Raw genomic sequence first — 288,358 nt, 5'->3', positions numbered from 1 at the left:
GTGAAACAGTGGGATGGATCTGCTCAGGCCGCTGGTGATTACTTTTGAGTAAAGAGTTTAATTATATCCACAATGTTGTTTTGTAGCTTTTCTTTTGAACACCTCTCAGATAAAGAGCTAAGAAAGCTATTCGAGTCTGCCAGAAGCTCATTAAAAATATTACATTTTTTTGGAAACTATCCAACGTGCTGTAGTAGGGCATGGCAACTGTGACAGTTTTCTGTCGTTGCTCCGCTACAATCTGCATTGTGTAGCTCGTAGGATAAATTTCCATTGTGACAGACGATAAGTAATATAAAGAAAATACTCTTTCACACTGCAGTGTGGTTCCTGGTGTATTAAAATTGTGTACTGGACCAGGAAACGCAGCCAGTGCCTTGTCGTCTGCTCCATACTCTTGAATATTCAATTGACATGCTAAATTCCATATACGATTATTATGCTTTTAAAGGTACTCAGACGTCTTACCTGTAACATATTCTCCGAGTTGTTTGTGTGTCTTCACAGCGGAATGGCAGTTTTCTCTCTGAGAGCGACTTATCTTTGGCTCATTAGAGTTCTGTTCTATTGGAGTGTACCAGACTTTTCTTCCACTAGGCAGAGGGAGATTTTCCCAATTGCAAGCGTCAGGATTGAAGCTGAGGTCTAGAAAAAGTATAAGCCTCCGACAAGGCTGTTTTCGCAGCCTCTTTCCAAGCTGCCACCTCGCGACGGAGCTCGACGTCTGCGGCGGCAGCCACACATCATATTCCATTCCACCGCTTGACGTCTGCTATAGACAGCCCGTCACTGCGCGACATGTAGTACTGAGTACAGTATCGGCAGTTTTGGTACGAGATGAATATTGTACGACGTGGCGCAGACGTATTTCACGGTCGAGCACCAGCTTATGCCAGGGCACTGGCCCTCAAAATAAAAGGTGAGCCACGGCAGTGACACTCGGTTTTATTGTTATGTTCTCTCCATTAGCTGCTTTCGCCCTGTATGTTGGCATTATATTTTATAAGTGAGGCTTCTGTCTAAGATTTCCAATATACGCTATGACCTACTTTAAAGCAAAGCAAAGCTGGCTTTTGCCTTCAGTATTCACCGACGCCTCAATAAGCTTTTGGTAATCTATTTTGTAAAATTACAAACCGATCTTGGTGTTAAGATATATCACGACGGTGTAAATGTGCAAATTGTATTTACTATTTGACAGAGTTTGAGTGTTGATTTACATAGATTTGCAATCGGTCGAACTATGATATTATCTTTCCGAAATGCAGCTTTTCTAAGACATTCTCCGTTTTCTCGCCGCCTTAAATCTGAGGAATAATTCGAGTTTTAGACGATTAGCTCCATCGCCTTCATCAAGAGGAGCTCATTCGTCAATGCTGTTGTGGTGGCATTTTATAGGCCATAGACGGGTTGTGATTGGTAGAGAGTATGTCATCATTGTCTCATGCTACCAGAGATTGTGCCAATGTCTGCACTGATGGCGCCGTCGCTGTCGTTATGTTCGTAAAAAATTCAGCTCATTTCTTGGTAGTTTTTTAGCACCGAGATCTCGCTGCCACACATCACTAAAATTATACTCGCTGCCATGATTGAACTCTTCTTGCATCTTCTAATTTCTACTGTGTCTTCAATAACGATACCAATAAGCAGAAGCGTCGGATAAGCTTCTAGTTCCATCGAACACCATTCTCTTCTGATCTGTCAAATTATCAATTTTTAATGTGCCAGTATGCTGCACAACGATTGGAAACGGCACCGTGTGCTGGGTGATTGACCGTTGTAATTGCTACCACACTCACAAGGAATTCTCTAAACTCCATAGGTTTTTAGACCGACAACAATTACTCAGAGGCGCATGGAAGCGAGCTCTCGACGATGAGAAGATATAGAAAAATTCGCCGGATTGTTGACTTGCCTAAGAAAGTTGTGGCGGTGCCATGACGTACCCCGAACGGTAGCAACCCAGCTACTGACTATTAGAGGGCATCACAAAAGAATTCACGACGGTCGGTTGCTCTTGAAGAAAATGTTGGAAGCTCGAGTTTGACAAGGCAAGAAATCCCAGAATGTCTTATACTAGAACGGCGTCGCTAGAAACTTCGTTCCCTCGCATCTTTTCTGTTTTGTATGTGCTTTCTTTAGTTCATTCTAAAGGCACACGACAGCACTCTAATTGCACCCTGTACGCTTATACTTAAAGAATCACAGTAAATAAATTACGTTAAAAGCGTATTACATAAGTACACTGCTGTTTTACTAGTACTATGTTATTTTAAAGAGAGAGAGAGAGCAAAGCATATCCAAATACATACAAAGAGCAATCTAGAGAAATTCAAAAGTTGGCGCTTTTAGAGTCAGTTGACAGAGAAGTCCAGTATTCGTCATCGCTCGACTTAGACGACAAATACCCAAGTAAATCATGGTTGGCTGCGCTCTTCCAATATCTGGCGTAATGAGGCTCGTACTCTGCAAGCATTGCTCACTAATGTCGCCACTCGCTTCAGGAGGATACCTTTTGTATCCCGCCTGGAAGGCGGCACGTGGGTCTGCTCCTGAAAACTGCAAGGTTGTCCGAATGTAGGAAGCGAGTAGGAGCAGCTGAGGTAAAACACGTCGGTACTGCGAGTGAGTAAAAGTGGTTTACTGGTGCCTGAATATTTACAGAGGCATACGTAACTTAGTACGTGGGTGCGAAGCTGAAGCGAAGTGTCCCAGCCGTCTGCTCTTGATCAAATGGGCAGAATCTGGAGCGGAGCTCGTAGAGCTTCCCCGCTTCGGCTAGATTGCGCTGTCGTCGGTGTTTATCTTAGTGCCAACCTAGCAGAGCGCACCTATGTTGTGGCATCGTAGGTATCGATACCACAATACCATTCGACAAAGACCTACCAAAACTTCATTCAGTGACTGGAATAAGTTACGCCACGGCAGGGTGGAAGGTTTTACCGACCGCTGATTGTAGCCCATCACACATTCTCGCAAAGACGACTGGTGATCGTATTCCTCCATTTCGAGGTTACTCATTGTGCAAAGTATGGATTGTATAGCACTCAAGGCTTCGGAACAGGAAAGTCTTTTCGTGCTCGAACCAGTTTTTCTGTAACTCAACAAAAAAATTTGTCTGAGACAGATTTATTAACAACCACGAAATAACAAAATTTCAGATAATAGCTACAGCCTGTTGGAACCTGAGGTCATGAACTGTTCCAGACGTTTTTCTCTCTTCAAAAGACACGTCTCAGAAAGTATTACTTCTCACAGGCTATGCGTATATTATTTACCTTCTTCGCTGATGAAAACATCTAGAGAAGAACGATTTTACTTGAACTTAATTTTTAGATTCGAAATAAGGCTCACCCAGAAGTTTGAGACTGGAAAGCGCATTCTGTAGTCCTGCTCTTCAAAGGACAAAAGTTACATACATTTTCTTTCAACCTGGGGATGTGAAAGTATAGTTGGAAAGCATATATTGTTAATACTGTTTGGAAACAATTTTTTTAAAATTAAGGTGCAAAAGATCCGGGAAGAAGAAAAAACAAGGTACTGACGCTTAGAATGTGCAGTGTATTTTAAATGAAATAGTTAAAGAAATGCCGGCCGAAGTGGCCGCGCGGTTCTGGCGCTGCAGTCTGGAACCGCGAGACCGCTACGGTCGCAGGTTCGAATCCTGCCTCGGGCATGGATGTGTGTGATGTCCTTAGGTTAGTTAGGTTTAACTAGTTCTAAGTTCTAGGGGACTAATGACCTCAGCAGTTGAGTCCCATAGTGCTCAGAGCCATTTGAACAATTTGAAGTTAAAGAAATAGAATACCGAATGAGAAACAGAATACCGAATGGTGCGTACGCTTTTGAAAAACCTATTTTTTCCGCTGATGAATGAAACTAGACTCTTCATTGTAGACGGGATCTCGCTGTCAAACTTGTTTTTGAAAACAGCCACCTTGTTGCGACACATATTTTAGATGGTTCTATGCCAACCTGATTGTCAATTTCAGAAAACGGTTTTATTATAAACATTCCTTCCCGTCTCAACAGTATCTAACGGTCACTTTCAGACAAGTTTGCAGTACACCAGACTTAACTTCGTCGAGGACCATGCATTGTCACTCGCAGTGAGACAAGGACAACTGTGCAGCATCTGAAGATGACCTTTCGATACTCTGGGGACTGGCAATATCTAAAACTATAAATCTTTTTGTCTCCCGAAATAAAAATTATTTTCATACGTACAGCAATCAAGGACGTCTCCACACGATAAACATGTCGCAATAAACATTTCTTGTGAATCGTGGTAGGACGGGCTTCAGTGAGAAACCGGAAAAAACCTTTGCGCTGACATAAATCTTCATTTGCACAAATAAATAAACGCTCCGTGAAAACATTTTCTTTCTTGCTCGTTTTCTTTTCGTATAGTTGAAAATTATTCCGTGTAGATACACTCTTATGATCTTTCGAAAACTCTGATGAATATTGCCTGCAAATATATGTTGAACCAATATTTCAAGACGTTCTATAGGCGTCTTTCCACTTGAACTCGCGTCAGTACACACTATGGAAGGTACTTTAAGTCATTCATTGTTTAAAATTTTGACCAAATAATTACACTTCTAGCCTTCCGATAGCAGATACGAATCTTCTTTGTAGTTACCCCAGTTCGAGAAAAGAGCATTTGTACCACGCCTCAGTTGGGATATACCTGTAAACATCGACACAAAATTAGGCAAATCTGCAAAATAATATTATAGATAGAAGTACAAACACAGATACATAGAAACTTACGAATAAAGAAAACGTTTATTGGAAATGTATAGCTCAGTGATTCCATTCTGAGAACTGCAAGCCCCATAAAGAACTAATAGTGGTAATTACTATAATAATTATGTGCAAAGTGTATTTCGTAATAGTCCGCAAACAGTGACGGGCTATTGTTGCGTAAACGTTATTTTAGAAGCGTAGGTAATTAAGAACATTCACCACGCTTCGTATATAACTTGTAGAAAGTGGTTGCATTTGTTGCTACATTATGACTAATGTAGGAAACCAACAATACAATCAACCTAGACAACTCAGTACCTAAAACAATAATCTATAAAGGAGAACTAGAGGAAGAACTGAATACTTAAAGTCTAACAATTTTTGTAAAATAAAGTAACACACGAAAACACTTCTTAAAAGAATAAAAAATTACCTTGTAGTAAAATCTAACGTTCTCTACTTGAAAATTGCTAAAAATTGTGAGTTATGTACTTTTTACATTTTTTGAAGGAAGACTTTCGTATTTCTCATTCTGCCCCACCATGTGACAGAATGGGAATGGGATTGGGAATTTTTTTTCTGAAATTATTAGAAATATCATCTTAAAACTAAGACCTAAAATTGCTTAGTGAACAATTTAGACAAAGCAATATGGAATCTTCAAAAGATCGTTAGAAAATAAGAAAATATTTTAATTTGGTTTTGAAGAATGTGCAATTGTTTCTAATGATTAATACCAAGTTACTGTTCCTGTTACTTTATTGAATCCCATCGCTCTGGCACCAGATCGATCTTTTGGTTTCTGCATAGACGACTTAGGTTGCCTAGTAATACATCTCATAACACAGTCCGGTCAGCTGTCAGATTTGTCTGCTAGACGATTTCTTTCTGCTAGTTGGTAGGCTAATGACCTGGCAATGAGAAGTTTTATCGCTGGACTAAGGAGTCTGCTCTCCACAGACTTGAGGTTTGCTACCATCTCAATTTCTTGCTGTGCAGTGAACACATTATTAAATTTCTCATCTGATGTATCCACTCTGTAGCTTGGACTACTCTTCGCTGTACGAACGTTTCTTTCCAACATTGGTTTGGGTACTTTAAACTCCTTAGATGCTTTTAAAACTCCTATTTAAGAAGATAAATTGGCTAAAATTGCTATTTCCATTGATTTAATATCCTAGTGTTGGTTATCAGTCTTGCTAATCAAAGTGGACATTATCTATAAAAACTAGGGGCTGAAAATAAATATATAGCTTGATATCTAGTAGTATCAAAAAGCGACGGGGCAGAACGGCAAATTGTCCCATTCTGCTCGGTCCCGTTCCGCCCCAAGCGCACATTTCAGTTTAACAACTTTTAAGGAGCATAATAAATGACGGGCTGAAACGTGTTATATAACTAATGTATAGCGAATGGCACGCGCTTTAAGATTAAGTGTTATTTAAGGGCATGTAAATAACAATTAACGGCTTATCTCGCGTTGAAATTCATCCAAAGTTACAAAAAAACAACCTTCCACATACAAGTCGCACTCCAAACCAACTCAAAATGGTTGTGGCAGTTTCCCTTCCGTTCAGAGTTATAGTTGCTGCACTCTGTAATATAGAACAATGTTCTTTATTAAACAACGAAAATGGTAACTTTTATGGCCTGTTTTAAAATACTAGTTGACAGATCTTTAAATGTGCACTAAATGAAATGAAAGAAGTAGCTGTATACCGTATAATGCATAGACATTTGAATACTTCGAATTCTTTGTCAGGCAGAAGAAGGCTCCTAAGACGAACTTCATTAATCCGCTCGGGCAATCAGTTCGGCGTTCATGGTTATTTGCCGATTGATCACACTGAAATCCGCCTGGTGCGATACTTACTTGAGCCCAAACTTTTCTCTTCTATGAGGTATTACCTTTTCCTTCTTTCGCACTTCGCACTTCACTTGAAGTAATCTTAAATATTAAACTTGATGAAACATCTGTTACAGCTTTGCACTGCTTCAGCGATACATTTTGGGAATATATTTTGTGTAAATGACTCACAGATAAATGGGTTTAACTTTCGTATAAAAATGGTACTGTGAGAAGTAGCTAGATCGTCTGTTCCCGCATTTGTTTCCAACGCGATACACCGCAGCTGAAAACCATAAAACTTGCACCATATTTCCCGGTGCGGAAGACAAACGCGCGATACACATGCGGCATAAATTTCGTTAAGGAAGTTTCTTCGAGACAAGGGAGAGTCCTTTCGAGTGCTCCACCCTCAGAAGTAAACCATGATTTATCCGCGATTCGTGACCGGCGGTGGAGGGTAGCAGTCCCTGCGGGGTAATTCTTTGCAGTTTCTTTCGCTGAGTCCGTCCCCGGGGTTTCCATTCAGCGACGAGAATTAAAGTTCGATGCTACGGTGCACAGGAGACACAGTGGGAGAAGCTTTTTCTTGTTTGACACGATCCGTCATCAGATAAATACAATCAACATTGTACAAGCTATAGCTGCCGCAATTCTAAGAGACTGGATGAAGAGAGGGATGTTGTTAGCATATCATCGATATATAGATGTCCACAAGGGATGGTGTGGGGGTAAGAGGGGAGGCAAAATGGCAATATGGAACGCTATACGCCTCATGGAATGTGCTGTATCACTCATCGAGAAATTCTCGTGCACTTTTAGAAATGCTTGTCTTTCTCCTACACTTATGCTCATAACTTAAGGATAATGCTGATACATGGTGAAACAACGCTCTGGTGGGCGGTTTGCGGGTTTAAATCACTTTGTAGTATGACCATGCGGTGCATTTGACCTGTGGTCGTCACACCGTCGCACGGTGGCGCTGGCTGCAGTCCACATACGCAGAGGTGTGTTGGTGCATGTCAGAGCAAGTGTGCAGACGTTTTCAGACGTGCTAATGGTGACTGTATGTTGAAAATGGCTCAGAGAACACATATTTATGACATTATGAGGGGTAGAATACTAGGGCGACTGGAGACTGGTCAAACATAGCAGGTCGTAGCACGGGCCCTCCGAGTGCCACAAAGTTCGATCTCAAGATTATGACAACGATTCCAGCGGACAGGAAGCGTGTCCAGGTGCTACAGTACGGTTCGTCCGCAGTGTACAACACCACGAGAAGACCGATATCTCACCATCAGTGCCCGCAGACGGTCACGGAGTACTGCAGATAGCCTTGCTCGGGACCTTACCGCAGCCACTGGAACAGTTGTCTCCCAGGTTATGTTCACGGACGAGTCCAGGCATAGTCTGAACAGTGACTCTCGCCGGGTTTTCAACTGGCGTGAACCAGAAACCAGACGCCAACCCCTTAATGTCCTTGATAGGGACCTGTATGGAGGTCGTGGCTTGATGGTGTGGGGCGGAATCATGATTGGTGCACGTACATCCCTGCATGTCTTTGAGAGAGGAACTGTAACAGGTCAGGTGTATCGGGACGTCATTTTGCACCAGTATATCCGCCTTTTCAGAGGTGCAGTGGGTCCCACCTTTCTCCTGATGGATGATAACGCACGGCCCCACCGAGCTGCCATCGTAGAGGAATACCTTGAAACAGAAGATATCAGGCGAATGGAGTGGTCTGCCTGTTCTCCAGACCTAAACCCCATCGAGCACGTCTGGGATGCTCTCGGTCGACGTATCGCTGCACGTCTTCAAACCCCTGCGACACTTCAGGAGCTCCGACAGGCGCTGGTGCAAGAATGGGAGGCTATACCGCAGCAGCTGCTCGACCATCTGATCCAGAGTATACCAACCCGTTGTGCAGCCTGTGTGCATGGTCATCATATCCCATATTGGTGCCGGGTTACATGCGCAGGAAACAGCTGCGTTTTGTAGCACATGTGTTTCGGATGGTTTTCTCAACCAATACCGTGGACTTACAGATCTGAGTCGTGTGTGTTCTCTATGTGCCCATGCCATTAGCGCCAGTTTTGTGTAGCGTCACATTGTGTGGCACCACATTCTGCTATTAACCTTAATTTATGAGCATGAGTGTAGATTACAGATTACAATGGCAAGTGTGATGGGAAATGTGTGATCTTCGCAATCGCTACGCACACTACCCACACGCATTGATGTGACCAGCTGTCAAAACCCTGAACAACTACCTTTTGGAGTGCGGGTCGCTGTGAAACGTGCAGGAAGAGAGTCATTGAGGTTCTGGAAGGTACCGACAGGGATGTGGATCATGTTGACTCCAGTGCTGTGGCCAGCTGCTGTAGGTTTCTCGGCTGAGAGTCCATGGCGCGTATAGCCCACATATTCTCGACAGGATGTAAATCAAGCGAATATGACGGCCAGGAGAGCACGGTAAACTCGTCCTGTTACAGCTCGAACCACGCACGTACACTGGGGAGCTGTGAGACACGTTGCATTGTCCTACTGGTAGGTGCCATCCTGCCGAGGAAAAACAAGCGTGGTCCAAAAGGGTAGAAGCATACTTGTGCTGATCCACTGTGCATCCCAGAGACCATTATTCAGGCCATAACCTCCTTCCTCCGGCCTGGACCCTACCGAAGATTGTTGCAGGATATTAGCTTTCGGACGTTTCAGGCCTTACACGCCAACAACCATCAGTGTGAAGGAGCATAAAACGGGATCCATCTTAGAAGCCACCTGTCGCCACAGAGTGGGCGTCCACTTGCAGTATTGGTGTGCAAATTCCAGCCTTCGGCGACGATGAACAGCAGTCACCATTGGTGCATGAACCAGGAACCTGATTTAGAGGCCCATACGCAGCAACGTTCGCTGAACGGTCGTTGAGGGAACGCTGTTCGTAACCCCTTAGATTATAATGGTGCTTAGTTACTCAACATTTGCACGTGTGTTCGCTGGTACACGTCACCGCAACTGTTTTTTGCCGCTGTTGACTATGACCCTTGGTGGACCACAGTTGTCCTGGCGCCATTTTGGGTAGCGCCATTTAGCCACGTGACGGCACGTGAACATTTTACAGACTTTGCCGTTTCGGAAACGTTTCACCTGTGGCCTGAAAGCAAATAGTAATGCACTTTCAGACATCAGATAAATCGCTCCGTTTCCGCCTTAGGACAATGTGACTGCAGTTTCCTGCGTCCCTCCGACTCTCTTTGCATACCCAGCACTGATAGTGTTGCCACCTGTTGGCAGTGAGCGGTTATTGTTTGTTGACATCTAACATTGGCAGTGGTCACATCAGTGTGACTAGAACGTGTAGCGTACACTGATGGATCAAAGAATTATGACCATCTCCCTTTCAGCGTGTTGATCCACCTTAATAATGCAATTGAGCCGTGTGCGGCTCGCGTTATTGCCGTTATAACTTGGTGTCTTGTTTCCTTCTTGTGTTAATGGCACCACTGAGTTTGCTAGTATTGTTTGTCTGCGAGTGGCAGCAGCAGCGGTTACCGATAGCCAGTACTGTGGTTCTATCTTCGGCGCCACGGCTAGAATTTCCGGGTCATCATGTGTGTCAGGCAGTTCGGCTTGGGACAGACCAGCGAGGAGGTCCACAGCGTGAGGGCAGGCTGGGACTGCTGGTGGCATGCAGGCACTGTCGGACCGAGGGGCAGTAGCCGACGACCGAATCCAGGATGTCTGAAGTTGAGTGAACTTTATCCAGTAGTGAAACCTCCACTGTTTGAGATGTCGCTGTTGTTTGCATGTTGCTGCTCCCAGGATCCGTGAGACCAACAGCAAAATGTGGAGTCTGTCAGGATGGCGGAAGGTATTAGTCGCCTTCTACTGCTTGATGTTAGTTTGGATTTAGTGTTATCATTGCTGAAGTGCAACGAGCGGTATCTTACTGTTTAGTGGCCACTAACGCCGCAGTTACCTGTCTTGGAGGTTAGCGTGTTTTGCGGCAGTGTACTTTTCCTCGTCTTGCCGATGCTGTCCAGCATGGCATGTAATTTGACAGCTTCCTTGATTTGGGTATGGATAATTGTTTTCCTTGTCTACCTGGTTTATACTGCCGTTTGGTGTTTTAAACACCGGATTCTGGAGAGGCAGTGCTGTCTGTCACTCCGCTCTCGCCTGAATTATTCCATTGGTGTACTGGTTATCTGGCGTTAGGTGGATTTGCTAAGAAGGTTGATCGGCGTTTAAACCGTCTCTAGTTTGAGTTTCCCTCCTTAGGTGAACATTACTCTTGGCTCCCTGTCTCAGCGCTTACACAGCTGTAGTACCTTCCTCAGGTCGATCCAGAGAGCACTGTCTGTGAATCACTCCGTCTTACTTGGTCAAGAGGTTATAATCGTTTAAAATTAACCCTAATGTTATAACATGTAATTGCCTCCCTCACTTGTGACTCAGGCCTTCAGCTGTTGTGTATTCTGAAGTTGCTTGTGGTCGTCAGCCGAAAAAAAAAAAAAAAAAAAAAAAAAAAAAAAAAAAAAAAAAAAAAAAAAAAAAAAATTCTTTCTTTGTAAGGCCTTCAGCCGACAATGAAGTAAAATCTTTAAGATGATTGTTGAAAGTTATTTCTTCAAATAAAGTGTATGTGTTTACTGTTGCCAATGGCAGCTGATTACGGCCCCATCCACAAACGTTGCCTTATCCTGCCTTTCCCTGACTACCAGATTATAGCAATATACCAGATATCTGCGTGTCATGGATCAGAGTCCTTGGGTAGGGTTCCGGATGTACACTGCCTGCACAAAAATATAGGAAAACAGCGAGAAATACATGCTTGAACATAAATACAGATGCTAGTCAAGTCTGCAGGTGGCGCTGTAGTATATCTCTACGAACGGCTACTGTGCAATGTCCTCAGTGCATTGCAGCTACCAGTCGTAGACGGAACAGTGTTATCAATGCGTTGCGTCAGATCTAAGAGAATTCGAACGTTTGCTAATTGTTGCTGATTGTAAGGTGGGTGCTTTCGTAACCAAAGTAGACGAAATGTTTGGTGTTTCAAGAGGCACCGTGTCGAAGGGACAGTGAAAAACCACCATCCGCTAAGTTACAACGCGGACAGAAGAGGACGGCAGTTGCTAAAGTAACTGCAAGACTGGATGTCGCAGTCTCAAACCTTGTCAGCACCTAAGAAAAGCGAAGGGAGCTCCATAAGCTGGGAAGAGCAGGGCGAGTAGAAATTTCAAGATCATTCATCAGTGGTGCAAATGCTTGTAACAGTGTACCAAAATACACAATACATTACATTAGAATAAGTCACATCTGCATTGAAACAAATCTTAATTTTGTTTTCATTGCATTGTGCAGATCATGTGTTATTTATATATCAAAACGTACTCAGGATTACACTTTAATCGTAGGCAGATATCTTTCACGAGGTTTCTAGCTGATGTTAGGAAGAATCTCTGACCGCAGACAGAGTTGTCCGTCTACGATGAGTCAAGCCTTATGAGGATCTGCAAATCCGAGTAATAACAGTGCAAAAAATGATCCTGCTACAAATGATGTAGATGTGACTCGAGTTTCAAATTGTAGACACACACGATAATTACAGTTAGCGTGCGATCTTTCAGCATGTAAATAAATTTTCATAACTTATAGCCTATTTATGAAAATAACGAACCCACTGTAACACTTTTCGCTCGGTATCGAGAGCTGTTGGCAAGCGGGATGCACTCGGCCATTGTGAGTAACTACTTGATTGAGAAGTAGCGGCTCCGGTCTCGTAACCTGACATACGGCCGGGAGAGCGGTGTGCTGGCCCCATGCCCCTTAATGCCCGCATCTAGTGACGCCTGTAATCTGAGGATGACACGGCGGCTCCGGTCGGTCCCGTTGGGCCTTCATGGCCTGTTCGGGCGGAGTTTCGTTTTAATTTTCTCCATCTCTTAACTTTGTAATAATGTCGGTGGCTCAGCAACGAAACTCGTCAGACTTGATATCAATAAGTTTAATTGACATTTTTTCGCTGTTAGTTGAAGACTATCATTCGAATGTGGAATAACAACTTTCTGTGTGCTCTGTGTCGTGATGACACGTACTTACTGATGTAACAGATGAAGTAATCTCTCCTAGACAGCAGCGTTTGATGACAAACCAAAATTCCTAGCATGATTGAAACTATGTAATAGAACAGTAATAATTGACAGTGAAATAGTTTAATGCACAATGATTGTCAACTAATCTGCTAAAAATTGCAACTCGTAAATAATCTCCAAAGTCACCAAAACGTGGAAGCAACATTGAAATTCGAGAAACAAGTAATTTACGAAATTTATAGCTCACTAGAAATCTCAGGGGACGGATTATCCAAAAAAAAAACTCCCACTTTCCATCAAACTTGTTATGTTGAGGATTATTCGAAATAAGTAAATATTAAATTGCTTTGTTAATTGCACATTCAAAACATAAATAACTCATTTTAAAAGTAGATACAAATAGTCTCGACCGCAAAAACATTTACTTTGACGTTAACTTGTTTCGGTCAGTTCTGACCATCCTCAGACTCTCATACCATGATGGAGTGGGTGGAGTGCACTTGACGCTCGTGGAGGTGTGACATACACAGATTTCACCGTCACCGCCTATCATCATGGAATGAGATATGACCGAAACCAGTTACTGTCAAAATAAATGTTTTTGCGGTCTAGATTGTTTGTATCTATTTTTAAAGTACTTTGTGCCAGACAGCTTTTCTCCATGAGAAATGTTCACAACTGATTCATCGTGACGTCAACAACAAAACTCCACTTACATTTTAATACCGTCCAAATAATTCAACAGCACTAGAAAAGGCTTTGAGAATGTTATGATAAAATTTTCACTCTATAGTCCAATTACACGTATTTTAACAAACGAAATTGTAATATCATATTTCTGTATTTATGTAACAGTAGCTTTAATATCTAATCGAATTTTAGCGACAATACCGATTTTTGCTAAATACCTTTGTATGAAAGTAATATTGTAGGAGATCGTTTGACCCCGGAAGTTTTCCAGAGACCTCGAACTGTTCTGAAGCAAAACGTATTTGAAATGTGTACGTTCTAGTGGTCAGACGTGTATGAAATATGTTCTGTAAATTTAACTACTGCGCAGCACTGGTGGAAGTGTTGCAATGTACACACTAGGTGGCTAGGAACCTACCCGTGAAGAAAACAAGTTGTTTAATAGCGTAAAAATATTTTTACTTATTTAAGAGACAACAGAGGCCGTTAATACATATAGTCGTAACTCTGAGCCCGGAAAACACAACGAAACTTCAGGAAAACAAAGATAAACAAAAGATAAGTGCTAAAAGCCTATACTTGTAGCCACCCAGCCGTCTTGCAACAACGGGTTTAGTTATGCACATCTCATGACCTACGAGAGCACGTACGAATCCCAGGCAAGAAAAGCTTACACAACCTGACATAAAATTTGCCTCATGAACATAACTAAGCAAGAAAAAACGTAATAAAAGGTAGCAGAAGTGGAAATGACTAGCAGAAAAAATTTAAATTGGTAAAAGTCAGCTGCGGGCTTGAAGGAATTTTGCTGTCTGAAGAGCAAAATTATACAAATACGGAAGCAATGAAGACTAAACAAACCAGACTTATACTGTTAAAAGGAGCTTTCTCCAATAAAAAATAAGGAATTCTGGGTGTCGGAAGATGGACCGCAACGAATGTGATGCATTAAAGAAAAGTCTGAAGAAAATATGAGCCCGTGGACATATAAAACTCAAAATCAAGAGATGCCTTATAGCAAGAAATAATCAAAACTCTTTTCCTGCAGGTGATACTTGTACTGACGCAGGTGACTTACTTTCGTGTACATAAAAAGAAACACTTTTTTATGTGACAAAAATGTAACAGGTGCACCATTACCCCGCTATGGGACCATGAATATTTTGTTGCTAGTGCTGTTCAGTGATGGTGTTCATACTGCCGTGTGATGAATATCGCTTTAGAGATTTTGCTGAAAATATCCTTTTGCATTAATGCACAGCTGGCGTCTGTGTGCTAAGAAGGGTCTAACACGCTCGAAATAACCAGATGTTTCACGAATAACGGCTGCAGCTTCCGCCAAACGGGCAACGGCCTGGCAACGAGCTCTTCCGGTGTGTGTCGGTGTCTCGTACACCAAACGCTTCATCTCCTCGCCACACCGCAAAATGAATGTCATCGGGATGAGACCAGGAGAACGTACTGTAGAGGCCGTCATCTCCCGATCCAACAACTGAGGAAATCGTTGCCTAAATGTTGTCTGACATCAACAGCAAAGTGTGGCGGGATCCCATCACGCGGGAATCATAATAGTTGCCTGATTGCTATTGGCAAATTCTCCAACATTTCCGTTCCGTTCCGTTACCGTTTAAGCAGAAGATACGGCACAATCAGATGTTCGTGAACAATGCTAAGACACATATTTATTGGTAATCTCTGTTAACGGAGAAACACACGAGTTTTCTTACGATTTTTCAGCACCCAGACTGACATTTTCCTCCCCTTGTGAATACGGTCTCATCAATAAAGAAAACATATGTTTGGAAGCCACACATCGGCGTTGGAAGCCTTTGGTTCCTTGTGTGTTCCTTGTGTGATGGAGCTGTGGTTGCCCTCAGTGCGCTGTAACACAGCTTCCTCGAACCGAACACAGAGATATACACCACTTTGCCGTCGGCCTGGTCAAAGCTGTTCTGCTTCACGACAACGACCATCAAGTATGTGAAGTGTGACATGGTTCGGCAACCTCTACCCTCGAAATCGTTCTGCACGCAGGCGCATTGCTCCATGACCATTGCAGCGTGCCTCCCCATAAATGAGATGCATGTCAGATAAGTCGAAGAGTCTTTTATTTAAACGCAGTACATCACAAGAGAATATTAATGAAATTGTCTGTCCATGAAAGTAAACACTGTTAGCAGTATTGAAAACCTGCACTTCCTAGCAGTAAGATATGTGTTGCAGATCAGCTTACAATGTCAATGTGTTGCATAAGTAGCAGTAAAAACAACTGTGAACGTTCGCCTGACGGAAGTCCAGCGTGAAACTGAAAGATCTACCAGTGGGGAACGGTGTGCCTGTGACATTGTCTCACATAACAAAATAGTTCCTTTAAATCTCCTCTAAAAACTATACAAATTTGCGTACCTAGCTTTTTGACGTCCTGTATGTTGTGCCGTATTTCGTTTTACTGGTAATAGAATCTGTTTCCAGGAAGTCTCGTATTGCCAGTATGGAGGACATGCTAGCTAAACTCGAATGGGTTGCGAATGAGATGGATATGACTGTACATCGCGTCTGAAAGTGTGCGGGGAGAGTCATTATTTGGAGGTTTGAGGAAGAGGAGCTAAGTCAGCCTCAAAGCTAGCCTTAACTTGTGTTCCATCAGTAGTAGTTGAGCCGTGCTGCGGCTCCCGTTGGTGCTGTTTGTAGGTTTCCGCCCTCTCTTGGAGACCAGACGGTATCGTTTAGTTGGCATGGTTGCCGTTATTTGTCTTCTTTTCGCGTTGACTGGCGCCACTCGGTTTCGCAAGCGTGTCCTGTCCGCTAGTGGCAGCAGCGGTGGTTATCGGTATGTAGTGTTGCCCTATATTTGGGGCGACGTCGTTGTTTTTCCGGGTCTTGTGAGTGTGCCAGTTCGGTTGGGGACTCAGGAGGAGCCAGGTCCGCTTAGTGCATGAGCACGCCGGGATCACTGGAGGCACGCATGGACTGCTGGATGGAAGGGTTGTGATCACGAGGGTGCACGACCTCGTCGTGAACCGGACCCAGCAAGCTTTAAGGTGAGTGCATTTCAATCCAAGAAGAGAAACCTGCACCATTGTGATATCTCGCGATTCTCCAGTGACTTGGGTTTGTGTTGCTGCTCGTAATGTCGCCGAGACGAAGAGCAGCGATTGGAGTGCTTGAGGAAGGCGGATCTGATTAGCTTTCCTCGACTTCTTATTACTACTTACCTCGCTCAGCTTGTTACAATTTGTTAAGTTCAACCAGCGGTATGGTGGCCGCTAACGTCCCAGTTGCCTGCCCTGGGGGTTAGTGTATGTAATGGCAGGGTACGTTTCCTCGCCTTGCCGCTGCTGTCCGCTAAGGCGTGTAGTTTTGACAGATTTCTTGATTGTAGGCCGGTTGGTGATTCTTCCACTCCTTAGTAGTGGTTCCTTTCTCGTTCCGGGCGCTCTAAACACAGTATTCTGTGGACGTAGTGCAGACTGTCGGTTCCGGCTTTGGCGTATTGTCCCATCGTTGCATTTGGTTTATCGGACGACAGGAAGCTTCAGCAAGTTTATCACTAGTCATTCATTAGGCTGCCACTAGTCTGAGTTACCATCTTGTGAAGTGATTGCAACTGTTGGGTGCCTATTTCAAGGCTCGCGAAAGTGGTTTTTGCCAGACCTTATCAGAGGTCGATTCCTGGAGCACCGTCTGTGGCCCGTTGGTTCTTGTAAGACATGTGTGTTCTAAAAGGAAGTCTGATGGCCAGTAGTTCAGCGTAACGCTCCTTCAACCCACGCCTTCTGCGGGTATAATCTGTCTCAGTACCCTTTAAGAAACTTATGTACTGGTCCTTGTGTTTTATTAATGTATTATTTATTACAATACCTTGTAATTCCTACACTAAAAGTTATATATGTCTAGTTAATAGATCTGGTCGCCTTCTGGAATAAATGTAGCAGTATAGTGTTCAGTGTATGTTAAGGGTTGTGTTACAAAGTTTATCATCATCATATTTCACCCGTTTGGTGATCAGCTCCTTGCTTTTTTAAATTAACTTTTGCTATTGTATTTGCTGTTTTACAACAGGTTTCTGAATTTTTTATAATTTTGCCGTTCCTGGCATGTAAGACCTTCAGCCGTGATTGTGGTCATTTGCCTTAAAATTCTAATTTGGTATTTTTATTGTAGCAGTAAGCCTTAACACCTTCTGCTGTCTGATGCCTTCTGCTTTGTTTGTGGCGGCCGGCCGAAGTGGCCGTGCGGTTAAAGGCGCTGCAGTCTGGAACCGCAAGACCGCTACGGTCGCAGGTTCGAATCCTGCCTCGGGCATGGATGTTTGTGATGTCCTTAGGTTAGTTAGGTTTAACTAGTTCTAAGTTCTATGGGACTAATGACCTCAGCAGTTAAGTCCCATAGTGCTCAGAGCCATTTGAACCATTTTTTGTTTTTGGCGACTTACCTTTAATATTTCAATACCTGTAAGTTTCAGTGAGTTTTAAACAATTCTTAATTTATTGCCATTCCTGGCGTGTAAGGTCTTCTGCTCAGATCACAGTGGCTTGCTTTTAAAACATTATCTGCTGTATTTAATCGTGATTTGCTAAATTGTAACTCACTGAAAACACTATTATTTACACAGTTGTTTATTCCTTCATTAATAACGTGTGGTTTTTTTATTTAGTGTTGCATCTGAAATTACTGGTTTGAAATAAATTGTAACTGTAAAAGGCAACCAGTAGTAACTGATTACGGCCCAGTTCACAATCGTAACCGAATCCTGCCTTCCCTTGACTACCAGGTTTCAGTAGTAGCTGCAAAATCAACAAACAATGATGTTCGGAGAACACAATGAAATACTGAGAGAAAACAGTACACTATCACTGTGGTGAAATGTGTACATCGCGTATCGGACTGGTAAGTTGGTTGGTTGTTTTGGGGAAGGAGACCAGACAGCGAGGTCATCGGTCTCATCGAATTAGGGAAGGATTGGGAAGGAAGTCGGGCGTGCCCTTTGGAAGGAACCGTCCCGGCATTTGCCTGGAGCGATTTAGGGAAATCACGGAAAACCTGCCCGGACGCGGGATTGAACCGTCGTCCTCCCGAATGCGAGTCCGGTGTCTAACCACTGCGCCACCTCGCTCGGTGGACTGATAAGTCACTTAAAACCTCTTTCATACGAAGTCATCATACCTGGTTACGGGTGAACGCTAAGCAATGTAACGTCTTCAGATTACCGGGACTGCTAATTCTTTTTTTATCCTGGCAAGATTCCATCTAAGCAAGCAGTCTTCATATTTTATAAGTGTATTATTTACGACTAGGGTTGTCTAAAGTGCGCTACTATAAATCTTACATTTAGTGTGGAAGCTAACAAATGTAAAGAGTGATAACAGTAATAGTTACAATGAAAAACCCGTAGTTTATATTTTTTCGAAGATGAGAATAACAGAGATAATTACACAGAAAGACAAAGCTAGATTATGTGCTGCAGCATCAACGGATGTAAAGGAAGAGGTGCGACAAGGAGAATTAATAGAATGTGTGGAGCCTTTAGACTACAAGCAACAAAAAGAAGGAATAATAAACATGAGAAAGTTGGTTGAGAAAACGATAAAGGAGAGTAGTGGAAAAAATAAGAAATTGTTTAACTAATGGACAGTGATAATTTTATATTATTAGTGTGCCAAAAGGAAGTACTCACCTTTTCTCTTAAATACGACATGGCGGTCGGTTTTGAGCAGATACCTTGATCTAGGGTGGACAGCCGCATCGTAAGGGGGATTCTGAAAACGTTTTTGCTATGGGCGTGGTACAGTCAAGACACCGTATAAGTGAGATGTATTACGACTACGAAGAGTAATTTGATGGGTGAGGTGTGGTGCTGAATGATTTTTAACTGAGAAACTGATGAAGCAGACGCAATGTGTGTTGTTGACTCAACTTGTCTGGTCGCAACTATCCTAATTGAGGTTAAGGGTCGTGTTTCGAAGAAGGCAGAATATTTTCCCGTCCACCAGCTCATTTTAGATTCTCTAAAACTTCTTTAAATCACTTAATACTGGGAAGTGTCGTTTGAAAGGAGACGAACGATATCCTTCTTCATTCTCTCTAACCAGATCTCATCTCTGCCATTAATGATCTGGACGTCGGCAAGACGCTAATCCCTGATCTTCCCTTCTGAGCGAACGAGATAGTGACACAGTGGGACAGGTAGATTTTGCAGACATAACACATACGAGCAGCGTAATTACCAATGACAGTGCAGTGTTTGTTGGTGCTACAGTGTTAGAGGCTCGACAGAACGAGGGACTGAAATGCGCGGACGCTCGTCCTAGCAATATTAAAGAGTGCAGATATTGTTCTTATGCAGAAAGAGGCCCGTGCACACAATTTGTTTGCATGCCATGGAATAATCTCATTCTCTACAAGCGTGCGGAGACGAATAGTGTGCGCAAATGACTCCGACTTTAGTTTCCCGGATTTTGTAGCCCGGCAGACGAAGGTGCGCGCCTTCCGAGCAGATGTGGTGTGGCGGGCCGCACACCTCGCGTGTCTCACCCAGTGTCCCGGCAACCGGCCGTTAATTCCGCCTTCAAAGTTGAGACTTTACGAGTGTACTTTGCCGAGCTGCGCCCACGAGTTGAACAAACTTCCCGACGTCCCAGACGCCAACCTAAGAGATATTCCAGCGGACGAGGTAACGCTGGTTTATGGAGACACCGCGCGAACGCGTGAAGTAAATATTTTCGAGTTCAACAAACTTGAGCATTAACTCTGACTGTAATTCTTAATGAGTGGGAAACCTGGGGTCACTAATTGCTATCACCCAAAAGCGATATACTACAATGAAAGCTTGGCATTCTATAGAGTGAAGTTAGTTATTATGGGCTCTTTGTACTGCAATAGAAACAGGTTTTTCTGCAGCTACAATTGATCTGAAGACGCTCTGTAACGAAACAAAACCGGCTACTATTGTGAAAGTAAGTGATTGAGTGGACTGGAATAAAGGATACTATACACGAAATTAAAAATGGGCTTGCGTAATACTAATTATCAGATTTTCATTTGTGAAACTATGGCTCTTTGGCTTTCAAAGAGCAATATTTTATGAGGTAATACACAGCTGAGTACAACGTCGTATTTTTGCAGAAAAATTTAATTATAAATCTGTTTAATTATAAATATGTTGCAGATTATGATATTTTGTTATGTTTACAGATAATTCAGTTATTCTAATAATTCCTTACCATAATGTTTGATAAATCTGGGTTATTTTTACATCGATTCTGTTAGATGTAAAACATTTCAGTTCATTCCGCAAAGCCCCGGTAACCCGTCAAATTTCCATGTAACCTCATGACTATGACCAGAATTAGTACCTATAGGCAGTCGTCTCCATAAGCTTCGCCTCCATAAGAACGAAAAATTTTCCAGCAGTTTAAGAAAAATCAACCTTTTCATGTCATACGCCAACAATTATGTTTTTCGTGAGCAGTATTCCACAGATTTAATGTATTTAAAACAAAGATCACTGCATTCCGTAAAAAGCTGTTTTGTCTGCTTCATTTTCCGAAAACGGCTAGAATAATACATTCATCACATATTCCTACGAGGAATACACACACACACACACACACACACACACACACACCCACACACACACACACACACACACACACACACCCGCGCGCGTGCGCTCAGACACAAGTTGACATAACCAGAAGGTTTTACCAAATAGGTTATCACTATTACAAATACTCAAGAAGTTTTAATTTAGCAGCGAGGCTTACATATTATAAAAATACAATAGTGAAATCAGTGTTTAGCCTTCTCTTTTTTGTCACATTTGAAATAGAAAACACAGTTACCATAACCACGCATTCACATTCTAGTTAAAATGTATAACTGCAAAAAACAGAGTACGATTTCAAAAGCTATGTCATCTAACATTAATGTGACAATTTATAAAACAGCATTGTGTGTTTGTATCTCTATAAAATTCAACCAAAATACTAACACTGAAACAAAGCCACTTTCGGAAACGGAGAAACGAACAATATCCTAATATTAGTACAAGGAAACTATTGTATTTGAATATTTGTTGTATAGCTGTATATGGCACGAGGAAATATTGAATATTGAATCTCAGTTCAGTCTCAGCCAATAAAATGTATGTGAAATCTTATAAAAGACAGTAGGTAATGTGTAAATGCACCAGGAAGCAGGAAGCGTTTTCTACGTTGAGGAAAGTAGTAAAGAACCAGCCAGAGGACGTATAATCGGATGAGGACGTCATTGAAGTTATTGGCAATTTTTGTATTCTTTAATTGAGAAGACAAAACAGATGAAGGAAAGAAAAAGTACTGTGAATAACTCGAACAAACAGTTGAGAGCACACCGACTAGAAATATCAAGATAGTTCTGGCAGATTTTAATGGAAAAACAAGAAAAGAAGAACTCTGTATACCACGTATAGGAAGGCACAGTTTGCGCAAGAAGATCAATGAGATTTGTCAACTTAGCTATCTCACAGAACCTGAGAGTCAGTTCAACTTATTTCGAAGACAAGAAAATGGGGGATGAACCTTGCGCTCACCAGATGGAAGAATTACCAACCGGCTAGATCACATCTTGTTGCACCAGCGCTGTACCATAAAGTCATGGACATCAGGTTGTATAGAAGAGCAGACTGTGCATCAGATCACTTCCTTGTTGTGTGTAAACCTAGGATGATGTTCACATACATGCATAACAAGAAGAAGGAGAAACCTGCTTTGAATGTTGGGAAATTACGAGAAATATGCTACAGAAATCAAAAATCTTTTTGAGACCACAGGAAACCTTCAAGCAAGAGACAGAACGTGGAGGAAAAGTGGAAAGAAATAAAGGTCACGGTTCTAAGTAGCGGAGGATAAGGTGGGAAGAGAGAAGGGAATGAAGAAGAGAAAATGGTTCGAAACATGCTAGAAGGCTACAGAAAAGAGAACGAAGGTGAGGGAGGAGTGGCTGGCTGACAGAGAGAATGGGCAGAAAGGACAACATTTTCTCGGTATTAGAAGGGAGACGAATCCAGTGCTGAGAAAAGAGGTTACTGGTTACAATTTATTGTAACAAGCTGAGGTAGAAAGCCACAAAAAGATTCAAGACAATATTTCCAATACATCAACAGTCGGAATAGCGGATTTTAGAGGCCAACCTTTTTCATTAAAGAACGGTAACCTGATAAATGGTAGAATTGTAGCAAGAGCGAGAGAGTATTTCTTAGAGCTCTTGAATCACCTGTACCAGACGAAATGCTATCTGCAGACACCAGGGTGGAAAATGAAGAAAAATGGGAAGTGGCTGAAGAAGATGTGAAGATTGAAATCAGAAGACTGATCCAGTTGATATGGAAGAACGGGGACATGGGCAGAAGAATGAAAATTGTCCATAATATGTCCAATACACAAGAAGGGAAGCAAAATGGAAGTTGGTAACTACAGAGGCGTCAGCTTGATGAATGTAACCCACAAGGTACTGTCTATCATTATCCTCAGAAAATCATAACCATTCGTAGAGAAAAACATACAGGAATACCAATCTGGATTTCGATCATACCGATCGACAATAGATCGCATTTTTATCCTAAGACAATTATTTTAAAAAGAATAGGAATATGAAAAAGATATCTACAGCCCGATCGACGATTTTCAACGTGCATAGGACAGCATCCACAGGAACAGCCAATACAGTGCACTACGTGACTTCAGAATGCCTGTGAAGCTGGTGAGAATGGCCAAATTGTGTGAATAGGTGAAGGGTAGCATTACGTTTCCGAGGGGTCACGTCAGAAACGTTCGGGACTGAGACAGGTCTGAGACAAGAGGATGCTCTCTCGTGTGTTCTGTACAATGTCAAATTAGAGAAGGTAATAAGGGAACGTAGGTAACAGGAATGGGCTGCAGCACTGATGGATGGTAATTTTAATTGTCTCGCAATACAGATGATGCGGTACTGCTAAGTGAGTCAAACCATGAATTGAAAGAAATGTACCAGAAAATGGACGACGATCTGCAGAAGGTTGGGCCAAAGATGAATCTAAACAAAACAGAGTTCATACAGCTAGGAAGGGGAGGAGAGAAGTAGGAATTTTTTGAGATAGATATTATGAGGTGCAAGATAGTTAACCAGTTCAAATACTTGCGATCTTCGTTTACACCCAAAAACAGCATAGAAAAGGCATCAAAGAAAGAAATGAGAATGAAATACATGTTTTCTTTCAGGACGCTCAGCTCAAAAGCAGTATCAGCAAATACTAAGACGAGAACATATAACACAGTGACATGCTAGCAATCAATCACTGTTGAGTATCCTGAAACATGAATAAACGAGAAAAGGAAAAACTATTAACATTTGAAAGAAGGATAATGTGGAAGACGTGCGGGCGATTCGCAGATAAAGTAGAATTTAGAAGGCGGAAGAATGAGGAAATCTATCTCTTGATGCAACAACCAACGATAATACAGAAACTGAAGAGCAAAAGGATCCAGTGGGCAGGCCATGTAGCCCTTATGCCAGAAGAAAGACAGGTGAAGAAAGAACATGAGGGAAAACGAAACACCAGACGCCCTATGACCAAAACAGCGCTGGACGAACGAGCTGACGAAGGACCTGGAAGCCCTGGCGATTCATGACACCTGGAGGAACTGAGCGCAAGACAAAAAGGAATGGAGGTAGTTAGTGGGCGCAGCGCTGGGTATTATATTATTATTTGTGGTGTCACCGCCAGACACCACACTTGCTAGGTGGTAGCCTTTAAATCGGCCGCGGTCCGGTAGTATACGTCGGACCCGCGTGTCGCCACTATCAGTGATTGCAGACCGAGCGCCGCCACACGGCAGGTCTAGTGGGACTACCTAGCACTAACCCCAGTTGTACAGCCGAGTTTGCTAGCGATGGTTCACTGACAAATTACGCTCTCATTTGCCGAGACGATAGTTAGCATAGCCGTCAGCTACGTCATTAGCTACGAACTAGCAAGGCGCCATTATCAATTGCTATTTATCTTGTGATGCATGTACCGTCAGACCGATATTCACCAATTATGGATTAAAGTTAAGTATTCCAGAAGCTACGTACTATTTTTGCTACTATAAAGACCTTGTCTTGTTCCAGACCTCACGCCATCCTGCGTGAGCTTAAACGCGTGCCTTTCGGCTTCCTGTCATAGTGGATTGGCTGTCTTGCCAGTCCACAACATTATTTAATTAAGTTTGTTCATATAATAAATTATTTGGGTTCTTCAGACTGTGTGTATGAATCTCGATTTCTTCTAATATATACAAGTGACGAGTTTTTCCATTCTGGAATTCCATCATCATTAGTTGCAGAGTGACGTTCATCTATAAACGTATCTTATTTGATCACCAGTTACTCTCGATTGTATTAAGATGTTCATTAATTATATTTTGTCCACTACGATCACAAATGGAGCCAGTTTCAGAATTATACAGCATTGTCTAAAAAAATATGTAAGAGTCACTTAAATTTTTGTCATGTTCAAAGATATATTTGTAAAATTGGGTTATGTTTTAAGGTATTTGCCTCCGAATTGCATAAATTGGCACCATCACACGACACACACACACACACACACACACACACACACACACACACACACACACACACACGCACGCAGACATGCTTTGGGCATCAGTACAGCCACTTGCTAGTGAAAGTAAAAGCAGATAGCTAGGAATACAACAGTAGAAATGTCTGACAACACAACCAGCCGGCTGCTAAGGGACACGATTGCATGTCCACCCTACTAGTGTTCTGTCAAATTCTATCTACCTCTCTCACCTGAAACACAAACAATATAATATAGAGAGAACAGGAATGAAAATAAAACCTCATACAAATAGTACTCTGTGTATAAAAGTATGTTATTATTTTTTTACATTTTGATAGAATTTTTTTGCATTTTCATACACTAGTTTGACATAACATTTTTTTTACATACAATGAGTTTGCATACAATGTTATTGCACTCAATGTTTTATTCACACATTTCAGCATAGCCTATTACAAACAATCGAGCTATGACAGCGGATATTCAGAGTTTATGTGGTATCTTGTTTTTACATTTCTCGAACATACACTATCTCAGGAACTGATCAAAAACAAACTAGATTACATAGATTTTCATGAAAAGTGTACATTGTAACCGAAATCAAATGAATTCAAGATTATGAGAAGGTATTTTCCAGAAAATTGCGAAATAAACCAAGTCTGTCAGAAAATAATATATGAATTCACATCAGTTATAATCTACGATCTACATTTTCATCAACACACACACACACACACACACACACAAACATATACATATTAAGATAGTTGCATTTTTTTTCAACAGACACCCATTTTACATTACTTCAATTTTTCAGGTATTTGCAATAAAATCAGTTCTCAAAATTCTTATTATAATTTTTCAAGCAGTAGTGACCGAAAGCCAAGGTATTCAACTTAAATGCAAGTATGTTTTGGTGTAGGAAGCCTGCATTCTCAGATCGTTAGACAAATATTCAGGCAAATCGTATTAATGGGTTTCATTACAAAAGGAAAGGTACACTGCTTAATTTTTTCAATTACACAGATGTGTCGCAAGCAAAGGACGACACACAAAATAAGAAATCTTCTTCAGTATACACAACTCCAAGTTTGTGCTACATTCAGAGTACAAGTGAAGTAACTAAGTTGAAGCTGCTATTGAACTGGGCCGTCATCAATCGGTTCCGGCGCTTATGTCCTCTTCACATAGGAGCCGCTGCTGTCGCGTTGTTGTCTTGGAGCCGGCCGGAGTGGCCGAGCGGTTCTAGGGGCTACAGTCTGGAACCGCGCGACCGCTACGGTCGCAGGTTCGAATCCTGCCTCGGGCATGGGTGTATGTGATGTCCTTAGGTTAGTTTGGTTTAAGTAGTTCTAAGTTCTAGGGGACTGATGACCTCAGAAGTTAAGTCCCATAGTGCTCAGAGCCATTTGAACCATTTGTTGTCTTGGAGAAGGGTAGGTCAACGTGCGATTGGCTGACCTCTTCTCACAGCCGTCTCTTCTCTGTTTTTCCCGACTAGCGAGCCGGCGCTTGACTTTTCGCCGTAACGTATGTAATCTTTATTACTTTGTACAAATAATCTTACTTTGTGTCTTTAATAGTACAAACTACAAGATGCTTTGGTTCAATTACAAGCTGCAGAGTTTTTCTAACCTGCAAATCCTACATGCATTTTCTGTAATCATTGATGGTTAATCAATTAACAGAAGACTGTTTTATACTCCTTGATCTGCGCAGTATGTGTCCAGAGTGTTGGTCTCGAATGCCTACATTTTTGATCATGGATCGACAAATTCTGTAATAGGTTGTCCATTCTATTTGTCATTCATTCATAAATCTTACTTCTTTTTTATTTACCCTGTTATTTACAAGGAAACCCAAAGTACCAAGCATTGTTTGTAAATTATTTCTGTAATCCTCATAAATATTTAGTGTTTTGATTTTGTACATTATGCTATTGGTATCAGTATAGAACAGTTTTACATAAGAGGCTGGAATCTTGTTTAGTATATATTCATAATGAAATCTGATAAGGAAGATTTTCGAAATGTCAGTAATGGCAGTTCCTACTTCTGCCAAATACTGAATTACACTTGCTAAATTTAATGTTTGCTGAACTTCGTTAAAAATACACTCCCTTAGAACTTTGGTTTGGTAGTTAACATAGTTGCTCCATATCTACCTTCCCAGAGTGTCACTAGTCTAATTTTTATGCAGTTCAAATGAAGCTTACGTAATTTCATGACTAAATTCTGATTGACTGCCTAATTATAATTTTATACTGAGACTGGCTGGAGTGGCAGGGGGAGTAAGAAGGGTGACATACAGCACAAATGGGCTAATTCCACAATATTGGTATTTTAAATTTCCTACCACCGGCAACTTGTATTTTATAACATTTCCCACCATCGTCAAACTTGCATTTTTATATTTCCCATCGCACCATCTTGAATTTTTTAAATTCCATACCACCGACACTTGGATTGTTCGGCGACTGCAGGGTTGACTAGAAACGGAAACTTGCTATGTACCAATGGCCCTATAGAGGTTCAAATGGCTCTGAGCACTATGGGACTCAACTGCTGAGGTTATTAGTCCCCTAGAACTTAGAACTAGTTAAACCTAACTAACCTAAGGACATCACAAACATCCATGCCCGAGGCAGGATTCGAACCTGCGGCCGTAGCGGTCTTGCGGTTCCAGACTGCAGCGCCTTTAACCGCACGGCCACTTCGGCCGGCCCCTATAGAGGTACTGCTGGCAATCAAAGTACAGAACAGAAAGATAATGTCCATGTGTTCTTTCCTCTTTGCCTAGAGTTCACGTTGTAGATATGTACTTGGGTACAAAAGGTGTTCAAAATATCATCCAACATACCTACGAATACTACTACGCAAAGACAAGATGTTGTTTGACATTGTTACCAAAAATCTCAAAACTTCTTGATCGCTTTACTTCAAATTTTCGCACAATACGCTAATACACATTCAGACAGACGTAAGTTATATGTATTTTTTTAAACGACTATCTATAGGTTTTTTGCTAAAATCGACTGGGAGGAAAACGTGCTGTGCTCTGAAAATCTGTGATTTCAATTTGTGTCTCTGAGGTAGTTTCAGCTACTGTAGGAGTGGATGTAAATCATTACGCAAATTACCCATTCACAGATTAAATTATGCGAAATACTGTCGTTGAAGCTACTATCCCCAAAGATCCAGCAGCGGTAAAGGTCTCTCTCAAATTCCGTACACCAATGACCCCGTCCGAATTACCAACTCATTATTAGGGACTTCAACTCTTAACCAAGGTTTTTTCCCACTAACAATAAACAAGGGTGAAGGTCAGAGAGAAGGGGAAGGGGAGATGGACAGAGAGAGAGGGGAGGAAATGAACTTAGGGAGGGAGAGAGAGAGAAAGGGGGGAGGGGGAGGACGTAATGGACAGAGAGAGTGGGTAGGAGGAGGAGGAGATGGACAGAGAAAGGGGGACGAGAACTTGGATAGAGAAGGGGAGGGGATGGAGATTGGGGCGTATATCCAGTTCCAATACATATTTAGCTGTTCCGAAGGATTGACGGGTTCGCTAGTAGAAATGTACTTCATTAGCCACTACTTGTGAAAAACTTTAAATTCGGCGTTTGAATATTCCTGTTAACTGCATGGCAAGTAGTAGTCCTGAACGACGACAGGTTTTGGCATATTGCAAGAAGGTATCTTTAGTTACAGATGTAAGAGCATATTTGTTTATTAAAAATATTATACAATCAAGTAAATAATAAGCTACGAATATAAGATAAACAGCGGTGATTTAATATAGATGAGGAACTAGGGCTGTTTTCAGAGTAGTGGCTTTGCTGCTTATTAGCTTGCTTAAGTGTTGCTGACTTAAGTACCAATAAGCATACAGGACGAAAAACTGGTTACGTTCAAGAGATGTCGTCCTGATAATAACTCGTAGCACCACCTCTAGCCTAGATAATGACTTCAGTTCGACGTTGAAGAGTGCCCACAATCTTCATCAGGTACGCCATAACTAGCTGAAGGATCTCATTGGTGATTACAGTAGAGCTATCGAATTGTGGGGATACTGACAAACGTCTCATCCGCCGTTCTAAATAATCCAAGACGTTTTCTATGGGACTAAGATCGGATGATTTAGCAGACCAGTTTCCCAGCGCACCTAGATCAATCTAGTTGTGGTGGGACACCTGAGTGTCCCTCAAACCAGGAATATGTGCGTGCCTTGTGTACACGGTTTTTGTCATTTTGCAATACAGCATGAAGCTGTTCCTTGGTTCACGCCCATGTTAGGCTGATTGAGTAGACACAAGACGTAGTACAAAAAACATCATAGAACCACCTACAGCCTAAGTTACGCCCTCCAAAAAGGCAGATTAAACGTCTCAGTGAGCCGTCTATGCGCTCAATGCCTTACATCATTTGAAAACATGAAGGCTCACTACTCGTCGGTCCACAGTACACATCGTGTAGTGGGACGAAATTAAGTGTCACCCATCCACCAAAGTCAGCCCAGTTTGCAGGTGACTATAAGTTTAATTTAGTTTTGTTTATGTGTTTTCTTATTATTTGTAATAGATGTGAATTATCTAAAAGTTTTGTATTTTTTTTATGTGTTTCATGTACGGAGAGATCGGCGCAACGAACGGGGACAGCATCTTCGTTGCCGCGACCAGAGAGGAAATTGCTGGCCGCTATACGTCGCGCGTCGACAGCCAAGGAGCAACAGAAGATCCTGGAACCGAGTTGTTGCGTCGTGTTTCTAAAAATTAAAAATGAATTTTTATACTCTTTTTGTACAACAATGACGTCATATAGAGCTTAATCTTATTGAAATGTCAGTCACTGTCTGTCAACGCTCAAGTTCACATCTGTATGTGTAGGAAGCTAATAAAATAGTGTATGCTATTAAAGTTGAAACACATGTCTTGAAGATTTATTTATGAAGAATTGTGTGAACGGATTAATAATATATTTGACAAGATTAGTAACTCTTACGTCGTTCACCGAAACTTTGAATCTAAAAAGTTTATTTAATGTGTGATTCTGATAGCGATTAGATCAAGATAACGTGTGTCAATATAATTTCTGAGGAGAAACAAACGAAATTTAAATTCGAAAAAGTTACAAAAACCAATTGGCCCAAGTGATGTAATTCTTTGCACACGACTCAACTGATGTTTTACAGTTTCGTTCAAGAACCATTCTATGACAATTTAAAAGAATAAGAATCATTTTGAAGTGGGTTGTAACTGACGTAGGTGACGAAGTCTGCACATGGTCATACATATATCAAACGAAAACTAATACGTCGTTACACCACACCGTGGCGACCTTAGAAACAGGACTTGTGTGCAACTAAGGCACACAGGTACGAAACAAAACATCAAGAGTCCTTCGGAAGTCAACGCGAGTTTTCGTGGAGCCTTCACCAGCCAGAGGCGACTTCGTGGGTGTGGGCATCTGACGGAGCCGCAGCCAAGCAGTACGGTCACGCAGTTGTTCCACGAGAAGGCGCATCTGTTGGGCAGCAGCTGAACGCTGCAAACCCCGACAACCTTTTCTCCCTAAACTAATAGGCCCAGTACGTCAGCTGCGGGGCGTTCCTCCGGCTGGTATTAGAGGTGTTGCTGAGGGCTTCGCCTGTCTACGGCGGTGCCGGGCGTGGTTGCAGCCAGCGACGTATCCGGTGTTCGACTCAGCGTCCTGCCGGTTGCGGAAACGGGGTCGCAGCATCTCAGCGGCTGCATCGACGGCTGTTACATCTGCAGCCCATAGCAGCACACTGATCATCGAGAACTACAAATTACAATATTAAGTGTCCGGTGAGTTTGTTTCAAGTTGGAAGTGGAGTGTGGTATATAGGGAGTGTGCTTTTACAGGATTGTTGATTACAAGTCTGCGTGTGTAAATAGTTAATATCTTACAATAATGTCGGGAAGTGAAATGTCAGACGAAGAGCAATCTATGTCCGATAGGAGCATGAGATCCCTTTTTAGGGCGATCGCTAAATTAAAACAATCTAACGGGGATTTCCTAGCTGAATTAAAACAGTCTAACGAAGAATCTACTGCTAGATTAAAAGAGGAATTAAAACAGTCTAACGAAGAATCTATGGCTAGATTAAAACAGTCTAACGAAGAATCTATTTCTAAATTAAAACAGTCTAACGACGAATCGACGGCTAGATTAAAAGAGGAATTTAAAGGGGAGCTAACAAAATCGACAGACAGGTTACAGGAACATCTTAATGAAACCAGTCGAGAATTAAGTGATAAAATAGAGGCTTCTAAAGTTGAAATGCAGGAAAAACTAGTAGGACTTAGTAATAAGATTGCTGATAATTGTAAAAGGTTAGAAGAACATATCCAGGAATCGCGCGAGGAAAAAGCTCGCATGCGAAACGATATCACTGACTTAACCGAGAGACTAGATAGTGTCAATATCTTAGTTGTAAATGAAATACAGAAAAATAACGATATGTTACGAGATGAATTTTCTATGCAAACAGAAACTGTTCGTAGAGAATTATTGGAATCTATTAAAGAGGTCCCTACCAAACCTGTAGAGATTTCTTCAATAGATAATGTAGAATTAGAGACATTAACTCATCAAGTAGAAAAGGACCATACCGAAATCGAAAACATGAAATTTTTAATTACTGAAATATGCAGTAACCTTGAGACTGCCAAAGATAATATTGACGAAGGTACAGAGCGTTCACATCGTGAACACAGTGAAGAATCGATACTAGCTAATCGCGTTTCCAATACAGAAATGCGGATACAGGAAATTACTAAACGGTTATCGGAATTAGATAATAACGAGAACATTTCAGGTAGCAGAGGTAATAACATAATCAGAGACAACAGTCGCATCGAATTTGCTAGCTCGGACGACAACAATATGAATAAAGCAATCACGGCAAGCCAATCCGATGCAACTCCGTCTCTGCAATCTAAACAAAATCCGACTATTTCTCTCGCAGAATGTCTGGATGACATAACGACAAATTCAAATGTAGCAAGTCGATTTCCTGTATTCAAACCAGGAGGCGAACTTCACCCTATAATCTTTATAAAAGCTTTTGAAACATCATTATCTCCTAAATGGAGTAATGAAAAACGCATTCAATTTGTAATAGGACATTTAGAAGCAGAAGCTGCGGAATGGGCAGTACTGCATAGAACTGAATTCAGGGATTGGGATGATTTTGTTAAGCAATTTAAACAAAATTATTGGTCAAGAGGAAAACAACAACACTTAACTTTAGAGTTGTTAGACCCTCCTCCATATTCTAAACGGTGGGGAGGTTATAGGAATTATTTTGAATGGCATTTAAACCGTGCTAAATTAATTGAAGAACCAATTATTGAAAGTCATTTAATACGAGTCCTTATTAGTAGGTTACCGTATTATATAAAGGAAAGAAAAATGTTATTCTACGAATTATACAAAACCTTAATAATGGGGACGAAACAGTTAACACCCGGGGTGTGTGGTTATATTTTAACGACTTGTTGTATTGGAATGCACAGAGGGAACACCAGAGATGGAAAATCTGCATTCCGAAAACTGTTGTGGACGAGTTAATTACTTATATTCATGAAGGTTACGGGCATTTTGGAATTCATAAATGTATTAAACATCTAATGAAGTATTATTATTTCAAAAATATGTCCCGTATTGTGAGAAGTATTATTAGGGCTTGTGAAACCTGTCAAAAGGTTAAAGTTAGTAACAAATCCAAGCGTTATAAATTATATGCTGTAATTCCTCGAGGTTTGTGGGATCTACTGTCATTAGATTTTTTCGGCCCTCTGCCTCGTAGTTGAGGAGGATTAACTTATGTGTTTGATGTAATGGAATGTTGGTCCAAACATGTGAAGCTATATACTTTGAAACGAGCGAATACAGCAAGCGTTATACGCTGCCTCACCCGAAATTACTTTGTTAACTGGGGCATTCCTAAACGACTTATGTCTGACAACGGTAGTGCCTTTATTAGTCAAAGATTTCAAGATATGATAAGACAATATGGAATCAAACATATCTTAATTTCGAAATATCACCCTCAAAGTAATTTAGTAGAAAAAGTCATGAAAGAATTAGGACGATTATGTAGAACTTATTGTGCACATAAACATACTCGATGGGCCAAACTAATGCCTGAATTCGAAAAGATATTAAATGAATTACCTCACCTAACGACGGGATTATCACCTATAGAAATTTTAGGCAAACGAATTATAGGTGAGCCTTTACTAGCTGCTTTACCTTGGCCACCAGTAAATGAGATCCAACAATGCATTCCAGACGAAAAAGTTTGCGAACAGATTGTAAAAAATGCCGAACGGGGAATTAAAAGTTATAATCAACAGGCTATAGAACCCTCATTTCAGGTGGGAGATCTTGTGTTATTACGATCTCATCCTAAAAGTTCTAAGATCGGTAAGGAATGTAGAAAATTCTTCTTTATCTTTGAAGGTCCATATGTTGTACATAAGATTGTACATCCCAAAGCATTACTTCTTATGGAACCTTCATCAGGTGTAATTAAAGGATTATATAGTGTTGATCAAATGAAACCCTTCATTCCTAAATAAGTTAATATTTAGTATATGTTACACACGGAAGAGCGTTCATAGTTTATTCATGTGAAGTTTTTCGTGATAGTTACGTGTTATTTTAAATAAATGACAGAAAGCTTAAACATGTGTTCTACAATAATCTACTGGTACTTCAAAAAGAGAAAGATAATCGAAAGGGGGATTTAGATGGAAGAAATTTTGCTCTTAGGTCAAAAGGAATTTTGCATATTTTAAATTTACTCGGATAGTAGGAACCAAAGGGGATGGTTAATAGTTTTAGGGACCATGAGCGTCCAGAGCTATATGGCTCACGAGAACATAGCAGAGTGCCTTTAATAGAGGTTTGTAATAGTGTTAATATAGAACACACCAAACGGGGCTCTCTCGCTTGTTTCTCCTAAATAAATGGCCATTACCCAACAAGGTGTCCGAAGGTAAAGAAAGCCGTGCCGAGATTCTAAAGAAAGTTTTGCTTGATTTCTTCTTGACCTCAGGCATAAATAAGGCATTAGGGAAGAGAATGACGTAAAGTAAATAGTACTATTAGTTATTGTGAGAAACTTATTAGTAATAACTCTAGTAAATAAATGAAACTGAAACTAATCTATCGCCATTTGAACGCTCTGTCCTAATGTAACAACGTTAAAGAACGTACTAAATTAGTATTTATTAGCAACTATTAACTGAAGAGGAGCAATCTCCCTATATTCGGTTACGAATTACCATAATAGCACAATTAAGAGTAAATGACAAATAGTCACAACAATATCGTATTAAAAGGATTAAATCTATCTAATAGCAAGGACTCTAGGTTACGTAAAATGTGAGGAAAATGTATTAACAGTTAAATATTGTATATTGAAAAGTTTTAATTTCGGTTAAAACCTGACAAACTGAGCTTGTGGGTGGGGTATGTAGTGGGACGAAATTAAGTGTCACCCATCCACCAAAGTCAGCCCAGTTTGCAGGTGACTATAAGTTTAATTTAGTTTTGTTTATGTGTTTTCTTATTATTTGTAATAGATGTGAATTATCTAAAAGTTTTGTATTTTTTTTATGTGTTTCATGTACGGAGAGATCGGCGCAACGAACGGGGACAGCATCTTCGTTGCCGCGACCAGAGAGGAAATTGCTGGCCGCTATACGTCGCGCGTCGACAGCCAAGGAGCAACAGAAGATCCTGGAACCGAGTTGTTGCGTCGTGTTTCTAAAAATTAAAAATGAATTTTTATACTCTTTTTGTACAACAATGACGTCATATAGAGCTTAATCTTATTGAAATGTCAGTCACTGTCTGTCAACGCTCAAGTTCACATCTGTATGTGTAGGAAGCTAATAAAATAGTGTATGCTATTAAAGTTGAAACACATGTCTTGAAGATTTATTTATGAAGAATTGTGTGAACGGATTAATAATATATTTGACAAGATTAGTAACTCTTACGTCGTTCACCGAAACTTTGAATCTAAAAAGTTTATTTAATGTGTGATTCTGATATCGATTAGATCAAGATAACGTGTGTCAATATAATTTCTGAGGAGAAACAAACGAAATTTAAATTCAAAAAAGTTACAAAAACCCATTGGCCCAAGTGATGTAATTCTTTGCACACGACTCAACTGATGTTTTACAGTTTCGTTCAAGAACCATTCTATGACAATTTAAAAGAATAAGAATCATTTTGAAGTGGGTTGTAACTGACGTAGGTGACGAAGTCTGCACATGGTCATACATATATCAAACGAAAACTAATACGTCGTTACACCACAATCGCCAGTCGGCAATTGTATTGTCTCTGTGATGTTTGGTCCAGTGAACATACGTAGCTCTATGTGCCGGTACATGAAATGGTCCTTGCTATGTTTCTGGCTCCAAATGTCCATTGCATGAAGTTTTCCTTGAGTTTCCGTTCCTCGGAAAGTGGTGAGATGGACCTGCACTCACATGCAGCTGCAATTCCCGTTTGAAAGCGATAGCCACTGACTCGGTACGACACTCATCTGTGGTCTTTATTGGTGAGTATCTTCTTTCGGTTCTTGGGGGATGGTGCATGACTACGAGTAGTACACCATTCCTTGTAGACACTTTGGACAGTTAGCTCTGAGACCTTAACAAATCGAGAACTTCATTTGAGAATTGGTCACGGTCACTTCCAAACACGGTACTTCATTTCTGCCATTCTGTCACATTTCTACACTACTGGACATTAAAATTGCTACACCAAGAAGAAATGCGATGATAAACGGGTATTCATTAGACAAATATATTATACTAGAACTGACATGTGATTACATTTTCACGCAGTTTGGGTGCATAGATCCTGAGAAATCAGTATCCAGAACAACCACCTCTGGCCGTAATAACGGCCTTGGTATGCCTGGGCATTGAGTCAAACAGAGCTTGGATGGCGTGTACAGGTACAGCTGCCCATGTAGCTTCAACACTATACCACAGTCCAAGAGTAGTGACTGGCGTATTGTGACGAGCCAGTTGCTCGGCCACCATTGACCAGACGTTTTCAATCGGTGAGAGATCTGAAGAATGTGCTGGCCAGGACAGCAGTCGAACATTTTCTGTATCCAGAAAGGCCCGTACAGGACCTGCAACATGCGGTCGTGCATTATCCCGCTGAAATGTAGGGTTTCGCAGGCATCGAATGAAGGATAGAGCCACGGCTCGTAACACATCTGAAATGTAACGTCCACTGTTCAAAGTGCCGTCAATGCGAACAGGTGACCGAGACGTGTAACCAATGGCACCCCATACCATCACGTCGGGTGATATGCCAGTATGGCGATGACGAATACACGCTTGTAATGTGCTTTCACCGCGATGTCGCCAAAGACGGATGCGACCATCACGATGCTGTAAACAGCACCTGGATTAATCCGAAAAAAAGACATTTTGCCATTCGTGCACCCAGGTTCGTCGTTGAGTACACCATCGCAGGCGCTCCTGTCTGTGATGCAGCGTCAAGCGTAACCGCAGCCATGGTTTCCGAGCTGATGGTCCATACTGCTGCAAACGTCGTGTAACTGTTCGTGCAGGTGGTTGTTGTCTTGCAAACATCCCCATCTGTTGACTCAGGATCGAGACGCCATGCGGATAAGATGCCTGTCATCTCTACTGCTAGTGATACGAGGCCGTTGGGATCCAGGACGGCGTTCCATATTACCCTCCTGAACCCATCGATTCCATATTCTGCTAACAGTCATTGGATCTCGACCAACGCAAGCAGCAATGTCGCGATACGATAAACAGCAATGGCGATAGGATACATTCCGACCTTTATCAAAGACGGAAACGTGATGATGCGCATTTCTCCTCCTTACACGAGGCATCACAACAACGTTTCACCAGGCAACGCCGGTCAACTGCTGTTTGTGCATGAGAAATCGGTTGGAAACTTTCCTCATGTCAGCACGTTGTAGGTGTCGCCACCGGCGCCAACCTTGTGTGAATTCTCTGAAAAGGTAATCATTTGCATATCACTGCATCTTCTTCCTGTTGGTAATATTTAGCGTTGTAGAACGTCATCTTCGTGGTGTAGCAATTTTAATGGCCAATAGTGTATGTCGGCCAGCCTAACTGTGCTTGTTACAACTAATACTTTTATAATAATAGTTTCGGTTAATACACCTTTTAAGAATAACATTGTCTATATTGTTGAATGAGGTTTCTGACACAGGGCCGAAAAAAAACCACTCTTGGAGATCGGCATGCGAGCTATCATCTAGATTCAAGACAGAAGTTTATCTAGAAAAATAAGGTAGTGAGTGTTTTTTTAAACACATGTATGTAAACGAGGAGCTGGTAACGCTGTCACATCGTTCACGCATCGGATTGTACAGAGGAGCGTGTATCACGTCACAGTTCCGTACCGTAGTAGCTCAACGAGCAGACGGGATCCACCATCGAGCTATAGCTCGAATCCCTGTCAGGTTATTTGTTTATTTTTTTTATATGTTCGTTCCGTACTTCGCGTCGTTTATAAACAGGACGTCATTTTCTCACATGACAATAGCCCATCACGTCGCTGAGGGATACTTTAAGCTGCATGCTTGTTTTTACTAGCTCCGCTGTGCACAACCCCAACTGGTCCTGTCAAGTTCATGAAGGGCGGCTTCCCGAGGGAGTGCTCAAACGATGAATACGTCGATATGCTTTTAGTACTGGGTGCATCCCATAATGAAGCCGCTTCTGCCGGCCGATGTGACCGAGTGGTTCTAGGCGCTTCAGTCCGGAACCGCGCTGCTGCTACGGTCTCAGGTTCGAATCCTGCCTCGGGCATGGACATGTGTGATGTCCTTAGGTTAGTTAGGTTTAAGTAGTTCTAAGTTCTAGGGGACTGATGACCTCAGATGTTCAGTCCCATAGTGCTCAGAGCCATTTGAACCATTTGATGCGATTAAAAGGTTTCCTTCCGAAGCCGCAAAGTCCAGAAAAATTATCGTAGTCGGGCAAAATAGCCGTGAACATTGAGGCAATCATCCGAGTGAAGTACCTGGTTCAAGATACCAGTTTGGTAAAACAGTGTCCTGTTGCCTTAAGAAACTTGCAAATGCTTTCTGCACATCGTCTTCCGACACGGATAGTTGACTTTCAAGACTTGTTTTAAGTGACTGAAGGCATGATAAACCTATGGGGACAGATCAGGACAATTGGAAGGGAGCTTGAATATCTCACACTTGAGTCGGCGTAACTTCTGCGTTAGCACATTTGCGTAATGGAGACGTGGATTATCATGAAGCAGCAGCTACAATTGACAACGTTGGTTTTCGACAGACGTACTGCCCCATACACATTCTTTCTCTTTCCACTGGATGTCTGCAGGTGCTTGTCATGCGGCAACCAAGAAAGCAGTAATATCACGCATTTGATAATAATGTACCCATAGCTCACGTTTCCGCTTTTATAACACGCACGTTGGAAAGACACGAATGCCACTCTAATCCCTTGCTTACATGTCGGTTCTTATACAGGGTGGTCCACTGATCGTGACCGGGCCAAATATCTCACGAAATAAGCGTCAAACGAAGAAACTACAAAGGCGGAAACTCGTCTAACTTGAAGGGGAAAACCAGATGGCGCTATAGTTGGCCCGCTAGATAGCGCTGCCATAGGTCTAACGGATATCAACCGGGTTTTTTAAAAATAGGAACCCGCATTTTTATTACATATTCGTGTAGTACGTAAAGAAATATGCGTGTTTTACTTGGACCACTTATTTCGCTTTGTGGTAGATGGCGCTGTAATAGTCACAAACGTATAAGTACGTGGTATCACGTAACATTCCGCCAGTGCGGACGGTATTTGCTCCGTGATACATTACCCGAGTTAAAAGGGACCGTTTACAAATTGCGGAAAAGGTCGATATCGTGTTGATGTATGGCTATTGTGATCAAAATGCCCAACGGGCGTGTGCTATGTATGCTGCTCGGTATCCTGGACGACATCAACCAAGTGCCCGGACCGTTCGCCGGATAGTTACGTTATTTAAGGGAACAGGAAGTGTTCAGACACATGTGAAACGTCAACCATGACCTCTAACAAATGAAGATGCCCAAGTAGGTGTTTTAGCTGCTGTCGCGGCTAATGCGCACATCAGTAGCAGGCAGATTGGGCGAAAATCGGGAATCTCAAAAACGTCGGTGTTGAGAATGCTACATCAACATCGATTGCACCCGTATCATATTTCTATGCACCAGGAATTGCATGGCGACGACTCTGAACGTCGTGTACAGTTCTGCCACTGGGCACAAGAGAAATTACGGGACGATGACAGATTTTCTGCACGCGTTCTATTTAGCGACGAAGCGTCATTCTCCAACAGCGGTAACGTAAACCGGCATAATATGCACTACTGGCCAACGGAAAATCCACGATGGCTGCGGTAAGTGGAACATCAGCGTCCTTGGCGGGTTAATGTATTGTGCGGCATTATGGGAGGAAGGATAATTGGCCCCCATTTTATCGATGGTAGTCTAAATGGTGCAATGTATGCTGATTTCCTACGTAATGTTCTACCAATGTTACTACAAGATGTTTCACTGGATGACAGAATGGCGATGTACTTCCAACATGATGGATGTCCGTCACATAGCTCGCGTGAGGTTAAGGCGGTATTGAATAGCATATTTCATGACAGGTGGATTGGTCGTCGAAACCCGCACTCTCACCGGATCTGACGTTCCCGGATTTCTTTCTGTGGGGAAGTTGAAGGATATTTGCTATCGTGATCCACCAGCGCCGGCCATGGTGGCCGAGCGGTTCTAGGCGCTACAGTCTACGGTCGCAGGTTCGAATCCTGCCTTGGGCATGGATGTGTGTGATGTCCTTAGGTTAGTTAGGTTTAACTAGTTCTAAGTTCTAGGGGACTGATGACCTCAGAAGTTAAGTCCCATAGTGCTCAGAGGCATTTGAACCATTTTGATCCACCAGCAACGCCTGACAACGTGCGTCAGTGCATTGTCAATGTATGTGCGAACATTACGGAAGGCGAACTACTCGCTGTTGAGAGGAATGTCGTTACACATGTTGCCAAATGCACTGAGGTTGGCGGACATAATTTTGAGCATTTATTGCATTAATGTGGTATTTACAGGTAATCACGGTGTAACAGCATGCGTTGTCAGAAATGATAAGTTGACACAGGTACATGTATCACATTGGAACAACCGAAATAAAATGTTCAAAGTTACCTACGTTCTGTATTTTAATTTAAAAAAAACTTACCTGTTACCAACTGCCGGCCGGTGTGGCCGAGCGGTTCTAGGCGCTTCAGTCTGGGACCGCGCGACCGCTACGGTCGCAAGTTCGAATCCTGCCTCGGGCATGGATGTGTGTGATGTCCTTAGGTTAGTTAGGTTTAAGTAGTTCTAAGTTCTAGGGGACTGATGACCTCAGATGTTAAGCCCCATAGCGCTCAGAGCCATTTGAACCATTTGTTACCTACTGTTCGTCTAAAATTGTGAGCTACATGTTTGTGACTATTACAGCATCATCAATCACAAAGCGACAAAAGTGGTCTAACTAAAACATTCATATTTCTTTACGTACTACAAGAATATGTAATAAAAAATGGGGGTTCCTATTTTAAAAAAACGCAGTTGATACCCGTTTGACCTATGGCAGCGCTATCTAGCGCGCCAACCATAACGCCATCTGATTTCCCCCTTCAAGTTAGTCGAGTTTCGTTCTTTGTAGTTTTTCCGTTTGACGCTTATTTCGTGAGATATTTGGCTCGGTCACGATCAATGGACCACCCTATATATCCGCATCAAAGTAGCGCTACGTTGCACATAGCTGCAGCAAAGCTCATTATATTACGACGTTAAGGCTACTGTCACCATCAGATCAAATCTTCGGTATTGACTAGCTAAATTAAAAGAAAAGAAGAATGAAAGCTATTTTCTAGTCGCCACACTGCCGCCCAACGGATGACAGTACCGACTGTACTCAAGAGGCGTAACATGAAAGCAAGTAATACTATTAAGGACCTGCAGTACCTGAAAACAAAGCAGTGTGCTGTCAGGCGTCTTGTATTACTCTTGTACGAGTACGTACAGTGCCTCATAAGATTTGTAGTAAGTAACATGGACACTTTTAAAGGGACTGCATTCACTCAGTGAAGAATAGCCAGAGGTATGATCCGCACTTAGGAAACAGTTGTTTAATCAGAGCAGAAACTTGGGCGTAATTCTCACTGCAGCAGTAAAGGATAAAGTGGTATTCCAGCAAAAAGCTCTGAGCTAAAAAACACTTTCTGCCGCAGATCTTTCGCGTTTAGTATTTCCACTTTAACAGTCATTACGTGATCTAAATACGTAGTGACACGTATCATGAACAAGTAGCTCTCGTTACACGATTCCACAGGACATCAGACAACGACAAACGGCATGGTAAATGACGGCAATCAATAAAACGCTGCCAGTCCAAGCATCGTTTTTAAATTCTTAGATTCACTGCAAAACTGCCAATACCTGTTAGGTATAGGTATTATGTGTAGCACCCAAGTTTATTAAGTCGCAACCGCTACTGCGAAGCGCTGTTCAAGGTGGTCCTAATGTGTATGGATAGAATAAAACTGATGCTGCGCCATGTAGACTATTAACGGACCGCACGCACCGTCTGCCCAGCTGCGATAGCGTTAGCTAATCTCACAACCTCGCTTTTCCTACCACTGTTTGAGCAGATTGCGATGTTACCAGAGACCGAACTGGCACTATTGCACTATTACTGTACGAATAATGTAGGTATTATAATCGCCACTCAATTACCAGATTGCTATTAGCTCAGATTACTCCCATGTAAACCAAACCCCATTAATTTTAGGATTTCTATTCAGTACGCTCCTAAACATAAATCTAGCTCATGCTTCTACTGTGACCACTCGCATTAATATCTTTGCCTTGCTCTAATTCTTTTGCTATTTAGTGCAATCTGCGTATGTAGTCCCCAAATAATCAGCAGTTGCGAGGGCTCAACAGTTTGCTCGCACAGTATGGAAGAATAACGTTGAGGTAGTCAATTGCATGAAATTTTAAATTGTGCTTGAATATCGTAGGGAAGAAAATGTGAAACTAATCTGAATGAAAAGATTTGCGTCCTGTGCCCAAAAACGAATCTACAAATGCTTTCTGCATGCAGAATCGTGAATTTACAAAGACACGTCTTGTCTCTTTGTTTTGTGTCTATGTTGGCGTTACGGTGTTTTATTGATCAGTGGAGTATCATACGGTGGCAGACTCACTTAAGTTTGTGACTTCTGTCCGAATATGCAGCAGAGTATGTGCATTACTCCGAGAGATAAGTAGTGGACCTATTTCAATTAGAGGAAATGCACTTTGCTCATGTTGGTAGTAGCAATGGCACAATTCACGCCAAATGACGTCTACGACCTATGATCAACTAACAGATGAGACTGGAAGTGAAAATATTACTAACAAGAAGGAAAAAAAGCATATTAATATCTTTGTGGTTCATACTCTCTCAATGGAAATTTTTTTTGTATATTGCAGACGTTGGCAATGTGCAAAATTTATAGAAAATCGTTATAACTTGGGAATCGACACGAACATAATGTTTTAATCAAAGTGCCAACGATACACGAGGTTTTAATCAGTAGTGGTGACACTGCAAAAGAACGTGACTTGGTTAGTCCGCTGCTTACTGAACAAAACCAGGGGAAAGTAATGGTTGCTGTTGTCCTAACAGGTCTGTTTCTTTTTGAGCAAGAAACACAACATAGCGTTTGATGAATGACTCTCTTGGAACATTACTAGTCGTCCGTAATTTCTCTGCTTATGTAATTACTGAATAATTTTAAATAAAGAAGTTTATACGCCTGTACTTAATTTTGTGCACCAGTTTAGTATATTGTACCCATACGGAATATTTAACGTGACAACGTCTTGTAACAGCCATACTATACTGTCTTTAAATTCCAAAGTATCGCTTAAATCCTGCAACTAATTTAATTAAATATTCAGAACTACGCAATACATGAGCTTTTATTATCAAAACCATTCATAATAACAAAGAGTTTCAGATCAATAATCTCGTGTATCTGATTGATTACATAGTAAAACGACAAAGTTTTCTTTTTAGTATTTGTGTCGAAACTCCCCCACGACGAGGGTTATTTTAGAAATTCTCGACTGAATTTAATGACACTTCTAATACGCACTGCTGTCGCCACCTCAGCGCCAGATTATAGGCGCCCGCGTCCCCTGTATAAAACTAGCACCACAGGGACCCGGAAAGCGCCGTCGCCTGCTATACGTCCGTCCGTCCGTCGCCGTCCGTCCCTCATGAGCCTTCCCACCTCCACTGTCATCTACACCTCCCCTTCCCCCTCTTCTACTGTCACTTCCTGGAGTGCTGCCCCTGGCCTCCCTCCTTATATCTCGCCTCCCCTCCCTCTACCCACCCATTCCCCCATCTCCTCCCCTGCTGTTTACTCCCACATCTTCACCCTTCCCCCAGCTTCCACACCTGCAACTGCTCCCTCTCCTGCCCCCTCCTGCATGTACACACTTCCGCTGCCGCCTCTGCTGCCACCCCTCAGGTGGTCAGCTTCCCTTCTGTCACCTCCCTGTCACTTCATCATCTGTATCCCCCAAACACATCATGTCACTCCGGGCCACAATTGCCACCACTGAACGAGCTGCTTCTCCTGGCACCTCCACCATGCCTATGGGATCTGCCACCCGCCATCTCCCTCTCCTCCATCTCCCCTCCTCCCTGCCTTCAGTTCTCCAAAAACACCAAAAGCGCCTCATTGCTGACTCTGCTCCCGCCACTTCCCACAAAAAGTCACCACCTGCACACCCTTCAACTGTTGGAGGCTCTGTAATGGTGTGGGGCGTGTGCAGTTGGAGTGATATGGGATCTCTGATACGTGTAAATACGACTCTGACTGGTGATACATACTCAAGCATCCTGTCTCATCACCTGCATCCATTCATGTCCATTGTGCATTCCGACGGACTTGGGAAGTTATAGAGGACAATGCGAGACCCCAGACGCCCAGAATTGCTACAGAGTGACTCCAGGAACATTCTTCTGAATTTAAACACTTCCGCTGGCCACCAAACTCGGCATACATGAACATTAGTGAGCATATCTGCGAAGCCTTTCAACGTACTGTTCAGACATTCGTACTCTTACGCATTTATGGACGGCTCTGCAGTATTCACGGTGTCAATTCCCTCCAGCGCTACTTCAGACATTAGTCGAGTCCGTTTAACGGCGTGTTGCGGCACTTCCGCGTGCTTGTTGAGGGCCCTACACAATGTTAGGCAGGTGTACCAGTTTCTTTGGCTCTTCAGTGCAAGTTGCTCATTGCAACAGACGGCCTGAATTACTGTGCTTAGGCCATTCCCCCACACCACGACACAAGTTAGCAAACAATAAGACGGAGCATAACATCAATACGTCCCCGAGCCTTTGAGACATAGAGAAGTCGGCCCCAAGCTGAGGCAAGTTAGTCACAAAGGGTACTGAATAAGTGAGGGCCAAAGAAGTGGTTTAACAGTAATGAGTGAAGCCCTTACAAGAACATACCAACGGATAACAACTTATCTTTAACTCTCGTAACAAAGATTTCGATTCAAAAAAGAGAACATGAGAATTAAAGGCATCCTCAAGCTTTAATAAAGTGGACAGTCCAGCGACAAATACAGCCTATAATTGCCAGGCCACCAAGTCGTTTGTTGGCATATATTACAAGTTGCCTCTACAGAACTGGAAATAAATTCCCACGCCCATTAGTTGCATATACAACACTTTAAGCAAGGAAATCTATAACATAGCTGCTTAGTTATTAGACATACAGGGTTTAAATTCACTCCCCCACAAATAAAAAAAATAAAAAGGCAACTGATGAAAGAACCAGCAGTAGAAAACACAACCAGTAAATTTAATTGACATTAGACTCAGGTGTTCATATGGCTAATTAAACATTTCAGTTCAATCAGAATTTCAGTAGCAGTCCATAAGAAAATCTGCCCCAATTACATCAGAAAGTAGTTTAAGGAATAGTAGGGACTAAACTTAAGTTAACAACATTCTTGTTAAAAAGGGGGAAGCCACAAACATTTAAATAAAACAGGGCAACCCTCAAAGTAATCACCAATGCAGTAGAAAGGTAAATAACCTTAGTTAAATAACTTTCTCCAGCCACTGTAATTGAATTTAAGCGACCAAATTACACGTGCAATAAAGAACGCAGAAAACCAACCTTAGAGAGGCACTGAAAGGCACAAATACACAGTTAATAGAAGAATACCAATGAATAAAAAAGGGGCCCGATCTGTAGTCACATTAAATTCAGCCCTTCATGAAGCCGCCAAGACCAGGCATGGCCAGAAACTCTCGTAGTACGACCACTGTGCATGAACGGTACGAAAGGCGAAGGCGAGTTGAATATTGTCAGGGTAGCATTAAATATCCAGTCGCCAACAGACGTCAAGACGAATGGAATTCCCCCCAGGGGCTCAGCATTCATTTGCTGAGTACGGGCTTGGCGACCCCGGGGTCCTGAGCTGGGGACTGGTCAGCGCCGCCAGTCTCCTGTCACCGTAAACCCCGGACATGCTTCAGCGACCACCGCATGGCGCAGCGGTGGAATGTTGTATGCTGCAGGGAATGGTAATCTTGGCTTGACCGCCTGGATTGCGAGGAAGGTAAACCTCTATAAAAACCCCTCAATCTTATGGTGTGCTGCGCGCCTATAAGATGCATGGCTGTTGGGGTGGAACAGTCGCAAGCGGGCAACCTCTGGGGCACCTGCCGCACCCCAGTTGTATAAGGCTTACTCAGGCACGCGGGGCTCTGTCTGAGCGGACCTTTAGTTCCCTAGCTGCTCGTGGGACCACAATGGACCCTTCGACCTCTACGTTTCCCCCTACCAGTGGATTGGGTGGGCCACTGGTAGGAAAACACACCCAATCGAAAAAGCGACTTCGTGCTGCGAGTCCTCCAGCGCCTGGTGTTACTAGAGATTTATCAGACTGTCGTAACAGAGCACATGCTGATATCCAGAATGTGTTTTTGATTGTCAAACGGAAGGAAGGTAGCTTTGAGAGAGTTTCTCCCTTTTACATCCACAAGGGTCTTGAGGGAATTGCAGGAACACTGAAATCTGTGAAGCGTCTGCGCAATGGGACTCTGTTAGTTGAAACTTCTAGTTCCCGTCAAGTCACTTCTCTTAGGAAAGCAACCTGTCTCGGAGAGTACGCTATCGAGATCGAGCTCCACTCCACTTTGAACTATAGTAAGGGTGTTGTGACATGTAGGGACTTGGTGGATATCCCCAAGGACGAGTTGAAATCTGAGTGGGCTGACGAAGGTATTGTCGACGTGCAGCATATTATGAAACGAGTCGATGGGGACCTAGTCAAATCCGACTCGTTTATTCTCACGTTCAATCGCCCGAGACTCCCAGAGCATGTTAAAGCGGGTTTCTTACGTTTGCCAGTACGGCCATATTTCCCCAACCCAATGCGCTGTTTTAAATGTCAGCGCTTTGGGCATACTACGTTGGGGTGCAATGGGATAGCCACTTGTGGTAAATGTGGTCAGCCTGCCCATGAAGGAGCCGATTGTTCATCGCCTGTGAAGTGCGTGAATTGCTCTGGGAGTCACCCTGTCTGGAGCCGGGTCTGCCCCATCTATCTCGAGGAACGGAAGATACAGGAGATCAAAACATCTAAGCGCATCCCCTATGGTGAGGCCAAGAAGCTCTTTAAGGCCATGCAGCCTCCTGTGTTTACAACATCTTTCGCTTCCACTCTGCAGAAACCGGTACAGTTGGCCACTGTTGCTACACAAACGGAGGTTGCTAGTGTCAGCACTAATACCTGCATTTGCCAGTGCACTTGTGCTGCTGCGGTTGTTTTGCAACCTGCAGCTCTCCCCACAACATCGGACAAGGCCGTGGTTGCTGACATTGGGGTACTTCCTGCACCTCCCCATATGGCACCTTCTGCCCAGGCGAGTAAAGCTCCAACTGTTGACAAGGTTCTGCATTCTAAGCCCCCCAAGACGAAGACGCCAAAGGTGAAGGTTTTGCCACCTGAGGAGACTAGTCACGGTCAGTCCGATGATGATGCCATCGTACTATCTGACATCTCCCTTGGGTCGCCATCGGAGCTGATGGACATTGATGTCGACCGGGGGCGATCTTCTCGCCCCAGGAATAAATCTCCGGCCAGTACGGGCTCTCCTCCAAAGCACAGGGGCAGGGTGAAAATTCAGCCACCCTGATCACTGGCTCCCATATTACAGTGGAACCTGAATGGGTTCAGGACGCATGTGGCCGAATTACAACTCCTTGTACGTGAGCGCCCCTTGTGCTTATGTCTCCAAGAGACACATTTCCGGGCCACTGATGCTCCTTCTTTACGGGGCTATACCGTGTATCGAAAAGATGATCTGATGGGGGAAAGGGCAAAGGGTGGTGTTGCGGTTTTTGTCCATGACATGCACTACTCATCTGAGCTCCCTCTCGTTACGGACTTGCAAGCGGTTGCAGTTGACCTTCTTGTGGGGCAGAGGCTCACAATCTGTTCCGTTTACTTACCGCCTCAGGACGCCATAGACTCTGAGGCTCTCACAGACCTTATTACCCAACTCCCCCGCCCATTTCTCCTTCTGGGGGACTTCAATGCTCATAATGTCTTATGGGGCTCTACGACTACTTGCCCCAGGGGTCGCATTCTGGAAAGCCTCATGGCATCCGAAGAACTGTGCATCCTCAACTCTGGTGCTCCCACTCATTTCTGTACTGCTTCTGGGTCGTCGTCAGCTATTGACCTTTCCTTTTGCTCTCCAGCACTCGCGGATTCTGCTCTGTGGGAGGTTGCCGCTGACCTCCATTCTAGTGACCACTTCCCCATTTGGATTCGCCTCCTAGAAGAGACTGTGGCATTACCAGTGCCGCCCAGGTGGAACCTCTGCAGAGCTGACTGGACACTTTTCAGCGATTTAGCTGTTTTGGAACACCGTGCCAGCGTCCACGAATGGGTCGACCATGTTACAGCCGTGATCTCCCATGCTGCTGAATTGTCGATCCCACGGTCCTCAAGTCATCCCAAGAGGCGCCTTGTCCCTTGGTGGACCACTGAGTGCCGCTCAGCCATCCGAGCCCGCCGTGCAGCTCTGCGCCGCTTCAAGTGCCGTCCCTCAGCTGACAATCTTGCGGCCTTTCGGGTGGCAAGGGCCAAGGCGCGGCGAGTGATTAAAGAGAGCAAACGACGGTCATGGCAATCGTTCCTGAACTCCATCTCCCGCTCCACTAGTTCAACAAAAGTGTGGGAAGCCATCAGGAGGATCTCCGGGAAACGCAGCCAACTACCTGTCACGGCATTGCTGCATCAGGGTAGTCTACTCACGGCGCCGAGAGACATTGCCCAGACACTGGCCACGTATTTTGCCGAATCTACTGCCACTATGAACTGTGATCCAGATTTCTGCCGCTACCGCACTGCTATCGAGAGGGATCACTTGGACTTCCGGTCTCCAAATTCTGAACCCTACAACTGCCCCTTCACAATGTGGGAACTGGATTCGGCGCTGTCTGTGGCTCATGATACTGCGCCAGGTGCTGATCAAATCCTGTACAGCATGCTGCAGCACTTGTTGTTGCCATCCAAGGAAGTACTCCTGAATTGTTTTAATATGATATGGTCATCCGGCACGTTCCCTGACTCGTGGAGGGAGGCGATTTTGGTTCCCCTCCTCAAACCGGGAAAGGACCGAATGCATCCCAGTAGTTATCGGAGTATTGCTTTGACGAGCTGTGTCGGGAAGACATTGGAACGCATGGTCAACCGTCGCCTGGTTTGGCTGCTCGAGACCAGGCAGCTCCTTAGCCACTCTCAGTGTGGCTTTCGGAGATGTCGTTCAACTATAGACAACTTGACCCTGCTTGAGGCGGTCATCCAGCAGGCCTTCTTACGTAACCAGCATTGTCTAGGTGTATTCTTTGACATTAATAAGGCGTATGACACTACTTGGCGCCGCCTTATCCTCAATCAACTCCATCAGTGGGGCTTTCGTGGCCATCTCCCCATCTTCATTCGGTCCTTTCTTTCCCGCCGCCTCTTTCGATATCGGGTTGGTAATGTGCTATCTGATTTGTACGTGCAGGAGAATGGTGTTCCTCAGGGAAGCGTGTTAAGTGTCACCCTCTTTGCCATCGCCATTAACAGTATCACGTCCACAATCCGGAGTCCTGCCCAGTGCTCCTTGTTTGTGGACGATTTTGCTGTTTTCTGTTCTTCCTCCAGTCTTGTCACTGCTAGTCGGCAGCTGCAGCTTACGATAAAGCGATTAGAGGCATGGACTGCGAAGACGGGTTTTACCTTTTCTGCAGACAAATGTGTGTGTGTTCATTTTAATCGTTCTCGACGTGCTTTTACCTCCCCTGAATTGCGTCTGAGGGGCACCATTCTTCCTTTTAGAGACACTGTGAGGTTCCTGGGCCTCACTTTTGATTCCAAGTTGTCGTGGTTGCCGCACCTTAAAGACCTCAAGGTGCGGGCCCTGAAGGCGCTGAATATTTTGAAGTGTTTGAGCCATCGGTCCTGGGGAGCAGATCGGGCGCGTCTACTGCAGTTTTATAGGGCTTTCGTCCGGTCGCGTCTTGACTATGGATGCACTGTGTATGGGTCAGCGAGGCCTTCGTATCTGAAGATTCTTGACGCAGTACACCATGAGGGTATCAGGCTGGCCACTGGTGCCTTCCGTACCAGTCCCATCCCCAGCCTGTGTGCTGAGGCAGGGGAACCGCCGCTCGCCATCCGGCGGAAACTCCTCATGGTGCGACGAGTGTGTCAATTCCTTGCCTGTCCTCCCTCCCCTGCATACCCTACTGTTGCCCGACCCCCTATGGAACGTCTCTTTTCCAGTCGTCCAAGGGCAACGAGACCATTTGGGATTCGTGCCAAGCATTTGCTTGAGTCCCTTGGTGTGGAGCGTCTGGCACCCCAACTCCAGGGTTTTACCCGCCTGCCTCCCTGGTTGCTCCAGAGGCCCAGCGTCCTTTTAGACTTGTCAGAGTACCGGAGGAGCTGCACTCCTGCATTTGTTTTTACCTCCTTATTTTACGATATTTTAAACCAGCATCCTGACCATGTACCAGTATTTACGGATGGCTCTAAACAGGGGGACTCTGTAGGTTGTGCTGTGGTTTTCCCTGATCGAGTCATCAAATTACGGCTTCCTGCAGCGTTTACCATCTTTGATGCCGAATTGTTTGCGATCTTGCGGGCATTGGAGCAGATGAGATGTGTTCCCAGTCTTAAGTTTCTCATCTGTTCTGACTGTCTGAGTGCCCTTCAGACCATGCAACACTTGTACCCAGCGGATACGGTCGTCCAGAACATCCATGATGCCCTACTCCACCTGCAACGGCAGGGGAAGGAGGTTTCTTTCTGCTGGGTGCCGGGGCACGTGGGTATTAGGGGAAACGAACTGGCGGATGTGGCTGCCAAAGATGCATGTTCCCTCCCTCACGTTGTTGAATGCGCCGTCCCCCTCCATGCTGTTACCTCCCTTTTGCGTTCTCGTGTTATGCGTCAATGGGAAGAGGAGTGGCTGGCAGTCGGTGAAAATAAGCTGCGTTTGGTCAAGGCCACCACGCGGCCATGGCGTACGTCCAACCAGTCATGCAGGCGGGATGAGGTTCTCCTCACCCGCCTCCGCATCGGGCACAGTCCCTTAACGCACGGTTTTTTACTCCGGCGGGAGGACCCACCAATCTGTAGTGCTTGTGGCGTCCAGATAACTGTCCGCCACATTTTACTTGACTGTCCTTTATTCTCTGACCAGAGGGCGGTGGTTTCCTTGCCACCGGATTTTCCCTCTATTTTGCAAGACGACGCAACGACTGTGGTTAAGGTCTTACGGTTTTGTGTCCTGTCAAATTTGTTGCCTCGGATTTTAGGGAGAGGATTTTAATGTGCTGCTGGGTGACTGGTTCACCCAGGTTTTAGGTAAGAGGTCCGCCAGTCACGATTACCTACTTGTTTCCCTTCAATTTCTGTTCTCCTTTCCTTGTGTTTCCTTTCCTTTTTAGTGCGTTTCTTCTCCTCTTGTTTTGCCTCTGTATGTGAGGATTTGTAACTGCGTCAGGTCTGTGTCTTTTAGCCGTTCTCCTTGTTCGCTGTCCGTCTTCGTCTCTTCTCCGCATGTGTTCCTGTTTCTATGCGTTTGGGCGCTGATGACCACGCTGTTTAGCGCCCGAAAACCTCAACCCACACACACACACACACGAATGGAATTCATACAACAGGACGCCGTCGCCCCAAAAATTGCAGCAGGCAAGAAACGCTAAGGCCGTGACCAAAACAAGCACCCGAGAAATATAGCTGTCGCTGGTAGCCCGGGCCGCTGCTCGTCCTGGTCTGCCGTACCCAGCTGTTCGCTTGCCCTCATCGTACCGCCTCCCTCCGCGTTCCGTCGCCGCCGCCGCTACTGCTGCCACCGCCGTCTCCTCGATGCACTGCCAGAGCAATTACTTCGCAAGGAGAATCTATAAACAGAGGAAATGCAGCGCCAAAGACATATGCAACTACGGGAGGCAGGGAAGAATTGATAAGGAACCGTCACCGCGGCTCAGCTAGGGAACCAGTTGTCCTCTCAAACAGAGCCCCTTTGCCTAATTAAGCCTAATACACCAGGCGTGTGGGAGGCTACCCAAAGGTTGGCTAGTAACGGCTATTCCCCTTCAACATGGGCGTGACGGACACATTAATACAAAGGTTTTTTTTTATGTATAAAAAACTAGAGGTTATTACCACCCTAGCGATGTGGGCAGTTAAGCAAAGATCCCCACGCCTGTGACACAAAACATTCTTTCGCCGCCCCACCCAGTGGTCGCTGAAGTATGCTCAATGTTTATAGTAACGAAGGACTGGCGACACTTACTGGTCCCCAGCGCAGAATACCTAAGCTCACCAAACCTGTACCCAGCCAATGGAGGCTGAGCTCTATGAGGTGCTAGTCATTTAGAATGACCTAGGGGACACATATAACGTTGTCGAGAACATCACGGATGTGGCGAGCATGACCGCCTCCTCCCCCAATCTCTCCCCTCGCTCTACACCAGCCCCCTCGCGCCACTCCACAGAGGTGAGGAATGTTTGTGCAGCTTATCACCATATTTTGGGCTTAGGGAAACGTCGAGTGATTCGTTTGATAATCATGGAAGCGTAATACCAACAGATCGCACGTAGCTGACTGCGGTGCAATGATATGGACTCAGGACAACAGCGTAACAAGAAGACTAGGAACGTATTTCCAAAAGAAGCACACCACCAGAAACTGTGTATGTCACCACGAACTGTTAAAAAAGATTACTGGAAGATGAATTGAGATTGCCATTGACACAATGCCAAAGACAACAGATACTCACTTGGCGTGGAGCTAGGCTCAAATGGGACACTGGTACTTAGTATTTTTTAGCGATGAGTAACTCTTTCGTCTGTGATGATTACATCGACGCCAACGTGCCTGTAGATAATCTAGACATAAACACAGGAATCAGCTATTCTGCAGACCGATGCAACTCCTGGAATAATGGTATGGGATACTATTGGCTAGGATAACACGACTGATACGGCACATGTTGAAAGAAGACTGATTGCTGGGCAGTTTTATCATACTGTGAATGACCAGAGTATTAAATGGCATGTTCTATCAGAAAAATGCAAGGCGTCACACTGCAATTCACTCCATCAATAGTTTCAGGAATGTAGGATCCGGACTGGTGTGTCCAATCCCTATATGTATCATCCACACAGCACCTCTCTTGGACATGGCAAGAAATGCCTCATGATGTCATTTGGAGGTTGTTTGTTTTCATGTCACAGAGAATACAAGAGTGTATTTGTGTCCCCTGAGGATGGGATTGTCACACCTAACACTGATTTTGACGATAGATATCACCACATAATTGAATGAAAGTTTAATAATTCTACACCCATATGAGTATCTGCACAAAATTTGGTAGATATTGGTGCAAGACTTTGCGTTTCCTTCAGCCTATTTCGTATCACCATCAGATTCCTCTGATAGCTACACATTCTTTTAGTACACCAGAACAGATGAATAATATCTTTTAAACAGTAACGCTAGAAAATGGGCTTAGAACCACAAAACATGACCGTACAAAATAAAAACCTGGGAAACGTATACAAAAATTGTCTAATTTGTTATATAAGAAAGAAATGACTAATACAGGTGAATGGCTAACGTTGAAGCTCTCAACCCTCCGACAGATATCCATATAACCATATATATTACAAAAGTGGACGTATATAAGGATGTCTGCTCTACCTCTCCTGCTAAATCACCGTATTGATTTCAATCAAACTTGGTACATATTTTACTTACTGTCTTGAAAGAACCACTGTGGGGATAAGAACCATCTCTCTCTTGAGGGGGAGGGGGGGGGGATGAAAAAATATGATAGCTCACTATACGCAAATAGTCAGACTATGTTCATCCAATATTTGAGACTGAGAACACTTAGTGGCTTGCAAGAAACTTGACACCTTTAAGAGACTTTTTCTCGCTTACGCCGCCAATAAACGATGAAAGGAAAAAAGTTTATCTCTTACTTTATTTTCGCCGTTGATGTACTAAAAGTGCTGCATCAGGCATAATCTTTTATTACTTCTTTACTACTAACACCATTCGCAACACATTTTGCAGACACTATTCACATATAACACTGAGTGAGTGTGCAAAAATATATTATTTCGCGACACATGGTTTTGGAGATATGACATCATAAACACTGAGATATTTGGAAACTAGTCACGTCAATTATAACATTTTAATCTATTACTTCATTAATACTAACTCCATCCTAACACATTTCGCAGCCAGTATACACACACCTGTAAAATTATATCATTGTATGACACATAAGTTACGGAATGCGATCTCATAAACGTTGAGCTGCTTGAAAACGAAACTGCAGGGCGAAATTCACTAGAGATACAGATGAAATACGTGTACTGATATGACTGAAATATGTTGAAAATATGTGAAGTATATGTGACAAGCGCGTACGCGGGCGAAGACGCGTGTAAAAAGTTTCTCTTAAACCTCTTGATCGATTTCAACCGAACGTGGTACATGTTATACTTATTATCCGGAAAGAAGTACCATGGGAGTAAGAACCACCAATTTACTATTGCAGTAGGGATGAGAAAGTGGGCCAGGCCGGAGTGGCCGAGCGGTTCTAGGCACTACAGTCTGGAACCGCGAGACCGCTGCGGTCGCAGGTTCGTATCCTGCCTCGGGCATGGTTGTGTGTGATATCCTTAGGCTAGTTAGGTTTAAGTAGTTCTAAGTTCTAGGGGACTGATGACCTCAGCAGTTAAGTCCCATAGTGCTCAGAACCATTTGAACCACTTTTTTAAGAAAGTGGAGACAGAAATGGGGAAGAGGAAATGGCCGACAGAGAGGGGGAAGGAGGAGATGCACACAGATTGGGGGGAGGTGGAGATGGATAAAGAGAAAGGAGGGGGTAATGGATAGAGAAAGGGGAGAGGAGCTGTTGGACAGAGAGAGGGGGAAGTAGAGAATGGAGAGAGGAGGAGATGTACAGAGGGTGAGGAGGAAATGGACAATCAAAAGGAAGATGTGGAGGTAGAGAGTGACGAAAGGAACAAGAGGAGGTGGATAGGGAGAGGGGGAAAGATTATATGGACAGAGAAAGGGGAGGAGATGGATAGAGAGATGGGGAGAAAGAGGTAGAGGAGTAGATACATGGGGAGGAGGAGATAGGGGGGAGGAGCAGATGTACAGAGAGGGAAGGAGTATATGGACAGAGAGGGTAGTAGCATGTGGAATGAGAGGGGAGGGGGAAGAGCAGATTGACACAGAGAGAGGCATAGGAGGAGATGGACAGTGAGAAGGGCAGGACGAAATGGACAGAGTGAGGACTACGAAAGGTGGACAGAGTGAGTGACGGGAAGAATATGAAAAAGATGAGGGGGAGGAGAAGGTGGACAGACACAGAGAGAGGATTGGAGAAGGAGAGAGAGGGGGCAAGGAATAGATATATGGGGAAGAGGAGATGGACTCTGCTGGAATGATCAGATGGCCAGAGGGGAAAGGAGCTGATAGTCAGAAGGGTAGGGTGAGACGGACTGAGGGGGAATGAGCAGATAGACAGAGGGGGGAGGAGCGAATGGACAGAGAGAGGGGAAGAACACATGTACAGAGAGAAGGTGAGGAGGACATGAACAGAGTTTAGAGATTGAGAAAATAGGTAGAGGAAGGAGCAGGACGAGATGGAGATGTGGGTAGAGGATATGGATGGGAGAAGGGGAGGAGGAGGCGGAATGAGAGAGAGGGGAAAGTAGGAGATGGTCTAATACAATATACTCTAAATACATATCCAGATACTTTCGGCTGCTCAGCTAGTAGAGACAACAATGTTAATGAATAGCTATATGATTTAGACTCATGGGATAAAAAATAGTACAGGTGTACATACAGATGGTGACAGGTAGCTGAGCAAGAAAGTAGTGGCATGTGGCCAGAAAGAAGCATAAGAGTTTTTAAGTAATCACTGGAGTGCTTTGATATACTTACCCTTCCAGAGAAATTACTACTTGCTCCGTCGGGGAGAACTGAAGGTAGGCGAAGTTGCCGGTCGGTGAAGACGCAGCTAACGCTAACGCTGTACCCAGAGATCCTGGCAATCAGATAATGCGTTCCAAGTTCCCTTCTCAATAATTACTGCCGGAGTGCTCGGAATTTTCACGCTCGCGCTTGAGTCGCTCTCGTCGTAGCCGCCCTTATCTTTCCGGCAAAGTTGAGACCACTTAGGATTCGGGCCCGCCCGGATGCCTGGCTGCGTTTCACGGATTGTTAACCGGCGAACAGTCATCGCCTTTACGGGCCCGGACGATCTCGCTGCCAGCGCGCTGAGGGTCCTCCGCCTTTGGCTTCGTCCTCGGCGAGACTTGCCTTCTCCCCAGCAATGCGTCAAAGCCCGCCCACGCGGGGGAAGCGGCTCTTGCGTGCCGTATCGCAGTATCGCGGTTTAGTCCGCACCGAAAACGTATCTGCTGCCCTTCTGTGGACGAACCTGCGGCACTGAAAAACCACTAAAGGAAACAAACTGCAGCTCCGTTGTCGTAAATACGCCAATGTCCGGTGTTCCACTGATATTCCTTAGATGTCTAAATGATTTATTTAACATGTAATGAAACGTCCCCTTAGAAAAAATTAAACAATGACAGTGTTGGAAAACTTCTTACGTTATTTGATTTTCAAACAGCTGAGCAAAACTGAACGCACTCAGACATTTTTCTCTTTACTTATTCTGATCATCACTAAACTGGCACACAATAATTTTAGCGCAACGCAGTCTGACTTTCAATAATCCCTACAAAAGAATGGCCCTGACTAACAATAACCTATACCTTTCATGAATCACTTACCTCACAAAAATCTTCGTTACTCGAACTAGTGCAATACAAATGGTTCAAATGGCTCTGAGCACTATGGGACTTAACTTCTGAGGCCATCAGTTCCCTAGAACTTAGAACTACTTAAACCTAACTAACCTAAGGAGATTACACACATCTATGCCCGAGGCAGGCATCGAACCTGCGATCGTATCGGTCGCGCGGTTCCAGACTGTAGCGCCTAGAACCGCTCGGCCACTCTGCCTGGCTACTGCAACACAGCGAGCGCCAATACTGGCAGCTAAATAAAAGATTCTAACTACTGAAGGCACTAACTACTGATAGGCATAGTTAGCAAATGAAAGATTTTGATAGAGAACAAACAATGTATTTACCTAATAATGTTCAAAAGTCATCATATATATCTATCAATTCATGACAACCATCTTTACAAATTTCTTTTTTCTGGCGGACACAGGTCCAGATCGTCCACTCATAGTAACCTCTCAAAACTCTGGCATCTCTCTCGCCACATCCACCACTGCTGGCGGCTCACCTCCAACTGCACAACGCTAGGCGCTGTTCAAATCTAACTGCCCAAGAGCGAATATTCCAACAATGCCAACCAGCCACAGACTGCACACAGCACAGTCAGTGATTTTCATACAGAACGCTACGTGGCGTCACCAACATAAAAACCTAAACAGGCTACTTACATTACAAAACAGAAAAAGTTTGAAAAAAGTGATAATTTTTCTGAAATGATTAGTCTAAAAGTGAGAAATGAAATACAAGGTGGGTATAATTAAACTTTCGCTATTTGAGAGGGCTAACATGAGAAAAAGAGTGATCGTAGAATAATGAAACTTTGAGGAAACATTGATAAGGACATGTTGTTGTTGTTGTTGTTGTCTTCAGTCCTGAGACTGGTTTGATGCAGCTCTCCATGCTACTCTATCCTGTGCTAGCTTTTTCATCTCCCAGTACCTACTGCAACCTACATCCTTCTGAATCTGCTTAGTGTATTCATCTCTTGGTCTCCCTCTACGATTTTTACCCTCCACGCTGTCCTCCAATACTAAATTGGAGATCCCTTGATGCCTTAGAACATGTCCTACCAACCGATCCCTTCTTCTGGTCAAGTTGTGCCACAAACTTCTCTTCTCCCCAATCCTATTAAATACTTCCTCATTAGTTACGTGATCTACCCATCTAATCTTCACCATTCTTCTGTAGCACCACATTTCGAAAGCTTCTATTCTCTTCTTGTCCAAACTATTTATTGTCCATGTTTCACTTCCATACATGGCTACACTCCATACAAATACTTTCAGAAATGACTTCCTGACACTTAAATCTATACTCGATATTAACAAATTTCTCTTCTTCAGAAACGCTTTCCTTGCCATTGCCAGTCTACATTTTATATCCTCTCTACTTCGACCATCATCAGTTATTTTGCTTCCCAAATAGCAAAACTCCTTTACTACTTTAAGTGTCTCATTTCCTAATCTAATTCCCTCAGCATCACCCGACTTAATTAGACTACATTCCATTATCCTTGTTTTGCTTTTGTTGATGTTCATCTTATATCTTCCTTTCAAGACACTGTCCATTCCATTCAACTGCTCTTCCAAGTCCTTTGCTGTCTCTGACAGAATTACAATGTCATCGGCGAACCTCAATGTTTTTAATTCTTTTCCATGAATTTTAATACCTACTCCGAATTTTTCTTTTGTTTCCTTTACTGCTTGCTCAATATACAGATTGAACAACATCGGGGAGAGGCTACAACCCTGTCTTACTCCATTCCCAACCACTGCTTCCCTTTCATGTCCCTCGACTCTTATAACTGCCATCTGGTTTCTGTACAAATTGTAAATAGCCTTTCGCTCCCTGTATTTTACCCCTGCCGCCTTTGAAAGAGAGTATTCCAGTCAACATTGTCAAAAGCTTTCTCTAAGTCTACAAATGCTAGAAACGTAGGTTTGCCTTTCCTTAATCTTTCTGCTAAGATAAGTCGTAAGGTCAGTATTGCCTCACGTGTTCCAGTGTTTCTACGGAATCCAAACTGATCTTCCCCGAGGTCGGCTTCTACTAGTTTTTCCATTCGTCTGTAAAGAATTCGTGTTAGTATTTTACAGCTGTGACTTATTAAACTGATAGTTCGGTAATTTTCACATATGTCAACACTTGCTTTCTTTGGGATTGGAATTATTATATTCTTCTTGAAGTCTGAGGGTATTTCGCCCGTTTCATACATCTTGCTCACCTGATGGTAGAGTTTTGTGAGGACTGGCTCTCCCAGGGCCGTCAGTAGTTCCAATGGAATGTTGTCTACTCCGGGGGCCTTGTTTCGACTCCGGTCTGTCAGTGCTCTGTCAAACTCTTCACGCAGTATCGTATCTCCCATTTTATCTTCATCTACATCCTCTTCCATTTCTATAATATTGTCCTCAAGTACATCGCCCTTGTATAGACCCTGTATATACTCCTTCCACCTTTCTGCTTTCCCTTCTTTGCTTAGAACTGGGTTTCCATCTGAGCTCTTGATATTCATACAAGTCGTTCTCTTATCTCCAAAGGTCTCTTTAATTTTCCTGTACGCAGTATCTATCTTACCCCTAGTGAGATAGGCCTCTACATCCTTACATTTGTCCTCTAGCCATGCCTGCTTAGCCATTTTGCACTTCCTGTCGATCTCATTTTTGAGACGTTTGTATTCCTTTTTGCCTGCTTCATTTACTGCATTTTTATATTTTCTCCTTTCATCAATTAAATTCAATATTTCTTCTGTTACCCAAGGATTTCTACTAGCCCTCGTCTTTTTACCTACTTGATCCTCTGCTGCCTTCGCTACTTCATCCCTGAAAGCTACCCATTCTTCTTCTACTGTATTTCTTTCCCCCATTCCTGTCAATTGTTCCCTTATGCTCTCCCTGAAACTCTGTACAACCTCTGGTTCTTTCAGTTTATCCAGGTCCCATCTCCTTAAATTCCCACCTTTTTGCAGTTTCTTCAGTTTTAATCTACAGGTCATAACCAATAGATTGTGGTCAGAGTCCACATCTGCCCCTGGAAATGTCTTACAATTTAAAACCTGGTTCCTAAATCTCTGTCTTACCATTATATAATCTATCTGATACCTTTTAGTATCTCCAGGGTTCTTCCATGTACACAACCTTCTTTCATGATTCTTAAACCAAGTGTTAGCTATGATTATGTTGTGCTCTGTGCAAAATTCTACCAGGCGGCTTCCTCTTTCATTTCTTAGCCCCAATCCATATCCACCTACTACGTTTCCTTCTCTCCCTTTTCATACACTCGAATTCCAGTCACCCATGACTATTAAATTTTCATCTCCCTTCACAATCTGAATAATTTCTTTTATTTCATCATACATTTCTTCAATTTCTTCATCATCTGCAGAGCTAGTTGGCATATAAACTTGTACTACTGTAGTAGGTGTGGGCTTCGTATCTATCTTGGCCACAATAATGCGTTCACTATGCTGTTTGTAGTAGCTTACCCGCATTCCTATTTTCCTATTCATTATTAAACCTACTCCTGCATTACCCCTATTTGATTTTGTGTTTATAACCCTGTAGTCACCTGACCAGAAGTCTTGTTCCTCCTGCCACCGAACTTCACTAATTCCCACTATATCTAACTTCAACCTATCCATTTCCCTTTTTGAATTTTCTAACCTACCTGCCCGATTAAGGGATCTGACATTCCACGCTCCGCTCCGTAGAACGCCAGTTTTCTTTCGCCTGATAACGACATCCTCTTGAGTAGTCCCCGCCCGGAGATCCGAATGGGGGACTATTTTACCTCCGGAATGTTTTACCCAAGAGGACGCCATCATCATTTAATCATACAGTAAAGCTGCATGCCCTCGGGAAAAATTACGGCTGTAGTTTCCCCTTGCTTTCAGCCGTTCGCAGTACCAGCACAGCAAGGCCGTTTTGGTTATTGTTACAAGGCCAGATCAGTCAATCATCCAGACTGTCGCCCTTGCAACTACTGAAAAGGCTGCTGCCCCTCTTCAGGAACCACACGTTTGTCTGCCCTCTCAACAGATACCCCTCCGTTGTGGTTGCACCTACGGTACGGCTATCTGTATCGCTGAGGCACGCAAGCCTCCCCACCAACGGCAAGGTCCATGGTCTATGGGGGGGGAATAAGGACATGCGGAATAAAAATTACAAATAAAACACTAAAATAAGCATATTTTTAATTTCCACGCGAGAGTATAACATTGGTTAACTGCGTACCGTGCTTACGTTCCGTGTTACAAATGCTGCTCAGTGTGACGAGACAGCCTGCATCCACTACAGCTTGGAACACCGCACTAGAGATAGCATTTCATAATTGCTCGCAGCGCTTTTCGAACGGGGGACCATGGAATCTTCAGTTGTCGTGACACAGGTTGTGCAGTGCTTGAAGGTCGCACATTGCGTCCAACATTATTACCCATGACAACAATAACTTCTTCAACAATTTGTGTCGTAGTTGTGCGTCGGCCTCCTTGAGAAGCGATTCCCAAATCTCCAATTGATTCGAATTTCCAAATCAAATTTTTTATTCCCTGTGTGGCAAGACGACTTCTTCGTATTCCTTTAATGCGCGTTTGTGAAGATCAGGAGCACTACCGCTGTTTTTTTTATTTATATAAAACAGCTTTAAAAGTGAAGCCCTGTTCACCTCGTCCAGATCCACGTTCTCTATATGCAACTATAATGCACACTGATGCTCGTGTTTCAAACCTACGGGACCATAACAGTACCGGCGCCTAAAGGCAAGTCACTTTAACACCACAAACAACGGAACAACGGAAATATAGCAGAGCACTGATATCTCACACCAAGGATTGGGATAGTTTTAAGGAAAAACACGCGGAAGGTAGACCCACACACATCGTCACCTGTTGTTTCATGAAATACACTTTACTGCTTAATAGCAAATTACTATAATTATAATTTAAAAACGTTATTAGAAGAAAAACAACAATCACAATAATTTAAAGAACTGATCAGGATCAATTCATTAATAACAAACTTTATTAATTTATATCATTAAGAACAGAGCTTTCAAGCAGGAATATACAGTCCCGAAATACACGTAAGAAGTCACATCAACTAGGTATGGCTTCAAGCGGTTTCAACAAACTGAGTTTTATCAATAAAATGAATTATAAATGACTGCCACTAAATGTACCCAAGCATGGATAACAAACAGGTGTATAACGTCATTCCAAAATTCAGAATCGATTACAAGTCACGTCACTCATTTCGGCTTTTGCAAAGTTCTCAACAATGTATAATCGTTAATAAACTCTCTTAATCAGTAAAATACACACTCCACCAAAATTTAAGCAAAGCTGGGAAGGCATAGAATTTAAATGTGACTCTCAGCTGGTAAATACCAGCAGAAACATTGACAATGATTCTTAAGTAAATATACAATCCCCTAAAACACAACATAAGCTGGGAAGTGATACAAATTAAATGTGACTCCAACTGGTAAATACCAACAAAAACATTGAAACTGATCCTTAAATGATATACAATCCCCTAAAATACAAGATAAACTGGAAAATGCTGTAAGCGGCTATCACAGCTAACAGGCAACAAACAGGTAAGTTTTACAATGAGTGGAGTTAGCTGATGATTGTGGATAAAAGGTAAAGGTCAAGAGTTCATATTCATAAGTAAAATGCCTTAAAACTTAACATGCTCCAGAAGTAGCAATAAGGGTGCAAGATTTAAACGAGTAGTAAAGAGCAGGCATAGAAAGGAGGAAATTCGGGCTTGCAAAATGGTTTAAATGGCTCTGAGCACTATGGGACTTAACATCGGAGGTCATCAGTCCCCTAGAACTTAGAACTACTTACACCTAACTAACCTAAGGACATCACACACACCCATGCCCGAGCCAGGATTCGAAGCTGCGACCGTAGCAGTCGCGCGGTTCCGGAATGAAGTGCCTAGAACCGCTCGGCCACCATGGCCAGCTCGGGCTTGCAGCACACGATTCAAAGCTTCTTTGTTTACTGAATTCGCAAACTGCACAGATTAAGAGTTCTCGGTTAATTGGTGACACTCCGCCGTGGCAAGTATAAAACGATCAGCTTTGCTTAACTCGAGCCAACACGATGCAGCTGATAGAGGCAGCAGATTACGGGCCAACCTAGACGTCTTACAACGACGGAAGTGTCTCCACAACAGAGGGAAAACACATCTATGCCCTGAGCCTAGGAAACAAAAAAGCGTCGTCCACTAGCAAAACTGCCCTACCAACATGCATCAGAAAAGAACAGTAATCTGCCCAAATAAGGCTATAGACAAGAATGCCTATAATGTAGCCATTATTAACATATTGCGGAAGCGACTACACATACAGGCTTAACACTCCTTCAAATTACTTAAAAATTAGGAGGGTGAAATATCAGCGCCTGCTGATGCTAATGCAATGACTAGGGCATACTCTCTCTTGCCTTCGACGTAAACTATGTTGCTATTTCAATTTGATCAACTCAATTCATAACGGAGCATGCTTGCACACTTGCACGGAGTATGGCCTGGAGTATCAGCTGGGTCCGCTGGTGGTCCTTGCGCAGTGTCGGAGCATGTGTGGAGCTGTCCAATCACTACGAGCTTCGTGGCTCACCGACCCAGGACATCAAAGTTGAGTGGTGTTTTAAGTACTCAAGCCACGTCTAATCATGTTGTGTGCACTAACCGATGACCATACCCACTAACATTCACAGCCTCGTTAATATAACAGGTCTAATTCCACATTAACACAGACGTTACCTTACGTCAACAAGCACCAATAAAAGAGAGCACTTACTCCATTCAGATGAGAAGGGGCCGTGACTTCCAGGATTCCAAGCCCGGGGTTTATTGCCTCCAATCCGTACAGGCGGTCTTCGAGGTGCCGTAAAATTTAAGCTTGCAGAGTAGCCCGGAAACTTGCCGGCCAGGTTGCAAGCGGCGTCCACTGCTCTTCCCACATCCGCCGCTAGCAATCCTTGATCCAGCCGGCAAGGATTGCCTCTGACCGATTTAACCACTCGACGCCCGTACCGGACAATAGGGGTCCCCCAAAACCAACAACTTGCCAACCACGTGCTTCCATATAACTGACAATACCAGGGCCCGCCAAACCAACAATACACAACTCGACCAAAGATCCTAGCTCCCCACGTATGATCACATCGATATTGGCAATCCAAGTCGTTAGTGGCGCCAGCGGAGTATCATGCCCGCCAAAATTAAAGCCCCCACGGCTCAAGCACAGTTTGAAAATTATTCCCACAAAGTTGAATATCCATACAGCAAATAGTTTTCCGTCTCCACTGGCTCAAGTAGCGAAAGTTTAACTATATCCACCCTGTACATTAGAGAAAAAATTGAATTAGGCTCGAAATCAAGTACGGCAAATGAGGTGCCGTTTGAGAATTTAAAGACTAATGCTTAACTTCACATAGCAATAGTATTTCAACGCCACACAACAGCAGTCTCGATTATTATTTAAAATTCCAAGTTAAACATTAAACATTAAACATTAAATTCGTAATAGGCACCCAGTTTGCAGTACATGTTCTCCAGCACTATTCAAAGATGAGTGGGCATATCTTTTAGGTCTGCCATCAGAAGAAACAAGACACTCCAAATGTCTAACGAGCCAGTTTTGTTCCACCTTCAACTCAATGTTAACATTTTCATCCCTGTTCTGTGAACACTTCAGAACATTGGTTTTTATCTCATTTATCTTCAAATATACTTTCAGCTAAAATGTCTGTAACTTTCTTTCGGGAATGTTCGACATCATTTTCTACTGTGTCTCCATGGGTAAGTGTCACACAGTAAATCCAAAACTCCGGAGTTCAATCTTTGGTGAGCCCAAGAAATTTTTTGTTGAGCACTTACCACTTGTTTCATATCCGACAGTTCTTTGTTAATTAGAATAATGTGAATGTGGCGAGTGCTACGTGAGGCGGACCATTATAGAACAGTCCAGGAGTGACGCTACCACTTGCACAGTAACCTCTATTTCGTCTACAGAAATCTCTCCCAAAAAGAAATAAAGATTGTTACTGTCGTCAGATTTTGTTCTGTTGCACAAAAAAGTTGCTGAATTAGGTTCTTCTATGATTTCATAGATATTCCTCCCTAGGTCCAAAGTTACCACAGACTGACTCCACTCTCTGGTTTCGGGACTTTACTAGTGCTCAAAAATAGATCTCAGCTGGAGAACATTAAATCACTTTGCCTTACTCCAGTTAAGTGGTGTTAAATTTCTATTAATACGTTGTTGTAAATTGTTAGTAATCTGTGCTGCCGACATTTTTGGGGTAACTGCTGTCTAGCCTTATCTGGCCCTATGACGAGGCTATATAGCTGCTGCATGTAATCAGCCCACGCCGTAACAACTACTACTTTCGGTGGAGATGGATTCTTTTCCTGCTGGAGTTATATGTTCGACACCAAGAGCATTTGATGGATACAGACTAAATGTCCGATGCACGGTGTAACTCTGGTTAACCTAATTGGGAATATCGAATAAAGTTGTGTCTTATACTTGACTGGATCAACAGTCCACTCACTTACTGTCTGCTCAAAATCTTGGATGACTACACCTACATCTCTACTCTGCAAGCTACTGTGAAGTGCAATAAAAATCAAGGACGCCTGAGAAAGAGGTTCGGATTGAGACGAAGAGAAAAGAAGCTAGTTTGCTTCAGAATCCGAATTGGTTCACTGAGAGTATTTGCTCAGATTTCTCTACTCTTGCAAGTGGACGTTGAGTAACATCATTTGCAGAATGTCCAGCTTGGCCCTTCTTGGCGGCGACTGTAGATGAGTCTTGAGCCTTTTCCAGACACTGTACTGATGTTATCTTGAGGTACCGTGCAAGATTGTCTGCTGAGTGGACCTGCGTGTCTGCTTAAATCTTCACTTGGCTGATGGACGTCCACTTGCAGCTAATGGTGTGACACAGAAACAATAAAATGTTCCTTATTCTTTAGTCTTCGTATCTGCTTGCAAGTTTCCTTTTAGATACTGTTATTAATATATTCTGCTGAATGTGTTCGCAGTTTTCCAGATATACATGGTTTATTATAGTTGACACCGAAAAGTGGAGTGGTGAAAGTACGAGGGTTGGAACTTTAATAGTGGCAACTATTTATTTACAGCTCGTACAAAATAGATAAGTGTTTCAAAGATTTACTGACCTTCAAAGTAGTCACCAGCATTGTGTATAATGCGTTGCCAGCGATGTGCAAGTCGTAGGATACTCTTAGCAGTGCAGTTCGAGAGGCGTGAGGCGACGAATTTGTAGCAGTTCTGAAGCGAATGCCGTGAAGTTTTCCCTTCAGTTTATAAATCGAGTTGAATTCACGAGGGCTTAAGTCAGGGGAGTGCAGTAGGTGGTATAGCACTTAGCAGCCCCATCAGTTAAACAAATTAATAACAGCTTGTACTGCACGTGCTTTGGCATTGTCCTGCAAACTGATCGTCAGATCCTGCAGAAAGTGTCATCACTTCTGTCTCTAACCTGGTGGTAGGTTGTGTTCCAAAAATGAACAGCATAAAGACAGAAGTGATGACACTTTTTGCAGGACCTGACCATCATTTTGCAGGACAGTGCCAAAGCACGTACAGTGCAAGTTGTTGCTGATTTGCTTAACTGATGGAGCTGCTAAGTGCTATACCATCTACTGCACTCCCCTGACTTAAGCCCTCGCGAGTTCAACTCGATTTCTAAACTGAAGGAAACACATCACAGTATTCACTTCAGAGTGGATGGATTTGGGATTTTGGACTGGGTTAGACTGTTTGGGGGAACCACTGCGCCACCTCGCTCGGTGTCGCTTCGGAATTGCTAGAAATTTGTCGGGCAATAGATCGCGCTGCTCGAACTGTCAACACAAATGGCACAGCTAAGAGTATCCTACGACTTCCACATCGCTGGCAACGGGTTATACGCAATGCTGGTGACTGCTTTGAAGGTCAGTAAATCTTTGAAACACTTATCTATTTTGTACGAGCTGTAAATAAATAGTTGCCACTATTAAAGTTCGAACCCTCGTATACAGATGCACAACATTCCAGTGAACATGGGTTCAGAAACGAGGCATTGGGGAGATAATTGCAAAAGTGTGGTATCGAGCTGTCACTGACTTCAGTAATTTATCCTGTTTATTGAAAATGTATTCGAAATGTACACTTTTCGATTAAGTCCCCGTCTAGTACCAGGAATTCGGGAGCGACAGTATCATGGCCTATCGAGACTTGTCGAGATCCCACGACTGTTATGAGGATACGGAATCGACGGATTCAGATGGGCAGAACTCAACGGCATTCAGGATTCTGTAGTGTCAGATGGCTAGCGCCCAAGAGGACAGATATACTGTTCACTTGGCTTACCGTGCCGTACAGGTAAGTGACGCACCTTGATTCAGGAAATGAGCTTGTTTGACTAAAAAACAAATACCGAGACGAGCAGTAAGGCGATGACTGGAACACCACTTGCTAACATCACGGCGGCCGGTGAGCACTGTTGCTGCGCCCGTTGGCACGGCTGAAAGAGAAGCGCCGACAGTGCGATAACCAGTAGTTGAGAATGGTATAATAGGATCTGACCAATTAGCGTTCCGAAAAACCTTATCATCAGAATTACAACTAATAAGAATAACGGAGTGTATTGCATATAACATGAAGCGATCAAATGACACTGTTGCTCTATTAGTGGACACCGATAAAGCTTACGATAGGGTGTGGAAGGCCAAACTAATGACTAAACTACATAGTCTGCTATAGTCATAGCAGACTACATCATCAAGCTTATAGATAATTTTCTACAGGGAAGGAGATCATTAGTTCAACTTCGTGGTCAACGATGAAGCACCAAATACCTCGACGAAGGCGTACTTCAATGCTCAGTGTTGTCCTGCGTACTTTTGGTACTTTACGTGAATAACTTACCGGTCGTCCCGCAAGCGGTGATAGCCCAGTTTGCAGACGATACCGCTTTAATAACGAGCAACCAGATTAGTTAATGCGACGATCTACAGACTCCAGAGACAATTAACGATAACAGCGCAGTGGGACAGTGAAAATCTGATCAAATTAAACGCGGACAATACAATATCGGTCATGTTCACCCGCAAACGTCCGAACCCACTAGCAACACAGCAATTGCTTCCCTGACCGAATTCGATATCTACTTTATTATTATACTATCTACTCTATTATTCTAGACAAGAAGATACTCCACAAAAACCATTAATAGACAAATTCACTAACTGTTCTTCTTTCTCGCCAGAAACCAAGTGAATACAAGGACAAAACTCAGACTCCAAAAATTTACAATTGCAAAAGCAATGACATACGGTGCTCGACTTGGGAGACTACTAGTCCATATAACATCAAGACACTACAGGTCATCCAAAACAGATGCTTATTCATTCTGAAAGTCCCAAGAGCGTCCTGCACAAGAGACCTTCACCAAGAACTGAATACGGAAACAATCACGAAAATAATAAAGAATCACACCAGGAAACATTTGGAAAAAGTTACAGTTCGAAGAGCAAAATCTCGAGACTCATAAAACACAGGCACCGTTGCATTTGAGCGTTGGCACAGAATATGAGTACCAGGAGCTATTATAGAGTATCCATTTTAACAACATAAGAGCTGCAGAAACCTCCACATGAGTAGGGCAACAGGACGATAGAACGAAGTTCTCTGACATGTTTGAAACCAAATAGAGTTATCGAGAACTATGTGGTCAGAACCCATAAAAAATAGCAGCACTTCCAGAAAAATTCACAAAAAAAGGAAGTGACCTCAACTACATTGCGCGCAAGACTGAAATCACGTATTCATTCCTACTTCTATGTACAGCGTGGGAGTACCCGCGTGTGGATCTCCGAGGAAATCGAGTGCTGCCAAATAACACCTCATTCTTCATACTGGCCCAGAAAAAGGCGTGAAGAAAAGTACAGGACAGGATCACGTCTAGTTCTCATTTTTGGTAATTTGGACAGCAGGCGTTACATTTCTGATGCGTTAAGACATGTGGCTGTGCCCTAGCTACGAGATACTCCTTGACGTTATCTACCAACAATATAACGCGAGACCCTATGTTGCCCATGCTTTACTGATCTAACCCGATTCAGAGTATATCGACTGTTGCTCTGGTAAAGACGTTACCCAGATCTCTCACCCTTTGAAAACATCGAATAATGGATTAGCAGAGTGACAACGCCACCACTTTGCCAGCCACTACGATTGATGAATTATGGCAAATAGGTGAAGCAGCATGAAATGACCTTCACATGTCTGTCATCCATGCTCAGTTCCACTAGATGCCTATCCAGGTGAGGTAAACACTATGTGATCAAAAGTATCCGGAAAACGAAAGTTCGTAGCGCCAACCATCGGTAATGCTGAAATTCAGTATGGTGTTGGCACACCTTTAGCCTTGATGACAGCTTCTACTCCCGCAGGTATACGTTCAATCAGATGCTGGAAGGTTGCTTGGGGAATGGCAGACCATTCTTCACGGAGTGTTCCACTGAGGAGAGGTATCGATGTGTATCGACGAGGCCTGGCACGAAGTTGGCGTTCCAAAACATCCCAGAGGTGTTATATAGGATTCAGGTCAGTACTCTGTGCAGGACAGTCCATTACAGGGATGTTGTTGTCGTGTAACCACTCCGCCAAATGCCGTGCATTACGAGCAGGTGCTCGATCGTGTTGAAATATGCAATCCCCGATTTGCTCTTCAACAGTGGGAAGCAATAAGGTGCTTCAAACATCAATGTAGGCCTATGCTGTGATAGTGTCACGCAAAACAATAAGGTGTGCAAGCCCTCTCCATGAAAAACACGACCACACCATAACACCACCGCCTCCGAATTTTACTGTTGGCACTACACACGCTGCCAGATGACGTTCACCGGGAATTCCGCATACCCATACGCTGCCATCGGATCGCCACATTGTGTACTGTGATTCGTCATTCCATACAACGTTCTTCCGCTGTTCAATCGACCAATGTTTATGCTCCTTACACCAAGCGAGGCGTCGTTTGGAATTTACCTGCGTGATGTGTGGTTCAAATGGCTCCAAGCACTAGGGACTTAACATCTGAGGTTATCAGTTCCCTAGACTTAGAACTACTTAAACCTGCCTCGCCTAAGAACATCACATACATTCATGCCAGAGGCAGGATTCAAACTTGCGACAGTAGCAGCGGCGCGGTTCCTGACTGAAGCGCCTAGAACCGATCGGCCACAGCGGCCGACCGTCATATGCGTCTTATGAGCAGCCGCTCGACCATGAAATCCAAGTTTTCTCACCTCCCGTCTAACTGTCAAAGTACTTGCAGTGGATACTGATGCAATTTGGAATTCCTGTGTGATGGTCCGGATAGATGAATGCCTGTTACACGTTACGACCCTCTTCACCTATCGGTGGTCTCTGTCAGTCAACAAACGAGGTCGGCCTGTACGCTTTTGTGCTGTAGATGTCCCTTCAATTTTCCACTTCACTATCACATCGGCAACAGTGGACCTAGCGATGTTTAGGAGTGTGGAAATCTCGCGTACAGACGTATGATACAAGTGACACCTAATCACCTGACCAAGTTCGAAGTCCGTGGGTTCCGCGGAGCGCCCCATTCTGCTCTCTCACGATGTCTAATGGCTACTGAGGTCGCTGATATGGAGTACCTGGCAGCAGGTGGCAGCACAATGCACCTAATACGAAAAACGTCTGTTTTTGTGGGTGTCCGGATACTTTTGATCACGTAGTGTATTCTTGCACTCTACACAGCCCCGAATTCCCTTAAAACATAAGCGACTGATTCAAAAAGAAAGAACAAATTACAGTTGTTTATTACAAACAAACTATAACAGATAGAAACACATTGCACATGTCACTAGAAAGAAGAGAGTTCAAAGTCTTGACAAAGATGTGCTGTTGTTTGTTTTTAGCAACACGGTGACTACACCACAAGAGAAAGCATTTTTTGTGTTGGACTCTATATTTAAGTGAACCCTGTGTTCAAGTGCAACGAACATTCCGCCGTCGATCCAGTAAGAAGCCGACTACGCACAAGCAGACTTATGACTGGCGTACATAATTCTTGGAAGTTGGTTGCATATGCAAAGGGAAGAGAATTGGTCGGCCGTGCACGTCTGATGAAAATGTGGAGAGTATCCGAAATGTGTTCACACGGAGCCCTCGGAGTTCCACAAGACAAGGAGGCCAGGAACTTCAGCTTCCTGAAACAACGGTGTGGCGTGTTCTGAAACGACGCATGCAAATGAAGCTTTACAAGCTGCAGTTACAGCCGGAATTTGATTTCCAGCTAACATAACTGTACTGTCTGCCATCGGGTTGCCCTAAATGGCAGGCAGCACCGCATAACAGCCACGCTATGAGGGAAACAAACCAACAGCCAAACAGGCGAAGACATCAGGTAAACACGCCGAAGATTCCAGTCGATTAATAGGAACCTTTCCTTGCAGAGGTCGCCGCGACATATCCGGCCACGGATTCCTACGCCTGGTTTCTATTGGCTCCAGCTCACTATATAGGCCCTGGTGGTTGACGGCAGACCAGTCTTCGTCCGTTGCTAATGGAAACCGCTATAGCAGAGTCTCCGAGAGGATATCACCGAAGCCGCTGTACTGCATCGCCGATCGAAGTACCAGCCGACCGAGAGGAACCACATCCCCGGATAAATCGACGGACGTCTACATCTATTGTACAGCCAGCTATTGTATTGTAGAAGAAGTTAACGTTCAATAAACTGTTGGAGAACACAACAATAACAGAAGATACGAATTTTACGTTTCAGTTCACAAGAGAAGAGGACATGTTTTCCGAAAGACTAATCTTTTCGGGTGAATGGACGTTTGATCTATCGGGTAATGTAAACCACCTTAATGTAAGGACCTGGGGATCATAAAATCATGGCGTTGTCGTTGAACATGAGAGAGACTCATCGAAACTGTGTTTTGCCCCTTTTATGTTCACAAAGTTTATTGCCATTTCTTTTTCATGGAGGTACCTGTGACAGTAATGTCATGTCTGGACATGCTGCAAAATTGGTTGTTTCCTCAACTTCTCGAAGACTCCAATGATTTCATTTTTATGCAAGACGGAGACACGCCTCAGTTTCACCTTGAAATACGGCGTTATTTAGAAACATCATCCCACAACTTTGGATGGGAAGAGGTGGACAACAGAAACTTGTTCATTGTTTGTAGCCTCCCAGGTGACCAGACCTCACATCTTGCGATTTTTTGCTGTGGGGTACGTGAAAGACAGTCTTTGTTCCACCTATGTCAGCTACTCTTCAAGAGCTGAAAAATCGAATTGTTGAAGCTGTCGATTCAATAACCAGACACCTCTTGATTCGTGCTTGGAATGAAACGCGCAACCGTATCGATGTTTCTCGAGCAACGCATGGTGGTCACGTTCAGTGTACGCTATAGTGTCTGTGCGAACGTAAAGCCTCGAACCTTTCTCTGTTCAGTGACATGCGCAATGTGTTAATATCTTTCACAGTTTGTATGTAATAAAATCTGGTCTTACTTTTCGAATCACCCCATATTCTTTCCACTACACCTTACAGCCATAATAAGTAAACCTCCGTTACTTCTACTGTGCTTCTGTAATGTCTTGCTATATCTCTCGTGCTGTGGGTCAGAGTAAGTGTTGTGGTATGGAATATCGTAAGAGCGCACAGGGCACATTAATACCTCTGATTCTGCCATTGTTCTTTGGTTCCGAATGTCGCCACGGTAAAAAGAAAAGAGTGATTGTAGCTTTCACGCAATTCTATGATAATTTTGCACGCTGAATATGTCACGCTCCATTTACGGATTATAAAGAACTGGATACAATAAAAGTGGTGAGGTGTTTCCATATTGTCCTTGCACTTTTCTTAATATTTATTACGAACTAAGCATTTCATGATATTTTATATAACATTTGTGGTTCTGAATTTTTTGCTGGGTCATTGTCAAGCGAGAGTGAAACTGCAATCTTCGACCTTGTCTTGGTGACCATAGCTGCGCAAAAGTGTAATGCAGAGGACGTATGCGACACATTTGGTCACCAGGTACAGAGGTTCTATTTCTTTAACCATGAATAATTCAATCCTCCTACTACCACGATTTTTTTCACTCACTAAGTACCAGTCGGGTCAGATAGACACCGAACAGTTTACACCGGAGATATTGGCACTGTTTCAATGAACTGACGTTCACCCCGTTTGCATGGGGCTCCCAAAACCGGATTTCCTAAACCGTTTTCCTAGTACCGCTTCTGGTTGGTCATGTAAACACTTCAGAATCGATTTGGAAACTCGCTTCTAGTTGCCGGTTTCCCAGTTTTGCAATCGATTTTCTCTATCGTGTAAACGCAATCGGCTTTATGACGTGCTTGGGTTGTGAAGTTACATCTTGTTTTCAGAATGTTCGGTTAATATGGACTTGCTGTGCAGTGAAGGAGAAACAGAAATATTAGACTGAGCATGAAGCTGTCTATTTAAGTGAATAGACATAAAGTTCATGTTAACTGAATCTTCCGTCGGTTCTCGGTAGAACAGCATTATAATAAATGAAAAGCACTACTTTGCTTTTGTTCTATAGTATTACTTTTGTTGTGTTAACTCGTACATTGTAACTTCTTTGGTGACAATATTCAGTAAATGTCTGAAGATGGACTTGTAAGCCGAAAACCAGTTAACACAACAAAAGTAATACTATAGAACAAAAGCAAACTAGTGCTTTTTATTTATTAGAAATAAAGATTGTGTTGACTGAATTCGAAACTGTATTAGCTGTTTTCCTGATGTCATATTTAGCTGGGCTAGTAAATCCACTTCAGACGTTAACATGTAAACACAACATCGAAAAAAGATTTCCGAAATCCGGTTTTTGTCTTTTAGTAGATGTGTCACATGTAAACGTAGTGATAAAAACAAGCGTTACAGCTGTTCAGTGTAACATTAATGATTCTAGTTTCATGAACATTACGTTCAAGAAACAAAAAGAAATTTAGATTGGGGTGATACTGATCCCAGTGGTGCTCAGTGCAAAAAACCATTATTAAATATTAATGTCTTCTAAATATAAAACAGAACGAAATATCGTTGGCTAGAATCGACTCAGAGAGAGAAAGCCACATATTTTGAAAAAAAAAGTAGCTTTGAAAACAAGAGAGATTAGCTTATGGCGTCATACTGGATCCAGAGGACTAGGAAAGGTACAACACAAACTAATGCAAGAAATCCAAACAGTGGGTACAAAAGTAAGCGGGAAACAACGTTTTCATTGTTGGAGGTGTTTCGTATAACAGCTCATTAACATAACAGTGTCCGCCCCCGGTAGCTGAGTGGTCAGCGCGACAGACTATCAATCCAAAGGGCACGGGTTCGATTCCCGGCTGGGTCGGAGATTTTTCTCCGCTCAGGGACTGGTGTTTTATTGTCCTAATCATCATCATTTCATCCCCATCGACGCGCAAGTCGCCGAAGTGGCGTCAAACCGAAAGACTTGCAGCAGGCGAACGGTCTACCCGACGGAAGGCCCTCGTCACACGACGTTTCATTTTTCAACATGTCACCACTTTTGTTTCATAAATGTTACATTGAAGAAACAAGCAAACAATTTAAGTTGGCACCATACTGACCCCAGTGGTACTAAGTGCAAATACATCTGCATCTACACCCATACTCCGCTAGCCATCGTACGGTGTGTGGCGGAGGGTACTTTGAGTACCTCTAACGGTTCTCCCTTCTATTCCAGTCTCTTACTGTTCGTGGAAAGAAAGATTGTCGGTATGCCTCTGTGTGGGCTCTAACCTCTCTGATTTTATGCTCATGGTCTCTTCGCGAGATATACGTAGGAGGGAGCAATATACTGCTTGTCTCCTCGGTGAAGGTATGTTCTCGAAACTTCAACAAAAGCCCATACCGAGCTACTGAGCGTCTCTCCTACAGAGTCTTCCACTGGAGTTTATCTATCATCTCCATAACGCGATTACTAAATGATCCTGTAACGAAGCACGCTGCTCTCGGTTGGATCTTCTCTATCTATTCTGTCAACCCTATCTGGTACGGATCCCACACTGGTGAGCAATATTCCAGCAGTGGGCGAACAAGTGTACTGTAACCTACTTCCTTTGTTTTCGGATTGCATTTCCTTAGGATTCTTCCAATGAATCTCAGTCTGGCATCCGCTTTACCGACGATCAACTTTATAAGATCATTCAATTTTAAATCACTGCAAATGCCTACTCCCAGATAATTCACAGAATTAACTGCTTCCAGTTGCTGACCTGCTGTATTGTAGCTAAATAATAAAGGATCTTTCTTTCTGTGTATTCGCAGCACATTACACTTGTCTACATTGAGATTCAATTGCCAATACCATGAATATATTTTAATATGTTGTAAATACGCTGATGGCAAAAAAAATCACAAAGCCAAGAAAAAATTGTGTTACGTAAAGCGCCAGTTGCATGAGTGGCGTTAGTAGTGCCACTATGAGGATGCAAATCAAGTTTGCTTTAAATACGCTCTGTAACGGTCGTGAGCGTTAGTTATATTTGAGACTGGACGTGACGCATTGATATTAGTCAAGAATGCTTTTAAGGCGAGATAGACGCCATAACCAGTAGCTCACTCAGTTTCAACGAGGTCGCGTAACAGGGCTACTAGAAGATGGATGTTTATTCTGCGATACTGTAGAAAGACTCGGCAGGTATTTAGCCACTATGTATGATTGCTGGCAGCAGTAGCCACGAGAATGTACGGCCTCAAGAAGACTGGGCTCCGCACGGCCATGTGGCATATGCGAGAGGCAAGGCCATCGTGTTCGGTGTATGGCTGTGGCACATCCAGTTGTATGTGCAGCTGCAGATTGAACAGCCGTTGGCACCACAGTGACACAACGCACTGTTACAAATCGATTACTTCAAGGACAGCTTCGAGCAAGACTTCCTGTGGCGTGCATTCCACTGACTCCAAACCACCGCCATTTGCAGCTTCAGTGGTATCAAGCGAGAGCTCATGGGAAGGTAGGATGGAGGTCTGTTGTGTGTTCTGATGAAAGCTGGTTCTGCCTCGGTGCCAGGGATGGCCGTGTGTTGGTTAGAAAGAGACCAATTGAGAGCCAGCCATCAACCTGTTCGCGTGGTAGGCACAGTGGACGTACTACACATGGAGTTATGGTTTGGGGAGCAACTTACTACGACAACAAGAGCACTGTCGTGGTTCTCCCACGCACTATGACTGTAAATTTGTACGTCGCTTTGGAGTTTTGGATCGCTCACAAACCGCTGTTGTAACCCAACATGCTCTACAGAGCGTTGACATGTTGCCTTGGCCTACTCGGTTACCAGATGTGTCTCCAGTCGAGCGCATATGGAACATCTTCGGATAACGACTACAGCGTCATCAATAAAGAGAATTAACCGTCCCTGTACTGGCCGACCAAGTGCAACATGCGCGGAACTCCATACCAACAACCGACATCCGGCACGGGTCCAACACAATGCATGCATGTTTGCATTCAACACAGTGGCGGTTGCAACGGTTATTGTTCAAATGTGTGTGAAATCTTATGGGACTTAACTGCTAAGGTCATCAGTGCCTAAGCTTAGCCGGCCGGTGTAGCCGAGCGGTTCTAGGCGCTACAGTGTCGAACCGCGCGACCGCTACGGTCGCAGGTTCGAATCCTGCCTCGGGCATGGATGTGTGTGATGTCCTTAGGTTAGTTAGGTTTAAGTAGTCCTAAGTTCTAGGGGACTGATGACCTCAGATGTTGAGTCCCATAGTACTCAGAGCCATTTGAACCTTTTGAACCCTAAGCTTACGCACTACTTAACCTAAATTATCCTAAAGACAAACACACACACCCATGCCCGAGAGAGGACTTGAACCTCCGCCAGGACGAGGCAAGGGTTATTAATGTACCAGAATTTCACATATGCAATGGCTTTTCTCTCACATTAACTTGTGGTTTTGCAATATTAATCGCTTAAATCTGTTCCCTAAACATATACAAGGGTTGGAACTTAAATAGTGGCAACTATTTATTCACAACCGATACAAAAGAGTTACATGTTTGCTCCTGTTACTCTCCTTCAAAGTAGTCACCAGCTTTATGTAGAACCAGTTGCCAGCGATGTGGAGGGCGTAGTGTACCGTTAGCAGAGCCTGTTCTGTTGACGGTGGGAATGGAGCGGTCTACTGCCTGTCGAATCTCTGGAACAGTTCTGAAGCGAATGCCACGAAGTGGTTCCTTCATCTTCAGAATCAAATCAAACTCACAAGGACTTAAGTCCGTGGAGAATGGTGGATGGTACAGTACTTACCAGTCCCATCGACTGAACAGAGCAGCTGCAAATGGTTCAAATGGCTCTGAGCACTATGGGACATAACATCTGAGGGCACCAGTCCCCTAGAACTTAGAACTACTTAAACCTAACTAAACTAAGGAGATAACGCACATCCATGCCCGAGGCAGCATTCGAACCTGCGAGCGTAGCGGTCGCGCGGTTCCAGACTGAAGCGCCTAGAACCGCTCAGCCACACCGGCCGGCTAGAGCATATACAGCTTGCGCTCTATGCGTCCCCGCATTGTCGTGCAAAATGGTGAGAGTGTTGCGCTGAAAGTGTCGCCGCTTCTTTCGCAAAGCTGGTCGCAGGTGATGCTCCAAAAACGAACAGTAATACTGTGAATTGACGGTCTGCCGTGGAGGAACGTAATGCGTTAGGATAACACCATCACAGTCGTACACGAGAATCATCATAACTTTGGACCGCTCCATTCGCACCACCAACAGACCAGGCTCTGCTAACGGTGTACTAGGCCTTCCACATCGCTGACAATGGGTTCTACACAACGATGGTGACTACTTTGAGGACAGCAACAGGTGCAAACATGTAACTCTTTTGTATCGATTGTGAATAAGTAGTTGCCACTATTTAAGTTCCAACCCTCGTATTTTCCCGAAATTTAATTACTCTACATTAATTATTTTTTAGTACAGAGATTTGTTTTCCATCAGTGTATAAAAGTGAACAAATCACAATGCATACAATAGACTCAACGAGAGAAAGTCATTTATTTTTAAAGTAATAGTTTTGAAAACAAGATAGATATACGAGGTGCGACAATAAGGTAATGAGACTGAAGTTGCTTATCGTTTTAGTCAAGATTAGTATTGTCTCCTTCAAAGTAGTTCCCTTCTGGTTGCACACACTTTTTCCAGCGCTTCTCCCATTGATGGTAGCATTTGTTGAACTCATCTTCTGTAATATCCTCCAAGGCCCTCTTCACAGCTTTTTCGACATCTTGTGTTGTTTGAAAATGGTGCTCCTTGACGGCCGTTTTGACTCTTGGAAATAGAAAAAAGTCGCACGGAGCGATATCTTGTGAATAAGGTGGCTGTGGTATTACTGAAATTTGTTTTGAGGTTAAAAATTGCTGTACTGACAGAGCAGTATAGGATGGCGCAATATCTTGATGCAGAATTCAATTATCAGCAATGTTTGCTGGGGCACGAAGGAGTCTTTTACGAAGTCTTTCTAAAATTTCTTTGTAGTAATATTGGTTAACTGTTTGTCCAGGAGGCATCCACTCTCTATGAACAATTCCCTTGGAATCAAAGAAGCACACAAGCACGCATTTCACTTTTGACTTTGACATGCGAGCTTTTTTTGGTCTGGGTGATCGCTTTGAGCACCATTGCGAACTTTGGTGTTTTGTCTCTGGATCGTTCTGAAAAAACCAACTTTCATCACCAGTGATAACATGGCTCAACATGGATTGATTTCCGTTTGCTCTAACAGATCAGCTGCCACATTTTTCCATGTTTCTCGCTGTTGTGGTGTGAAATTTTTGGGGACCATTTTTGCACAAATTTTTCTCATACCAATATCTTCAGTTATTATTAGACGAACCGTTTCTCGATTGATGTTCAGTTCTTCTGAAATCATTTTCACGGATAATCTTCGATCAGATCGTACGAGTTAATGCCCCTGACCAAGTTGACATCCGTCCGGAGGTTGATGGTCGTCCACTGCGGTCTTCATCTTCAACATTCGTTCTGCCTTGACTAAGTATTTTATGTAAATGAAAAAACCTGAGCTCTTGACATAACCTCCTCTTCAAAAGCCTTCTGAAGTTTACCGTAAGTTGTCGTCGCGTTTTCACACATTTTAACGCAAAAAGAAATGGCGTACCCTTGTGCAATATTATGCGGTTCCATTTCCGTGACGAGAGCCACAAACACGTGTTAACTTCTTGCAGCACAACTCACGGCTGACCAGTTGCATCGATGTGCCGCTTGGAGTAGAAGCAGCTTATAGACCAAGGTCAAAAATATTGTGCCTACGCAAGCCTGTAGGGTTGCCACATCTTGCAAAGAAAATCAGTCTCATTACTTTATTGTCGCACCTCGCACATTTCCAAAACGCTTTTGGAGTCATATTGACCAGACTGGTACTAGGAGAGTTAAAGGTTTTCATTGTTACAGTTTAAAAGGGAAGTGTAATTAAGAATATAGCTCTAAAGTTTGTCAAAACTGTCAGTTTTTGATATTGCAATTTTAATGGCAAGCAGTGTAGTCAGCAAATTTGGTCGGTCTTTCGTACGTGTACTTACTGCTTTGTCTATTATCTCTGTCGTACAATCGGGCATTTTGTAGTGCTTCTCGATATGGCCCGTGCTGTTAAAAGCACAGGAAAATAACGGCTGGCCCTTGATTGCCTCTCGGTGGAGCTTCGCCCTTTCTCGAGATAGGCTGCGGGAATCCTGTGTCGTCGCCAGGGCCGGCTCGGCTTATCACGGGCTTATCACGGCCGCTGGAGCCGCATTACTTAGCAGCTCGCTACGCCGCGCAACTTGCCGGCCGCTCTCCCGACCCGTCCCGCCCCCGTTTTTTTTTTTTTTTTTTTTTTTTTTATCTTTTGCCTCTGCCGCGGACTCGCCATCTCCCGGCGCACTTTCACCTGCAGCCCGGCCGGCTTCCGCATTAATCACGGTAATAACGCGCCGGGTCGCGTGTAAACACCGGTGTGGGGGCGCCGACTGGCTACTCGCAGGCGATTACTCGCTGCGCACCGATGGCCGGGGATTAATCACGCCGGCCCGCTTTCCGGGACGGAGTCGGTCGCTGTCGCTGCTTGGCCAGCGGCGCCCGTGCACTCCAGCCAGAGATTCACAAACCGTGCACGGTGGACGTTCCCTAGCCGATCCTTGGAGCTGAGGCATTTTGTGCTCGAGCTGTTCAGAAAAAGGATTAACTGCGTTATCGGTCTGAATAAAATGAACTGGTGTGCGAAACCGAAGGACGAAAGTAACTTTCCCGTGGTGTATCACTGCCAAGTAATACAGGGTGAACGCGACCATTCCTCGGGCATGGATGTGTGTGATGTCCTTAGGTTAGTTAGGTTTAAGTAGTTCTAAGTTCTAGGGGACTGATGACCTTAGCAGTTAAGTCCCATAGTGCTCAGAGCCATTTGAGCCAATACAGGCTGAACCACAAAATTTTCACCCCAGATATTCCGAAAATAGAAAGCGCTATTGACGTGCGGTTTTCACCGAATGGGTAGCCGGTCAGGCGCTCATACTGTTAGCCAGGCAACAGATTGTAGGCGCACGCGGTTGCCCGCGGTCTGGGGCGCCTTGCCACGGTTCGCACGGCTCCCCTCGTCGGAAGTTCAAGTCCTCTGTCGGCCATGGGTATGTGTGTTGTACTTATCGTAAGTGGGTTTAAATTAAATTAAGTAGTGTGTAAGCCTAGAGGCCGATGACCTCAGCAGTTTGGTCCCATAGGAACTTACCACAAATTTCCCAATTTCAACAGATTGTAAACACTTAGAAAGAGTATTTTTTGTGCAAACATACAGTTTTTAAACTGTACAAAGCCGACTGAGATTAAAAGGCTAAGAGTAGGATAAATCAGAATGTCAGCGGTGTTTGTTGCAGGATTCTAGTGCCAGTCGTTTACGAGATATTGTACTCTGAAATGTTTCCACACCGACGCTTGTTTGTGGCATTGAACCTGCATAGTTAGTATGTTTGCTTACAGTGTGCTCGTGTCTTCCTTGAGTGCATTGCTACTTGCTAGTCAGTTAGTGAGTGACAGTCCAAGTAGTAGGTAGTCAGTGGAGGATGGTATTTACCAGTGCAGAAAAAACCGACATGCTCATGGTGGATAGAGAGTGTAGGAAGACTGCATTTCGTTCCGGTGTGGTAAGTGCGACGAGATATCCCAACAGACGTCAACCATCTCGGCAGTTATTTATCACTCTTCAACTAGTTACGTGAAAGTGGCAGTGTAATACCTAGACAAAGTAAAAGAAGGAAACAAGCGACATCAGAAGACGGGGAAATTAGTGTTCTTGCTGCTGTTGCAGTTATCACGCACGTTAGCTCCCGCACATTCTCCATCGACATAGGTTCCATCTATCACACATCTATCCATCATGAGCCTCAGGGAAACAATTATGAGAATATTGTTAACTTCTGTACGTGGGCATTACAGGACATTCCAGATATATCATGTATAATGATAAAGCCACATTAACGAATCGTGGCCAGGTAAACTACTGAGAAATGCACTATTGATCTGTTGACAATCCCCGTTAGCTTTGTCAGGTCGAACGTCCATGGAGTGTAAGGGTGTGATGTGGACAGTGACCCATCAGCTCATAGGGCCGTGTTTCGTAGACGGAACACTAAACGCGCACAAGTATCGCAGCCTCCTAACAGACCATCTTCCACAAATGCTAGAAGATGTTCCCATGCAGACTAGGAGGAACCTGTGGTACAAACACGATGGCTGTTCCGCCCATAGCGCAGCATGTCTTCACGAATTGTTTTCAAATCATTGGAGTAGAGGCAGAGGACCTGTACCTTGACCGGACCATTCCCCGGATTTGACGCCTGTAGATTATTTTTCTGTAGGGAAAGCTGAAAACGCTATCTACAAGGACAAACTAACAACAACCGATGATATGCAACGACGTATTACTGCAGCCTACTCGGACATCTCTGCTGAAATGCTAGCACGTGTGTAGCAATCCTTTCATGCAAGACTGGAAGCGTGTATTGTCGCTGTCGGTTGTTATATTGAACAGAACCCTTGATTGTCGATTGTCTCGTTACTGCTCAGAATCCATGTAACTAGTGTACCCTGTTCTTTACTGTGTGCTACCAGAGGTATTGTTCAAATGTCGGCGTGGGAACTTTTCAAAATACGATAACTCGTAAACGGTTCGCGCTAGAATCTTGCAACAAACACCACCGACATTCTAATTTATTCTACTTTTAGTCTGTAAATGTCAATAGGCATTGTTCCATTTAAAAAAGTGTATGTTGGTATAAAAATATCCTTTACAAGTATTATCACACTCTGTTGATTGGCTAACAATACGAGCCCCTGCCTACCAAAAAAGTCTGTGGAAGCGGAAAATCAATAGCACTTTCCATTTCGGCAATATCTGCGGTGCAAGTTTTAGGTGATTCACCCTATATATTGGGATGGGGCATAAGTTAGTGGTGCTTCTCCTTAAATTTAGTAAACACGGGAGACATAGTCATCAATAATATATTCTACTTCATTATTTACAACAGTCTGCCAACGCTGGGGTAACTTTTCGATTACGCGACTGTAGAAATCCTATGTTTTTGAGGCGAGGAACTAGTCGAGCCATGTTCGGAGCACATTTACATCTGAAAAGAACGTTACTTGAAGGCTGTACGATAGGGAGCGGAAAAGGTTAAAAATGTGTGGCCGCAATATCAGGTGAATAAAGTGTGTGCGGAATGACGTCTCAACCCAATTCCTGTATAGTGTTTTTTGTCAACCTAGCAGAATACGTGCGGGCGTTACCGTGAAGTGGCATCACTTCACGCAGTCTTCCTGGACGTTATTCTTGGATTGCTTCAACTGTTGACAATAAATGTCAACAGTATGGTTACAACTCCAGGGAAGCAATTCGTAGTACACCACACCGTCGCTGTTCCACCAGATGCATAATATTATCTTTCGTGGCTGCGAGCAGGTTGTTGTACGGGGAACTGCTGCTTTTTATGGGCTCAACCATTCCTTTCTTTTTATGATATTAGTATAAAGCCACGGTTCTCATCACCAATTACGATACAGGATAGAAATGGTCGGTGTTTTTCACGAGCCAGTTGATGACGGGGAAGCAGAGATGTAGCTAGGGCGCCCGCTGATTTTTGCGATTGGGGCTTGGAGATTGATGTACCCTATATACACCCAATTTTTGAACCTTCGCCGCTGCATGTGAGTGTCACATGACGGTGGAATGATCACAGTTTATCACATTTATGAGATCTCGAGTACACTGACGTGGACAATTGTGGTTTAATGCCCAACAGGCCATGAAGGCCCAACGGGACAGAACGGCCGCCGTGTCATCCTCAGCTCATAGACGTCACTGGATGCGGATATGAAGGGGCATGTGCTCAGCACAGTTTCCGAGACCGGAACCGGTTCTTCTCAATGAAGTAGCTCCTCAGTCTGCCTCACAAGGGCTGAGTGTACCCCGCTTGCCAACAGCGCTCGGCAGACCAAATGGTCACCCATCCAAGTGCGAGCACAGCCCAACAGCGCTTGACTTCGGTGACCATATAAAATTAATCGTCGGTAAAGCAGATGCCAGACCGAGATTCATTGGAAGAATCCTAAGGAAATGCAGTCAGAAAACAAAGGAAGTAGGTTACAGTAAACTTGTTCGCGCGCTACTTGAATACTGCTCCCCGGTGTGGGATCCGTACCAGATAGGGTTGATAGAAGAGACAGAGAAGATCCAACGTAGAGCAGCGCACTTCGTTACAGGATCATTTACTAATCTCGAAAGCGTTACAGAGATGATAGATAAACTCCAGTGGAAGACTCTGCAAGAGAGACGCTCAGTAGTTCGATATGGACTTTTGTTGAAGTTTCGAGAACATACCTTCACCGAGGAATCAAGCAGTATATTGCTCCCTCCTACGTATATCTAGCGAAGAGACAATGAGGATAAAATCAGAGAGAATCGGAATCTAAAACTGGTCTCACATTAAAGGTTCACGACATAGAGAGTAAGAAGAGTCAGTCTTCTTGTACTTAAGTCGGTATTGTGCCTTTTGTAATTAATTCCGATGCAATTTCTGTGTTTCATCGTCAATAAGAAAGTCCAAGGGATACAGTAAACCTGAAGTGAAGCATCGGAATCTAAAACTGGTCTCACAGGAAAGGTTCAAAACATGGACAGTAAGAAGAGTCAGTCTTCTTGTACTGAAGTCGGCAATGTGCCTTTTGTACTTATTCCGATGCAATTTCTGTGTTTCATCGTCAATATGAAGGTCCAAGGGATACAATAAACCTGAACTGAAGCATCGGAATCTAAAACTAGTCTCACGGGAAGGTTTCAAAACATACACAGTAAGAAGAGTCAGTCTTCTTGTACTTAAGTCGGCATTGTGCCTTTTGTATTCAATTCCGATGCAATTTCTGTGTTTCATTGTCAATTAGAAGGTCGAAGGGATACAGTAAACCTGAAGTGAAGCATCGGAATCTAAAACTGGTCTCACAGGAAAGGTTCAAAACATAGACAGTAGGAAGAGTCAGTCTACTTGTATTTAAGTCGGCATTTTGCCTTTTGTATTTCATTCCGATGCAATATCTGTGGTTCATCGTCAATAAGAATATCCAAGGGATACAGTAAACCTGAAGTGAAGCATCGGAATCTAAAACTGGTCTCAAAGGAAAGGTTCAAAACATAGACAGTAAGAAGAGTCAGTCTTCTTGTACTTAAGTCGGCATTGTGCCTTTTGTATTTAATTCCGATGCAATATCTGTGTTTCATCGTCAATAAGAAGGTCCAAGGGATAATGTAAACCTGAACTGAAGCATCGTAATCTAAAACTGGTCTCACAGGAAAGGTTCAAATCATAGAGAGTAAGAAGAGTCAGTCTTCTTGTACTTAAGTCGGCATTGTGCCTTTTGTATTAATTTCCGATGCAATTTCTGTGATTCATCGTCAATAACAAGGTCCAAGGGATATAGTTAACCTGAAGTGAAGCACCAGAAACTAAAACTGGTCTCACAGGAAAGGTTCAAATCATAGACAGTAAGAAGAGTCAGTCTTCTTGTACTTAAGTCGGCATTGTGCCTTTTGTATTTAATTCCGATGCAATTTCTGTGTTTCTTCGTTAATAAGAAGGTCCAAGGGATACAGTAAACCTGAACTGAAGCATCGGAATCTAAAACCTGTCTCACAGGAATGGTTGCAATCATACACAGTAAGAAGAGTCAGTCTCCTTGTACTTAAGTCGGCATTGTGCCTTTTGTATTTAATTCCGATGCAATTTCTGTGTTTCATTGTCAATTAGAAGGTCGAAGGGATACGGTAAACCTGAAGTGAAGCATCGGAATCTAAAACTGGTCTCACAGGAAAGGTTCAAAACATAGACAGTAGGAAGAGTCAGTCTACTTGTACATAAGTCGGCATTGTGCCTTTTGTATTTAATTCTGAAGCAATATCTGTGTTTCATCGTTTATAAGAAGGTCCAAGGGATACAGTAAACCTGAAGTGAAGCATCGCTATCGAAAACTGATCTCACAGGAAAGGTTCAAGTCATAGACAGTAAGATGAGTCAGTCTTCTTGTACTTAAGACGGCATTTTGCCTTTTGTATTTAATTCCGATGCAATTTCTGTGTTTCATTGTCAATTAGAAGGTCGAAGGGATACGGTAAACCTGAAGTGAAGCATCGGAATCTAAAACTGGTCTCACAGGAAAAGTTCAAAACATAGACAGTAGGAAGAGTCAGTCTACTTGTACATAAGTCGGCATTGTGCCTTTTGTACTTAATTCTGAAGCAATATCTGTGTTTCATCGTTTATAAGAAGGTCCAAGGGATACAGTAAACCTGAAGTGAAGCATCGCTATCGAAAACTGATCTCACAGGAAAGGTTCAAGTCATAGACAGTAAGATGAGTCAGTCTTCTTGTACTTAAGACGGCATTTTGCCTTTTGTATTTAATTCCGATGCAATATTTGTGTTTCATCGTCAATAAGAAGTTCCAAGGGATACAGTAACCCTGAAGTGAAGCATCGGAATCTGAAACTGGTCTCACAGGAAAGGCTCAAATCATAGAATGTAAGAAGAGTCAGTCCTCTTGTACTTAAGTCGACATTGTGCCTTTTGTAATTAATTCCGATGCAATTTCTGTGTTTCATCGTCAATAAGATGGTCCAAGGGATACAGTAAACCTGAAGTGAAGCATCGGAATCTAAAACTGGTCTCACAGGAAAGGTTCAAAACATAGACAGTAAGAAGAGTCAGTCTTCTTCTACTTAAGTCGGCATTGTGCCTTTTGTATTTAATTACGATGCAATTTCTGTGTTTCATCGGCAATAAGAAGGTCCAAGGGATAGAGTAAACCTGAAGTGAAGCATCGGAATCTAAAACTGGTCTCACAGGGAAGGTTCATAACATAGACAGTAAGAAGAGTCAGTCTTCTTGTACTTAAGACGGCATTGTGCCTTTTGTATTTAATTCCGATGCAATTTCTGTGTTTCATCGTCAATAAGAAGGTCCAAGGGATACAGTAAACCTGAAGTGAAGCATCGGAATCTAAAACTGGTCTCACAGGAAAGGTTCAAAACATAGACAGTAAGAAGGGTCAGTCTTCTTGAACTTAAGTCGGCATTGTGCCTATTGTATTTAATTCCGATGCAATTTCTGTGTTTCATCGTCAAGAAGAAGGTCCCAGGGGTACAGTAAACCTGAACTGAAGCATCGGAATCCAAGTGCTAACCGAAAATAGACATATACCGATCGACATGTGCCTGGAAAAGAGTTGTCACGTACCATACCAACGCACTGGCGTCCTTAGAACTAGGGTTCGCAACGATGAAAGTATTTCCGGAGTGGATAGTCTAACACAGGAACTTCCACACTTGGCGGCTGCTTTTAAGAAAAATGGACACTTTGAGAAGCATATTCGACGAGATTATGGAATTTGGATATCATCCTCGGACGTGCCTGAAGAGAAGCGTGATTATGCCCTTAATTCCTTATGCTGAGGGCTCATTCTTAAGGAATGGGAGAACCTCGAGGAGATTTGACGTTACGAATGTGTTCGTCCACCTGCCAATATTACCGCACTACGCGGCACTGTCAGGGACCATTACAGACTTACGAAATTTGACATATACAAAATTCCCCGTTAGTGTGGGAAAGCCCGCGTCGGCCTGTCACTGCGCACAGTTTAGGACAGTTGCATGGAACATCGCCGTGACACGAGACTACAGCAGCCTGAGAAATCAGGGGTAGCGGAACATGTTTAAACTAGCGACACGGAATGGAATTCAGCAGCAGCCTGATACTTGCCAGTATGTTTTTTTTGTGGAACAGTGTTTATAAGCAGACAATTGAAGTTACTTTGGCAGATAATTTGATTAATAAAAAATGGTTCAAATCGCTCTGAGCACTATGGGACTTAACATCTGAGGTCATCAGTCCCCTAGAACTTGGAACTACTTAAACCTAACTAACCTAAGGACATCACACATATCCATTCCCGGGGCAGGATTCGAACCTGCGACCGTAGCGGTCGCGCGGTTCCAGATGAAGCGCCTAGAACCGTTCGGCCACACCGACCGGCTTTGCTTAACAGGAACAAGGGTTTTCGTCTTGTCAGGGCTTGGAAACCTGCAGTATTTCACATCAAAACACAACATCGTTTGGTGTTGCCGGCTGAGAATTTGAAGATATTCTTGTGAGGCAGTGGTCCATTTGAGACCTCCACCTCTCTTTTAAGGTCAAATGCGAGAGAAATTAATTTATTATTACGCGTTATCTGTGGTAATTTTGATTTCAAGTTGTTTATTTTGTCCCAGAGTGTCTAAGAGATTCAAGTAGTGGTACATTAATTTAGTTTTCATTTATTTTTCCTTTAACTTTTTGAATTTACTGAGGTGCATGCGGACAGTTTTCGCTCTCTGCGTTAGAACTTCAACTGGCGGGTCCGATCGTCTCACTAATGAACCTGCCTTTGGGAGATAGGAGAGTAAAATGCAGACCTGAACTCAAGATATACGCTCGGGGGTCCTAACTGTGGCAGCCTGGCGCCAATGGGAATCATTACCAGCCTTGTGGAAACAGGACATCACTTGGGGATAAATATTCTGTTTTACCTTGCGTTCTTGTGGGGAAGGTAAAACCTAGTTGCGTCCGTGAGTGTGTACATGAAGTAATGGAAAATTCTGAGCACGAATCTGTCGTCTTGTAACCGCGTGTCTCAAGGGCCTCTTACGGAATCCACAATGATGAGCGGTTAAAAATTGTTGCAGAGATTGCGATTGGAAGCCATGCATGACGTCTGCCTAGCTATTGGTGATGGGGGCTGCAGTGACACTGTGCTCCGAGATTATGACTAGAGCCAGACTTTAGATGACTCTCGACCCGGGTTTCTAAAAGTTAACACCTGGCACGAACACTTCACATTCGAGCGTTTCTGCGGTCCCGGTGAGCCCGAGATTAGCAACTTTAAAGTCGTACCAGGGGTTATAATTGAAAGTGAAGCTACTCACCGAAGTCTGGTGTGAGCTGTAATTATCGTACGACAGCACAACTTGGTAGATATTCGAATGCGTTTATACGGAACCGATTTACGTTGAAAAAGAATTAATTTCAATTTTCGCCACCAGGTGCAAATGTCTGGCTGTGAATGCAAGAAAGACGCATGCAAAAGTTTCCATATACATGGATTAGGTACAGAACGTGGACAAAAAATGTCAAACATGAGAAAGGCGTAATATTGATTTTATTGTTAACCGCCGTTTACACAATTTGTACAATATGAGCAGCTGAGACGTTGACGAGATGCTGTAACTGTAAAAAGAAGTGGTAAACAATCGGTCACAGCAGTTCCATTGAAATCTGAGCAGACTGATCCTGTATACTGGCCTTCAGGTCAGCTAGAGACCAAACGTCTCTCTGATAAACGCACTCTTTTAGATATCCCCAAAGCCAAAAGTCACATGGATTCAGATCACATGACCTTGCAGGCATTGCATCTGGAAAAACTCCGGAGATAACCCGTTCGTGGAAGGTTGCATTAAGCAGATCTTTCACTGGGCGAGCGACATGAGATGTTGTCCCATCCTGTATGAAAACAGTGGTTTCCACTCACTTGATCTCTCCCTTGTGCAAGGAGGTCTCGATAACATTCAGACCTCACGGTACACCTGACAGGCCCTATGAGTGTATTCTGTTCAAAGAAAAACAGACCGTCACATACGGCATGTGCAGCTGCTCTTCATGAACAAAATTCGGGTTAACAGTAGGGCCTACACCAAATTTGGCAGTACAGTGTATTCACTGCATCCTGTAGTGTAAAATGAGCCTCGTCACTCCATAAAATATTGCCAGGTTACATGTCATCAACTTCAACCCGTGCCAGAAACCGAAGAGCAATTTAAGAACGCTGCTACGGATCATGAGGTTTCCGCTGCAGCACCGTCTGGATTTTGCACGGCTACCAGTGTAAAAGAGACCAAAAAACTATCCGTACAATTCCCGTGACACTTCACAAGCACTAGCACTGCCCGGGGATATAAACTGCATGGTCAGTTACGGCAACAGCAACCTCGTCAATAACTTCCACCGGCATAGGGCCACCTTCCCGTTCCAGGCGCCACAACAAGCTCACCCGTGCTGTCAAATTTCGTTATCATCTTCTTTAAACCATTTAATGAAATCGTGCTTCTCCTCAGACCTTTCAGTCGGCGATACGCTATCAATGCAACACTGTACTTACTACCGTTCACATAAAACAGTCTGACTAACAGGGAACGCACTCCCTTCTCGATACCCAGACTGTTCACTCTTCATTATGGCTTGCCAAATAACAGCATGGATGTCATATCGTCATACAAACAGCGTGCAGCACTACATTTGTACCTGGTTGCCAGAATTAGAACTAATTTCTTTACCAGCGTAAATTGATTCCGCATAAACTCATTAGCATATCTACCAACTATTGCTGACATACAATGATAACAGCCCACACTGGAATTCAGTAAACATCTGCACTTTAATTATAACCACCCGGTAGTTAGCCATTTCTACAGGGAACTGCCGATTTCATCAGGTCACACTAACCGCTGAGGGGCAGACATCATTATCAAGTGACTTTCGTGTGCTGCTTGCTGACCAACTATGGGCGCACTTTGCAGACGCAGTACCCCGTCTGCTGTCGCTTTCGGTGATTCAGCCGCAATAAGGACTCTGTACTATGCGGAGCATCGATTATAGTTTTGCGAGGGACAATTTTAGTAGAGTTAATGTGGTATTCAGTAAGTTATAAGACGTCTGTAGAGGGGAACAGAACTCGAGCCCACAGTAGTGAAACTTAATTTTGATTTATTCTTGAACACATTCGAGTCAAATAGTTACTTATCGTTCAGTCAAATGTGATGTACTTATCATTATCAAGCGACGAGATTTGTTATGGCACTAATTACCTTTATTTGAATTCACCCACAGTCTAGCCTCCTAGTTTGGAATTACGTGACATATTTCGTAATTTTGTTTAAAACTTTGAACTCTCTACCAAAGTAATCTCATTTTGTCCTGCACTAAAGATCGGCCAAGAGAGACTCATTTTATCGAGCGTGTAAGCCGCTTGTGGCGACCGGAATTTTATGTTTGTTTTTAATTTATAAAACTTTTTTACTATATCATATCATTTCATAGTTAAGCAAGTAATTACAAACATTGATGTTAGTATGATCTTGCAACCAGAACTTAGCGTTACGGCCACTATTAATTGCAGATTAAACTCCAAATCCTCTTAAGTAGTGTTTGCCCAACTCGCAGAGAATTAGTGAGCGCAGAAGTTCGTAGGAGCTCCTTCATCACGGAATACTGCGTGTCAGGAATTGCCGTGCACATTATGTACAGCTTGACCATGTGTATATGCAGCCTTTGGTGCGACATATCGTTGGCGCCGTTTTCTACTATGCAGCAGCTGTGGTCGGCGATGCATGCGCCGTGTACCGAACGGAGGCATATAATTTTATAGGACGATGGTCCCATGCCATGGCATCAGGCTTCAACGGGAGTCAGCAGCAACAGTAGCGTCTGCCATGAAGGGGGCGGACAATTGGATTGCCGAATCATCGAGTCCCGTTGATTTTAGGATCCGGCAGAAAATCCGAGATACTACCAACAACTATTACGTTGGGAAGGCATACACAGACACAGATTCGTATAGTGTTTCAAGAGTAGTTCTGTTTTTGCTGACTGCTGCTTGCCATTAGAAATATTGATTGCTGTGTACATAACAGGGGACTATCATCGTAAGTGTAGGAACCGTATGGCTGGAAACATCGTGGGCTAGAGAGATTTCATTGAATCCCACTACGGCTACTGGGTTACAGTAAGCTTACAACTGCCGTTTATTGAGCAGAAACAGGCAAGCGGCTGATTCTAACACCGACATACCCACCGCCGAGCTTTTGGTGCCACGCTTCACGCGGAAAAACGTGTAACCCTTGTCTCATAGACGCTGCGGTGTTCTTCCCCACAATAAGGTATTTAACAACAAAGAATTACGCGCACAATTACGAAGTAGCGTTCTGCCCATCAGCCTGACAATGATTCTCCGCATACGAAACAGTTGTACGTAGGTTCACATTCAGTAACGTCTGTAACAGCGTAAGTTGCCGATCGAGAATATTAATCCAATAACTGGATATGTTTATGGCAGTATATCTAGTTTCTGTTGGAATCTTTACTCACGATGGAGAGTTTCACTTTGCACACAGAACTGTGGATGAAAATACACTCCTGGAAATTGAAATAAGAACACCGTGAATTCATTGTCCCAGTAAGCGGAAACTTTATTGACACATTCCTGGGGTCAGATGCATCACATGATCACACTGACAGAACCACAGGCACATAGACACAGGCAACAGAGCATGCACAATGTCGGCACTAGTACAGTGTATATCCACCTTTCGCAGCAATGCAGGCTGCTATTCTCCCATGGAGACGATCGTAGAGATGCTGGATGTAGTCCTGTGGAACGGCTTGCCATGCCATTTCCACCTGGCGCCTCAGTTGGACCAGCGTTCGTGCTGGACGTGCAGACCGCGTGAGACGACGCTTCATCCAGTCCCAAACATGCTCAATGGGGGACAGATCCGGAGATCTTGCTGGCCAGGGTAGTTGACTTACACCTTCTAGAGCACGTTGGGTGGCACGGGATACATGCGGACGTGCATTGTCCTGTTGGAACAGCAAGTTCCCTTGCCGGTCTAGGAATGGTAGAACGATGGGTTCGATGACGGTTTGGATGTACCGTGCACTATTCAGTGTCCCCTCGACGATCACCAGTGTTGTACGGCCAGTGTAGGAGATCGCTCCCCACACCATGATGCCGGGTGTTGGCCCTGTGTGCCTCGGTCGTATGCAGTCCTGATTGTGGCGCTCACCTGCACGGCGCCAAACACGCATACGACCATCATTGGCACCAAGGCAGAAGCGACTCTCATCGCTGAAGACGACACGTCTCCATTCGTCCCTCCATTCACGCCTGTCGCGACACCACTGGAGGCGGGCTGCACGATGTTGGGGCGTGAGCGGAAGACGGCCTAAAGGTGTGCGGGACCGTAGCCCAGCTTCATGGAGACGGTTGCGAATGGTCCTCGCCGATACCCCAGGAGCAACAGTGTCCCTAATTTGCTGGGAAGTGGCGGTGCGGTCCCCTACGGCACTGCGTAGGGTCCTACGGTCTTGGCGTGCATCCGTGCGTCGCTGCGGTCCAGTCTCAGGTCGACGGGCACGTGCACCTTCCGCCGACCACTGGCGACAACATCGATGTACTGTGGAGACCTCACGCCCCACGTGTTGAGCAATTCGGCGGTACGTCCACCCGGCCTCCCGCATGCCCACTATACGCCCTCGCTCAAAGTCCGTCAACTGCACATACGGTTCACGTCCACGCTGTCGCGGCATGCTACCAGTGTTAAAGACTGCGATGGAGCTCCGTATGCCACGGCAAACTGGCTGACACTGACGGCGGCGGTGCACAAATGCTGCGCAGCTAGCGCCATTCGACGGCCAACACCGCGGTTCCTGGTGTGTCCGCTGTGCCGTGCGTGTGATCATTGCTTGTACAGCCCTCTCGCAGTGTCTGGAGCAAGTATGGTGGGTCTGACACACCGGTGTCAATGTGTTCTTTTTTCCATTTCCAGGAGTGTATGAACTATTGCTATGAAAAGTGTAGGAAATATACACTGAGGTGAAAAAAATCATGGGAAACCTAGCAATATCACGTTGGGCCTCATTTTGCCCGGCAGCAGCTCGACGTGGCATGGACTAAACAAGTCGTTTGAAGTCCGCTGCAGAAATAATGAGCCATACTAGCTCTAGAGCCGTCCGTAATTGCGAAAGTTTTTACGGTGCAGAATTTTGTGCAGGAATTGACCTCTCATTACGTCCTATAAATGTTCGATGGGATTCGTATCAGGCAATATGGGTGGACAATTCATTCACTGAAATTGTTCAGATTCTTCTTCAAACCAGTCGCGAGAGCTGCGGGCCGCTAGCACGACACATTGTCGTCCATAAAAGTGAAATGCATAAATGGCTGCAACTGATCTCCAAGTAGCTAACATAACCATCTACAGTCAATGATCGGTTCAGTTGAAGCAGATGACCCAGTCTATTTCGTGTAAACACAGCCCACACCATTAGGGGCGACCACTAGCTTGCACAGTGCCTTGTTGACGTTTCGTGGGTTGTGCGCCATACTCGAACTCTACCATCAGGTCTTACCAACTGAAATCAGGACTCAAGTGACCAGCCTACAGTTTTTAGGATCCAACCAATATGGTGACGAGCCCAGGAAAGACACTGCAGCCGATATCGTGTTGTGTTGTTAGCAAAGGCCTCCTCCTGTTTCAAGAATAATTTTAGCGAACGCTTGCATGTTCACCTGGGCTCCCCCCAGAACGCACTCCCAGGTGGCCGGCTGCTCAGCTGTAGTTGACGCAGCTCCCTGGTTGATCCTGCCAGTAGTCATATGCTTGTCTCAAAGATTAAGCCATCCGTCTCAGCATAAGCCCATTAACCCCAAATTTCGCTGAGCTATCCCAATGGATATGTTCATTATTGTGTTCTGCCCTCTCGTCTAACATAGGGTGCCTAGGGAAGCTGCTTTCTCGGATTGCTAGACAACAATTCAAGCAAATCGTATTAATAGATTTTTATTACGGTGAGATAAATGACAATACTTTTCGTATTCACAGAGGTGTATCGCAAGCAAATGGTGACATGCAAATAATCTATGTTCTTCGGTATATACCATTTCAATGCAAGAAAAACAACACAGTTCGTTATGTTACTGTTGTAGCTTTCGGAGGACGGCTCGTCTTCAAATCGGGCTAGGCAGCGGGGCGCTTATACAGAGGGGTCCACTGTTTAAAAGTCCATAACTGGCAAACTAATTGACGGAGTTGTCTCATCTTTGGTAGAGTAATAGTCTGTAGTTCAGGCAATCGCCACACAAGGGTTGTATTGCGTTGTTTTGTTTTGTCAGATGACAGTCGCCAGATAGTCAGTGTTTTGTTCTTAGTTGCACCTAGTTACTCGAGTAAACATGGCTGGCGCAAGTCTTACATTCGATGAAAGGAAGTCAGTTTTGAAGTGGTATTTTAAGTACGAAAACATTAATGAGGTTCAACAGAAATGGCGACATGAGTATGAAAGAGAGCCACCGACGCGTTTAACGATTCGTCGCATTCGAGACAAATTTGAAGCCGAAGGCTGTGTTAAAGATGTACGCAAACAACGATCTGGATGTCCTGTAACAACAACAAGTCCAGCTAACTCCCGTCGTGTGTTACAACAATTCACTCGCTCACCACAGAAATCTGTGAGACAGTGTGCCCGTGAAACTGGAGTGAGTCGCTCAAGTGTTCGGCGAATTTTGAAGACAGCAAAGTGGAAGTGCTGCATTCCACGATTGCTACACGCAATGAACGAGGACGACCCAGATCGTAGAATGGAGTACTGCGAGTGGTTTACTAATATGGTGCGCAACGATGAAGATTTTTCAGAGATGGTAGTGTGGTCTGATGAGGCACAGTTCAAACTCAATGGTACAGTAAATAGCCACAATTGCATCTTCTGGGCCGCCGGAAATCCGAACATCCATGTAGACAAAGCCGTGAATTTGCCGGGAGTAAATGTGTGGTGTGGGTTGTCTTACCGGGACTTGATTGGGCCATTCTTCTTTGACGGCACAGTTACCGGTGAGGTGTACCTTCAGAAGCTTCAGACGTCCAATTTACCTGCCATCCGAGACTTGTATGGAGACGGGAGAGTTTACTTTCAACAATATGGTGCCCCAGCCCACTACCAAAATCGTGTTAGGGCGTATCTCGACGAAAATCTACCAGGAAGATGGATAGGCCGTAGAGGTACTGTGGAGCATCCACCACGCTCCCCAGATCTAACTCCTCTGGACTTGTACCTGTGGGGAACACTAAAGGACGTCGTTTATCGACAAAAGCCACGCACATTGGATGAACTTTGAGAATCCATCGTACATTCATGTGCAAATATCCAACTGAACACGTTGCAGTCAGTAGTTCGTGCTGCAGTTAGGCGGCATCGTTTGTGTGTGGATGTTAATGGTGACCATTTCGAACACCTCAGTGATATCTTTAATTTGGACTTTAAGCTACACTTTCACCAAAAATGAGGCAACTCTGTCAATTAGTTTGCAAGTTATGGAATTTTGAACAGTGGATACATTTTTTTGGACCCCTCTGTGTTCTCTTCGTGTAGGGGCCGCTCCTGTCTCGGTGTCGTGCTAGAGAGTGGTCCGTCAGCGTACTATTGGCCCTCTCTGCTCTTCTCTTCTTGACCTACGTGACGGCGCTTGACGTTACGCCGGAACATTCATCACATGTACCATACTGATTTCTACGATTATTTCACTTTTCTCTGTTAGGACTGACAACTCTACGCAAACGCAACTGCTCTCGGTCGTTAGGTGAAGACCGTAGGCCTCTGCTTTGCCCGTGGTGATAGTTAACGCCTGAAATTTTGTAATCTCAGCACTCTATTGACACTATAGCCCTCGGACTACTGTGTTCGATAAAGATTTTCGAAATGGAACGTACCATGCGTCTACCTCCAACAACTTTTCCGTGATCAAAGTTTCTTAATTCCCGTCGTGCAGCTATAATCACGTAAGACAGCCTTTCACATGAGTCACCTGAGTCCAAATGGCAGCTGCGCCAATGCACCGCCCTTCATCCCTTGTAGTAGATAGTGTCGGAAGTTCCATGCGGCTTTTCGCGGATGATGCTGTAGTATACAGAGAAGTTGCTGCATTAGAAAATTGTAGCGAAATACAGGAAGATCTGCAGCGGATAGGCACTTGGTGCAGGGAGTGGCAACTGACCCTTAACATAGACAAATGTAATGTATTGCGAATACATAGAAAGAAGGATCTTTCATTGTATGATTATATGATAGCGGAACAAACACTGGTAGCAGTTACTTCTGTAAAATATCTGGGAGTATGCGTACGGAACGATTTGAAGTGGAATGATCATATAAAACTAATTGTTGGTAAGGCGGGTACCAGGTTGAGATTCATTGGGAGAGTGCTTAGAAAATGTAGTCCATCAACAAAGGAGGTGGCTTACAAAACACTCGTTCGACCTATACTTGAGTATTGCTCATCAGTGTGGGATCCGTACCAGGTCGGGTTGACGGAGGAGATAGAGAAGATCCAAAGAAGAGCGGCGCGTTTCGTCACTGGGTTATTTGGTAACCGTGATAGCGTTACGGAGATGTTTAGTAGACTCAAGTGGCGGGGTCTGCGAGAGAGGCGCTCTGCATCGCGGTGTAGCTTGCTCGCCAGGTTTCGAGAGGGTGCGTTTCTGGATGAGGTATCGAATGTATTGCTTCCCCCTACTTATACTTCCCGAGGAGATCACGAATGTAAAATTAGAGAGATTAGAGCGCGCACGGAGGCTTTCAGACAGTCGTTCTTCCCGCGAACCATACGCGACTGGAACAGGAAAGGGAGGTAATGACAGTGGCACGTAAAGTGCCCTCCGCCACACACCGTTGGGTGGCTTGCGGAGTATCAATGTAGATGTAGATGTAGATGTAGATAATACCGCCATCTCTATGTGTGGATATAGCTACCTCACGACTTCTGTTACCTCTTTATAAATGAGTTAGGAGACAATCTGATCATCCATCTTAGAATGTTTGCTGACAATGCTCTCGTTTACCGTCCTGTAAAGTCATCAAAATATCAAACGAATTGCAAAATGACATAGGCAAGATATATGCTTGAATCAAAAAGTGGAAATAACACTAAACAATGAAAAGTGTAAGGTTTAGACATGAGTACTAAAAGTAATCCTTTAAATTTCCGTTAAATTATTAATTACACATATTTAAAACCTGTCAGTTCGACTAAATACTTACGAAATACCATTAAGAACAACTTAAATAGGAATAATCGTATTAAAAATGTTGTGGGGTTGGAAACCAAAAACTGTGTTTTATCGATAGAACTCTTAGGAGATGCAAAAAAATCTACTAAAGAGACTTTCTGCACTGTACTTTTATGACCTCTTCTGCATTATTTCTGCACGGAACGGGAAACTTACCAGATGAGATTGATGGATAACATTGAAAACTTTGAAAGAAGGGAAGCTCGTTTTGTATTATAGTGAAACAGGAGAGAATGTGGCGCGAATATGATAGGTGAGCTGTTCTCCAAATACCAAAATATTTTGGCCACTGTCACGTACAAGGCGAGGTTAAGAGGGATCAGAGCTATCGCAGAAAGATTTAAGAGTTCATTTTTCCTATGTGCTATTCGAGAGTGGAACGGCTGAGAATTGTCTGAATGTGGCTATGTGACCCCTCCGCCAAATACTTAAGTGTGACTTGTAGAGCAATCAAGTTGATGTAGATCTAGGAACGGATATGTTAATAGCTAACAATATCCAAAAGCTCGTCGAACAAACCAACCTGGATTCCTTAGAATTCTTGTGATAGAAAGTCGAGCTGTTCGTTTCCCCACAGGTGAATTTATCTGACCATTGTAGCTTAAATCACTCCGCACTGACACTCTCTAACACTTCACAGTTGTGTCAGGTTGCCATATACTCAACTGCTGTCGGACGTTTTCGTCTATGGGGTGTTGAAGAATACATGTCGAATATTCTGAGATGTGGTAGTATCAACCAAAATAAGAAAAAACTTACAGTATGCATGGGCTCTAAAAAGCATACTTTGAGAGTATGATCACTCGTTAATCTTCAGGCCATGGTTATTGTTTAGAAAAATCGTGTTGTACGAGGGCTGGCAAGAAGATTCCAGATGCTGTCAGAGCAGAGCCCTGAAGTTGTGAATTGTGTTTACCCCAAAGCTAACCACAACCACAGTCAAATTTTACAATAGTCCTGGACACTGTTGAAGACATGTTGACGATCCAGTATCGCATTTTATGTGGATGTGATACTTAGGTTCTCATTTGGTAGCTGGAAATACGATTCTGTAGTCGCCTTGTTTACCTCTGAAGTTCAAATAAAACGTGATGACCTTGGCTCCTTGGCTTGTCATTCATCAGTCAGTAGTAGGGCAACAGGGGCATCAGTGCATTTTGTTAGTGCAGGTTGCCTAAATTCAAGGGCAAATATGCATTTAGGGGCAAACCTTTTGTTCTCTTTTGATGGGTCCTATCGCTTTGTTTAGAGTACTAAGACCCCTGAGGTAATCCTTCGTTTTGACTGACAGCTTCTTAACATATTATTTCTCCGCCCCTCCCCCTCCTCCTCCTCCTCCCAACCCCTCAAGAAACGTCCAAACCTCCCCCCTCCTCCTCACTGATACAGGTACGCTTTCAGGCCTGAACTATTCGAGTAGGCCCCTCTCTATAAATTTTATTGATGTCTTAATTAAACTGATCACTTAATTAACCCACCTCTGGTGAACCCCACAAACTGCCACGCTCCCCTCTCTACCTCCCCTACTGGGAAATTGGCACTCTATGCTGGAGAGGAAGGATCTCATGACAGGAAATTCAATTACATAGCAATGTGTATATTATTTATTTATTAAAAAAGTTCTGTTTGCTGAGGAGAAAGAGAGAGCCATCTCTCTGTCTCATCATTCTCTGCTGTTTGGAAAGATGCAGATCTTGTAAAAAAAACCATCGAAAATGAGTAATTAGATCGATCACAATTTTTTATCCCGATTACAAATGGAATACCATCATGAAACATCCATCCCAAGTAATAAAATTGTTAAAAAACTTTTGATCGCGAAACGTGCACCATCAGTCGTCCATTAGCCCATACAGAACGCCATCCACTCAGACTGGCCGAGTCAGAATGCAATGGGGGACCCTGCTAAGTGATGTGTCAAATGGTTCTGAGCACCATGCGACTTAACTTCTGAGGTCATCAGTCGCCTGTAACTTAGAACTAATTAAACCTAACTAACCTAAGGACATCACACACATCCATCCCCGAGGCAGCATTCGAACCTGCGACCGTAGCGGTCACTCAGCTCCAGACTGTAGCGCCTAGAACCGCACGGCCACACTAAAAAATACTACGCTAAAATAGACGACCTCAAACACACCGCATCGAATCTCTGGAGACGATCCTGCAGCCCTTACAAAAATGTTGTTACATACACTATAATAATAGTTTTCTACACAAGGCACGATCATAACTGGGCTCCAGTAAAGCAGTGGCGCGTCCGGCAGTGGCTGCAGCTCACCATGGAGTGAGCTTCAGACTGGAAGCAGCGTTTACCCTTGCTGAATCCGCGAGCATGCGAAAACCATAGCAAGCGATAATAGCATGAACTTGTCATGCAAGCTCTTATACGAGCCCTGCTCCACCACAAAGTTTCTACTAAAAAGTTTGTGCTAAAAAAGACCCTAACGATCACACAAACTCACTATCACAAAGCGCGCCTTCTGCCGACTGTAGGGTGGCCCTATCCAATCTGGAGAGAGAAACCCACACCTGCTTGTGTGGATAATGCTGCATGCAGCAGCGAGGGCTTGCGAAGTGAGCAATGTCCTAGGTGAGTGCAAGAGAAGTGGATGGCTGTGTATTGCGTGAGCTGGACATTCGCGCAGGAGTTACTGATAACATCTGAATTCCTACCACTCCAGTCATGCCCCAGATGCCCACTATGACCGAGGGGGGAGCGGGGGGGTGCACTATTACATACACGCACTTGCACAACTGTGGCTGCAGCCGCGGCGGTAATTTTTACTGACCTCTTCACGTCGGTCTGGCAGTGTACGTTGGAGACATATGCATTGCGTGTGGACCACAGGACGTAAGTGCACGGGATGTGCGACTGTTTTCAGCTGTCCCCAACATCTATCTATGACAGGTTTTTGCTATGGAATGGATCGTGGTTTAAGTGTGTTGTGTTTGGTGATTTCATGGTGTTTCTTATCGGGAAAATTAGGAAGACTCCACATCATACAGGAACTGGAAAAAGGTCGAGGACTGTGTTACTAAATTGCGATGCGTTTCCAAAAAACATACAGGTACTACAGGCTGAAGTATTGATCCATTGTAGCAGGTAGCCAGTGATCGAAGTCGCTTTCACGGACCAGAAATGGTTCAAATGGCTCTGAGCACTATGGGTGTCCCCCAGAACTTAGAACTACTTAGACCCTAACTAACCTAAGGACATCACACACATCCATGCCCGAGGCAGGATTCGAACCTGCAGCCGTAGCGGTCGCGCGGCTCCAGACTGTAGCGCCTAGAACCGCTCGGCCACCTCGGCCAGCATCTCACGAGTTATATTTCATTACCTGTACTGTAGGAGGACCATACCCCACAGGCTATCAGTCACAAGAGAGGGACCTTGTTTGGTTGTATGATACATTGTTATTTCTGCTGTAACACTCTTTATACATTGCCATACACTTTATTTTTTCCGCCACAACTTCGAGGTCTGTGTTAGGCTCTAAACTGACATTAATACGTTTTGATCCATTGACTCTCACAGAACACTGGACATCGCATTGTGTAAATCACGTTGCTGCTGCTCCTACACAACTCACACTGGATGACTGAAATAAAAGACAGCCACGATATAAGGAATCTGGAAGATTTTTGTGGCGTTGTGGAGCGTTTCGAAATGGCTGTCCGAAGGTGATCGATGCCATCTACATTTAAACTCATCTGTCACAGTGACGGTTAGCTGATGGTTCTGTGTTCCATTTCCATTGATTCCTCATATTGCAGTCATGTATGCGATCACTGTTTTTGTACCAGCCATCCCCAGGTGTTGCCCCTCCACCAGGACTCTTTCTACGTTTCAAAAAAGCGATGTCAGTCAGTCGTTATGTGATCATCAGTAGCATACCAGTGGACGGATGGGGCGGAAAAGACACCACCGATGTACTGTTATAAGCATCACAGTTGATAGTGCGATCGATTTAGCAATTTTACCAGTTTTTAAAACACCGACCAGTGACGCAGCAGCATGCTTCCCAATTTCTGCATTACCGCTAAACCGCCCCTCCTCTGCTTTGCGAGTATCTTTGTGAATGTAGATAGAGGGCTGTGCAGTACGTCCATTCATTGTTAATTTTCGACCATATACACCAATGTATACAAGACAGCGATCTACGTATTTCTAGCACTTCGGTCATAGTGCGCAATTCACGATTACAGCTACCCACCTTTCCCTATGTGGATGGAAGCCACAGAACATTCTCGCATTCTTAGGATTAAGTTAAGAGTGAAATATCTCCTCGCATTGTCTTTGACCAACACTGCCTGCAACACTGTCACCGATTTAATCTACACTGATCAGAAGTAGACTACTACATTCCACGTTTTGTAAAGAGACGGAGCCAACCGAGTGCCTAACTGCTGTCTTGCAACCATCCAAGAGTACAATATTTCTCTAGATGCCCGAATGTCGAGGAGGTTAGCGTTCCTTATCGGTGTATAGTACATATGACACTGTTGTGATAATATACTAGACGCTTAAGAACAAGAAGCGGTTGGTTTTTATGCATCATGGAGCTCCACACGGGCGTAGTTCGAAACATTTTACGTAAATCAATTGCCCTGTTGATTCTAAACCATTGTTCTAGTGTTTGGGGGTCAGTACGCAGAAGCTATCGGTAAGAAAAAACATAAACACATGCCCTCCTAAGGCTACACAGTTCTGCACTTAAAACACGCTATAATTTTAGAGGCTTGCGATTTGGGACCTAGTAGTCATGTGGAATGCAACGCTGTTACTATTCCAATGTAGGAAATATACTGTAGTTCCAGCGCATGACGTACATTCTCCTTGCACATTTCTCTACGATAAACTATGGTGTCAAACTGTAAAATGAAAGAACTACTTAATTAAAACATCAGTTCTTTGTGATACATGCACAATATGATTTTCCAGAGGTGTACAGCGCCCACTGTTCACATCCGATCACGGTCCAGAAATTATACTATACTCGCACCAGTCCTACATAAAATGACCGTTTGTAACGGAGAATGCCTCTTACAAAGAAAGAGACCAAGGCAAAGCAGCGGTGTTTCACATGCTAAATGACACGTCATGCCTCCACTAACTCAGTAAACGGGACACCTGTCAAGCAGATGTATACACAGGGGATGCAGTACCTCACAAACACCTGTCACTATCTTGGAACCTCTGTAGTTATGAAACGTAAGACACTATTTTAAGCCCCAGATGCGGGAGGGGAATGGAGTACGTCGCATAAATATTCGTTCGTGTAGAGGAATGTGTCAAAATAGGATGGATATGTTTCATCAGACATGAGGTGGAAGTCCTCTGATGACTGAGAGGTTTGCTGTTGACCGCAAGTAGACAGTGGTCTAAGTCACATACAGAACACGCAGTTGTAAATGAGTCGAACGCGGGTTACGTCACGCAACTGATGCATCCCAACATAACTCTCTAAAATGCATCATCATTTTACCATTAAATCATACCTCATTACAACTCCATCTCAACAGATCACTCCATCGACTCTGTATCATCCTTTAACGCAGATGCAAGTAAGTTTAGAGACAGATGGTTCCCTTTTTTCCAGGCAAGCATCAAAGACGACAGTTAAGTCGCGTGTATCACTATTACCTCAATAGGTACACAGTAGAATATTGCCTCGGCGAAAAGTGACTCTGACTAGTTCCCGGTGCTTCCATGTCAACATTTTCTCGTATTTCTCTTTCTGTCGCATACTAGTTCCCATGTAAAAGAATTTTTCTGCACCATACAGAAGACATGCAAGTACTCTCTCAATTTCCCGACATTTCAGCGTATTTTCCCACAGTTTATATGTATTTTCCGTCATTTTTCGTAATTTTATCGATTTTTAGGTCACTTCTACTCATGTGATCATGACATCATTTCTCGTTCCATATTTTAAAATTGCTTGTAAGCGTAGTGTATTTGCCAACACGTAGCGCAAATGCACTATTTTTCTGGTCGGGTGGCATAGTGCAGCACTGTACTCGAATGAATCCAGCCACCGCGAACCACATATTCTACAGTTTCAGTGCGTTTGTTTTGTTTTCTACATGTCTGTGTCTGTGCATGTAACATGGTTGGCTCTCATGACCCATTCCTTCCACTGGTGGATCCAGTCTCGAACACAGAACACATCTCTGGACGTAACGCGTGGTTGTTTCACCATCCAGCCCTTTCCCAGAAGTGACGTGTTGTGGATCTGCTACTGTACATCACTCTGGATATAATGCGCAGCAGTTCCACACGGGAACGCTAACTCGGTTCTACGACACAACTGAACCGTGGGCGGATGTGAACAGTGGGCGCTAGACACCTCTGGAAAGTTATATTGTGCATGTATCACAAAGATTCGATGGTTTAAGGAAGTAGTTTTTTCATTTTACAGTTTGTCACCATAGTTTATCGTCGTGAAACCTGCAAGGAGAATGCAAGTTATGCGATGGAAATTTATTTCCTACACTGGAATAGCAACAGCGTTGCATTCCACACGACTAACTGGTCCCAAACCGCAACAATCTAACATTATAGCATGTTTTAAGTACAGAATCGTGTAACCTTCTCTCTTAGCAGTATCTTCTCGGTACTGACCCTACGCACCAGAACAATGGTTTAGAATTAACAGCGCAGTTGATTTACATAAAATGCTTCAAACTACGTCCATTATGCATAAAAACCACCTGTTTCTTGTTGTGAAGCGTCTATTGTATCATCACAGCACTTTCGTATCTACTATGCACAGATAAGTGGTGCTAACCTTCTCGACATTCTCGCATCTGGAGAAATCTTGTACCCTTGGATGCTTGCAGGACAGCAGTTGGGGACTCGGTTCGCTCTATTCCTTCACAAAACGTGGAGTGTAGCGGTCTACTTCTAGTCAGCGTAGATTATATCGATGACAGTGTTGCAGGGAGCGTTGGTCAAAGACGATGCGAGGGGATCTTCCACTCTCTTAATCCTAAGAATGAGAGAATGTTACGTGACTTCCATCTGCATAGGGAACGATTGGAAGTCGTAATCGTAAATTGCGCACTATGACCAAAGTGGCAGAAATCACTTTCAGACAACATTTTGGAAACGCTCCACAACGCCATAAAACTCTTCCAGATGCCTCATATTGTGACTATCTTTTATTTCAACCGTCCAGTGTGAGTGTTGTGAGAGCAGCAGCAACATGATTTACACAATGCGATGTCCAGTTTTCTGTTAGAGCCAATGGATTGGGACGAGTTATTGTCAGTTTAGAAGCTGACACAGATCTCGATGTCGTGGCGGAAAAAATAAAAATTATGGAGTTGTACAAAGCTTGTGACAGCAGTAGTAAAAATGTATCAAACGACAAAACCGGGATCCTCTCTTGAGACTGATGGTCTGTAGGATATGGTCCTCCTACAGTACAGACAATGAAACTTTACTCTGGTTTGTGCAAGCGACTTCGATCACTTGCCACCTGCTCCAGCAGATCAATACCTGTATATTTAATAGGATCGCCACATAATGCTCGATGCCAGCACGCGGATAGTATTTGTTTTCGATGTATATACCATAAGAGAGAAATTAGGTAAAAATGTTATCGAGTTCTCTGTCAGATGAAGTTAGTGGAGCTCTTATATATAGTTCGTTGTTTCTCTCTGTTGGATGGTGCCAAATAACGATGACTGACTTTTTGTGTGAGAGACGCGAATGAACCTTGAGGGACGCAGATCTCCTCCAGACTGTAGTACTTGTATGTTTTTTGGAAACGCATGACAATGCAGTAACAAAATTCTCGTTCTTCTTCCAGTTCCTGTATGATGTGCAGTCTTCCTAATTTTCCCCATAAGAATCATCACCATAACTGTTTGTACCGTCTTTCATATTACCTCATGTTGCAAGACTGCTCAAAAGACGATCCTGTTGCATTAACTCAGCTTCAGCTGTTCCCTCACAGGTTTCAGAACGTGGTAGATAGAGCGCTATCCGACTTACGTTCAGTTCCGACGTAAATTAGGACGATCACAAGGACGAAGCTACAGCGAGGCCAATAGCGCGGTCTTTACGCATAATACGTTGCCGGCGCTAGAATACTTCCGTGGTCAGCTTCAAATGTCGGTTCTCAATAGTGTTCCTTGAAAAGAACGTCTTCTCTCAGGGATTCCCATATGAAGTACCTGGTGTGTGTAGTCCTAGTCATGAAAAAGAAAAATTACTCACTATGCAAAGTGACTCTCATGATCAATTTAATTAATTACCCTATCAATTTGATATCAGTAACAAGCCACCTGGTGGATGTAGGCGATGGCTAGGGCACTACGGATATGATTCTTCACATGACGTTTTTTTCATTGTGGCGATATCTTTCAACGATATTTCAATCGTCCACCTACACAGGGAGAGACAACCCTCGTAATAAAATCAGAAGTGTTACCGAATTTATGAAGTGGTACAGAGTATAAAACTTATATTTACAACCAACTTCTCTGTGCTGTTACCTTAAGAGACTTCGTATGTGGCGAGACATTTGGTTACCTTAAGAGAGAGTTCGAAAGTGAGGAGAAGTCCTGTGACACTGGTAGATCATAGCTCTCCATCATGAGCCAAGAATAAGTTTAATATTCTAGTCCCGCGATGCGTGACGTGACATATATGAAAAGGTATTTTTCTACCCGATGAAAGAATACTTAGAGAGAATATAGCGTTTGCCATAATCCTATACATGATTTTCACACCAGTAACAATACTTTAGCGACGTGAAAAAGCGAGTACTGTCTGATTTTTCCTATCTTCGAAAGTAACTGGTATGAACGGGAAGAATATGCGTTTCGTGTGAGAAATTCGAGGTGTATGGTCAATAATATCGCTGCCTCGGATTGGGTAAAGTAGATTCTTTAAACTGGTGGGTCTATGTCGTGGTGGAATTGCTTCGAACTACTGTATATGTCCAAGCTGCAGCTACTTTCGCAGGGCACTACGGCTGCTTGCAAGGGCAGCCCCGAGGAGTTGGCAACCGGAAATAATGGATTAGCTCACCCTTTGACATATAGAAAGAATGCACCTACCTGTCTGATCTCGCCAGCAGGAGCGAAATCTGGCGAAGTGGCCAGCGAGCTGGGTGTGTGTGGCAGAAGCGGACATGTGTGTATGGGTTCAGTGAGAGAAGATTCAAAATGACGGACGTTTGCGGTGAACCTATTGATAACATCCGAATTCCTACCAACCCAATCATCCCCGGATGCCCTCCATTGCGGCAGCGGGCGCGGCGGTAATTTTTAATGAGCTATTTACGTCGGCGCTGGTGGTGTACGAGGTGGACGGGTGCATTGCGTATGGGCCATGTGACATGAGCGCGCTGGATGTGCCAGTGTTTTCAGCTGTCTCTGACATATAGGCATGACAGGTTACTGCTACGGACCGGATCGTGGTTTAACTGTGTCGTGTTTAGTGCTTCTCAATACACAGCTGTGGATGTCGAGCAGTGGAATTTGCTGTTGTCTCTGTTCTATCACGCAGTAGAACCTTCATCCCTCCTTCCGAATGTAGCGTAGAGAACTAATTTAGGAAGTCTATAGTAGTTATAGAAACTCAATCGCGATAACAAATTCCCATTTGATCAATGTATTGTTTCAACTTGTAGTATTGTGTGCATGTATGTGTTCAGTACGGGCTGCATGGCAAACCTCAAAGTTTTTATTTCTTGTCCCTGCATTTTAATTCCTACTCCGAATTTTTCTTTTGTTTCCTTTACTGCTTGTTCAGTATACAGATTTAATAACATTGGGGATTGGCTGCAACCCTGTCTCACTCCCTTCCCAACCTCTGCTTCCCTATCATGCCCCTCGACTCTTATAACTGCCATCTGGTTTCTGTACAAATTGTGAATAGCCTTTCGCTCTCTGTATTTGACCCCTTCAGAATTTGAAAGAGAGTATTCCAGTTAATATTGTCAAAAGCTTTCTCTAAGTCTACAAATGCTAGAAATATAGGTTTGCCTTTCCTTTATCTTCTAAGATAAGTCGTAGGGTCAGTATAGCCTCACGCGTTCCAACATTTCTACGGAATCCAAACTGATCTTCCCCGAGGTCGGCTTCTACCAGTTTTTCCAATCGTCTATAAAGACTTCGTGTTAATATTTTACACCCGTGACTTATTAAACAGATAGTTCGATAATTTTCCGATCTTGCAACACCTGCTTTCTTTGGATTGGAATTATTATATTCTTCTTGAAATCTGAGGGTATTTCGACTGTCTCATACATCTTGCTCAGCAGATGGTAGAGTTTTGTCAGGACTGGCTCTCCCAAGGCCGTCAGTAGTTCCAATGGAATGTTGTCTACTCCGGAGGCCTTGTTTCGACTTAGGTCTTTCAGTGCTCTGTCAAACTCTTCACGCAGTATCGTATCTCCCATTTCATCTTCATCTACATCCTCTTCCATTTCTGTAACATTGTCCTCAAGTACATCGCCCTTGTATAGACGCTCTATATACTCCTTCCACCTTTCTGCTTTCCCTTCTTTGCTTAGAACTGGGTTTCCATCTGAACTCTTCATATTCATACAAGTTGTTATCTTCTCTCTAAAGGTCTCTTTAATTTTCCTGTAGGCATATCTATCTTACCCCTAGTGATATATGCCTCTACATTCTTACATTTGACCTCTAGCCATCCCTACTAAGCCATTTTGAACTTCCTGTCGATCTTATTTTTGAGACGCATGTATTCCTTTTTGCCTGGTTCATTTACTGCATTTTTATATTTTCTCCTTTCACCAATTAAATTCAATATTCTTCTGTTACCCAAGCATTTCTACTAGCCCTCGTCTTTTTACCTACTTGATCCTCTGCTGCCTTCACTGTTTCATCTCTCAAATCAACCCATTCTTCTTCTACTGTATTTCTTTCCCCAGTTCTTGTCAATCGTTCCCTAATGCTCCCTCTGAAACTCTCTGCAACCTCTGGTTCTTTCAGGTTATCCAGGTCACATCTCCTTAAATTCCCACCTCTTTGCAGTTTCTTCAGTTTTAATCTACAGTTCATAACCAATAGATTGTGGTCAGTGTCCACATCTGCCCCTGGAAATGTCTTACAATTTAAAACCTGGTTCCTAAATCTCTGTCTTACCATTATATAATCTATATGAAACCTTCTCGTATCTCCAGGCATCTTCCATGTATACAGCCTTCTTTCATGATTCTTGAACCATGTGTTAGTTATGATTAAGCTATGCTCTGTGCAAAACTCTACCAGTCGGCTTCCTCTTTCATTCCTCACACCCATTACATATTCACCTTCTACTTTTCCTTCTCTTCTCTATCGAATTCCAGTCACCAATGACTGTTAAATTTTTGTCTCCCTTCACTATCTGAATAATTTCTTTTATCTCGTCATATATTTCATCAATCTCTTCGCCATCTGCGGAGCTAGTTGGCATATAAACTTGTACTACTGCGGTAGGCGTGGGCTTCGGATCTATCTTGGCCACAATAATACGTTCACTACGCTGTTCGTAGAAGCTTACCCGCACTCGTATTTTTTTATTCATTACTAAACCTACTCCTGGATTTCCCCTATTTGATTTTGCATTTAGAACCCTGTATTCACCTTACCAGAAGTCTTGTTCCTCCTTCCACCGAACTTCAGTAATTCCCAGTATAACTTTAACCTATCCATTTCCCTTTTTAAATTTTATAATCTACCTGCCCGATTAAGGGATCTGACATTTCGCGCTCCGATACGTAGTACGCCAGTTTTCTTTCTCCTGATAAAGACGCCCTCCTAAGTAATCGCCACCCGGAGATCCGAATGGGGGACTATTTTACCTCCGAATATTTTACCCAAGAGAACGCCATCATTTAACCATACAGTAAAGCTGCACGCCAGCGGGAAAGATTACGGCTGTAGTTTCCCCTTGCTTTCAGCCATTCGCAGTACCAGCACAGCAAAGCCGTTTTGGTTAATGTTACAAGCCCAGATCAGTCAATCATCCAGACTGTTGCCCCTGAAACTACTGGAAAGGTTGCTGCTCTCTTCAGGAACCGCACGTCTGGCCTCCCAACAGGTGCCCCTCCATTGTGGTTGCACCTACGGTACGGCTATCTGTATCGCTGAGGCATGCAAGCCTCCCCACCAACGGCAAGGTCCAATGGTTATGGTCCAATGGTTATGTTAGTCTTTCTCGATCTACGAAGGAAGTAGCTTATAAGGCGCTTGTATGACCGATTCTGGAGTATTGTTCATCTGTCTGGGATCCTACCGGTTAGGTCCGATATAGAAGAGAGACAGAAGATCCAACGAAGAGCGGTGCGTTTCATGACGGGATTGTTTAGCAGGTGCGAGAGGCTTATGGAGATGCTCAACAAACTCCATTGGCAGACGTTATAAGGAGGCGCTGTGCATCACGGAGAGATTTACTATTGACACTTGGAGAGAGCACTTTCCGCAAAGTGTCAAACAATGTATTTCTTCCCCCTGGCCCCCAACCATCCATCCCCCAGCCCATACACACACGTCTCCCGTAATGAGCACGAGGAGAAAATTCAGGATATTAGAGCCAATACAGGGGCCTACCGACAATCGACAACGGGGTTGGGGGTTTCAATTAATGGTACAAAAGTACCCTTCGCCATACACCATTAGGTGGCTTGTGGAGTATGATGTAGATGTAGTTGTAGAGGTAGATGAATGTGTAATTTCGTTGTTACTTTATGTGTGTACTTGGCGGAGAAGACAACAAGAAAGTTACAGGGTTCAGGTAATCCAAGCTGCTGATTCAATACGCCACTCCGTTTCGCCGTCAACACAAATGTTGAGTAATGACGGCTCCGGAGTCTCCAATGATTGAACGATACTCTACTTACCAATCACATGTCTACGTGAGTGGCCTTTATCCTCGTCTTGTGATAATACTGACCGGTTGTTACACTAACTGTCCGAGACACGAAATCTTCTTCAGGACTTATCTGAATGTGTTTACTTACTCCCTTCCAAATGCAGCCTAGTCATTTTAAGGGACAAAGGGTAATCAATGGAGTGCAAATAGAAAGGCAAAAAAAGTTTTTGTTCCATTTATTAGTGAGTTTCTGGTCAACAAATATCTTTCATCACAATATAAAACTATAAGTTGCATTATTTTATCTTTAAATACATCGTAATGAAGAGTTTTGTACATTTAAAACAGACAACATCCTTGGCTGAAAGTAACGTGGCCAAATTTTAAAGGCGAAACGAAAAAAAATTACAAAAGATTCCAACGTTTCCATCTTATCTTTGTCTGGAATAATTCATGTTTAAACAAGATATTTTAATAAATAGCTGCTGAAGCGATAGCGAACATGTGGCGATGAGCGATACGATCTCGTAAGCGAAATCGCCATTTTCGGAGTACGTGTAGTCACAGATTCAAGTGATGCAGCGAGACACACTGCCTCAACATTAACTTAAAAATGTATCTCTGGAGTCTGAATAAAACCTATAGAGAGGAACGGAAATTTTTATGTCTGTCAGCAACGCCATCTCACGTATTTCAGTATGCGTATTACCACAGTGCGCTCACTGACTACAACCATCCCGACGCTTTCGTGGCGGAGATGGAAAATTTGCAGTTCAAAATGAAAGCTAGCGCCGCGCGAATTTTGCTTTTCTTTGACTAGGATATCTAGCACGCTGAGCTATCGTCGATTCACTTTGCATTTTTCCCTCACTGCGGCTCACATTATACTAGCTGAGAGCGGCCACTGTTGCCAGCATGGTGAGCAAAGACAACAGCATTTCATGACCACCGTGTGTGGGAGAAGAGCTGCCATCGACTCCTGAAACAAACATAAAAAAATGTCTGATTAACCCTAGAATACTAAAGAAGGGAAAAATGATACATCGATACTGTCGTAAAGTTTACTGCTCCACATTTTATTCAAAAGAAGCCATAATTTTTGTATTATGCGTTAATTAATTACAATGACTAGGTCCCCAATGGTATGTAACAAGCAAAATTAAGTACAAAACGTCCTGTTTTATACCCTACAGTAATCGTAAATTTTACGAGGGTTTAGTAATCTACAGTTAACTCAATTTATGTACTTTACTTATAATTTCCTCAAGTTCAACTGGTCATATTTTCTAGCTACATTCAACGACGTAATACTTTCATATGTACAATAACTGTTCGCCCAAGAAATATTAATGAAAACAGAGCCAAACACAGTGTCGGACAATACGAGGTAAATTTCGCTTCTCTAGTCACTCATGTGACATATGTGAGGTACACTGATAGACAAAAGAAAGTTTATCACTTGCAGAATGGTCCAATGCAGACGCAGTTTGCAGTTTGGTAAATGTACGAGGGCGTGCTGAAAAGCAATGCCTCAGGATTTTTTATTGGAAGACTCTTAAAGCTTGTTAAATAAGATAAACTTTATTAACATTCTACATCTTTATTAGTCATATCTAAATATTTATTTCACAAAATAGCCATCCTAGCGATGAACACATTTGTACTGAGAGACCAGTTTCTTGGTAAAGTCACTGAAAATGTTCGACTTCGTTAATGGACTTAAAACCTCACCTTCACATGCACCGTTTCAAAGTGAAGCCCTCGAAGATGTTCTTTAACTATTGGAAACAGATGAAAATCTGGTAGGGCCAACTCAGGACTATATGGAGGATGATCGATGACTGTGAACCGAAGAGCCGCGCGGGATTAGCCGAGCGGTCTCAGGCGCTGCAGACATGGACTATGCGGCTGGTCCCGGCGGAGGTTCGAGTCCTCCCTCGGGCATGGATGTGTGTGTTTGTCCTCAGGATAATTTAGGTTAAGTAGTGTGTAAGCTTAGGGACTGATGACGTTAGCGGTTAAGTCCCATAAGATTTCACACACATTTGAACATTTTTTGTGAACCGAAGACGTCGGATTGTTGTAGGTGTTGCAGAGCCCATGTGTTGTTAAACATAGCAATGCTGAAGAAAAACCTGCTCCAATGTGTGGACAGACTCTTCGAATTAGTGCTTTCAGTTTTCTGAGGGTCTCGCAGCACATCGTCATATTATAGTTACGTTACACACCGCCGTGTACAAGCTACAATTCAGGGCCGTGTAGCGGCGCAGGGTTGCAGCTTGTGTCAGCAAAGTGATGACGTCGACCGTGTAATGCGCACAACATTCAATACCTTAATAGATCGTGAAAAGAGAATAAAAAATTCGGAGGCATTAATTTTCAGCGTGCAAAAAAACTAAATGTTCTGAGATGAATAGGACGACCGTCCGATTACATTAATGTTATCATGACATGATCATGTTATCAGTCATGACACGGTCTATAATGGGCGTGCGCCATATCAGATGGTTAGTGAGCACTGTAAACAACCACAGAGGATGTTGCATTTTTGTGACAGAAAACGTTATCACTATTTGGCACCGTTTGAAATCTGTACAGGTTGTATCATGAATGAAACGTAACTTGTTTCATGAAAAATATTTTTATTTACTTATCTAAGCTCGAAAGAGTTGTCGTACAGCGCTCTCTCACAGCTAACTATGCATTCTATTTTACATCCATTATGATGCACAATTTAGAAGAGGTATTACATTTAGTATAATGATACAGAATACACGGTTTATTCACTGACGGAAAAAATCGCAACACCAAAAAACAGTTAATGTAGAGTAATAAAATTTCGGGAATACATTTGTCTGGGTAACATATTTAAGTTATTAACACTGAAAGATCACAGGTTAATGTAAACACGAGATAAATCAGTGCTAATACATTAATAACTGCTGCAACCACCAGAATTTTGAATGGAAACATGCAAACTTGCATGAATTGTGCTCTACAGGAGCTGGATGTCAGTTTGTGGAATGGAATTCCATGTCTGTTGCGCTTGATCGCTCAATAAGGGACGGTTAATGCTGTTTGTGGATGACGCTAAGGATTTCATCCGATGGTGTCCCATATGTGCTCGAATGGAGACAGATCTTCTCGCGATCAGGTCAAGGCAACATGTCGACTCTCTGTAGAGCGTGTTGGCAACATGTCGAGTAAGTGGACGAGCGTTATCCTGTTGGAAAACACCTCCTCGCGTGCTACTCATGAATGACAGCAAAACAGGTAGAATCACCATACTGACCTATAAATTTGCTGTCAGGGTGCATGGGATAACCACCAGAGAACTCCTGCTGTCACACAAAATCGCACTTCACGCGGTAACTCCAAATATAGGTCCAGTGTGTTAGCACGCAGAGAGGTTGCTTGTAGGCCCTAAACTGCCCTTCTACCAACCAACATACGGCCATCACGGCATCGAGGCAGACCCAGCTTTCATCAGAAACCACAATAGACATGCATCCAGCCCTCCAATGAGCTCACGCTTGACACCGCTGAAATCGCAAATGTGGTGGTTTTGAGTCAGTGGAATGCACGTCACTAAGCGACTGGCTCGGAGCTGTCCGTGAAGTAACCGATTTGTAACAGTTCGTTTTGTCACTGAGGTGCCGACTGCTGCACCGATTGCTGCTGCCCTTGCGCCGGAGCCGTATGCCGTACAGGATGGTATTCCCTTTCGATAGCGCTACGTGCTCGTCCGGAGCCTGGTCTTCTTACGACCGTACATCCTCGTGACCGCTTCCAGCAATCATTTACAGTGGCTGTATTGCTGCCACGTCTCTTGCAATACTGCAGGAGGACCATCCAGCTTCTCGTCGCCATATTACACGAACTTGTGCTCAAATTCAAGTGTGGTGTTAATTAACGCTCACTTAATATGACTGTCAAAAGGAAGTATTGCAGGGAAGACACTCAGAGACAGAGAGAGAAATGAAAGCATTAGAAAAGATGTAAAGTGGACTTCATTAATGAGTGCGTACATAGTAGAAAACATGCATAGAACGAACATATACACAAGATCAATGATCAGAAGGTAGTGAGAATCGTAAGAAATGAATCACCAGCTGGTAAAAGAAATGTTAGCTGTCCAGAGAAAATGGATTAATAACCTTAGGGTAGCCTGAGAGGTACTGGAGGAAACAGGCTTTAGACTAGGAAGAAATGAAGAAAAACAAGAAGAAGACTGTCAAAACAGAGCGACGTTTCTGATCAGCGTTATACTGATGCTATTGCCTCTCGCTATTGAAGAAATCGTTATTATTTTGCTTGTGTTTAGTGTAATGAGTTTTTGGTGTTAAGTACCTATGTTAGATACGTATACGGTCTAAGGGCACTCACCGCGTTCTGGCCCAGACGGGCCAATCAGGAATAACTGCCGTGTCACCCTCTGCCAACAGATACCTTTGAGTGCGATATGGAGGAGCATGGTGTCAGCAGATAATTCTCCCCGCTGTTGTTGACTTTCTAGACCTTGAAGCCGTTACTTCTCATTCAAGTAGCTCCTCAGTAGGCATCACGAGGCGGAGTACAACCCGTTCCATTCTTCCCATAAAGGAAAAATCCCTGGCAGTATCGGGAATCGAACCCGTGTCGTCCACACAGCGGCTACTTACGTTGACCACTTTTTTTTGGATCTCACTTTGTTCGTGATTGTTCGTTCTACTCGTATTTGTTCGGGGCGGATGTCCCATGACGCTCGTTCAAGTTCATCGTCGTTCCATTAACCCAGTTTTTTTATTACAGAGGGCGAACACGCTGAGCTACCTTGCCGGCATCACTGAACTATAGAGCCGGTCTCTCAGAACCCTGAGGGGCAATAGCTAACTGCAGCGTGAGAGCTTACATGTGGCGACAAGGATAGCAAATAATTCAGTTCTTCAATTGTTACAAGAAACACAGTTTTTGATTTTATCTTTGCGATAGGTTCCTTTCTGAGTATGCTGATGCATTAGTTCCATATACAACCGTTCGCTCGACGAAATACTGGGAAGTAACACAGGTCACACCAATGTTCAAGAAAGGTAGTAGGAGTAATCGTAGGCCCATATCGTTAACGTCGATATGCGGCAGGATTTGGGAACATATATTGTGTTCGAACATTATGAATACGTCGAAGAAAACGGTCTATAGACACACAGTCAACATGGGTTTAGAAAACATCGTTCCTGTGAAACACTTTATTCACATGAAGTGTTGAGGGCTATTGACAAGGGATTTCACATCGATTCCGTATTTCTGGATTTCTGGAAGGCTTTTGACACTGTACCACACAAGCGGCTCGTAGTGAAATTGCTTGCTTATGGAATATCGCCTCAGTTATGTGACTGGATTTGTGATTTCCTGTCAGAGAGGTCACAGTTCGTAGTAATTGACGGAAAGTCATCGAGTAAAGCAGAAGTGATTTCTGGCGTTCCCCAAGGTAGTGTTATAGGCCCTTTGCTGTTCCTTATCTACATAAACGATTTGGGAGACAATCTGAGCAGCCGTCTTCGGTTGTTTGCAGATGACGCTGTCGTTTATCAACTAATAAAGTCATCAGAAGATCAACACTAATTGCAAAACGATTTAGAAAGGATATTTGAATGGTGCGAAAAGTGGCAGTTGACTCTAAATAACGAAAAGTGTGAGGTCAACCACGTGAGTGCTAAAAGGAACTCGTTAAACTTCGCTTACACGATAAATAAGTCTCATCTAAAAGCCGTAAACTCAACTAAATACCTAGGTATTACAATTGTTATTGTTGTTGTGGTCTTCAGTCCTGAGACTGGTTTGATGCAGCTCTCCATGCTACCCTATCCTGTGCAAGCTTCTTCATCTCCCAGTACTTACTGCAACCCACATCCTTCTGAATCTGCTTAGTGTATTCATCTCTTGGTCTCCCTCTACGATTTTTACCCTCCACGCCGCCCTCCAATGCTAAATTTGTGATCCCTTGATACCTCAGAGCATGTCCTACCAATCGGTCCCTTCTTCTTGTCAACTTGTGCCACAAACTCCTCTTGTCCCCAATTCTGTTCAATACTTCATCATTAGTTGTGTGATCTACCCATCTAATCTTCAGCATTCTTCTGTAGCACAACATTTCGAAAGCTTCTATTCTCTTCTTGTCCAAACTATTTATCGTCCATGTTTCACTTCCATACATGGCTACACTCCATACAAATACTTTCAGAAACGACTTCCTGACACGTAAATCTATACTTGATGTTAACAAATTTCTCTTCTTCAGAAACGCTTTCCTTGCCATTTCCAGTCTACATTTTATATCTTCTCTACTTCGATCATCATCAGTTATTTTGCTCCCCAAACAACAAAACTCCTTTACTACTTTAAGTGTCTAATTTCCTAATCTAATTCCCTCAGTATCACCCGATTTAATTCGACCACATTCTATTATCCTCGTTTTGCTTTTGTTGATGTTCATCTTATATCCTCCTTTCAAGACACTGTCCATTCCGTTCAACTGCTCTTCCAAGTCCTTTGCTGTCTCTGATAGAATTACAATGTCATTGGCGAACCTCAAAGTTTTTATTTATTCTCCATAGATTTTAATACCTAATCCCAATTTTTCTTTTGTTTCCTTTACTGCTTGCTCAATATACAGATTGAATAACATCGGGGAGAGGCTACAACCCTGTCTCACTCCCTTCCCAACCACTGCTTCCCTTCCATGCCCCTCGACTCTTATAACTGCCATATGGTTTCTGTACAAATTGTAAATAGCCTTTCGCTCCCTGTATTTTACCCCTGCCATCTTTAGAATTTGAAAGAGAGTATTCCAATCAACATTGTCAAAAGCTTTCTCTAAGTCTACAAATGCTAGGTATTACAATTAAGAACCACTTAAATTGGAAGGAAGACATAGAAAATGTTGTGGGGAAGGCTAATCAAAGACTGCGTTTTATTGGCAGGACACTTAGAGAATGTAACAGACCTATTAAGGAGACTGCCTATACTACGTTTGTCCGAGCTCTTTTAGAATACTGCTGCGCGGTGTGGGATCCTTACCAGGTAGGACTGACCGTCCCCGGTAGATGAGTGGTCAGTGTGACGGAATGTCAATCCTAAGGACCCGGGTTCGATTCCCGGCTGGGTCGGAGATTTTCTCCGCTCAAGGACTGGGTGTTGTGCTGTGCTAATCACCATAATTTCATCCCCATCGGCGCGCAAGTTGCCGAAGTGGCGTCAAATCGAAAGACTTGCACCAGGCGAACGGTCTGCCCGACGGGAGGCCCTAGTCACACGACATTACATTACTATTACCAGGTAGGACTGACGTAGTACATCGAAAAAGTTCAAAGAAAGGCCGCACGTTTTGTATTATCACGAAATATTGGAGAGAGTGTCATCGAAATGTTACAGGATTTGGGCTGGGCATCATTAACAGAAAAGCGTTTTTCGTTGCGACGGAATCTTCTCACGAAATTCCAATCACCAACTTTCTCCTCTGAATGCGAAAATATTTTGTTGACACCGACCGACACAGGGAGGAACGATTACCTCGATATAATAAGGGAAATAAGAGCTCGTACGGTAAGATATAGGTGTTCATTCTTTCGGCGCGCTATACGAGATTGGAATAATAGAGAATTGTGAAGGTTGTTCGATGAATCCTCTGCCAGCACTTAAATGTGATTTGCAGAGTATCAACGTAGATGTAGATAGCCATACTATGAACTTCCTTCCACAGAACAGCATGAGTCATATCGCTATTCCACAGTTAGCATTCAATTTGTCTCTCTGGCGCGCGATCTGTGGCGGCTGCCGCGAAAGAGAGTGTTGGGATCCCCCGAAAATATATGAAAGAAGTCTGCCTTACTCATTGGACTATGGAACGATAGAAGCCAACTACATGGCCCAGTCACATTAATGTGACACCGCCTATGTTCGACATCAACGCGCTTTAACTATCCACAGACTGCGGGTGTCATCACTTGTGGAGGGTACATAAAGCATCTAGGGGGGACGCAGGAAACAGTGCTGTCGTTGTAATGAGGAAATGGAGCGTTTTTTCTGACGTCCAAAGGGGAATGATCTTTGGCTTTAGGGCCAAGGGTGGAAGCATTTCCGAAACGGCTAGTTTGTATACTGTTCACATGCTCCCGTGGTTAAAGTATGGCGTGCGTGGCAAAATGGCGCTATCAAAAACTGGTGTTGAGGCAATTGTGGTGCACTACAGACCTTACGTGGTACCGGTGAGCAACAGCTGTGGAGATGTGTACAGGAGAATTTTCGCGCAACTGTTGAGCAACTAACTGCCCATATGAATATTAGACATTGTCTAATCAGTTACCGCTCAGCGAACATTGCTCTGTATGGGCCTCTATTTCAGGCGCCTAGTTCATGCATCCGTGGTGCCCTCTGTTCATCGGCAACGAAGGCTGGTTGTTGTATTCCAATATTGCAAATAGATGTCCAGTAAGTGGCAACAGGTGACCTTCTCAGATGAATCACGTTTTATACTCCATCGCACAGACTGCCGTGTGCATGTACGGTGTGAAACATCTGAAAGCAGACATCCTGCGACTAACGTCGGAGGGGTCCAGGCCGGAGGAGGGAGCGAGGAATTCGCAACGTGATCTCGTTACCATGGAAGGCACAATGGATCAACATAAGTGTGCATTTATCCTTGGTGACCATGTAAACTCCTACATGCAGTTTGTAGCTCCTTGACACAATTGTATCTACCAGCAGGACAATGCAATGTGTCACATAGCTCATCATGTACGCATGCTGCTCGAGGATGAGTTTATATAGTCTCCTGGCCACCAAACTCCCTAGACTGAAACCCAATCGAGAATCTGCAGACCACCTTGATCTGGCTGTACGCGCCATGGATACTCAATCGAGAGACCTAACACAGCTGACCACGACAATGGAGCAGCGTGGCTCCACGTCCCTGGTGACACATTCTAGAACTTCACAGACTCTCTTCCTGCACGTCTCGCAGCAGATTGTTCAGGATTTTGACAGGTGGTCGCATTAACGTGATTGGACAAGTGTATTTGATGGTGTTTTTACGAATGTGCCGCGAAACAGTGACAACGATACGTTCAGTGCACAATTTGAGCAAACCCGTACGTGTTATATACTTGTGTACACGTACCGTGTCGCTCTGACTGAACCAGAGATGACCGTAACGCTCAGGAGAAATTGTGTGGTCTGACTGAAAATGAATCAGACTTTTGTATGAGAATAGCAGAGAAGGAGTAGCTTTCAGAGTAGACTTGATTTCATCAGAACTGTGTTTCCTTAACTGGCGTAATAGTACCCATTTTGTATTGCCTCAGGACATTTCAGCGTATCAATAAACGAAAGTGTCACCCAGGAAGGAGCAGCTGAGGCTGAAGATTTTGGAGGCAGTATAGGCTACTTTCGTGAACCAAACTTCGCTATCACCTACCGAAGTGCAGTGTAAAATTTAATATGGGGTGAGAATGAAGTATTTTCCTGATTGCAAAAATATATTACTAAGGAACTATGCTAGATATAGCGATGCAGTCTGTTGCAAATGATAGTTTGCGTAGATACACTTCCAAATGTGCTCTATTTGCTGCTTGTAGAAAGTGTACGTGATACTCAGTTTTTCTCCGTTTCTATGCCAACGTCTCTTCCATCACTGGCTACCCTGCACCTCGTACTCCTGCCGTAAGGGTAACCCCTCGAAAGGAAGTTGAGAGGGGCTGTGCCTGATGAGCGTGGTGATCACATTGGTGAACCATCTCTACTGATCGATCTGTAAAGAAAGGTTTTATTAAAGAACTGGCGAAACAATAGCACCAAGTTGGGTGAAGTACAGTCTTGTTGAAACACTACTCATATTTCAAATTCTTATAACTGAGGTACAACGTAACATGTAGGATTGTATCCACATAAAGTTCATGAAATAAACAACCATTTGCAAATAGCCGTCTAGACGTCTGGAAGCATATCCATAAAGACCTTTATGAGTTAAGGTACGATTTGCAACAAACAGCCTAGCTGTTTGTAGCATAGTTACCTACAAATCAATTTTTGCAGCCAAGGAAAATCTTTATGTTCGCCCAGTATTGTCCCAGCCGCGCTTCTTACAGTCTGGCATCCAAATTTCACCCAACTCACCATCATGATCTCCCTGGTTGAATCAAATCGGCGCATTCGTTGTACATGAGCTCAAGCTTAAACCCACACAAATTGGCTTAAACTGTGCATTGAATCCTTTGCACTATAATCGGCACACACGTACACACATCACTAAATAATTGCCTTTAACTGCTCCATACTCCGGTGAGCGAGACAGACTCCTATTATAAGCTCACCAGACAAAACATTACCAGCGGCCTTGCCACAGTAGTAACACAGGTTCCTGTCAGATCACCAAAGTTAAACGCTCTCGGGGTCCACAAGCATCTGTATGGGTGACCGTCCAGGTCGGCCCAGCGCTGGTGGCAGGCAGGGTGCACTTAGCCCTAGTGAGGCCAATTGAGGAGCTACCTGACTGAGACGCAGCGGCTCCGATCGTGAAAGCTGGTAACGGCCGGGAGAGCAGTGTTCTGACCACATGCCCTTCCATGACCGCATCCAGTGGCACCCAAAGGCTGAGGATGACTCGGTGGTCTGTCGGTACCGTTGGGCCTTCCAAGTCCCATCCAGACGGCGTTTAAACAAAAAATTAATCACCCTTCGTGCACGTACAGACGATTCGTTAAGCCTTTATATATGGCGCAGCGTATGAATCATGCCCAACCGTACTAGCACTGCCTCTAGTTTAGTACAAGGCACTAGTTAGCGAGGCATTAACACTACTGACCATTGAAATTGCTACACCATGAAGATCACGTCCTACAGATGTGAAATTTAACCGACAGGCACAAGATGTTCTGATATACAAATGGTTAGCTTTCCAGAGCATTCAACACAAGCTTGGCGGCGGTGGCGACACCTACAACGTGCTGACATGAGGAAAGTTTCCAACCGATTTCTCATACACAAACAGCAGTTGACCGGCGTCGCCCGGTAAAATATTGTTGTGATGCCTCGTGTAAGGAGGAGAAATGCGTACCACCATGTTTCCGACTTTGATAAAGGTCGGATTGTAGCCTACCGCGATTGCGGTTTAGCCTATCGCGACATTACTGCTCGCGTTGGTCGAGATCCAATGACTGTTAGCAGAATACGGAATCGGTGGGTTCAGAAGGGTAATACGGAACGCCGTCTGGATCTCAACGGCCTCGTATCACTAGCAGTCGACACGACAGGCGTCTTATCCGCATGGCTGTAACGGATCATGCAGCCACGTCTCCCTGAGTCAACAGATGGGGACGTTTGCAAGACAACAACCATCTGCACGAACAGTTCGACGACGTTCGCAGCAGCATGGACTATCAGCTCGGAGACCATGGCTGCGGTTACCCTTGACTCTGCATCACAGACAGGAGCGCCTGCGATGGTGTACTCAACGAAGAACCTGGGTGCACGAATGGCAAAACGTCATTTTTTCGGATGAATCTAGGTTCTGTTTACAGCATCATCGTCGTCGCATCCGTGTTTGGCGACATCGCAGTGAACGCACATTAGTAGCGTGTATTCGTCACCGCCATACTGGCGTATCAACCGGCGTGATGGTATGCGGTGCCATTGGTTACACATGCACTGACGGCACTTTGAACAGTGGACGTTACATTTCAGATGTGTTACGACCCGTGGGTCTACCCTTCATTCGATCCCTTCGAAACCCTACATTTCAGCAGGATAATGCACGTATGTTGCAGGTCCTGAACGGGCCTTTCTGGATACAGAACATATTCGACTGCTGCCCTGGCCACCACATTCTCCAGATCTCTCAACAACTGAAAACCTCTGGTCAATGGTGGCCGAGCAGCTGGCTCGTCACAATACGCCAGTCACTACTCTTGATGAACTGTGGTATCGTGTTGAAGCCGCATGGACAGCTGTACCTGTGCACGCCATCAAAGCTCTGTTTGACTCAATGTCCAGGCGTATCAAGTCCGTTATTACGGCCAGAGGTGGTTGTTCTGGGTACTGATTTCTCAGGATCTATGCAGCCAAATTGCGTGAAATTGTAATCACATGTCAATTCTAGTATAATATATTTGTCCAATGAATACCCGTTTATCATCTGCATTTCTTCTTGGTGTAGCAATTTTAATGGCCAGTAGTGTATGTTTGAAGCGAACATTATAGGTGTATATCGGTAAATAAAGGACATGACAGAGTGGCACCTGTGTTTGCCCGTTCCATGAAGTGTGTGAAATTGCTTGATTTGTTAGTGTTCAAAGCGTCTACAAACATGTGGTGTAATGCGCACGGTGGCCACGAAACGCGACGTCAGAATCGTGGTCAGAAAATGGTCCTGACAGGTGAACTGGAGACGCATTTCACGGCTTGTGAATCGCAATCGCTCCAAACATAACGAGAATTTCTGCAGGCAGTGAATGTAGGTCCATCCTGATCAGCGCTCCAGTGAGTGTAGTGGAGTGAGGTAGCGGTACAGTTGGCGGCTTGCCACCGTGAGAAGCGCTTGCCTCGGTCGCTGGCTGCCGTGGGCTGTGGTGTCGGCTGCGGGGGCGGCAGCGGGGGCGGCGTGGCGCGGCTCTGCATGGCGCGCGCGCGCTGCCCCTGGCCGGGCGGCAGGCCGGCGCCGGCGTGCGGCTGCGCGCTCTCCTCGTTGCTGCGCCAGTACACCGTCGACACGCTGGCCTGGCACTTCAGCTTGAGGTCGCCGCCCTGGAAGTGCTGCGCCGTCGCCACGAACTCCAGGCCCAGCACTGACGTCGCCAGGCCCTCGTCGTCCGTCGTCGTCTCAGGCCCGCGCAGCAGCGACTCGTTCACCTTCGCAAACATTGAGGCCGCCATTAACCAACTAGTTACATCACTAATCGCGAGAGATCTCATGAACTGCTCAACTTGTTGCGCAACTTTCGAACAACTGGGCTCCATTCCATTCTTCCAGTTCCTCCTCACTTGTGTTTCGTATCGTTATGAATGATGTTGTTTAACTCTGTGTTCTGCCTTACAGCACGACTTGTCATGGGGGAAGCCTCGTCAGAGAGGTCCACCGCATGAGTGTCTAGGAAAGTGATTCCTGAGATTGTTTCCCGTTGCCTTCCACTGGTGATGATGAAATGATAATGAGGACAAGAACCAGTTCCTGAGAGGAGAAAAACTTCGACCCAGCCGGGAATCGAACCTGGGCCCGTTGGCGTGACAGACTACCGCGCTGACCACTCAGCTATGTTTTTTTTTTCATCTCATTTTGTTCTATTTTGTTCGTTGTATATGTTCGGGGCGGACGTCTCATGACACCCGTTCAGGCTGTTCGTTAATCGGTTCACTCAGTGAACACCTACCGAACACGCTGAGCTACCGTGCCGACTAAAAACGAAATGTCGTGTGGCTAGGGCCTTCCGTTGGGTAGATCATTCGCCTGGTGCAGGTCTTTCGATTTGACGCCACTTCGGCGACCTGCGCGTCGATGGGGATGAAATGATGATGATTAGGACAATACAACACCCAGTCCCTGAGCTATCGGGGCGCATTGATGTTGCTTAAGCAACCTGTTTCACTTTGCTACTTTATAGTGATGACGATACAGTGTTATGCAAACGCAACTTCTTTCCACCTTTCCCACCTGTCACTATTTAAGGGGAGTGGAATCATACCTTACATATGTCTGATTGGTAATGCATATTTTCCTTCCTGTTAGTTAAATTGTGCACTCAAAGTAGGGTTTAGGGTATTATTACTTGCTTTTAACACAATTTTAGTACTGTTTCATACCTATATTATTATCTCTAAGAGTAACGGTTTGTCACCTAGACTTATATATACCCCCATTTTATTCAAATGTCTGGTATTGATCTGTAATGGAAATAACCGTCTAAATTGTTTGTACCATATAAACTGCCAAATCAAGGTAATTTGCATCTTAATGAAAATGAACGAAATTTAACTACTTTTAATCAAGTCATCCTTTATATAATATGTTTATAATATATTTATTTTGTACAATAGCTCACAGACCACTAATGTCTCAGATTGTTTGTTTCATGTATGGTGTGTTACATAGGGCCTGTAGATGGCGTTGACACAACGTCGAAATTAGTAGCCAAATAAATATGAAATCTTAAGTACAGCTGGATGAGTTTCATGGTTCAAATGGCTCTGAGCACTATGGGACTTAACATCTATGGTCATCAGTCCCCTAGAACTTAGAACTACTTAAACCTAACTAACCTAAGGACATCACACAACACCCAGCCATCACGAGGCAGAGAAAATCCCCGACCCCGCCGGGAATCGAACCCGGGAACCCGGGCGCGGGAAGCGAGAACGCTACCGGATGAGTTTCATTTTTAATAAAAATAAAAGAAGCGATCGAGATTAAAATTTTATAAAACTCGGTGTACGTAAATGCTGTGTATGTGCATGTGCATGTACATGCGTACACTCATGTTAAGGAAAAAGAAACACCTTGGACGACTACAGATAGGACGTTCATATTCACAGGACATGTACATTAGCATGTTCTGCAGAAATGAGTAGCATTTGAACGAAGTCGGCCCTCGGATTCAAGGTCAAGATCGAGATCACGGCGCAACGCTACGTATCAGTAAAATATGCCTACGGCTCCCGTTGTCGCTATAAACCGAAGATAATGGATCAATCTGACTCACGCAGACGTGCAGCACACCTCGCAGACGTGTGCGCGAACCGTACCGTCAAATGAGTGAGTTTGAGAGAGGGTACATTATTGACATGAGAGAATTTGATGCATCCATCCGGGAAATTATTGCTCGTATGGGACGAAGTGTTTCGTCAGTGCAATGGATACGATCAGAATGGTTCACGAAAGGCCATAGAACACGGCACGGCGAGATGGGTCAGATCGCACCACCTAGACTCTCCCCCCCCCACCCCCCCACCCCCCCACCCCCTCGCCCGAGAAGATCGACACCTCATCCGAATGGAACTGTGGGGCAGGGGACAGATCTGCGACCTCCTCGGGTTTGATGCAACATTGGAACTGAGTAACACATCGTACGCTCTCAGTGGTGACAGCCAGTCGCCTTTTATTACAGCACGCGTTTCGTGCGCGTTGACCACTTCTGCGCCTACCGTTGATGAATGTGCAGAAACATGCTAGATGCAGTGGTGCACGGAACAACGTTGCTGTGGACAGCAATGACAGCAGACAATGTTTTCGGACGAATCGAGGTTGTGTTTGTTTGAAAACGGTGACCTCATTTTCGTTCGCCGCAGAGGCGGGAGCGGCATCACAGTGACTGCATTCACACAAGATACACAGCGCCAACTCAAAGCCTTATTATATGAGGTGCTATTGGGTACAACTATAACTAACGGCTGGTGGGTGTCCAGGGCACCATGACCAGTCTGACCTACGTAATGACATTCTGCGACCCGTAGCCACACCCTGTTCGCCCAGCACCCCAGACGCCATTTTTCAGCAAGACAATGCACGACCACATGTTATCGCATGAACAATTACCTTCTTACAAGGGGAGGGCGCCAATTGTGAAATTCAGATTCGATTCATACTGTGCACAATAAGAGCTCATGGCCAGAGGTGTAATGTGGCAAAGCATCAAGATGCACTTCTCAGCCGTTGTCGAGAAAATCGACAATTAAAAGAAACCGTTGCGGTGAAATACTCTCTACGATTAGTAATTTTCTACGATTAGTAATTTTCTACAGCGTCGTGGCGCAGCGGTAATCGCTCGGGTTCGTAATCCGAAGGGCGCCGGATCGAATCTCGCGCCATGCAAATTTTTTTTATTATTTGTTTTTTTGTAATTCAGATGTATATATACACACACACACACACACGAAATAAATGCAATCCATCGACCACCACCAATCGTCTTCTCCGATTTTTGCCGATGTGATATGATACGCGTGGTATGCATAAACCTGAAGAATGACAGAACAATTTTTCAGAATGTCAATCAGGTGTGTTTCCCAACAGATTATTTAAAAACAATTGTTCTTGTAAAAACGCATCGTTTATCAGATGTGCTCGATGTCATGCTGTTTTCTGCTTTCCATGTTTCTATGATAACTATCACTCTGGTTCGTGCGATACTCCAGCTACTTCTGGGCACTAATTGTTAATTATGTGCGAGTGTATACCGAACTTATCAATAAATTGTATCCACTTGAATATTATTTGTGATATTGTGTTTTATTTCAAGTTTTATTTTTCCGCGACAAACGACTTTCAACAACTTATTATATGCATAATTGTTGCAACTGATTGCCGTGTGTGTGTGTGTGTGTGTGTGTGTGTGTGTGTGTGTACATTTGAATTACAAAAAAACAAATAATAAAAAAAAGTTGCATGGCGCGAGACTCGATCCGGCGACCTTCGGATTACGAACCCGAGCGCTTACCGCGCCACGACGCTGTAGAAAGTTGTTAAGCGTAGAGAGTATTTCACCGCAACGGTTTCTTTTAACTGTCGATTTTCTCGACAACGACTGAGAAGTGCTTCTTGGTGCTTTGCCACATTATACCTCTGGCCATGAGCTTTTATGCACAGTATGAATCAAATCTGAATTTCATAATTGGCGGCCTCCCCTTGTTAGTATCATAGGATGTCAGCCTCTTGCCCTGGCCTGCCAGATTACCAGACTTGGCGCCAATCGGTATGTGGGATATGCGGGATATGCTGAAACGACGGGTGTAACGCTGTGACCCAATGCCAAACACCACAGATGAACTTTGGAACCACGTGTATTCAGCGTGGATGACTGTTCCACAGGACGTCATTCGTGCCTCTTAAGCGTCAGAGTCATCACTCGTGGAACAAGTTATCAGGGCCAATCACTAGTGATTCTCCAGCAGAAGGAGGTTCTTACTCATTGGTCTGAAGATGACCACAGTAGTGGTTGAAACCGGTCACCGTAATAAATAAATTGTGATCAAGACTGTTTTTGATAGTAAATATCAAGTAGCAAAGTTTTGTGATATCTGTGCAGAGAGTTATCTCACGTTCTCTGTACAATAAAGGTCTTGTCACGATTTACAACTAAACACGGAATGACCACTAAGAGATGAAGAGACGAAGACGACGACAGTGGCGCCGCGCCTCACCTGGTGGCCGTTGATGTACCATGCGAGGTGTGCGGCGGGGAAGGAGCGGGCCGAGCTGCAGTTGAGCGACACCGTCTCGCCCACGTGGTAGCGCGGCCTGCCGCCGGCGATGCTGGGACCCTCCTCGGGCAGAACTGCGACACACAGCAGCAGACTTTCTGAGCGCATAAACAGGTAACAGGAAAGTAAGAAATATCAGGATAACATCCGATTGACGGTCAGTACAAACAAAGGTACGACATCGGATTTGGAAAGGATAGATAACCAAAAAAATCAACCATGTCGTCAAGTATCAGTCCAGCACTTGCCTTAACCGATACAGGACACCCACAGAATATCTAAATCTGGTGACCAAGCACTGATTAGTAATACTAGCGTTCTTAATGCATGTCCAATGTACTGTCTATTTTTCTGCCTGACTCGAAGTTCAATCCTATCTAGATCGCCTGTAAGGTTGTCACAAAAGGTCACACGATAGCGCCATCGAGATGTGTCGCTACTTACGATTTTCAGAAATCAAATCGCTAATAGTATATGCTAACATTGTTATAATAAATGTAATTGAAATCCACGTATGATTATACAAGTTTATTTGTAAGTACCTGCGGAACTTCAGAAGACGCCTGTGCAAAAACAACAAGACACACAGAAAAATGTCACGGAGAATCTCTGAAAGTTTCGATTCGTAATGTCACGGAGAATCTCTGAAAGTTTCGATTCGTAATACACTCCTGGAAATGGAAAAAAGAACACATTGACACCGGTGTGTCAGACCCACCATACTTGCTCCGGACACTGCGAGAGGGCTGTACAAGCAATGATCACACGCACGCCACAGCGGACACACCAGGAACCGCGGTGTTGGCCGTCGAATGGCGCTAGCTGCGCAGCATTTGTGCACCGCCGCCGTCAGTGTCAGCCAGTTTGCCGTGGCATACGGAGCTCCATCGCAGTCTTTAACACTGGTAGCATGCCGCGACAGCGTGGACGTGAACCGTATGTGCAGTTGACGGACTTTGAGCGAGGGCGTATAGTGGGCATGCGGGAGGCCGGGTGGACGTACCGCCGAATTGCTCAACACCTGGGGCGTGAGGTCTCCACAGTACATCGATGTTGTCGCGAGTGGTCGGCGGAAGGTGCACGTGCCCGTCGACCTGGGACCGGACCGCAGCGACGCACGGATGCACGCCAAGACCGTAGGATCCTACGCAGTGCCGTAGGGGACCGCACCGCCACTTCCCAGCAAATTAGGGACACTGTTGCTCCTGGGGTATCGGCGAGGACCATTCGCAACCGTCTCCATGAAGCTGGGCTACGGTCCCGTACACCGTTAGCCCGTCTTCCGCTCACGCCCCAACATCGTGCAGCCCGCCTCCAGTGGTGTCGCGACAGGCGTGAATGGAGGGACGAATGGAGACGTGTCGTCTTCAGCGATGAGAGTCGCTTCTGCCTTGGTGCCAATGGTGGTCGTATGCGTGTTTGGCGCCGTGCAGGTGAGCGCCACAATCAGGACTGCATACGACCGAGGCACACAGGGCCAACACCCGGCATCATGGTGTGGGGAGCGATCTCCTACACTGGCCGTACACCACTGGTGATCGTCGAGGGGACACTGAATAGTGCACGGTACATCCAAACCGTCATCGAACCCATCGTTCTACCATTCCTAGACCGGCAAGGGAACTTGCTGTTCCAACAGGACAATGCACGTCCGCATGTATCCCGTGCCACCCAACGTGCTCTAGAAGGTGTAAGTCAACTACGCTGGCCAGCAAGATCTCCGGATCAGTCCCCCATTGAGCATGTTTGGGACTGGATGAAGCGTCGTCTCACGCGGTCTGCACGTCCAGCACGAACGCTGGTCCAACTGAGGCGCCAGGTGGAAATGGCATGGCAAGCCGTTCCACAGGACTACATCCAGCATCTCTACGATCGTCTCCATGGGAGAATAGCAGCCTGCATTGCTGCGAAAGGTGGATATACACTGTACTAGTGCCGACATTGTGCATGCTCTGTTGCCTGTGTCTATGTGCCTGTGGTTCTGTCAGTGTGATCATGTGATGTATCTGACCCCAGGAATGTGTCAATAAAGTTTCCCCTTCCTGGGACAATGAATTCACGGTGTTCTTATTTCAATTTCCAGGAGTGTATAAGGAATGGTGAAGCTGCACTAGGAGGGGCAGAAGTGTCAGAACATGAAGACAAATCATACGGTCCATGTTGCTGCATCTAACTCACGGCTGCAGATAGGCAAATTTACAGAGCCAGTGACTTTGAATTTCACGTACATATTGACGTTTGCTCGGCCTTGCCGCAGTGGATACACCGGTTCCCGTGAGATCACTTAAGTTAAGAGCTGTCGGGCGTGGTCTGCACTTGGATGGGTGACCATCCAGGCCGCCATGCGCTGTTGCCATTTTTCGGGGTGCACTCAGCCTCGTGATGCCAATTGAGGAGCTAGTCGACCGAATAGTAGCGGCTTCGGTCAAGAATACCATCATAACGACCGGGGGAGCGGTGTGCTGACCGCACGCCCTCCTATCCGCATCGTCCACAGAGGATGACACGGCGGTCGGATGGTCCCGGTAGGCAAGACAGAGTGCTTCTTTTCATATTGACGCTTGTCAAACAAATGGTGCTCATATTGTGCTCTTTTAATATGAGTTAAAAGTTTGAGATATGCTTCATCCACTGCTATGTGTCTGTTTTCTGAACATCTTGAGTTTTCACGCACTCGTTTTCTGAAACTCCAGAGGTACCGGGTGGTTATAGGTCTAAGGAAGGTACTCACGGAGCTCCAGTGTGCGCCTTAATTATCGTATAGATGCGATACTTGGTAGATATTACAATGCGTTAATGCGGACCTTATTTACGCTGAATAACAATTTAGTTCCAATTGTGGTTCCAGACGCAAATATCGCTCTTTGAATGCACGAAAGACAGATAGAAACCTTTCAGTATGTAATGGATTAGGAACGAGACGTGGGCAAAAAAAGCCAAACAAATGACAAAGGCATAATGTGCAGTGCGGACGCCGGAGACGACGACGGCATGCTAGACAGTGCCAGATTTGCGTCTGGTGGTTAAAGGTGGAACTAATTTTTTTCAGCGTAAATCGGTTAAACGTTAACGTGTTGGCATATCTACCAAGTTTCACTGCCGTACTTTAATTACAGCAGACACTGGACATCTGTGAGTAGCTGGACTTCAATTATAATAATCCAATATGTATGAATAATGCTGTATTTATGTCGTTCAGGTTCAACGGACAGCTCTCGAAAATTCGAGTGCTGACCAAAGAATATTCCTGATCCAACGAAAAATCAAAGAACAACCGTGTAAGTCACTGTTCCTCGTTTGTTTATATCCTGTAAGGCATCTGAGAATTGTTACCTGCGGCAAGGTATATATAGTGTTGTTTAATTTGTATACGTGAGGAACACAGACGATTTTTTTCTAAATATGATTTTTGCATTAGCAGTAATCCTATCGAATCAAATAACTTTAAGTAATGCCATTAGGTTGACCTTTGATTTTATGACCAAAATAATTCTAGATGTCTTACCTCATTCAGTGCTCCCCTTTTTCGATCGTTTTGTGTCTCGCGACAGCTACATAACGGTCCCCACAATGCCGGGGTGGCCGAGCGGTTCTAGGCGCTACAGTCTGGAACCGCGGGACCGCTACAGTCGCAGGTTCGAATCCTGCCTCGGGCATGGATGTGTGTGATGTCCTTAGGTTAGTTAGGTTTAAGTAGTTCTAAGTTCTAGGGGACTGATGACCTCAGATGTTATGTCCCATAGTGCTCAGAGCCATTTGAACCATTTATTTCATCACCTATACTGTAGGAGGACCATAACCCACAGACTATCAGTCGCAATAAAACCCCAAGTCATTCTAAGCATGTGTGTTAATTTGTACCTCTCTATCTACATTATTCCGTGATTTATTCAATTTTCAAATTTATACTGACTTTTTGATCACCTGGTGCATCTAACGCGCTGATTTGATTGAACCAGGGAGATCATGATGGTCAGTTGGGTGAGATTTGGATGCCAGATTGTAAGCAGCCCGGCTGGGACAATACTGGGTGAACGTAAAGTCTTCCCTTGATTACAAAAATTGATTTATAGGTAACTGTGCTACAAACAGCTAGGCGGCTGTTGCAAATGGTAGCTTAACTCATAAAGGTCTTATGGATATGCTTCCAGACGTCTATGCGGCTATTTGCAAATGGTTTTTTATTTCATGAATTTCGTATGGATACACTTCTATATGTTACTTTGTTCCTCAGTTATATGAATTTGAACTATGGGTAGTATTTCAACAAGACTGTACTGCTATATCTAGCATAGTTCCTTAGTAAAATGTTTTTGCAATCAGGAAAATACTTTATGCTCACCCCGTATTAAACTTTACACTGCACTTCGGTGGGTGATAGCAAAGTTTGTTTCACGAACGTAGCCTGCACCACCTAAATCTGCTGTCGCAGCTGCTCCTTCCTGGGTGACACTGTCGTTTATTGATATGTTGAAATGTCCTGAGGCAATACAAAGTTCGACATCGAAGACATGGGTACTATTACACCAATTAAGGAAGCACAGTTCTGATGAAATCAAGTCTATTCTGAAAGCTACTCCTTCTCATGGCAGTACTGTTCATATGCTATTCTCATACAAAAGTCAGATTCACTTTCACTGTAAAATCACACGTCTCTACCGATCCATTCCTCGTGAGCGTTATCGTCATCTCCTGGTTCAGTCAGACCGGCATGGTACATGACTACGAGTATAAGTTTATAACACGTACGGGTTTGCTCAAATTGTGCACTGAACATATCGTTGTCACTGTTTTGTCGCACATTCGTAAAAACACCATCAAATACGCATGCCCAATCACAATACTGTGACCACCTGACAAAATCCTGAACAATCTGCTGCGAGACGTGCAGGAAGAGAGTCGGTGAAGTTCTCGAATGTGGCATCAGAGACGTGGAGCCATGCTGCTCCAGTGACATGCGCATCTGTGTTAGGTCTCTCGATTGAGTATCAACGACGCGTACAGCCAGATCGAGATGGTCTGCAGATTCTCGATTGGGTTTTAATCCAGGGAGTTTGGTGGCCAGGAGACTATGTAAACTCATCCTCGAGCAGCATGCGTACATGTTGAGCTATGTGACACATTGCATTGTCCTGCTGGTAGATGCCATTATGCCAAGGAGCTACCAACTGCATGTAGGAGTTTACATGGCCACCAAGGATAAATGCATACTTATGTTGATGCATTGTGCCTTCCGTAGCAACGAGATCATGCTGCAAATTCCTCGCTCCCCCCTCCAGCCTGAACCCCTCAGACGTTTGTTGCAGGGTATTTGCTTTCAGACGTTTCACATCGTACATGCTCACGGTCGCCTGTGCGATGGAGTATAAAACGTGGCCGGCCGTAGTGGCCGAGCGGTTCTAGGCGCTACAGTCTGGAACCGCGCCAACGCTACGGTCGCAGGTTCGAATCCTGCCTCGGGCATGGATGTGTGTGATGTCCTTAGGTTAGTTAGGTTTAAGTGGCTCTAAGTTCTAGGGGACTGATGACCTCAGAAGTTGAGTCCCATAGTGAACCATCTGAACGCTATAAACAATCTCAAGAGAACACTGTACCATCTAGTGATGAATCGCTAGGCGACTTGAAAGCGGTAATGGGATAATAAAGATTGTATCATGGTGAAAGGCGACTGACAGCACTAATTTCTGAAAATACTTGTTTATCACAGCCGCAGCGTTTCACCTCCATAATGGACAAAATCTTTGTGCCATTGGTATGTTTTACCATTCGTCATTTCTTATTCTTAGTAGAAAGACAGGTCAAAAAGCAGTCGTATGGTTTGTTTACAGTGAGTGCTTAAAGAAACAGCGTTGTGAAAATATGGAAGTTTCATGAGAGGTTTTCGTTGACTGGTTTTCTAATCCTTAAGTTAAAGTCCAATTCAAGAATAATATCTCGAATGCTTCGTACAACTTTTGGTGATATGCCTGCTCACAAAATGCTGTTCACAATTACTTTGCAAAATTTTCAAGTGGTCCTGCTTCGTCAGCTATAAATTGAGCGGTTCGGGGAAGAAAATGTTAACCGTCAATTGAGTAAAGATAAGTATGATCACGTTATCTGTTGCGATTTCTAATGCACCGCATGCTAGTATCAAGTAATGCTATATGTACCGCTAGAAAGCCGAGTTTACTATGCAGTTTTTTTCGTCTCACAGTACTTATGTTCTTGTCTTTGACTTTAACCGAATATATATGGCACACAACAACTCAAAAACTTTTATTGTGCGTTAGCACTTACCTTTGCCGACTCCTTCGATTTGTTGAAGCCCAAACAAATCCGGTTTTTATTACTAAAAGGATCGATGGACTGCCAAACATGATTGAAGGCGATTGGTACGTGCCTCGTCATAGGACAACGCCTCAGGCACATCGAAGACTGCCGTGCAGTAGATCTTGCGTCAGCAATGAGCTATCCCAAAGATATAGTCGTGACGGGTCCCGCACAATCGAAGCTCAGGAATAGGTCTGTGTCAGGTACTATCAGGATATACTAAAACATTTCGACCGAGAAAGTGAAAAATCCATGAACGAGATCGTAACAAGAGAAGAAACTCCCTCTGCTCCCCTCTCTTACCGTACCCCCAGCAAACATCCGCCCCTCCTTCCCCGTCCCCTCCCCTTCTCCTTCTTCCTAAGCCACACCAATCTCCATCCAAAAAATTTCCTAAGTTACGTCCCTTTCTTGGAAAAAGACCAGTCTAAACCAGCATACGCATGTTTTTGTCTTGCAACAACATCTCAGTAGTTTTACCTTTCAATCATATCTTTCTTACTAACCCATGTTAGTTCTACCTTTCAATCATATCTTTCTTACTAACCCATGTTCCCCTTTTTTTGGATACTGGTGAATCAGTGGCAAGAATGGACGGGTCACAACGTCATTTACGTCCTGTGCTGTTGGCAATTGCATTATGTACCCATGTTGTATGATATATTTGTGCCATAACCAGTGTTAGTTCGTTTTCTGTATCCTCAAGTCCTAAAATGGTGAAATTTTGTACTAGGGGCAGTTTGAAAGGATATTATTAACTTATTTTGCTATATTTTTCCGTTTTAGATACAACTATTTTAATTAGTACGGGCCAAAAGAATCGCGTGTTAACTTAATGGACATCACATCACAAAAAAGTGTTAGCATAATGCTCTAGTTCGCTTCATTTCGTGTTTTTTTGGCCTAGTCATCGATGTAATTCGGAAGAAGAATGGGAAACTTAGGATCATTCTTCTTGATGACAATGCTAATGGTCACAAAGTGCGCAAAAACGTTAATTACTTGACGGAAAAGTATACCGAATTAATGTCTCATCACGAGTATTCAGTTTACTTATCACCTGAGAACATCTTTTTGCTCCCTGATACAAAACAAAAAATGCATGAACAAGGCCTCAAAGACCTCAAAGAGCTGCTGAATCCGTTTTGAGACAGCAACACCAAATCGCAGAAAATGTTTCCTAACTGGTTCAGACACTGCGAAAGCATTTGAAAGTTAAAGGCGAATATTTTGAGAAACAACACAACGATTTTTATCTAAAAATTATTCTTCCATTGTTTCTGTAATTACTTAGAAGGCTGCTCCCGTATCGCTACATCACACTGAGACTGGTTTATTACTGCTAGCTTCTGAAGTTCTGAAGTTGTTCACGGACGATGATGCACGCAGAGAGATCATGTTGACAGAAAATTATAGTACGTTGAGAATGATATACAGACGACTAACGATTGTTGCAAAGACCCTTATCAGAAGCCAAAGAAATCACCGAAAAACCCTTATTATTCCTTACGTAAGTCAGAAATCTAAAGATATGATTTCGGAATGATTCAAGGTATTTTTTCTATGCAACTCGTACACGAAAAGGCATAGGAATCAGTAATTTGTCCATTCTTTTAGGTTCTAGTGAGAGAGATTCATGGCTATTGGCAGAATGAAAATTTCTCTCTGCAGCGGAGTGTGCTCTGACATGAAACTTCTTGGCAGATTAAAACTGTATGCCGAGTCTCGGTCCGGTACACAGTTATAATCTGACAGCAGATTTCATTCATGGCTGTTATTTAACACTTCGGGTTCCCAAACAGATTGTGAAGCTGAAGAGGCAAAGAAGACTAGGAAGGCTGTGTGATTCTGCGTAGATTTTGCTAGGACAGCACAGCACTGTCACAAGATCTCCTGCGGGAAGACACTAATACCTTAGATAACGCCTGACAAAAAAGTGAAACATCTAGAAGACATGGATGGATGTCAAAGTAACTTTGCGCACGCATACACTATCGGTGAGTATGTATGTGGTTAGAACTGCAGTTCTCTATGACAGAACGGGAGTCATAGAGCATTAGTGTAACTCGTGTTTAGTGTTGTTAGGAGGTATAGGGCAGGGTATATAAGGATCGTCGTTGGCGTCAGATGTTGAGTAACCATAGTGAAGAACAAGGTGGCGCCGCACACTCATGAGAGGCAGTGTTATCAGCAGCTGACAGAGTTTGAAAGGAGCTTCAATAACTGTGTGACAATAACTGTGAGACAATGGCATGGAAATATGAGGACAGGCATTAGGGGAAATACTCTTTGGCTAATTACAAAATTGCATCATGTATGGACAAAGCAATCTGCTATGGAATATCAAAATCCAGTCAAGTGATATTTTCAAATAGGTCATTGAAGTAATGTTGGAGTACAAAAGATAATGTTTTTTATATATATAAACATCAAGTGGACTGGCAATAAAACAAAATGTTAATCTGAGTGTTAAGTTATCCGTAAGTTTGGAAATATGGCTGTCACACTATCTTCATTTGTTTTTTTTCCTTGCTGTCTATGGAATTTTAAGTATTCCTCGATATAACCACATCTCGAATGCTTCCAACTTGTTTACGGTGTTCACTTTCAACGTCCAACTTTCCACGCCATAAAAAAGCACTGACCACACATAAGTCTTCATACATCTAACTTTGAGGTTAAGATCAAAGTAATTGCTTGTAAAGTTTGCTAAATTTCTTGAATGCACTGAGGGCCTTCTCTATTGTGCATCTGATTTCCATGTCTGATGACCTATTTTCCCACAACCACGTCCCTAAGTAGTTAAATCTGTTCACCCTGTCCATGGTTTGATTATTATGCATTAATTCTGCATTTTGATGTTCATCTGAATTGCGAGTGACTCATAAATTTGGCCTTTTTGATGTTGGTATTGAGACTCATATTCCTGCTGTGTTCTCCCACTGTCGTTAGAAGATCTTGCAGATCGTTCATGTTATCTGCAATCAAGACTGTGACATCTGCGTATTTTACGTTGTTAATCCATATCCCATATACTTTTATACCTATCTCACAATCTTCAAGCGACTCGTGGAATATACACTACTGCCCATTAAAATTGCTACACCACGAAGATGACGTGCTACAGACGCGAAATTTAACCGACAGGAAGAAGATGCTGTGTTATGCAAATGATTAGCTTTTCAGAGCATTTACACAAGGCTGGTGCCGGTGGCGAACCTACAACGCGTTGACATAAGGAAAGTTTCCAACCGATTTCTCATACACAAACAGCAATTGACCGGCGTTGCCTGGTGAAACGTTGTTGTGATGCCTCGTCTAAGGAGGAGAAATGCGTACCATCACATTTCCGACTTTGATAAAGGTCGGATAGTAGCCTATCGCAATTGCAGTGTATCGTATCGCGACACTGCTGCTCGCGTTGGTCGAGATCCAATGACTGTTAGCAGAATATGGAATGGGTGGGTTCAGGAGAGTAATACGGAACGCCGTGCTGGATCCCAAAGGCCTCGTATCACTACCAGTCGAGATTACAGGCATCTTATCCGCATGGCTGTAACGGATCGTGCAGCCATGTCTCGATCCCTGAGTCAACAAATGGGGATGTTTCCAAGACAACAACCATCTGCACGAACAGTTTGACGACGTTTGCAACAGCATGGACTATCTGCTCGGAGACCACGGCTGCGCTTACCCTTGACGCTGCATCACAGACAGGAGCGCCTGCGATGGTGTACTCAACGACGAACCTGGGTGCACGAATGGCAAAAGTCATTTTTTTCGGATGAATCCAGGTTCTGTTTACAGCATCATGATGGTCACATCCGTGTTTTGCGACATCGCGGTTAACGCACATTGGAAGCATGTATTCATCGCCGTACTGGCGTATCACCCGGTGAGATGGTATGGGGTGCCATTGGTTACACGTCTCGGTCACCTCTTGTTCGCATTGACGGCACTTTGAACAGCGGACGTTACATTTCAGATGTGTTACGACTCGTGGCTCTACCCCTCATTCGATTCCTGCGAAACCCTACATTTCAGCAGGATAATGCACGACCGAATTTTGCAGGTCCTGTGCGGGCTTTTCCGGATACAGAAAATGTTCGACTGCTGCCCTGGCCAGCACATTCTCCAGATCTCTCAACAACTGAAAACCTCTGGTCAATGGTGGCCGAGCAGCTGGCTCGTCACAATACGCCAGTCACTACTCTTGATGAACTGTGGTATCGTGTTGAAGCTGCATGGACAGTTGTACCTGTGCACGCCATCAAAGCTCTGTTTGACTCAATGTCCAGGCGTATCAAGGCCGTTATTACGGCCAGAGGTGGTTGTTCTGGGTACTTATTTCTCAGGATCTATGCAGCCAAATTGCGTGAAAATGTAATCACATGTTAGTTCTAGTATAATATATTAGTCCAATGAATTCCCGTGTATCATCTGCATTTCCTCTTGGTGTAGGAATTTCAAAGGCCAGTAGTGTATGTTCTGAGTACAGGAGTGGTGAGAGTACACAGCCTTGTCTAACTCCTCTACAGGTTTTTTGTGCTTCTGTCAACTGACCGCCAGTTCTGATCTCAGCAGTTTGTTTCCAGTACAGATTTTCTGAAGAAGGAGTATCTTTTCCGTCTATGTTCAGTTTTCTCAAAATTTGTAAAAGTTTGTGATGTTGCACTCATTCAAACGCTTTTTCGTAGTCTTTGAAGTACAGCATTATATTCTTCCTCTGATCGTAGCACATTTGAACAGGTACCTGAATCGCGACCAATGCCTCTCTCGTACCTAGACCCCGTCTAAGTACAAACTATGAATATCCCATATCCCTTTCACACTTGGCTGTGATTATATATTGAATGTTCTTGAGAAATATCTTTAGTGTATGGCTCATCAGGGTAATTAGTTTGTAGTTTCTGCATTTTCTTGCACTGTTCTTCTTGTTCTGTGAACAGCGTTTACTAATAAGCCACGTACTTTGATTTGGGACCATTGCTTTTGACAATATATGTAAATGACCTAGTAGATAGTGTCGGAAGTTCCATGCGGCTTTTCGTAGATGATGCTGTAGGATACAGAGAAGTTGCAGCATTAGAAAATTGCAGCGAAATGCAGGAAGGTCTGCAGCGGATAGGCACTTGGTGCAGGGAGTTGCAACTGACCCTTAACATAGACAAATGTAATGTATTGCGAATACATAGAAAGAAGTATCCTTTTTGTATGATTATATGATAGCGGAACAAACACTGGTAGCAGTAACTTCTGTAAAATATCTGGGAGTATGCGTGCGGAACGATTTGAAGTGGAATGATCATATAAAATTAATTGTTGGTAAGGCGGGAGCTAGGTTGAGATTCATTGGGAGAGTCCTTAGAAAATGTAGTCCATCAACAAAGGAGGTGACTTACAAAACACTCGTTCGACCCATACATGAGTATTGCTCATCAGTGTGGGATCCATACCAGGTCGGGTTGACAGAGGGGATAGAGAAGATCCTACGAAGAGCAGCGCGTTTCGTCACAGGGTTATTTGGTAAGCGTGATAGCGTTACGGAGATGTTTAGCAAACTCAAGTGACAGACTCTGCAAGAGAGGCGCTCTACATCGCGGTGTAGCTTGCTGTCCAGTTTTCGAGAGGGTGCGTTTTTGGATGAGGTATCGCATATATTACTTCCCCCTACTTATACCTCCCGAGGAGAGCACGAATGTAAAATTAGAGAGATTCGAGCGCGCACGGAGGATTTCCGGCAGTCGTTTTTCCCTCGAACCATACGCGACTGGAACAGGAAAGGGAAGTAATGACAGAGGCACGTAAAGTGCCCTCCGCCACACGCCGTTGGGTGGCTTGCGGAGTATAAATGTAGACGTAGATTTAATGTTTTTACTTATTTACTTACAAAGCACCTTTAGTACATGTGAAGCCAGTAACCTGGAAAGGTCTGCAGCCAGTGAAATTAATTGTTATAATCGATCAAATCCATTAAATGAATTTGTAGCGTCATTTAAGTTACTGTGGGCTCAGAATTTAATTGACTTTAGTCATCCAGTGGTAGGAAACTGTGGTGTGTGGTCTGTAAGACCTTCAGTACACACATCATCAGATTATTTAACTTACCGCTCTATCGAAGTAGGCGAGTGTTGGCAATATGTCTCGTGGTCTTATCGTGGCGTGTTTATCTTCTGCCATTAGGTCAGACGATAGAAATGCCTCTTGCACGCTTAGAGTAGCAGATTGACGGTGACCAACTTTAAACAGAACTTGATTAATTTTCACACACATTTATTAAAATAATAACAAGCATAAAAATTACTTAACTTGGTTCTGGATGTTATTTGCAATTGACAATCTGAAGTTCCTTTGGTATTGGTACGTTAATCTTATTCTCACATATATCTCTGATACTTGACAAAAGTGTCTATACATTTATCTTCATGGCTATGTAAATGAATATGGTAATCTTATTAGGCGCAGACTGAAACTTGACTATAGACTGGTACAGACAAATGTAGAACTCGTGCAGACTGGTACAGACAAATGCAGACTGGTACATACTGGTGCAGACAAATGCAGATTGACTAATCGGATGTCTGTACACTCGTTACAATACCTCGTGCGTTCATGTATCACTGCACGAGTGTGATCCGCGAGGAGAAAAGGTTCTACGTTAGCGGCAATCTCATTGGCTGCGTTACATGTTAGTACGCGGATCGGCGGCAGCAGAATTTGGTCCGTCTCTATGGCAGCGCCATCTCGCAGTGCGGAGACAGAGGATCGCTGCGCCTGCGCTGTTGTGCTTAGTGGGGCGCGCTCTTGTGGGAAAGTTGTGTATGCGCTGACTAGTCGGAACTATGTACAAAACAGTAACGTTACATCTGGACGTGAGTCATTGACTCATATTGAAACTACAGCCAGTACTTCTTGAGGGCTATGAGACCCAGATCTGCGTACATGCGAATTCTGCAATAGAGCTGTCATTGTCGCCGTGTAGTGTAGACGGAAGCTGCGGGTGCGGCGTTGGAGTGCAGAGCGTTACGTACCGACGACGAGCATATCGCCGTGGTCTGACACGGTCTGGAAGGAGGGCGCCTCAGCGGAGACCTCGCAGCGGTAGCGGCCGGTCGTCTCCAGCTGCGCGTCCCTCAGCATCACCACGCTCTCGGAAGAGTTGCCCTCCTGCAACAAGAGACGAGGCCGTCACACACACCCAGCAGTACACGTCCACGGCATAGGCAAGGACCGTATCTGGTGTTGGTTGTGGCGTAAGAACCTGTGCGAATGATCTTAAGCTGCTCACAGAAGGGAAAAGTAGTTGCAACGTAGACGGTACCCCACTTATCTCGACGATCCCAAAAAGCTTTCTGTGCAGAATCAAAAAGTAATGTTCGCGGCACAAGCTGTGGCCGCGCCAATGACCTGACTGAAGGTAGATTACAGCCCGGAACTAGTAGGGGGAGGTTGGCGGGCCTGTCCCTCCAGCCGCCTTTTACTCGAGCGCTCACTTGATAGTTGGCTGAGTGGGGCTGGAACCCTCCTGGAGTGACTGGAACGAGGAAAAAGTCCCCACCCCTCTCCGGGATTGAGGATGTGACCTCCGGAGCCGGAGTGCTAGTGCTCTACCTGCTAGACCATACATAATTTAGTTCCAAAATATTCGAAAAGTAAAATACTCAAGAATAGTCTCGCACTTAAGGAGAAACAATTTACTTAGCACATCACAGTTCGGATTCCAGAAGGGCTGTTCGACTGAGACTTCTATTTATACATTCACTCATGAAATACTACAAGCCTTATTCAACTAAATGTCACCAGTTGGTATTTTTTGTAACCTTTTCGACGTGTCGGGTCCTGTTGGTTACGTCACTCTCTCACAAAAACTTATATTTTATGGAACTGATTGCTTTACACACTGTTGGTCTGACTCATTCTTAACAAACAGAATACTAGAAGTTGTCCTGAATGATTCAAACAACGTTGGAAGGGTAGAGAATTTTAGTGACGGGACAAAAATCACAAAGGAAGTCCAAAAGGGTTCAATGTCGGGTCCACTCTTATTCTTTGTCCATCTGGATGATCTTCGACTCAACATTCAACAAGCAGAATTAGTACGATACTAGTGTTACAGTAAACAACATTCGAGAGAAAGCAACAGAAAAAGTTGCAAAGGTCTTACAAAGAATTATTAAGCGTTTTTCGGTAAGCGGACTCTCCCAAAATTTTGACAAACCACACTACATGCAGTTCCGTACAACGCATATAGTCATGCCAAGAATTGATGTAGCGCATGAGCAGGAGTCAGTAAATAGGGTAGAATGTTTCAGATTTTTGGAAGTTCATGTTGATAAAAACCTGCACTGGAAGCAGCATGTTACTGAGCTTCTTAAACAATTAAGTTCAGGTACTTTGGCTCTTAGTATAATTGATAGTCTTGGAAGCAAATGAATCAATGTCCTCAGATATTTTGCGTATTTCCACTCAATAATGTCTTATGGAATAATTTTCTGGGGTAATTCATCACTTACAAAGAAAATATTGATTACACAAAAGTGAGCAGTAAGAATAACGTGTGAAGTTTACCCACAGATGTCAGGTAATTACCACTTTAAGGAGCTAGGCATTTTAACTACGACGTTGCAATACATGTATTTGCTTATGAGATTCGTCATAACTAGTCCATCGTAATCGTACCTACAGCAACGAAGGGAAAAATGATCTTCATTACCTATTAAAGCTGTTAGTCGCTCAGAAAGTAATTTAATATTCAGCAACAAAAATCTTTGACTCATTATGCAATAACGTAAAAGTCTGACATATAGAAAAGTAAATTTTAAATTTAACCTAAAATCATTTCTCCTAGTCAACTTCATCTATTACATGGACGAATTTCTATTTAAAAGCTGGTAACTTAATTTTTAAGTGTAGCTGTACGGGTAGGACAAGCAAACAATAAAATAACATGTTAATATTAACAGTGAACTTATATACACATCCTGTAAACTGACTGAATCCGTATCATTTCGATAAAAGAACGGTACAAATGATCAACGTAATGTGTAACTAACTAACTGATGTAAGTTACGGTAGGCCTAGTAACTACTAACCGCACTGCACTTCAGAGTGACTCAGATATGTGACACTATTTTGCAACGTAGTCGGAACGTTCGAACAGTCGTTCATTCCCTCAATGATAGATATCAGCTCCTTGGGCGCGGAGATATTCGAGAACCTTTGTGTGAACTCCATCATCGTAGCAAAACCTCTTCCCCTCCCCCCCCCTTCCCCCATATGTTCTTTCAGGTTAACGAGTGCATGGATATCGTCGCCTGTGGTCGATGTCGACGGCCTTCGTTCCCCATCATTACTCACCTGTATGGAGCACTGGTTGCTACCATTTCACTACGGCTTTACTCGACATTTCATTTGGTACATACAGCGCCAGAACTTCACGGTGAATCTGTGTGCAGTTTAGACGTTTTGCCCACAAGACCCGCTCTAACCTCCGTACTTGGAGTACGTTTCCAGTGGTCGTCACTTCATTCTCACAATGGGATGCACCTGTTATCTGTATCGAAAGAGAACTTTGTCTACAGGGAACTCCGAATACGTACACTCTGATTGCGCAGTGGTCCTACAAGGAGAGAATGCCTACTCGTCATCGCCGAATACGTCCAAATGCATGGTGCATGTAGGGCGTAGTGAGACAAGAAAGTGCCCCAAGTAGAAACTCCAGATGGCAAAGCGTTAATGAGATAAAAGGAATTTTGATACGGATCTACACTCCTGGAAATTGAAATAAGAACACCGTGAATTCATTGTCCCAGGAAGGAGAAACTTTATTGACACATTCCTGGGGTCAGATACATCACATGATCACACTGACAGAACCACAGGCACATAGACACAGGCAACAGAGCATGCACAATGTCGGCACTAGTACAGTGTATATCCACCTTTTGCAGCAATGCAGGCTGCTATTCTCCCATGGAGACGATCGTAGAGATGCTGGATGTAGTCCTGTGGAACGGCTTGCCATGCTATTTCCACCTGGCGCCTCAGTTGGACCAGCGTTCGTGCTGGACGTGCAGACCGCGTGAGACGACGCTTCATCCAGTCCCAAACATGCTCAATGGGGGACAGATCCGGAGATCTTGCTGGCCAGCGTAGTTGACTTACACCTTCTAGAGCACGTTGGGTGGCACGGGATACATGCGGACGTGCATTGTCATGTTGGAACAGCAAGTTCCCTTGCCGGTCTAGGAATTGTAGAACGATGGGTTCGATGACGGTTTGGATGTACCGTGCACTATTCAGTGTCCCCTCGACGATCACCAGTGGTGTACGGCCAGTGTAGGAGATCGCTCCCCACACCATGATGCCGGGTGTTGGCCCTGTGTGCCTCGGTCGTATGCAGTCCTGATTGTGGCGCTCACCTGCACGGCGCCAAACACGCATACGACCATCATTGGCACCAAGGCAGAAGCGACTCTCATCGCTGAAGACGACACGTCTCCATTCGTCCCTCCATTCACGCCTGTCGCGACACCACTGGAGGCGGGCTGCACGATGTTGGGGCGTGAGCGGAAGACGGCCTAACGGTGTGCGGGACAGTAGCCCAGCTTCATGGAGACGGTTGCGAATGGTCCTCGCCGATACCCCAGGAGCAACAGTGTCCCTAATTTGCTGGGAAGTGGCGGTGCAGTCCCCTATGGCACTGCGTAGGATCCTACGGTCTTGGCGTGCATCCGTGCGTCGCTGCGGTCCGGTCCCAGGTCGACGGGCACGTGCACCTTCCGCCGACCACTGGCGACAACATCGATGTACTGTGGAGACCTCACGCCCCACGTGTTGAGCAATTCGGTGGCACGTCCACCCGGCCTCCCACATGCCCACTATACGCCCTCGCTCAAAGTCCGTCAACTGCACATACGGTTCACGTCCACGCTGTCGCGGCATGCTACCAGTGTTAAAGACTGCGATGGAGCTCCGTATGTCACGGCAAACTGGCTGACACTGACGGCGGCGGTGCACAAATGCTGCGCAGCTAGCGCCATTCGACGGCCAACACCGCGGTTCCTGGTGTGTCCGCTGTGCCGTGCGTGTGATCATTGCTTGTACAGCCCTCTCGCAGTGTCCGGAGCAAGTATGGTGGGTCTGACACACCGGTGTCAATGTGTTCTTTTTTCCATTTCCAGGAGTGTATCACCATGTGCACCGTATCAATTGTCCCCGTGACAGTGTGTTTAGGAAGCGGTGTTTGATCCTAGCGGTAAGAGCCTATGCCTATACTTCTTGTGCTTATATATACATTAATAAAATAAGCTATTTGATGTTGTTGTTATTTGTGAAGTCAGTAGTGTACGCATAGCCAAGTAGGACAAAAATATTTGCGACCTTTTCAATACGAAATCCGATCTCTTACAGCTTTCCTTTTTTTTTAATTTTATTTTGTTCTTTATCGTTCGTTTCATTTGTTCGGTGTGGACGTCCCATTACATCCGCCGAAGTTCGTCGTTGATCCAGACACGCAGTTTTTTTATTATAGTGGGCAGCTGACCTTTTGACCGAACACGCTGAGCTAGTGTGCCGGCAGACGTCAAGCCAAACACCGCTTCCTAAACACACTGTCAAAGGGTAATTGATTAGGTACACATGGTGATAGATCCGTATCAAATTTTATTAATTTCCTAAACGCTTGTCCATTTGGAGCTTCCACTTGGGGCACTTTGTCTCACCACACTCTACGTTGTTGTTGTGGTCTTCAGTCCGGAGACTGGTTTGATGCAGCTCTCCATGCTACTCTATCCTTTGCAAGCTTCTTCATCTCCCAGTACCAACAGCAACCTACAGCCTTCTGAATCTGTTTAGTGTATTCATCTCTTGGTCTCCCTCTACGATTTTTACCCTCCGCGCTGCCCTCCAATACTAAATTGGTGATCACCAGAATATGTCCTACCAACCGATCCCTTCTTTTAGTGAGGTTGTGAATTTCTCTTCTCCCCAGTTCTATTCAATACCTCCTCATTAGTTATGTGATCTACCCATCTAATATTCAGCATTCTTCTGTAGCACCACATTTCAAAAGGTCTATTCTCTTTTTGTCTAAACTATTTATCGTCCACTTTTCACTTCCATACATGGCTACACTCCATACAAATACTTTCAGAAATGACTTCCTGACACTGAAATCTATACTTGATGTTAACAAATTTCTCTTCTTCAGAAACGCTTTCCTTGCCATTGCCAGTCTACGTTTTATATCCTCTCTACTTCGACCACCATCAGTTATTTTGCTCCCCAAATAGCAAAACTCACTTACTACTTTAAGCGTCTCATTTCCTAATCTAATATCCTCAGCATGACCCGATTTAATTCGACTACATTCCGTTATCATCGTTTTGCTTTTGTTGATGTTCATCTTATATCCTCCTTTCTAGACATTATCCATTCTGTTCTGATGATCCTCCAGGTCCTTTGCTGTCTCGTACAGTATTACACTGTCATCAGCGAACCTCAAAGTTTGTATTTCTTCTCCATGGATTTTAATTCCTACTCCGAACTTTTCTTTTGTTTCCTTTACTGCTTGTTCAGTATACAGATTAAATAACATCGGGGATAGGCTACAACCCTGTCTTACTCCATTCCCAACCACTGCTTCCCTTTCATGGCCCTCGACTCTTATAACTGCCATCTGGTTTCTGTACAAATTGTAGTAGCCTTTCGCTCCCTGTATTTAACCCTTACGACCTTCAGAATTTGGAAGAGAGAATTCCAGTCAACATTGTCTCTAACTCTACAAATGCTGGAAACGTACGTTTGCCTTTCCTTAATCTATTTTCTAAGATAAGTCGTAGGGTCGTATTGCCTGACGTGTTCCAACATTTCCTTGAAATCCAAACTGATCACCCCCGAGGTCGGCTTCTACCAGTTTTTTTATTCGTCCGTAAAGAATTCGTGTTAGTATTTTGCAGCCGTGGCTTATTAAACTGATAGTTCGGTAATTTTCACATCTGTCAACACCTGCTTTCTTTGGGATTGGAAGTATTATATTCTTTTTCAAGTCTGAGGGTTTTTCGCCTGTCTCATACATCTTGATCAGCAGATGGTAGAGTTTTGTCAGGGCTGGCTCTCCCAAGGCTATCAGTAGTTCTAATGGAATATTGTCTAAACCAGGGGCCATGTTTTGATTAAGGTCTTTCAGTGCTCTGTCAAACTCTTCACACAGTATCATATCTCCCATTTCATCTTTACCTACGTCGTCTTCCATTTCCATAATATTGGCCTCAAGTACATCGCCCCTGTATAGACCGTCTATATACTCCTTCCACCTTTCTGCTTTCTCTTCTTTGCTTAGAACTGGGTTTCCATCTGAGCTCTTGATATTCATGCAAGTGGTTCTCTTTCCTCCAAAGGTCTCTTTAATTTTCCTGTAGACAGTATCTATCTTACCCCTAGTGATATACGTCTCCGCATACTTACATTTGTTCTACAACATTCTTTTATGATTCTTGAACCAATTGTTAGCTATGATTAACTTATGCTCTGTGCGAAATTCTACCAGTCGGCTTCCTCTTTCATTCCTCACCCCCCATTCCATATTCACCCACTATGTTTCCCTCTCTTCCTTTTCCTATTACCGAATTTCAGTCATCCATGACTATTAAATTTTCGTCTCCCTTCACTGTCTGAATAATTTCTTTTATCTCATCATACATTTCATCAAACTCTTCGGCATCTGAGGAGCTAGTCGGCATATAACCTTGTACTACTGTGGTAGGCGTGGGTTTCGTATCTCTCTTGGCCACAATAATGCGTTCACTATGCTGTTTGTAATAGCTTACCCGCATTCCTATTTTTTTTATTCATTGCTAAACCTACTCCTGGATTACCCCTATTTGATTTTGTATTTATAACCTTGTAGTCACCTGACCAGAAGTCTCGTTCCTCCTTCCACCGAACTTCACTAACTCTCACTGTATCTAACTTTAACCTATCCATTTCCGTTTTTAACTTTTCTAATCTACCTGCCCGATTAAGGGATCTGACATTTCACGCTCCGATACGTAGAACGCCAGTTTTCTTTCTTCTGACAACGACGCCCTCTGAGTAATCCCCATCCGGGCATTCGAATGGGGGACTATTTTACCTCTGGAATATTTTGCCCGAGAGGAAGCCATCATCATTTAACCACACAGTAAAGCTGGATGCCCTCGGGAAATATTAAGGCTGTAGTTTCCCCTTGCTTTCAGCCGTTCGCAGTACCAGCACAGCAAGGCCGTTTTGTTTAGTGTTACAAGGCCAGATCAGTCAGTCATTCAGACTGTTACCCCTGCAACTACTGAAAAGGCTGCTGCCCCTCTTAGAGAACCACACGTTTGTCTGGCATCTCAACAGATACCCCTCCGTTGTGGTTGCACCTACGGTACGGCTATCTGTATCACCACTGAGACACGCAAGCTTCCGCAACAACGGCAAGGTCCACGATTCATGCGTGGGGAGGGGGGCGGGGGGGGGGGGAGGGGAGGGGGGAGGGGGAACCACACTCTTTATGTACCATGAATTTGTACGAATTTGGCGATGACCAGTAGGTGTCCTCTTCTTGTTAGCTTGGGACGGAATACGTAACTTAATTTAACAAATGTTGTTCAGCTACTAGAGTGACTGCTTTTCTTGTTCTTTGTGCTTTATGAAGACATGAACAGCAGAACGTCATATTTAAGTAATACCCTATATTTTTTATACGGTTATCCGCTTTTTCCCCTCGATGCCTATTCAAAACCATATGACAGTGTATAAATCCCATAAACATGGCGTTATTAAAAACAGAACACCGGAGTGACTCGTCTATACTGGATCACAATGTAGCTGCCCGGTATAACGTAACCCGCCCATTTGATGGGGTTGCAGCAAACAAACGTAACATCAGAGAAGAAATCGTGTTTGGCGGGGATTTGATGCTGTGTCCATCGACAGAAATGTACACGATTTGGAACTCTTTCCGCTAAATTGCTGCTTAACTGTACTCGGTTAGGAAGGCGAGTGTTCATCAGAGACAGGGTATCATCAGGAGTGTGCCAGGGAAATGCGATAGGACCGTTGTTGGTCTCTGTATATATCAGTGATTTAGGGGACAGGGTGGGCAGCAATCTGCAATTGTTTGCTGATGATGTTGTGGTGTACGGTAAGGTGTCAAAGTTGTGTGACTGTAGGAACATACAAGACGACTTAGACAAAATTTATAGCTGGTGTGATGAACGGCATCTAGCTCTAAATGTGGAAAAATTTAAGTTAATGCTCATGAGTAGGAAGAACAAACCCGTAATGCTCGGATACAGTATTACTAGTGTCCTGCTTGACACAGTCAAGTTTTTTGACTATCTGGGAGTAATGGTGTAAAGCAATATGAAGTGGGATGAGCACGTGAGAACTGTGGTAGGATAGGCAAATGGTCAACTTCGGTTAATTGGCAGAATTTTATGGAAGAGTGGATCACCTGTAATGGAGACCGCATATAGAACGCTGGTGCGATCTATGTTTGAGTACTGCTCGAGTGTTTGGGATCCGTACCAGGCCGGACTGAAGGAAGACATCGAAGCAATTCAGAAACGGGCTGCTAGATTTGTTAGCGGCAGGTCTGAACGACAACTAATTGTTAAGGAAATGTTTCGGGAACTCGAATGGAAATCCCTGGAGGGAAGGCGACGTTCTTTTCGGGAAACGCTATTGAGAAAATTGAAGCTGACTGCCACACGATTCTGCTACCACCAACATACATTGCGCGTAAGGACCGCGATGATGGGATACGAGAAATTAGGGCTCTTACGGAGGCATATAGATAGTCGTATTTCCCTCACTCTACTTACGAGTGGAAGAGGAAAGGAACTGACTAGCAGCGGAAAAGGGTACTTTCCGCTACGCACCGTGCGGTCGCTTGCGGAGTATCTATGTAGATGTAGACGTAGATGTAGAACTGGTGACGTTTAGAATGCTATGTATACTGGTTTTCGCAATGTCAGTCTCCTGTTTAAGATGCCGCGCGTTCATGTGTCGATTCCATACAACAGAAGCGACAACGGTAACTTCGGTGTCTTTTTCTGTGTGAGTTCTGAGACGATTGCGCAGCCTTGGGTTGAAACTTCCGGTTTCCTCAAGCTTCGTCGTGATGATGGGGATATCGCTCCCTGTAGAATTTCTCTGACTGAGTGACTCTGCGCCAGGCAACGGCCTTGCCGCAGTAGATACACCGGTTCCCGTGAGATCACCGAAGTTAAGCGCTGTCGGGCCTGGTCGGCACTTGGATGAGTGACCATCCGGGCCGCCATGCGCTGTTGCCATTTTTCGGGGTGCACTCAGCCTCGTGATGCCAATTGAGGAGCTACTCGACCGAATAGAAGCGACTTTGGTCAAGAATACCATCATAACGACCGGCAGAGCGGTGTGCTGACGCCACGCCCCTCCTATCCCCATCCTCCTCTGAGGATGACACGGCGGTCGGATGGTCCCGATGGGCCACTTGTGGCCTGTAGACGGAGTGATGAGTGACTCTGCGCCACCTCAATCACAGTAAAAGTAATGTAATGGTGATCCAGTTTTTAATCAAGTACTGCCTTTACTGTGCATATGTATCGTTTAAATGTACTAGAGTTTAGCACTACATGCACCTGTATTGTAAATAAGAAAACATTACTGCAATTATTGTTCTGCTAAGTTGCATTCTCTATAAATGTGTAGCATGTCTACCATCTCTTATTTGGTCTACGTGTTTAAGTGAAGATGGTTGACTGAAGGATCATTATGCATTTTCCTTGTGTTTGCGTTTGTGTACTGTCACTCCAGCAAGTGGACAAGTTATGTTACCTTGCGCTGTATGTTAGTCCAGGAGAGTCGAAGTCAGTTTTTTGTTACGTTTCTGATAACGGTTATGTGCACTTTCGTATGATCATTACGGACAAGGTCACAACAAAGCCAATCTCTCCTTAGTAGCAAACAAATTTTGGCTTGATACGTGTTTTATATTTTGCTTCTGGACAAAGAGTTATTTGGGCTGGTCAGGAAAAAAGGGACACTAAGTATAGTTTGGGATAGAGTAAGGGATGATGGTAATGGACGAATTTAAAGCAAAAGAGGGGAAAAGTTAAAAATGTCTCTTAGTAGGAAACTTGTTTAATACCTTGAATGGTAAAAGAGATATTCGAGTAGAATACTCTTAAAACAACCCAACTTAAAGCGTCCCAGCTACAATGGTTCAAGAAAAACCCAAGTTGAAAACCAGTATGGATAGAACCAATTTAATTTAATATGAGATTGACAGTGAGCTTGTAATGAAGATGGACATTCGCGCTCATTTAAATGAGGAATATAATCCACTATGGCAGACCGTTACTAGAAGATCATTTGTATTGTGACTACTTCAACATAACCACTAAAAGGTTTTAAAGCTTTGCTTGTATTTATGTCTTATTTACCTATGAAATATTGAATAATTTGTCAATTATTTTATGGAATTCACCTATTGACAAAGGAAAAGCTAACAACTGCCATTTTTCCCTTATAACTAAATTTTTTGCAAAAAAATTTAATCATTATGCTGTATTTAAAAATTAGTTTTTTATTTCATTGTTCGTAAAATTTTCTCAGAAGAAGTCGGTAGTGTTTTCGCATTGATATCAGCAGAAGCAGACGAATAACTAATGTATTTGAGTTAGATTTATTAATATTCTCTGTCTGCAGCAACAAAAATTAATAATACAGATATGGGTAATGTCATAATAATGAATGAAATGTATTTTACATTATACAACAATAGTGATAGATATTCAGTGACTCAAGTCATTTCTAGACACTCACCATATTCAGGATACAGGATGTTTACAGAGTACTGTCTCCCTGTTAATGAAAATGGAAAACATAGTAAATATTCAGAGAAGTACCGATTCTTTCTGTCTGTCTACCTTATCCTCTCACCCCTACTCATATGTTCCTTCCACCTCCATCGTGTCACTTCTGCCTCTCCTTGTTTTTCACCAGTTCACTAACACTCTACACCTTCGGCCAAACCCACCCATGCACATCTCCCTCCTCCCATTTCTTTCTCCCTCTCATTCTCTCTATCCCCTCCTCTATCGATTTCAATCTGTCCTCAGCCATGATTATCAGCTTGTGTAGCCCTGGCAATATATTTCAACAAAGCAGGCACATACTTCACCCATTACGCATCTGTCAATTGAAAATCATTTACTTGCCCGTGAAGTACAGGTTGCCTTAAAAAGCAGATTGATAAATCAGACTGATACTACACCAACACAACAACTTTGCATGCAGGGCAGTCAAATGTCGGCGCCCAGAAAAAAAAATCTTTTCTTGTCCCTGACACGTAGGCTGGTCTGAAAAGCCATTTGATCTGGCAGGCCAATACTGTTCCTATCCAATACGAGTGTCATGTAGGGGCTGAGGAAAACATGTTTTTATCCTATCTCCGCTCCCATTGGAGCTACGACATTAAACCACACACACACACACACACACACACACACACACACACATTCTTCCTGAAAAATAATGCAAGTTCAGGTTATCATGCCTTCTCTTCCCTGCTACAGCAGTGCCTGTCAGTTATATGAAAAGAACTTTGATAGTTTACTTAGGCGAATTGAAATAACCCAAAGCTAATTTTGCTCTTCCGAGCGGATTTTACGTAGACAAAAATTTTGCATGTTCCTAATTACTACGAAATCAGGTTCACAAAACCATTCTGATTATTTAATGCCGAGCAATGTACTTAGGTGTCTCTAATTGCTCATGAGTATGCTGCCATCACACGGCTCACGCTTGCTTAACAAGCAAGCCGTAAATTAATTACGATATGTAAGGCAACATAATAGCAGGTACTAGGTTTTGATGACGCATGGTTCTTCACGGACAGACGCAGTTAGAGCACTGAACATTTTAGCAGACTAGTGCCAGCAGCTCTGGTGGAGATGCGGAGCTGCGAGGAGGTGATGACGGCCGGCGCGGGAGGCGGCCATATATTTCGCCGGAAACACGGCACTCTGCCCTCCCCGGCTCCGCTGCAATTCATGGCGCGCCGGCGACCAAATTAAAATACCGCGTCGCCGTGGCGACAGGTGGCGCCGGTTAATTCGCGCTGTTTAGCTGCAGGTGCGGCTCGCGAGGCGTGCGACGTACGGTGCGAGCCGGAGTCGCCGCAATTTGCAGTGAGGTGCGGGTGGCGTGCTACAAGGCACTGCTTTCAGCACACAGCGGCCGAGCGCGTACATCCTGCCCGTGGACACCTCTGTTTGGCAAGCTTTGGCCCCAGCACGCTACGCGTCGTCACCAGATTAGAATAGACGAGCCTGACGAGAGTGGAAAATAACTTTCGGTATGACGAAACACGGGCACGAACAACGTTGGACCTGTCATGTTAGTAAGTCTAGTCACACTCCTTACTTAAGTTAAAACTTAATGAGTGTTAATAGCAGTGGTTACAACTGTAGATGCTACAGTTGTAACGGCTGCAGGCAAAGTAGTCAGTAGAACATCTTTCATCACGTAGTGGAGTATCCGATACATACACTACTGGCCACTAAAATTGTTACACCACCAAGACGACGTGCTACAGACGCGAAATTTAACCGACAGGAAGAAGATGCTGCGATATGCAAATGATTAGCTTTTTAGAGCATTCATACAAGGTTGGCGCCGGTGACGACACCTACAACGTGCTGACATGAGGAAAGTTTCCAACCGATTTCACATACACAAACAGCAGTTGACCGGCGTTGCCTGATGAAACGTTGTTGTGATGCCTCATGTAAGGAGGGAAAACGCGTACCATCACGTTTCTGACTTTGATAAAGGTCGGATTGTAGCCTGTCGCGATTGCGGTTTGGTGTATCGCGACATTGCTGCTCGCGTTGGTCGAGATCCAATGGCTGTTAGCAGAATATGCAATCGGTGGGTTCAGGAAGGTAATTCGGAACGCCGTGCTGGATCCCAACGGCTCGTATCTCTAGCAGTCGAGATGACAGGCATCTTATCCGCATGGCTGTAACGGATCTTGCAGCCACGTCTCGATCCATGAGTCAACAGATGGGGACGTTTGCAAGACAACAATCATCTGCAGGAACACTTCGACGACGTTTGCAGCAGCATGGACTATCAGCTCGGAGACCATGGCTGCGGTTACCCTTGACGCTGCATCACAGACAGGAGCGCCTGCGATGGTGTACTCAACGACGAACCTGGGTGCACGAATGGTAAAACGTCATTTTTTCGGATGAATCCAGGTTCTGTTTACAGCGTCATGATGGTCGCATCCGTGTTGGCGACATCGCGGTGAACGCACATTGGAAGCGTGTATTCGGCATCGCCATACTGGCGTATCACCCGGCGTGATGCCCATTGGTTACACGTCTCGGTCATCTCTTGTTCGCATTGACGGCACTCTGAACAGTGGACGTTACATTTCAGATGTGTTACGACCCGTGGCTCTACCCTTCATTCGATCCCTGCGAAACTATACATTTCAGCAGGATAATGCACGACCGCATGTTGCAGGTCCTGTACAGGCCTTTGTGGATACAGAAAATGTTCGACTGCTGCCCTGGCCAGCTCATTCTCCATATCTCTCACCAATTGAAAACTTCTGTTCAATGGTGGCTGAGCAACTGGCTCGTCACAATACGCCAGTCACTACTCTTGATGAACTGTGGTATCGTGTTGAAGCTGCATGGGCAGCTGTACCTGTACATGCCATCCAAGCTCTGTTTGACTCAATGCCCAGGCTTATCACGGTCGTTATGACGGCCAGAGGTGGTTGTTCTGGGTAGTGATTTCTCAGGATCTATGCATCCAAATTGTGTGAAAATGTAATCACATGTCAGTTCTGGTATAATATATTTGTCCATTGAATACCAGTTTATCATCTGCATTTCTTCTTGGTGTAGCAATTTTAATGGCCAGTAGTGTAAAATGCGAGCAGCCTGAGAAAATATCAGTTCCCTTTAGCAGCTGTGCACCAGCGTAGTCGTTGGTCCTAGTCTTGGAAGAAGCGCTGAAAGGCTTCAACTCGTAGGCCTTTAACATATCGGTCACAGTCTTTCGAAGTTTCTCCAGGGTCCCAAAATGATGTCCTTTTAAGACTTTTTCAATTTCGGGAAAAGAAAAGAGTCACAAGGACTTAGATCAGGTGAACAGGGGGTCTGTGGAACGACAGGTGCACCTTTTGAGGTCAAAAATTCCGTGGTGGGTGTGACCATATGGCATGGGGTGTTGTCATGGTGCAGCATCCACTTCATTGCAATACGATATTGCAGTGCTGAGTTTTTCTGAATACGATGCACGCATGCATGCATGTCCAAAGGAACGTTTCATCGCTTTGAAAGTATCACAGACACTACAGTATCGCATGTATATACCGACACTGGGAAAATGACTTACAAGTATGGCCAGTACAGGAATATACATAATGGTTATACGAGCACAGGTTACAGACGCATGGATGACGACATATTGAAGTTTCGCTGGCCGCGCTTCGTGCACGGATAGACAAATGGTAAAGCGGTCGCTAGGGATCAGCGGAAAATGCGGTTTCAAATCCAGGTTCGGCATACATTTGCATTGTCGTAATTCGATTCTAGAGCTGTGGTTGTTCATATTCGAAATTGCGAGTACACTTAACGTGCTTATTTGCAATGTCCGGTCTCCCTTAATTCACTCTCTTTCTGAGTCTTTGAAGAGCATCTTTGTAAAACACTTGGTTGGTATTATTAAACATCGGTCTGAGCACACAACAGCACGCACACGTTCGTCATTTTCGTCAGTTTTTGAAGTTTTAGGCCTCCCTGAGCGAGATTCATGTTCAACATGTTCTCGGTTCTCCAAAAATGATTTGTGACAGCGAAAAACTTGTGCCCTTGATAAGGAATGTTCCACGTAGGCGTGTCACATACGCAGGTTCCCCAGGTTTAGCACGGAACTTTATGGCATAACGTTGTCCTAAGTTCCGCTTTTCCATTTACGTAACACACAATAAAAACACAACCTCACTGTTAGCGTTCTCAAAACTAACGTGATGGCTGTACGGAGCTTAAACTCTAACTGAGCATCTACAAGGGATGAACACACTGGCCTACACGAGTAGAACAACGCAGCGTTGTCAGATCGCTTGCAGCGTCGTTAGCCTTATCATTTTTCTCGCAGACATAATATTCTTATACATATTGAACAGAAAACATGAATTTAATATAACAAACAATGGAAAATCTAGGTAGGAATATCAATAATGTTATGAAAAGGATAGATTGCTATTCACTTTCCGACCGCTGCTGAAAATGGTGGTCGTGTGAGCGTGAGGTGTACTTGCTTGTATCAACGTTGTGTGTTTTCTCTTCTGAAGAAAGCTCTGACCGGAAGCTGAATGCCTAATAGTCTTTTCGTTGCGTTTGTCTGCAACCAACGTGTCATCTTGCCGATGAGTAGCAATCTTATCATTTTCATAATATTGTTGAATTTAACATAAAATTTACCATCCTTTAGAAAAAAAATATTTCTATGTTTTCATTATATTTGAATATTGTAGTTACATCTGAAATAATACGTATTTACAGTTATTATTATTGTATTTAGTGTTCCGGTATTTGTCATGAAAGATAAAATTCTTTTTTATGTAAGCAACTGATCATATGTAGCTTTCTCTGGATGTAAAAAATCGACATTTAATTCCAGCATCTTTGAGCAACAATCATAGATGTTGCGTCGTTGGTCAGTTTGCTACGAAGTGTTGAATGGTTGAGTTTTCGAGTTGTGGCGCTAAAAATGGCCTGTTTTATACATGTTGAAACATGCTAATTTACGCTTGCGGGAAGACTAGTAATTTGTAATGTTTATTGCATATTACGTCAACACAGTTTTGCGAGCTGTATGTATATTATTTCGTCGTATATACTTTAAAATTAAAACCCGACTTCCTCTCACAAGAAGAAGGACCATACAACTGGGTAATGAGCTTACTAATAATTCATCAACCTACAAACGGATATTGAAAGTTAAGTACAAATCATTAACTTTGTTTAGTTTTACCTGCACTCGCTCGTTGTAATACGCATGTATTAAACAAACGTAAGCAAAGTAAAATTTTGCAATGTTCGTAAAGTTTTAATACTACGACTGTTGTAGTCAACAGAGCAAGGTGGCGGGTTAGAGTGTCCAGTTATATACACTTCTTTTATCCCCATAAGATATTAGGGCAGGCCCGCATCTCGTGGTCGTGCGGTAGCGTTCTCGCTTCCCACGCCCGGGTCCCCGGGTTCGATTCCCGGCCGGGTCAGGGATTTTCTCTGCCTCGTGATGGCTGGGTGTTGTGTGCTGTCCTTAGGTTAGTTAGGTTTAAGTAGTTCTAAGTTCTAGGGGACTGATGACCGTAGCAGTTAAGTCCCATAGTGCTCAGAGCCATTTGAACCATTTATTAGGGCAGGATGGGAGAAACGTGATGCATTGGAAATAAAAACTTCTTTTTATCTTGTCATTTTCTAAACCAGTTGATGCATTTCGCTCAGCAACGGCTGAGTGGAACTCGCTTGCCAATAGCGCTCGGCAGACCTGGACGGTCACCTATCCAAGTGCTGGACAAGCCCGGCAGCAGTTAACTTCGGTGCTCTGACGGGAAACCGGTGATGCCGCTGCGGCAAAGTGTTGACTAGGACCAAATCGATAATTTATTATTAAATGCATGTATAACAGAATTAATTTTATTTATTCTTTTATTTACACACCATGTTCCATAGTACCAAATTTAGGAGCAAATCTGCAAGGTCATGGAACGTGTCAGTACATGAAATCACAACGTAAAAGTAATAACAGATAAAAATAAAATGTTGATGAACCAAAAAAAAAAATAAATCAATCCATAAGTTTAAGTAAACGCAATCAACAATATAGCATAAGAATCAGCTTAATTATTCAAGGAACTCCTCAACAGAATAGAAGGAGTGACCCATGAGGCAACTCTTCAATTTCGATTTGAAAGCTCGTGGATTACTGTTAAGATTTTTGAATTCTTGTGGTAGCTTGTTGAAAGTGGTTTAAGCAGTATACTGTATACCTTTCTGCACAAGAGTTAACGAAGTCCGATCCAAATGAAGGTTGGATTTCTGCCGAGTGTTAACTGAGTGAAAGCTGCTTATTCTTGTTAACGAGAAACGACAGTAAAGAATATATATATATATATATATATATATATATGTTGAGAGGCCAATGTCACATTACCCACGCTAGAGAACAGGGGTCGACAAGAGGTTCGCAAACTTACATCACTTATTGCCCGAATCGCCCGTTTCTGAGCCAAAAATATCCTTTTAGAATGGGAACAGTTACCCCAAAATACAATACCATGCGACATACGCAAATGAAAATAAGAAAACTGGACTTATTTTCGTGTCGAACGATTACTTACTTCAGATACCGTTCGAATAGTAAAAATGGCGCCATTAAGTCTTCGAGCAAATCCTGAACGTGTGCTTTCCACGACAGTTTACTATCTGTCTGAACACCCAGAAATTTGAACTGTCCAGTTTCACTAATCATGCACATTCTGTAAAATTAAAACGTCGGGTTTTCTTGAATTGTTGTTAGAAATTTAAAAACTGATTTAGCATTAGTTTATTTCCTACAAGCAATGAACTTATGTCATGAACTGTGCTGTTTGAAACCGAACCAACGTCGCACACATCATCCTTTACTACCTAGCTACCATCATCAGCAAACAGAAAAATTTCAGAATTACCCGTAGTACTAGAGGGCATATCATTTATATAAATAATCTTCATATGCTTCTGCATCTGGAGACAACATTTGATTCTTATTTTTTGTAACGCATTTAGTCAGCCAATGAACTCTGGGGTAACATCGCATCACGATGGCAGGGAGCCTAGTATGACACCACACTATTATATGTTATTTTTTTTACTGTGATTGGATTTTTATGAATACACAGGATGTCAAAAAGTCCCGCTGTCGTTCTAAAAAATCATAACTGGAAACGATTAGATATAAACAGTAGTGCTTCATTGTAAAACGTGTAGCAGGCCTCAGAGATCTTTCCCTTTGTCCGTTGTTGCGAATTTGACTTGGAGTAATGGCGTCAGACCTGGACGCAGCACAATTTGTAATTTGGTGTGAAGAGTCCAAATCCGCGACAACGGTACCGCAAGATTATCGACTCCAGTATGCAAGGGTACCACCGGCAGAAATAAGTAAATGACTTTCAAGAGGCAGGCACTATCATAGACTGCCCTCGAAGTGTACACCCCCTGTGTTTGAAGCACATGTTGACAGGTCGAAGGTTGCAGTTCGGCGTCCCCAAAAATCAGTTCATCTTGCATCACGGGGATTGCAGGAAGCAAGATCAACTGCCCATAAACTGCTACATAAGCGGTTACACCGTTCTGCATATAAAGTGTAAACCGTCCAACCGTTGCTTCCAGACGTCCGTGCTCAGCAGAATGCATTCGTGGATTCCATGCTGGCCCCCATATACGCAGACAATGAATACTGTACCTGAACAAATGCATGTTTTCAGATCAAGCAGCGTTCCACGTTTTTGGACATATGAGTTGCCCCTACATTAGGATAGGGGATACCGGAAACCCACAAAACATGCGCGAAAACATCCGTGATAGCCCGAAGCTTAATTTTTGATATGGCCAAATTCACGACATGTTGACAAGTCCATTTTCTTTCGCACTGAAAACCACAATGAGAAATGCTTATTTCGACTTAATAGAACATTTCTGCCACAAAACAGATCGGATACCTGAAGGCGTTCATCATCTTCCAGCATGGTGGTGAACCCCCACATTGGAGTTTGAACGCACGGGATGTGCTGACTGACACGTTTAGTGAGAGGTAGATGGGTTGTGACGGTCTCATCGCATGGTCTCTTTCTTATCAGATGTCACAACATTAAAGTTTTCTTTGTGAGGGTGTTACGTTACGGATCGTGTGTACACAACATCATTCAATGAGATCGCTACCCCTCGTGTACGAATCAACTGAATAATCAAAACTTTTGATGCTGCAAAGATGACCCGTACATGAGCTAAGTTCAAATATCGCCTTATGCGAAGGGAGCACACACTGAAATTACGACACAAAAAAACGTTTTATAACAAACCACGGTCCCCTATCTCTAAAAGTTTCCAAATTACGATTTTCTGAAATGATAGCGGGGCTTTATGGGCATCATGTAGCAACATACGCAGGAACACAAATAGAAAAATGAAACAGTCCATAATTTGGACGGCTACAACATTCAAAAAGATGTTGGGAACTAAAGAAGAGAAACAGAAGACTGAAGAAAATACGAAGGGCGGGAAGCAACAAAAAATTACGAAGAAGAAAGCCTGCTAAGGCAAAAGGTAATAGAAAACTTGCATTTTCGTCATCTGAATCTGAATTAGAGATACTATTGTGTAATTAGTATGAAGACAATGAACTAGATGATGTGGGTGATGATTCGAAAAATAAGTTTATTCAGGGTGTAATGAATTTGAAAAAAGACAAGGAAGTTTGGTGTAGATGCATATCTTGTTCTTATTTGAAATAGCATCGCTATTAAATACTAAAGGGTCCATGCCGACTTCTCCCCAAGCGAGCAATGTAGCTAGAGCAAACATATGGATCTTCTCGTGGGAGTCAAGTATCGTTTAGCGATGGACCACAGCCAGTTTACTGTGTCACTCGAACGCCCAGAATGAAGGTTTAACACAGAAATTACGTCACTATTAAATACTAAAGGATCCATGCTGACTTGTCCCCAAGCGAGCAATGCAGCTACAGTAAACCTATGGATCCACTCGTGGGAGTCAAGTATCGTTTACCGATGCACCACAGCACTTTACTGTATCCCTCGAACTCCCAGAATGACGATTTAACCCAGAAATAGCATCGCTATTAAATACTAAAGGTTCCATGCCGACTTCTCACCAAGCATGCAATGTAGCTACAGTAAACCTATGGATCCTCTCCTGCGAGTCAAGTTTCGTTTACCGATGCACCACAGACAGTTTACCGTATCCCTAGAACTAGGAGAATGACGATTTAACACAGAAATAGCAACGCTATTTCAGGGTGGGCAAGTAAATCGGCCGTATCCTTTCTAAGGAACAAAAGAGAGATTTGAACAGAGGTCTTCCTGAATACGTCCAATGTCTTACCACTGTGCCACGTCCCACGTCGCTAGTAATGAATTGTTGTATTCCATGCACGCGTTGACCAAAGGAATAATGGCTATCTACACTCGCTATGATGATGTCTCTTATGTTATTACCATAATACCTTCGCAAGATATACAGGCTGTTACAAGAACATTCATCCGATTTCGCAAAACTGCATCTCCAACTTGAATGAAGACAAAAAATAAATTACTTCATTTTGATTACTAGTCAAAAAGTTACGGTGAGTACGCACGAGACACTATACCATTCTCAGAGAGCTTTTGCGAATAATACGTGTCGTGCAAACAGCCACAATCTGGCGACTGCCGGAAGCTGCTCGCTGTAGCTGTCGGTCAAGAACAACTAAAGTTGCATTGTCGGGAGAGCTGAGAGTACTCGGAGAGTTCGGAGTGGCCATATTGCGTTCAGGATTTGTGCTTGATGTCGCAATCTTTCTTTCTTTTTCTTTTTTCTTTTTGATTCATCAGTCTCCTAACTGGTTTGATGCGGCCCGCCACGAATCCCTCTACTGTGCCAAACTCTTCATCTCCGAGTAGCACTTCCAACCCACGTCTTCAGTTTTTAGTCGGGTGTACTCCAATCTCTCAATCTCTGTCTTCCTCTACAGTTTTTTCCCTCTACAGCACAGTCTAGTACCATGGAAGTCATCCCCTGATTTCTTAACACATGTGCTATCATCCTCTCTCTTCTCCTTTTCGGTGTTTTCCACATATTTCTTTCCTCTCCGGTTCTGCGCAGAATCTCCTCATTCCTTATTTTATCAGTCAATATACCGTTCAACATTCGTCTGTGGCACCACATCTCGAATGCTTCGGTTCTCTTCTATTCCGTTTTTCCCACAATCCATCATTTATCATTCCATACCGTGCCCTAAACGTACGTTCTCAAAAATTTCTTCCTCAAATTAATGCCTATGTTTGGCACTATTAGACTTCTCTTGGCCAGGTATGTCCTTTTTCCAGTGCCAGTCTGCTTTTGATGTCCTCCTTGCTCCGTCCATCACTGGTTATTTTGATATATAGGTCATAGAATTCCTTAACTTCATCTGCTTCGTGATCATCAATACCGATGTTAAGTTTCTCGCTATTCTCATTTCTGATACTTCTCATTACTGTCGTCTTTCTTCGATTTACTCAAAGTACACATTCTGCACTCATTAGACTGTTCATTTAATTCACCAGATCCTGTAATTTTTCGCTGAGGATGGCAATGCCATCAGCGAATCTTATCATTGATATCCCTTCACCTTTAATTTTAATTCCACTCATGAACCTTTCTTTTATTTTCATCATTGCTTCTTCGATGTACAGGTTGAACAGTAGAGGTAAAAGACTACATCCCTACCATGCACCCTTTTTAATCCGAGCACTTCGTTCTTGGTCGTACACTCTTATTATCCACCCTTGGCTCTTGTACATATTGTATATTATCCTTCTCTCCCTATCCCTTATCCCTATTCTTCCCAAAATTTCAAAAATCTTGCACCATTTTACATCGTCGAACGTTTCCTCGACGTCGACAAATCCTATGAATGTGTCTTGATTTTTGTTTAGTCTCGCTTCCATTATCAACCACGACGTCAGAATTGCCTTTCTGGTGCTTTTACCTTTCCTAAAGCCAAACCGATCATCATATAACACTTTCTACATTTTCTTTTCCATTCTTCTGTATATTATTCTTGTCGGTAATTTGGATTAATGAATTGTTAATCTGATTGTGCGATAGTTCTCGCAATTGTCAGCCTCTTGTAGTCTTCGGAATAATGTGGATGATATTCCGAACGTCAGATGGCACGTCGCCCGACTCATCCATTCTACAAACCAAACTGAATAGTCGTTTTGTTGCCACTTCCCACAATGATTTTAGAAATTCTGGTGGAATGATATCTATCCCTTCTGGCTTATTCGATATTATGTCCTCCAAAACTCATTTAAATCTAAGACTCGATTCCCTCTCTCTTCTAAATCGATTCCTGTTTCTTCCTCTATCACATCAGACGAATCTTCCCCCTCAGCTTCAGTGTACTCTTTTCACCTATCCGCTCTCACCTCTGCATTTAAAGCGGAATTCCTATTGCACCCGTGATGTTACCGCCCTTGCTTTTAATTTCACCAAAGGTTAGCTTGAATTTCGTATGTGCTGACTCAATCCTTCCGACAATTATTTCTTTTTCTATTTCTTCACATTTTTCATGCAGGCATTTCGTGTTACCTTTACTGCACTTCCTATCCCTTTCATTCCTCAGCGACCTGTATTTCTGAATTTCCCTTAACATTTTTATAGTTCCTTCTTTCATCGATCGACTGAAGTATTTCCTTTGCTACGGTGTCTTAGTAGTTACCTTCTTTGTAACTATGTTTTTCTATCCAACTTATGTGGTTCCTCTGTTTAGAGATGTCCATTCCCCTTAAACAGTGCTGCCTACTGAGCTATTTCTTATTGCTGTATCTACAGCCTTAGGGAACTTCAAGCGTATCTCGTCATTCCTTAGTACTTCGGTATCCCACTTCTTTGCGTATTGATTATTTCTGCCTAATGTTCAGCCTACTCTTCATCACTACTGTATTGTGATCTGAGACTATGTCTGCTCCTGGGTATGCCTTACAATCCAGTCTCTGATTGCGGAATCTCTGTCTGGCTTACATGTAATCCAACGGAAATCTTCCCGTATCGCCCAGACTTTTCAAGTATACCTGCTCCTCAGGTGGTTCTTGAGCAGAGTAGTAGCTATTACTAGCTGAAACTTATTAGAAAGCTCAATTAATCTTTCGCCTCTCTCATTCCTTGTCCCAATCCCATATTCTCCTGTAACCTTTTCTTCTACTCCTTCCTCTATAACTACATCCCATTCACCCATGACTACTAGATTTTCATTTCCCTTTACGTACTGCATTACCCTTTCAGTATTCTTATACACACACATGAAAAAAAGTTCTGCATCACCTCGCTTCCGAGAATTCTGGAACCTGTACAGAAAACTGGAATTGAGATCAACATAAACATCATTTCCACCCTTTTTATTGCTCATGAAAACCACACATGCATGTTGTACCACCATACAGCGAGACCTGTACACACAGATACCTCAAATACCCAGTAGCACGTCTTCTTACATTTATGCATGCCTATATTCAAGGATTGTTCCACTCCTCAACCACGATTCGGCATAGATTCCTCAGAGTGGTTGGTGGGTCACGTCGTCCATGCCCGTTTCAATCTATCCCAGGCGTGTTAGACAGGGTTCATGTCTGGAGAACATGCTGGCCACTCTATTCGAGCGATGTCGTTCACAAGATGTGCACGATTGGGGGCGCGAATTGTCGTCCATGAAGACGAATGCCTCGCCAATATGCTGCTGGTATGGTTGCACTATCAGTCGGAGGATAGCATTCACGTATCATAGCGCCGTTATTGCACCTTCCGTGACCACCAGCGGTTTACGTCTGCCCGACATAATGCCAACTGCAATGAGCTTTCACCTTGCTGCACTCACTGGACAGTGTATCTAAGGCGTTCAGCGTGACTGGGTTGCCTCGAAACACGCCTGCGACCATTGTCTGGTTGAAAGCATGTGCGACACTCATCGGTGAAGAGAACGTGATGCCAATAAAAAAAAATGGTTCAAATGGCTCTGAGCACTATGGGACTCAACATCTGAGGTCATCAGTCCCCTAGAACTTAGAACTACTTAAACCTAACTAACCTAAAGACATCACACACATCCATGCCCGAGGCAGGATTCGAACCTGCAACCGTAGCAGTCACGCGGTTCCGGACTGAAGCGCCTAGAACCGCACGGCCACCGCGGCTGACTGATGCCAATTCTGAGCGGTTCATTCAGCATGTTGTTGCGCCCATCTGTACCGCGCTGCATGGTGTCGTGGACCTCGCCATGGACGTCGGGAGTGAAGTAGCGCATCATGTAGCCTATTGTGCACACTTGAGTCGTAACACGAAGTCCTGTGGCTGCTCGAAAAGCATTATTCAACTTAGTGGCGTTGCTCGCAGGGTTCCTCCGAGCCATAATCCGGAGGCAGCGGTCATCCACTGCACAAGTAACCCTTGGGCGGCGTGAGCGAGGCATGACACCGACAGTTTCTGTCTCTCTGTATCTCCTCCATGTCCGAACAACATCGCTTTGGTTCGCTACGAGACGCCTGGCCTGGACACCTCCCTTGTTGAGAGCCCTTCCTGGCACAAAGTAACAATGTGGACGCGATCGAACCGCAGTTTCTGCTCATGCATGGTTGTTTACATCTTTTGGCGGGTTTAGTGACATTTCCGAACCGTTCAAGGGACTGTGTCTGTGATACAATATCCACAGTCAGCGTCTATCTTCAGGAGTTCTGGGAACTGGGGTGATGCAAAGCTTATCTTGATGTGCGTATTTACCATGTGGCTACACAACTTTATAAGTGAGATGTTCAGACTGGAGGAACTCGGACCCAAAGGACCAAGGTCATGCAGAGTGAACGGCACACCTTAGTGTGATCTGCTTAACATGTGATCCTTGCCCTACGGTAAAGAGGTGCTTCGGACTCAACTGTTTCGATTCACGATGGAACTCCAGAGCTGCACCTCACATTGCCCTTGAGGTTACTCGGTTACTCAGTAACATATCTAGAGAAAACCGATTCACTGGCCAGTAGTTCCACACTGCGTGGCCTCCAAGACCGTCAGTTTTCTGACTGTTGGGTTACCTGAAGGACAGGGTTTATCAACGGGATGCTAACGAACGTTGGAGGACGAAGATGAGCGTAACAAAGGAGGTAGCAACATCCCACCCGAGATGTTTCGGGCAGCGGTTGAGCAATCTCTAGTTCGGTTCCAGGCTGTGTAGATGGTCGTCACATTGAGCAGTGTTTATAATCTGGGACGTAAACATGGAAAGCCATTAACAAATTTTTCCTCTGAGGGAGAAATTAAAATTATTCGTTGTTTCTCTCCCGCATGTCCTTTCAAATGTTTCCTCAAAGTGTTTTTGTCCATCGATCAGTCGTTTGTCATAGGGATCTCTCAAGTACATAAGGTTTAATTATAACCATCTGTATCCTTGCGACAAAAATTGTGTTGTGTGGATCTGAATGCTCACTCCTATTGCACGGTGCTAATAACGAAGGTAACATTTTTTCTGCGCCTACTTCAGGGCCTATAAAGTCTACACTGCACGAAATTAACGTAACTGCCCTCCCAGTGAGTACGTGCTAAGTAACTGACCAAATGGAGATTCATAGATAAAGGCATTTTTTAAAAAATTCATAAGGAGAAGGGTTATATATTCAGATTGACAACTCAGAATTTCTCACAGCCGAACTCTCAGCACAAGTAAATATAATAACCGACGAACGGATACTGAATTGAATTGCTAGAGAACGATTATGTGCGTTGTTCGTTATAAATGCTTACTTGAGTTCTTGAACTGACGTTAGTAGTGGTAATTCGCCATACATTAATAATAATATCCTCGTTGTAAACGCTTTGTTGAATTCTAGTTGGTCGTACATCAATAACAGACGCTCGCTGCTGTCGAGGTCAGTTAAGCTTGAGACGATATGAAGTTATGCAAGGTAAATTTAAAAGTCAACCAACACTTGTTCAGGAATTCCATTCTACGAATTTAATTTTACAAGACTACTCTATTAAAATTACTAGAATTATATGTAACAGTTGCAAATTGTTGATTTAACTGTTTGTTTTCATTTGCTGCATTATACCAAGAACCGCAATTTTTGCCTTTGGGAAGTAACTGCTGTTTTCTGGTTGATTATGTGTGAAAAGTTAGGAGAAACATAATTATTCAGGCCAAACTTTGTTTTTGTGAGCAGGATTTTCATATTTGTGAAATTAACTTAATTTTGTTTAGAAAAGTGCCCAATTTGCCATTTATTTTATCTATAAGTAGCAAACAAAGGATGATTATGTCGAATGAAATTAAAATGCATGCAACATAGTACAAATAAATACCAGCGTTTATTTAGAAGTATGTTGTTTTTCGAAATAATTGTCATGAATCATACTATCCCTTAAGGGGCGTTCAAACTGCAGCATGTACTGGTGGAAGCGTTCACCTTGTTCCTGTGAGTAAGGGTCTCATATTCTCCTTGCATGTATCAAGAGCAGCAACAGGGATATGGGCCTTTCGCGACATTCTGAAGTCCTTTGCGCAGCAGTTCTTCACTAAGTTTCGAACCAGCTGCTCATAGATTTCTGCCTTATTATTGCCCAGAAAGCCCTAAACAATTGCTACAAAGCTAGTCCAACTAGCTTTCCCATTCTTATCAAGCAACTGTAGGAATTTTTTGCACTTAAGGATCTTATTTATTTGTGGTCCCACGAAAACACCATCTTTGACTTTTGCCTCACGCAGCTTAGGGAAGAGGGTTCCAAAGTATTTGAGGCCCGTAGATTCTTAATCCCAGTTTTACGTGCAGGCAGGTATAAGCACCGTCTTGCTTTCAATCAGCGGCTCCTAAATACACTACTGGCCATTAAAATTGCTACACCACGAAGATGACGTGCTACAGGCGCGATAATTTTAACCGACAGGAAGAAGATGCTGTGATATGCGAATGATTAGCTATTCAGAGCATTGACACATGGTTGGCGCCGATGGCGACATCTTCAACGTGCTGACATGAGGAAAGTTCCCAACCGATTTCTCATACACAAACAGCAGTTAACCGGCGTTGCCTGGTGAAACGTTGTTGTGATGCCTCGTGTAGGGAGCAGAAATGCGCGCCATCACGTTTCCGACTTTGATAAAGGTCGGACTGTAGCTTATCGCGATTGTGGTTTATCGCGTCGCGACATTGCTGCTGGCGTTGGTCGCGATCCAGTGACTGTTGGCAGAATATGAAATCGGTGGGTTCAGGAGGGTAATACGGAACGCCGTGCTGGATCCCAACGGCCTCGTATCACTAGCAGTCGAGATGACAGGCATCTTATCTGCATGGTTGTAACGGATCGTACAGCCACGTCTCGATTCCTGAGTCAACAGATGGGGACGTTTGCAAGACGACAACCATCTGCACGAACAGTTCGACGACGTTTGCAGCAGCATGGACTATCAGCTCGGAGACCATGGCTGTAGTTACCCGAGACGCTGCATCACAGACAGGAAGCGCCTGCGATGGTGTACTCAACGACGAACCAGGGTGCACGAATGGCAAAACGTCTTTTTTTCGGATGAATTCAGGTTCTGTTTACAGCATCGTGATGGTCGCATCAGTGTTTGACGACATGGCGGTGAACGCACATTGGAAGCGTGTATTCGTCATTGCCATACTGGCGTGTCACCCGGCGTGATGACCATTGGTTACTCGTCTCGGTCACCTCTTGTTCGCATTGACGGCACTTTGAACAGTGGACCTTACATTTCAGAAGTGTTACGACCCGTAGCTCTACCCTTCATTCGATCCCTGCGAAACCCTACATTTCAGCAGGATAATGCACGACCGCATGTTGCAGGTCCTGTACGGGCCTTTCTGGATACAGAAAATGTTCGACTGCTGCCCTGGCCAGCACATTCTCCAGATCTCTCACCAATTGAAAACGTCCGGTTAGTGGTGGCCGAGCAATTGGCTCGTGACAATACGCCAGTCACTACTCTTGATAATAATGGCTTGTGACGAGGGCCTTTGATGAACTGTGGTATCGTGTTGAAGCTGCATGGGCAGCTGTACCTGTACACGCCATCCAAGCTCTGTTTGACTCAATGCCCAGGCGTATCAAGGCCGTTATTACGGCCATAGGTGGTTGTTCTGGGTACTGATTTCCCAGGATCTATGCACCCAAACTGCGTCAAAATGTAATCACATGTCAGTTCTAGTATAATATATTTATCCAATGAATACCCGTTTGCCATGTGCATTTCTTCTTGGTGTAGCAATTTTAATGGCCAGTAGTGGAACATTATGTGTCCCCACACAGAAATCAATTCGCTGAGTCCAAAGTCGCTGATTGTAGTGCGCCTTGAGTCTCTACTATCCAAAAGATAAAGATAGGAGGAAAACGTAGTAAAACACCTTGCAGACCCATTAGAAACCCTTTCATGCTGAAGTTTCCGATAACTTCGAAACCATACTCCTTGTGGTTCATTGTTTGTAGCAAGAGCTTGATTTGCTGTAATTATCTTTGAGATACATTGAGTGAGTCATAGGAAGAAATGGAGACTTGTTTCCATTAGGTAACAGCACGGCTTTGAGGCTCTTTGATGAGGTGTCCATGATAAGGCTCACTAATTTGAGTCCATAATGAACCCAATTCTATCAAACAGACTGCTAATATTATGGCAAAAACGGAGTCTATTTTGATGTGAAAAAAAACAGAGGAAGTATCGCGATATTTCCTCTGACCTGTGATTTTTACAGTTGCATTCAACAACACCTATTGCAATCCGAAGCTCAGCATCTGACTTGGTCAGACCAAGACATCTGTTCAAATCATTTATGTCTCTTTGGTTAGAATAGTATGGATTCATCTCCGCTAATAAGTTGGGATTTGCAACGTTCTGAAAAAATGATACGAGGATCATTCTTGCCTGCTCTACGTTTCTAAGGGTCTGCAGTACAAAAGTAACAGTTACTTGAATGGTCAGTAGGTTCCCTGCAAACGTTTGGTATGCCAAACTTCACGCATCACTTGTCCACAGTGTGCCATCCAGCAGAAGAGTAGAAAAGAATACTAAACATGAAAATTATGGGGTTTATTTCAGGCCACATTTTTCAAACGAAATTCGTCGTTGCCTTCCAACGTTCGTTTACAATTTTCACAGGCGAAATCAGGTGACCAGGATTTGTCTTGATGCTTTGTAGTACTTACACATTCGAGATGATGCTTGTACAGAGTACATTTTTTACTGTTCATAAAAGGTTGCAGACGTAACAGAAGGAACCTGCCGGATGATCTTAAGATCTTGATGCCATCTCTGGGACATCTATTATTATCTCTCTCTCTTTAGTGTTCATCCCTGATGTTGGTTTGTGGCAATACGCTATTCTGCACTTCTGTCTGGCTTCCTCTTCATTTCCGCGTATGTAGTGCGTCCCACATCATTCATAAATTGCTGCATGTATGATATCCTAGGTTGGCCCTGGCGATTTATTCTATCAACAGCTCTTCTGTACTGTTCCAAAGATGTTATTGCGTTTAGAATGTGTCCTACGAATTTGCCTCTTCTTCTTTGGATGTACCTCCACGGAGATCAGGTTTCCTGTACTCTTCTCAGCACCTCTTGATTGGTAACTCTGTCTCATTAGCTGATCTTCATCATTCTTCTGTGGCACCAAATTTCCAGGGCTTCTAACCGTCTTATCTCTCGTTTTCCTGTTGTTCAAGTTAAACACCCGTAAAGTGCCACACTTCGAACAAATGATTTCATAGCCCTGTTCTTTATTTCAAGATTGATATTCTTGCTGCTGAGTAAGTTCTTTATTAAATTAAATACAATTTTGGCATGTTATATTCTGCTCACAATTTCTTTCCGGATTCTAATATCCCCGGCAATCCTCCTTCGCAAATAAATTCCTCTACCATTTCTAGCTCGTCACTTCCAAATCTTGTTCTTAAAAATTCACATTCTTCTTATGCTCTGAATACCATACTTAAGTCTTTCGTTTGTTTATCATCATTCCATGTTGAAATTTTTCCATTGTGCTGAAGACTTTCTGTAGATCTTCTTCCGTCTCCGCCATCACAGTACCGTCATATGCGCCACGTAGCATGTCTATCTTCTGCCCATTTTGATCTATAGCTCTCTAGATGAAAGTATTGAATATAAGAGCAGAAAGAGTGCATCTGTGTCTCACGACTATTCTAATTTTTGCTTCTTTTTCCTAATGAAAATTTCTAATCAGAGCCTCTTCGTTCTTATAGAAGCTGCATGTATCCCGCATGTCTTTGTAGTTTAGATCTGCCTTCTTCAGTACTCTGAACGCCTTTTGCCAGATGACATTATCAGATGCCTTTTCCCAGGTCTACAAAGGCAATATGAGTTGATTTATTTTTCTGAATTTGTTTTTCGATAAGAAGCCTCAGTACCAGAATAACTTCTCTTGTTCCTAATCCACTCCTGAATCCAAAACTGATCTTGACTCTCCACGTCTTCCACCTTTTCTTCAGTTCTCCTCAGAATTATCTTTGAGAATTTTTGATGCGTGCTATATAGGCTTAAAACATTGTTTAAACTGAATATACAGAACGCTAAACTAGCTTGACGCAACATTATTACCAAAGATGCAACCTCATGTTCAAAATTGGAAAGAAAAATGAAATTAGATATAATCAAATTTCACATTATAAAATCAAAGTTTATGAAACGAAACCGGCATTCACCATACTTCTTGGGTATAAAAATCAGTAAATGGCACTTTTAACACAAAAACAAACAAAAACTTAAAATTTGTTACAGTGTTATGAATGATTCCTTACTAAGCATTCCTTTGCCCAACGAATTGTCGAATTCGCATCTAAATTCACTGTTACTTTATAACAGCATAGTTAGAAGTATCTGCGGAACGAGTGATAAAGTTGTAATTTTGAGTACAATGCAAAGGTGACAGGGCCGAGAACTTGAAAGCAGAGAGTTTTCTTCTCTGCCTACCACGTAAGTCTACAAAGTAAATACCCGAAAAAAAAAAAAAGCCAAATTGAGTAAGAAGAGGTAGACATGGTTTTAAATAACGTTCAATTACTTCTGTAAATGGTAACCGCTAAGAACTTGAATGTTTCTCAGGCTTGATCAAAACTTTGGTGCAATTCTTTACGGTCATTTCCCGAATTCAAAGAAAAGTCGACAAGCACCGTTTATAACAGCATAGATGCATACACGTGATTTAAAACAAACATTTGCTTTCTTGCGAGACTCGTCGATATACTTAAGATAGCACTGAGTTTTGCATTTACTGTCCGGATCGGGAATAGGAGAATATTCTCTAGGGTGTAACGTAATATCTAAATAGCGTGCCCCGTTACGTAATGTCTTATACTTGCACGAATGGAGACTTAATAGGGCTGTAAAAACGGGAGTGATATTCGTGTTTGGAAGGATGCATAAGAAATACGCAGCTATACACACTACACCTGTCTGTAATATGGTGGCAGTCTGATGAAGTTTGAAGATTTCGTAGTGCAGTTTGGTACTTATGGGTTGGAGTGGAATAATGTAAACGTATTTTTTCTTTTTTCGAAGTGGCATTTATTCCGAAGATACTGTGTGCTGTAGCGTGAAATATGCGCTGTACTTTATATGCGAAAGACTTTCAATAAGTATGCAAGAAACTTTTTTTTTTTATTTTGAAAAAGGAGGTTGGTTTTATTCGGGATTCCAATACACCATATTATTCCCCACTCCTTTAGCTTTAAAATCTTACTTTTCAACAGAACCTCCGTTCAACGCGAGGGCATTGCGCCACCTTACTGTTAGGTCCTGTGCGCCCGCATGGTGGCACTCTACTGGCCGATGTCGGAGCCAGCCTCTTGCTGCATCAATAACCTCCCCATCATCCAAGTACTGCATCATTCATTGGACCAAACATATGGAAGTTGGGAAGTGCGAGCTGTAGGGTGAATAAGAAGAACAGTACAATGAAGTTTTGTGAGATCCTCTAGGGTCAGGAGATTTGTGTGAGTCCTTGAGTTGACATGGAGAAGTCTATATTTTTGTGACGGCGAACACGGTTCAGTCATTCCTTCAATTTCCTGATCTGTGTGCGGCCGGAGTGCACGCGACAGATCGGAAAGATTCGCACGTCGTTGTTGTGATGATGACAGACGCCTCGCCCAACGATTCACCGCGCATTTGTTCACTACCAGATCTCCGTAGACATTCTGCAAGCGCTTATGACTATCTGCGATGCTCAGGTTTTCCGCCAAAAGAAACTCAATGACAGCTCTCGACATGGAACGCTCCATCACAGGCATCATTCTGAAGGCTATGTACATCGCCACAATCTATCGGAACTTCATGAAACTACAGGGATTGAAGCAATAATACCACAGCATTTCGGAGGTAATAATGCGTACCTTTATGGTGTCTAAGTAATGGCACATTCTAACGTAAAGTCACTCACTCTACGTAGAGATCGCGAAAGGAGACCAAACTATTTAACAACGCCTTGACAAACGTGTAACAGTTAGGCAGCTATTTTGCCACAAATGGCTAATTCGTAGGATGCGATTCATCAGATTACTTGGAAATTCCGAATGATCGACGGTTGATCACTGCGATCTGCGTTTTTCTCAGGCGCGTGTGCGGGTGACGAACTGCTACGATCCGTTGCTTGTGTCCTTAAAATATGTGACTGAATGACGTAACAGAGGAGCTCGCTGGCCTTGATCAATAAGAAGATGAGAATTAAGTGCTGTAGCAGTTGAAATTCGTTACAAAAATAACAATTAAATTTTCGCGAATATCACTATGCCCAAAGTACATGACAGTTAAAAGAATGAAACAGAAACATGTCCAGAGAAATTCAAGAAAATCTGTCAAGAATGAGAACCGTAATAAGTATAAGGGCAGGACTAGAAAACTAAATGTGGGACTTCTAACAACAGACAATATGGCAGCTATAAATAATCACTAAAGGACAGCAGACTAACTGCTAGGATAACAAGTAACTGTCCCAACGGGAGTTTTGGGAGCACCCTACTACTTCCTTAATGTTGGACGAATGTTGGGACGTGATAATAGCACGAACAAAGACGAATGAGTTTAGATGTGAATATAAAATCGTGACCCCAAGCTCGAAGATAAACAGCGACAAAGCTGCGCGAATTTAAGCCTCACCTACGGTTATAACGCGAAAGACAGAGGCCGCCTGAGCTGGCTCTTGTAGCACTGAATGTGTCTCCCTACAACTTTGTATTAATGTCGTTCAGTTTGTTAAAAAAATCTGCGAAATAGGCAATACCGTCATAGTTCCATTGCATATTAAGGCGACGGATCGCAGAGACCGATCGCATGAACGACCGACCGATTTATTGACGGCATGTCTGTATTGCGAATCGCAGCTATGGGAAGCTGATCGCATTGAAATCCCAAGCAGTTTGACGGAAAACAAGTGATTCGTACTTGCAATAGGGCTGCCTCATTTGTTAGCAGCGACGTATGGCAATATAGCTGCGATTCGTTTCTTTAGTTACGAAAAGTGGTGCAGTTTTGTTTCGTTTCGCTTTGCCCATGTTGAGTAAGAACTTTATGTAGAAATGTAGTTATTTAGAGTTCAGAAACTATTCTGAGAAATGAATTATAACCCGAAGTTGTCAATGAATACGAAACAAAGGGGCGTAGAATACCGTCGACGAACCGTTGTGCTTGTTGGGTGTCGCGGATGACAACCCAAGGCTTCCTGCTGCGAAAAGAAATGAACCCAACACCATCGCTCCTGGTTGTTAGGCCGTTTGGAGGACTACAGTCAGGCTCGTGTCCCATTACTGTCCAACGTGTCTCCGAACACGACTTCAGCGTCAAATTTTACTGAGTGGAATAGAACATTGAGCGAGCGAAGATGTGCCTGGAGATGTCCCGGAAAGTGGTGTTGGCGTGCAAATTGCAGCCTATGTCGCTGATGAATAGCAGTCAGCATGGGTGAATGAGCCAGGCACGTGCTGAGGAGGCCCATACATGGCAACGATCACTGAACGGTCGTTGAGGAGATACTGTTGGTAGCTATGTGGTGCACCTGGGCGGTCAGTTGCTCAAGGATTACACGCCTGTTCACCCGTACGCATCTCCGCAGCAGTCATCCAGTCTTGTCATCTATGGCCCGTACTGTACCACACTTTTTCTCTTTTTTGTGTGTATTCTTGGGGATACGGAGCTCAACTGCGACTGCTGCTAAACATAGAGGATCGTTTTTCCTAGAGAATATCTGGATCGCGTGTCGTCCGTAATACTGGCTGAAATTGCTTGGCAAATCGCTCGTGTGTTGCGGGGTCGAGGTGAGCGACCGACTGCAGCGACATAACAGATCGCTGCGATCTGTCCCTCGTATGTGGGACCCTTAAAGGTTTTGCGTCAATCGACCGAGGGAACTCGAGTGTTGTGTCAAAAGGGTTATGCAGGATGTCCTAGTCGAAAGAGGCCTCACAAACATGTATTTCCGCTGAAATTGCACCATGTAATTTGTGTCGCTTGACATGGAAACACTGCTCTCTGCAACAACGTTTGACGCAACAATGTGTTTCTGCGCGTCACTGTGGCTGGAGCTCAGTGTTCAGTGCATGGGCGTACCCAGGGAGGGGTAAGGGGGGGGGGGGCAGCTAAAAGATATTCGCATTTTTTCACTGGTTTACTGTTTCATTTAATAAGAAGTGCTGTATGTTGTCTCAAGTCCTTGTTTCCTGAGACTATTATGACCTGCCCCCCCCCCCCCCCCCCCCATTGTTGAGATCCTGGGTACGCCCTTGGTTCAGTGTTTAGTGACTATGTATCGCTTTTCTGTCGAAGAGCGCGTGTTTCCTGTGAAATAATACTGCATTACTGGTTCCACTAAGCCATGTCAGCGAATGTTTGTTGAACGGTTCGAAACCAGAATAGGCCTTCTAAATGCTGCATACAAAAGTTTGTGAACAAGATGGAGAGTAGAGGAACGGTGTTGGATCTTCACGGCGAGGGACGGCAGCCATTATGGGAAGAAAAAGTGGCTGACGTGAAACAATGATTGTTGGCCTCAGCTGCAAAGTCTGTCCGACGTTTAATTCAGGAATGTAGACTGTCACGGAGCACATCTCACAAAGCTGTGAAGAAAGGCGGAATGTATCCACACAGGTTTACGATTGTTAAGGAACTAAATGTCAATGACAAACACATTGTATTTTGCCCTTGGTTTCAGCAGTTTGATGCTCAGAGGCCAGGAATATGATTCAGTGATGAGGTGTGGTTCCACCTCTCTGGCTACTTAAACTCTCAGAATACACGTTTGTGGTGTAATGAAAATCCACGTGCACTGGTCTCGCAACCCCTGCAATCACAAAAGATTGGCGTGGTTTCTGCAATATCACAGTGTCGCATCACTGGATACATTTTTTTCTGTGAGAAGTGGAGTCTACGTCGAAATGTTTCGGGAATTTGTAAACCAGTTGGACGATGAAGAACTGACACTCGGTTGGTACCAACTGAATGGTGCACACATCTAGAGTGACCATGGCTTAGGCCGAATCATTTTTCCCGATGTGTCACTTCGAAAGGGCTATGGCCTCCAAGGTCACCTGATTTAACTCCAGCTGACTTTTGTCTCTGACTTGGCCTAAAAGGCAAGGTCTACAGGAAAAAACCAGACAACTTGGAAGATTTACGAGAGAACATCATATGTGAAATCAGGTAGTGACACCAGAGGTTCTGGCAGCAACGTTCGAGAATCTGCAGCGTCGTGTTCAGTTTTGTTTACAAGTCGAAGGCGGTCGCTTCCAGCACCGTTTGTGATTCACCGTTATTTCCCCGCGAACAAGGTATGACATGTTCATTTCATTTCATTTCCTTATTTTTGTGCAAATCCTTTAAGTGTAATTTAAGCAAATGCATCTTTGTGGGGCCTCTTTCGAGTGTAACACCCTGTAGAAACGCAGCAAATACTTACCTTTTCAAAGGGACGATATCTCAGTGTTTCGGAGAAGACGTTCGACTTTTTCATCATTTCGTTGACAGACCTTGCGGAAAAGATGATCTTCAAAGAATACATCTTTATCCTGTTAACAATATTAATGGTAAAAAGCAGGTATCCGTGTAAAGTCTCACTGAAACTCTGTGTGACCAGCTGCCGTCTATGGATTACATAGTAAATTACCACAACGTCAGGTACAACGGATTTCAAACGGACTATAAATCCACGATATTAACAAACCAAGGATGTAGCTCAATCAGTCGCGTACCTTACTTGTATGTAGTCGCAAAACAACTAAAGAATACTGGAGTCAATTTGTGGATTTTGAAAATGCTATGATCCTACATATCGCCTGACTTTATTCAAAATCCTGGTAGAATTTAGAATAGATGAAAAAAACAGTAGCTCCGTTAAGGAATACAAGAGATAAAGTAAAATTAATGGAAGAAAATTCAAGTCGATATGACACAAATACAAGGCGATGAACTATCCCCAATCAATTTTAAAAGTGTACATGAAAACATGATCAATTTTAACGGTGTACTTGAAAACATGATCAGTGAATGGAGAAAGGAACCAGCAGAATATAACATAATAAGTGGAATACAAATTCACTATGAAACAGATAATCTCAAACTTTCTCGCCTTTGGTTAAGAGTCTTAGCAGGAATACCGGCAACACCTCTGTAAGACGGCTGGGTCGGTCATCGAAATAAAATGGAAACAATTGGGCAGAACACCCGAAAGTATATATAACCCCAAAATTGATTGTTTAGCGTTTGCAGATGATTTAGTAATTTTAGCAGACAATGTAGAGAAAGCACAAAAACAAAATATTTAAACAAACGGCACCACAGGCCGACTACACATCTTGTTTAAAAAAGAGTGGAATGAATCTGTTCCATCAAAATTAGGGACAAAGAATGGAAATAACAGAGGAACAGAAAGTAAATGTATTAGAAGTCATCCAATTTAAAAGAGGGGGGGGGGGTGTCTAAGGAAGCCATGAGAGTAAGAGTAACAAAGATGGACTTCGCATTTCACACGGGAATAACAGTATAAACGAGGACATGCTAATGCCTCTGAATTTCTTATGTGGAAACTCTTAAATCTTTTTACATAAGTCGAACGTTATTAACTTTGTGCATCTTTATTCTTCATGGCTACATATTTGCCAATAGAGGGTTTCAAATTGTAGTGTGTATCTTGGCTGAGTGTAACATAACTATGTCGAGCGTGAGAAAGAGCGCGCTGTAATCGATTTTTGAATCCTAAGAGTTCGTCCACACTTATAGAGCACCATCTCCTTCAGCACGACAGAGCCAGGCCACACACAAACTCTGCGACCTCTGCAGCATTCCGACGCCTTGATTCACAGTCAGCGATCATCCTCCATATAGTCCAAGTTTGGCCCCTTCCGATTTTCATCTGTTTCAAAAACTTACAGAACACCTTCGAAGACTTCACTTTGATAGCGCTCAAGTGTTGCAAGCAGAGGTTGTGGCTCCATCAACAAACATTCTACGGTGACGGTATCAACAAAGTTGTCTATCGTTGGGAGAAATGTATTCGTCACCAGGGTGGCAATGTTATGAAAAAAAAAAATATATGCATGAAGAATACAGATGTAGAATGTAAATAACTTTTGTATTATTCAAAAACTTATGAGAGCTTTCACTTCAACAATTCAGAGGAATTACTTTTTAACGCGCCGTTGTAGTAAAAACTAATTGTCTAGAAACGGAAAATTCATAATTACTATACAGTAAATCGACAAGAATGGATACATAAATCTGAAACACTAATTTTAAGCTCATCAAAAGAAAACGAAGAAACCAAGAAAAAATAAGTTATTAAAATGAGACTAATGTTCTTTGGGCACATCCATAGAATGAGCTGTAACTGACTGACAAGACGAATGGTACAGTATTTTGAAAAATTAAAAGGCAAATTCGATTGACTTAGGAAAGAGCCCGAAGAACTTAAGAAACTAATGTAAACAGGGATTCTTAGTGCTGAACAAAATGTAGGAAAGAAATTAAGAAGTGGGAAGGTTTCAAAGACAAAACAATATCAGAAGAGCAAGGAAGAAAATGAACAGCAGAAGAGAGGAAAGAAAATAGTAAACAGAGAAAGGAGTATTATAGGAAACGTAAAGCTGACTTGGTGGCTTAGTCGTGGTCATTAGCCAACGTGTAACCCAAGGAGAAGAAGAACAGTCTTTATTGTAGATGGTAAAATTTCTGGCAAACAACATCTACTCCGTCATTCCGATTAATTACCCAAATGTAAGCTAGGAGCAGTACTTTATTGTCTGTAGCTCAGCTCTTGATTCATCCACTTACATTAAAATTTCTATGGTGCACAAGATATCAGAAAACTTTTCCTCCACATCAAAGCCCATTTTCGTCAACTCTTCTCTAAACTGCGTAATTTCTCAAAGAAACGGTCATACCACAAAAATATACGACGATTTCTGTCAATGCGCGTAGTAGGATGGTTACCCTTATAGTGTACGTTTTTCCACATTTAACTATCAGTTAAGAGTTTTACAGGAGAGAAAGAGACCTAAATGTACATGCAAAAACGGGGTACGATGCTAACTGTCTATTTGTAATGGAAGAATATTTCAAGAATCCATACGAATACTGGCTCCACTTATTTTTGTCCCTAAGATTGAGAAAATATGCTTCCAAAATGCTCTCGTTATGTCACTGACTAGACGCCACAGAGTTGCTCCGTGCTCCACCGAATTGATACCCAGTGTACCATAACATCACGCCACTTTAGCAGTGACAATACTGATTCTTCGTTGTTGCTAAATGGGTGATGTGTGACCAGTCTGTTTGGGGAAGCCCATTGTCGTAGCTTTACTTGAATCTGAGGTCGTCAATTTCGTGTTCGCGTTCTTACTCAAACACAGCAGATCTGCTCACATTAGAGTGGTTTGTGCAAGTGAAAATATAAATTGTTGCAACATTAAATTTAAAGTATTTTCGCTACTATATTAGTTTTCCAATCCGTTCTGGTCATAGCGGTCGCGGTCGCGTGGTTCCAGACTGAAGCGCCTAGAAGCGCTCGCCCACCCCGGCCGGCAAAGTAATGGTCATCGGTAGGAGTCATTCAGAATATAAGATGTTGTTGTGGTCTTCAGTCCTGAGACTGGTTTGATGAAGCTCTCCATGCTACTCTATCCTGTGCAAGCTTCTTCATCTCCCAGTACCTACTGCAACCTACATCCTTCTGAATCTGTTTAGTATATTCATCTCTTGGTCTCCCTCTACGATTTTTATCCACCACGTTGCCCTCCAATGCTAAATTGGTGATCCCTTGATGCCTCAGAACACGTCCTACCAACCGGTCCCTTCTTCTTGTCAAGTTGTGACACAAACCCCTCTTCTCCCCAATTCTATTCAGTAACTCCTCATTAGTAATGTGATCTACCCATCTAATCTTCAGCATTCTTCTGTAGCAGCACATTTCGTAAGGTTCTATTCTCTTCTTGTCTACACTGTTTATCGTCCATGTTTCACTTCCATACATGGCTACACTCCATACAAATACTTTCAGAAACGACTTCCTGACACTTGAATCTACACTCGATGTTAACAAATTTCTCTTCTTCAGAAACGCTTTCCTTGCCATTGCCAGTCTGCATTTTATATCTTCTCTACTTCGACCATCATAAGTTATTTTGCTCCCCAAATAGCAAAACTCCTTTACTACTTTAAGTGTCTCATTTCCTAATCTAATTCCCTCAGCGTCACCCGACTTAATTCGACTACATTCCATTATCCTCGTTTTGCTCTTGTTGATGTTCATCTTATATCCTCTTTTCAAGACACTGTCTATTCCGTTCAACTGCTCTTCCAAATCCTTTGCTGTCTCTGACAAAATTACAATGTCATCGGCGAACCTCAAAGTTTTTGTTTATTCTCCATGGATTTTAATAACTACTCCGAATTTTTCTTTTGTTTCCTTCACTGCTTGCTCAATATACAGATGGAATAACATCGGGGAGAGGCTACAACCCTTTCTCACTCCCTTCCCAACCACTGCTTCCCTTTCATGCCCCTCGACTCTTATAACTTCCATCTGGTTTCTGTACAAAAGCTTTCTCTAAGTCTACAAATGCTAGAAACGTAGGTTTACCTTTCCTTAATCTTTCTTCTAAGATAAGTCGTAAGGTCAGTATTGCCTTACATGTTCCAATATTTCAACGGAATCAAAACTGATCTGCCCCGAGGTCGGCTTCTACCAGTTTTTCCATTCGTCTGTAAAGAATTCGTGTTAGTATTTTGCAGCTGTGACTTATTAAACTGATAGTTTGGTAATTTTCACATCTGTCAACACCTGCTTTCTTTGGGATTATCAAATGTAGCTAATGTGAATTAGTTCCTCCCACTGCATAAGACTGTAAATCCATCCCCACCTGAATGGCATCGAAAGAAAGAGTCTCTTTAACAGTGTGACAGTTCAAACGTGCAGCGGTAAGAGAGACGACAAAAGACAAGGGGGAACCACGTAACATCTGTCAGTTACATATCTACATTATTAAGCAGCTAAAAAGGTGCACCATCACAGTCAAAGATTGTATGTCTAGCGAATAACAGAGGCAACGAAAGCGTAATTACAGTATTTCATATAATTACTGACCGAATTTAAAATATTAAAATGCTATTATAAACATAATTATTAAGATATATAGCCATACATTAGAAGTTGAATACAGTGAGTCAATAGTAAAGTCAGAAGAGCGTGTGTATGACTTGAAATAGTGTAACTCACAGCGCACAAATCACCTGGACTATATTCATCCAGTATTTGAGAATGTGAGCACTTAACGACTTCCAACAAAGTTTGCAGGTAATTTCAAAATTATTAGGAATTTTTTATCGCTGGCATTTCCACAAAAAAGAAAAAAAAAACAAAAAAAAGAAAGTAAAAAAGTTGATCGCTTATTAAATATTCGCTGTTCATGTAGTAAAACTTCATTATCAAGCATGTCATTTTAATATGTAACTGATTTACTACTAACTCCATTAGCAACGTATTTAGGAGACAGTATCCACCTCTATCACTGCATGTACCTGCAAAACTACGTAACTGTAGTACACATATTTCAAGAGATATGACATCACAAACGTTAAGCTTTAATGGGAAACCGATTCTTTAAAGAATGGGACCGGGAGGGGGTGGGGGGTCTCCTCTGACAGAAGCTTTCCTGAGTGATTTTCAGATCAGACCACTTTTCTCTATCATTTCTCTGTACGAACGAACTACATAGTTAGGACATTGCATTCGCTGGATACCTTTTTACACTTCGTAACCTGCCAGAGATAAATACTAAAACAAAAAAAGAAATTTATTACTCCAATTTCGTTGTTAACTCTTCGTGAATAAAAGATCAGTACTTCGCTGAACTCGTTTCAGTGGTGTCCGTAATTACTGCGGAAGAAATGAATTTACACGTACGGGACATCCCACCCACAATGAAGATTAATGTCAGCCGGCCCGTGACGTGGTGAATATTACATCAGCCTTTCTCTCGGCTAACTGTCTTGCTCCTACATTGTACATTACTGATTACCGACTTGGTGGATGTCCATTTGTTGGTGAACACTAAACACACAGATAATGCGCTTATATTTGTACGTGGATATAACCCCTGAATATTCTACGAATAACGGCAATAAACTTCTTTCCCGTCTCTGTTGGCAATAGGGAGTAAATCGATAGACAGACAAAAACAGCTTTACACCGGATTAGTCCTATGTAGTCGTGTACTGAACGGTTGCTTTAGCGCAGTTAGTTATTATTTGATAACATTTATTTTTAAGGGTAATTAATAACTGTGTGTCGTCTGTATTGTCATTAGCCGAAGGTAGGAAACCGGCCAGACACCATACTTTATTATATTTTTGTGAAGGAAAGTTGCCCAATTAGGTGGTTTTAGTGTTTACTACTGCTACTACGAAAATGTACTCTTTTGATGCAACGGCACGGTACAGATGTCTCAAAAAAGCTTCGTTTATGGTACCATTTGTTCTACAGAAATGTCAGGAAATGTGTTAAATGTGTTGCTGACAAATGCACGTGTTTCCATACGACCTTTGCGAGATGGAGCTAACAAGTAGGCAAGTGCAGTAAGAACAATTCGAAGCTCAATTTCTGTTGCTGTTAACTTGCAGCACCGTGGAATAGCATACAAGACATGCGCTGGAAATAACGCGACTGCAAATTCGTTTAAGCGTGTGCATGATACTTCGTTTCAAAAAAAAGTTGTTAAGCACAGTAATAACGTTTTAACTAAAATTATAGAAATTTCTGGATTTCGTCACCTGAAGACTAGGTATTACATTTTATACAGCGAAAGTAAATTTTTCTGCGTATGCTACCTTTTTCTCAATCTCCAGACTGTTGCATTTATTGTTACGTTAAGGCAACCTGATGTGGTGCCAGTCACTGTGTGGACAGTGTAATGCAATGATGTGTGAAGTCGTGGGATCAGTACCATGCACTACTTTAGATTTTTCTCAGCCACATAGTTCCGTAGATCTTAATTTCGTATGTCTGTACGAATCGTATTTAACTTTCAATTCAGTCCTCTGGTTTCGCGTCTTAAACCTGAAACTTTGCAGCATCAACGGAAGACGACGACAGCCGACAGACTTCTGTAGTTTACACAAAGACGTCGACAATATCACCAGTTTAACGCTTGTACCAGTTGCATGGACATTTTACACTTTACCGTACACTTGTCGTTCTTTCCTACCAGACAATATTCTCATGCTTCGCTGTTAAACTTATGAAGTTTTTACGTCACGAAAGCGAGAGGTGAAGTTTCTACGTGAACTTCATAACCGAACGTCGACCTGAAGCTTCGAAAACACCTTGATATGTTATACACAAGCGCAAATGTCCTGTGTAAATGTTGTGGACGAACCAAGTCTCAATACAGAACTGCCATACAACATGATACAAGAGCTCCCACAGGGATACACAGATCGATTCCATATTGTGCCATAAATACCACAAACAATCTTCCAGTATTCATGAAGCGAATTGGTAAATCACCTAAATAACAAGAATACAGCACTTTATAGCACTGGTAGTATTTGACAATCGCCGTTACGATAAGAGTAAAATGAATCAGTACACGACTGGCCTTCTGTGTCTTCAACCATCAACATAATATTGAAGAACTTAAATCAGAAGCGTAAAATATTCGCATTCTGATTATGTCAATAGAAATGCAAATTACGGTGAAATGAGTAATTCAAACACAGCTACATTGCATTATTTTGCATTGCATTAATACTTTTTCCATAGATCATGAATACGACATTTAGTAATGACATGGAACGTCCACATGTCGGGCAAATCATCGACTTCGCTCAATATATTAATTAAAAATTCACCTTCACATCATGCACTTTCTGTCTGGGACATTCCCACAGTCAAATTAAAACATAAATTCGCTGTTTGACTTTTGACTTGACTGTTAAATAGGACAATACTAGAAAAGTCGCTGTAAATCAATATTTTTGTCTCCATAATGAAGTTTTCGCTCTGCAGTGGAGTGTGCACTGATTTGAAACTTCGTGGCAGATTAAAACTCGAACTCGGGACGTTTGCCCTTCGCAGTCAAGTGAGTGCTGTGTTGAGCATTGGTAGCGCAGTTAGTAGAGCACTTGCCCGCGAAAGGCAAAGGTCCATAGTTCGAGTCTTGCCCGCGAAAGGCAAAGGTCCATAGTTCGAGTCTCGGTCGAGCTCACTGGACTGCCAGGAACTTTCAATCTTTTTGTCTTCGTGGAGATAAAAAAAAACTATACAGGGTGGTCCATTGATCGTGTCCGGGCAAATATCTCACGAAATAAGCGTCAAACGAAGAAACTACAAAGAACTAAACTTGTCTAGCTTGAAGGGGGAATCCAGATGGAGCTATGGTTGGCCCGCTAGATGGAGCTGCCATAGGTCAAACTGATATCATCTGTGTTTTTTAAAATAGGAACCTCCATTTTTTATTACATATTCGTGTAGTACGTAAAGAAATATGAATGTTTTAGTTGGACCACTTATTTCGCTTTGTGATAGATGGCGCTGTAATAGTCACAAACATATGACTCACAGTTTTAGACGAACAGTTGGTAACAGGTAGGTTTATTAAATTAAAAGACAGAACGTAGGTACGTCTGAACATTTTATTTCGGTTGTTCCAATGTGGTACATGTAACTTTGTGAACTTATCATTTCTGAGAACGTATACTGTTACAGTGTGATTACCTGTAATACCACATTAATGCAATAAATGCTCAAAATGATGTCCGTCAACCTCAATGCGTTTGGCAATACGTGTAACGACATTCCTCTCAACAGCGAGTAGTTCGCCTTCCGTAATGTTCGTACATGCTTTGACAATGCGCTGACGCATATTTTCAGGCGTTGTCGGTGGATCACGATAGCAAATATCCTTCAACTTTCCCCGCAGATCCGGTGAACGTGCGGGCCATGGTATGGTGCTTCGACGACCAATGCACCTGTCATGAAATATGCTATTCAATACCGCTTCAACGGCCGCACATCATTCATGTTGGAAGTACATCGCCATTCTGTCATGCAGTGAAATATCTTGTAGTAACATCGGTAGAACATTACGTAGGAAATCAGCACACATTGCACCATTTGGATTGCCATCGATAAAATGGGGGCCAATTATTCTTCTTCCCGTAATGCCGCACCATACATTAATCCGCCAAGGTCGCTGATGTTCCACTTGTCGCATCAATCTTGGATTTTCCGTTGCCCAATAGTGCATATTATGCCGGTTTACGTTCCCGCTGTTGGTGAATGACGCTTCGTCGCTAAATAGCCAGTACGAGATGTTCATAATTGAACTAGTGTATTCAGTCAACATAATATGTTTAACGATACCCAGCTGCGAACGTCTAACAGGATACCGTCTGGAGCCAAAGTCAAGTAATGATAACAATAATAAAATATGACTGATATTAAGCTTAAGTCCGTAGACTGGCTTGCCAGCTCGCATATAATGCAGACGAATAGAAGCGAAATTTCTAAGTTGTGAGAGCTGATTCCGGCGGAATTTACAGTCTGCTGTGTCGTTTCTCACTTCTTCTTGTGCTTTAATGTGGGTCTTAGACGTCACAGAGCTCTGATGTTTATAAGGAGTGAGATTATTCTCAATACTGGAAGACCTTTCTACATCAACCCGAAGATCTGATGCTAAACCTAATGCTGAAACTGCTGCTGATGTATCTGCCGAAACTGCTGATGGAGCTTCTACTGAAATGGCGAGGCAGAGTTTCTGTCTTCGGAACGATTCCTGTAATCAGACCAAAATCCAATTCTCTTGAACCCTTTTACAACATTATTTACAATGCAGTTAGCCCATTAAAACTACCAAGTACTTCAGTTACTGGAAGTGGGTAGCCAACTGGTTAAGATGTTGTCTCATTCAAGAGTCGTAAGAGTGTCCGCAGAACCAAAGAAACTCTCAAAAAAAAAAAAAAAAAAAAAAAAAAAAAAAAAAAAAAAAAAAAAAAAAAAAAAAAGAAAGAGAAAGAAAGAAAGAAAGAAAGGCGCACTCAAAATTGTTGGAAGTATGTGGTATATGACTTGATAAGTTAATCGCAGCAATGTTCTTGTTGGTGAGGTACCCAGAATAAACAAGCGGCAGTTTCGTGTCTTTGCTCGGTTTCACAGTTTCTATAAAAATTCAAGCCATTGCACAAAAATCTCGTTTGTGATCCAGCCATTTTCTTAACATGCAAATTTAGTTCTTGGAGACGCTCTTACTAAGAGCTCAAACCTGAACAGCAGTCTCTTAAACGTAAGGAATGGTGGTGCAAACATCTTGGCAATACTCTTACAACAAACTGCTGTAGTGTTGCTTCTTACTCTTTAATATCTCTTCATTTCGATGTTTCCCGTTCCATGCTTTATCCACGGATTCTGAGGGCTGGAAGAGCGTTTAATCCAAGTTGTATGTCCGTGCGTTGTCCAGTATTCTTTTCATCTACAGTGTTTTTTAGTATGTTCATAAAGACATTAACTTTCTCCGTACAAAATTCAAGCTGCCGTAATGATTTTCAAGGTGACGAGAGAAACAGCTGTAGTACCATACGTATGTTGTTATTTTAAACTCTCCATTGAATCCATGGCGTAAATTCTTGAGTTTCGTTATTTCAGAAGCTAGTCATCGAAGATCAATCCTTTTTATACGGAAAAATCTTTCTACCTATGTTAATGTGTGATCTATCGAATCTCTTTCTACCCTTTCTGGAAGATCAATAGTTCTTCTAAATGAATGTTTACTACCTACTGCGTTAATATTTACACCATCAATAGCCCTTTTCCAAGTGGATTTTCGCATATTACAGGTGATGGTGCACTATTCGAACCCGTATCACCATCCACCTAGATTTGGTATTTTTCTGTGGAAGCGGAAAAGGAAGTAATTAGTTACGCTTCATTGTATACTCAACTGATGTTAATGTCTTGGACACCAAATGCGCCTGATATGAACCTGATGAAACACAACTGAGACGCTATCGTTCACCCGGTCTGCGCCCACAAGGCACTTGTCCGTAATGTTTAGGAATTTCCCGTTTGCTCACCCTAATAATTAATTTAATTATTTTTTAAAACGTTTCAAATTTGGCTTGAAGTTATTTTATTGAACTGGACCACTCCAAATGTGACGTACAATATAGGAAAACACGCCATTTTTATTTCCACCAAAGACACACGCATTACAAAGCGCACCGATAAACGAATTAATAATCATACGATATCGTTTTCGCTGTTAAGTGCAGTTTGCCAAGTGTGTAGTACAACTTATGCAAGTTGAATAATACTCTTTACGTTGGCTTAGACGTAGACAACAAAAGTTATGCATTATAACCACACAACAAAGACACACAACAGCATGGCATCTCTCGTAACACCAACTTCGTTTCCGTAGCGAAGAGACTGCAAGCTTCGGTGTAAGGCGGCTAAGGTGCTGAACCGTACTCCTCAGTTTTTCCTGCTCGGTACAGTTTAGGAAGCGATCCAGTGTGAGCGGTGTTACTACACTCCAGTGCAAGTGAAAGCGAATTATACGATGAATCTTTTGGTAGAAGTTTACCTGAGCAATGTAGGAAAAGAGTGGCAGCGCAGAGTTGTCTTATTCATTCTCACTTGTGTCTTACACTGATGAATCGTGAACCAGGACATTGAGTGCCCAACATTGAGTGCCACCTGGTGGCGTTCCGGTCATGTGACGCAGTAGTATGTGCTAGTACGTGCGGAACAGAGGAAAATAGGAAATCATTTTAGCGACAATACGGGCCACAAATGGGATAAGTCACTCACATAAATGACTTTGATGGCGCCGCACGTAGGAACAAGCATCTGAGGGCGTAGATGGTCGATTGTAGTGCTACAGTCTTGGATGTGGTATCACGTATCGATACACTCCACAGGCGTAATATTAATAGAATCGCAAGTTTTCGTGGGATGTCGATAGCTGTAGCGCGTTATCCAGTGGACCCAATGGAGCACTCCCATTGAGCTACGTCTCTAGCGGTTCAGTACCACGAGTACCCTCTGTCGCCTCAATATGGGAGGTATGGTAGTAGCGACTCCGGCCACTTGTGCTTGGAGACACTTCACAGCGTGATGCTACACAGATGCTGCCTGGTTGAGGCTCCATCTTCATCGATTACGCTTTAGTGCACAGAGATTTTTCCTTGTGGGCAGAATCTATTTCTTGTTGCATTATCTGTAACGAGTCTCCATATCTCTGAAGAAACAGAAATAAGTAAATCTTCTGTTTGTTGTGTTATCTTGTCTCTAATCATTTCTGCTCCTGTCCAGCTTTCCTACACCAGCAGTTCCTGTATCACTCTGTAGCTCACCTCTGCTTACACTTGTGTATGGAGTCGTACACAGCAATAACCATCTATAGAAAGTGGATGAACGACGGCGAAACCACGAGTAGGCAATATATTGGACATCCACACATCACACAACGTAGACGTTGGAGACTTTGTAAAGCAGGACAAGTGGACGTGTGCGGCGGATCTCACAGCTGAGTACAACACTGGTTGAATCACAAGCCTTTCGAAGCCCACCTTTCATCGCACACTGTTGATCGTCGAGTTCAGCTGCAGACGACTCCAGGTTGCCCCCAAGCTGATCCGACGACATCGACAATTACGACAGCAACGGGAACAGGATCATCGAGACTGGGTCGTGGACCAGTGGAAACGTGTTGCTTGGTCGGATGGGTCATATTTTTATTTAATCTGGTTAGGTGCGCCTTCATTCATACGAAAGGCTGTTGGAAACATTCACAGCACCACGGACGCCGCCCGATTGGCGCAGTTTTTTTGCTATGGTAGAAATCGAAAGCATAATTACACCTGTGAACATGAACGTTATTTGCAGCCCACCTGGATCCCTTCATTCTTAATTTCTTTCCCGAAGCGACGGCATCTCCTTGCAGGATAACAGTCCATATCACAAGGCGAGATTCGTGCTACGGGAGTATGAGGATCATATACTGAACTCATGTTGATGTCTTGAGCACCAGATTTGCCTGATCTGAACCAAATGGAACACAAGTGAGGCGCTATCGGCCACCAACCAGCACCGTGCCCACAATCCACCGATCCGTAATGTTCGGCAACTGCGTGGCGTGTGAATAGACATTTGTTGCCAAGTACCTCCAGAAACTTGGCAATACCTTGTCGAGTCCGCGAGACGCAGAATCGGAACTGTATTGCGTTTCAGAGATTATTAACCCTTGGCATACGAAGTCTAAGTCGTCATCGTTGTTTATCAGGCTGGGGTCTTCTGGGGACCTTATGTCTTTTGCTTAACTTCTCAATAAAGTAGTGTAGATGGTTACTCAGATTAGATTCTTTGGACGTCTAAAACTATATTTAAATTAAATAAGCATTAATGAAGTGTTGCTGTATCGTCAAACCTGATAAACAGTAATATATGCACACATCGATTCCGTGCCATGACAGATGCTAAAACTACACGAATATTTCCGTCTGTTTTCCACATTTCAGAACTTAAATCCTTTCAGCAGCGACGAATTCAAACAGAAAATCAAAAAACTCTGAATTTGGCAGAATCTCAATCTGTCCTAATTCTCATATGTTTAGAGCAGCATTCGCACTGTAATCCTGAACAATACATAATGCTTCACCGTTGGAGGAGGTACAAATGGTATCTACAAATAACATGTTGAAAACGTTGGGCAATGTGATGCAAGATCATTTGTGTTCTTTGATCTGGGAGATGTTATGCTGACGACATAGAGTCACGGGAACACTCAGGTCTTCCATTTCGTCCCGACTTTGCAGTAAACTCATTTTCTTCATCAGAAACTGTATCTGAATTTTCACTGGCAATATTACTCGTACTTTCTGTTCAGTTCACTTCGACGTTATCCTCCGATTCTGACGAAGTTTGTTCTCGAATAAATTCATCAGATTCGCTCCGGACGTTTCTGGTCACTGAAATCACATTCATCCAGCGTCCGAAGAATGTCATTATCTCAGATATTCTTGCGGGCTGTTTTTGAAAATTTATGACGTTATCATTACCAAAAATAACAAAAAAAGGAAATCCATCAAACTATGTTATGTGGTATACCAAGCGTGGAACTGTCAGATTCTCATGTGTGTTTTTACTTTTTAATTTTTTAACCAACGCATCGTAGCTCTGATTATGTACTGTATAAGTTAAACAGCTGCACGACACATATAAAAATCCAGAATAAATTGCTTTTTAAACTTGCAATAGTATCTACAAAAATCATTGTCTGGGGTTCCAGGGTTTCCAGCTTGGTACGTTTAGGGTTAATCAGGTGGTCATCATGTTTTGGCCTGTCACTGTACATGGTTCCATTAGAAGTTAACACAGGTCGCTGACCGTGTGCTGTCTGTATATAAGTCGCTTCATTGACGTTCAGGGTTGTTACTCACTTTCACATTTCTGAACGGCATCACTTAGGTGCCGGTGGTCCTATAAATTAAAAGTGAGAGGATGGTCAGCTGGGTGCTATATCTGCCAGGCACAGTGATATTTCAATACTAAATTACCACATCTGATTTATCACATCTGAATTTCATATCAAAATCATTTCCCACATTAGACAGATACACGTTAAGAGCATAATTAGAAACAGAAAGGCATTTATTATACATCTGCGTTGTCATTTTATGTTTTTCTTGTTCCGTCTCTCTGGTTACCTGCTCGGTCGCATGTTACCGTCTGCCGCAGTGTCTATATGTTTTGGGTAAGTTTCGCTGAATGTAGGGACAGCTTAGCCAACTATTGTGTATTGCCAAGTGGATTTCTTCTGTGTCAGAGAGACCGGTGACCATGATCCGTCGCGTTTGGTAAGGTAGCACAGATAGAGAGCGCATATTGTCTGTGCGCCAGCTTTTGGTCTGCGGTAGAGACTGTGCGTGAGTAGTGAGGAGCGTCACTGCGCTGGGATTCGTCGTAGATCTAACATCCAGTTTTAGTCCTTAGTGTTGTAATTTTGTGAATGAGTTTTAGCTCAACTGAGTCCTTAAGTCATTTCTTAGAAGGTTTTAAACTGATATAGAATGGATCGAGATACCTCGCGTAAGCAGGAATTGAGAGTGGTTTTGCTATTTTTGGAATTTATAGCTGTGTTTTCTTTGTGCTCTATTGCTCTATAATTTTCAGTTATTATCGGGGGGGGGGGGGGGGGGGCAACAGGTCATGTGCATCTATTTGTATGCCTAGATTCCTGGCTAAATGGTTCAAATGGCTCTGAGCACTATGGGACTCAACATCTTAGGTCATAAGTCCCCTAGAATTTAGAACTGCTTAAACCTAACTAACCTAAGGACATCACACACACCCATGCCCGAGGCAGGATTCGAACCTGCGACCGTAGCAGTCCTGCGGTTCCGGACTGCAGCGCCAGAACCGCCTAGATTCCTGAATAAATCTTGTAACTAATTATGAGAAGTGCATGTAGTTTTAATATTCTGTATCATGTCAATAAAAGGCTTCTGTGTTCTCTGCAGAATTGAGTAAGTTTTCTTTGTACATGGTTGATAGTCGTTACCACGTGCTTTGGTAGTGATATCGTGCTTCAGTATTCTGTGCTTCCAAATGAACCAGTTCCCTTGCTTAGATAAATTCTCGTGCTACATTGTTTAATTTCGCTATCTTTCGTGTACTGATTTTTTTTGTTTTTGACATTTTATCGATTTTCCTTCGTAGTGGGTGTTCACGTGGTTACTTGTGATTTTCGGTGGCTCCCACTTTTTTTTTTTGAATCATCAGTCTTCTGACTGATATGCTGATGTGGTCCGCCACGAATTCCTGTCCTGTGCCAACTTCTTCACCTCAGTCAGCCTACGTCTTCAATTATTTGCTGAATGAACTCCAACATCCGTCTTCCTCTACAGTTTTTGTTCTATACAACTGCGTCTAGTACCATGGAAGTTATTCCCTGACGTCTTAACAGGTGTTCTACCATCCTGTACCTTCTTGTTGTTGGTGTTTCCCATCTATTCCTTTCCTCGTCAATTCTCCGGAGAACCTCCTCATTCCTTACCTTATCAGCCCACCTATTTTTCTAAATTTCTTCTGTAGCACCACATCTCAAATGCTTCGATTCTCTTCTGTTCCAGTTTTCCACTGTCCATGTTTCTCTATCTTAAAATGCTGAGCTCCAAATTTCTTCCCCAAATTAAGGCCTTTGTTTAATACTAGTAGACTTCTCTTGGCTAGGAATACCCGTTTTGCTATTACTAATCTGCTTTTGTAGTCCTCCTTGCCTCGCCTGTCATTGTTTATTTTGCTGCCTAGGTAGTAGAATTCCCGTAACTGCGTCTGCTTCGTGGCCATCAATGCCTCTGTTAAATGTCTCGCTGTTCTCATTTCTGCTAGTTCTCATTACTTTCGTCTTTCTTCGATTCACTCTCGATCCATATTCTGTACTCATTATATTGTTCATTTCCTTCAGCATTTCATGTAATTCTTCGTCACTTTCACTCAGGATAGCAATGTCATCAGCGAATCGTATCATTGATATCCTTTCACCTTGAATTGTAATTCTACTCCTGAACCTTGCTTTTATTTCTATCATTGCTTTCTCGATGTACAGATTGAATAGTAGGGGCGAAAGATTACATCCTTGTCCTAGAGTCTTTATAGTCCGAGCACTTCGTTCTTGGTCGTCTACTCTTATTATTGCCTCTTGGATCTTGTACATATTGCATACTACCCGTCGCTCCCCATAGTTTAAATCCATTTTTTATCAGAATTTCGAAGATCTCGCACCGCTACATTGTCGAACGCTTTTTCCATGTCGACAAATGCCATGAACGTGTCTTGATTTTTGTTCAGTCTTGCTTCCATTATGAACCTCTCTGGTGCCTTTACCTTTCCCGATCGTAATCTAACACATCCTCATACTTTTCGGAATAACTGTTTACAGAACGTAGTCCCTTTTCATTGTTCTTATTTGCAATCTCGCGTAATTTTTTATAAGCCTGGGAGTAATTTTGTATTTAAGTATTCGACGATGGAGGCTAGTCTCTCTCTAACCCAGTTTAGATCTTGTTTCCTTGATTAAATTATTGAACCACTTCTTTATCTGTGATGAATGGTTAGTCTGAATGTGTGCGTGTGTAATCCGTCTTTCCACAACACTCCCGATTTCAGATCATCTTGTTATTCATGTAGAGACTTCAGTTCGTTTTACAAGCAATATTCAGTACACTACTCCATGGTAGGTTAAGATTTTTCTGTTAAATATACGTTTGTTCATGTGCTTCCCTATTAAATAATTAATCCAGAAAAAAATGTATAGTAGTATTAGAATCAGAATAAAAAGAGCTTTGGAATACTTAAGATCAAATAAGATAGAAGGAATAGATAATTCCATCAAAATTTTTAAAATCATTGGGGGAGTGGCAACAAAACTACTGTTCAGGGTGTTCAGAATGTCTGACGATATACCATCTGACTTTCGGAAAAATATTATCCACACAATTCCGAAGACTGCAAGAGTTGACAAGTGCGAGAATAATCGCACACTCAACAACTCATGCATCCGAGTTGCTGAAAATAATGATATACAGAAGAATGGGAAAGAAAACAGAGGTTGTGTTAGCTGAGGGACACTTTGGCTTTAGGGAGGATAAAGGAACCAAAGAGACAGTTGTGACACTGCAGTTGATAATGGAAGCAAGACTAAAGAAGAATGAAGACAAGTTCATAGGATTTGTCGATTTGGAAAAAATGTTCGATAATGTCAGATGGTGCAAGATGTTCGAAATTCTGAGAAAAGTAGGTGTAAGCTATAGGGAAAGAAGCGTAATATAGAATATCTGCAAGAGCTAAGAGGAAATTAAAAGAATGGATGACCAAGAACGAAATTACCGGATTAAAACATGTGTGAGATAAAGATGTAGTCTTTCGCCCCTACTGTTCGATCCATACAGCGAAGAAGCAATGACGGAAATAAAAGAAGGGAGGACAGTGTAATTGAAATTCGGGCTGAAAGAGCATCAATGATAAATTCGCTGATGACATTGCTGTCCTCGATGAAAGTGAATCAGAATTACAGGATCTTCTGAAGGGAATGAACAGTCTAATGAATACAGAATATGGACTGCGAATAAATCGGAGAAATTTAACAGCGAGAAATTTAACTTTAAAGTTGGTGATCACGAAGTGAATGAATTCAAGGAATCTCCTATCTAGGCAGGAAAATAAACCATGATTGACGGAGCAAGGAGATATAAAAAGCAGACTAGCACAGGCAGAAAGGACATTCCAAGCCAACAACAGTCTGCTAGTATCAAGTATAGGCCTTAATTTGAGGAAGAAATTTCTGAGAATGTACGTCTGGATCACAGCGTTGTATAGTAGTGAAACATGGGCTGAGGGAAAACGTGAAAGAGAAGAGAATCGAAGCGCTTGAGATGTGGTGTTACTGGAGAAGTATTGAAAATCAGGTGAGCTGACAAGGTGAGGAAAGAGCAGGTTCTCCGGAGATTGGCGAGGAAAGGAATATATGGGAAACACGAACACGAAGAAGGTAGAGGATGGTAGGACACCTGTTAAGACATCAGGGTATTGAAGGGAGCTGTAGAAGGTAAAAACTGTAGAGGAAGACAGGAATTGGAATACATCCAGCAAACAATTGAGGACGTAGGTTGCAAGTGCTATCAGAGATAGAGAGGTTGGCGCAGGAGAGGAATTCGTGGAGGACCGCATCAAACCGGCAGAAGGGTAGAAGGACGGATCCCCAAAATTACAGACCAACATCGTTAACATCGGTTTGTTGCAGGATTCTGGAACATATTCTCAGTTCGAATACAATGAATTTCCTTGAGACAGAGAAGTTGCTGTCCTTGCATCAGCACGGCTTTAGAAAGCATCGCCCCCACGAAACGCAACTCGCCCTTTTTTTCACATGATATCTTGCGAACCATGGATGAAGGGTATCAGACGGATGCCATATTCTTTGTCTTCCGGAAAGCGTTTGACTCGGTGCCCCACTGCAGACTCATAACTAAGGTACGAGCATATGGGATTGGTTCCCAAATATGTGAGTGGCTCGAAGACATCTTAAGTAACAGAACCCAGTACGTTGTCCTCGATGGTGAGTGTTCATCGGAGGTGGGGGTATGATCTGGAGTACCCCAGGGAAGTGTGGTAGGTCCGCTGTTGTTTTCTATCTACATAATATATCTTTTGGATAGGGTGGATAGCAATGTGCGGCTGTTTGCTGATGATGCTGTGGTGTACGGGAAGTTGTCGTCGTTGAGTGACTGTAGGAGGATACAAGATGACTTGGACAGGATTTGTGATTGGTGAAAAGAATGGCAGCTATCACTAAATATAGATAAATGTAAATTAATGCAGATGAATAGGAAAAAGAATCTCGTAATGTTTGAATACTTCATCAGTAGTGTAGCGCTTGACACAGTCACGTCGATTAAATATTTGGGCGTAACTTTGCAGAGCGATATGAAGTGGGACAAGCATGCAAAGGCAGTTGTGGGGAAGGCGGATAGTCGTCTTCGGCTCATTGGTAGAATTTTGGGAAGATGTGGTTCATCTGTAAAGGAGACCGCTTATAAAACACTAATACGACCTATTCTTGAGTACTGCTCGAGCGTTTGGGATCCCTATCAGGTCGGATTGAGGGAGGACATAGAAGCAATTCAGAGGCGGGCTGCTAGATTTGTTACTGGTAGGTTTAATCATCACGCGAGTGTTACGGAAATGCTTCAGGAACTCGGGTGGGAGTCTCTGTAGGAAAGGAGGCTTTCTTTTTGTGAATCGCTACTGAGGAAATTTAGAGAATCAGCATCTGAGGCTGACTGCAGTACAATTTTACTGCCGCCAACTTGTATTTCGCGGAAAGACCACAAAGATAAGAAAGAGAGATTAGGGCTCGCACAGAGGCATATAGGCAGTCATTTTTCCCTCGTTCTGTTTGGGACTGGAACAGGGAGAGAAGATGCTAGTTGCACTACGAGGTATCCTCCGCCACGCACCGTATGGTGGATTGCGGAGTATGTATGTAGATGTAGATGTAGAAGAATTATGACAAAAAAGAATAAGTAGAAGGCATTCCTTATGTTCATAAACTCACCTGTTATCTATCCAGGCCAGCTCACACGTGTACGATTATTGGCATATTTAAGAACATTCCCCAAGCCGATTATCCTGTAGAACTGATCAAGGACTGTAAAGGTATATCAACTTTTCGTTAATTTTTCTGGAAATAAGGCCTATTCACTAATTTTTAAGGAAATATTCAGTTTAATTAAGTGGTAAATCAAGTCAGTTGGTGATGTGAGGTATCTTCTGTTAGTAAATTGGCAATTTAAATTCGCATAATAATGTACCATGCTACATATCGGGATAATTTTCCAACAGCCAGTCTAATTATATGATTAAACAGGTACGTCACGCTACTTACGTCGACGGTGACGCCGGCGAGCTGGAAGAGGTACCTGGGCGGCGAGTCCCTGGGCACGAAGCGGTAGAACTCGTGGCCGTCCTTGTACCACTTGACGGAGTAGAGCGCCTCGCCCTGCAGGTCGAACTCGCACTCGAGGCCGGCGTCCCCGTGCAGCAGCACGTGGGGCGGGACGCGCACCTCCAGCAGCCGCAGGCACCGACCGCCCCCTGCGCACCCACACAGCTGCCTCAGGCTAATTCTCGGTACGTGCTGTATGAGAATTACTGACAGTGCCTGTCATACCAGCGGGCACAGTTTGTTGCCACCCATACCTGGCAATGAACAACATTCACACTTCAGGAACTCCTTTCAAAAGACAATTAAAGATACATCTTCTGAGGCAACAGTAAACGGTAATAACTACCACTGTCCCTGTACAGACTCCTTACCCCTTTACATCCTTCTTTCCAATCACATTTTCCTAATTTCCAAGCGTTGTTAGCAAGTGTAGCGTCCTTAAATTTCCCTTCCCCAGAATTATATCAGAAAATATATATTTTCTACATCTATAAATTCTTGCATATCTGCCACTATCGTTATTGTTACTATTATCATTATTATTATTCGAAGCATGAGCGGTAGAACTACTGCCAGTATTAGCTTTATTAGCTCTTGCTCGGTACTGTTTATTTACAATGTCTCTGCCGACACACTAATCATTTTACTACCATTTGTTGTTTTAAAATTATTCCTCTTTATTAAGTAACTAAGAGGTAAAAAAGGTACTGTTTGTGTCAAATCCTGGTGTGATGTAAGAGGGGGCCTGAAAGTCCTAATCAGATCAGGTTAAATAAATAAATAAACAATGTAATTTCGAAAAATCCTGGACAGGACACCGTAGTTAGTGTCAAGGAAAGTTTTCGATTTTTGACAATAACTATCATTTAGTCAAGCCTAATGCATATTAGGAAACCATCGACACCAGTGGCTATCACTTCATTAATGGAAACATTGAAGTATTGTATAAATCGATTAATATGTAAATGAGTTTGTATGCTACTGTTTCTTTCCATTTGGTTAGAATAAACGTGAAGTCGAATACATAAAAACGTAACTATATAAACTATATAATGTTACTAGCTGACAAATCTGGCGTTTCCCAGGTACTGATTTTGCCAAATTTCTATTAGAAACGAAAACAAGGAATGACCTGTGTTTCCAGTAAATTATCGAAAAATTTCATCTGCAAATATTCCTGAAAACAACTTTGAAATTATGAAACAGATGTGCGAAGAAATATGCACAATTTACAAATGTACAAGTACAGTATCCAAATTAAGAAATGTTATCTCAGATAGTTTCTATACCATTGCGTAACTGCTTCGCGTGTCTAGAACCCCATTTTGTAAACATGTAAATGACAATGGCTCTTCACAGCTCTATAGCTGGCTATTCTTTTCGCCTACAGCCGTTTGCGCTTCTCCATTGAAAGCTGCAAAAGCGCGTCAGGTGTCACCGATTTCCTTAACATGACTCGACTCTAGGAGTGTCTTCGTAGTAAAGAATAAATTTATTGAAACTTCATGGATAATGAGGCGATTTGTATCTCGTTGTTTATAACGTCTCATCTCCTCAGCTATGTAAGGTAGGAGGTTCTTAATCCCACAGCGATTGTTGCCTGACAGTAAAGGATATGAGTAGCAAGTTTGGTTGAACTCGCTCCAGTGGTTTAGGAGGAGATTTGGAATACTCTCTCTCTCTCTCTCTCTCTCTCTCTCTCTCTCTCTCACACACACACACACACACACACACACACACACACACACACACACACACACACACTTAGACTCAGATACATACATCCAAATATACCTTTTTATATGTTTCAGATGGTTCAGATGGCTCTAAGCACTATGGGACTTAATATCTGAGGAGGTCACCAGGCCCCTAGACTTAGAATTACTTAAACCTAACTAACGTAAGGACATCACACACATCCATGTCCGACGCAGGATTCGAACCTGCGACCGCAGCAGCAGCGCGGTACCGGACTGAAGAGCCTAGAACCACTATGCCACAGCGACCGGCTTTATATGTATGGAATTACAAAACTTTTTCATTAAACTTTTTTTACATTTACGTAAAAAATACGTGAAAAGCGAATTCAAATGTTTTAGTTGCCAGCAACGTAAAAGATGAACGTCTTTGCCTACATTTGTAATCTCTCAGTTCCCTCTCCCTTGGTGGGAGGAGATGATGCAAAGCCGGACGTGTATATGCAGACGTAGCAAGTAGTTGGAATTTTGTAGCTCATGTGAGCAGATGGGAATTATATTACTGTAGAAATTGAATGATTGTTGTGAACCAGGTCTTTAACTGTTCAAAAACATACAGAAGCTAAAATGAATGACATATCATTATTAATAGTTTACGTCAACCATAGAATTATTATGACTCTGGAAGGTTCCAGATTTATTTGTGCAGGAATAACTCAAAGCAGCATTAATACCCTGTAGAAGACAACGAAGCCAGCATACAAACAGCTATGTTCCAGATTCATAATTTATCATTGTGTGAAAGACTACTTTCAATTTTAAGCTAAATGACAAGCATCGGTGAAAAATGATGCGTAATTAGAAGTATGATTACTATCGAAAGAACAACTTGTTTTTTAGGTAAGAACCAGATACGACTATCTCTAATTGCCAGTGTAACGACCGATAGACGTGTTCCACTTCCTAACCCGCTGCATAGCCAAGTGCGCTAACGTATGTCCATGAGGTGTCCGGAGGTAGACGGTTCGAATTCTCGTGGTGGAAGAAACAAACGCCCTCAGTATTCGGCCTCAAGGGGAAGAGAGGTGGTGGCGTAAAGTTTCCCATCACCCGACTTTGAGCTGACGGTCAGGTTTAAATTCCAAATATGTTCGCACTATTTCACGGATGAGTGTAAGTAAAGCTATTGATGTAGGTCCGTCCATCGGACGGAGAGGTTAAACTGTTGTAAACAGTATCACTGATGATTAACATAACTACACTCATGCTCACAAATTGTGGATAATTGCAGAATCTGATGCCACACAACGTGGCACTACACAAAACTGGCGCTAATAGTATAAGCACATAGGCAACAAACACAACACAGATCTGTAAGTCCACGGTATTGGTGATAAGATGAGAAAACCGTTCCGAAACACATGTGCTACAAAACACCACTGTTTCCTGCGCATGTACCCCGACATCAATATGGAATATGATCACCACGCACACGTACATAGGCCGCACAACAGGTTGGCATACTGTGGGCCAGGTGGTCGAGCAACTGCTGTGGTATAGCCTCCTATTCTTGCACCAGTGCCTGTCGGAGCTCCTGAAGTGTCGTAGGGGTCTGAAGACATGCAGCGATACGTCGACCGAGAGCGTCCCAGACGTGGTCGATGGGGTTTAGGTCTGGAGAACAGGCAGATCATTCGATTGATATCTTCTGTTTCGAGGTACTCCTCCACGATGGCAGCTCGATGGGGCCGTGCGTTATCGGCTATCAGGAGGAAGGTGGGACCAACTGCACCCCTGAAAAGACGGACATACTGGTGCAAAATGACGTCCCGATACACCTGACCTGTTACAGTTCCTCTGTCAAAGACATGCAGGGGTGTACGTGCATCAGTCGTAATCCCACCTCACACCATCAAACCACGACCACTATACAGGTCCCTTTCAAGGACGTTAAGGGGTTGGTATCTGGTTCCTGGTTCACACCAGATAGAAACCCGGCGAAAATCACTGTTGAGACTATACCTGGTCTCGTCCGTGAACATAACCTGGGAACACTGTTCCAATGACAATGTACTGTGTTCTTGACACCAGGCTTTACGGGCTCTCCTGTGACCAGGCGTCAATGGAACGCATCTCAGGTCTCCTCTGGGAGAATAAACCATGTCTGTTCAGTCGTCTGTAGATTGTGTGTCTGGAGACAACTGTTCCAGTGGCTGCGGTAAGGTCCCGAGCAAGGCTACCTGCAGTACTCCGTAGGCGTCTGCGGGCACTGATGGTGAGATATCGGTCTTCTTGTGGTGTTGTACACTGTGGACGTCCCGTACTGTAGCGCCTGGACTCGTTTCCTGTATGCTGGAATCGTTGCCATAATCTAGAGATCACACTTTGTGGCACACGGAGGGCCCGTGCTACGACCTGCTGTGTTTGACCAGCCTCCAGTCGCCCTAGTATTCTACCCCTCATAACGTCATCAATATGTGTTATTTGAGCCATTTTCAACACAATAACCGTTAGCACGTCCGAAAACGTCTGCACACTTCCTCGCTGCACCGTACTCTGACATGCACCAACACACCTCTGCGTATGTGGACTGCTGCCAGCACCACTGTGCGACGACCGCAGGTGAAATGCGCCGCATGGTCATACCCCGAGCTGATTTAAACCCGCAAACCGCCCATCACAGGGTTGTTTCATCATGTACCAGGATTATCCTTAATTTATGAGCATGAGTGTAGTTACAAATTGCGTAAGGGAGGGTTATGATTATGCATGATCCAATCACATTAATGTGACCACCTTGAATGTTCGACGTCAACGTGCATTAACCACTCAAAGACTTGCACTAGAGGGTATATAAAGCGTATCGGGGGTAGGGAGGAAATAGTGCAGTGAGGAAAAGGGAAGATTTATGTGACGCCCAAAAGAGCGTGATCGTTGAATTTCGGGTAAAGGGTGGAAGAATTTTCGAAACTGCTAAGTTTGTAAATTGTTCACGTGTCACCGTGGCTAAAGTACACCATGCATGGCAAAAGCGCACTATTCAAAGCTGGCGGCGAGGCAACTGTGGTGCACCAGGGGCCATAGATGACACGAGTGAATAATGGAAGCAGAGATGGTATGGACGAATATACGTGCAACTGTTAATTAATTGACCGCCCAGGTGAACCAGAGGGGTTACCAGCAGCGTCTGCTCAACGACCTTCCAGGGAACGTTATTGCGTATGGGCATCCACAGCAGGCCCCTGATACAGGCATCCATGCTGACTGGTGTTCATCAGCGACGGAGGCCGAAATTTGCATGCCAGTATCGGAACTGGACGTCCACTGCATAACGACTGGTGGTCTTTTCAGATGAATCACATTTATGATCCAACGTTCAGATGGAGACGCCCTGCAAGGATCGTCGGAAGGGTCCATGCCGAAGGAGGTAGTGTTGTTGTCTGGGGAACGTTTCCGTGACATTCTCTGCGTGATCTCATCACCCTGGGAGGCAAAATGGATCGACACAAGTGTGAAGGAAGGAAAATACATAATATCACTGCAGAAACACCTTATAGAAAGCTTGCTGCTTATCATTTACTTTGCTTCCAATGAATACTATATTATTTACAGAACGTCACTGCAGTAACACTCTGTAATAAACTGGTTGCTTTATTTGTTTATTTTAATTATTTCTCTTTCAATATAAATAGTAAGTAATGGAACGTCAGAATTGTAAATTTCTACTGTGACATCTATGTATGTATCGAAATATCTCTGAAAGTGGAAGTGTTTTATCATTGTTGTGACTGTGATATCGCTATCTTTGTATACATACTTCCATGTGATGAAACTTCTTGGTGTGTGAGTGGTGCTTTAGATTATGTGTATACATATACCGGGTGATCAATAAGTCAGTATAAATTTGAAAACTTAATAAACCACGGAATAATGTAAATAGAGAGGCAAAAATTGACACACATGCTTGGAATGACATGGGGTTTTATTATAAAAAAAAAAATATTGCTAGACGCGTGAAAGATCTCTTGCGCGCTCCGTTTGGTGATGATCGTGTGCTCAGCCGCCACTTTCGTCATGCTTGGCCTCCCAGGTCCCCAGACTAAAGTCCGTGCGATTATTGGCTGTGGGGTTACCTGAAGTCGCAAGTGTATCGTGATCGACCGACATCTCTAGGGATGCTGAAAGACAACATCCGACGCCAATGCCTCACCATAACTTCGGATATGCTGTACAGTGCTATTCACAACATTATTCCTCGACTACAGCTATTGTTGAGGAATTATGGTAGACATATTGAGCATTTCCTGTAAAGAATATCATCTTTGCTTTGTCTTACTTTGTATGCTAATTATTGCTATTCTGATCAGATGAAGGGCCATCTGCCGGAAATTTTTTGAAATTTTGTATTTTTTTTGGTTCTTATAAAACCCCATGTCATTCCAAGCATGTGTGTCAATTTTCACCTCTCTATCTACATTATTTCGTGATTTATTCACTTTTCAAATTTATACTGACTTTTTGATCACCCGGTATATAAAGAAAATGCTTCATACGTTCTTCTCTGTTGCATGAACACAAGCAGTCAGCACCGGAACGACTCGATGTAAGTAACCATACATCTTCACTTTTTATGATTTATTTACATCTTTTAAAGTCGTTGTTGGGCAGTTAGACAATGTCTCACATCTTGTTTTGGTTGCAGGGCACCACTAACCCAAGAAAATTTCATCATTTGGGAAAACAAAAAGTGAAAGCTAATGAGAACTGTATCTTAGTGTGAAAAAGCTGTCTGATGATGAACCTGTCGCTTAGAAACCGGTATCGGTGCTATTTAAATAAATAAATAGCATTATAAAATGTCTCTGGGGACTGGTATCTTCTCTGCAAGACTCAACCTATATTTTCTACACGGCCACGGACTCAGAATGCCAGTTTTAGACAAAACAGCATTAAGCTTACCTAGCCAGATATTTTTCTTAAACAAAGGAAAAATTCGGAGTAGGTATTAAAATCCATGGAGAAGAAATAAAAACTTTGAGGTTCGCCGATGACATTGTAATTCTATCAGAGACAGCAAAGGACTTGGAACAGCAGTTGAACGGGATGGACAGTGTCTTGAAAGGAGGATATGAGATTAACATCAACGAAAGCAAAACGAGGATAATGGAATGTAGTCGAATTAAGTCGGGTGATGCTGAGGGAATTAGATTAGGAAGTGAGACACTTAAAGCAGTAAAGGAGTTTTGCTATTTGGGGAGCAAAATAACTGACGATGGTCGAAGTAGAGAAGATATAAAATGTAGACTGGCAATGGCAAGGAAAGCGTTTCTGAAGAAGAGAAATTTGTTAACATCGAGTATAGATTTAAGTGTCAGGAAGTCGTTTCTGAAAGTATTTGTATGGAGTGTAGCCATGTATGGAAGTGAAACATGGACGATAAATAGTTTGGACAAGAAGAGAAAAGAAGCTTTCGAAATGTGGTGCTACAGAAGAATGCTGAAGATTAGATGGGTAGATCACATAACTAATGATGAAGTATTGAATAGAATTGGGGAGAAGAGGAGTATGTGGCACAACTTGACAAAAAGAAGGGACCGGTTGGTAGGACATGTTCTGAGGCATCAAGAGATCACAAATTTAGCATTGGAGGGCAGCGTGGAGGGTAAAAATCGTAGAGGGAGACCAAGAGATGAATACACTAAGCAGATTCAGAAGGATGTGGGTTGCAGTAAGTACTGGGAGATGAAGAAGCTTGCACAGGATAGGGTAGCATGGAGAGGTGCATCAAACCAGTCTCAGGACTGAAGACCACAACAACAACAGCCAGATATTGAGAAACGTTCGTTCTTTTAAAAGATGCAAAATAAACCTGACGCAGGCCAACCACAACATCAAATATAACAGGGAATACCTGTCTACACAGGTAACACCATACTATATAAAAATGAAGATTAATTCTGAGTACAGTACCGCCAAAATAGCTAAAGCAAAATGTGAAATCATGTTTCTCAAGACACAGGTAAAAATGCAGTACAAAAGGAAAGAATTTCTCAACAAGCAACTGTATAGTCTACGCTTGCAACTTGGAAACTGCCTCTCCAACCTACAATTCTCCTTATTGCATCTACGAATCTTGAATGAGGTGTTGCAAATTAAATTCCAGGAAATATAATACTTTAGCCTCCAAAGTAAATAAAATAATAACAAGACAATTCAAAAACAGCAATTCACACAGAAACAATGACCTAAACGTTCTAAACTGTATCAGCCCCAAACTTTCGAAGAGGAAAGCATTTATAGTTAAAGCGGATAAAAGTAACTGTGCAGTCATAATGTATGAAAATTACTATGTTAATAAAACCATAGAATTCTTCAGTAGTAACAACATAACCGAGTTAGATTTTCATCACACTTCTAAATTCAGCCCAAAATTAAGAAAACACTCAAGAATTGTAATTTCCACCTAAGTGGGAAGTGTGTGCCAGCATTTCCATGAACTCCACTGCACGTCGTCTCCAATTGTTAACTCTAGGAACAGCCCTTCATATAGATTAAATAACAAACTGCTTGCTCTGCTAAATATCCACTATACTTCTGAAAACAAATTCTCTGTTATTAACTCATTGACAATGTTAGAGATGTGTACATCCTACTGACAGCCAAATTTTCATCACTTGGCATAGCGATCCTATATACTGACACCCCTACAGAGGACACCATAAACATAATCAGAGACAATCTATTCAGAGATAAAAAAAAAGCATGGCAGAGATCTGTGAGCTCACTGAATTACTTATTTGGTAATATCATACACTCACTTCAGTTTTAATAACAAAATATACAAACAGAAAGATGGGTTGGCACCAGAAGCAGCCTAGCTGGGATGTTGGCAGATATTTACATAAAACACTTCAAGTAGACATTTTTTGAAGTTTACAGTCACATCAACAGCAAAATCAAGCACCGTTGATGATACAACTGATGACACATTAACGACAAATCAGACCAGCATGCAGAAGGACATTAAATTCACAGTTGAACATGAGACCAAGAACAGCATTAATTTCATAGACATATAAATCAGCAACAAAAACCCTACATATCGTTTTGAGATTTATAGAAAACCAGCATCCACTGAAGTGTGTATCAACAGTTCATCTTGTCATCCAAACCAAAATACGATGGAATATTTTAGATCCACATTGAATTACCTATATAAAATCCACTTGAACCAGTCAAAAAGAAAAATAAATCAATATTATTAAAACCATAGCCTCATACAATGGCTACAGTCCTCTGATGATAGGCAAACTATTTCAGAAATTCGAAAACCATCAGACAACACAGCAGCACACCAGACAACCAAACAGTTAATACAAGATGCAGTAGAAAACAGCAGAAAATTTATTGCATTACTTTTCTTATGGAGAATATCCTACAAAATAAGCAATCCATTTAAAAACAAAAACATTATTTTAGAAAGAAATATGACTCGGCCTAACAACCCAGAAGATTTTAACTTTAGTGACAATGGCCGCGAAAGCCTGCAGACTTACATTAAGATTAGCTTCCACACAAACAACAAACTTCAGAAAACAGTAACTCACAATTTAAAGATTAGTAACCTCCTACAGAAAAAAATCAGACATATGCAAAGTTGTTAAAGTTGCCCCTCCTGCTATAAAGAACAAATTGGGAGAAGTTTTGAGACTTGGTTCAAAGGGCATGCAGCTGCCATGCCTTTGAAAAACATATCAAAATCGACGTTTTCCACGAACACAACTATTAACAATCATGGAATAAAGAGCCTTGAAGACCACCGCCACGTATTACATCATACTGAGAAAGATATCTCTATGAATTTGTTTGAAGAAGTTGAAATATATGTACATAAACGCAAATCACCACAAAATCTTTCAATGAACAGACCGAGTTAGCCAGTGCAGCCTTTTATCAAAATGTCGCCCACCTGCTTTCCAGTTTAGGATAAACACTACTCCTCTTAAAAATAACAACATGCATATTTATTTATGTACATCCATCCCTTACCATTTACTTTGCTCCCAATATATACCATAATATTCACATTATATGTCCGCTGTTATAATATTAATTTGTGTATTTTAATCGCTTATCATTTACTTTGCTTCCACGGTATACCATAATATTTACATAATATCACTGCAGTAACACTTTATAACAAACTGGCTGATTTATTTGTTTATCTTAATTTAATCAGTTCTCTTTTATTGTAAAAAGTAAGTAATGGAACGTCCGTAATTTGTGAATTTCTCCTGTGGCATCTATCCGGTATGTATCAAAATATCTCTGAGAGTGATACTGCCATCTTTATATACATACCTCTATGTGGCGAATCTTTTCGGTGTGTGAGTGGTGCTTTAAATTATGTGTGTACATATATATAAAGTTCTTCATACCATCTTTGGTGGTGCGTTAACATAAACAGTCAGCATCAGAATGTATTGGCGCTGATGTTTCAACGTAAGAAACCAAAACATCTTCACTTTTAATAATTTTTTCACATCCTTTACAATCGTTGTGAAGCACAATTACAGTTAGACATTACCTCATATCTTGTTTCGGTCATAGGGCATCACTGTCCCAAGGAAATTTCATCGTTTCGGAGAACAAAACGTCAAAGCTAATGTAAAATATATCTTAGAGTGAACAAGCCGTCTGATGAAGAACTTGTCGGTTGGAAACCGGTAACGCCGCTTTTTAAACAAATAAACAGCATTATACAGATTGGATGGTTGCTGTTATCTTCTCTGTAAGAGTCAAATAGCAAAGAAGGAAGGTTGGGTCTAACCTCCCGTCGACATCGAGAATGAAGAAGGAAATCGGCCGTAACCATCCAAGCAGTTGCCTAGAGCGATTTAGGGAAATCACGAAAAACGTTAATATGGATGGGCAGACGCGAGTTTAAGGCTTGACACAAGTATGTATCTATCTTTGGGGATCATGTCCACCCCTACCCGCAGTTTATTTTGCCTCGGCACAATGACATCTACCAGAAGGACAATGCAAGGTGTCACACAGCTCACAGTGCATGTGTGTGGATCGAGGGGCATCGGGTTGAGTTTTCCATACTCCCATGGTCTCGAAACTCCCAGGAAATTTGGGAGCGTCTCGATCGGGCTGTTTGCGCCATTGATCTTCGACAGAGAAACTTAGCGCAGCTGACCACTGGTATGGAGTTGGCACGGCTCTGCGTACCAGTCGGTACCTTCCAGAACCTCCCTGGCTCTCTTCCTGCACACTTCGCTGCTGTTAGCACTACAGAAGCTTTCGACAAATAACATCAACACCACCACTATAATTTTTAGCATAAACTCCTGTCACAATTACGACCTGAGTTGACCTTCTTCCTTCCCGTCACTCCTGTAATCAATGATCCAAAGACTGCGTTTGACTGACGTACACCGATCAGAATCCCCTACACTTTAAACAATTAGCCGCCGTGTCCCATGGAAGGGATATGCAAGTGATACGACATAATACGTTAGAGCTGGCACACACGACATTGGTCCACGCGATACTCGTGTTCCTAGTGGAGTAATACAAGCTACGCGAACAATGGGGGCCTAACACTTAAGCAGTCACCTCTCTATCTCAGTGCGATCTTGAAATATCTGGAAAGAATGAAGTGTTGCTTATCATTATTTGACGTTTAGCACCCGCAAAAAGGAAGAGAAGCATTGCGTGCACCAGTAGAGTGTTATCATTACCGAACATAATTCGGCTGTGGTTTCTTATGAACTATTACATGTACACAGGTTCCATGAGTTATACAGAATGTGTCCAGACGGTTTTTACATTTTCGTGACAGGATTCAAATCTACTTGTAGACTCCATTGCCTCGTTCATTACAACAAGGTGACTAATAGTAACCGTGTGACTAAGAGAAAAAAGACCATTACAAATGATTTATTTTAATCAAAACCACCTAGGAAGGACTTTATTCAAACTAGTGCCTATTTAATTATTGATTTCATATTAACAAAGCTGCAGAAGTGTTCATACATAAACTAAATTTCCAAACAGAGCGTGCTATTCAGTTCGAATGATATCCAGATTAAACGTTTGGTGAATAAGAAATGAGGTTTGTCATAAACATGTTATAGGAATGGTACTGTATGTTGAGTACGGATAGGAAATGACTATGAACAATAGTAAAAAGCCCACATCGATGACGAGGAGGATCTAGACGCCTGTTCCTCGTCTCCATCTAGTAGAAGGAACGGTAATTTTGCTCTCAAAGAGTTTTCTCGACTTTAACGAAGTTTCTTGTGATGAGACAGCGTAGACTGGATTAACACCCAGTCACCTTCGTCAGCTGATGGCTCCTAGTCTGTCTCATTACGGGGATATTAGTTTTCATTTCCGACAGTTCGGCTAACGTAAGACAAAATATCAACCGAATGAAACATTACAAAAAAGTAGACAGAAATACGTCGATTCCAAGAGAATTATCGCATAAAATACTGTCAATATATTACCAGATCTCGCCTTAACAATGACACCACCTATAGAAAAAGAGGAAGCACTCAAATTTCTGGACGAATTACATTAGATGTAGAGAAACCCTGCCAGGATTGCCTAAAATAAAGAAACACATAAATTATCCGACCACTGCGCAGAGTAGACATGACAACTAAAAAAAAAAAAACTGACATGGCATATGAACCTGAGCGTAGGATTAAATTAAGTACACATTTTGTAACACTTAGCTACTGAACGGAGGAGAGGAAACTGTAAATGAGTAGCGTAGAAGACGCTCCAATATCGAAGATACAGCACTTAATATCAACACAGGAAAACAGAAATAAATGTTTGTGCAATAAAATATAAATTAAAATGTAATTGTAACAATAAAGGCCGACCGCTGTGGCCGAGTGGTTCTAAGCGCTTCAGTCCGGAACCGAGTTGCTGCTACAGTCACATGTTCGAATCCTGCCTCGGGCATGGATGTGTGTGATGTCCTTAGGTTGGATAGGTTTAAGTAGCTCTAAGTCTAGCGGACTGGTGACCGCATATGTAAAGTCTCATAGTGCTGAGAGAGATTTGAACCAAATTTGTAACAATAAAGAAATAAGCGTACACCATTTAGTTGAACAGAGTAATAAGATCTTGTCAAGAAGTTTGAAGGGAATGGAAAGATTAATAGAAAAATTGCTTTGTCGGCAGCACTCGTATTTGTTTCTATGTTTCTCTTTGGTGGGGTATATTGTTGTTATACAAGTAGTGGCTTTTGTCAACAGGCTGGACGAAAACTTTATCTTAGAACAGACTTTTTCATAAACCTCTCGATATGAAGCAGTTTTGCTGTTTTAACTACGTATGTTGTCCGCCTCAGTAGCTGCGGGCTCAACGAGGCAGATTGACAACCGAAAGGGCCCGGGTCCGATTCCAGATGGGGCTGGAGATTTCCTCCGCTCAGAGATTGGTTGTTGTGTTGTCCTGCACTCCGTACTGTCGTAAGTGATAGGAAAATCGCCAGCATGGCGTCATATGACAAGTCTAAGCCTATGTAATTTCGTACCAGGGAACGCCTTGATCCTAATAAATATTATGAATTTTTTGAACACTCTGTCGTATCATATTTTCATGACGTATCATATTTCCACTGTTGAGATGGCCGTATGGGCACGTCCCGAAAGCTAATAATAATATAAAGAACTATGTATGTCACTGTGTTTTCCACTAATACACGTAGCTACCGAATCCTACCACTTCCTTTATCACATTTCATACAGCGTGTGGTAGCTCTTCACTTGGAATCAGCCACTAGACGCACAAGCTGCTGAACTGATCTAAACTACAAAGGTCTGCATCGTGCTGTGAGCCACACGAATAAATTAAATAAATCATTGTAACTGTCATAACTATCGTCATCATCACCAGAATTATCCTTCATTGCAAATGACACCAAAATTACTACAAAATATGGAAAAAATGATAAATTTACGAAATTATCGAACCCAGAAAAAAAAAAAAACGTCGGAGCAATATCACGTAAGGCAGACATAACTTTGCACTTGACACATGTCTACAACGCCCTATAACGTAAAAGAATCAACGTTTAAGGATAGTAATTTCACCAGAGTTTTAAAAGGAAATGAAGAAATCAGAAAAAAGAAGTAAGGTTATGAAGACAAGAGGCAATAAGACAGCAGCAAAAAGTTTCAAATACGTACGTAAGTAGCATACAAATACATGAAAACATATTAATAATTACGGGTGGGATCAAAACCGTGATCTAAGTATAGCAGAAACAAATATGAGGGATTCATCCTAAAAGCGTTACCCATGTTAAATCGGGCGAAACTTCAAAAACTTGGGAGGCAAATTTACTTAACGTAAGATACAAAGGACTCATAAGAAGAATAAATAAAACAACACTAATAAACCACGTCATTCAGTGAATTAGATTAAAAAATAATACACTAAAAGCAACAGACGAGCTTTGCTTTTTGAGCTGTGAAATAACTAACGATGGTCGAAGTAGACAGAGAATTAAATGCAGAGTGGAAATAACAAGGAAAACGTTCCTGGAAACAAGGTATATCGGGTGGTTATAATTTGCCTGCTTAACACGTTATAACGCGGAAACGAATTACCGTACGGGAACCAAACTTCCGTAGCATTAATGTCAAGGACATGAGGAAGAGAAATAATGCAGAATCAATTCAACTGAAACAATTTTAATATGCTGCTACGGTACATCATACCATTACCTACCGGTGCCTTTGCTGCTGCGAAAGGGGTCAATATGGTGCCCATCAGTGTCCAGAAGAGTCTGAAAGAGCAGGATTGCATTTTACACAGCCGAACGAAGCATGTCCGTAGGTATGCTGGCTACCTCTCTAAGTATGCTGCGCTTCAGATCAGTACATGTGTGAAAGTTCCCCTGCTAAACCCTGCCCCTCAGGCAGCCCCACAACCAGAAATCATAGGGAATGAGATCAGGTGATCGTACACTCGGCAGTTCTGTGTGTTCTCCCTCATCCACCAGAGAAAAATGAACTTCGTCTGTCCATAGGATGGTTGAGGGCCAGCCCTCATCAACTTCAGTCCTTGCGAGAAAGTGGAGAGCGAAGTCAACACGTCGTTGTGCGCACTGTGGTGCAAGCTGCTGTACGATATGGATCTTGTACAGATACTATTTGAGAATGATCCGCAACACCTTCCGTACAGTGGACGATGGGACCTTCAACTGTCATCACACAGCAAGCGTGCTGCCTGAAGATCGGGAATTTTGCGCAACGTTGTCTGCCATAGCAACAGCGATTTCATGAACCACCTGTGGTGCAACCGGTCGTCGGCCTCCTGCTGGAGCGACGCCCAGTTCTCCAGTTGATTTGAACTTTTTCATCATGCTCCGCACAGCAGATGGAGAAAGAGGACTCTTCCGTACTCCTTTCAGCCGGCGATATTCTCGAAGTGCAGCTGCAGCATTACTGTTGTTTTGATAATAGAGGTTCAACAATAATGTTCTTCTCCTTTTATCCAAGCTATGTCGACACGTCAAAAAGTGCGCTGCGACTAGTGAGGTATGCGAGACTATGAATCACGATGACTGACAGCGGTACCTGGTGGCCACAGTTGGAACTGGACGGTGGCGCTGTGACGCATAGTAATCATGCACCCAATGCTCTGGACATTAATGCTGGCAAGTTTGATACTCGTATGGTAATTAGTTTCCGTGTTATAAAGTGTTAAATAGGTAAAGTTTAATTATAACCACCCTGCACTTTATCATCTAAAGAAAATTTAAGTATCTTTTCTGAAATTAATTGGAAGAACGGCCTTGTGTGGAAGTGAAACGTGAACGAAAAGCAGTACAGTTCAGAAGAGAATGGACATGTGCTGCTGTAGGAAATCGCAAAAGATTAGATGTGTAGATCGAGTAACTAACGTGGAGGCACTGAATCACGCTGGGGAGAAAAGACAGTTTGGCACAAACTGACTAAAAGATGGGAATGGTTGGTAGGGTACCTAAGGCATCAAGGATGGAAGAGTGGGGCTAAAACTTGTAGAGAGCACTAATGCTTGATAACAGTATTAATATTCAGGTGGATGTAGGTTGCTCTAGGGATAGATAATATTCCACCAGAATTTCTGAAATCACTGGGGTAAGTGGCAACAAAACAACTTTTAACGATGGTGTGTAGAACGTATTAGTCTGGCGACATACCATCTGACTTTCGGAAAATTATCATCCACACATTTCCGAAGACGGCAAGAGCTGACAAGTGCGAGAACTATCGCACAATCTGCTTAACAGCTCATGCATCCATGTTGCTTACAAGATTAATATACAGAAGAACCGAAAAGGAAATTGAGGATGGGGTAGGAAAGGTAAAGGCACGAGAGAGGCAATTCTGACATTGCGTTTAATAATGGAATCAAGACTAAAGAAAAATCAAGACACGTTCATACGATTTGTTGACCTGGAAAAAGCGTTCGACATTTTAAAATGGTGCAAGATTTTCGAAATTTTGAAAAAAGTAGGGGTAAGCTATAAGGAGAGACGGGACATATAAGCCGGTCGCTATGACCGAGCGGTTTTAGGCGCTTCAGTCTGAAACCGTGCTGTTGCTACGGTCGCAGGTTCGAACCCTGCCTCGGGCATGGATGTGTGTGATGTCCTTAGGTTGGTTAGGTTTAAGTAGTTGGAAGTCTAGGGGACTGATGACCCCAGATGTTAAGTTCCATAGTGCTTAGAGCGATCTGAAACATTTGAACATGTCATACACAATATGTACAGCAGCCAAGAGGGAATAATAAGAGTTGACGAACAAGAACAAAGTGCTCGTATTGAAAAGACAATTGTAAGACAAGGATGTATCCCTTCGCGCCTTCTGTTCAATCGAGGAAGCAATGATGGAAATAAACGAAAGGTTCAAGAGTGGAATTAAAATTCAAGGTGAAAGGATATCAATGATACGATTCGCTGATGACATTGCTATCTTGCATGAAAGTGAAGAAGAATTACATGATATTCTGAATGGAAGGAACAATCTAATGAGTACAGAATAAGGATCGAGAGTAAATCGAAGAAAGACGGAAGTAATGAGTAGTTGTGGAAATGAGAACAGCGAGAAAGACAGCGGGACTGATGGTCACGAAGTAGATGAAGTTAAGAAATTCTGCTACCTAGGCAGTAAAATAATCAATGAATGATGGAGCAAGGAGGATATCAAAAGCAGACTAGCAATGGCAGAAAGGGCATTGCTGGCCAGGAGAAGTCTTGTAATATCAGATATCGGCCTTAATTTGAGTAAGAAATTTCTGAGAATGTACGTCTGGAGTACAGCATAGGACACATAGATTCTGGGAAAACCGGAACAGAAGATAATCGAAGCGTTTGAGATGTGGTGCTACAAACGACTGTTGAAAATTAGGTGGACTGATAAGCTAAGGAATGAGGAGATTCTGCGCAGAATCGGAGAGGAAAGAAACATGTGGAAAACACTGATAAGGAGGAGGGACAGGATGATAGGACAATTGTTAAGACATGAGGGAATGACTTCCATGGTAGTAGAGGGAACTGTAAAGGGCAAAAACTGTAGAGGAAGACAGAGATTGGAATACATCCAGCAAATAGTTGAGGACGTAGGTTGCAAGTATTACTCTGAGATAAAAAGTGGTTGGCGCAGGAGAGGTATTCGTGGTGGGCCGCATCAAACCATCTTACGCAGAGATGAAGAGGCTTGTACAGGCTATACTAACTTGCAGGGCTCCATCGAAGCAACATTCGAACTTAATACCACAGCAACACTGTCAGCGACAAGAAGAACGGATCTGAAGAGAGAACTTAGTCTCTGGCACGTTTCCGCATTGAAAATATTCCTAACAAACGTAGAAGATAAACAGACTGTAGAAGAGTTAGAAGAAAAAAAAACTGAATAAAACAAACAATATTGGATCATACACAAAGCTAACTTACTTGCTTAGAAGTTATTATTAAGTGATCTGTAACGGAAAAGATGAAAAGTATGTCGAATCTTGCAGTAAGTAGAAACTACATAAACGGACTCGAAATATCAGAGATACAATGTAATGAAGCACATATTGAAAGGCTTAATTGTGGCAAAGTTCAATTTGTAATTTGTATTTCTTTGGAGGAATGGTGGTTATCTAATGGTGAGACTTCGTTCTTTGCTCCATTCGGTGAGACCAGATCACATAATTGAGGCAGATACGCTTATGATAACCTACAATTTGTTTGATATAGTGTCTGCCACAGCGATTAGTTTGCGTTGAATTGAACGTGATGTATTAGAAACGCTTTGATGTCGGACTGCTCGCGCAAAAATAAGAAAATGTAAATAGAAACGTAGCTCCTAAAATCCTTTGTTTTTCAGATTTTAAGGACAGTATACTATCAAAGCGTTTGAAAATAAAATCCGAGAACCGCAGCTCGTAACAAGTGCTTATAATTTACTTCTTTAGACAATCGAGTGACGTTACCGTTACAAGACATACTGCTGATTCACTTACAGTATCATCAGTGCAGAAGAGTCAGAATATTCTATATTGGGGTGGCACAAAAGACCTGGCGTTTTTTTTAACATTTTGGTTCTCACAAAAATAAACAGGAACGGAACAACGAATAACTTACTCTCCATTGTTGTTTACTTCTTCCTAAAGAGCAGTTTCGTGCATCGACGATAGAAATCACCTGATTTACACTCGAAAAAATCGTCCAGACGAGCCTTCAGTTCCACGTCATTATCCAGCGAAACCCCACGCAAAGCATCCGAGAGATATCAGAACAAATGGAAGTTCAAATGGTTCAGTTGGATCTGAGCACTATGGGACTTAACATTGAGGTCATCAGTCCCCTAGAACTTAGAACTACTTAAATCTAACTATCCTAAGGACATCACACACGTCCATGCCCGAGGAAGGATTCGAACCTGCGACTGTAGCAGTCGCGCGATTCCGACTGAAGCGCCTAGAACCGCTCGGCCACCGCGGTCGGCAAATGGAAGTCCGAAAGCGCCAAGTCGGGAGTGAACCGTGTCGTGTCGACAGGTCGCGGTACGTTTTCCGCATGTCATCTTTGCCACTTGCGGAGGGCGTGCCTTTTTGACGTAAGCAAGTGGCAGTGTGAGGAGTGAGTTGGACTCGCATCAAGCGGCGGAGTAGGAAGGGCACTTCAGGCACGGCGTGTAGTGATTTGGGCCGTGCGATTTCTCTGTCCGACGACCGGACTTCGGTATTCCACTTTGGATCTCGCGTCCGAGAATAAGCTTTCATCCTGGCGGCTCCGGAGGACACGAAGCGGCCGAAGCTAGTCCTACTGCGGAAGTCCATGGTTGCGGCGCCTAGGTTAAGAGGGAAGCGTGCCGTCTTAGAACTACGGTGAGTTACCTTACTTGTGTTGGTGACAGGGTGAGGTTCTCAAAATTTTCCATTCTATTGTCTTTCCCAGTGCCTCGCCATCTGCTTATGGGCCGCACCCGCCTTCACGGCTGATAGAATTCTAAAAATACTGCCTCACTCTTCGTGTTTGCTTAAGCCCGGTCGTGGGTACGTTGAGTGCGGCAAGAGGCCTGCACGTGTGTGTACCAACTGCTTATTGTACAAGGGTAAATTGTGATTTTCTATAATTAGGACGTACTGTGTTTTTACCTTCTTGTATATAATAGTTTTGTGGACTTTGGTTTGAGTTACCTCATTTATTGTTCTGAGTGACTTTGGTACCTGCTGATTAACTTGATAATTCCGATAGAAAAGGGTTCATGCCAATTTCTTGGTATTTAAAGTACTATCTGCTAATATAATTGCCAGCAGTGTGCATCCATTCAAATCTTATTGATTTTCCGTCCCGTGCGGCGGCGCCTTGCTACCCTTAACCACTGGGAGTTTTTTTGAAACTTAATTGCGATAGGCTGGCGAATCTTTGTTCAGTAATAAGGCTCCGATCTTTTTTTTGCTATTAGTACTTGAGGGCATGGTTTCTGCCCTTTCATTGATATGTGGGTGTGTAATTACGCTCGTAGCCATATTATGTTCAGTCCCATGATTGAGGGATTAAAGATCACTTATGATTTGATTATTTCTTGAACTTAAAGATCCTTTTTCTTGGCAGGTAACAGTAACCGTTACTAGTGCCATGCGCAGAACTGTCTCGATTATTTGTGAGCGCTGCCTCTTGATAAGCAGTATGTGTATTGGGTATTGAACCGGGGACCTAGAAACGATGGAGAGGCTTCGTCTCGCCGTAGCCCTCAGTGGCTCACTACCTCACAACAGGCCACAGCAGTCCACCCACCTCACCACAGATGCACACCGAACCCGGGGTTATTGTGCGGTTCGGCCGTCAGTGCCCCCCCCCCCCCCTCCCTCCACTCATACCAGGCGAGTGTAGCCTCAGTGTTTGTGTGGTAGAGTAATTATGGTGTACGTATATGTGGAGACAGTGTTTGTCCGTCAATTGCCGACATAGAGTAACTGAGGCAGAATAAGGGGAACCAGCCTGCATTCGCCGAGGCAGATGGAAAACCGCCTTAAAAACCATCCACATGCAGGCCAGCACACCGGAACTCGACACTAATCCACCGCACGGATTCGTGCCGGGGATCGGCAGGCCTTCCTGCTCGGGAAGCAGCGCGTTAGACTACGCGCGTAGCCAAAAAAAATTGCTTGACGCAACATCGTACCTGTCGTAGTGTTTTAAAAATTATGTACTTTTTGAAATGTATGTGTGTGTTCTTTTGGGAAATTGAATATGAATATTAAACTCATTGCTTTAGTAAGTTTTCATTCCATTGGTCAGTAATGTTGTGGAACATTCTGTGATACCAAGAAATAGTAAATCAGTTAACAGGCTGTCAGAGAATACGACAAAGTGAACAGCCAAATTGTTTGTGACGCAAATTCTTCTTGTTTTACCGCGCGGGGTAGCCGCGCGTTGAGGCGCCTTGTCACGAACCGCGCGGCTCCCCCCGTCGGAGGTCCGAGTCTTCCCTCGGGCATGCGTGTGCGTGTCGTCCTTAGCGTAAGTTAGTTTAAGTTAGATTAAGGGAAGTCGTAACAATCCATCTCCTCCATGTTAATTTTAGTAAACAGAAGGAACATTTTTTCTAAAACCATTAAACATATTGCTCTGAAATTTGGAGTACATGTTCAGTAAATATTTTTCCACAAAGTTATAATACCATGTTAAGAAATATTTATTGGCTTTTGTTTTACAATTTTTTTAAACAGATGCTTATTTTTTCTCTAAAATTTTGCACTTTTTGTTCTATAACTCTTGAATTATACAAATTTTTTTAGAATTTGTTATAAAAATGAAGGAAAAGAAGTAAAAAATATTGTGTATAAATTTCATTGATATACTGTCAGCAGTTTATGAGAAATTATTGCTCAAAGATGAAAATATTTAAGTTTCAGGAAATGGCTTACAAAGTTTTTTAATACATTCCTGCCCCATATGACGGATTATCAGCATCCTCTTCTTTTTACAGTGTTAGTTTCCTTTTCACTGGTCTTTTCTTCCCTTTTGCTGCATGTTGTAGGCTTTTGACTCCTCTTCCTGCACCTCTTAGTCTTTCTTCATCAATAAGGCGCATTGTGGAAATGATGTTCCGTCCTGGTTGGAAACCTAAACTTTTCAGCACATCACATTTGATAATGTCTCCCTCATTGTATGTTGCCACTGCATCATACACTCCAAAATGCAATGCTTTTATCTGTACAACCACTCTTTTGGGAATCCTAATCCAAATTAAATTATTTACACTTTCATTTGGATTTTGTGTTTTCCCATGTAAACACTTTTCCAACAAACTTGGCTGTGATAAATCTCTGAATATGGTCTTAATTACATCAATTACAGCATCTGGCAAACTGTTTTTATGGGCATATTCCTTTCCTGATTGGTACTTACACCGTGAGTCACCACCTGTGGGGCACAGTGCATGTTTTGGGTGCTCATTTGTTGATGCAGTAGGAAAAAATAATGCCCATACTGCTCTCCTCATATGCTCAATGTTTCTTGGTTCAAATGGCTCTGAGCACTATGGGACTTAACATCTGTGGTCATCAGTCCCCTAGAACTTAGAACTACTTAAACCTAACTAACCTAAGGACATTGCACACATCCATGCCCGAGGCAGGATTCGAATCTGCGACCGTAGCGGTCACGCGGTTCCAGACTGAAGCGCCTAGAACCGTCAATGCTTCTTGTATTTTGCCTAATTGCACACCCATAATACCTCTGCAATCTATCAGTTGCTTCATCTGTCAATCTTCCTCATCCTCCAAGAGTCTTACCATCACTGAGCTTCTGGGATCGTAATGTCTGCTTTAATTTGTGCAAGTGTGCCCACATCCGCTTCTGCACATGTCCAATGCACTTCCGTTTTTTAGTGTGAATTTCATTGCCATAAGGTTTGAGTTCCTCTGCAGCTTTATAGCCTTTAGAATCACCATCTCCTAGATAGTTAGTGTATCGTACATTATACCACTCCTGTGTCCGGAAAAAATTGCTTTCACTCCCTCTATTTCCATCGCTCCACTCGTGCTGTGAAAGTTTGCTTCACAACTTTCACTATGTTCGTCCTTGGTATTGCCCTTACATCTACATTGTTTTGAGATAATAGTAACATCAATTACATTGCAACTGTCTCCACTGGGAGCTGTCACAACTCCATTTTGAGATTTATGACCCCTACGTTGCCGTGATCTATCTAAAGCAACAGTTAAATCTCTAGAATTCCCATTATCTGTCACAGCTTCTTCAACTGCTTTCTTCATTGTTGCTTGAGAAATATCTTCAGCAGAAGATTCCACCAATTCATTATTGGTGGTTTTGGTAAGTTCATAATTCCACATAACATTGTTCCTGCTGCACTGCCCTTGGCAGTGCAACGCAAGCCATACACTAGCCTAACATTTATATCATACACCTTCTTTCCGCTATTACCATAACGAGGAACACTTCTGCAGCACATTTGTTACACTTCAATAAAATTTTACATGTCAAACCAATGTGTGAAGTTATTTTCAATTCCAGTCCTCTTTCTTTGCAAACTTGGCATAATATATTTCAAAATATTAGAGAGCAAGGAAATGTTAATTATTTCATTCACATCATTACTGTCACTTTCATAGTTTTCAAATTTTTCTTTGCTGTCACAAAGTTTCTTCCTGGAAGATGTTCTATCACATTCATTTGGAGTAGTCGGTGAAGCAGTCTGAGGAGCATCTCCCTTCGAAACAACAAAAGATTTCTTCTTCCACTCAGCTGTCGTTACGAAGTAAAAATACTATATCAAATTTTTTCCACGTTATTCTGTCACATATGCTTGTACTAAAATAAATTTCTGTGTCCTAATAATTACATAGTATTTCATTATGGGAATTGAAGCTTAATGATAAGTGATTAACTCTCACGGAACTGCAACGAATTTGCCTCTGTGATGTGGGTTGTTGAAAGTATTTGCTTCCATAACTATGATAGTTAAATGCAAAGCTCATGTGTTGTCTTTGAACACAGACATTGTACAACCATATGGAACATTTTGGTTCTTCCATGTTTTTAACAGTACAATGTGGGTCAGTGTGGCAGGGTGTTAAAGCCTTGCCTGAATGTGAAGTAAACACTGCGGCACATGTTCGGGGATGTGAAAATCCAGGAAATTTGATCACTCTTGGGTCTTGTTATTAACACGTTTTTTAATTAATTGGTGAAAGTTTACAGGCAAATTTAACTTAATTGGTTTGGCTGATCTTTTAAGCGTACGTTGTTCAATACATATTATGGTCACGAATAGTGTTCAAACCTTATTTGGGCCTAGATCTCCCTCTCCTAGACAACCTCATGCAATATCTGTATACCAGGGAGAATACGGAGGATGCGGCACCGTGTCCCAGTCAAACTTCTGAATTGCTTCGTTGGCGATGTGAAGGCGTTGTCATGTTGCAGAAGATCGTCACGTCGCCGATCAGATCATTTTTGTTGGACAGCGTTGTTGAATCGCTGTTTGTCGGGCGTAAAGTTCCGAGTTCACTGTTTGGTTCCAATGAAGCAAGTCGTCGTGGATCATGTATGTCTTTTAAGTTGAAACTGTTATCATTGAATAGTTTAAAGCAATTCTGAGCAAGCCCAAGAGGCATTACTTCTCCGCCACACACTTCACAAATCTCTCCAGCACCATGTCACCTCCATTAAACGCAAAAAGCAGAAGGTATCGGTTATGCTCTTTTGGACCGACTTTATACTCCATTTTCATGACAGAACAGAACAGTAAGTATATCAGCATAAAAACTAAACTCTATTTTGTAGAGCACATAATACCGTATTACACAATAGAAAGCGCACTGCCTAAAAATTTTATTTTCCATGCAAAATTTTTGCTTAAAAATACCCGCCAAGACCAATGGATCAAATCATTAGTTGACATTTATGTATATTAGTGGCTTGTATCTTTAAAATATGTTCCCCTCGTATAATAGTGAGTTACCTAGTAAATGTTCCGTTTAACGGTTGCATGGTGTTATTTTGTGAGTAGAGAGAAATGATTTTTGTGTAATGTTGGGCAAATGGGAACGGACATCAGGTTGCAAGACTGTAGCAAAACTCGTTTCTAGAAAGAACACAGTCGGGTCTTCCAATCTTTGGTGTTCTGTAAGGCCACGTGACAAGACAAGATCGGCACCGCCACAACTAATGAATCGAAATAGGCACAGAATCGCTCTTGCGATTCCCTCTCTGCTCTTGCATTTTCTCCTTTCTCGTATAGTGTGTAACTACTTTTCTGAAAATTGCAATCTTACACCACTAAAGATCGTCGAACACTTTTTCTGGGACGAGAAATTCTTTGAAAATATCCACCAGAAACTGTAACGTCGGAACTATCTCTCTCAAGCCTTTAACGGAATGAACACCAGTCATCTTAAAGGCAATTCAAATGTCTATCTTCCTGACGTAGACCGGAACTGCATATGGACTTCAAAAGGTAAATTACTCTCGCTCTTCCATGCCAAGACTACTGCAAAACAACAGTGGCACAGTGTCAGAATAGAGTACATGTTCCGGCTTTTCTGTAAACACGGTTCTGCTGATGTACGGATACAAACAGGCGCGTCGCGGCGCGCAACTGAAATGGCGTGACAATTGGAAACACAATTCAAGGATGAAGTACGCGGGACATTACGGTTCTTTGGGGCAAAAAGCCTAAATTGCACACAGGTTCGCGGTGACATTCTGGTGATGTATAAATCAAATGCAGTGTCGCGTCCAGAGGTATTGTGAGAGGTGACATGTGCCTCTCTCACTTTAACAACATCGTAAGTCAGATTAACAGTCATATCTTAGGTCGTGATCTCGGTGTTCCCCACTACTATTTTGCTGGGGGTGGTTTATGACTTTTTTACATGGGGAAACTGTGGGCAGAATGGTCTTCTAAATCCATGTGTAACCTGTAGAGAACTTGTTCCCGAGGGTACGTAGTGTAGGCGACGGAGCATTCTCATATTAGAAACTGAGACGATATGGACAGAGCGGCTGGAGTATGTGGTATGTGTTTAGTAGAGGCAGGACTGTAACCCTCGTCCCCCGCTCCCCGCCGACGCCAGGTTCTATTAGCGAGCAGCAAAAAAATTATTTTATGGGCACGATTGTTTGGGAAGCTTAAGAGTCTAGTTTCAGAAATTGGAAATGGTCGGTCTGGCAAGATTAGATGACGCCGTAAATGGGTGACTGTGGTTCCGTCTAGGTAGATGTTTTATTCCCCCAAAACATGACAATGCTGAAAGTGAGAACGACGCCTCCCTGGTTTAAAACTTTCGTTTTCCAGACAAGAGAAATTTTGAGTCCCTGATTGGCTCATCTCAAGATATGTAAAGTAGAGGCTTCGTTTCCCAGCGTGGGAACCCAGTTGCTGTATCTAGATTGGTCACAAGGCGAACATAACAGTCAAGAGAGGAGTTTTAACGAGTAGAAGATATGGTTCAAATGGCTTTGAGCACTATGGGACTTAACTTCTGAAGTCATCAGTCCCTTGAACTTAAAACTACTTAAACTTAACTAACCTAAGGCCATCACACACACCCATGCCCGAGGCAGGATTCGAACCCGCGACCGTATCTGTCGTGCGGTTCCATATTGCAGCGCCTAGAACCGCTCGGCCACCCCGGCCGTCGAGTAGAAGATAGCTCGATTGGTTTCTGCAATGTGGGAGCGGTTCTGTTTTTGCTAATTCGGCTTCCGTACCGAGGCTTGGTAAAAAGTGTTTGTGATTCTTTGGTTTCTTCGTCTTCTGGTTCTCCTCTGGTGGAGAACTTGAGGTCTTTCCCTAGTGAATGAGACTTGTGATCTGTATCTTGTGGTGGAATAAGCAGTCTCTGTTAAGGCGTAATGTCAAGCGCCCGTACGCCAGTCGGGAACGAGGGAGAAGAGAGGGCTGTGCCAAAGACGTCAGCCAATTGCACGCTGACCGAGCACTCTCCAGGAAGACAACGCGACAGCAGCGGCGTCTATGCAAAGAGCACATAAATGCCGCGCCCGAATAGGTGCGGCCCAGTTCTACTGCAGCTTGAAAACTAGCATCTAGACAGAAGCGTCAAAGGTCGTTACTTTCCTCGTTCAATCTTGGGATTGTTATACTGAAGCGACATTGATTATTTTGAATGTCGCCCTTTGCTTGCTACACATCACTGTATTTCTCGAAGTTAAGTATTATTTACTTTTCGTAATAAAACTCTTTAATACGATTTGCTTGAATTGTTGTCTAGCGATTCGAGGCGGCAGGTTTCGTAGACACCCCATATCGACGACTAGGCAGGATTCGACACTTTCCATTTTACCGACAGTGGAATAGCATATTGTCTCGGATATGTCGTGTGTCACGATGGTGAACTTATTCGTTCTGAGTCGGCAGTCTGATGTTTGATAATTCCAGCATGCCCCGTCGTGCCTGTGACGCAAATTAGTTTGGCCAGACCAACTAACAGGTGCATCTCAAACTGAAATCTGCCGCCGGCCGGTGTGGCCGAGTGGTTCTAGGCGCTTCAGTCTGGAACCGCACGACCGCTACGGTCGCAGGTTCGAATCCTGCCTCGGGCATGGATGTGTGTGACGTCCTTAGGTTAGTTAGGTTTAAGTAGTTCTAAGTGCTAGGGGACTGATGACCTCAGCTGTTAAGTCCCATAGTGCTCAGAGCCATTTTTTTAAAAATCTGCCGCGATTTCAGGGCTGTAATAGGGAAGTTTCTCGCGTTCTGATAATCAGAACGCCAGGCCTCGTAGTTCGCATATTTCCGTGGGCGCCTGAGGACATTACAGCTGCCGCAGCGCACAACTCATCGCCCACAGCTTGCCATTTTCTGCTGCATACTGTATCAAGGTGCTGCTGCACTTGCTTAGCGTTATTAAACGATGTTCACATCTCCCTGTTCTCAGGTGAACCGTAGTTTGTGATATACTTGATAATAATTCCATTTGAATAGAGTCGGGCATCGCAGTGGATTCATATAAACAAAGTCAGATTGTGTTGTAAAAGGGATTCCTTCAAGGGAAAATTAATATAGCTTTGCCTATCAAACTCCATTCCTTAACTGATTTGTTTTTCATTTTTGTGTAAGATTCATCAGCTGCGTCTCCAGAAAGTTGTAGTTACAAAACGTTTAATAAAACCTGTCATTATTTTGTAAACTAAAATATGCCTCTGTTCTCATCCACTCTCCCTCTATTATTCACTCTTTTTATTTTATTTTGGTGGTACATGGGTACATCAGAAATCTAAGGTTCACTCTTATTAAATTAGTTATTTTGCTTATTGAGTTCTGACATGAGTAAATTCGCTAATTCATATATAAAAATGAAGGGTGTCTCACTCGATTTGAAGTTATTGCCTAAATAACTTTTTTTTCTGTAAGTAAAGATAATAACATTTAGCATCACTCAGACATGTATCTATGATTAAAGCAAGTGACAGCTTGCAATTGAAATAGTACCAATAATTCGACCAAGGCCGTACAGCCGCGCGTGATTAGCCGAGCGGTCTAAGGCGCTGCAGTCATGGACTGTGCGGCTGGTTCCGGTGGAGGTTCGAGTCCTCCCTCGGGCATGGGTGTCTGTGTTTGTCCTTAGGATAATTTAGGCTAAGTAGTGTGTAAGCTTAGGGACTGATGACCTTAGCAGTTAAGTCCCATAAGATTTCACACACATTTGAATTTGAAGGGCGTACATAAGTGGATGATGCTGATCGAAGAGTCCGGATCTTGCACCAAGGGATTTCCATGTTTTCGACAAGCTGAAAGAACACGTGGAGGAAAAAGATTTTCCAACGATGAGGATGGCCACACAGCGATTCTCAAGAAGCTTCGTGACCAGAAACGTTCCGTTCGTTTTTACAGTGGCTTGGTAACTATGTTGAAAAATAGTGTCATGTTGTGTAGTGCACTGCAAATGGTGTGTGTTTGGAGTGCAATAAAGACGTTTTATAGCTTTTAAAGTCCCCTCGTATTAGTCTGTGAGTATCAACGAACCGTTTAATGAATTTGGCATAAATCGGTACCGTAACGTGCAGACGTTTTTCCTGTTGTTCCGATCTCGCTTGATCACGGTCCCCTTCCTCCCTGATGTATTCAGTCGGAAACAAGAGACGGTGGTCGCGTTTCAGTGTCACCCGCTGCAGTTACCCAGGCGCGGCCGAGGCTGAGTCTTGATTGATGTGTTTTCCGGGGGACCAGTACCTCCTCCTTACCCTTTATCCTTTCCTACGCGCCCTTCCTGATCCGGGGAGCCACAGAGCGGAACCCGGCGCCTGAGCAAACAGCAGTGTCTCCGTGTGGGTGGGCCACAGAGCTGCCGGCAGATAGACGCAATCTCGAGTCCTGCAGCTTTTACCGATGTAAACAGTCTCCGGGCACAAACAGGTCGGCAAAAACTGTGCCGTCAGAGTGTAGTTCTGCCCGTCCTCTCCGGCAGCATTCCAGGCGTGCGTACTTCTTTGTTTCTGTGACCCAAAGAGTGAATTGCAGAATCTGGTGGAGGATATCTCGCCGACAACCGTCTAGCTTTTTAAGTTTGACAGAAGGTACATAAAAATTGTTGTATCAGAACAGACTGACAGCAATACCCCATTATATTAAGAAAATGCCTAACAGGTATGATATTTTATTAGTATACGCAAATGACATTTTTTATACAATTAGTATTTTTGTGTTAGCAGAAGAGCCAACACCGTATTACGAGTGGAGGCCGAAATGCACGCGTTTAGCTCACGCAGGCTGGTGTGAGGAGGGAAGAACTATACTGACGTGAGGTCTGGAACATGACAAGGAATGAGAATTCAGAAAGAGGACGTAATTAGTTTGATACTTAACTTTAATCCGTTAATGATGAACGTCGCTCTTGACGATACATGATTCACAATATTATCTGTTCAGGAAACAGTCTTGAAGATAATCATTATGGTAACTGAATATGGCGCCTTGCTAGGTCGTAGCAAATGACGTAGCTCAGGGCTATGCTAAACTGTCGTCTCTGCAAATGAGAGCGTATGTAGACAGTGAACCATCGCTAGCAAAGTCGGTTGCACAACTGGGGCGAGTGCTAGGAAGTCTCTAGACCTGCCGTGTGGCGGCGCTTGGTCTGCAATCACTGATAGTGGCGACACGCGGGTCCGACGTATACTAACGGATCGCGGCCGATTTAAAGACCACCTAGCAAGTGTGGTGTCTCGCGGTGACACCACAAGTATTATCATGGAAGCAACTACTTTGAGTTAATTTTGTGAAATTAAAGTATTATATGATTAACTTCATTTTATCAGATGAGTGAAGAACAAATGTTGAACATATTAATACAGTTGTTTTTATTCATATTTCAGTAGTCTTCTTCCCTTCTGGCGTCGAATCCGGTCAGATGTGGATCATGTAAAACAATTACTCGGAGGAGTTGTTCTTTTGAATTAGGCTTTTCTTCTTCTCTTCCCAACATTTGTTCATTATCTCGCTCTGCTGTTGTTTTCATTCCTGGGTGAAGATCATTCCACATTTCCGTCCTTTTTGTAAAAATTCTCGAAATTTTGAAATTTTTCCTTTGTTTTGAATGTCTTCTGAAGGTATGTCACTCTCTGCCAAGTCTTTATGAGTATTTTTGATCCACTGATCTTTGCTCCGTTCGCTGTCGAAACACTGGAAGTTCTTTAGCTAATCTACTGTCATCCATTCTTTTTATGTTTTCAGTGAAACTGATCAAACTTCACCGTCTGAGAGTTGGGGAATTTTTTGATAGCGATCTTTGCTGCTCCTTAATTTATACTTGCAATTTTCGTCTATGGTGGTCTCCAAATTTTTCTCTCATCAAAGAGAGATCGGTTGGTTAGACCTCCCGAAAAGAAAAGTCTCAGAATCATAGCAACAGGGCATTAGTGTGCCATAACACTTCCATTGCAATCAAGCGGATAGAGGAAACTTTGTGAGGGTCTCCCCTTTCTATACTCACGAAGCATTGGAGGGTATTGCCGGATCCCTAAAAAGTATCAAATGACTTCGTAATGGAACACTTCTAGTTGAAACGGCTGTTTCAAACCAAGTATTTAAGTTTCTGGAGTGTAAGGCCTTAGGTAACTACGCAGCCGAGAGACTGAGCTGCCTAACACCCTTCACTTTATTAAAGGCGTCGTGACCTGCCCCGATAAAATGGAGATCTACCTCGCGGAGTTACGTGAAGAATAGAAAAATATGTGCGTCACGGAAGTGTTGAAGTACAGGAGGAGAGTCAATGGCACATTGGAAAAATCTGCAACATATATTCTGATGTTTAGCGCTCCAGAATTGCCTGAACACATCCTTGCAAGCTACATCCGTCCTAAGGTTGACCCGTTTGTTCCTAACCCAACGCGATGCTTCAAATGCCAAAGATTTGGCAGTACCACTATGGGATGTTATGGGATGGCTACGTGTGGAAATTGTGGAGACTCAGTTCATGAATCAAGCAGATCTTGTACACTTCCTCCGAAATGTATAAACTTCTCTGGGAATCGCCCAGAATGGAACAGAAAGTGTGAGGTTTACAATGAGGAAAGGAAAATTCAGGAGTTGAAAGTCACGAGGTGCATACACAATGGTAAAGCTCAAAAAATTTTACAGCCATGCAGCCTCCGGTTTATGCTACTTTTTCATCGGCCCTTAAGAAGCCAGTGGCCAAGTGTGATGTCACCATACATACTCAGACCACAGATTCAAGTACGAGCACATGCACTTGTCGATGTCATATGGAAGAAACGCTACACTTCAACCAGAAATAATTTGAAAGCCGTTGGCGATGAGCTTACCATCTAAGCAACATACTGCTGCCCACCATCAGAAGCCTACTAAGCCGTCCCCTCAATCCAAGCAACCAACTCCTCCCATAAGTAAAGAAAAACCTACTTCAGAAAGTAGTTGAAAGGCGAAGAAAGTGGTAATTAAACCTTCGGATTGGTGAGCTCTCTCCCTCTCAGATAGGGACTATGCCCTTGATGATATGGACTTCCAATTGGAGGAACCAGAGATCCGGGAACCGGTTGACGTTCCCCGTGACCTCCTGGGTAAATCGCCGCCTCTGAGGGAGAAAGACGAGACCAACCATTGCTAATCAATAGCTCTGACTGAGACTTCTGGGTATCAGTGGAATTTAAATGGATGCCGATCACATTTGGAAGAATTACAGCTCGTAGTCCAGGAGAAACAGTTTTGCATCTGCTTACGAGAAATTCATTTTGAAATCACCAACACACCTGCACGGGGTCACCAATCTTACAGGAAGGGCGATAATACTGGAGACAGGACTAAAGGTGGAGTGGCTGTTTTCGTTGATGACAGATGCCACTCTTCTGTCCTTCTTACCAAGGTCCTAGTACTATTTAACGTCACAGTTTGTTCTTTATGTCTTCCACAACATGATTCTTTGGATGCAGATCCACGGACAAGAACTCTTTCGGGTACTCCCACGCCCATTCCTCCTTGTGAGGGACTTCAATGCACATGTGCTGTGGGGCTCGGCTACCACTTGCTACAGGGGTCCAATGATAGCGCAACTCGTCCATTCTGAGAATATCCACCTTTTGAACTCGGGTCAGATGATACACTTTTCCACAACTGCAAGGTCTATTTCAGCAATTAACCTTTGTATTTGCTCCCCAGCTATTGCAGACTCAGTTCAGTGGGAAGTGGTTACAGAATTAGATTGTAGTGACCACTTCCAACTGTGGATCTGCCGAGTAGGACGGTGGGTGACAAGAGGCAACGAAGATGGATGATTCAAAGGGCAAATTGATTATAGTACAATTAACAGGCTATTTTTGAACAAAATGATTGCGCACAGGAGATGGTGATCCATGTCACTTGTGAGATCCAATGGGATGCCACAGGGTCCATCCCCAGTCTAGCGACATCTCAACCTGTACCTTAGTGGTATGACGCCTGTCACCTGGTAATCGGAGCCAGACGAATAGCTCTGTGGAACTACAGACAACATACAACTGTGTGTGCACAAAATGGTTCAAATGGCTCTAAGCACTATGGGACTTAACATCTAAGGTCATCAGTCCCCTAGACGTAGAACTACTTAAACCTAACTAACCTAAGGACATCACACACATCCATGCCCGAGGCAGGGTTCGAAACTGGCACCGTAGCAACAGCGCAGTTTCGGACTGAAGCGCCTAGAACCGCTCCGGCGTGTGCACAGGCAAGGCGAATGATAAAAGAACGGAACAGGGATACCTGGAAGGAATAAACGACTTGCTTAATCGGTCCACTTCCACTGTGCAAGTTTGGGAATCAATAACGTGGATTTCAGGCAAGAGCTGTTCACGTCCCCTTACGATCTTGTCAAGAAATGGGTTCTTGGTGGACCCGTCTAGAGACATGGCTCAGGTTTTAGCTGGAAACATTTTTACAGTCACTGTGTCATCCAGACAAGGTTCTGGTTTTCAGGTGTTTCATAGGAGATGAGGGAGCTCCATTTCTTCTCTCATAGTGAGGAAGTCTACAACCTTTCATTCTCCATGTGGGAAATAGTATCAGGTCTAAAAACCAGATAAAAATAGTCTCGATCGCGTTTTGAGATTTTTTTATCTGTTAGCAATCGATGTCGGCCCTTTCCTAGACCATCTTCACACTTTCGACCTCCATTATGACTGTTGGTGGCGGCAGACGGAGAAAGATCCTTAAAAGATCACTGCTGTTTGGAATGAGCTATGTCTGCGGCCATAGACATTGCTCCAGGACTTGATGAGAGATTCATTATGCCACACTTCGTCATGTGTGCCCTGAAGCTAAAGGACAGTACCCCACGACTTGGAAGGAGGCAATGTTAAATCTATTAGGGAAACCAGGCAAGGATCATAGCACCCCTAACAATTACCAGAGCGTAGTCTTTACCAGTCGTGTGGGTAAGACTGTCGAACGCATGGTCAACCGCCTCCTCATATGGCTGCTCGAATCCCAAGGTCACTTGAGTCGCTCCCAGCGCAATTTCAGGTGCTACCATTCCACCCTTGACAAGTCTATTAGAGACGGCGATACAGGAGTCCTTCTTACGCCAACACCATTTGGTTTGTTTGTTGTTGACCTCAAAAGAGAGTGCGACACTATGTGCAGGTACAACATCCTTCGCCAACTTGATGAATGGGGACTACGTGGACGCCTGCCACTTCTTACCCAATCCTTTCTCGAGGACCCGACTTTTCGATATAGCCTTGGCGATTCCTTGTCTGACTGCTATGTTCAAGAGAATGGAGTCCCCCAAGGCAGTGTACTCAGTGTCCTATTGTTTGCCGTTGCAATGGCATTTCTTCCTCAGTCAGGAGCCCTGTCAAATAGTCTTTGTTTGTGGTTGGCTTCGCAATCTTTTACTCTTCCTCCGATCTTACAATGACGATGAAGCAACTACAGCTGACGATTAGGAGTGTCGAAACTTGGGCCAGGACAGCTAGTTTTCGGTTCTCACCAGAGAAGACTACATCTGTCAATTTTAACTGGGCTCACAATGGGGGACAACGTTTTCAGGGAACTGTGCACTTTTTGAATTTGTTATTTTACTCGAAATTAACTTGGCTCCTACACCTGAAAGACCTATGAACAAAGGACTTCAGTCATTGAATATTTTGAAATGCCTTAACGGAAAAGCATGAGGAGCTGACAGGTGCGCCTCCCGCAATTTTATAGGGCACTTGTTCGATAATGTTTAGATTATGGTAGCGTGGTCTATGGATCAGCCCGTATTTCCTGCCTCGAAATGTTTGATGCCGTTCACCATAAGGGCATTCGGATATTGACTGGACCATTTCCAACCAGCTCAGTTCAGAGTCTGTGTGCAGAGGTTGGTGAACCAGCACTCTGGATTTGGTGACGTATCCTTTTGCCTTGATAAGTACTGGGAATCTCAAGGTCACCTCAGTCGTTGGCATTCAGTGCAATTGTTCAACCCAACTTTGAATGGCTGTTCAGGAATGAGCTCCATGCAACCAAGCCATTTGGGATAGGTGCTACTAACTCTATCAAGGATCTGGATCTATCAGACCTTCAAATACACAGCCAGGGATGGAACGCAGTGACATGTTGGTGCCTTCAGAGGCCTAAAGTGATTTTAAGTTTGACGCGGTACAAGAAAACTTGTATTCCAGATTACGTTTTTCCATTTTTTTTCCATTTTAAGTGCATAACACAGTTTTATCATTGTTTGGAAAGATGGATCCCAGCAAGTAAATGTTCTTGGTTATTCCGCTGTTTTCCCTGATAGTGTTTCGAATGTGTGTCTTCCGGAACAATTATGATGCTGAGTTATATGACATTATGATGGCTCCGGAGAGGACTCACAGTCATCACTGTACGAGGTTCTTTTCTGTTCCGATTTGCTTAGTGCACTACAAGCATTTCACTAAATGCATCCATTTTACCAGTTGATTTGTCTCAGGACCTCGAACACCGTGGCAAGGAGGTGATCTTTTGCTGGGTACCTGGCCATGTCGGGATACAGGAAACGACATGACCTACAAATCAGCCAAGGAAGCATGTCGGGATGCTGTTGTCTGTCAGTATCCCATGCCGCTGCACGCCATCATCTCATTTTCTGACAGACGCATCATGCGTAAGTGGGGGAATGAATGGTTGCAGGCGACAGGAAAAAAAATCGACCACACAGGTATGGCGGAGTTCACATCAGCATAAACGCTGGAAAAAGGTTCTGCTTACCAGGCCACGCATTGGACATAACCCTTTGCTTCATGGTTTCCTCCTTCGGCGAGAGGGTCCACCACTCTGTGAGGTTTGCAGTGTGCCACTTTCAGTTCAGTACATTTTGGCAACATGTGTCTATACTTATATTAGGGCAGCCCTTAGTCTCGATGGAGATATGCCCACCATCCTCGCAGATACTGACCCCAGTGTTACAAGAGTGGCGAAATTTTGTGAACTGTCAGGCCTCATCCCGAAATTGGTGGGGATGGGAGGCAGACTTTAAAGCATTATCAACTGCAGCCTTCGTCCCCACCCATGAGATTGGCATATTGACTTTTCGTCGGGATGTTGATGACCATGATGCTGAGCGCTCCTCACCTCAAGTCATCATCATCATCATCTGCTTCTTTCATTTTAGGAATAAAATGTAAGGCACAAGGACTTAAGTCTTGAGGATTTAGTGGATGGTACAGCACTCCCCAGCCCAATCTATTGAACAAATCAGCCACAAAATGCTCCACATGTGCCCGAGCATTGTCCTGCGGAAAATGTGGCAGCTTCTTTCTCTAAGCTGCTCAATTGTGGAACACAGACTGCGACCAGCTTGGAGAAAGACACTTTCTGCAGGACCCGCTCATCGGTTTGGGGAACAATGCTCGGGTTCGAATGACACAAGTTTTGTCTGGTGCTCTATGGATTGGGTTGGGCAATGCTGTACCACACAGCACGCTCCACAAGGTTAAGACCTAGTGACTTCAACGTGATTCCTATACTGCAGGGAGCACTTCATGGCTTTCGCTTCAGCACTGTTACAGAGATTAGTCGGACAACAGACTGCTCCATTACCACTATCAACGCAGCTGACATTTCTAATGGTTTCCTACGACTCTTCAACTACACATCTCTAGCAGCGGGCTATACACGATGCTAGTGGCTACTAGATCCACGGTAAAACCTTGGAACATGTAACTATTTTGTGTGAGTTATAAATAAATAGTTGCCGCTATTGAAGTTCCAACCCTCGTATTTGCGTTAGCCAGTATTATTTGTGTTCTTTTTGACGCTGTATATTTTAGTAAAGACACCGACAACGACGCTGCTACGTAAGAAGACCATCTACATCAGTGGTCACCAGATTGTTTCGCTCAAGAACCAATAATGACACTGGGGGGCGGTGCCTTCGACCACATATTGTCTTATCATTAATTGGAAATGTAATCAAGTTACTATGTTAGAAGTCCCCAACAGTCCAGCTATAGTAAGGGTGCGATTAGTTGACTGTGAGGCACCATCTGCTGATCGTTAAGTCTGTCTCACCTTTTACTTTCCCCTCCTTGGGGAAGTGTATGGAGGAGTTTATAGCCTATTGGCTTTTACTCTACAATGTATGTTGTATGTATGTGATTTTCTTAGATAGTTTTGACTGTGTATTATGATGGTATTCTGGTGGTGTCTTGTACTTGCCTGAGGTTGGCGAGATGTTGGGTATTTTAAGGATTAAGGATTGGTATTAGGTCTTGGAGATTTTGAAATTTTACTCTTCGACTTAGTCGTCGAAGATTGTCTTAGGGCGTTTGTGCTTATCACGGGACATGTCATACCGACCTAGGGAGTGGATGAGGTTATTTCCAAATCTGGAAGAGCTCTCGTAGAAAGCGCTTGCCAGATCTTGGAATCTTCCTTTGAGGAGGGGGATTTCGGCTGCAGCCTGCAGATCGCCGATGGGGAATCCCATGAGTAGATGTAATGCCCTCCTGAGGATACGGTTCTGTAGCCTCTGGAGTTTGTCCAGATGCTGCTTTGCCGCGTATCCCCAGACAGGAGACGCTTACTCCATTACTGGGCTTATAAGTGCCTGATAGACATGTACTCCTACAGAGTGGGGAAGGGAGCTGGTTGTGTCGAGGACTGGATATACGACGGACAGACCTTCCTGTGGACCTTGTCTATGTGGGGTTTCCATGTTAGTCTCGAGTCCAAGGTTGCGCCGAGATACTTGGCGGATCTGCGCCAGGGGAGTTGTGATCTATATAGGTGCTCGTGAAGGGTGGGAGGAATCGTTGAGCTGATCCGTGTCTCCCGAGCCTCCGGGTGATCAGCATAGCCTGTGTATTTTCAGGGTTGATGTGATGCGCCAGCGACGGGCCCAGGTTTCATCTAAAACCCTCTGTAGCCTACGAATGACTAGTCCTTATTCGCATTACTGTGCAGTGTGCGCCAGGGGGGCCGTGGAAGTGTCAGCAGTGTATAGACTGTACTAAACGGGCCCCAGGACCGACCCCTCCGGCAACCCAGGACGAATACGCCTTTTGGTGGAGGTGGCTGTTTCTACCTCGACAGAGGAAGTTCTGTTAGTGAGATAGCTTTGTACTACCCTGACTATGCCCCGGGGAACCCCTGTACACTTGCATAAAAGCCCTTTATGCATCGTTAAGTCGGCATCATTTGGAACACTTCGAATTGACTGTTCCCTGTTTGGAACTGCCGCTAGCCTAAGACCTCAAAGTTTGACACTCTGATTCCTTGACGAAGTGGTGTTTGCTGCCTATGTGAGTGAATGATTAACTGATTAATAATAGTAACTGTACTCAAGTTAAATGCATTATGCAATATGAGACACGATCACAAATGTTTACTAAATATCCTGAATGCTATTTTTCTTCTATTCATTGCATTGCACTAGAACAGCTTTAATTTAATTACGTATTACTTCCTACAAATATATACCGCATTTGGAGAGGACCACCCGTACAACGTGCATTCAAGAATTCATGTTACATCAGTTTGAAATTTATCCGTTAGAAGCTAATCGGTACGAGTCGTGCAAGCACGTGAGTTCTCAGTGCTGGACGACAAGGGCGAAAACATTCCCCTCTCACATCCTCAATCCCCGAGGTAAGCCACCAACTTTAGTTAATGTAAGGCCGAATTCTCCAAGGTCAGTTAAAATTAAGCGCATCTTAAAAAGTACTACTCTCTCTGTAAGAGTCTTCGTATGTTACTTAGCAGGAAAACTACATTATTAAGGGGTTGAGTTTCATGAAAAGCACACTCTGTTTAAAAGAATCACTAAACCCGCAATTTTGAAGGTACGGCAATGAAATTTTGTAGCATGCTTTACATGAAATTAAGTTCCCCGGATTATATAAATTGAAGTTTTCCTTAGGGAATTTAAAATTTTTATTTTCAAAACGTAACGTGTGTACCCTGTGAACAAACCATGCAAGAGATTTCTACAATTTTCTCTGTTTAATCTCTTTGCATATAATAAGCGTCTCTCGCCGGGTTTTTTGAATATATAGAATAGGAGAATTTTAATAGTTTTTTGATTATGATTCTAGAAGTATGATATAAAATTCATGCAAAATTGCAAGCACTTTGCCCTGTATCTCAACGTACACACAGAATTTCAAAATTTACTCTTGAGACAAGAGTTGTTAGGCTACTAGAAATAAGTGCACAAAACTTCATAATTCTGGCGATCACAAATTCTGAGAAAACGGGAGATAAACTTTAAAAAAAGTAATTTTTTCCTTGTCAGCTCAGAACGCTTCAAATTTGTACTCAGAGTTCTCTTTTTCTTCAACGCTTCCCTTATGGTTTCTTGTTTTGTACCTTCTTTCCTTTACAAGTCTTCAACTGACCTTTCAGATCCAGAGAGGAGCTGTAAATCTATTTTTCTCAAGATATCTTGTGTGAAATTTCCAATCGTAAGGCCCATTATTTCTATTACCTTCATCCTCCCTAGTTTCCCATGATTAAATACAAGAACTGTATCGTAAGATGCAATTATGACAACTGTAGTAGAAGAAAATATGGTTTTAGGGCATCGTTACCGTACAAGTGAATTAAGAAACTAACTCTAATTCTGGGTTTTGCCACGAACACACTTTTTTAGAAGTTTAGGATCGATCAGAAACCTGTAAATTGGCTTGACAATATCCGCAATACAATTTGGAAGCCTTTTCTTGTGAATGTACTGGCTGTTTACCCTCTGAGTCTGTAGACACTGAAGTGTTGCTTCAAAAAGTGGGTGTGGCAGGAAGGTCTCATCAGACATCTAACTCAGGTTACCCTCCTTTCAGAGGCTGTTGCACGCAGCGACGGTTATTTTGACTTGTAAATAACAGATTTCAGCTATCAGGTGGGTAAAATTATTTTAAACCTTTTTTTAAATTTATAAAACACTGGAAGACACGTGTTTTACCCAGCTGACGTAATGTAAATGTTTTAATAATAATAACGGACTCACAAGGAGTGAACATGGAAATTTTATTATTTGTTGATAAATATGAAGTTAGTCGGACGACAATGTAAGAATTTTACTTATGTTCCGTTTTATGTAATTAAATTTGAAGTGGCTTACTTCCATTGAGGTTTATATGTAGTTCACATAGATGGCGCCATGTAACCAACCGATGTGTTCTCCACACAGCCCGCCTTCCGCAAACATTAGTATTCAATGAACTGTGGACAAAGCCCGACCAACAGGTATTACATGCATTGACCAAAAATGATGGTGGTATATAGTATATAAACCATGTGAGTTAAGCCATTAATAGCAATTTTTTATGACATCATCTAACCATGTACCTGTTGTATTCTTAGCCGACCGGTGTGGCCGTGCGGTTAAAGGCGCTTCAGTCTGGAACCGCGTGACCGCTACGGTCGCAGGTTCGAATCCTGCCTCGAGCATGGATGTGTATGATGTCCTTAGGTTAGTTAGGTTTAAGTAGTTCTAAGTTCTAGGGGACTGATGACCACAGATGTTAAGTCCCATAGTGCTCAGAGCCATTTGAACCATTTTTTTTTTTGTTGTATTCTTAGCTTTGAGAATGGCTAGTTCCTAGATGAAATCTAGATCTGACAATAAAAATTCCTAAGGACGACTCATAGTTGAAGTCTATTATTTACAAGACATTTAAGTATTTTTCAGGCACTTCGGATACGATTTGATCACTGAAACTTTTGGAACTTATTGTTCATGAGTGCTACTGATAAACAAAAAATCAATGGAAAGTTGACATTTCGGCCAATTACGTGAACGTTCCACTTTAATAAGCTCTTAAAGTTAGTTGACGTTCATGCATTCGGCTGATATCTGTTAGACGCATATTGTTATGAAACTCGATTGACAACCGCGAGCCACACTCAAATTCTCCTGTTAGAGGTTGTGAGTTGAATTATTATCGGCAATTTTAAATTTAAACACTGACAGGATGGGGTGGACAACCGCGGGCCGCTCGAACACTTGATTCGGACTGTGTAAGGCACGCGGCACCCAGTTTAACGACCAATTGTCTACATAATCATAAACAACGAAAATTCCGATCTAATCTCAAGAATATCCTTGTTTACTGCGGTTAGTGACGACAATACGCCAGCAACAGACAACTAGAGTGGTTTTTTCACACTTTATGTCAGTGTGGTATGAAACGTTGCGTTCTGAATATACAGAGCATTCGGCGCCTTCCACACTTGTGGCTCCGGGAGACACGTTGTGGGGTATCGCCGCAGGTGTAAGGAGTGTGACAGGGGTGGGACTTTTAGCCGCCTGTATTTTGGCGGCAGGCGTCCCCAGTGGGCCTATCCTCGCCTCGGCGGGCGGTGGGCGTGGGCGGCGCGGCCCACGATGTGCGACCTCTGGGCCGGTAGCCGGCAGCCGCCCACCTGCAAATTGGTGCCAGCGGCAGGGCGCTGCAAGCGGTTGCAAAGTGGCGGCGTGCTGCTGACTGCCGCGTCCCCGGGGAAATAATGCCAGCCATCGGTTCGTGACCCGACCCTCCGTGTACGTGCTCGCGTCCACCACGCGGTGGCAACACCGTGCCCTTCATGTTACTTTCTGCTTCAGGGCCTGCCTAGTGCAATGCAGTATTGCCGATCCAAGTTGCAGAAAATCGGGTATCTAAAAGTCGGATGAAAAAGCTAGACATCTGCGAGTAGGACTAGCGTTCTGACGCTCCGTACAAACTTTATTACGTACTGGGTTATCTCACAAGTACGTTCTCTTTTAGTTACAGTGCAATAACAAAGAACGCCTGGGAACACACCTCGCCGCACCACAGCAACTACAGAATGCTTGCCGGCCCGTCTGCTTACACACTTCACACACAAGGTCGTGCACAAGAGAGAAATGTTCAAATGTGTGTGAAATCTTATGGGACTTAACTGCTAAGGTAATCAGTCCCTAAGCTTACTCACTACTTAACCTAAATTCTAAATTATCCTAAGGACAAACACTCACACCCATGCCCGAGGGAGGACTCGAACCAGCCGCACAGTCCATGACTGCAGCGCCCCAGACCGCTCGGCTAATCCCGCGCGGCCGTGCACAACGCAACTGAAGAAGGTGGATCGATTTTGTAAACAACTATTTATTTCCTGTAGTGTGACCATTATCATTTCTGTGGAAGCTTATACATGCCTTTCTTCCAAAATGTGGGGGTTTTCAAGTTGATGATCTCGTCGAGGTTGTTTGTACTCTTCGAAGGAGATGAGGCGTTTACCATCCACGTAATTCTGCAGGGAACAAATAGATGGAAGTCCGAAGGGGCAGTGTCTGGCGAATGCGATCGTTGGGGTAACACATCCCACTCGAAAGAACACAGCTTTTGACGAGTCACCACAGAGGCACTTGTCCAGCGTTGTCGTGGTGAAAGACGACATTGTGTTCCAAATCCGGTCATTTCTCATCAATGGTTGCCTTGAGACGATACAACAGCGAACAGTATTTCTCTGGAGTGATAGTCTCAATAGGAAGAAGAATGCTTTTGAAATCTCCACTGGTGCATAGCAGAAACTTTCTCGGATGCAACCACGGTTCAGGAACCGACAGTGGTGGCTGCCGTGTCTTGCACCATCTTCCGGGGTTGTTGCACATGATCCACTTATCTCCAGTTACCAACCGTTCCAGATAGGGAGCATTATGATTGCCTCTCAATAAGGAGTCACGCATGAATATTTTTCGAGATGAATCAAGTTAGCTTCACCCATTTCATGAGGAACTCTAATGTCGCGAGTGTTTACGTAATCCAGCTTCTTCAAGTTCTTGGTTACAGTGGCGCGAGTGACACTGAGCTCCAGTCCCAACACCAGCGTTGTCATTCGAGGATTGTTGAATATCATGGTTCAAATGGTTCAAATGGCTCTGAGCACTATGGGACTTAACTTCTGTGGTCATCAGTCCCCTAGAGCTTAGAACTACTTAAACCTAACTAACCTAAGGACATCACACACATCCATGCCCGAGGCAGGATTCGAACCTGCCACCGTAACGCCTAAAACCGCTCGGCCACCCCGGCCGGCGAATATCATGGCATTAAGCCGTTCCATATCCGTAACCGTTGCCCGTCAAGATGGAGGTTTATCTGGTAGGGAGAAATTGCCAGCTCGAAATCTCGACTAAACCACTTTTTGACATGAGTCGTCTCTGTATACAGCACAAATCCTCTCATTGCATTGTGAGGCGGTGTTCCCCTTAGGACAGTAAACCAGCATAAGATGTCGGAAGGTTCGTTTTCTCTTTCCACTCCTTTTGTAAACACACATTCACGATGTTCCACCAGGGGGCTCGCTACTCTTTGGCGGGTTCATGCTTGGGTACTAGGGGTCCCCACTTTTGCGGCGTCTTCACCCTTCCGTGCTGCTTGTCTACCCTCTTGCTATTCTTGTTCCCCTCGCTTGGGGAACATATCTATTCTCTTTCTGTTCTTTATCCCCTCCCTTGGGGAACATGTCTGGGATATTTTTTGAGTGTTTTCTGCACTTTCAGTAGCCTGACATCAGAACAGTCTCTCCATTGTTTATCTGTTCTTCCTTCTTCGTTACTCTTCTCCTATCTTTCCTCCACCTTGTCGTTTGAGCTTCCTCTTTTTCTTCTTCCTCCCTGTACTCTTCTGCAGGCCGACCCACGCGTCACAGATGACTGGTTAACGCGTAATTCCCAGCCCTAGCCTAAGGCGGTTGCGCCTCCCTCTGACGGAGGGCCCCAGTTGGAAGAGCACGCCGTCGGAAACGTTGGCAAACATGGGTGATTTTCTCGCGATGAGCTAATCATTTTCTCCACAGTGTAAGTCTACTCAAAATAAACGAAATGAGGCTAACGATTCAAAGACCCTCTCAGCCGCACCACAATTCCTTGTGGTTTCACGTACCGAGAACGGTCAGTCTTTTACTACGGTAAACCGTTTATTATTCAGAAAGATGTTGATGCAATTGCCGTGCAATTGCTGTGAAATGTTGCTCTCATTTACGCAATGGCACTTCGTTTTTGGAGGCTACTTGTGATTCTTAAGCAGCTTGCAGCTTCACTCTTCCATGGTTATCCTTTTCGTATCGAGGCTCATCGAAAGTTGAATTTTTCGAGTGATGTTATTTACATTAGGCTGCTCGATAGTCTGACTGAGACAGATACAGCCTTAGTGACCACACACAATCATTTTCTCATGTTTCATACTGCTTCCATCTAAGATCAAAGCAGGCTATGAAGTTATCAGAGTCCGACCGTACATTCCGAACTGGATGCGCTGCTACCAGTGTCATCGTTACAGCCACACTCGAATGTCCTGCCAACACGCAGCCAAATGCATAATCTGTAGTAGGGATGCTCTTGACAGCGATTGTCCGCCTCCTTATCCCCCTGTGTCAACTGCAATGGCGACCATGCAGCCTCCTCCCGCGAATGCCCAGTGTATCTTAATGAGCGGGCCGTGCAGGAGATTCGGGAGAAGGAAAAAGTGTCTTACCCGGTCGATGGCAAATCGTTGACTAGTCGGAAACACTGCTTTTTACCATCTAGCACTTACAGTACTGTTCTTGCTACATCAGGCTCCACAAAGGACGTGGCCATGCAGACGTGTACCCTCAACTTCAGCACTGCGGTTGTAAAATCACCCAGTGTCACGATACCATCCCCGTCACCTGCTATACAACCGGCAGGTCGGAAAGGATAGAACAAATTCGCCTACGAAGACTTTTTACAGCTTACCATCCAACAAACATCGTCATCTGCCACCCGCAAAGACCTCAATAAGTCAAACAAAGACAAATGGTCATCTCCTTCGCCGACGCGAAGAGCCTCTTCAGTGGTGTCGCAACGTGACACCCTAACTCAGCCGACCTCCGTGTTGCTGGAGCGTTCCGCCAACCGTTTTTCTGCTCTGGACTCTGCAGATCGACAGAAGGACAATGCCGACACCTTTGTGGATTTCATGAGGCAGGATCCTCCAGCCTCTGCTCCCTGTAGCAGAGAGTCTTCGGAGGTTGGCATTCGGCAGCCACCGAGGTGACACCCCGTCACTTTATGTCGTCTCCCATTTCCTCGTCATGCCTCGCCTCCAATGGATCATTCACGGCCTTATGTCGAAAAAGGAAGAATTACGGGTGCTCTTGGAATCGCAGCGTCCACTTGTTCTCTGCCTCAAGGAAACAGAACTGCGTCCTCACGACCGCTATGACCTGTCGCCTTTCTTTCGAGTCCGTTGACCGTTTTGACGGTTCCCACGAGGACGGCGTTCTCTCTCATGAGGGAGTTAAGCTGCCCATCGGGGCCGGGACGACACTCAGTTACTAGCTGTCGCAGTCCGCATTTTCCTTCCCCACTGTACCTTTCTCTTTGTACTGTTTACATCCCTCCGTCATTTGGTGTCACCAGCTCTGACTTTCTCCCACTTATTGGGCAAGTCTCTCAACCCTTTTTACTGCTCAATGACTTTAATGCACATCATCCCCTTTGGCATCTCAATCAACTAAACGTAATTTGCCTTAACACTGTATCGAGTGAGGTGGCTCAGTGGTTAGCACACTGGACTCGCATTCGGGAGGACGACGGTTCAATCCGCGTCCGACCATCCTGATTTAGGTTTTCTGTGATTTCCCTAAATCTCTTCACGCGAATGCCGGGATGGTTCCTTTAAAAAGGGCATGGCCGACTTCCTTAGCCATCCTTCCCTAATCCGATGGGACCGATGACCTTTCAGTTTGGTCTCCTCCCCCAAAACAACCCAACCAACCTTAACCCTGGAGAATCCACGTTCCTTTCATACTCCACGCACATCGATTCCTATTTGGACTTCTCATTCTGCACTGCCCAGCTTGCATGTCGTCTCGAATGGTCCGTTCTCTCTGACACACACACTCGAGCGACTATTCCCCGCGTGCTATCGATCTGCTGACTCCTACCCCACGTACGTGCATACCCAAATGGCAGCTTTCTAAGGCCAACTGGAGGCTTTACTCCTACCTGGCGACCTTCGATGAACGACTATTGCTCAGTGGTGATGACCAAGTAGAATACCTTACTAATGTCATCCTTAGCGCAGCACAACGTTCCACTCCTCTCACTTCCTCCTTACCATGCAGTGTTCCGGTCCCTTGGTGGACTGAGACGTCCCGCTAAACAATTCCCACGCGGAGACGTGCACTCCGCGTTTTTAACCGTCATCCTACAACGGCAAAATGTGTTCCTTATGAACAACTGCGTGCACAAGGCCGGTGCGTTCTTCCGGGTAGCAAGAAAGGTAGCTGGATTTCCTTTACTAGTTCTTTTAACAGTTCCACTGCCTCTTACATCGTGTAGCCCAACCTCAGACTGCTCTCTTGGTCTCTTGGTCCATTCTTCAATTTCCACCCTGCCCGTAAAAGATGTTCTCATAGTGGACCCTATTGCAATCTGCAACACCTTGGGGCGCTGTTTTGCAGAGTTTTTGAGCTTCACTCACTATCACACTGACTTGCTCCACCACAATGTAGTGGGGGAGAAAGCTAGGTCACGCTTTCACTTCATCCCCATCCTCCACCGCAGGTCCGGACGATGTTCACATTCCGATGTTGCAGAACCTTTCTCTTGTGGACAAGCACTTTCTCCTTCAATAGTACAGTCGCATCTTGGCAGAGGACACTTTTCTCGGAAGCTGGGGTGAATATACTCTCATACCCACACTTGACCCTCGTAGGGACAGATACCATCCTAACTACCGCCCCATTTCTCTGACTAGCTGTGTTTGCAAGGAACGTATGATTCATACCCGGCTGGTATGGCGACTCGAGTCTCGCAATTTTCTGACCAATGCACAATGTTGATTTCAAGTGCGTCGTTCTTGAGTCGACCGTCTTGTCAGTTTGTCAACCTTTGTCATGAATTGCTTTATGCGGAAATACCGTCTGTACCCGCGTTTTCAGATTTGGAGAAAGCCTACGAACGTCTGCTGAAGGACTGGTATACTATGTACTCTCTACATTGGGGCTTCCGATTTTGGTTTTTAAAAGATCGAGCTTTCAAGGTATGTGACGGATCTGCCTTATCCGATACCTTCATCCAGGGTTCCGTCCTGGGCGTCTTCATTTTTGCTATCGCAATGAACCCTATTACGGCCTGTCTCCCGCCGGGCACCTCCGGCTCCCTTTCGGTGGTGACTTCGCCATCTATTGCAGTTCTCCACAGACGTATCTCCTTAAACGACGTCCTCAGCGTTGTCTCGATCTTTCCTCGTGGAGCGTCGACAATGGCTTATTCTTTTCTATTGACAAAACTATCTGTATGAATTTCTGACGGTGCCGTGGGTTTCTTCCATAATCTTTACATCTTGGAGCTGTTGCTCTTCCGTTCGTTGAAAGTACGAAAGTCATGGGTGTCTTGGTCTATGGGAAACTTTCTTGGTCCTCCTAAGTGCCTTACACGGCCGCCAGCTGTACGTGAACCCCCAGCGTCCTAGGTGTCCTCTGTGGTTCTTCCTTTGGAGTCGGTCTGACCACCCACCTCTGTTTGTACAGGCCCCTTGTCCGTTCGAAATTACACTATGAATGTTTCGTTTATGCATCTGCACGTCCGTCCATCTTACGCCGTCCAAATACAATCCACCGTCATGACACTTATTTGGCCACTGGCACCTTTTACACAAGCCGAGAGTCTCTACGCAGAAGCTGCCGAACTACCACTGTCATACCGCCATGACTTTCTCCTCAGCAGATACGGATGCCGCTTGTCTGCCATGACTGGAAACCCATCCTATTCCTCCTTCTTCGATGACTCCTTTGATTGCCAGCATAGGGCGCATCCCTCTTCTCTGTTACGTCCTGGAATTCGCTTTCGGCTATTGTTCTTCCAGCTTGTCTTTACGCTTAACTTCACGCTCCCTGCTACTTTCCCGATCGGTGTGATGCCTTCTCCACCTTGGCTTTGTATGAAGGCCCATGTTCACATCGGACTTCATTCGCTTCCTAAGGACACTCCTCTAGACTCGTTCCATCGCCGTAAGTTTCTCGACCTTCCAACGGAACTTAGCGATAGTGTCTTTGTGTACACTGATGGCTCTCGGACAGACCGTGGTATTGGGTATGCCTTCGTCATTGGTACCGTCGCTATTCGATACAGGATTCGGGAACACTGCTCATCATTTACGGCGGAGCTCTTTGCCCTGTATCAGGCCACGCAGTACGTCCGGGGACACAGGCTTTTCAATTGCGTCATTTGCTCCGACTCCTTCAGTGCCTTTCAGAGTCTCTGTATGCAGTGGACCGTCCGTCCCTTAGTGCAGCGGGTCCAGGAAATCGCTCACTTGCTGACACTTGATTGAGCCACAGTTATGTTTATGTGGGTCCCTGGAAACGTCAGTCTGACATGAAACAAGGCCGCTGACGCTGCTGCCAAGGCTTCAGTCCTCGTACCTCTTCCCGCTAGTTATTCCATTCCCTTCAGTGATCTCTGTATTGCCATGTCAGCAAGTGGTATGACTCTGGTGTCACCATCTTTCCTGCATGGGAACAAGCTCCGGGAATTTAAACTACTCCCAGTGGTTGGGCCGACTTCCTCTCGGCCCTCTCGCCACGAGGAGATGATTTTAGCCAGGTTGGTAAACGGGCGCTGTCCTTTTAGCCATCGCCATCTGTTAAGTGGCGCCGGCCGCTGTGGCCGAGCAGTTCTAGGCGCTTCAGTCCGGAACCGCGCTGCTGCTACGTTCGCAGGTTCGAATCTTGCCTCGGGCAAGGATGTGTGTGATGTCCTTAGATTAGTTAGGTTTAAGTAGTTCTAAGTCTAGGGGACTGATGACCTCAGATGTTAGGTCCCTTAGTGCTCAGAGCCATTTGAACCAAATGCCGGATATGTCACCAAGTAACATTATAAAGTTTATATACTTATGTTTCTTTATATTCAACTTCAAGCTTATTCTAATCATATGGAAAGAAACAGTAGCTTACCAATTCGTTTACATAGAAATCGATTTACACGATGTTGCAATTTTTTCATTAATCAAGTGATCGATACCCACCGGTATTGATGGGTTCCTAATACGCATTAGGTTTGACTAAATCACAGTGATTACCAAAAAGTTGAAAACTTCCTTGACACTGACTACGGTGTCGTGTCTTGAAAATATTGATTTGACATTGTTTATTTATTTACTTAACCTGATCTAGTGAGGAGTTTTGGGCCCCACTTACATCAGACGAGGATTTCACATATTCCTGACGGAATGCCATTTTTTTAACCCCATACGTTCTCATTTATGTTTGCCGTCTGAGTTATCGGCCTTTTTAGCGAAAGACGCACGGGGTATGGTCCGCGTTTTATTTTTTATTCTTCGTAGCAAATTCGCGAAGGATATTTAACCTTCAGTTCAGGACCTCCGTTGTCTCCATGGCGTATTTTATGGATCTTTCTCCAAGTCCCTGTTTTTAGTTGTCTTTCCTTCCGTCGATTGGGCTTAACGTGTGGTCGCTTTAAACTCCTTTTTCGTCTTAGTGTTCTACGATTCTGACATGGGCGCGTATGGCCGTAATTGCTTTTGCGCCCTAAATCAAAATAAAACCACGGTGTTTAATCCAATGCCAGGCACAAACCCACCAGCATCTACATCTACGTGATTGCTGCACGTTGTCGCCCCCTACGTCGTATCGGCGGTTAGGCAACTGTGTTACTCTGGTGGCACGGGGAGTGCAGGGTTTGCAGGTGCTATAGACGCAAGGCGCGAAGAAAAACGAACGAATTTGAGACAATTGAACATAGAAGGTGGTGTTCCCAGACATTTTGTCACTGCGTGACGCTTAACATTTTTAGAAATTTTGGCGTATCACTCCATTTTCTTCACTTATTAACGAATCCTGAGGTGGGGGAGAGGCAGGTGGTGCAGAAGGTTGAGTAACGACTGCTGTGGGGAGGGCGTGGGGAATAATTTGCGCCATCTTGCTTTGTGTTGACAAGCTCAAGGAGCGAAAGTTTAATTATAACCACCCAGTTCATTATGAACAACGTTGGTTCATTGATAACTGTCAGAAAACTGTTCAGTTCATGAAAACTGGGAACTTCAGGCTGGTAATAAAGAATTCCCAACACGCTTTAGCACTAGTCGAGCAGGGGCGTGAGTCAATAAATAAGTCGCAAAGTGGGGTAGAGACATCAGAGTAGTGTGTACTAGCCTGAAATTACGTTTCTTTTTCAACATACTGCCTTATAAACTTAAACACTTCTCCTATCGTTTGAGAAAGCGTTAGACGTCTGCACCATAGAATACTTGTCAATCGTCAGCTGCACAACAAAATCTTTATTTTGTTTATTTTACTGGTTTCAACAGTTTAAACTGTCATCTTTAAAAGTGAAAAGGCTCAAATTGTTAGTAACCCAAAGTCAAAATAAGAATTGGACGTGGTGTCCTTTGCTACGGAATTACTCTGTTTTATTGATTCTGTAGCAAAGCATACCAACATCCAATTCTTATTTTTCCGCTGGATTACTAATGATTTGAGCCTATTTTACTTCTAAAGACGACAGATTACCGGTAAAGTCAACAAAATGAAGAGTTTATTGTGCAGCTGACGACTGACTCTTTATATTTATTGAGGTATGTGGTATTTTGGCGTTTGCGACTTACTTAATAGACACATCACGTAGTAAATGACGCGACAAGAGAAGTTGCGAGAGGTAGTAGAAACTGTAATACTGTTCAGAAAGCAACGGCGTGTTTAGCGATAATACGACAGTTGGAGCTAAGCGGTTGAGTATTTACGAAATGTATAGTTCGGGCACTCGCTTAGGCGTCGCTTTAGTTCACCGGCTGATCACGACGCTTCCAGAAACTAATTGCAGATCTGTAATTTCGCATTATATTTTGAATTGTTGACACTGCTCAGAAGTCGGGGATGTTAGGCGTACCACGCAAGGGTCATGACGCCTCTAAGAATCGGGTCATCCCACGAAATTCGGTTCAAATGGTTCAAATGGCTCTAAGCGCTATGGGACTTATAATCTGAGGTCATCAGTCCCCTAGACTTAGAACTACTTAAAACTAACTAACCTAAGGACATCATACACATCCATGTCCGAGGCAGGATTCGAACCTGCGACCGTAGCAGCAGTGCGAGTCCGGACTGAAGCGCCCAAAATCGCTCGGCCACAGCATCCGGCTCGAAATTCGGGACTTCTTTGAACACTAGTACTAAGGCAGTCGCTACCTCCGTAGGATATCTGGGGAAGGAGCAAAAATAGTGTCGAAAAGGTTTCCTGTTAAACAGATTGCGCTGATGCATGACGTGACGTGTGGCCATTGGCGGTAGGTAAACGGACAATCTGAACTGAGAATGTAGTTTTTTCAGCGACCTGCGTGGGTGAATGTTCATTGGATTTCTTTCTGTGTTAGGTTTTCTGACTTGTTCTGTCGTCTTCATCAAGAGTTACGTGTCGTACCAAAAATCCATGTGTCACTTTCGTATTTAGTTGGTCGAATTGCGTCGTTGGGATGTCTTGTAGTCACGGAGCTTCCAGGCGCTACTTTATGAGATGCCTATCTCCAAGGAACGTTAGTGATGATACTGGAAAACACAGCATATCTGTTCGTAGCCTTTGAGGGTGGAGATCACGTTTACATGCACCATTAACGGTATAGCTACTGTCCTATCATTCATATTCTGATCTCGACAGCTTCTTTGATGACAGTGTCCCAGGAGGTAGATGCAGGGTATAAGATTTTCACTATATCAGACTTAATCATACGTTGCTGCTGTATTCAGCGACAGCGACCACGGACGAAACTAACAGACTTGTTCCACCCAGTAAAAGAGAGGCTTATGCCAGTATTCCTGGAGACTATAAAATTCTTTTTGAATGTGGTAATAGTTACATCGGTTAGTCTATACGTACGATTTCAATATACTGTACAGGGTACCGACACCACAGTAAATATGACAAATTCTACAATTTTGCTGCTACCGAACACAGATGATTCTATTTGACGCAGTGAAAGTCTTATCCTGTCCATCTGCTAATTGGGATTCAGTCACGGATACTGTTGGGCTTAGAACGTGCAATAACCGGGACAGTGGCTGAACTAGTCAACTGAAGCAACCCATTATTCGGAAGGAAGCAGGCTTATATAAGTCAGCGTATTCCGCTGCTTGCAGTTCAAGTTTCTGCGCTTGTAGCAAAGCACGTTGTTTCGAGAGTAGCAGAAGTTCTGTCTGTGGACTTAGAAGCTTGTAATTTTACATCTGCAGTAGAAAATTTTTCAGCGGATTGATGCGTAGTTCAACACAGAAATTTTCGCGAGTTTCACAGCTGGATTTAGAGCACTGCGTTTGAGTACTAAAATTTTCGTGAGACGTATACTTTGTGTATGCAAAAGTCTATAACGTTGTGCGGGATTTTGTATTCTAATAAGATGCTGACTTGATCATTTTCAGAAGTGGTGAACAGAAACGTAACTTTAGTTTTTTGTGATACTTAAACATCTCGCTTTGTGCCAAGTGTTAACTCGCCTTCTTAACTGTTAGTGCTAGTACACTGTACTGCATGATCAATGGTGCGGATGAGCTTGTGCCATACTGTGCTACATTAAGCTCTGGTCCGTGAGTACAGCAGAGATTTTATTGTGTTAGTACATCTGTGCTCAATAGACATTTTAGAATCACTTTGTGTAATCGAAGCTTGATATAACCGACGAAACTGCTTCCTGAGGCCTTGCAAGCACGTGTAATTACAACATGTATCTGCAGTGGTTGATTTTCTAAAATTTTAGGTGGAGGAACGCAGCCAACACCCCTCTCTCCCCCGCCACAACAATAACACGTATGTGTTTTTGAAACTTACTATGATAAACCATTTTTTACAAAATATCGTTCTGAAATTCCAGTTTTTAAAACAATATTTATTACAATCAGAGCAATAAAACCACTAGATTTAATGTAAATAGGTGCTACCGACCCAGTAGCAGCTTTACTTCAGTCACTAATTCAGCTCGATGCATATCGGCACAAGTCGGTAGCCTTCGGAACGAAACTCATCTTGCGTGTAGTATACACACACAGTACCTCGCCCCACTCCTCTATTCATTGCATCACACTGGTTGCACACTGTCACGTTCACTCGTGCCGGTGCAGCGGAAAATTATAGTTACATTGCAATACACGTAAACTTTATAAATCTCCGGAGTCGATATGTGACAGTGAGATGAAAAAGACTTCCTGGGAAGTGCTGGAACGCTGTTCAGGCGCGTTCCGGTCGAAATTAAGCCCTTGTATATATATAGTCAGAATTGTTTGATGTACACTTAATGAATAAATTACATTATTCTGCGAAGCTATATATGCTGTGCTGACTGCGCTTACATGTTGTGGGCTACAGTTTCTAGCATAAATTCCACGAAAAAAGTTTACGCTATACGTACATAGACGAGTTCAAATTTCAATAACGCGCGCTAGAAACAAAGCGACGATGGCGCCGTGTGTTAATAGTCCGAAGTGTCGAGTTTCATCCCATATACGAGGTGCATTCAAGTTCTAAGGCCTCTGATTTTTTTTCTCCGGACTGGAAAGAGATAGAAACATGCGCATTGTTTTAAAATGAGGCCGCGTTCATTGTCAATACGTCCCAGAGATTGCAGCACCGTACGGCAGATGGAATTTTACCGCCAGCGGCGAGAATGAGAACTGTTTTAAATACTTAAAATGGCGACGTTTTCCTTACTTGAACAGCGTGCAATCATTCGATTTCTGAATTTGTGAGGTGTGAAACCAATTGAAATTCATCGACAGTTGAAGGAGACATGTGGTGATGGAGTTATGGATGTGTCAAAAGTGCGTTCGTGGGTGCGACAGTTTAATGAAGGCAGAACATCGTGTGACAACAAACCGAAACAACCTCAGGCTCGCACAAGCCGGTCTGACGACATGATCGAGAAAGTGGAGAGAATTGTTTTGGGGGATCGCCGAATGACTGTTGAACAGATCGCCTCCGGAGTTGGCATTTCTGTGGGTTCTGTGCACACAATCCTGCATGACGACTTGAAAATGCGAAAAGTGTCATCCAGGTGGGTGCCACGAATGCTGACGGACGACCACACGGCTGCCCGTGTGGCATGTTGCCAAGCAATGTTGACGCGCAACGACAGCATGAATGGGACATTATTTTCGTCGGTTGTTAAAATGTATGAGACGTGGATGCCATTTTTCAATCCAGAAACAAAGCGCCAGTCAGCTCAATGGAAGCACACAGATTCACTGCCACCAAAAAAATTTCGTTTAACCGCCAATGGTGAAAAAATGATGGTGTCCATGTTCTGGGACAGCGAGGGCGTAATCCTTACCCATTGCTTTCCAAAGGGCACTACGGTAACAGGTGCATCCTACGAAAATGTTTTGAAGAACAAATTCCTTCCTGCACTGCAACAAAAACGTCCGGGAAGGGCTGCGCGTGTGCTGTTTCACCAAGAAAACGCACCCGCACATCGAGCTAACGTTCCGCAACAGTTTCTTCGTGATAACAACTTTGAAGTGATTCCTCATGCTCCCTACTCACCTGACCTGGCTCCTAGTGACTTTTGGCTTTGTCCAACAATGAAAGACACTCTCCGTGGCCGCATATTCACCAGCCGTGCTGCTATTGCCTCAGCGATTTTCCAGTGGTCAAAACAGACTCCTAAAGAAGCCTTCGTCGCTGACATGGAATCATGGCGTCAGCGTTGTGAAAAATGTGTACGTATGCAGGACGATTACGTCGAGAAGTAACGCCAGTTTCAGCGATTTCGGGTGTGTAGTTAATTAGAAAAAAAATCGGAGGCCTTAGAACTTGAATGCACCTCGTACAGGTCAGTAACGATGCACTATTCGACGCAACATCGTGCGTTCACGGTGGAATTTTGCTTTCTCTACGGCAAATCTGTCGCGCGCCTGCAATGTGCCTTTCGTAAGCATTTCAAGATTCAGTCGCGAAATCCAATTCTTGCTCACGATGTGCCGCACATTCAACAAGACCTTGGAAGTTCTCCGTGAAGCGTTCAGTAAGAGCATAATTTCCAAACGCACTTGCGTTCGAATGGCCTCCTCGCTCACATGATTTAACTTTGCCCGACTTTTGTCCATGGAGTTATTAGAAGGCGAGAATGTACTCCAACCGGCCGAGAACCTTTCAACAATCAAAAGAACGAATTCATGATGAAATTTGCAAAATTCCTCCAGCAGTTATGAAAGTTGTGTTAAAAACTGGGTTAAACGCCTCGAGTATTGTGTAGCTACGAATGGTCGTCATTTGTCCGATATAGTATTTCGTAAGTATATCAGAATAAATGTTGTAGCTTGCGTAAAGTGTTAAACTTTGTTTCGTGATTCGTTCGTGTATTATTCAAATTTGAAGTCTTCAGAACACTGTGAAACAACCTGTACCTACTCGTAAGAAGAGAGTTAAAACTGACTACATGTTACCTGACCCTGAGACGCGAGTGATGAGACATCGCTCTTCAGGTAAAGCTCACAGACGTTGGTCCAGAAACGTACAGGTTGTGATCTTACAACTGGACAACAATTCAACATCACCACTTCCAGAACTTAATGATTCTGCTGTAGTCTGATTAGAATTACTTGTTGCTTGATATTTCGCGCCTTGGAATTCAATTCCTCCAATCAGACTGCCTGTCGTTGCCAAACCGCCACAACAGTTCAACTGCACTTTCTTTGTAGTGCGAATTAAATACGTAATCCGTTATCGCGAACCGCCAGCAGCCCATTTAACTGCCATTGGGCGCAGTGGGCAAAACCGCATTCGGGCTCTGTTGTCCGCCCGCTGTCCACTGTGCGAACATTAACCAATGCGCAGCTGAACGCCGATGGACCGACGCTCTATCGCCATGTCACATACGTCGAATAACAAAGAGCTTTAATCAGTGTAGAACAATGTAACCCGCATAGCACCAGCAGAAACCCTCTACCACGAACTATCTATACTACATCAAACAAATTTATAGTCCATGTTGGACTTATGTATTGACCCTGTGATTAACGAAAGTGCTTGTCTGAATTGGTCTGGCGAAAGTTGCATGGGGGCTTAATTAAATAAGTATGGATGCGATGCAAATACTTTTAATTTTTCATAGCTGTAAGTCCGATTACGAAGTCTCGTAAACGGTTGGCCCTGACTAGTTTTGTACGCAATCTGACTGCATAGAACAACAACAAAGAATGAAATGAAAATTCTCGTTAACACAATTAATTAATTAAGTCCCCAGCAACTATAAAACCTACGAAACCAAAACACAAGTGTAATTGTTCTCTGTGTGGGAGTGTGATTCAACGTACACATCTGGCACGGCTCTTCTTCAATAAGACAAAAAATTTTAAATATCATTTATACTGAAGTAATTAAAAAAAATAGAACCACTATAATTGCACAAGAAAACCAGAATTACACTCTAATACAAGAACACAAGTCAGATGCTTTGTTGACTGAACCTGTAATGACGCATTATTTACGACATTAAAATAATGAGAAAAAAAGCGAGTTTTGTTACCTTCATATATATTGATGAAAAGCACTCTAATCATTACAATATCTCCACACCGACTCGCTACTACCACATCTCAACAAGAACCTTTCACTACGACATCTCAGAAAGCACTGCCTACTACGAGTCCTCGACAAGCACTGACTACTACCACATCTCAACAAGCACTGCCAGTGGAGGCGGCTGAATAAAACTCTTTGGCGCAATCTCTGGCGCTGTGGCTCAGTGTAGCCACCTTTCAAAGTTTGTTAAAATTGGCAACATTTACGTGAATGGGGTTTTATTACCAGTGTGTCATTCTTTAATCGTACTCTCCTTCGTTAATAACAACACTGCACTTTAAATCCCTTATCCAATATACTGACAATTAGTGGCTCCTGTTGGTATCCGTTTATTTGAATCTCTATTAACTGGAGTCCGATAACTCACGTTAAATACAGGTAACAATTCCAATGAAATTAGTACCTACGGTTTTAAGTAAACACAGCTTGATTAATACAACAGTCGTATCCTCGTGACGGGACTTTCTAATAGCAAAAGGTAACAAGGAGTATTGCAGGATGGTTTGACACATTTTCTTGAAGACATAAGCTGATCAGACAACATTGTGACCACGAACCCAATAGCAGCTATGTCTACCTTTGGAAACAATGAGGCCTTGGTAGGTCGCCGGAGGGATTTGACACGACATCTGCACACATCTGCACTCACACGTCAACTAATTCCCCTTAAATTTCGAGGAAGGAGGCAATGAGCTCTGCCGCTAAGTTCGATCACACCTAAGCTGTGTTCTACCGAGTACAGATTTGACGAGTTGGAGGACCAGCACATCAAATGGAAAACGCCATTGGGTTCCTCGAACCACTCCATCACGCTCTTTGCCTTGTAACATGGCGCGTTATCTTGCTGAATCATGAAGGGATGCATATGGTCTGCAAACAATGTACGATACTCCTTGGCCGTCATGGTACCTTGCACAACAACTGGACTTATGAATGCCCACGTATGTTCCCCACGGCATAATGTAACCGCTGCCAGATTGTCAATGAGCTGTTTCCCTGGGAGATAACGGATTAGCGCCCTCATATCGGCGTAGTGAAGAAGGCATCTGGATTCTTCAGGTCATGCAACGCTCTGCCACTGCACTGACTCTCCCATTTCAGTTTTAGTTGCCGGTGCCGTGGTATTAACATTGGCACATTCTGTGTCGTCGTCTGCGGAGGCCCATCGCTAGGTGCACTATGTGTTCAAACACACTTGTACTTTGGCCAGCATTAAAGTCGGATGTTAGATCCGTCACAGTTCGCTACCTGTCCTGTTTTACCTGCCTGTCGACCCTACGACGTCCGACGTCTGTAACGACGGGCGGCCGTCTAACCTCATGATGTCTCAACGTAGTTTCCCGTGGTTTCGCCACGTATTGAAGACATCCACCACAGCACTCCTCGAACACCCGACAGGTTGTGCAGTTTCCGAAATGCTCGCGCCGAGCCTCGGAGCCATCACAATGTGCCCTCGGTCAGCAGATCGCGCGCCTTCCCCATTCTACGCACGGACAGCACGCTCACTGATACTACAAACACCATGAGTGTTTCTGACTAGCAGTTCTCCCTTGACAGTTGACGCTGCTGTCGCCTGAACGTATTTATATCGATAGTAGGTCGGTGGTCATAATGTTCTTGCTGATCAGTGTATAGATGATCTGAAATCATTAATATGTAACTACAGACGCGCTAATTACCATCAAAGAGTTAGAGACGAATTGCCGAGAACGAGTTCTTCACAGTTGAATACTTTTATAATCCATAATTTTTACTTAAATGTCCATCTCCCTCAGCAAAGAGTTTGGGAGTAAAACAGATGAGAATCTAAATTGGACAGAGCACGTAAATGCAGTATGCAAAAAAGCAACAGCATCCCTTCATGATCTATAAAAATATAAAAAAAAAACTCTTCCCTTTCGATCCGAAAAAGAAATTAGTTCAAAGCTTATACTCCTAATCGTTGACTACAGCGATATTATCCTACAAAGTCTCTCTCAGGATATTTCGCGACGTCTGGAACTGGTCATGAATGCCTGCGTCCGATATATCTGTGACGTTCGACTTTTTGATCACATTTCACAGCATACGCACAACTGTCCTGGCTGCTTGTAGACAAACGCAGAGGTTTCCTTACACTCTGTCTCATCTACTGCCTTATAAATGTACACTGGCCCTCATATCTCTCCTCGTCCTTAACGCTCATGTCTGAACAACATGACAGAAACACACGTTCCCATCATAATAAAATCCTCTCTGTTCCACTACATCGCTCAGTCACCTTCTAGAAGTCCTTTACAGTAGCAGGAACTCGACTCTGGAATAACCTCCCTCTTTATATTAGAGAACTTAAAAACATGTCTGGCCTCAAAAAATAGTTAATGACGTATCTACTTAAACAACAGTAATGCCTTCCTCTGTACATGATTGCACTTCACCCCATTATTTCCTTCTTTCAGATGGCTCTGAGCACTGTGGGACTTAACATCTGAGGTCATCAGTCCCCTAGAATTTAGAACTACTTAAACCTAACTAACCTTAGGACATTACACACATCCATGCCCGAGGCAGGATTCGAACCTGCCACCGTAGCGGACGCGCGGTTCCAGACTGCAGCGCGTAGAACCGCTCGGCCACACCTTCCTTCTTTCCTACTAGATCTTCCTCAGTTCCCAGTTTTTTCTTAACTGATGCGGTCTCCTTAAATCTCCCTTCCCCAAAACTCACTATGCCAGTAAACATCTACTTTATACACCAATATGTTAATGTACATCTGCAGAAATCTTCATTACTATTGCCAATTTTTTTCATGTTTACTATTAATATTTCATTTTTTCTTGTACTGTTATTATTATTGCTTCTATCATAATTTTTATGTGTAGCAGCTTTGTAAAAATACCGCCAGTATTTACTTTATTAGGTCTCAGTCATTACTCTTTATTCACATTGTCAGTAGAGTAATCTATTTTTCTTATCCAAACTACTGCCATGATGTAACTGTGATGTCTAATATGCTGCATGTATGGAACACTGATCCCATGTAAGAGAGGGTCTGATGGCCCTAACCTGATCAGGTTAAATAAACAAATAAATTATCCGCAACTGTTTCTTAGAGTCAACCCAAGAAAAGGTCGTAGTTACTACATGGATAAAAGAAATATTACGTCAGTGACGTTTTTCGATAGCCTTAAAAGTTAAGTTTCCAATGAAAAACTATTTACTGCCCCATCGCTAGTAGAATCCCGAATACCAGTCTTGCCTTCATCGCATGTAACAGTTGTGGTAAAATCAGTCTGTCGCTGAGTTGGCAGAAATTAATCGAATTTCCACGCTACTACACGTAAAGGTCACTGAGGCAGGCTGTCCGCCTTCTTATAATACGAATTTGCTTGCCAAGCTCTGCTTATAGGAAGTCACATAGCCTTACTGAAATAAGAAAGGTAAAAGGCTACTCAACTGGGCACTCAAATGGGGCGCAGCCCCGAATCCTCCCGAAACCAGGCAGGTAAGCAGGTAACAGGATCGCATCCTCCCAAACTGACACATTGTATATTGTATTATAGACAATAATGTAATTATCTCTGCCATATTCCTTATCTCCTTCCCCTACCACTCCCATGTTTTAAACAAAAAATATTAATTGACTACCATGGCGCTGTGCGGGCTGGACTTTATCAAAATAAGATAAAAGATAAAATTTTAAACATACAATACACGCCAAAAATTTTTTGCATCTTCTACTGTAATTTCATACGCTTTCCTTTGCCTGCTTGGAGTATTCATAACGTTTAGAACTGCTACCTGCTTCAAACGGGCTTGGGAGGATTCGGTACCATTTTTCAGACCACAGGAGGATTCGGGGCTGCGTCCCTCTAATGGCCCATGAGTCTACGTCCACGCAAGTCGTATTTCCTGTGACACGCTGAGTATTAGCAAACAGCTTCTGTCAATCATGTGTAGCGATTAAGTTACAGCATCGGCTGATGTTAATAATATTTCTTCTCATTTGCCAAATGAAGCAGGTGGTTCTGTATCATCCTAGCTGCAAAACGATGTCTGTAACATTTCAAGTCGCTTGTTTTAGACTTCCTCGGCCTGTAATCGCAATGACTGCAGTAGTTTTCTTCAGTGATGATTGCCGCAACGAATTCACCCCCAATGACCAACGAATACATATCTGGACACGCCCCGGACAGTGGTGGAATACCCACCTATCTGTCGCCTGCCATGTGGCTCGACACTCCGACAACCAGGGTAATGGTTTGGAGTGTAATTTCTTTTCATAGCAGATCCCCTTTTGGTTGTCACCCGCGGCATTCTTACAAAACAGCGGTACGCTGACGATATTCAAAGGCACTATTTCGTTGCACTTTCTTGGCTAGCTGTCCTTGGCTAACATCAGAGCAAGATAATGCCCACCTGCTCATGGCGAGAGTTTTACTACTTGTTTTCGTGTATGCCAAATCCTGCCTTGGCCAGTAAGGTCGCCGGATCTCTTTCCAGTTGAGAACATTTGGAGGATTATGGGCAGGCCCTCCAACCAGCTCGGAATTTTCACTATCTACTGCGTGAATTGAACATAATTTGGCACGACAGCCCTGAGTAGAGCATCCAACAACTCTGTTAATCAATGCCAAGCCGAATAACTGTCTGCATAAGGGGTGGATGTGAACCAATGCGTTACCTACTTTCTCGATTTGTGAAGCTCTTTCTCTGAACAAAACATCGAATTTTCCTGAAATTGTATTCATTTGTTTGCTTGTACATGTATATCATATCTACCCATTTCTGTCCCACTCAGATAATTTCTTAATGACACGTAGTTTCTTTTGTATTAGCGTGTACGAGGTGTATTCAAGTTCTAAGGTCTCCGACTTTTTTTCTCCAGACTGGAAAGAGATAGAAACATGCGCATTGTTTTAAAGTGAGACCGCGTTCATTGCCAATACGTCCCAGAGATGACGGTACCGTACGGCAGATGGAATTTTACCGCCAGCGGCGAGAATGAGAACTGTTTTAAATACTTAAAATGGCGACGTTTTCCTTACTTGAACAGCGTGCAATCATTCGTTTTCTGAATTTGCGTGGTGTGAAACCACTTGAAATTCATCGACAGTTGAAGGAGACATGTGGTGATGGAGTTATGGATGTGTCGAAAGTGCGTTCGTGGGTGCGACAGTTTAATGAAGGCAGAACATCGTGTGACAACAAACTGAAACAACCTCGGGCTCGCACAAGCCGGTCTGACGACATGATCGAGAAAGTGGAGCGAATTGTTTTGGGGGATCGCTGAATGACTGTTGAACAGATCGCCTCCAGAGTTGGCATTTCTGTGGGTTCTGTGCACACAATCCTGCATGACGACTTGAAAATACGAAAAGTGTCATCCAGGTGGGTGCCACAAATACTGACGGACGACCACATGGCTGCCCGTGTGGCATGTTGCCAAGCAATGTTGACGCGCAACGACAGCATGAATGGGACTTTCTTTTCGTCGGTTGTGACAATGGATGAGATGTGGATGCCATTTTTCAATCCAGAAACAAAGCGCCAGTCATCTCAATGGAAGCACACAGATTCACCGCCACCAAAAAAATTTCGGGTAACCTCCAGTGCTGAAAAAATGTTGTTGTTAAGGTCTGCAGTCCTGAGACTGGTTTGATGCAGCTCTCCATGCTACTCTTGCTTTCAGCCGTTCGCAGTACCAGCACAGCAAGGCCGTTTTGGTTATTGTTACAAGACCAGATCAGTCAATCATCCAGACTGTTGCCCTTGCAACTACTGAAAAGGTTGCTGCCCCTCTTCAGGAACCACACGTTTGTCTGGCCTCCCAACAGATATCCCTCCGTTGTGGTTGTACCTATGGTACGGCTATCTGTATCGCTGAGGCACGCAAGCCTCCCCATCAACGGCAAGGTCCATGGTGTCCATTTTCTGGGACAGCGAGGGCGTAATCCTTACCCATTGCGTTCCAAAGAGCACTACGGTAACAGGTGCATCCTACGAACATGTTTTGAAGAACAAATTCCTTCCTGCACTGCAACAAAAATGTCCGGGAAGGGCTGCGCGTGTGCTGTTTCACCAAGACAACGCACCTGCACATCGAGCGAACGTTACGCGACAGTTTCTTCGTGATAACAACTTTGAAGTGATTCCTCATGCTCCCTCATCACCTGACCTGGCTCCTAGTGACTTTTGGCTTTTTCCAACAATGAAAGACACTCTCCGTGGCCGCACATTCACCAGCCGTGCCGCTATTGCCTCAGCGATTTTCCAGTGGTCAAAACAAACTCCTGTAGAATCCTTTGCCGCTGCCATGGAATCATGGCGTCAGCGTTGTGAAAAATGTGTACGTCTGCAGGGCGATTACGTCGAGAAGTAACGCCAGTTTCATCGATTTCGGGTGAGTAGTTAATTAGAAAAAAAATCGAAGGCCTTAGAACTCGAATGCACCTCGTATTGCTGAAAAGTCAGAGGATGGGATGACCATACAACCCTCTAGAAGACCACGCCTATTAAAGCACTGCCATGTCCAATCCTACCTCCCAGTTGAGTACAGTTTTGAAGTTCAGTTCTCTTCTGTTACCTCAACGGCGTCCACTGATTCATGCACCAATTCCACGCATACAACACTGTACTGAAATTGTGGTATATTTTCAAGGAATTACCGGCGTAAATCTAAGTTTTCCATTTGTCATTAACTCTTAATACTTATTACTAGTAATTTTGTGTCTTACCTTAAGCATCGCATTAAACCGATGTTATACAGCATAAAGGCCTATAACTAATGCCTTACTTGGATATTAGTGACCTCAACTGTTGCTTACGTGCATCAGCTGGCGTTTACGAACAGTGAGCTCTTATTCATGTAATTACATTGAAATATTGCGTCTGTTCTGAATTTTCCTTCAGTTAATGATATAACATTTCAACTAACGGTTCTTTCTTCCTGATGACTCGTGCCTACCCTTCCGGGGAAGGCTGTCATTGTGTTGATCTCCTAAGTCCTTGTCGTGGATGTTTAGGGGGGATTTAGGTATCAAAAAAATCTCCCGTTTATCGTATACCGGGAAAAATACGCCCACAAATATTATCAAGGTGAGGAAGCTAAGACAGGGCACCACATATATATCCAGAATGAGTAAATACGCTACTGGCCATTAAAATTTTTACACCACGAAGATGACGTGCTACAGACGCGAAATTTAACCGACAGGAAGAAGATTCTGTGATATGCAAATGATTAGCTTTTCACAGCATTCACACAAGGTTGGCGCTGGTGGCGACACCTAAGAACGTGCTCACATGAGGAAAGTTCCCAACCGATTTCTCATACACAAACAGCAGTTGACCGGTGTTGCCTGGTGAAACATTGTTGTGATGCCTCGTCTAAGGAGGAGAAATGCGTACCATCACGTTTCCGAGTTTGATAAAGATCGGATTCTAGCATATCGCGATTGCGGTTTATCGTATTAGCGACGTTGCTGCTCGCATGGTCAAGATACAATGACTTTTAGCAGAATATGGAATCGGTGGTTTCAGGAGAGCAATACGGAACGCCCAGGTGGATCCCACCGGCCTCGTATAACAAGTAGTCGAGATGACAGTCATCTTATCCGCATGGCTGTAACGGATCGTGCAGCCCGTCTCGATGCCTGAGTCAACAGATGCGGACGTTTGCAAGACAAGAATCATCTGCACGAACAGTTCGACGACGCTTGCAGCAGCATGGACTATCAGCTCGGAGACCATGGCTGCGGTTACCCTTGACGCTGCATCACAGACAGGAGTGCCTGCGATGGTGTACTCAACGACGAACCTGGGTGCACGAATGGCAAAACGTCATTTTTCGGATGAATCCAGGTTCTGTTTACAGCATCGTGATGGTCGGATCCGTGTTTGGCTGCATCGCAGTGAACGCACATTGGAATCGTGTATTCGTCATCGCCATACTGGCGTATCACCCGGTGTGGTGGTAGGGGATGCCATTGGTTATAGGTCTAGGTCACCTCTTGTTCGCATTGACGGCACTTTGAACAGTGGACATTTCAGATGTGTTACGACCGGTGGCTCTACCCTTCATTCGATCCCTGCGAAACCTTACATTTCAGCAGGATAATGCACGACCGCATGTTGCAGGTCATCTACGGGCCTTTCTGGATAGAGAAAATGTTCGACTGTTGCTCTGGCTGGCACATTCTCCAGATTTCTTACCAACTGAAAACGGCTGGTCAATGGTGACCGAGCAGCTGGCTCGTCACAATACGCCAGTCACTACTCTTGATGAACTGTGGTATCGTGTTGAAGCTGCATGGGCAGCTGTACCTGTACACGCCATCCAAGCTCTGTTTGACTCTATGCCCAGGCATATCAAGGCCATTATTACGGCCAGAAGTGGTTGTTCTGGGTACTGATTTCTCAGGATCAATGCACCCAAATTGGGTGAAAATGTAATCACATGACAGTTCTAGTATAATATATTTGTCCAATGACGACTCGTTCATCATCTGCATTTCTTCTTGGTGTAGCAATTTTAATGGCCAGTAGTGTATATAGAGATGAGGTTTTACCTGAGTTATAGAGGCAAATATGGAGAATTCACTGCCGTTCCCAAGTTATTTTTATTGTTTATGGTAGTACAATTACGAAACTATATACTTTTTTCCTGCGGCATTTGAAAGAAGCTTCTAAGAGGCTCCAATGACGTAACATGTATGAAAATTTAAAATAGTATCAAGGTAAGAGCGCGAAAACCACTGTCCTGCCATCAAGAGAAGAGGTTCCAGAAATGTCTGCTCTATTACACCGAATATAAGCAAACACCTAAGAAATGCTTCTTCTGTTTACCTATGCGCATGAAGCGCAGTAGTCTGTACTGCTGTTGTAGGAACCAGGTACAATGCTCGTAAAGCTACTGAGGTATTCACGTTGTATTCGACAATCGAAAAAGCGAGTATCGTTTATGGCGAATGTAGCTAAGGAATCAGAGCAGCGATGGGGTTGTGCGCTGAAGAATATCCAGTCGTACTAAGGACTCACAACCTGTACTTGCAAACATTACAAAAAAAGTTCTAGAAACTGGAAGTGAGGAGAATAAAATACACCAAGGAGAAAGAAGAGCGGCTGATGAAAGAAATGAAACTGATATTTTACCAGTAGTAACGCACAATGTAAACGCCATAATAGACACATTTGGCTCTTTTTCCTTCAATTAATGAGCTGACACGGTTAGAGCAGGTAGTGTAGAAGTATGAACATTTCATGTAGAGTGAAGCAAGTATCTGCTTGATGGCGCTTCCCGGGAAGAGCGACTGCATTGCTGCTGGCCTACTCGCCACACGCCGCTCTCTCGCTTTTATTCAGCCTTTCGCTTGGGCGCATGAGGACCCACTCCACGTGCTGTCAAATTTTTGATCGGTTATTGACGGCGGCGCCGTTAAGGCCGTGGCCAATCGCCCGGAAGGCGGCCGATAGCTTAATGGGCGTCCCGCGCTCCTCACTCTTTTCCGCGGCTGCCGCGACAGCCCCGCCTGCCGGAAGTTGCGGCCCGCGCAGGACAACGAGTGGCCGACCCAGGCCGTGGACGTGTGTCTCCTAGTAGCTGTTCTCGTAATCAGTTCTGATACGTACTGATTTGACCCCTTTGCAAGGTAACTGAAACATGACAATGGTTACTATTCAAGGTGATTCAGCTGCCCCTACCGGTATACAGGGCTATTACAAATGATTGAAGAGATTTCATAAATTCACTGTAGCTCCATTCATTGACATATGGTCACGACACACTGCAGATACGTAGAAAAACTCATAAAGTTTTGTTCGGCTGAAGCCGCAGTTCAGGTTTCTGCCGCCAGAGCACAGTGAGACAAAATGGCGACAGGAGCCGAGAAAGCATATGTCGTGCTTGAAATGCACTCACATCAGTCAGTCATAACAGTGCAACGACACTTCAGGACGAAGTTCAACAAAGATCCACCAACTGCTAACTGCATTCGGCGATGGTATGCGCAGTTTAAAGCTTCTGGATGCCTCTGTAAGGGGAAATCAACGGGTCGGCCTGCAGTGAGCGAAGAAACGGTTGAACGCGTGCGGGCAAGTTTCACGCGTAGCCCGCGGAAGTCAACGAATAAAGCAAGCAGGGAGCTAAACGTACCACAGCCGACGGTTTTTAAAAATCTTACGGGAAAGGCTAAAGCAGAAGCCTTGCCGTTTACAATTGCTACAAACCCTGACACCCGATGACAAAGTCAAACGCTTTGAATTTTCGGCGCGGTTGCAACAGCTCATGGAAGAGGATGCGTTCAGTGTGAAACTTGTTTTCAGTGATGAAGCAACATTTTTTCTTAATGGTGAAGTGAACAGACACAATGTGCGAATCTGGGCGGTAGAGATTCCTCACGCATTAGTGCAGCAAATTCGCAATTCACCAAAAGTTAACGCGTTTTGTGCAATCTCACGGTTTAAAGTTTACAGCCCCTTTTTTTCTGCGAAAAAAACGTTACAGGACACGTGTATCTGGACATGCTGGAAAACTGGCTCATGCCACAACTGGAGACCGACAGCGCCGACTTCATCTTTCAACAGGATGGTGCTCCACCGCACTTCCATCATGATGTTCGGCATTTCTAAAACAGGAGATCGGAAAACCGATGGATCGGTCGTGGTGGAGATCATGATCAGCAATTCATGTCATGGCCTCCACGCTCTCCCGACTTAACCCCATGCGATTTCTTTCTGTGGGGTTATGTGAAAGATTCAGTGTCTAAACCTCCTCTACCAAGAAACGTGCCAGAACTGCGAGCTCGCATCAACGATGCTTTCGAACTCATTGATGGGGACATGCTGCGCCGAGTGTGGGAGGAACTTGATTATCGGCTTGATGTCTGCCGAATCACTAAAGGGTCACATATCGAACATTTGTGAATGCCTAAAAAAACTTTTTGAGTTTTTGTAAGTGTGTGCAAAGCATTGTGAAAATATCTTAAATAATAAAGTTATTGTAGAGCTGTGAAATCGCTTCAATCATTTGTAATAACCCTGTAGTTTATGCAACCCGCAATGTTATACCTTTTCCTCAATAACCCTAGGAAGTTTAATGTAGTTTCTGTACAGGCCGTAGTTTTCGAATTATTCAAGAAAAACGTTCAAAAGTGACCTTCATACGCATCCCTACTCCAAGTGATTTCCCTAAATCGTTTCAGGCAAATGCCGGGATGGTTCCTTTGAAAGGGCACGGCCGATTTCCTTCCCAATCCTTCCCTAACACAAGCTTGCGCTCCGTCTCTAATGACCTCGTTGTCGACGGGACGTTAAACACTAACAACCACCACCACCTACTCCAAAACTCAACCCCCACCGGTCAGGATTTCTAGCATGTTGTCCGTGCCGCTCCATCCTACTACCGTACAAAAATCTGTGTCTGCACAAATTATTTCCCACATTCGATCTTTTTTGGTCTTCACTGACTGGCCTTGTTGACTGACTTATTGGAACACTTACAAATTGTAAAGCTGATGTTTGTGTCAGTCAATTTTACCCAACAGTTTTCAGAATTATAACAGTATGACATAAACAACTACGTCGTTCTATTCATCAGGCCTTCTAACTACGAATTGAAAAACTGGTACAAGCCGACCTCGGGGAAGATCAGTTTGGATTCCGTAGAAATGTTGGAACATGCATGGAAATACTGATCCTACGACTTATCTTACAAGGGAACCTCCCCATCGCACCCCCCTCAGATTTAGTTATAAGTTGGCACAGTGGATAGACCTTGAAAAACTGGACACAGATCAATCGAGAAAACAGGAAGAAGTTGTGTGGAACTACGAAAAAAATAAGCAAAATATACGAACTGAGTAGTCCATGCGCAACATAAACAACATTAAGGATATTGTGAGCTCAGGAGCGCGGTGGTCCCGTGGTTAGCGTGAGCAACTCTGGAGGAAGAGGTCCTTGGTTCGAGTCTTCCACCGGGTGAAAATTTTACTTTCTTTATTCTCGCAAATTTATGATCCGTCCGTTCGTTCATTGACGTCTCTGTTCACTGTAATAAGTTTAGTGTCTGTGTTTTGCTACCGCACCGCAAAACCGTGCGATTAGTAGACGATATGACGTGCCTCTCCAGTGGGCACCGAAAACATTTGCTCGCAAGGTCATACGTCAACCGATTCCTCCACAGGACAACACGTCTGATATATTCTATACGACAATGGTGACGGCATGTGCGTCACCTGACAGGAATATGTTGTCGACCCATCTAACTTGTACACTTGGCGAATGGGTAAAAAGATTATTCTACCTTGCCGATTTAGGTTTTCTTGTGGATGTGATAATCACTCCCAAAAAAGTGATGAAAACATAGGAGTTTGCACATGAACTGCAACAAATGACTGCAGCAGTTTCACAGTCGCACAGTTTTCCCTGTGCTCTGTCAAAACATATGTTTCTAACGTTTTCAAATTTTACCGTGTGTAGACCGTCAAATCCTGCATGTGTCCAAGCAAATCGGAACATGTCCTGGAATTTTGAAGAGCGAAGTTGATTATGTTTGAGTGCCTTAACTTTGATAATAGTCTGAAAATAAAAAAAATTTCATTCGAGGGAGGCTTGAACCAAAGACCTTTCGTTCCGCAGCTGCTCACGCTAACCACCGGACCACGGCGCTTCGGAGCTTGTAGTCCCCTTGATGCTGCCTATGTTGTGCATTGACTACTCAGTTTGTATATTTTGCTTATTTTTTTCATAGTTCCACACAACTTCTTCTCGATTGATCTGTGTTCAGTTTTTCAAGGCCTATCCACTGTGCCAACTTGTAATTAAAACTGAGGGGGGTGCGATGGGGAGGTTCCCTTGTTAGAAGATACGTTAAGCAAAGGCTCCGAGCACTATGGGACCTAACTTCTGAGGTCTTGAGTCTCCTAGAACTTAGAACTATTTAAACCTAGCTAACCTAAGGACATTGCACACATCCATGCCCGAGGCAGGATTCGAACCTGCGACCGCAGTGGTCGTGCGGTTCCAGCAAACTGTAGCGCCTAGAACCAATTTTTTTTTAAATCTCATTTTGTTCGTTTTCGTTCGTTGTTTCTGCTCGGGGCGGACGTCGCAAGACACCCGTTTCAGTTCGTCGTTAACCCATTAACTCAGTATTTTTATTACAGAGGGCAGCTAACCCTCTGACCGAACACGCTGAGTTACCGTGCCGGCAATCCGCTCGGCCACTCCAGCCGGCGTTAAGGAAAGGAAACCTACGTTTCTAGCATTTGTAGAACTGGAGACAGTTTTTGACAATGTTGACTGCAATAATCTCTTTAAAATTCCGAATGGGGCACGAATAACCATATGGCTGTTACAAGAGTAGAGGGGCATGAAAGGGAAGCAGTGGTTTAGAAGGGAGTGAGACAGGGTTATAGCCTATGCCCGATGTGACTTAATCTGTATGTAGAGCAAGCAGTAAAGGAAACAAAAGAAAAATTTCGAGTAGGAATTAAAATCCGTGGAAAAGAAATAAAAGCTTTGAAGTTTGCCGGTGACAGTAATTCTGTCAGAGACAGAAAAGGACCTGTAAGAGCAGTTGAACGGAATGAACAGTGTCTTGAAAGGAGGATATAAGATGAACATCAACAAAAACAAAACGAGGATAATGGAATGTATTGAAAGTCTCTTTGGGTTTGCTGCCGGATCCTAAAATCAACTAGACTCGATATTTCGGCGATCCAACGGCTCGCCATCTTCAGGAAATGCTGCTTCTGCTGATGAGTCCCGCTGAGAACAGCGGGACTGACTGTTCTCAGCGGGACTCATCAGCAGAAGTAGCATTTCCTGAAGATAGCGAACAGTTGGATCGCCGAAATATCGAGTCAAGTTGATTTTAGGATCCGGCAGCAAACCCGAAGAGACTTTCAAGACTTATTACGCCGGGAAAGCCTACGTAATCATAATGGAATGTAGTCAAATTAAATCAAGTGATGCTGAGGGAATTAGATTAAGAAATGAGACACTTAAAGTAATAGACGAGTTGTGCTATTTGAGGAGCAAAATAACTGATGGTGGTCGAAGTAGAGAGGATATAAAATGTAGACTGGCGATGGCAAGGAAAGCGTTTCTGAAAAAGAGAAATTTGTTAACATCGAGTATAGATTTAAGTGTCAGGAAGTCTTTTCTGAAAGTGTTTGTATGGAAGTGAAATATGGAAGATAAGCAGTGTAGACAAGAAGAGAATAGAAGCTTTTGGAATGTGGTGCTACAGAAGAATGCTGAAGATTAGATGGATAGATCACATAACTAATGAGGAGGTACTGAATGGAATTGGGGAGAAGAGGAAAGAGTCACACAACTTTACTAAAAGCAGAGACCGGTTTGTAGAACACGTTCTGAGGCATCAAGAGATCATCAGTGTAGTATTGGAGGGAACCGTGCAGGGTAAAAATCATAGAGGGAGACCAAGAGATGAATACACTGAGCATATTCAGAAGGATGTAGGTTGCAGCAGTTACTCGGAGATGAAGAAGCTTGCACAGGGTAGAGTAGCATGGAGAGCTGCATCAAACCAGTCTCTGGACTCAAGACCACAAGAACAACAAGGGTTAAGTTTCGGTCGAACTGGCAGCGTAACTACTTTTAACGTAACGTTCACAAAAGTCGTTTTTCTTTCATTACCCTCAAGGGGCACGTTTAAATTAATAGTCTTATCGAAATAGCCGACTATGCTTGTGGTGTTACATCGTAGTCAACAGAGACCAGAAAAGGTCGAATATCTGGAACGCAAAGTTGTGCTTGTATGTCAGTAAAAAAGTGGTAGTGCGACCTCCAGACCGCCGGCCGGAGTAGCCGAGCGGTTCTAGGCGCTTCAGTTTGGAACCGCGCGACTGCTACGATCTCAGATTCGAATCCTGTCTTGGGTATGGATATGTGTGATGTCCTTAGGTTAGTTAGGTTTAAGTAGTTCTAAGTTCTAGGGGACTGATGACCTCAGCAGTTATGTCCCATAGTGCTCAGAGCCATTTGAACCATTTGAACCTCCAGACCAGATGAGAGGAAACGCAGATCAGCAAATCGTAAGTAATTACTATTTTTACATAAAAAATCTCGACGTGAACTGTTAAAGAATCTAAAAATAACAAAACTGTATCGTTATAGATCCCACTGATGATGAGTTGGAACAAGAAAAAAGCGAAACGCGTCTGGGATAAGTAAATTAAGTGGCTGCACTTTATATGCTCTCTACTTTGGCGATCTTCAGTTGTTAAGCTGTACAAATAACAATTTCCATGTGCAACTTTTAGTTTCTCATTTCCTAGAGTATTTCCTACAGTACTGACTGTACTAATTCAACTAAAATCCACTACCCTTCTTTTAATTTTGTTGATGTTCATCTTGTAAGTCCCACTCAAGACACTGTACGTCCCACTGAACTGCTTTTTCAAGTCCCATGCCACCCCTGACAGAATTACGATGTCCTCGGCCAACCTCAGATTTTGTATTTCTGCTTCCTGAACTTCGACTGATTTTCCGTATTATTCCTTGGTTTCCTTTATATCTTGTTCACTGCATAGGTCTAATACATCTGTTGACTTTGAAATTTGCGTGTATGTATAGAAATAAACTCAAAAAAATGTTCAAATGTGTGTGAAATCTTGTGGGACTTAACTGTTAAGGTCATTAGTCCCTAAGCTTACACACTACTTAACCTAAATTATCCTCAGGACAAACACACACAACCGTGCGCGAGGGAGGACTCGCACCTCCGCCGAGACCAGCAGAACAGTCCATGACTGCAGAGCCCTAGACCGCTCGGCTAATCCCGCGCGGCAGAAATAAACTTATCTCTTTGGATAAAAATATGAAAACACCGCGAGAAATGGATGTTTCAGTACAAATGCAGATTCTAACCAAGTGTGCAGGTTTCCCTGTTGTGTCGGACCACGATCGCCAATTGTGCGATGTGCTCAATACGTTGCAGGTGTCAGCCGTGATCAGAACAGTGTTCTGTGTAGTTGTGGGTACATTATGTCGGAACTAAGTGGTTTCGAAAGAGGGCAAATTTTCAGCGCTCGTATGGTGGTTGCTTCCGTAGCCATGGAAACCAGTGTTTGGTTTTCCAAAAGACCGTATGTTTGATTTAAGCAGCATACAGGGAAAGCGGAGAAACATAATCCGCTAAGTCACAATGCGGACGAAAGTGTGTGTTGAGTGATCGTGACAAGCAGTCATTGAAGATGATTGTTATGAAAATAAGACGACGCCAGCTGCGAAAGTCACTGCAGAGCTAAAAGTCACACTCGCGAATCCTGTCAGCACCAAAACGACACGAAGTGAGCCCCACAAGCAGGGAACATCAGGCCGAGATGGAACTCCAAAATCACTCATTAGTCATGCAGATACCCATAACAGGAAAACATGGTGTCGAATCCATAAAACCTGGACAACAGAGCAAGAGAAAAAAGAAATTTGGTCGAATCTGTCTTGTTTCACACTGTTTCCAACTACTGGCCAAGTGTACGCCTTAAGAGCGAAATATGGCTGGGGTTCTGTGATGATTTGAACAGCCGTATCATGGTACTGTATGGGACCCATGGTTACTCTGCAAGGTCGCATTACTGTCAAGGAATATGTGACCTTTTTGGATGGTCAAGTGCATGTTATGGCACAATACTCGTTCCCTAATGGTGATGCTGTGTTCCAAGTCGACAGGGTCCCTGCTCACACGGCTCGCATCGTACAGGACTCGTTTTCTGAGCACGAAGATGAATAATCGCATCTACCCTGGCCACGACAGTCACCAGATCCCAATATTATTGAGCCTTTGTGGTCTACTTCGGACAGGAAGATGAGTGATCGCTATTCACATCTATCATCTTTACCTGAAATTACTGCTATTTCGCAGTAAGAATGGTATAACATTTCCTTGAAAAATACAGGACCTGTAACCCTAGAAGACTAGAAGCTGTTTTGAATTACAGCTTCATTACAACACGCGTTTCTCACGCACTGACATAGTTACGTTACATGCTGCCATGATACACGCTACAGTCCAGAGTCCTCTAGCGGCAGATGGTTGAAAATAAGTAGACACGAAAAATGTTAATAGTGTATCTTTTATTTTTAAAAATCTTAAGACTTTTCGCATGGAAAATTCGGAGGCTGTGCTTTTCATCACACGCTCATAGACAACTGTAGGAATTCTCCTGGCATACCCAAGGAGCCTGATCGCTGTTGTTCTGGGTTGTGTAGCAAGTGTGACTTACAATGCTGGACGTGGTGCACAGTGAAGGACTTAGGCTGATAACTGGAACCTTTGGAACCAGCTTCATACTTAGCCTCTGCTTCGAGGCTGATACGCCACTACTTCACATCAAGTGGAAACTCTTTTGGTTTGACAAGCCTATGTGACGTTATCCATGCCACAGAAACCTGCGTACCATACCGTTGCCTCCCATCAATGGAATGATTGTTTAATGATCCACAACAAGTAAGGAGAGCGTAGGGGATATGAGGGAAGAATAGGTTTTAAAGATGAGTGTAGGTTCATTTAGAATTTTAGACCAAAATTGGAGCAGACTTCACCTTCGCTTCCAAAGGGAGCCTGAATTATTTACATTGGGCAAATTTTAAGAAAGACTGCAGTCCATTTTCTACTATTTGTTTTATTACGTTTTAGAATGTCATCACAAATTTAAAATAGAGTACACAATGTTCAAAGCAAGAGACCTCCCTTGACTGTTCAGTAGCGTTCCTACACTGTATCTTCGCCGGCCGCGGTGGTCTAACGGTTCTAGGCGCTATGTCCGGAACCGCGCTACTGCTACGGTCGCAGGTTCGAATCCTGCCTCGGGCATGGATGTGTGTGATGTCCTTAGGTTAGTTAGGTTTAAGTAGTTCTAAGTTCTAGGGGACTGATGACCACAGATGTTAAGTCCCATAGTGCTCAGAGCGATTTGAACTTGTCCGCAGCTCGTGGTCGTGCGGTAGCGTTCTCGCTTCCCGCGCCCGGGTTCCCGGGTTCGATTCCCGGCGGGGTCAGAGATTTTCTCTGCCTCGTGATGACTGGGTGTTGTGTGATGTCCTTAGGTTAGTTAGGTTTAAGTAGTTCTAAGTTCTAGGGGACTGATGACCATAAATGTTAAGTCCCATAGTGCTCAGAGCCATTTCAGAGCGATTTGAACCATTTGAACTGTATCTTCACGGAAGGGTACGCTCTACGCGATATTAACATTTTTGTAACTATTAATTATTTCTGTGTTAAGATGAATGTACACGAGGCCTCCCTGTGGACGTTGCACCCACAGTAAGGAAATAATATTCATTTTTTCTCTTTCTGTCAACCATATATATATAGTGCGCGAAATAATAGTGAGACAACAAACCTTACATCCAAACTAAGAACTTTACTTCAATTTAGCAGTTACATGGATTCGAAATAATCTCCTCACAACCCCATACAACGTTTACATCGAGCACACTAATTGTCGAAAGAACAGTGGATACCTGACTGCGTGTCTTCTTCAGTATTTCGGTCACAGCACGTTGGATGTCCTCAGTGTCACTGAAACGTTCCACTTTTTAACCTCATTAAATTTGTGGAAATAGAAAAATTCGGCAGATGCCAGGTCAGGAGAATAGGGTGGGTGTTCGACCACAAAGATCTGTTTTGATGCTGAAGCCCGTTTTATGCAGGAATACCCAACTGTTGGCAAAACAGATGCCTCCTGACACGGAGCACGCGGTCAAAAAAGGGACGTTGTATGAGTCTTGAATAGTACTCTCCCCCGCCCCCCACCAGGCAGAATTTCACGATAGATCTCTCCAGAAGTTTTCCTTTTCCGTATTTTCTTAAGACAATCATTTCCGATAAGACGTTACATGTCGTTGTAAATTTCTGATGTAGTTTCTACTAATTTATGGTATAACTGTATCATTGCTCTGTGACCCATGATGGTACATTCGAACGCCTCTACTTACACAACGTCACCTTCACGACAGCTGTGCGTGCACTGTCTGAGCCATCGACACGATCAAAGCGTCTGAGTGTTCAGCAGAATCTAGCGGCTGAACTCGTAACCACATTTGGTGCGTTTCTTGAAAGTTTTCCGGAAGGAGTCCCATTAGTTGTGTGACTCACTGTGTATTGTACTACTTCAGTTTCGTGGATAAAAGGAAGGTATCCTTTTGACGAATTAGCCACGAAGTGTCGCTGTCGTAGTTCAGTACGCCCGTATACTTTTCATTTGAACGTAGCACCAGCTGTCATGTGTGTAAGTCTAAAGTCCAATAATATAGTTAAATGCCTTATGGATTTAGAGAGCGCCCATATGAGAGTTTTTAGGGGGCGTAATGAGGGTGGGGGGGGGGGGGGAACTGAAGTATTTTTAATGTTTTGGGAAATGAATGGCAACTTGTAAGAAGTAATAAAAAAGTTCCAGTTAGAAAACTGTGTAATACTAATTTTTAGATAATTTACGTGAAAGAAGAACACTTGCCTACATTGTATTTTTTCCTTGCCCTGAGAGCTCTCCGGATGGGCCGAGAGGGCGGGGAGAGGGGGGAGCGGACCCCTCTTGTCCCCGGATATGGGCGTTCTTGATGTATTTCACTTAACAATACCCTTTCTATGCTTAGCGTATGTACTCCTTCAATAAAATTCTTCAGGGTATCAGACCGCATCGTCATAATTTAAAATGCGCCAACGTTTCGGCCAGCGCAATTTTAAATTATGACGATGCGGTCTGATACCCTGAAGAATTTTATTGAAGAAGACAACGGCCGCGGAAGCCTACGCTTACACTTAGCGTATGTAGTTCAACTTTTGTTTATTTTATTGTATGTGGGGCCAACCACACTGTGGTTCTAAAATTGTGTAATGGACGCAGGTACGCCAAGTGTAAACCAAGTGTGAGTGTTTAACAGATTACGTTCTGTAAGTGTTCTTTTTACTCTTACGTCTAAATAACCAGTGTCTGTTGAATATTTTGTATTTTAATTATGTCACATCTGATACGTACTGCAAACACTTGTCAATGGCTGCATAGCCGAAACTACGTAGTACAGACAATCTAAAATAAAATGATGGTTGAATATCGACAATAATAGCGGATGAGACAAATTGACATTGTTCAACAAAATTGCTTGAGATTATTTCAGTGTGATAGCTGTTGATCTCGTAAATTTTCACGTCCTTCGTGGTTATCACATTAATGGTTGGTTGGTTGGTTGGTTTGTGGGAGTAAAGGGGCCAGACTGCTACGGTCATCGGTCCATCATTAATGGTCGAATTAGCATAACATAGCTGTACCAGTAAACCTCCGCTCTTTCCCCTCGCCTCTCCACACCCTGAGTCTCTACAGAAACGAACTAGAATGTATAAAAGAGCTTCAAACGTCTATTTATTCTACAAATGAGTTAGTTTGTTATATAAACTCTTAGCTAAATCTATTAATAGACACTCATATTTCTGTCTGGGGTCCGCAGCCCGTGGTCGTGCGGTAGCGTTCTCGCTTCCCACACCCGGATTCCCGGGTTCGATTCCCGGGGGGGTCAGGGATTTTCTCTGCCTCGTGATGACTGGGTGTTCTGTGGTGTCCTTAGGTTAGTTAGATTTAAGTAGTTCTATGTTCTAGGGGACTGATGACCAAAGATGTTAAGTCCCATAGTGCTCAGAGCCATTTGAACCATTTTTTTCTGTGTGGTGCCAGTTGTAATGACACCCATGTTTATTTCCCTAATTCGGTAATTGCAGGCTATATATGATAGAGTCGTATGAGAACTATCTTCCATCACAGATTTTTTTTTAATTCTATAAATATTTACACAGTCGGTATTCAGAACTGTTTACATTTTGGCGCTGATAACTTGTCCGTTTAGCGCCTCAAATCACATCATTTCTGAAAACCTAATTTTTATCGTGTGGTATATATCGTACAGCGATATAACTTAGTAGTTAACTTCAGTGGTACATGTGCGTATTGTCTGCAAAATGAGCAGCGAATATAAAAGAAATAGTGAAATGTCATGTTTCATGCCGGTGGTTTGCCACATGCTCAACGAACATAATGAAGCGATAAATTGTTTTCCTAACATTAATTTGTGAAGATATAGCCTGGATAAGATTGAAATTCTGTTTGAAATTTGTTGGAAGCCACCAAGAGCTTTCATTAACAAACACTGCATGAATATATCCTGGACAACATGCGTGAGTTACGCTGTACACAATTTCTAGCTTTAATACTTCATTGCTTATGTTGCCCCTTTAACGTAAGATTACATTTCTTAATGACAAAATTATGAGTTACGAGGGTCACTCCAAAAGAAATGCACACTATTTTTGTAAAAATAGAGTTTTCATTCTGCATGTGTGAAAGTTTCACAGCGTGTAGATACAACCTTCCCGCTTGTTTTCAAACTTAGTTCAAACTGTTCCCGTGAGTGGCGCCGTCACAGCATGTCTTCAAGATGGCTGCTACACTTGACGTTCGTCAGAAGCAACGTGCTGTCATAAAATTCCTGTGCTGTGAAAACGAGACAGTGGGAAACATTCACAAGAGATTGAAAAGGTGTAAGGAGATGCTGCTGTCGATCGCAGTACAGTTAGTCGGTGGGCAAGCATGTTACGTGATGAAAGCGGGCATGGCAATATTGAGGATTGTCCTCGCAGCGCCATGCCTCGTACTGCACACACTCCAGACAATGTGAAGAGAGTTAACGAATTGGTGACTGCTGACAGACGCACCACAGTGAACGAATTGTCACGCTACGTTGGGATAGGGGAAGGAAGTGTTTGCAGAATACTGAAAGTGTTGGGGTTAAAAAAGGTTTGTGCCAGGTGGGTTCCCAGGACGTTGACAGTGGCTCACAAAGAAACAAGAAAAACTGTATGCAGCAAACTTTTGGAACAGTACGAGAATGGTGGAGATGAATTTCTTGGAAGAATTGTGTCAGATGATGAAACATTTCTCCATCATTTTTCACCAGAGACGAAGAGGCAATCAATGGAGTGGCATCATGGAAATTCACACAAGGAAAAAAAAAAAAAAAAATTCAAAACCACGCCTTCTGCTGGAAAAGTTATGGCTACAATGTTTTTCGATTCCTAATGACTCTTGCTTGTGGACATCATGGCAAGTGGAACCACCATAAAGTCTGATGCATATATGACGACACTGAAGAAACTTCAAGCCCGACTGAGTCGTGTTCGACCAGATCGGCAAAAGCAGGATGTTTTGCTGTTGCACGGCAATGCACGGCCACATGTCAGTCAAAAAACCATGGAAGCGATCACAAAACTCGGATGGACAACACTGAAACACCCGCATTACAGTCCTGACCTGGCTCCATGTGACTATCATCTCTTTGGGAAAGTGAAAGACTCTCTTCGTGGAACAAGGTTTGAAGATGATGACTCCCTTCTGCACGCTGCCAAACTGTGGCTCCAAAAGGTTGGTCCAGAATTTTACCGTGCGGGTATACAGCCGCTGATTTCAAGATGGCGTAAGGCAGTTGAGAGGGATGGAAATTATGTGGAGAAATGAAAATATTGTTCCTAAAGGATGTATCTACACACTGTAAAACTTTCAAACCTGTAGAATAAAAGATCGATTTAAAAAAAAAAAGTGTGCATTTCTTTTGGAGTGGCCCTCGTAATCTTACATTTTTAAATTCGGTCAATAATTGTAAGAAATACTGAAAATAAAATTTTTGTTTTCCCTGTAAGCCGTTCAACAGGCAACCTGCAGCTGAGACCAGATGTCCCTTTCAGACCGTAGTGATATAGATGCTTGGGCAATCTCCGTTCCGGAAACTGCGCCGCTGAATCTCCGTGCTCTTTTCGCCGTTCTGCGACGCTGATCTTTTACTATTAAGTTTATTCGAGAGACACGGGGCACCCCGTATCGCAAACGTTACCCCTGTACGCGGTCTAGCGGATAATCTTCCGCCGCGCTGAGTGAATCGCCTGGCGCTGAAATTGGCTCGTCCGGCGGAAGCTCGTGGCCGCGCTGCGGAATGCTTCTCGCAAAGGTGAAGCTGACATTTGCACTCGACAGGTAATAAGAGGCGCCGTCTTACCCTCGCAGACCCAAGGGGGGGGTAACGGCACAAATAACGGCCGACAACCTTACTGTGCTGTACGAGGGTTGCATTTTAAGCTTTTATAACCGACCGCTAGTTGGCGCTACTGAGATATGGTATTTAAATTTATCATTTCTAGTTCTTTCGCTTCATTCAAGAGTTGGTAATCATCCTCCAAAAAATAAAAAAAATTCATTATTAATTTACAGAAGTTTGTCGCGGTCGTGCTTCGTTTTGACAAATTTCGTAAAGGTTGCCCATAATTGTTGTTGTGCACAACACAACTGAAGCAGCTCGGCCCGTGATTTACCATTATAGAGCGGTATACTTCGACAAATACGAAACTGCAGTACCGTAACTCTGCTATTTTGTTACCGTCTCCGTGTGTACTCGCTATAAATGTAGGATATTTTTACGATTGAAGTAAAGCCTACTCCAAATAGTGTATTCCTGTAAAAAATAAAAAAAAGGTTTGAACCGCACAGAGCCATATATTAATGACTGTTACGCACATTCACAACAGGTACGATGTCTCTCACTCATACTACTTATTTGAATAAGATATTAAAATAACGTATCATAGTTAAAAGTAAAGGTAAAATAAAGAATAGTGATGAGAGCTATTATCCTCCTCAGGCTTTATGTAGCGAACGCGCTACCTCGACTTTGTGCCTGATTGCAGCATACATTTTACACCATGTACTTTGTGTGCGTCACTTTTTTCGTTTCTGCATGTTCCTAACAGAAGGAAGCTGTTCATCATACTCTCGCAAGTCTTCAAGAAATAGATATAACAGCTGTGTGATTTTAGCAATTTTGGACTAGAATACGATATCGTAACATTCTAATAGACTCAGTACAGTATCGATTAAGTTATTGTTAATTTAATCACAACAATATAGAGATATAAATCGTTTTCTTGTGGCACTGTGTCTGCACTCGGCAACGAGCTACATTTTTACGTTTCAGTTGCGTTGTTTACGCATTTGCAAGGTGCTTGAGCGGCCTCTAGACGATGCATATAATATTGCTAATATTTCCCAGATGCACGCTAATCTTGGCCGTCTAGGAGTCGATGAAGAAGTTGCGCAATAATATTGAGAACTCTGGAAATATACTGCGCTGGCTGGGAATATTGTGCCGTCTGCTACACACAACACAAACCAAGGACGTTGGTTTGGGTTAGATTATGTTTGCTTTTGTGCGGAAAACTAGTTCAAAACAAGACGAAGGAGTGTTATTACTGGAGTGCATCGAAATGTGCATATCATTGTCAGAATACGGTAGGGCAGATGAGTGCAAAAAAGGAAAAAAAGTTAAGAATGATGAGTCATACGATTTGTTGCTCAGAAAATGTAGGGGACGATCATGAAGGAAGACACTGAAAAAAATTAAGTAATGCAAAATTAAGGGGTAAAATGTACAGATATTTATGTCTGTGAACATTACTACGCGAAGAAATGTGTCATAACTGTATCTCAGACACCGTAAGGTGAAACTGTAGTTGTGAATTTCAAGTCTTCGGAAGATATCGTAGTGTAATAGATAAGCGTTGAATTGGTGGAACTGCGTCGGTCATTGCAGTATTTGGTTTTTTGATGACGGGTGTATAGGTGTCCATCTGTGGGGACGCCATTTCAGACGTTGGACCGTCAACAAACAAAAAGCTATGATAATATATTTTTTCCGTGGAACCTCAATTCCGTCAACAAATTTTCGTGAGTGATCATTCATGCTCCTTGAACCAATTTTTCATTTATTTTTCTTCTTCTTGCAGCAAAGGAAAGCAGTTATCATAGCAGCAACATGTTTATCGTCCAACATTTCGGACCATAATATTATTGACAATATAATTGGTAATGTAATTGAGTATTCAAGGGAGAATGTTACTAATAATTCACAGTATTTTGTGCACTACTATTCGTCATATAGGGGCCGCTTAATGTTATGTTTTATGACAATAAGATAAGTACTGCACATATTTCAGTCACTTTATAACGTAAATAGTTACACTATTAACATATCCTGATAGTTTGGTAAATCACACCAATTTTTTAAATTTAGTATTTTAGTCTTATTTTGCTTCAGAATAATGCATTGACCACAACATAAATTTTTTATTCCTAAAATCTCGTCTCAGGGCTGATGAGGTTAAACAATTAAAATAGATGTGACGGTTGGTTGCGGAATGACTCGTGATAGCAGACGACTGCGAGAAGTAAGATCGATGCGTGCATGTTACTAAAAAAAGACACCCGCTGCAGCTCATTAAATTCCACCCGATTTCACCTAAACTCAGAAAGAAGCTCATGTCAATTCTTGTAAAACAATGTTCAAAAGATTTGACTGAGGAAACGCAAAATCCGTATAAAAATTCGTAACTGGAGATATAAGTTGGACGTATCCACACAAGCCGGAAACCAAGTGACATTCAGTTGTTTAACTGTTCCTACATGAACGGGATCCAATAAAAGTGACTTTTTTCTCCAAGCCCTCCCAAGAAAACAAGTGCTTCTTTCTTTGATTGTGCTGGACATGCCACGACCATTTCTTTAGAGGATCAAGGGGCAGTTGATTCTGAATCGTGTACAACAATTTTTTTGCGACAAGTCATCGAAGAAATAACGATTAACAACAAAAAGTCACGAGAATGCCAGCTGCTACAAAACACGTCAAACAATTGAGTGTTTGACGCACGAAAACAATCTCTCACTTCCCGCATTTACCTGAAGCGTCGTTAAACGACTTTTTTTTGTTCCCAAATGTAAATTGGAAAATTCTTAGGTAACGATTTTCTTCACTTGAACAATCTGTTGAATTTTGAATCCTTCCAAAAACTTGTTTTTTGAGATACTGTACCAACATGAGAGTGAAAGAGATGTTTAGAGAATAGGTTAGCACGCACGAAAAAGCGCATACTTTTTAATGGCAAATATTCTGAGAAGGAATAAAACTTCTTTTACTAAAAAAAGATTTTTGTTTTTATAGTTTTTATAAAAGCTTAAAAGACACCCTTGTAGACAGTCGCAGAGTCTATTAAATAATTTTATACAATCATTCCATAATCAGTAAGAAAGTTGCTGTTTTCCTGTATGCTCTATATAATCAAAAGTATCCAGAGAAGTACTAGTAGACACTAAAATGGGGCGTGTCCACCCTTCGCCTTAAGGGGGGTAGGAGCTCAAACGGGCTGACTTAGAGCAGGAGAGCCACCACAGGACATTTTAATTTCCATTGTCTATAATTTTACAAATAAATTCAGAAAACTTTGTTAGCATGAGCAGGAATTCAGAATTCACACTCATAGCAGTGGAAGTTCAGAAACACGGCAAAATAAATTTTTTTTGCATGTGACATTTCATCATTTTTTTCGCCTACTGTTGGCTGCATTTGTTGTTATAGGTACACTTTTCTTCATAAGTAAGAGAGATTCTTCGATGAATTTTGTACAGCATACGAACCATAATTAGAAGTGTATAAATCTCTAAAATTTATTTGATTTATGAAAAAATGAATGAGCTGTTACACTTTAAACCTCATATTTAGAAAAAACTCAAATTTATAGTTAATTATCTTAATTTTTACCAGAGCTTTTAGTAGATTTGGAAAATTCTGGAGTTTCATACACCTGAAAGTAAGTAAGGCGATGCAGGTGTGAAGCGTTCCTGGTGATTGGTGATCAGCTCATTCACATTTTCTAGATCAGTCATGCAACAGACGTAGGCAACTAGGCCTATATCGCTGTCAGTTTGTTATCGAATTTTGGAGCAAGTATTATTGTCGTATGTTATGACCTTTCTGGAAAGTGAAAATCTTCTCTGTAGGGATCAACGTCGATTAAGTAACGATCGTGTGAAACCCAATTCGCTCTGTGCGTCATCGAGAAAGTAATAATATCGTCGCTCAGGTTGATGCTGTGTCCCTAAATTTCCGCACTGTCGCCTATTGAACAAATACTGGCGAACGTAATATCGGACCTGTTTTGTGATTGTATGGAAGAATTCCTGACAACCAGAACACAGCATGCCATTCCGAACGGAGAGAAATCTTCAGACGTAAAAGTGACTTCGAGCATACGACAAGGGTGTGTTGCAGGGTTTTTACTATTCACTATATACGTAAATGACGTAGTGCAGTGGTTCCCAAACCTGAGGTAATGAAATTTTCTCAGACGTAAAAACAAAAGATTTAGATTGTGTTTCGGTCAAAAAAACAAATTATTTTTAAAAGATCATTGCTAGTATCACTACTTCATAAGACTGTAGTACTTCTTACATAAGTTATCATTAACACTACTCAATAGTCATTTTGCATATAATATGTGATGTATCACTTTGTCCTTACGTATTCTGGTGTACAGAATACGAATCTGCTTTTCAAAGTGTTCTAGAACGTAAGTTTTTTTTAAGTTTTTGAGATTTTTTTACTTAAATCTTTTGAAAGAAAAGTTTCCTAAATTGAATGAAGCAATGATGAAGTAAGGCATTTTTGTTGGAGCGCAAATAAGATAGCTGATGGATGATCCCATTGATACCAACCTCACATACATCGAATTAGCAACTGGTTATCTTTGAAAGCAATTTGAAATCATTTCTTGGCAACAAAAGAGATGGCAATTATGTTTCCATTATTAATTATGGGTTCGAAAACTGCAAAAATATGGGGTTTAGACTGCTGATTAAAATCCACTTTTTATATTTATACCTTGATTTCTTTCCGAAAAATTGGGGACCTTAAACGGTGAGCAGGATGAAAGATTCCAACAATACGTCCGTGTGATGGAGCACCGTTATAAAAGTCACTGGGACCTTCAGATGATGAGAGACTACTTCTATGTTCTTGTTAGGGAGAGTGATAGTTAGTAACATGTTCCACGGATCATTTTGCACGATAGATCGTAATGATGTGGAACAAGTCATTATACATTCACATTGCAAATTTATTTGTATATACCGTTATATTCCGAACATTTCTAATTTTTTTTACAAAAATACATGCAGATGTGAGTAATTCCTACCCATCATCTTTTACACAGTACAATAATAGAAATTCTTCTATGGAACAGAAGGATTTGTCAAGGAGAAACTTTCTCAGTTCGTTAGAAAGTTTTACTTTGCTGTCTGTCTGACATTTTATATCAGTTGGTAAAGGATAAAAAATTTTTGTTGCAGTATTGTGCACCCATAGCAGTGCTAAAAAACAACCTTAATGTTAAATAAAGAACATAATTTTTCCTTCTGGTATTGTAATTATGTACCTTATTATTCCTCTTGACTAGTAGTGCGTTGTTTATAACAAACTTCATGAGGGAATAAAATATACTGTGAAGTAGTAGTCAGAATGCCCAACTCATTAAACAGATGTCTTCACGATGATCGTGGGTGAGGACCACGTATTACACTCACAGCACGTTTTTTCGCGATGAAGACTTTCTTTCTTAAAGATGAGTTACCCCAGAACATTATTCCATATGACATTATTGAATGGAAATGAGCAAAATATGTTAACGTACTGATTTGTCTCTCCCCAAGTTTTGCAATGATTCTCAGCGCAAATGTGACTGAACTAAGTTGTTTTAAGTGTTCCTAAACGTGTAATTTTCCAGTTTAAATTCTCATCGATTTGGACTGCTAAGAATTTAGAAGCTTCCACCCTGTTTATAATTTCCTCACCATGTGTTACACTTATCACTGGTGTAGTACCTCCAGGAGCGCAGAACTGAGTATGTTGCGTCTCTTTAAAATTGAGGACGAGACTATTCGCACAAAACCAGTCAATGATGCTTTTAAGAAGTTGGCTTAAGGTCTCTTCTGTTTCTGTATGTCTGCTTGAATTGATTACAATACTACTGTCATCTTACAAAAAAAAAAACTAATTTTTATTGTTGGATACTAGAAGGAAGATTGTTTACATATATGAGAAACAGTAGTGGACCTAAGAATGAACCTGAGGGAACCCCATGCGTGACTTCTTCCCAATCAGAAATATGTCCCTGGACTGTATTGCTTGAATTACTCTGTACAACTTCCTGCATTCTTTTGGTTAGATGTGACATTATCCGTTGTTTCGTTTTGCCATCAGTCCTATAAAATACTAATACATCTAGGAGAATAATGTGATTCACAAAGTCAAATGCCTTAGAGAGGTAACGAAAAATACCAACTGTTGCTGTTTTATTATTTAATGCTTGTAAATGGCATTCTCAATGAGCAACCCATCTGAAACCCATACCGTGATTTGCTAAGTATACTGTAGTTGCTAAAGTGAGATACTATGCTAAAATACATTACCTTCCCAAAAATTTTGGAGAATAATATCAGCAATGAAACAGGTCGGTAATTATTGACATCACTCTTATCTGTTCTGAAAGAGGGATTTAACACTGGCATATTTCAGTCTTTCTGGAAAAAGTCTTGAGTTAGTGATGCATTACATACTTCAGTATAGACTGGGCATATTATTTGGGAACAAAATTTTAGTACTCTATTGGAAACACCATCAAAACCAGATGATCTTTTATTTTTGAGAGAATGTGGAAGTTTCTTAATTTCAGTGGGAGATGTTGATGATACATTCATATGACTGAATTTTATGAAAGTTACACTTTCAACATATTCTGCTACTTTGCTCTTGAACTGTTTGTGTGTATGCTTTCTACAATGTTTAAGAAATGATTATTAAATGCATTTGCTACTTGTGGCTCATCATTTATAGCCCTTCCATTCAGTACAGTAGTGGTGTTGTGTTGTCTGTTGCTGGATGTCCTATCTCTCACTTCAGTACATTCTATATTCTGTAAGTATTTTGTCGGGATTACTGATTTCTGACATTATGTGCATGTTCTTTGATTTTTTAATAACCTTTGTTAGTAAGTTTGAGTATTTTTTATAGTGTGGCAGCTACTGCAGTATTCCTACTTCTTCTTGCAAAAAATAATTTTTCTTTTTTTTCTCAAACTGCTGTGATCCCACTGGTGATCAATGACTTTTTACCTGGTTGTTTAGTGTCCTTTCTGACTAGCTTATGAATTTATCATGGGATAGACTAAATCTTATGTTAGCATTTGGTTCACTGTAAATTACACCCCAGGTCATCTCCTGTAAACTTTTCTTAAAAGCATTTTTCCTGGAGTTATTAATTATTCTAACTGATTTCCACTGAGAAGTATCCATACTGTAAGGCGCTATATTATTTATCCTAACTAACTGTGCGTCATCATCAGATAGAGCATTTGTTGCTGGGTTAACAGATATTTTCTTACTTTACGATTCATCAAAGGAAACATTATCCTTCCGAGTAGGAAAGTTAATTACTGAGACCAAATTGTGGGATCCAAATAAGGTTTCCATATTATTTTTCCTACCAGAATCCTATCAAAAATCTACATTGGCGTCAAGATAGGTTATTAACTGCTTGCTCTTGTCTGACACGTAGCACAGTAAGGAATGGAGATTCCTCACAAATAGTTCACATTATATAGCACATTGCAATGAAACAGCAGACAAAGAAGAGCACCGTTGTCACATTTTTAGAATGTCAAAGAACGATAAAGTTCAAAATGTAACTAATGTAAACACCATGTTGGCACCATGTCCACATATAAACATTAAATAGTATTGAGTACTAAAGTACGTATTTCCTACCTGTTTTAATTCTGTCAGAGTTTGCCATTACTGTTTTTGATTCTGCTGAGTATCAAGGAAAAACTGATTTCACCAATGAATTCAGCACAAAATATTAGTTAAATCCACCCATTTACAAACCAAATGCATAAAAAGTTTAAATTTTCAAGATTGTAGCATTAAAGCGTGATGCAATATAATGGAGGTTACAGCTTCTGAAGCTGTTGAGATTTCTACACATGTGGATACCGCTGGTAAACAACTATTATTGAGGACACTGGTAAACTTATTACTGTGCACTTTATTAGACAGGTTCAGGTAAAAGAAACTCATACATTTTATTCCACTAGATGAAGGACTCTTTCTGTATGGCGAACATAACATGACACACAAGACTTTACACAATAGCAGGTTCACGCGGCGAAGTAGGCAATTAGACAAGTGGAGGCATACTAAGAGTGGGCAAAGCAAAGAGATTGTCACATAAAAGCAAAGACATGTAAAGATCATGCCGCACACGAGAGCCCAGATGTTCATTTGAATGCTTTTGATTAAATTCAACAGAAACAAATGTGTGATCATCATCTTCCTCACAAAGTCCAGCCGTTACCCACATACTTTGTACTTCGCCCCATGCATCTTTGACAGTAATATTGAGACCAATACGTCACATATGATTAAATATTTCACTAAAATTCCCTCATCGAGGTCTAGATAGTATCTGCAATGGACCAGAAATTGCTTCATTGTTCACTTCGCAAGAGATAACCGAACTGGCAGCACAACACAACAGTACCTATCTAATGGCTACCACACTGCCGTATTATAATTATTAGAGGCATTGGTAATGAACAAAGCTTTATTAGGCTGAAGTCTTTCAATTTTTGTCAGTTTAGAAGAAAGGAGTGCTGCAGTAAAGTGGTTTACAAACAGTAAGTATAGCACAAACATTTTAACTTGATTGATTTTAATAAGGGTTACAAGGTGTGGGTGAATTAAGTGTCGCTATGGAGTGGTGTGGTGTTCAATCATGTTTTTAAGTAGAGTTGGATACTTAGCTTGCTTTTCTGAGGCGGAATTGAAGGTAGCACTTGCGAAGGACTGAAAATTGTTTTATCATTGTATACAAAAATGTCGCTAGGAATGAGCAGTTCCAGTTGTGTCCTTGACTCATTTGTTCGAAGCTTAATAAATCACCTACAAAAACTAATATCATATATCTTTCAGCATTTCAAAAATGAAGATGTTTAAAGAAAATTCTTTTTCATTCTAAAGATCAGATAGGTACCAATGGTAACTATGGTTGAGGCCAGGAGTGAGGGAGGGAGGAGGTGTGGGTACTAGCTAGCATCTCAATGCTCTCAGGGGTAATATTCTTAGAATGGTTGGGCACTGACGTACTGGATAATGTCAGTAGCTCCATGAGGAGCAGAGAACTAGCAATCCTGCAGCGTTGTAGCTGTAGCGGAAAGCAGGAACACCTGCTGAGGATCGAAGTTTAGTGTACGGATTGGAGCGACCATATGAGAACTGTGGTAGGGAAGGTGAATGGTAGACTTCGGTTAACTGGGAGAATTTTAGGAAAATGTGGTTCGTAAGTAAAGGAGATCGTATATAGGACCCTAGTGCGACCTATTCTTGAGTACTCCTCGAGTGTTTGGGATCCGCACCATGTCGGATTAAAGGAAGAGATCGAAACAGTTCGGAGGTAGGCAGCTAGGTTTGTTAGCGGTAGGTTCGAGGAAGATGCAGGTTTTACGGCGATCTGTCGAGAGCTGAAATGGGAATCCTTAGAGGAAAGGTGCCGTTCATTTCGAGGACTACTACTGAGAAAATTTAGGGAATGAGTATTTGAAGCTGACTGCGTAGTGATTCTTCTGCCGCTGACATAATTTCGCATAAGGATCATGCAGATAAGATACGAGAAATTAGGGCTCACACAGAGGCATATAGACAGTCGTTTCTTCCTCGCTGTGTTTTGGAGTGGAGCATGGGAATGAGTACTAGTGGTACAGGGTACAGTCCTCCATGACCGTACTGTTGCTGGCGGAATATGTATGTGGATGTAGATTGGCAATTGACGCTCAATTAAATGAATGTAACGTGTAGAGCGTAAATGGATGGAAAGACCGGTTGCTGTATAGTTACCAGATTGCCGAACAAATACTGAATGCAGTCACATCCACTAAATGTCTGGGAGTATCGAATGGAGCGATTTAAAAAGAAACAAAAATATGAAACTAATCCTAGCAAAGGCAAATGCGAGACTGAGTCATTGGAAGAACGGAAGTGTAGTCCACCCATGAAATTACAAAACCCTCATTCGAACGGTATCAAATTTTGCACCTCAATCTGAGACCGCGAAGCGTCAAATAGATTTTAATCTAACTCCAGTGGCAGACTTTGGAAGAGAGATGTTGAGCACACGTTGATTTCAACTTTGCGAGAGTGTGTTCCTAAACGTGTCAGTACGTTTTGCGATAGACCACTAACGGTACATTCTCTTTGGCCAGCCTATAATGTAAGCGACTTTTACGACTTTTTTTGGAAAAACTAATGAAATTAAAAGTAAATCTTTCTGCACATTGTTTAGTGATTCTTCGACTGCATTTTCGGAAGGCCTTTTATTTTTTTTTTTAAAAAAAAGAAACAACAGCCATCATTAAGCACCTAAATGGACGAGTTAAATTTGCTATTTCCAAAGTGAGGTGTGTCCATGGTAGAAGTCCTACAGTTTGCAAATCAAATCTGAAATTAAAGAAACATACAATTTTCTTAATCTATACGGTATTGTGCACGGATTAATAGCACAGTTTTTTTGTAATTTGACAAAACAATAAAATGGCGGACGTTTGGAACAAGAAGTGTGTTTTTGATAACAATGTATCTCAAGCTGACGGAAGGGGTTGGGGATACACTAATGAAGATACCTTTCCGAAATTTGGTTTAATTATTCCTCGAATATGTCCGAAAGGAGTAATAGGCAATTTCTTACTTTAATCTGTTCATTAGTTGTTGCAAAAAATGCGACAAATACGCACGACAGAATTACATCTTTGTTTAAAACGTTTTCCATTTTATTATTCTGCCAAATTTCCAAAACGCTGTGCTGTTAATCCGTGTACACTATGCTATAGATTAAGAAAACTGTTTCTTAGACCGAGCGAGGTGGCGCAGTGGTTAGCACACTGGACTCGCATTCGGGAGGACGACGGTTCAATCCCGTCTCCGGCCATCCTGATTTAGGTTTTCCGTGATTTCCCTAAATCGCTTCAGGCAAATGCCGGGATGGTTCCTTTGAAAGGGCACGGCCGATTTCCTTCCCTCACCCGAGCTTGGGCTCCGTCTCTAATGACCTCGTTGTCGACGGGACGTTAAACACTAATCTCCTCCTCCTCCTCCTGTTTCTTATTTGACTGAGATATGATTTTCAGGTTGCACGGTTTCCGTCATGGTCACGTCTCATTTTAGCCACAGAAACCCCTCGGATAGGGGACTTAATGATGACTGAATTTCCTTACAAAAATTACAAAATGTTGTCCGGGAATCAGTAAATAATGTGAAAAAAGATTTTTTTTCCAAAGAATCATGAAGATCGCTTCTATTATAAGCTGATTGAGTAGAATAGACCTTAAGGGGGGTAGGACGTCAAACGGGCCGACTTCGAGAAGGAGAGGCACCACAGGACATTTTAATTTGCACTGTCTACACTTTTACAAATAAATTCATAAAACTTTGACAGCATGACCAAGAAGGATTCGGGATTCACACTCATAGCAGTGGAAGTTCAAAAACACAAAAAAATAATATTTTTTAAATGTGAAATTTCATGATTTTTTCACTTACTGTTGGCTGCGTTTGTTGCTATAGGTATACTTCTCTTCATAAGCAAGAGAGATTCTTCGATGAATTTTGCGCAGCTTACAAAACATACTTGCAGGTGTATGAAACTCTAGAATTTATTTAATCTATGGAAAAATGAATGGACTGTTACGTTTTAAAGTTCGTGTTTAGAGAAAATTCGAATTTTATAGTTAATTATTTCAATTTTTTACCACAGTGTTTAATAGATTTGGGAAATTCTAGAGTTTACTACACCTACTTCGTGTTTAGAGAAAATTCGAATTTTATTGTTAATTATTTCAATTTTTTACGACAGTGTTTAATAGATTTGGGAAATTCTAGAGTTTCCTACACCTACTTCGTGTTTAGAGAAAATTCGAATGTTATAGTTAATTATTTCAATTTTTTACCACAGTGTTTAATAGATTTGGGAAATTCTAGTTTCCTACACCTGTAAGTATTGTTTGTATGCTGTGGAAAATTCATCGAAGAATCTCTCTTACTTATGAAGAAAAGTGTACCTACAGCAACAAATGCAGCTAATACCAAGTGAAAAAATGATAAAGTTTCACATGCAAACAAAATTTGTTTTGTTATGTTTTTGAACTTCCTCTGCTATGAGTGTGCGCCCTGAATGCCTCCTGGCCGTGCTAACAAAGTTTTATGACTTTATTTGTAAAAGGATAGACAGTGTGAATTAAAATGTCCTGTGGTGCCTCTCCTGCTCCAAGTCGGTCCGTTTCGTGTCCTACCACCCCCCCCCCCCCCTTAAGGTACAATTGAGAGATTCGAGCTCAGAAGGAGGCATACCAACAACCATGGCTTCCGCCTGCTCACCATTCGCGACCGACGCAGCACACAAGGTACCACACGCTTGCAGGGTGTACGTGAAGATGTAGGTTCACCGTGACGCAGGTCATACCTTGTAAGGCAAACAGCGTCGCTAGGACTTGCAGCGCGTAGACGGCAACGTTTCGCCGCATGTCTGCCAGCACTGGTTGGATTCCTTAGACGTACAGCCGGCCCTGGCCCGCAGCTATCGGTGGCGAGCGGCGAGACGGAGTCATGGCAGTCGCTCGCAGCCACTGGCTCGGCCCTCGCGTCGGCGTCGGCGGCGTCTGCAGACGCACTGGTGGCTCGCGGGGCTGCCGGCGGCCGCGGCGTGGTCGGCGGGATGCGCGCGCACCTCCCTGTTTACGCGGGCTGCCGCCGTCCGCGGCTCGCCCCCGCACCAGCACCGGCTACTTACCGTGTTTTTCCTGCCGCCGCTGTTTGCCCCCGGCGGCACGCGGTGCACCAGCAGCCCCTGGCACAACACCCATTTCTGCGAATGTACCTGCAGCGCTGCTAGACAAACAACACAGCCGCTGCTGCCGGTGGCTAATATCAGTGTTTTGCTCCACTCACTTGTTTTTCTCCACTAGCTGGCCACGTCCCAATGCTTACCTGAATACACTCTACTTTAACATAACTTGTAGTTGCTGCCCTGACAGTTTTCGTAATCTTTGCTAGTTATCGTCCACGTGATCGATACAAATAATTTTTTAGTTGTGATGAATGTCATTTCGTTTTATCCCTTGATAATGGAAAAAAAAAAATACCGCGTGTCTAATTCCGGACCTTCAAGATCGACGTGAATTGCGTACATAATTTCGTAACTATACTATCTGGATAAAAGCATCGGAACACCTAAGAGAGGATATTAATACATGCGTCTCTATG

General features: G+C 43.2%; 1 protein-coding gene across 1 annotated transcript; it reads right to left on the bottom strand.

Annotated features, from left to right (window-relative positions):
- Positions 1-110,189: 110,189 nt before the first annotated feature.
- On the bottom strand, positions 110,190-287,755 carry LOC124802620. The gene is made up of 6 exons (XM_047263509.1): positions 287,559-287,755; positions 196,339-196,547; positions 140,533-140,668; positions 127,130-127,263; positions 122,542-122,848; positions 110,190-110,948 (listed from the first exon to the last, which is right to left on the bottom strand). Exons 1-6 carry the CDS (start codon positions 287,617-287,619, stop codon positions 110,857-110,859), a joined length of 939 nt encoding a protein of 312 aa, XP_047119465.1. The 5' UTR covers positions 287,620-287,755; the 3' UTR covers positions 110,190-110,856.
- Between the last annotated feature and the right edge of the window lie 603 nt (positions 287,756-288,358).

The sequence above is a fragment of the Schistocerca piceifrons genome, chromosome 6 (genome assembly GCF_021461385.2).
Source record: "Schistocerca piceifrons isolate TAMUIC-IGC-003096 chromosome 6, iqSchPice1.1, whole genome shotgun sequence".
Classification (NCBI taxonomy): domain Eukaryota; kingdom Metazoa; phylum Arthropoda; class Insecta; order Orthoptera; family Acrididae; genus Schistocerca; species Schistocerca piceifrons.
The sequence above is the reverse complement of the archived record's forward strand: the minus strand, read 5'-3'. Positions and strand labels throughout refer to the sequence as shown.

Bases quoted from the DNA above. Each gene is read 5' to 3' on its own strand.
- LOC124802620 (XM_047263509.1), bottom strand. From the start codon at position 287,619: ATGCGGCGAAACGTTGCCGTCTACGCGCTGCAAGTCCTAGCGACGCTG. The intron at 196,548-287,558 runs GTATGACCTGCG...GTGGGTGCGCAG, and splicing joins GACGCTGTTTGCCTTACAAG to GGGGCGGTCGGTGCCTGCGG. The intron at 110,949-122,541 runs GCAAGCGCTTCT...TGTTTGTTTCAG, and splicing joins CACGGCAGCCAGCGACCGAG to GAGTCGATGGCAGCTCTTCT.